The sequence below is a fragment of the Camponotus vicinus genome, unplaced genomic scaffold (assembly GCF_025532165.1).
Source record: "Camponotus vicinus isolate PSW18456_S1 unplaced genomic scaffold, iyCamVici1.0 SCAF_2, whole genome shotgun sequence".
NCBI lineage: Eukaryota > Metazoa > Arthropoda > Insecta > Hymenoptera > Formicidae > Camponotus > Camponotus vicinus.
The window spans coordinates 21069600-21327264 of NW_028141956.1; the positions used below are offsets into that span (position 1 = coordinate 21069600).

At 36.9% G+C, this 257665-nt stretch overlaps 12 protein-coding genes, 1 long non-coding RNA gene and 4 pseudogenes across 16 annotated transcripts; 10 read left to right on the forward strand and 7 right to left on the reverse strand.

Moving 5' to 3' along the window:
* The first annotated feature begins 20486 nt into the window (after nucleotides 1-20486).
* On the forward strand, nucleotides 20487-22404 carry LOC145967169 (uncharacterized). The gene is made up of 2 exons (XM_083091824.1): nucleotides 20487-22201; nucleotides 22302-22404. The coding sequence occupies exons 1-2, from the start codon at nucleotides 20487-20489 to the stop codon at nucleotides 22402-22404; spliced, it is 1818 nt and encodes a 605-aa protein (XP_082947950.1).
* A 1294-nt stretch (nucleotides 22405-23698) lies between these two features.
* On the forward strand, nucleotides 23699-25951 carry LOC145967170 (uncharacterized). Its single transcript, XM_083091825.1, has one exon. The coding sequence runs from the start codon at nucleotides 23699-23701 to the stop codon at nucleotides 25949-25951; it is 2253 nt and encodes a 750-aa protein (XP_082947951.1).
* Nucleotides 25952-29361: 3410 nt separating this feature from the next.
* On the reverse strand, nucleotides 29362-30451 carry LOC145967172 (uncharacterized; annotated as a pseudogene).
* A 5062-nt stretch (nucleotides 30452-35513) lies between these two features.
* LOC145967173 (uncharacterized) lies at nucleotides 35514-36971 on the reverse strand. The gene has a single exon (XM_083091826.1). The coding sequence runs from the start codon at nucleotides 36969-36971 to the stop codon at nucleotides 35514-35516; it is 1458 nt and encodes a 485-aa protein (XP_082947952.1).
* Nucleotides 36972-45734: 8763 nt separating this feature from the next.
* Nucleotides 45735-50371, forward strand: LOC145967174 (uncharacterized). Its single transcript, XM_083091827.1, has 2 exons — nucleotides 45735-49240; nucleotides 49342-50371. The coding sequence occupies exons 1-2, from the start codon at nucleotides 45735-45737 to the stop codon at nucleotides 50369-50371; spliced, it is 4536 nt and encodes a 1511-aa protein (XP_082947953.1).
* A 3829-nt stretch (nucleotides 50372-54200) lies between these two features.
* LOC145967175 (uncharacterized protein F54H12.2-like) lies at nucleotides 54201-55541 on the forward strand. The gene is made up of 2 exons (XM_083091829.1): nucleotides 54201-55098; nucleotides 55279-55541. Exons 1-2 carry the CDS (start codon nucleotides 54201-54203, stop codon nucleotides 55539-55541), a joined length of 1161 nt encoding a protein of 386 aa, XP_082947955.1.
* Nucleotides 55542-61235: 5694 nt separating this feature from the next.
* Nucleotides 61236-62154, reverse strand: LOC145967176 (uncharacterized; annotated as a pseudogene).
* A 21985-nt stretch (nucleotides 62155-84139) lies between these two features.
* Nucleotides 84140-86182, reverse strand: LOC145967546 (uncharacterized). The gene is made up of 3 exons (XR_014437454.1): nucleotides 86068-86182; nucleotides 84404-84958; nucleotides 84140-84317 (listed from the first exon to the last, which is right to left on the reverse strand). It is a non-coding gene; the product is annotated as an uncharacterized LOC145967546 (long non-coding RNA).
* Nucleotides 86183-94517: 8335 nt separating this feature from the next.
* LOC145967177 (uncharacterized) lies at nucleotides 94518-204233 on the reverse strand. The gene is made up of 7 exons (XM_083091830.1): nucleotides 204098-204233; nucleotides 203689-204023; nucleotides 143155-143551; nucleotides 140277-140480; nucleotides 107722-107784; nucleotides 107510-107599; nucleotides 94518-94607 (listed from the first exon to the last, which is right to left on the reverse strand). The coding sequence occupies exons 2-7, from the start codon at nucleotides 204012-204014 to the stop codon at nucleotides 94518-94520; spliced, it is 1170 nt and encodes a 389-aa protein (XP_082947956.1). The 5' UTR covers nucleotides 204015-204023; nucleotides 204098-204233.
* Nucleotides 126560-128938, forward strand: LOC145966057 (uncharacterized). 2 transcript variants are annotated; one of them, XM_083089789.1, is made up of 7 exons: nucleotides 126560-126745; nucleotides 126888-127046; nucleotides 127202-127509; nucleotides 127760-127896; nucleotides 127990-128083; nucleotides 128160-128745; nucleotides 128824-128938. In XM_083089789.1, the coding sequence occupies exons 1-6, from the start codon at nucleotides 126661-126663 to the stop codon at nucleotides 128544-128546; spliced, it is 1170 nt and encodes a 389-aa protein (XP_082945915.1). In that variant the 5' UTR covers nucleotides 126560-126660; the 3' UTR covers nucleotides 128547-128745; nucleotides 128824-128938. The 2 variants fall into 2 exon arrangements, with proteins under 2 accessions (XP_082945915.1, XP_082945916.1); XM_083089790.1 differs by having other exon boundaries at nucleotides 127202-127353.
* LOC145966295 (protein GVQW3 pseudogene) lies at nucleotides 139427-139930 on the reverse strand (annotated as a pseudogene).
* Nucleotides 149516-165622, forward strand: LOC145966056 (uncharacterized; annotated as a pseudogene).
* Nucleotides 185789-188028, forward strand: LOC145966058 (uncharacterized). Its single transcript, XM_083089791.1, has 6 exons — nucleotides 185789-186077; nucleotides 186173-186345; nucleotides 186464-186535; nucleotides 186605-186682; nucleotides 186757-187178; nucleotides 187879-188028. Exons 1-6 carry the CDS (start codon nucleotides 186007-186009, stop codon nucleotides 187912-187914), a joined length of 852 nt encoding a protein of 283 aa, XP_082945917.1. The 5' UTR covers nucleotides 185789-186006; the 3' UTR covers nucleotides 187915-188028.
* On the forward strand, nucleotides 196059-200280 carry LOC145966055 (uncharacterized). 2 transcript variants are annotated; one of them, XM_083089787.1, is made up of 8 exons: nucleotides 196059-196194; nucleotides 196277-196350; nucleotides 196789-197574; nucleotides 197675-197716; nucleotides 197814-197961; nucleotides 198532-198694; nucleotides 198770-198969; nucleotides 199752-200280. In XM_083089787.1, the coding sequence occupies exons 1-7, from the start codon at nucleotides 196180-196182 to the stop codon at nucleotides 198967-198969; spliced, it is 1428 nt and encodes a 475-aa protein (XP_082945913.1). In that variant the 5' UTR covers nucleotides 196059-196179; the 3' UTR covers nucleotides 199752-200280. The 2 variants fall into 2 exon arrangements, with proteins under 2 accessions (XP_082945913.1, XP_082945914.1); XM_083089788.1 differs by having other exon boundaries at nucleotides 196110-196342.
* An 8817-nt stretch (nucleotides 204234-213050) lies between the features above and the next one.
* Nucleotides 213051-215919, forward strand: LOC145967178 (uncharacterized). The gene is made up of 7 exons (XM_083091831.1): nucleotides 213051-213123; nucleotides 213979-214106; nucleotides 214199-214403; nucleotides 214480-214541; nucleotides 214618-214830; nucleotides 215366-215513; nucleotides 215717-215919. Exons 1-7 carry the CDS (start codon nucleotides 213051-213053, stop codon nucleotides 215917-215919), a joined length of 1032 nt encoding a protein of 343 aa, XP_082947957.1.
* Nucleotides 215920-221666: 5747 nt separating this feature from the next.
* LOC145966649 (uncharacterized) lies at nucleotides 221667-225272 on the forward strand. Of its 2 annotated transcripts, none has more exons than XM_083090905.1 (5): nucleotides 221667-221745; nucleotides 224072-224284; nucleotides 224368-224554; nucleotides 224635-224816; nucleotides 225000-225272. In XM_083090905.1, exons 3-5 carry the CDS (start codon nucleotides 224520-224522, stop codon nucleotides 225197-225199), a joined length of 417 nt encoding a protein of 138 aa, XP_082947031.1. In that variant the 5' UTR covers nucleotides 221667-221745; nucleotides 224072-224284; nucleotides 224368-224519; the 3' UTR covers nucleotides 225200-225272. The 2 variants fall into 2 exon arrangements, with proteins under 2 accessions (XP_082947031.1, XP_082947030.1); XM_083090904.1 differs by having other exon boundaries at nucleotides 221673-223866; nucleotides 223976-224284.
* Nucleotides 225273-226120: 848 nt separating this feature from the next.
* On the reverse strand, nucleotides 226121-227105 carry LOC145966880 (uncharacterized). The gene is made up of 2 exons (XM_083091306.1): nucleotides 226329-227105; nucleotides 226121-226250 (listed from the first exon to the last, which is right to left on the reverse strand). The coding sequence occupies exons 1-2, from the start codon at nucleotides 226788-226790 to the stop codon at nucleotides 226215-226217; spliced, it is 498 nt and encodes a 165-aa protein (XP_082947432.1). The 5' UTR covers nucleotides 226791-227105; the 3' UTR covers nucleotides 226121-226214.
* Between the last annotated feature and the right edge of the window lie 30560 nt (nucleotides 227106-257665).

Here is a 257665-nt window from a genome sequence, read left to right on the forward strand (position 1 = left end):
TTTCGGAAACAAAGCATTTTAGAGAAAAATGTTTCAGACAAAAGTTTTATGGTTTCGAGGGGGCCATAAGATGGTATCATTGGTTTGACACTGAAGAGTCATTTGAAGGTCACGTGAAGGTCACTTCAATTTTTTTAAATGGAACACCCTATATATTTTTGCACATTCTTGTAGCTTATCTCGAGAGCTTTCCAAAACACTATAATTAAGTACCTTTTCGTTAAGTACTTTTTGAGTTATAAGGCTTGAAATAATTTCTTAATTTTACATAAACCGTAAAATATCTTGTAAAATATTCATTTTTCGATTATCTTACCTTAATACTTTTACGTACAAAATAATGAGAGGAATCAATTGGTGTAAAGAAAACACATAGTTGTTTTTAAAAAAAAATATGGAATTGTTAATTGCAAATTACATTTTTTTCTTCAAAACAACTATGTGTTTTCTTTAGACCAATTGATTCCTCTCATTATTTTGTACGTAAAAGTATTAAGGTAAGATAATCGAAAAATGAATATTTTACAAGATATTTTACGGTTTATGTAAAATTAAGAAATTATTTCAAGCCTCATAACTCAAAAAGTACTTAACGAAAAGGTACTTAATTATAGTGTTTTGGAAAGCTCTCGAGATAAGCTACAAGAGTGTGCAAAAATATATAGGGTGTTCTATTAAAAAAAATTAAAGTGACCTTCACGTGACCTTCAAATGACTCTTCAGTGTCAAACCAATGATACCATCTTATGGCCCCCTCGAAACCAAACAACTTTTGTCTGAAACATTTTTCTCTAAAATGCTTTGTTTCCGAAATAATTGCGTGCGTTAATTAAAATGGCTCACCCTGTATATTGCGACGCTTTTTATTTTTAATTTTTCAATCCTCCTCGGGTGTTGGAGAGGAGGATGTTAAAGGGGGAGCGAAAACGCCGTCAACAACACCATTTCAAAACCTATAAGCCGATCAAGTAAACGCTGAAATGTCGCGGGGGCACCGGTGAGACCATACGGCATTCGGGTGAAATGAAACAGCCATTTTCCCGGTACCGTAAACGCCGTTAATTCGCGACTATTTCTTTCAAGCGGGATTTGGAAATAGGCTTGACTAAGGTCGATAGTCGAAATGTAACTAGCCGATCGTAATTTGTCGAGAATCGAGTTCATGTATGGTAATGGATACGCATCCTTTTTCGAAACGCTGTTTAATTTGCGAAAATCCAAACAGAACCGATAGCTCCCATTAGGTTTCTTAATCATCACGATCGGACTAAACCACTCGCTCTTAGATGGTTCGATAATTCCTGCCGCTAACATGTTATCCACTTCCGCGTAAATCGCTTCCTGAATTTTCGGCGAAACGGGATAATACCTCTGTTTAATCGGAGCATGTCCGCCGACATCAATTTTGTGCTCCGTCAAACTAGTCGCTCCCGGTTTATTCGGATCGCCTACGATATGACCCTTTAAGAATTTTGCCAATCGCTGGCTTTTGCGCGACGACAACTCATTCAAACCGCAGCAAATAAGCGGATCAGATTTCGACAGCTGAGCCCGTTTGGTTTTATGATCACGGGTCGTTTTCGCGGGAAGACTAATTTCTCGCGGGCCGTCCTCCGACTTCCGGTCTGCTGATTCCGCGCTTTCGAACACGAAAGAATTACCTAATTTGCGACTAGCCGAATTCTCGATTAAATTTAAGTGAAAAATGGGGTCCACTGGCTGGTTCTCGAAACGATATACAACGGCTGGTTCATTCTCAAAGTACCATTCTTGGCGTGGAAAATTGATCACCATACCAAATAACCTCAAAAAGTCAAGCCCAAGTATGCATGATATTGCTAATGACGGTAAGGCATACGCTCTCAAAGAAAGCGTCCTATTACACAATGTAAAAGGAACATCCACCTCCCCCCTAACGCGTGTCGTTTGGCCGTTCGCCGTAACTACTCGTCGGCCATCTGACTTTCGAAACTTTAATCTTAACCCGTTCACCAATTCGACAACACTAGAACCTAAGAAAGTTCGAGTTGAACCACAATCCACTAGAGGGCTAATCTCGTTTCCTAATAAGTTAACACGAATAAATAACATCGACGAAATGTCACAACCAAAGGCACTGAACGAAAATTCACGAGAACAATTAACGACACGAAAAGGGGGTTGGGGTTGAACAGGAGTCGGGTCCCCCCTATTATTCGACTCCTTTATTCTTTTCCCGAACAGTCGGGACATGTTGGTAAAGTACCTCCGCTCGACCGCAACGATAGCAATGCAGTCGCGGAGCGGCTGAACAATTGCGCGAAAGATGACCGACACCATCACAATTCCAACATTTTAGTGTGGAATTTCGCGGAACTTTTGATTCTACGGCCGTCGCCCCTGAAGACGACGAACTTGTCTGAGCGGCCTCCGTTCCGGTCGCGGCTCGAGTTGCGTGATTTTTGTTTTTCCTCTCCCTGCGAGAAGCGGATCTCGTTTCTGATTCCGCATCAGACGTACTCAACGCGGCAAGAGTTTCCCGGCCTCGAGTAGACTGTTTCGTATTACGCGGTGCGTGGTACGCGAGATCCGGAAACAGAGATTTCTCCGGAGTCGGGGGAGCCCGATAACATTGCGACAGCTGATATAACTAGCCTTCACGCGAGTAGCCAAATCTTCTAAAGCGTCTAAGTCTTCGACCTCATTTCGACGGATGGACTGCTGTATGCGCGGTAATAAATTTCGGAACGCGCTGCTTACTTGCTATGATTCAGTCCACGGTGGCGACAACCGATCGAATATGGCTCGAAGACACGTCAAAAAATCAGCGACAGACTCATGTTCCCCTTGAGTCCTTCTCATAATTTCTTCGCGAAGAGCAAATTGAAAATCCGGGTCCTCGAATCGCGTTCTCCACGCATTTTTAAAAACGGTCCAATTCGACAGCCGATCGCGTTTGCTACGGAACCAATGAAGTGCTATGCCAGTTAGAAAGAATGGCAAGCAACGCAAAATGTCTTCGTCGGGTACGGGAATTAACTCGCGACCTTCCTCAATTCTGAGTAAAAATGTTTCCGCGTCTTCCCCTCTCGCACCCGAGAATTTCAAATTCCATTTCCGCATGACGTTGTACGCCGTCATCGCGGAATTTCCCGTGTTTTCGCGCGAGAAATCTTGTCCTATCGAGCGCGGAGTATCGCGGGAGCCGGAAGGCGCGCGAGATCTCGTCTGATCCATCGGGCTATCAGGTCGAGCCATCGCATCCGTAGGAACTTCTAAAAGCTCCTCGTCCGACATCTTATCCGTATTAAATTTTCGGTCTTTGCGTACGCGACGCAGCAAACGCGCAGTCTGAATCGAATAACTTCCTTCCGTTGAAAGTCTACGCCGCTGTAATTCCTCAAGTAATTGTTCGCGATTTAACACGAAAATCCAGTCGTCCTCTGGGTCGACTTGACTCATGCGATAAAGGAAGAAAAACTCGAAACAAAATAAATAAGCTCGAACTCAGCAAGACGTGGCAAGATCACCGCGATCGTAAACGTCGATAGCTCAATAACACAAGACAAAGCCGTTATTGTCCAAACGATCGAAGGTCGACAACAAACACGTAAAGGTCGGCGAAAGAAAAGAATTTCAAACGAGAGCGTTAACGGCAAACGAAACGAATATACGACAAAAGCACTCACTCGACCAAATAATTTAATTCGCATTAGCTCCCCGAACTTTTTCCTTCTCAACGCGTGGCCCCACGTTGGGCGCCAAATTTTTGCGACGCTTTTTATTTTTAATTTTTCAATCTTCCTCGGGTGTTGGAGAGGAGGATGTTAAAGGGGGAGCGAAAACGCCATCAAAAACACAAGGCGGATAAAGGATACTCGCGCTCGGAGGAACTAAGATGGAGGGTGTTCTGGCGTGAGCCGCGGCGAAGCGAAGGCCGTCTCGAGATCTTCAAGTTGGGCGCCAGATACGGTCTTTCGCGTATCAGTTCGCTAAAACGCCAGAATGACACGAAAAGAAAACGTTAGCCTATTTCGCCACGGGCCGACTAGCTCACCTAACGGTAGAGGGGCAGGATCTGTTGAAAAGGATATTGAATTATTTTATGCGAGATTGTCGGTAATTACCAAAATTGACAAACACAACGGAATCTAACACTCACGAAAAACGAACACTCAAATAACTTACGCGAATTTAATAGAAAAGATATTATAACAATTTTATTCAATAAAAGAAATATAAAGAAAGAATATAAAGTCAAAGAAATAACGAGTTCCAGAAAGAAATAATAATAATAATATAAATTAGCAAATCTGAATTAACGGAATGTAACTGCGGTTAACATAATTTCGAAAATTTGAAAATACCAGATAATTCTTCGACAGCGGTGAGAACAATAACAATAAGAAAGCTTTGATATTTGTAGTTTTTTTGGCCCGTTTTTATGGCCGGACTTTGCGAGGCCGAACGGCGTTTCGAAAACGTAACGACAATGTCGACAATCTCATCGATGACTCATTTTACAGATCTATTCCCTTTGTTCTTTCACTCGCTCTTTTAATCGACAGCACTATGTTCGGAAAGAGGCTTAATAATTGAGCGAGAGTAATCAAGCAATTTGCGAAGACGGAAAATCTCGCTTGCGACGAACAAGATCGATTCGCTCGAAATTCGATAGCCGTCGGACGCCGCTTCACTTCTGTTCGGCGTAACGCTTTTTACCCACGCGAAACCCTCGAATTTCGGCACTTCCTTAATTCGCTGTAATCTATTATACACCGCGCCACACTCAACATACGACAAATATCTCATAATAAGCGCAATTCATCCAAGTAACAAGCGCGACAAAGACAGCACGACATTTGCCACGTCACGCACACGGTCACACTCTCACATACACGCCAATTACTAACGAAAATTGCCCGAAGATCGATTGCGGGGATGTCTTACGCGGCTTCGACAACTCTTTTCGACAGCACGGATAGCGAACGCATTCCCCGCGATTTACCGCGCACGTGGTCGATATACGAGAGCCGGTCGCTACGCGTTTCACGACACCCCGAATCCCGGAGAGAGACGAACGGTTCCTTATCGGCTACGGCCGACGTTACGATCGTCCTTGATGCCTCGGTCGCTTGTCCCCGGTCGTCCGAAATACACGAAAATCGCGAGCTCGGTACAAAGCCCGAGCGACAACGAGACACGAAAATGGCGACGGCGACAGAGCGGCCGGTCCGCGGACGAAATCGCGTACGTGGCTTACAATTTAGCGATGGGCAACCTCACCGATACTCGCTCCCGTGAACAGGGGATGATCCTCGGCTCGTCCTCTCGACCTGATCGGCAACACTCTTAACGACAACGACGAAAAGACTCTCAAAAGCGACTATACTTTATGAGCGCTCGCACCAGAGTGATTCCCTGGATCTCGCGATCCAGGGTCGATAGCGGCGTCAATCCTGCGCGCAGGGGTGCGCGGATTCACGGCCAATAGCGCCGCGACACGCGAGGTATCAATGCGCCCCGTGACAACGCCGTATCGGGGGCCGTAACGGCCCCGATAATTTAAAATTCTGAATTTCGGCGACCCGGCTATCCGTGGTCTTCCGGAGGCAGGTCTTTCGTCCCTCGTCCTCGGAGGGTGGCGTCGATCCGGTTATCCCGGTTCGAGACAGCTGGTTCTTTGCCGCTGTTCCGCCTTTAATTGAAGGGGGCAAAATCCACCCGCGACTCTGCGCTGCCCTGTTTCTCCGGCGCCTTCTCCGTTCTCAAATCGGAGATAGGAAATGTCGTGTCGGCTGTCGTAACAAGGATTCCTCTTGGGCCTTTTCCGGTTTCCTTCCGGCGGGTTGCCCGTCCTAAAGAAAATGATACAAAAAAATAAATTAATAATAGCGCGAAATATACTAATGGCTCATCTCGCCGGAGATTTCGATACGGCTCTCGCAATCTTTTTCTGGCGCGGCCGCTCGGCTCGCGCCCCGTCAAGATTTCCGGGGCGGATGGATGCGCGTCGGGACGGCAACGTCACAATATATATCTCGCAGCTTTCGGCCCAGACGGCGTCTACGTTTTTTTACAGTTGTTGTGGTTGCGCTTTTGTGGTTAGTGCGCGAAGTCGGGAAATCAGCTGGTGGTCTTTAATCGCGTGTGCTTGCCTGCGATTATAATTCGATTCGTTAGCGGAGTAGGTGTCGGGACGCTCATTTACAATTATTGTACGCGACGGTTGACGCGCGATGTGCGCGCTTTGTCTTGTAGATTTCTCGGGCGCTATTATCGCGTGTGCGTGTAGCTGCGGGTATGCGACCGGTCACGGGCCTGTTTGGAGACTATCGCTACGATCCGCGGAAATCACGTCCCCGTTAACGCGGTTGGAAATAGTCTAAGAGGACGGAGCGGGCTGACCAGAACGCGGACGAGAACACTCGTCGGAGGCGGCTCTCTTTCCACCTCGTGAATTATTGTCGTTCTGGTGTGCGTGTGCTTTAGTCGGTCGGTCGAGAACGCTCGGCAGGATCGGAGCGGCCCTCCGATCCTATGCGACGACTATGAGTGTCTGGATGCACGGCTTATTGTCGAGAACTCTTGACGAAGGCGGAGGTACCCTCTACCCTCGGTTTCGAGTCGTGCTTCTTGGTCAGGATTCTCACACGATACCCATGTGAGAGCGGATCAGGAAGAAGTGTCTCTTCTTGGGCCGATGGGCCCTTCTTATACTGGGGTTCTGGACCCGCGTCGGCGCAGAATCGGGATCCCCCTACCGTCGGGATCGGTACAGGGTACTCGGCGGGGGATGAGATGCCGAACGCGGGCCGTTCGCTCGTCGCATCGTCGGGCCTCATCGGCAGTTTTCGGCGCTTTGTACGGCCGTTTATTATTTAAAATAAAATGTGGGCGCACCGCGCCCCTGCCCTTGCCCGACCGATGTTCGTCGGGCGGCAGCTTCCGGCTGGTGTACGCCGGGAATTCGTAACAATGCCCGGGTGCATCGTTACATCACCCTCCTTTGGAATTAGCGCCTGAATTCGAGGCGCATCTACTCTATCTTACGGCGATATCGCAACTTGCCGTCGCATGAAAAGCGCAAAATCCACCGCCCCTGCGGGGTGCGGGCCTTGTAGCACCGTGCGGTGTGTACCGCGAAGTGCGGCACCTCCAGGATCATCCCGGGCTCTACTTCGACGCGTATTGGCGGAGCTGGAATCGGACCGGCCGGTTGGAGTAGCGGTGATGGCGGTTCCGGCGTTGTTTTCCGGGCTGGCGGAGGTTGTCGTTCGTGCGGCCGTGGTGGTCGTCGCTGCGGTGGCGGCGGAGGCGGCATCGTGAAAATCGCTGCCTTTCGTGCGTTTTCCCGGTCGGAACGCTGGATCAGCGTGCCTACCCTGGGTGGTCGGGAAGGCCTTGGTGTCGGTGGTGTCGGCGACGGGGTGCAGGCTTTGGCTTTCGCTGCTTCTGCCTGGTCAGCTGACTCTGCCTCTATCTCGGCAAGCCAGTCGTTAATCTCGGCTATTACGTCTGTCTCGGTCGACATCCTGCTAGCTTCTGAGCCGATTCTCCGTGTTCGTCTTCGCTTTCCGTCGAGTCAAGGTTGATGTTGTTTCCTTTGGCGATGTTTTGAAGTTCGCCATCCTTGTCGCACTCGCTGGCTGGTTTTAGGTCTTGAATGTGTATATGTTTATGCCACTTGCCCCGTTTGCTCCGTAAATCCGTTATAACGGGTGAGATAAATTTTCGGACTTCGTATGGGCCGCTATACTTAGGGGCCAATTATCGCTTTTTTTCGATAGCGGGTGTTCGCGCTTCCATACCCATTTTCCAAGTTTCGGTTTCCAGGGTCGACGGCGAAGGTCGTAGTAACGTTGCTGTCTATGGAAAGCTCGTGCTAACGTTATCCGAACTAGTTTGTATGCCTCTGCTAATTTCCTTTTCACTGCGTCTGGTTCGTCGGCCGGTCAGGTTGGCGTGTTCGGTGAAATCGGTGGTGTCAACTCTCGTCCGTGGTTGAGGAAGGCTGGAGTATAACCAGTGGCGTCGTGCACCGCTGTGTTGAACGCAAATTGTAAGGCAGGCAGGTGTTCGTCCCATGATCTATGGTCATTATCCACATACTGGCCAATCATTGTTTTAATCGTCCGGTTGGTCCGTTCGACTGGATTGCAGTGCGGAGTGTACACTGGTGCGGTGTTTGGTGAGGTGTTTTATTCGGAACGTCGCTAACCTTTCCTCTAGTTGTAGCGATCGGAGCTGGGTTCCGTTGTCAGACAGGATCGTGTTAGGTCGGCCGTGTCGCAATATTATTCGGTCTGTTACGGCCTGCGTAACTGCATCGGCGGTCGCTCGGGGTAGCGGGGCCAACTCCACCCATTTTGAGAAGCGATCCTGTAGGACGAAGAGCCAGGTGTGTCCTCGTCGTGACCGGGGAAGCGGTCCTATCAAGTCGATCGTTACTTGTTCCCACGGCTGCTGGATATTTGTCGCGTGCAGTGTCCCCGCTGGCTTTTGCTGCAGCGTCTTATGGGTCTGGCAGTTCTTACATGTCCGGACATATCGGGCTATGTCTCGGAACATGCCTGGCCAATAATGTCCCTCGGCGATTCTGGCTATGGTTTTGGCTATGCCGAGGTGGCCGGCGGTCGGTGCGTCGTGGTAACGACGAAGGATCTCGATGCGCTCCTCGGTTGGCACGCACAACTTCCATTGATTTTCCGCCGCCGTCTCCTTGAAGTGTAAACTGTGGAGGAGGTGTCGATACAATCGGCCGGTTTGTATCCGGTATTCAGGTCGGCTGTCTGGGTCTCGTTCTATCTCGGAGTATAGGCGGTGATACCAGCGGCATTTTCCCGGTCTCCTGGCTGAGCTGGTCCTCGGGAGGCGTGAGAGCGCGTCGGCGACACGGTTCAACGTACCGCGCCGGTACTTTATGTCGAACGCATATTGTTGAAGCTCGAATACCCAGCGTCCGAGTCGTCCGGTCGGAGATTCGAGTTTTCCTAGCCATTTTAATGCTTGGTGGTCTGTGACCACGGTGAAATTGTAGCCCCCCAAGTAACTCCTCATCCGCCGGATTCCCCAGACGATTGCTAGGCATTCGAGCTCCGTCGCGCTATAATTACGTTCGGCAGTGTTGAGAGTTCGACTTGCGTACGCGATCACGCGCTCGCCGTCTTCGAAGTTCTGTGTAAGAACGGCGCCGATACGAAAGAGATAGAAAAGCGAAAGAAAGCGAGGAAAATGATTAGTTGTCTCAATAACATTTTTTGGAATAAAGAAATAACAAAGAAAAGGAAATGCAACATCTATAAAACAATGGTTAAAAGTACTCTCCTATGAAGCTGAAACCTGGAGGATAAAAAAAATATGAGGCAAAGTTGGAAACCATTGAAATGGATGTAATGAGAAGATCTTTACATATTTTAAGAAGAGACCGAATTAGAAATAAGGTAATAAAGGAACAAATGGATATGACAAGACATAGACAAGAAACAACTAACATGATATGGACACATACGTCGTATGCCAGAAACGAGGCTACCTAAACAAGTGCTAGAGTGACAACTAGTGGGGCGACGGAGGAGAGGAAGACCCAGATTGGAGTGGCAACAGGCTATAAAGAAATTCATGAGCGAGAGGAATTTGAAACCAGAAGATTGTGAGGACCGCAAAGAATGAAAATTGGGTGTCGGACAACGTCGACAAATATATATATATATAAAACGCTAAATCTCGTAGCTTAAAAAGAGAGCGATTTCACCTTCGAAAAAGAAAGAAAAGAATACAAAATAAAGATGATTTAAGAATACAAAATAATGATGATTCGACTCCTTCTATTAATGGTAAATTATTCTATATATTTTATTAATTAAAATTTTTAAATTGCATATTTTATACAAAAACCTTCCAGATATTTTACCAGATGAGATAAAAGCTGCGCAAGAATGGCTTATAAGAAACAGAAAGGCATTTGAAGATGTTTTACAAAATTGGAAAATATGTCAAAAAGTTCGTCTTAAAAATCTTACATAGCTAATCAAAAAATTTAAACCCAACAGTACATTGAACAGTGGTTATATTTTATAACAACTACAAGCTTATAAATTAGTATGTTTTTGTAAATTTTTTAGATGATAACTATTTATACTTAGAAAGTATGTATTAATTGAATAAGTTTTTTCACGATTTTCAGATTTTGAATGATTTTAATTCTTTACATTCTTTTATTGTTAAGAATGCTTGTCTGAAAGACAAACAGAACAATATTTTGATTAAATGACCTTCAATCAGTAAAAAATTGGGTAATTATTTATTTATATGGATCACCTCCCGATTTTAATAATTCTCACTTATCATGATCATCACTCTGAGTAATGTTGCGAAGGTTTTAGTCGGCGGTCATTGTTTATTAAAAAGTTATAAAACTGACTGCGCGTCGCGCACTGCAAGCGACTACCACTGATAAGCGATATTCATTTTTTTTAACGATCGAGAAATCAGTGTGCCACGCACAGTCAGTTTCGTGTGAAACTTGCGTATGAGGTATCTTGCTATAATCAGAGAGTGTTTCTTGTGCATATTTTTCACCTTTAATCTCTTTAAACGTGATGGATGGCTGGTGAACAGAGGTACGTACAACATTATGATAAAGTGTGGGAAGATAGTTGCTTTGCATGTTTTCTAATAAAACGATTTGTCTTTTGTGCGGATTTGAACCATCTATTGTTAAAAAATTTATCATTGAAAAACATTATAAAGGAAAACATTTCAAGGAGTATTCAAAATATGTGGATCAAGAAAAATTTAATTTGATAGAAGGATTAAAATTAGTATATGGAGAAAATTGTAGTCCAGTTCTTGACATCGATAATGACGCTACATCTTCTGCAAAAGCAGTTACTGCTTTATATTCCATATCGCACCTTATCGCTAAAAATTCAAAACCATTCACTGAAAGTGAATTTGTAAAAGAATGTCTTATCAAAGCTGTAAAATCATTCGGAAATTCACTAACTCTTTCAGAAACTTCTAGTATTCCATTAAGTAAAAAGACAGTGGCATCGAAAATTACTCATATCGCGTTTTCCCTAGAAGAAAAATTGAAATATTTATTGGCAGCGTGCTCATATTTCTCGTTATGTCTCGATGAAAGCACCGATAATCGACACGTGAGTCAATTGAGTATTTTTGCTCGAATCGATACAAAACGATTTCTCATGTGTCGAGAAGCTCTTAGATTTCGTACCATTACATGATACAACAACCGGTATAGATATTTGCAAAGCTGTAGAACAAACATTGAAAAAATTTAACATCGATTTTTCCAAATGTTCTGCTATCGTAACTGACGGCGCAAAGGCGATGACAGGTTTGAAAATTGGATTCTTCGGTCAAATAAAGCAGCGAGATTGAAAGTTCCCTATTATTCATTGCATCATACAAGTAATGCATCAAGAAGCATTATGTGGAAAAGCAATTAAACTGTGTACCGCAATGCAATTATCTCTAAAATTATTAATGTAATTAAAGGCGGTAATAAATCTTTCAATCATCGAAAATTTCAATATTTTCTTGAAGAACATAATGCCATTTATAAAGATATACCTTATATTAGATTATATTAGATATACCTTATAAAGATATAACCTTTATATTGTGAGGTTCAGTGGCTTAGTGTTGGAAGATGTTTAGAGAAATTTTTTGCGCTAAGAAAAGAAATCTTTATTTTCTTGCAAGAAATGTCTTTAGCAAAATGTGACGAGTAGTAAGACTAGGCGGGTTCTAACTCAGGGATCTCAGGGGGGGTGAGGGGCGAGGGGAACCGGGGGTGACGTCACGGGGGAGGGGGGTGACGTCACGTGCGGGGGATGACGTCACGCGGGGGCTGACGTCACGCCGGGGGGGGGGCGTCACACGGTGATGACGTCACGCGGGGGGGTGACGTCATGTGCGGGGGATGACGTCCGCGGCGCGAGCGATGGACGAGGGGGTCCGCGCGGGTAGGGGGAATCCGCGGCGCGAGCGATGGACGATGGGGTCCGCGAGGAGAAGGGGGATCCGCGGAAAGAAGACGGTGGTGTGAGAAGGATAGCTCTAGTTGTGGGAAAAGGATAGCGTAAAGTGTGTGAAGAGGACAGTCCGACAAGGATGGCATCAACGTGCGACAAGGATGACATCAACGTGTGACAAGGATGGCGTCAACGTGGGACAAGGACGACGCATTGTAAGATGCTGCATAGGTGGGAGAAGGACGACGCAAAGGTAAGTGAGCGACGAGCATATGAAAGAGAGAGAACGATAATATCGCGAAAACAACGCGTGCGAGAGAGAACTATAATATCGCGAGACTTAAAACGATAATAGCACAAGACAACGCATGCGAGAGAGAACGATATCGCTATACTTATAACTAGCGCAAGAGAGAGAGACGCAAGGGGAGAACGCATAAGGGAGATGAGAACGCAAGGAGAAGCGCGTAAATAAATACATTTTTTTTTTCCAATTAAAATATATAAAATTTATTATAGTGTGTAATACAATTGTGTGTGTGTGAGTGTGTAATAAAATAATATAATAAGAATAATAATAATGATATAAAATATAAAAAATATAAAATTTAACGGTCATCGAACGGAAACGAACGACTGTCGAACGCAAACGAACGCTCGTCGAACGGTCATCGAACGGCAATTGAACGGCTATCGAACGGTCATTGAACGGAAACGAACGACTGTCGAACGCAAACGAACGGTCATCGAACGGCAATTGAACGGCTATCGAACGGTCATCGAACGAAAACGAACGACTGTCGAACGCAAACGAACGCTCGTCGAATGGTCATCGAACGGCAATTGAACGGCTATTGAACGGTCATCGAACGGAAACGAACGACTGTCGAACGCAAACGAACGCTCGTCGAACGGTCATCGAACGGCAATTGAACGGCTATCGAACGGAAATGAACGGTCATCGAACGGAATTGAACGGTAATCGAACGGAATTGAACGGTAATTGAACGCCCGTCGAACGGAAACGAACGCCCGTCGAACGGAAATGAACGGTAATTGAACGCCCGTCGAACGGAAACGAATGACTGTCGAACGCAAACGAACGGTCATCGAACGGCAATTGAACGGCTATCGAACGGTCATCGAACGGAAACGAACGACTGTCGAATGCAAACGAACGATCGTCGAACGGTCATCGAACGGAAATGAATGACCGTCGAACGGCTATCGAACGGAATTGAACGGTCATCGAACGGAAACGAACGACTGTCGAACGGCTATCGAACGGTAATTGAACGCCCGTCGAACGGAAACGAACGATCGTCGAACGGAAACGAACGCCCGTCGAACGGAAATGAACGGTCATCGAACGCCCGTCGAACGGAAACGAACGCTCGTTGAACGGTCGTCGAACGGTAATTGAACGGTCATCGAACAGAAATGAACGGTCATCGAACGGAATTGAACGGTAATCGAACGGAATTGAACGGTAATTGAACGCAAAACTATATTCAATTATCAAATATTTAAATGTATTACAATGTATCACCATGTATCGAAATACAATATCTGTGGCAGCTGTGTCATATTCGGAAACACGATACTGCACACGTACATAGATAGAGAGGAGGAAAGAAAGGAGAGAATAAGAAAGATGATAAAAGTATATTGCATCATCAATTTATTATAAATATGGATTCGATGAATCATTATCATGATGTTTCAACCACCAATTATAAATCTTAAATACATTTTGCAAAGCACAATTTTTTACATGATTTTCACAACGTACAGTATTCTTAACAACTAACTTATTTAAAAAAGCTACATCCTCATAGTCTGCATCCAAAGTTTCGATAATCACATCGTTTCTCCCATCATTGTCCAGTATATCGGCTAACCATTGCCGTTTTTCGTGTCCTTTAACGTACCCGAGAGGTGACGCATCATCATCCTCCCCCGTTGCACCCATCACCGCCGTCGTAATTAAACGTTTCGATTTCCAATATGAAACGTGTCCATCATTCCGCGATAATCCATGGTGATTTTTCATCAGCCATAAAACCTGACATCTCTCAGATTTTGTGAGCATGTGCCATGGTTCGGGACATGTAAAAATGTAATGAGAAAGTACGGATCCCTTTCTCAGAACAGCAGCTTCCTTCATGACAAAATTTTTCCCAACGATAAATCCTTGTAGATCCACAAACGTTGGCACAGCCATGATGACAAGATCCGATCGCAGACTGATGTCGATCGTCAAACATCTCAATCTTTTATATTTTTCTTCATATGCAATGGAGGGGATATTTGCTGACTTATGTAATTTTGCGGACTACATTGGTCAATGGATTATATTCGACAACCCGATCGTGCAAGATGAGACAATAGGCGGTAGTATTCGCCGGTATATTTTCACTACATTCAAACTCTATTCTCACGTCCACGGTAGCAGTTTTGACAGACTCGTTTTGTCGCGAGCAATCAATGACCGCGAGAGGACCGCAATGTAGAAACTTTGAAATGGTTAATAGCGTGGTTATATTATCGCATCCGTAATAAGATTTGCGAAAACGAGAGTACATGTCGAATAGGACGGCGAATCTATTTTTTTCAAAATCTAAATTTAAATCATCGTAGGGATAAAATTCCGAGTTTAAATAGAGTTTAACGTTGGTCAATTTGCAGTCATCGAATAATGTAACATCATGTGACACTGAATTCTTTTTACCAGTTTGCAGTGCAAAGATCACGTATCGTGGTTTCTCTAGCTGGGAGGCGGCTTTCACGGTCCACGAATGCTTAGTCGTGCTATGTAGCAGAGGAAATTCGTATAGATCCCAAGATCGGAAACCCATGTTCAAGTATCGTCCGCTTTCTAACATTCGTAACATCGACAATTTATTAATCTCGTTCAAAATTACATGAGGCATACGCCACTGTATCTTGAATAATTCAATCTCAGCTTCCGACGATGGATGTCCGACTAGACAATTATTATCGTTGCGTGAACGTATCAGAATCAATTGGTGACGAGCGTTAATCACAACGCGTTTATAATCTTCGCAAAATCCCAGCAACATGTTGAGCGGTACGCAATAGTTGAAATAATTTTTGTCACCGTTGTACGTCAAATCTCACGCAGCGTTCTTCAAGTTTATACTTTTCTGGTGCGTCAGAGAGACATAATGTTTGAGCGTTGAAGTTATTCCAACATTTCTGTTACGATCAATCTCTACTCCATCGAGTTCGTATCGAAGCTCATCAAACATGAATGCGACGCAATTATTTCCCAATACAACCTTCATTTCATCATTCGCTTTACGCACATTCAACTTTCCTTCGATGTAAAGAAAGCTTTCGCACGGTAACGTGTACAAATCCTGATGTTGTATAGGTATTCGTATCTCATCACTGTATCCAAGCGTCGTACTGGCGTACGGATTGTACGTATAAGTCTCAATCTTGACGATGCGATCGTCAAAGACTGGCTCACCTCCGATATTCAAAATATCAATCATTCTTTTCGTACGATGAATCCCAATGATTTTAAAAATTCACGATTCAACGCGCTCAGCTTCTTCTTAACGGCTATTTTATTATTATTACCCGATACCGCAATAGTATTGTCCCTCGTAAAAGTATTGTCTCTCGCGTGCCCCGTTTCGTTCAGCACGAGCATACTATGTTTGTCGCCGTCGTATATGCAATCTTACGGTAATTTCCTCTCCTCGAAAATCGAGCAATCGACCTCTTTGATCCACAATGCGTATCGTTAAATCCGTAATGCTCCGAACGATGATCGGCAGGTAAATGATCTGTGCCGGCGTTTCCGATATCTTATATCCTGGCGGTACGCTCGGTGAAAATTCATGTATCGTGTGTACGCGCATGCCATTGCACCAGTAGTCACGTTACATTCTACGCGGATAATATTTACGTTTATAATATTAACCGGTTCGTACCATTTGCGAGGTTGCAATACACGATTCGACGAGAATCCAAGCAAGGATCCTATATTGTCGGGTTTGGTAAAGTTTATTCTGTAGGCGCATTTGATTTCGCTCTTTAGCGTGCTATGATTGGCGCGGAGCGCTATTGGATATTTCTCATCATAATCGTTTTCAACTCATCTCTGGAAAGGTGTTCGTCTTGCAAAATTGCGCGTTTGAGATAGTCATTTATAGCATGCATCGTACGATCTTTCGGGAATCGTAATTTCTTTGTCGTCGTTGCCAAAGTAAAATTTATTATTCGAAAAATTTACGTTCGCAATCGTATAAGTTTCAAAATCCGTTAATCCGAGCTCGTAATCGGCATCGGTCAAATCTATAGCTACAGCGGTGGTAAAATCTATCTATAGCTACAGCGGGAAAATAGCTTACAGCGAGAACGCTGCTTCTGCCAGTCAACGTAAGGGTCAGTGACATGTCGAACGAATAGTGACGATGGGTTGTTAGGCTTTAAATTGATCGTCGACTGTTTGAAGAAATTTTAAACACAACTGTCCACAGATACTCTGATTGTAACTTTGATAAGACTTTGTCTTGAACTTGTATAATTGTATTCAATTTTCACTCGTCCGAAATATCGCACAAGTTCCTTGGGTTGTCGAAGATTTCCAAAACTGTCGAAATATACGACACGATCTCTTCTCTTTGCGTACGCTACCCAATGAGTACCGGGACCATCAACGTCATCCAAATTGACGATACCGCTCTCGTTTCGTCGTACGCCGCTTATCAGTAAATTATTGCGCATGAAAACACCTCTAAAGAAAGGTATGCGCATACGTTTCGCCAATTGTTCCAATTGTACGTTAGTTGTTGCACCCGTAGGCATTTTTAATGTTTTTTCGACGTTTTTTTTCCTTTAGACTTTGCTGAGAATCCCTGTCCACGCTTGTACGGAGCGAGGTAAAGTCCGCGACCTTCCACAGCGCGATTGTGACGCTGCATCTCTTCTAGCTGACGTTGCGCCGCCTTGCTATCGTTTACCGCCTTTGCGATTCCCGCCGCACCGCCGGCCAAAGAACCGACAACTCCCAACAACGGTAAAAGTGATAAAATACCACCGCGTTTCGCTAATGGAAGTATTCGTTTTTTCCTCCTCTTTGTCGTCGACGGCTTTTCATCCCCATGCCGAGTTTTGTCTTTGCCTTCATTGTCGCCCACAGTCATAGTTGCTGCTCTTTCGCCAAGAGTCGAATCCCTCGCGGTAATGCGTTCTCGCGCTCTTGCAGCTAGTATGCGATTCGCGACGTGTAATTGGCCGAGGTCGTTGCTTCGCGAGTAAGCAATGTCGTGCTCGCGACAGGCGGCGTCCAATGGATTGATGCCTCGATCGCCTCTAGCCAATCGTTTCTCTAATTGAGTTCCCGGGCCGCAAAACTGATAACCGGTAATATGTAATTCGATGGGAAGCGCGTTTATCGCACGATTTAAGAGACCGCTACCTCTTACAATTCTCGCTGACATTCGTAGCAATCTTTTATTAAAGGTGGCGGACCGTCGATGTGTGTTCGCTGCCACGGCTGATTGTAATGTCGTATGCACGAACGATATTGTCGAACCTCCGAATCAGCCTTTATATCTTCTGGAAGCTTGTCCCACAATCGTTCCACGTAATTACCAAAATGTTGTAGTAAAACAATCTTTGGGATATACTGCAGTTGTTCGGCGGTAAGCCAGAGAATGTCTCTTTTATCCGACAGAAGGAGAGACATTTTTGATATTGAGCGGTTTCGAGTCGAGACACCTCTATAAATAGGTCTCCCCCTCGTGATCATTTGCAAAATTGATTCGAAAGAGAAAACATGCGGTTCGTGCGACAAGCGCGGATAATCAAAGTATCAAAATTCGACGATAGACTAATATCGGAGAAAAAAGTAGGCAAGCATGGAAACATGGTACCGACTACTATACGCGGTATCATTTGCGGCCCTTCAAACTGCGGTAAGACGAACGTGTTGATTAGTTTGATAGAAAGTCCGTACGGTGTACGTTTCGAGAACGTGTACGTATACTCGAAATCGCTTCAACAACCGAAATATAGATACTTGGAAAATTTACTAGTACGTATAGACGAAATTGGTTATTTTACATTCTCTAATAACAGCGATGTCATTTCACCGAGCGAGGCGCTTCCGAATTCCATCTTTATCTCTGATGACGTGGCATGCGACAAGCAAGATACGCTAAGAGAGTACTTTGCAATGGGTCGACACTCGAGCGTCGACTGTTTCTATCTTTGTCAAACGTACGCCAAGATACCTAAGCATCTTATACGCGACAATGCGCAAGATTCAACGCGTAGCGCAACCGGAAGCTGATACTGACGCCGTCAACAAACGATACGTGAATAAACTTTTGAGAGATCGACAGGGAGAAATTGAGCAAGAAATTATCGCGCTCGAAACAAACGTGCAGGCGCTACGAATAATGATGGACGAGATAAAGAATGTGCTGAGATATGCAACATCTGACTCGGCACAGTAAACGAGACATACTAATATCGCAATATTAATTATGCCCCGATCAAACGTGCGAAAGAAGAAAAACACCTCCGAAAAGCGACAACTAGTCGAGGAATTACATGCTCCGGCGAGAAGAAATTTTCCGAAGACGCGTCATTGTACGCGGATACGACGATCTGTGGCAGGCGGACGTGGTCGACATGCGTTCGTACTCTCGACTCAACAAGGGTCATAAATACATACTCACAGTTATCGATGTGTTGAGCAAGTATGCGTGGGCCGTACCGCTCAAGAGCAAGAACGGAAACGAAACGATTATTGGAGACGATAAAAGGTGTCCGAAAAATTTTCAAACCGACAGAGGAAAAGAATTTTACAACGCGAGTGTGCAGAAACTCAGGAAGAAACACAACATTAATCATTACTCGACATATTCCGTTATGAAAGCCTCGGTCGTGGAACGATTCAATCGTACTTTGAAAAACAATATGTGGAAAATGTTTACGTTCAATGGAAATTAGAAATGGATCGACGAGCTATCTCGACTCGTTGCAGAGTACAATACGCGAAAACATCGCACCATCGGTATGAAACCTGTCGACGTCACTCCGGCGATCGCCGAAATACTTTTAAATACGATGTATAGCAACGTAAAAATTGCGGCTCCGACAAAATTTAAAGTAGGCGATTCGGTACGCATGAGTAAATACAAGACCATCTTTGAAAAAGGTTTCACACCTAATTGGACGACCGAAGTTTTTAAGATTGTCGAGGTGCAGAAAACTAATCCCGCGACATTCATACTCGAAGATTCGCGTGGAAATCCCGTCGCTGAAGGATTCTACGAATACGAGTTACAACGCGTCGCTAATCCTGACGTACATCTCGTGGAAAAAATTTTGCGGGAAAACGGTGATAATGTTTACGTAAAATGGTTGGGAATGGATAAATCACACAACTCTTGGATACATAAAAATAATGTATTGTAAACATTTATTAAAATATATATAAAAGATGTGTATAAAATATATAAAATATAAAAATATATTTAAAATATGTGTATAAAATATAAAATATATTGTTCGAAAACCGAAATATCATTTCGCTTAAAAATTATTCGCAAGTAAAATCCGCATTTTTCAATATGTTGTAAATTCGCAAATTCGAATTTAACGGGCGTCGAGAAACTTCTCGAGATATCTATTTTTCAGAAAAACTCGATCGTTCGTATTATCTCCAATTTTTTTGGAGCATAAGAAACGCGTCTCATAAACAGTGACAATAACAACGTCAACCGTCGACAAAATCAGCGCGACGCACGGGCATGCGCGCCCATACGTCACGAACAGCTGATTGCCAATCAGCTGTTCTAAAAAGACTGCGCGCATGGCAACCGCGAAAAAGCCGACGTCAGACCTCATCGGCGGCCAATTACGCGCGGCGCCATGAGGTCACCGCTAAACAATTAAATTTATTGGGCCACGTCGCAACGGGCCCAAAATTCCGCTCGCCTTATAATGGGCACCGCACGCGAGCAAGCCGAAGTCTCGCACTTTTTGTCAAACCGCTTTGTCAAACCGCTTAGTTAAACCGCATAGTAAACTGCTTATAACGATCGCTTACTCTCTTGGACTTTCCGCAATCTCTTAGATAAAACCGCTGATTAACCGCATTATACGACCGCTTACGAATTCGGAAAACGCATTTAGCTCGCTCTTGTTTCGCTACACCGCTCGCGATACCGCTCGCGAAAACCGCGCTCACTTTGTTATACCGCTGTTTCGCTAATCGAAATCACCGCACTAAACACTTGTCTTTTAATTTTGACTCCAATAAACGTCAGTCTTTTGTGTGGACGAGGCGCACTTTTTTCGCTTAACGACCTTCCGGTCCTATCAACGCATTGTCGGATTCGCTCGCGAACATTTCTGGTCCTTCGAGCCGGATTAACATCCGCTTCCGCAGTTCGTGGGTGAAATTCACGTGTGTCGTCCAGTGCGCGAACCTGAACAGAAAGACAATTAGTGAAGATGAGTGCCGATTTGAAGGCGTTGCTGGAGGCGCAGAATGATGTCCACGGGCGAATGTCTCGCTCCGTGGACAATCTGCGCAAGATGGGAGTCTCAAACATCACCGCCGAAGCCATCCAAGCTCGCCTCCACCTCCTCGAGACGCTGTGGAACAAGTTCGAGGCTCAGCATGAACTCATCAGGACTGCGCTGAAAGAGAAATATCTCGACAGTGAGTACGCAAAAGCTGATTTTATTGACATTGCGGAATCAACTTACGTGACACAGCGGAGCACGTTAGTCGGGTACGCGAACAAACTCAAAAGCGAGCCGCCCAGCGTGCCGAAGACCGAGGCTTACCAGGAGCACGCGCTCAAGACATCGTTGCCGCGGATAAAGCTCCAGACGTTCTCTGGCGCGTACGGAGACTGGCCAGCGTTTCGCGACATCTTCCTGTCCATTATAGAAGACAATCCGTCTATCTCTGACGTGGAAAAGCTCCACTACCTCCGTACCAGCTTACAAGGTCCTGCGGAAAAATTAATCCGGTCATTACCGATTGTCGGGGGCAATTATGAGCGGGCGTGGACGATTCTGAGCTCGCATTACGAGAACAAACGGGAACTCATTCGCGCTAACTTCGCCGCTTATACCGCCGTGCCAAAAATGAAAGCCGCAACCGCCGACGAGCTAAGTCGCCTTTATAACGCCGCCACGACTGCCATCAACGCTCAGGAGAGCATCGATAGGCCCATTGCCACGCACGGGATGGACCTTTTCAATCACCTGCTCGTCGATCGATTCGATCCGCAAACTCGGATGGAATGGGAGTCCTCCATACGCGGTTCCGTCGATCCGCCGAGTAATGCCGTCCTGATGGGTTTCATGTCCGAGCAGATCCTCACACTCAACGCCGTGCATCCGAACTCCGTTGCGAAATCCGGAGGACCATCCAAATCCGCGAAATCGCATTTCGTGAAGCGCACATCCGACTCCTCGACGTGCGCAGCATGCAAGGGCAAGCACTCCCTTATGCAATGCACGGAATTCAAGTCGAAAACCGCGAGCGACAGAAAGAACTTCGTAGAAGCAAACAGGCTGTGCTTCAACTGCCTTGGCAATCACTTCCTCGCCAAGTGTCAGTCGGTGAAGACTTGCTTCACGTGCAAGTCACGACACCATACGCTACTCCACGACGCATACGCACCAGCCGACGGAGCGAGCTCATTGTCGGCCAAACGAGTCGCGTCAGACCGCAAGGCGATCCTCCTCGCCACCGCACGCGTCACTGTTACGGATCACCTGGGGAGGCCTCAGGACGTTCGCGCGCTGATCGACCAGGGATCGGAAGTCTCTCTGGTCTCCGAGACCTTGGCGCAACGCTTGCGTCTGCCGCGGATCCGATCCTCGATGATCATCGCCGGGGTTGGAGGAGCATCCGGAGCTACTCGCGGAAGGCTATCTCTAAGCCTCGCCTCTGGAGTGACAGGGGCCACGCTTCCAGTCGTGGCGTACGTCCTTCCGCGCCTATCGACATACCAGGGTCCCATCGTGAGAAGTACCATCACCTGGCCACACATTCGCGGTCTTTCTCTGGCGGACCCGCAGTACCTCGACCGAGATCCCATCGAGTTACTGCTCGGCGCGGACGTGTACTCCGCCATTCTCCAAGACGGTCTTCGCAAGGGGCGCAGGGACGAGCCCATCGCGCAGCAAACCTCACTCGGCTGGATCCTGTCAGGAGGTAACAGGGCTACGACCCAAGGCAACCAAAATACCCACCAATGTTCGGTCGATCACCACCTAAACGACCTGGTGCAGCTATTTTGGGAGCAGGAAAGAGAGCCTGCCGCTCCCGTCGCTCTCACCGCCGAAGAGAAGAGGTGCGAAGACCTCTTCACCCGCGAGCACGCACGCACCAGCACCGGACGATACGTAGTGAGACTGCCGTTCGCTGGAGCACCGTCCTCTCTCACCGAGACCCGCAAGCCGGCCGAACGTCTGCTCAACGCCATGGAGCGCCGCTGCTCCAAGGACGCTCGATTCGGCGATCTTTACCGCAGCTTCATGCAGGAGTATGAAGACCTGCAACATATGGAAGTCGTGAACACCTCATCCGAACAAGAAAACACCGCTAAGTGCTACTTACCGCATCACGGAGTGCTGCGGGAAACGAGCACATCAACGAAGCTCAGGGTCGTCTTCAACGGCTCGCAGCTCTCGATCTCGGGCGCGTCCCTCAACGTCAACTTGTTGACGGGCGCCAACCTCCTGCCAGTCCTCGCCGACGTGCTCCTTCGTTGGCGTTGGCACCGCTATGTCTTTGTGACGGACATCGAAAAGATGTACCGCCAAATCCTTATCCATCAGGAGGACCGCGACCACCAGCGGATACTCTGGCGGCACCGAGTCACCGACGACGTCCGCGAGTACCGCCTACGAACGGTCACGTATGGCTTGGCGTGCGCGCCATTTCTCGCCATACGGACCCTACACCAGCTCGCTGACGACGAGGGTTCGCAATTTCCGCGCGGAGCGGTAGCACTACGCCGCGATACTTACATGGACGACGTCGTCACCGGAGCAAGCACCATCTCGGAGGCCACCACGTTGCAGCGGGAGCTACGCGGTCTTTGCACGGCGGGCGGGTTTCCGCTCAGGAAGTGGGGGGCCAACAACCTCGGTATCCTGTCTGGAGTCCCACCAGAACACTGGATCACCAGCTCACCGCACTCGTGGTCCCACGAAAGCCACGCTACACTGGGCCTCCACTGGCACCCGGCCAGTGATCACTTCACTTTCTCGGTGCAAGCACGTCACTTCACCGAGTTCACTAAAAGACCGCTTATTCTCTTGGACTTTCCGCAATCTCTGTATCAAACCGCTGATCAACCGCATTACACGACCGCTTACGACTTTGGACAACGCATTTTTCTCGCTCTTGTTTCTTTACACCGCTCGCGATACCGCTCGCGAAACCGCGCTCACTTTGTTACACCGCTGTTTCGCTAATCGAAATCACCGCACTAAACACTTGTCTTTTAATTTTGACTCCAATAAACGTCAGTCTTTTGTGTGAACGAGGCGCACTTTTTTCGCTTAACGACCTTCCGGTCCTATCAACGCCTTGTCGGATTCGCTCGCGAACATTTCTGGTCCTTCGAGCCGGAAGACGCGTTCTGTCCGAGACCGCACGACTGTTTGATCCTCTAGGGTGGCTCACTCCGGTCACAATGCGAGCTAAAATTTTGATCCAGTCCGCCTGGCTGAAGAAGCTGGACTGGGACGCTCCTCTTCCGTCGGCAGACGCCCTGTCCTGGAAGAACCTCCTCTCTGATCTTCCGTGCCTGAACGAGATCAGGGTATCTCGCTGGTTGGGCAGCGACGGACCACACGCACAGATCGAACTCCACGGGTTCGCCGACGCCTCGGAGCGAGGATACGCCGCGGTGGTGTACCTCCGCTCCACCACTGAAGATGACACCGCACTTCACTTGCTGGCTGCCAAGGGCAAGGTCGCTCCGGTGAAGCCAGTGTCATTGCCGCGACTCGAGTTGTGCGCGGCCACCCTACTAACGAACCTCACTCTTCACACACGCACTCTGCTAGATTTGCCCACAGCACCGGTCTTCCTGTGGTCTGACTCCAGGGTAACGCTGCACTGGATACAAGGACACGCCTCCCGCTGGAAGACCTACGTGGCCAACAGAGTGTCGCAAATCCAGGTCCAGCTACCCGAGGCTCAATGGCGCCACGTGCCGGGACGAGACAATCCTGCCGACTGCGCCTCCCGAGGAGTCCAGCCAGGTGACATGGTTAGTCATCCACTATGGTGGACGGGACCATCCTGGCTGCTGGGAAGCAGGGCACTTTGGCCAAGCAACGACTACGTCTTGCCAGACGCGGAACTGCCAGAGCAACGAGCCGTCAGCTCGCTCAACGCCGTCGGCAAGGCCGTTACTGAGCCCGACGTCCTTCTCCGCTTTTCTTCGCTGCACCGGCTGCTCAGGGTGACGGCTTGGTGTCTGCGATGGCGTCAAAAAACCGTCAAGAGGACGCACAACTCCGTTGACACCGCACACAATCTCGAGCCACACGAGATCGAAGACGCACTTCTGCGATGGGTCCGAACATCACAAGCACTGCACTACCACACTGAAGTCTCATCACTGAGCAAGGAACGTGCATTGCCACCACGCAGCTCGCTCACCAGGCTGAGTCCTCGCCTTGACGACAGCGGCGTAATGCGCGTCGGAGGCCGACTCAAACACGCCATCCTGTCTCACGATGAACGGCACCCGATCATCGTTCCGCCGGACTCCTGGATGACAAGGCTCCTGGTGGATTCCTGCCACCGCAGAACACTACACGGCGGAGTGCAGCTCACCCTCGGGTTGCTCCGCCAACGATTCTGGATCCCGCGAGGAAGAGCCATAGTCAAGCGCCAGATCCATCGATGCATCGTGTGTACGCGATGGCGAGCCACTGTACCGCAGCCACTGATGGGCAACCTTCCTCAGGAGCGAGTGACTCCAGCGCGTCCATTCCTACGTACCGGGGTGGACTACGCCGGTCCGATCCTCATCCGGACCAGCAAGGGACGAGGCCATCGAGCAAACAAAGGTTTTATTTCTGTTTTTGTCTGCCTTAGCTCCAAGGCAGTCCATCTCGAAGTGGTCTCCGACTACACGGCTGAGGCGTTCCTGGCTGCCTTCCGTCGCTTCGTTTCCAGACGGGGACTCTGCCACGAGGTGCTCTCGGACTGCGGCACTAATTTCATCGGAGCAAGCCGAGAACTCCGAGAAATGTTTCGCGCCTCAACTGCCGACGGCCGTCGCATCGCACAGGCAGCAGCTTCAGACGGCATAAGGTGGCGGTTTAATCCGCCCGCAGCTCCTCACTTTGGCGGACTTTGGGAGGCAGCCGTCAAGTCTACGAAACATCACCTTCGAAGGGTCATCGGCGAGGCAACGCTCACCTTTGAGGAGATGACGACTCTTCTCACACAGGTGGAGGCGTGCCTCAATTCGCGCCCGCTTCAACCACTGACCGACGATCCGGACGACTTGGCGGCACTCACACCCGGTCACTTCCTGATCGGAGCTCCCCTTCTGGCCGTCCCCGAGCCGTCGCTTGCCACCGAGAGAGATAACACGCTGTCACGATGGCAGCTTCTTCAAAAAATGCGCGATCACTTTTGGGAACGGTGGTCGCGCGAATATCTTCAGACGCTGGCTTACAGACCGAAATGGCAGAGGAGCGAGACCGGCCCAAGCGTCGGCGACCTGTGCCTCCTGCGGGCGGAGACAACACCTCCAACCCGGTGGCCACTCGCCCGAATCACGGCACTGCACCCGGGAGACGACGGCGTAACACGCGTGGTCACCGTGCGCACAGCATCCTCGGAGTTCGTTCGGCCACTCGCGAAGATCATCCTCTTGCCAGGAACCGACACCGCAGCATCTCCAACGCACTCGGTTTCGTGAGCTCTCACGAAACCCGAACTTTCTTTCATGTCTCATCCACATTGTATAATATTCACTCACATTATGTTTCACGGTATCATAATTCCGGGAATCGTACGCGCTTAATCACATGTAATTATACTAAGGCACATTCGATATTGCGCGAGATCCGCGAGCCGCGTCATCAGTCTCTTTTTTTTTGATTTCTCTGTTCTCTCTTTTGCGCCACAATTTCACGTTCACGTTTACATTTCACTGCACTCGCGAGATTATTCACAAATTCACTGTACATTTTCTCATCATTCATCACTGTATAAATCTCTTTACTTCACACGATACTATTCTCGCGAAAGACACGAATAAACTGAACAACACGTGTCTTTGTACTACGTCACGCATTCCATTCATGATCACTATCACCAACTCATCAATCGGACCGTTCGCGACACCTGCCCGCGCCCGAACACATTCGCAAATTTCGTCACGTACTGACGAGGCGGGCGGGATGTTCGAAAACCGAAATATCATTTCGCTTAAAAATTATTCGCAAGTAAAATCCGCATTTTTCAATATGTTGTAAATTCGCAAATTCGAATTTAACGGGCGTCGAGAAACTTCTCGAGATATCTATTTTTCAGAAAAACTCGATCGTTCGTATTATCTCCAATTTTTTTGGAGCATAAGAAACGCGTGTCATAAACAGTGACAATAACAACGTCAACCGTCGACAAAATCAGCGCGACGCACGGGCATGCGCGCCCATACGTCACGAACAGCTGATTGCCAATCAGCTGTTCTAAAAAGACTGCGCGCATGGCAACCGCGAAAAAGCCGACGTCAGACCTCATCGGCGGCCAATTACGCGCGGCGCCATGAGGTCACCGCTAAACAATTAAATTTATTGGGCCACGTCGCAACGGGCCCAAAATTCCGCTCGCCTTATAACGGGCACCGCACGCGAGCAAGCCGAAGTCTCGCACTTTTTGTCAAACCGCTTTGTCAAACCGCTTAGTTAAACCGCATAGTAAACTGCTTATAACGATCGCTTACTCTCTTGGACTTTCCGCAATCTCTTAGATAAAACCGCTGATTAACCGCATTATACGACCGCTTACGAATTCGGAAAACGCATTTAGCTCGCTCTTGTTTCGCTACACCGCTCGCGAAAACCGCGCTCACTTTGTTATACCGCTGTTTCGCTAATCGAAATCACCGCACTAAACACTTGTCTTTTAATTTTGACTCCAATAAACGTCAGTCTTTTGTGTGGACGAGGCGCACTTTTTTCGCTTAACGACCTTCCGGTCCTATCAACGCATTGTCGGATTCGCTCGCGAACAATATAATATAAAATGTATAAAATATAAAAGTATAAAAATATACAAAATATATACATGGTTATGTACAAAATATATACAATAATAAACAAAATATACATTTATTTACAATGGTAGCCTATAATGTCCCCACGGTAACGTATCGGTGGTTTCGGGTACGATATATCGCTTGTCGTCGTTCGGACTCAGAGCAATTTTTGTCTCGCGGATCGTGTATACTTGGTGCAGTTTCGATCGTATACACGACTGCTGACGCGTCATTTCAATTTCTTCTTTCAAACATCGCGTGTAATCGTCAAACATTATCATTCTCACGACAACGTTGCTCTTGATGCCTTTAACTTTCTTCGTGTCTTTCTTACCATCGACTCGTAACGCGTACATTTTTGCTCTGAGCCCGACAAATTCGGCCATTATGGCACCGTTGTTTTCCTTCATTAGACCCGGTACCTTTTTATTTACAAGCGGTACCGTACGCATTGTCTACCGCATAATCGCTCGTGTTGAATCTGCTGACATCATGCTTCATATTCTCGTACACGTCTTCGCACTCAATGTGATATATGAGACTGTCTGTATCAGTGTACATTACCCGACATTTGTCGCGATACATTGGCGCCATATACTCGTGATGAAACTCGTACAAACATGTCTTGGATATGTCGAGTATACACATACCCACGTAAATTGGTTTGTAGAATTTCACCTCGAGTTTACGCAATTCCACAGCTATTAAATTTTCTGAAGAGACGCTTCTGCTGTGGGGCTTTGCGATCATTGCCTCTGCGCCGTACCGCCCGTCCCAGTGTGTTAGTAATTTTACATCTACACGATTGCGCACATTTTCCATCGTTTTACCAAATACCGCTATATTGTTCATTAATTTGTATAAATTTTTTTCGAAATCATTTTTAGCCAATGTTCTAAAATGCGTATTTAGTTCTATGTAATTTCGAAGCCAGGGAGATTGCGAAAATTGTAAAATTCGATGTATTTTTGTAACGCGAAGACCGTGACGCGTACACTGCTGCAGGTTGCGGTAGTGTATCACGTAACGCTTCTTATCATATAACGTTGCGAGCAGCTTGAGCTCTCGCTTGCCAGGTGGTTTGTCGCGTGTCGGGCAAAACGGTAGGTCAGTGTGCGCATCGTGAAGATGTTGCGGGTACTCGAGATCGACTTCGAGGACATAGCCTGTAGGCGAATCTAGCGCGATCGATGATACGTCAAAATTGGACACGTCATCGATACATCGAAAATCGGCATAGGGCAACGGCTGACACATTGCCCATCCGTACAAGTTATTTACATCGAAATACATCAAGTATGACGATAGTTTCGATGGATCGTACGACTCCATGTACTTGTTATTAGCACGAGTGTATCTGTTGGAACATTGACTCAGACCGCCGCGTATACCACGTTCGATATACATAACCATGTCGATATCAGTAAGCAGCTCGAACGTAATTTTCGTATGTTCTAACATGGCGTCCCACGTGTATCCGGGGAGAGTATAGTAATACGCGGGGTCGAGTCTGTTACTTTCGATACATTTATCGCGAAAATATCGGCTAATAACAAGACATCGATTTTGAGGTACAAGTCGCTATATTCGCCTAGCGTCCGAATGAAGAATCGTGTCCAGACGTTCTCGGCGTGCGCGTAATCGGTCTCGGATACAGTTTCACCGGTCAAGGAATTGTAAAATGATTCGCGCGATGGTAAACACGTATCTTGCAACTTGTCCACAGAGTCAATGTATTCGTACGGAAAGACGCCTTTCCGTGTTAATAAATTGAAATTTTCGGTTAATAAATTTTGAAATTCCGATTTTAAAATTTTGAATTTATCTTTATCTAAAAATGATGCCAATTTGTCGAGACTCGATGCGAGAAATTTGTATGAATCGACAAAACGTAATTTTACATGATTTTTTGATTTTTCTTCTTTAAGATCGACATTTTTAGTAAACATTTTTAGTAAACATTTTTAGAAATATATTTCTCTTTCGTTATTGGAAGTAACTCGACTCTCCCTTCGAACGCTGTGGCTATTTCCTCGATAATGAAATGTGAATCGTAACCGGATAAATTATGAAAAACTATGGGAATGCAAAAAGATTCCTTATAATTTAGATTACAATTTGAATGGGCCGGATCTCTGTACCGTCCGGTCAGATGGCAATGATCGCGTACGCGTGTATCGTCTTCCACGAATGGTTCTTCGCATATATGACATTGAGTAGCGTGATGAAATTTTTCCCACTCTTCGGGTGTTAAATCTACCATAGGGACATTAGTAGTTAAAATAGTCTTAACGCGAATTGCTATATTTTTAAGGTCTTCGACGAACCATGCTATACAATCGGCACTGCGATGAGAATGATATGCCGATAACGATTCGTCGAACGAACAATGTACATAATAAGCTATACTAAATACTTGGTGATGCTGGCACAAATTTTGTTGTTCTTCCTCCGTCTTGGCCAGAACGCATTCCAAGTCGGCGTATACGACGAATGGAAGCCGCTCCTTCCGATTAAAGTTGTTGAACTCGAGCCACTTGTCCTTGTCGCTCGGTAATCGGATAGCGCAGTCATTCATCTTTCCACAGTCGACCGTATGCGACTGCAACTTGTTGTCCGAACTAAAATAATGCAGGCACCTGTAAAAGAAAAAAATTTTTTAATTAAAGATTTATATATACAATTTGTTATATAACTTATAATTATATAAATTATACGTACCGATCACAGATATATTTTTGACCGTTGTGTTTGCTCAGTTGCGAGCTCACGAGCCGGGATAAGTTCTTGATCCACGCGAAATGTCCGACGTTGTTGCCGTTTTCCACGTACAACAAGTTGACATGCTTATCCCGCTTTTGCTCCGTAAGACGTATCGGAACAATGCCTTCGTTTTCGATGCTGTACACATTGATCGAAACGTCGTTAACAAGTTCAAATTTCTTAATCTGATTCACAGTCACTGGAAATTCAATGTCCCGCAGATTCAGCACTGTCGTGTGGATACGAGGATTCCCGTTCCGCCTTTCTTTCGGCGGGGTATAGAGCGGCGACTACTGCCCACGCAAAACATGCATTGTCCTTTGATTGCACGTTAATCACCGCTCTTTTCATCATAATCTCCCGCGGCAATTTAATGTGACATCCCGCGCGCATAGGCTTATACTTATTTATATTTATAGTCAAATTTAATATTCGCGACAGTGCCCACCCGCTGTCGCGTTCCTGAAACTCTTCCAGCGACGCTAGGGTGGACTCGATGACGCACCGTTCGTACCACTCGCGTAAATCGGACGTGCGAAAGAGTTTATAGTTTCTCGTATTGATACTTTTGTTGGCACGTTTATCTCCGGTCACGAATTCACCGTTAAATATAGTGTTCACTTTCACATTATAATGTTTCTTCATAATGTTCTTCACATGTTCTAACACAATGTCTTTGGCGTCCTCGAGAAATTGGCGAGGTTCCATGTGATTATAGTTTATCACCGCAGTCAATATACGACTCTCGAACGCCGTATCAATCTCGCGCCACACAAGTCCATTTTGACGCGCGCTACATCCGGCACCTGCGTGTACGAAACGTCTGCGTAACGAATTTTTCAGACCTTCGAGGCGCGCGATCCGAGCAATCAGCGATTGTCGATTTCTGATCGATAATCGCGGTCGTTTGATTCGACTTTGCTCTTCCAACGACTCGATATACGTATCGCATCGTTGCTCCCACATGTAGTCTTCTAGCGAATTCACCAAAGTGGATTGCTCTCGCAAACTTTGTTCCTCCATATTGTAATAGACTTGCGAAAAGCGCTTTCCAATGACTATCCTGATGTACTTTAGCCAAAATACTGCTGGGGTGTGCCTCTTTATCATGATTTATATACTGTCTCATACATTGTTTTATCATTGAACATTCTAGATATAATGATTTCATCTTAAAAAGAATTCCCCGGAATAGCATGTGCTATTTAAGCTTGATAATTTCGCGTTTTGTCACGTACATTTGAAAAATCTAACGTGATTGCATCAGGAGCAGTCGTACATCGGCGCCCAATTTTAGCACATTCAGCTAAATCTTTGTCTAGGGGTGATGCGCATTTTAACCTTGGCGATTATTTTTTTCACGTTTTGTCGCGTACATTTGAAAAATCTAACGTGATTGCATCGGGAGCAGCCGTAAATCGGCGCTCGATTTTAGCGCATTCAGCTAAATCTTTGTTCTGATGCGCAATTTAACCTTGAAAATTTAGCGATTTGTCACGTATAATTGATCGCATCGGGAGCAGCCGTACATCGGCGCTTGAAAATTTTTGTTATTCAGTTAAATCTTTGTTCTGGGGATGATGATATCATCGCAGCCATACATCGGCGCGACAAAATTTTAGAGGAAATTAAAATGTTGCGTCAGCGATAATCCCCTCTACATCACAATTTGTGATACTATTTGAATTAATAATAATTCTAATACGATTAGTATTACATCAATCGCACGTGTGAAAGGTTCACTGCTGAAGAAATCAACATGAATTTTTACGTTCCGATTTGAAACGGCGAAACTCCACCGTGTAAGAAGCAAAAATGCGACATGTAAGAAAAAAGATTTAAAAATTTTATTTATTAAAATTTTCTTAAACATTGGTCTAATTTATATATATTTTTATAGCATTCAGCTTCGTCGTGCGACTCGCATACTTGGAAGAAGATACACTCTAACCCCGACGTCGTATAAATATTTGGACATTGGAATAAGCGTTGGAGCTGTATCGTATGTGGAGCTGATTCTCGGCGATAATCGAGGCAATCAAATAGTATTGCCTATTTCAACGTGGAATTTGTTGATGCAGAAAACGGGCAGACATTGATCGATTTCTATAATCAACTCCTCCGTTATCGATCGGGGATCTAACGATCGAGGTGCATATTTTGCATCAATCAAAAATTGTAAAACTCACATTATGCGAAAATTCTTTGTATATGAAACCACAAACATTATTACATTTATTTAATTTTGAAAATTGTATCGATCATATGCACAATTGGTTATGCGAGAATACCTATCTCGTAAATGAAAAATTTAAACAATTTGAAACTGTATTACAACGTAACAATATTACTACTGTATGCGATGCTGTAAAAACGATACGCGAGAGTGATGTCTTTAACAGCGAATCATTAATTGATTGCGAATTACTAACATGTGCTGTAAATGATATTCTTTACGATGCTTGCAATAAATAATTATTTTTATTTCATCTGTGATTTTAATTCTTTCCTTCCATAAGAATAAGAATAATTGATAATTTTCTGAACACGCTCCGCCAAAGATGTAGAGAAATGCTGAGGTAGATGAGACGTGATGCTCTAGTTAGAATGAGACAAAAGATATATAATGAAGAGGAGTCTGCGACATTAGAATATTATTTCTTTCGTTCTTCTGTGTATCGTTGGTCTTGTGTTTCGTTGGTCACGTATAATGGCTGAAGAAGACGTTATTATAATCGATGACGACACGGATGATGATGTTATTATCATCGACGAGATGGACATTGAAGAGATTATTATCATTGAAGATGACAATATAATGGGAATCGATAATCTGGACGAATCAGACGAGGATGGGTCTGATATAGAATTAGAACCCTTGGAAGATAGTGATTATGAGAGTGATAGTAGTGATGAACTAATACAAACTAAACATCGAAATTTAAACTTGATTGAAATAATAACATTGGAACATACGAAGATATGTTGCATATCCTACTTTTATGTGGAAAATGAGTCCAAATATTGTACCGAGTGCTTCCTTAGATTATCGTATCTATTCTTAGAAGCTGGTTCTGTTCGGGAACATAGAATCACATATTATGAACATTTATCTAATATGTCTTGCAAAGAATGTAAAAAATCTTTGCATCAAATAATACCATGCAGCATGTGTCCCATTTGTACAAATTAAAATAAATTGATCATGGAAAATATTGTAAGTAACTTTCAATTTATAATACATCAAAAGTCCTAAAATTATTAAAAACTATTCAAATGTATGTCTTTTTCTGTTCCAGAAGCGACCCTCCTTAGCCCGGCGCATCGCCCCTTAGCCTTTCAGGAGCGACCTCCCTCTTAGCCCGGCGCATTACCACCCCTTCCGCCTATATATATATATATGTTTTACATTAAATTTTATATTTTTATTTTATATTATTATTGTTATTATTAGATACACACACACACAAATCCATTTACACACTTAATAAATTTTATATATTTTAATTGAGAAAAAGAAAAAAAATCTAATTATTTGCATGCCTCTCCTTGCGCTCCCATCCTTTGGCATCTCTCTCTCTCGCGCGCTAGTTGTAAGTCTCGCGATATCTTCGTTGCGCTCTCTCTCTCGCGCGTTAATCATAAGTCTCACTATCTTCGGCACGCGTCATTGTTCTTTCGCGCTATCTCTTTCTCTCGCGCTTTGACAGAATAAGTATAGTAATCTCTCTCGCACGCGCTATGACACAAAAATGTATTTACACTTTAATAAATGTATATTTTGTTTTGATTGAAAAAAAATGTATTTATTTACACACCTTTCCCTTGCGCTCCCATCCCTTGCGCTATCTCTCTCGCGCTAGTTATAAGCCTTTATCGTTGTCTCTATCACACTCGTCATTATTCTCGCGATATTATCGTTCTCTCTTTCGTACGCGCTACCGTTCTCTCTCGCACGCGTTGTTCTCGCGCTATGGTTCTCTCTTTCATACGCGTTGTCTTGCGCTATGATTCTCTCTCGCGCGTGTTGCTCGTGATATTATCGTTCTCTCTCGCACGCGTTATCTTGCGCTATTATCGTTCTCTCTTTTGTACGCGCTATCGTTCTCTCTCGCACGCGTTGTTCTCGCGCTATCGTTCTCTCTCTTTCATATGCTCGTCGCTATCACTCACTTACCTTTGCGTCGTCTTTCTCCCACCTATGCGTCATCTTACAATGCGTCGTCCTTGTCCCACGCCATCCTTGTCGCACGTTGATGACATCCTTGTCGCACTGTCCTCTTCGCACACTTAGCGCTATCCTTTTCCCACACGTAGCGTTATCCTTCTCACACCTTAGCACTGTCTTCTTTCCGCGGATTCCCCTTCTCCTCGCAAACCCCTTCGTCCATCGGTCGCGCCGCGGTTCCCCCTTCCCCGCGCGTGACGTCATTCATCGCGCGCTGCAATTCCTCCTTCCCCACGCGTGACGTCACTCCCCCCGCGCCGCGGTTCCTCTCGCGCCTCACCCCCCCTGAGAGGACCTGGGTTAGAACTCTCCTTATACCCCTACTTATATATATATATATATATATATATATATATATATATACAGGGTGAGCCATTTTAATTAACGCACGCAATTATTTCGGAAACAAAGCATTTTAGAGAAAAATGTTTCAGACAAAAGTTTTATGGTTTCGAGGGGGCCATAAGATGGTATCATTGGTTTGACACTGAAGAGTCATTTGAAGGTTACGTGAAGGTCACTTCAATTTTTTTAAATGGAACACCCTATATATTTTTGCACACTCTTGTAGCTTATCTCGAGAGCTTTCCAAAACACTATAATTAAGTACCTTTTCGTTAAGTACTTTTTGAGTTATGAGGCTTGAAATAATTTCTTAATTTTACATAAACCGTAAAATATCTTGTAAAATATTCATTTTTCGATTATCTTACCTTAATACTTTTACGTACAAAATAATGAGAGGAATCAATTGGTGTAAAGAAAACACATAGTTGTTTTGAAGAAAAAATATGTAATTTGCAATTAACAATTCCATATTTTTTCTTAAAAACAACTATGTGTTTTCTTTACACCAATTGATTCCTCTCATTATTTTGTACGTAAAAGTATTAAGGTAAGATAATCGAAAAATGAATATTTTACAAGATATTTTACGGTTTATGTAAAATTAAGAAATTATTTCAAGCCTCATAACTCAAAAAGTACTTAACGAAAAGGTACTTAATTATAGTGTTTCGGAAAGCTCTCGAGATAAGCTACAAGAGTTTGTAAAAATATATAGGGTGTTCCATTTAAAAAAATTAAAGTGACCTTCACGTGACCTTCAAATGACTCTTCAGTGTCAAACCAATGATACCATCTTATGGCCCCCTCGAAACCATAAAACTTTTGTCTGAAACATTTTTCTCTAAAATGCTTTGTTTCCGAAATAATTGCGTGCGTTAATTAAAATGGCTCACCCTGTATTTTTGTTTCACTTCGCGTAACAATTTCATGAAACGCCGTACGTCGAATCGCATTAAAGCGTAGATTTATCGAAGTTTCGTTATTTTCTTCTTCTTCGTTTTCCTGTGTGTCTTTTTCTCTCGCTAATAGTAGCTTTTTTATAGCATTAAAATTAATTCGTCGCGAGTTCTCGTAATTGAGAGTAATACCCTTAACTTTACAAGTTTCGTGAGTATTACCCTCCGGTGTTCGCACGATGTAGGCGTAAAATTTCGGGCCCCCGGACACGAACGCCGCGATATAGCTACCGCGGCCGTAGCTTTCGAGTTCATCCGTCATGTCTCCTAGAAAATTTCCCGTAGGCGGCATGTATTCGTTCGAATCACCGGTGCTTATAAAAATATACGAATCTGTATCGTAATATAATACACGACGATCTAAACGTTCTAGGTACTCGTACAATTTTAAACGCGCTAGTGCAGTCGTATACGCTGCTATCACGACGTTTGTTATCGGCGAGGGAACGAGAGCCTCTTGTCGCAGTCGCCACGAAACATACATTACCTCGTCATTCACGGGTAATATGTCGGTTATCTCGTATTCGGCGCTCGTTAGTAATGTCGCGAAACGTTGTTGTGTTTTTACGATTTCGGTAGTCGGCAAATTGGATCGTTGGCCGAATTTTCCCCAGAATGAATTTAAGCACAGTTTCGCAACCGAGCGTAAACCAGGATTCCGCGTGATGTTTCGCTTATCAAGAACGATACCCTCAGTTTTTTCATATTCCCGCAAGTATCGCTCTTTTGCCTCATCGTCGTTTTCTCCGCATTCGCTCGGCCAACCACTGGCTTCCTGTTTAAGCTGTAAAAACGTATTAATATATTCGGCGAACAATCCACCTTGCCGCGACGCACGATCGTATTGGCTAACTCTATATTGCCAAATTTCGCTTACTGACGTTACGAGATAACCTTTCTCGACGGCCTTGCGTAATTCGCAGGTTACCCAGGTACCCTCGAATTCACGCTCGCTATCATTATGAGTGCACGGTGTCTGAGAAAATGTTTCGCAGCAACTACGACATAACGCGAAGAGTAATTTTCCTCGTACGTGATGCGGAAGTACGGGGTGAAATAAATCACGAGGAGGGAGTACTCTACAGCGTATGAGGCCTTCGAGCGAGTCGAAATTATAATTCGGTGACCTTCCGACTAACGTGCTACATTCATCGCCGACGTAAATTTCCGGATGACCGATCGGAAAAGCGCCCGTCTTCAATACAAACGGGTATAAAGAGCATACGTCGACGTAGCGTATTTTCTCCGTACCTGTGACTTCGTATTGAGTTGCGATATTTCCCGTACGCCCACCGAAAAACGCGTCGCGAGGATCGAGCGGTGGTGTTTCTACCATCGGATGGTTCGCGAGAAAATCATACATTACGCGATTGTCGCGCATTTCTTGGTCGAAGGCGCACTCCCACTTTTCCGACACTATGTATCCCCACTGACGAAGGCGCCATGAAACTGCGAGAGTTCGTTCATATCGCGAATTTAATGTATCTCCGCGATCCTCTCCCGACGAAAGCGCTTTATCGCGATTTACAGGGAAACAAGTTGGACATCCGTGTCAAAAGCAACCGTGAAATTGCAACACGTGACGCTGCGTCCTTCCCGCAACAGACGTTTCGAAATAACCATCGACGAGCGTACCCTCGATCGTGCGATATTCCCGCGCACGCCCCGCGTGATTTATACGACGGTCGAGTTCGCGCTCCATCCATATCAGCCATTGTAAGGCTTTACGCGAATGATTGCTCGCGCATCTGTATCCCCCCGTAGGAATAATGTCTATCGTATCGGCTTGCAAAAAGTTTTTCCGGAAAACCGTCATGCAGGTCGAAGCAATAGTTGTACATTCCTCGAACGGACATACATTTCCGCGATCTAGGAAAATTTTTCTAAACGTTACGCACGCTCGTCGAAGAATATCAACATCGTTACGACAATAGCGCACTATCTCGCGTTGGAAGTCGAACACGGTATTTTTTTCCCTCATTTCGGTATGCCATGTGAGAAAGCGTTCGCGCTCTTGCGATTTCATGTTATCCGGAGAATAATATTGTACATCGGGTAACGGTCCGATGTACGTTTGATTTTCGATAGTATTAAATAAATGCGGAAAAATGCCCTTATCCTCAGTATCCTTTAGCCCGAAAGCCTTAGGTAATTCGGATAAGCGCATCGGCATATAATTAACGCTATCGATGAATTTTGTATGTCCCGCGGTTAAAAGAATAATTTTTGTGCCGTTTAAAATTACTTTCGGTTCAATATCCCTACAATTTTCCACGATATATTTCAAAATAAATTGCGCGTCGAACGCTTTCGCATTATGCGCTATACAAATTATGTGTTTAAAATATTTTACCGGACGCGTAACGAAATCTACAAACTGTTTAACCGGATCGCGTTGAAATACGAACTCTCGCACTCCGCACCAACGACACCACACGGACATGTTATTTTCCCCCACGCATGCTTCACAAATCTGTTGCGCGATGCATAGCGTCGGAATATGTTTTTTTATATTTCCCGTTCCTTCGACCGTCTCGTCCTGCCGCGTTTCGAAATCGTAAAATACGAAAGCCACACGTCCCTTTCCGCGTTCATATGCACGTTCGTTCTTTTCCGCGTTATCACATATGTTCCGTGCTTCTTCTTCTCTCGTGCTAGATATATCTACCTCATCCGGTACCATCGCTGATGAAGATGGCCCGGCAGAGGAAATATCGACACGTTGTCGAAGAGGTTGCATATAACACATATGATTGCGCGGTTGTTGTGAACGGCATAATTTGCAATAAGAAACGCCGCATTCGTGTTTTAAATTCGATTTAACGATACGACCGCAACTGTCGCAAAATCGCACGGTGCTACAAACATTAACGCATGTTCTACCGTCGTACGATTTGTCGCTACGATGACGCTCGAAACACCCTACACCGTAAAATAACCGATTGCACGCGTCGCATTTTATTTCGGTGTAAGTGGAATCGCACGGCGGTACGGATAAACATCGCGGGCATTTATTTAAACACCGGTGACTATTAGGCCTATCATCGCGTTGAAATCATTTCGAAAGCCTACATTACACGCTACACAATAATCGCGAGTACCAGCGGCGGCTTTTAAATTTAAAATAGGATTATAATGTTGCGAATCCTCGCAATACGCGATATTTAATCGCCGTGAGGACTCGCGTCCGAGAGAAGTGAGTATTTCGGTTCCGTCATACAACGGTTTTTCGCCACGACCGAAAGTATTAAAATTATACATAACAATCGCGATATTGTCTGCGGCGAAATAACGTTGGAAACGTTCGATTTCGCGAATTCCACAACCCTCTTCCGGTATTACGACACCGGCATTTTTCGTTAATTGCAATGCACATTCGCGTTGTAACGAAGAATGCGGATATCTTATCGCGTTCCATTTCTCATGCAGCTCGCCTGTACGGATATTACCGCGCTCCCTATAAGTTTGAGCTACTACGAGGGCTCGAGGGAAGCACAGGTTATCCGAATTATTAATTTCGACTATCGAACGTTTCGCGACATCCCCGCGTGTTAACGCGACGCGACCGCGACCTGAAGGCATCGAGACATTATAAACCCGTATGTTAAATTGGTCGGCGATATCGAGACCACCGACGCTCTGTGCTAACGAACTCACGAGTCTCCAAATATCCTCATAACTCAAATCGCGAGTCGGACGAAAAGATATCCCCGCAGGACCACGCGATAAATTCGGCGAATCAAACGATAATCCTACGTAATCGCCCGGTTCGCATGAATTTAACGCATACGCGTGAATTTCGCGAAACGCATTTTCTAACGAGTGATATACAGGGTGAGCCATTTTAATTAACGCACGCAATTATTTCGGAAACAAAGCATTTTAGAGAAAAATGTTTCAGACAAAAGTTTTATGGTTTCGAGGGGGCCATAAGATGGTATCATTGGTTTGACACTGAAGAGTCATTTGAAGGTCACGTGAAGGTCACTTCAATTTTTTTAAATGGAACACCCTATATATTTTTACACACTCTTGTAGCTTATCTCGAGAGCTTTCCAAAACACTATAATTAAGTACCTTTTCGTTAAGTACTTTTTGAGTTATGAGGCTTGAAATAATTTCTTAATTTTACATAAACCGTAAAATATCTTGTAAAATATTCATTTTTCGATTATCTTACCTTAATACTTTTACGTACAAAATAATGAGAGGAATCAATTGGTCTAAAGAAAACACATAGTTGTTTTGAAGAAAAAATATGTAATTTGCAATTAACAATTCCATGTTTTTTCTTAAAAACAACTATGTGTTTTCTTTACACCAATTGATTCCTCTCATTATTTTGTACGTAAAAGTATTAAGGTAAGAATCGAAAAATGAATATTTTACAAGATATTTTACGGTTTATGTAAAATTAAGAAATTATTTCAAGCCTCATAACTCAAAAAGTACTTAATGAAAAGGTACTTAATTATAGTGTTTTGGAAAGCTCTCGAGATAAGCTACAAGAGTGTGCAAAAATATATAGGGTGTTCCATTTAAAAAAATTGAAGTGACCTTCACGTGACCTTCAAATGACTCTTCGTGTCAAACCAATGATACCATCTTATGGCCCCCTCGAAACCATAAAACTTTTGTCTGAAACATTTTTCTCTAAAATGCTTTGTTTCCGAAATAATTGCGTGCGTTAATTAAAATGGCTCACCCTGTATATCGACGCCTTCAGTCAACGGTCGTATCGTAAAACTCGTTTCTCTGCCGATTACCCGGAATCTTCTAAATTGGCGCGCATTTTCCGATATTAAATATACAAAATTAAAATTATTATTTCCGACCTGATGGTGAAGTTGTTGCTGCTGTTGTTGCTGTTGTTGATGTTGTTGTTGCTGCTGGTACTCATGCTCCTCCTCCTCCGCGTCCTCTTCACCCTCCTCAGTCTCGGATGAAATATTTTCCGAGCGGGGTAACTCGGCTACCTCGCCCTCAGTCTCCTCCTCCACCGCTTCTTCTTCTTCTTCCTCATTGCTGCGGGAGAGCGCTGAATTTTGTTCGCCGTCAACACCACCTCCGTATTGCACTGTTAAAAATAAAAAACCGTATAAATTATAAAATACAATTTTTATTATTTTTACTATTTTAATATTTTTATACTCGAATGTAATCCGTACTATGAATGTTAATACAACGAAATAACTCACCTTTTTAGCAATATTCGTTGTTTTTTATTCCGTTACTAATATTCCGGGGAATAGCTAATCCCCCTGCGACGAGTTTCTAAAGAAAAATTAAGAATTTGTTAGATTAAATTCGAGCATAAAAATATACCGAGAAATAAATTAATAAAGTTACCTTCTCTGGAGGGAGTATACATTTTCCTCTTCTTCTTCATACCCCTCTTCTTCCTCTCTCTCTGTCTCTTCTTCTTCTTCTTTTTCTACCACTATCACTTCTTCCTCTTCCTGCACTTCTTCTGCTTCCCCGGTCTCCTCTGTCTCTTCTTCATTAATCTCCACTGTCTCGCGCTCCTCCTCCATCTCTCGCGGAAATTCTAATAATATTTTAAGATTTGAATATTTAATATTATAGAAACAAAATTTAAAAAAAGTTTGAAAAATACTTTTATATTCGGATTTTCGTTTTAGTATATATGTATTTTACATCAACATCATCTTACCTGGTGAGAACACTTCGCTATTGGGGCTGCTGACTGCGTATGCGATGTCGGTAGCGTCATCGTTCATGTTTTCCTCGCCGTCGTCGTCATCGTCAAGAACGACAACGGGAATCGCCGGATTTTCCTCGAGTAATCGCGGTCTTCCTGAAATGTAGAATATTTTTTATTAGTATTAATTATTATTTTTATTACTACCGAACAATTTATCTGAGAAAAATTAGCACTCGTTTTTATTACGTGCAAACTTACATGAAGGACCTGCCTCGGGTTCTTCCTCAGCGCGGCGTCTACGCGAAGGTCGCACCGTCGCTGTTCTCGCGGGATTATTGTTTCCTGCGATTAATTAGTAATTAAATATTTAACTTTATAATCGCGATTTTTCGTATTTTTTCATCGAAAGTAAAAATAAATAAAATAAGTAAAATAATTACCCGTCGACCGGATCCTGCTGTAGTTTTGGAGTAGGTAGGTTACATGTCCACCTACATCTTCTTCTTCTTCGTATTTCTCGTCTTCTCTGAAGGCTCTTCGCGCACTAATTATTTCGCCGGCAATATTTAGCAATTTCGCGTCGCCGCCTAAATGCCCCAATTTATATAAAATTGCAAGCATTGTATCGGAGCAGGCACACGCGAAACTCGAAAATACACTATAATTATGTGCACTCGTTTCCGCTAAATTGGAAATGTAGCTCGCGAAATTTATCTTTGGAGATAAATTCGCAGCCAACTTTATACATCTCGATATCAAAGTCTTATTACACGCCATTTTTTTTCCTCAAAGGAATAACACGCGAGCAAAAATCGTACAAGTTTCCTCGGGCGAAGAAAATCTCGAAAATGCCTATATTCGGTTAAAGGTTGTCCATTTATATATTTTGCTCCCCACTCGAAAAAGAAAAACCAAACAAACCTTTATCGCCGCTCGGAGAACTTCGAAAAAAATGTAGAAGTTTGAAATTTCTTGTAGTCATACCGTATTGTAATTATATTTTTCATCGTAACGCGAATAATCTATTTTTGATTTCTTATTTTGTTTTTCGAAAAAGCAACTAACGCCAAGCATATTTCTAATTACCCTAATTAAGTATTGGTATACGTATATGATTTCTTAAAAACTAAGCGTAATAAAAAAAATTTTGTAATTATTTTATTCATCAAAGATTTTTATTTTGCGTTGACCATAGCTATTACACGAGTAGAATAAATTTTTAAAATCATTTGTTTCTTTATAAGAAAAAATACTCGTTTAATGCTAATAATAATAATAATAATAATAATAATAATAATACACGACGTGTTGCTGCATGTTCGCAATAAAGGACAGAAGGAGATATTGGGAGATATATTGAAAACGTAGTAAAAAAAAGTACTCTGTGAATTTTTTTTAAGAAAAACTTGATATTTATTATTACATTTATCGACATACATTTATTGGTTTTCATAAAATTTTCGTTTCTGTAAAATCGCGCGAGAAATTTCATTAAATTTAAGCGAAAGTATCTCTACAAATACAATGCTGAAATATACATCTAAAAATGTTAAATTATTAATTTGAGTTCGGACACTTTGTTCGATTTCTTCATAATTTCCTTTAATTGTGAGTTTTATAATTTCACAATCTACGATGAGGGAAGTTTTAATTCTATTTCGTTTATTATATAGTTAGCACATGTATTGACAGTATCAACGATATTAATTAATTGCGACAAATGCGTATCTACGCATTTTATAATATTTTCCAAGCCGAGGAAAGTAACTTTCTGCATCACGATAGCGGTGTTATAAGTTTTTCGTTTCTTCAACGGAGGTTGTTCTTCCTTCTCGCCATTAGTCACGGAATATTCGGTGGTTTCCTTGTATGCCACTAGAATAGCCCTCGCGCCATAAGCGCTGGTAAAATTGATGGTGATATTGTTAATAATAATCGGATTTAATCCCCCCTAATTCTTTTTTGATCCTCGTTCAAATACTGCCTCATATCATGCCTGATCCATGCAGACTTGAAATTGCTGCCACGTGTCGGAGTCGAGACAAATACCATCGGCATTATTGCTCGTTAATTTAACAATTGGAACGAAACAGTCTTCCTTCGTCGATTGCAATCCCACTTGTATCTTCTTAGTGAAGGATGAATTAAGTCCATATGTTGTTGATAGCAACAAATGTCGGTTTCTTACACCGTTACCGATTTTATTGTCTCCATTTCCCGGCTCCTTAATATCGCAAACGTGCGCGGATTTCACAAAACTGGCTATTTCCGTCGTTCCTGCCATTACTATTAACTTTCGAGTGCACTATGTAAAAAGTAGTCACAACAACGATAGTGTATTTACGTAGAATTTTGTTCTTCGCTCGAGGCTTAACTTCTGTTAACGACGGAATTCGAATGAATACGCGGCTTGTCCTCGCGCTTATATTACTGCTTCTCCCCCTCAAAAAAAATCTAGAAAAGAGTGGGGAAAATAATATGCGCAGAAGTGAGCATAAATACGTGTTCAAACAAAATATTTTACACAATAATCATAGAAAAAATACCGAGAAACTTCTATAAACGTTTCTAGAAACTTCTAAAAATTTTCTCTAAGCTATATCTCGGTGATTCACCACGGGAAAAATATTTAACGATGTTTTATTAGGGAAGATTTTTTCATCATGAAAATATTTTTCTTAACCTTCTAAAATAATTAGAAAGAGGCTTGTAAATCTAAATGATAGATATTACGTGCGGGGGTATATCCGAATGTTTAATTTAAAAAATGTGAAATCTTATCAGATTTCTTAGTCGATACGGTATATATGCTGTTTCGGCATGAGAAAAAAAAATAGGTGGATTTAGGATGAGGATCTCACTAGGGTAGATTCAAGGTGAGAATATTTTCCATATCTTCCTAAATTATTTAGAAAGAGAATTGTTTTCCTAATCACTATTGCAAATATAACGGGTCTATTTTAAAATAAAAACCATTCACGGTTATCTTAAGATGAGATTATTTTATTGGATGTCTCTAGTTTTTTAACGTTTAGACTGTTTAAGCTTTTAAGAATCTCTAGACATTATTATTATATCACGAGGGATGATATTTGCCTGAGAGAGCTATCGGCTGACTCATAAAATACGTGTATATACAGGTATTTTGTAACGTGTATATACAGGTATTTTGTAATTTAGACGATACATCGATTTAAAATATATTTTCCAGAATTTAAGCATTTTATTTTTATACTATAAGCGTATATGGATAATCAATTATGAGCTCGTTAGCGTTGGTGCTCGCGAAAGTCGCCGATGCGAGCCTACCCTCGCGCGAATACGTTTACTCGCGGTCGCGCGCGCCGTGTATCGGCTAATCAGCGGTGCTTTCCGCTCGCACGCGTAACAGAGAACGCTAGCGCGAGCACGCGGCCCCCGTGAATAAGCTTATTTTCTTCTTACATTCCTGCAAATAATATTCGAGGAGCATGCGCATTTTTTACTTAGGTTATTGTTGTTAAATATCATCGTTTACTTTTTTATTTATGAGTGTTCGAAAATCGTAAAATTCATTCCGAATTAAAATTCTTAAATATATTATATACATTTCGAATGATGTTTTACGACTCGAAAGTTCAAAATCAACGGGCTTCGAGAAACTTCTCGAGACCTCTAATCGCCAGAAAAACTCGATCGTTCGAGTTATCTTCAATTTTTTTGGGACATAAGAAACGCGTGTCATAAACATTGACAATAATAATCTCAACCGTCGACCAAAATCAGCGTGACGTACGGGCATGCGCGCCCATACGTCACGATTAGCTGATTGCCAATCAGCTGTTCCAAAAAGACTGCGCGCATGGCAACCGCGAAAAAGCCAACGTCAGACCTCATCGGCGGCCAATTATACGCGGCGCCATGAGGTCACCGCTAAATAATTAAAATTATTGGGCCACGTCGCAACGGGCCCAAAATTCCGCTCGCTTTATAACGGGCACCGCACGCGAGCAAGTCGAAGTCTCGCACCTTTTGTCAAACCGCTTAGTTAAAACCGCTCCGCATAGTAAAACCGCTTACAACGACCGCTTATTCTCTTGGACTTTCGCAATCTCTGTATCAAACCGCTGATTAACCGCATTACACGACCGCTTACGACTTTGGACAACGCATTTTTCTCGCTCTTGTTTCTCTACACCGCTCGCGATACCGCTCGCGAAAACCGCGCTCACTTTGTTACACCGCTGTTTCGCTAATCGAAATCACTGCACTAAACACTTGTCTTTTAATTTTGACTCCAATAAACGTCAGTCTTTTGTGTGAACGAGGCGCACTTTTTTTTCGCTTTACGACCTTCCGGTCCTATCATCGCACTGTCGGATTCGCTCGCGAACATTTCTGGTCCTTCGAGCCGGAGAATCATCCGCATCCGCAGTTCGTGGGTGAAATTCACGTGTGTCGTCCAGTGCGCGAACCTGAACAGAAAGACAATTAGTGAAGATGAGTGCCGATTTGAAGGCGTTGCTGGAGGCGCAGAACGATATCTACGGGCGAATGTCTCGCTCCGTGGACAATCTGCGCAAGATGGGTGTCTCGAGCATCACCGCCGAAGCAATACAAGCTCGCCTCCGCATCCTCGAGACGCTGTGGACCAAATTTGAAGCGCATCACGATCTCATTAGGACGGCGCTGAAAGACAAATATCTCGAGAGTGAGTACGCTAAAGCAGATTTCATTGACATCGCGGAATCTACTTACGTGACACAACGGAGCACGCTAGTCGAGTACGCGAACAAGCTCAAGGGCGAGTCGTCCGTCGCGCCTAAAGCCGAGGCTCACCAGGAGCACTCGCTCAAGACCTCGCTGCCGCGGATAAAGCTCCAGACATTCTCCGGCGCGTACGGAGATTGGCCAGCGTTCCGCGATATCTTTTTATCCATAATAGGGGACAATCCGTCAGTCTCCAACGTAGAGAAGCTGCATTACCTTCGTACAAGCTTGCAAGGTCCTGCGGAAAAATTAATCCGGTCATTACCAATTGTCGGGGGCAACTATGAGCGGGCATGGATGATTCTGAGCTCGCATTACGAAAATAAGCGAGAACTCATTCGCGCCAACTTCGCTGCTTACACCGCCGTGCCAAGAATGAAAGCCGCGACCGCCGACGAGCTAAGTCGCATTTATAACGCCGCCACGACTGCCATCAACGCTCAGGAGAGCATCGACAGGCCCATTGCCACGCACGGGATGGACCTTTTCAATTACTTACTCGTCGAACGATTCGATCCGCTAACTCGGATGGAGTGGGAGTCCTCCATTCGCGATTCCGTCGATCCGCCGAGTAATGCCGTCCTGATGGATTTCATGTCCAAGCAGATCCTCACGCTCAACGCCGTGCAGCCGAACTCCGTTGCGAAATCCGGAGAGAAGTCCCGGTCCGCGAAATCGCATTTCGTGAAGCGCACATCCGACTCCTCGACGTGCGCAGCATGTAAGGGCAAGCACTCCCTTATGCAATGCACGGAATTAAAGTCGAAAACCGCGAGCGACAGAAAGAACTTCGTGGAAGCAAACAAACTGTGCTTCAATTGTCTCGGCAATCACTTCCTAGCCAAATGCCAATCCGTGAAAACTTGCTTCACGTGCAAGTCACGACACCACACTTTACTTCACGACGCGTACGCACAACCCGACGGAGCGAGTTCTTTGTCCACCACGCGACTCGCATCGGATCGCAAGGCGATCCTTCTCGCCACCGCACGCGTCAACATCACGGACCACTTGGGAAGACCTCACGCCGTCCGTGCGCTGATCGACCAGGGGTCAGAAGTTTCCCTGGTCTCAGAGGCTCTGGCGCAACGCTTGCGTCTGCCGCGAAGCCGCTCTTCAATGTCCGTCGCCGGCATTGGAGGAGCATCCGGAGCAACTCGTGGAAAGTTATCCTTGAGCCTCTCCTCTGAGGTGACCGGAGCAACCCTTCAGGTACTAGCGTACGTTCTTCCGCGCCTCTCGTCGTACCAGGGACCCATCTTGCGAAGCAGCTTCACTTGGCCACACATTCGCGGCCTTTCCCTGGCGGATCCGCAGTATCTAGATCGAGATCCGATAGAGATACTGCTCGGCGCAGACGTATACTCCGCCGTACTTCAAGATGGGCTCCGCAAGGGGCGCAAGGACGAGCCCATCGCTCAGCGGACCTCGCTCGGCTGGATCTTGTCTGGAGGTCACAAGGCCACGCTCCAGAGCAGCCATACCTCGCACCAGTGCTCCATCGACCACGAGTTGAACGACCTGGTGCAGCTGTTTTGGGAGCAAGAAAGAGAGACCGCCGCTCCCGTCGCTCTCACCGCCGAAGAGAAGAGGTGCGAAGACCTCTTCACCCGCGAGCACACACGCACCAACACCGGACGATACGTTGTTAGGCTGCCGTTCACTGGAGCACCGCCCTCTCTCACTGAGACCCGCAAGCCAGCCGAACGTCTGCTCCACGCCATGGAGCGCCGCTGCTCAAAGGACGCTCGATTCGGCGATCTTTACCGCGGCTTCATGCAGGAGTATGAAGACCTGCAACATATGGAAGTCGTAAACACCTCATCTGAACAAGAAAACACCGCTAAGTGCTACTTACCGCATCACGGAGTGCTGCGGGAAACGAGCACATCAACGAAGCTCAGGGTTGTCTTCAACGGCTCGCAGCTCTCGATCTCGGGCGCGTCCCTCAACGTCAACTTGTTGACGGGCGCCAACCTCCTGCCAGTCCTCGCCGACGTGCTCCTTCGTTGGCGTTGGCACCGCTATGTCTTTGTGACGGACATCGAAAAGATGTACCGCCAAATCCTCATCCATCAGGAGGACCGCGACCACCAGCGGATACTCTGGCGGCACCGAGTCACCGACGACGTCCGCGAGTACCGCCTACGAACGGTCACGTATGGCTTGGCGTGCGCGCCATTTCTCGCCATACGGACCCTACAACAGCTCGCTGACGACGAGGGTTCGCAATTTCCGCGCGGAGCGATCGCACTACGCCGCGATACTTACGTGGACGACGTCGTCACCGGAGCAAGCACCATCTCGGAGGCCACCACGTTGCAGCGGGAGCTACGCGGTCTTTGCACGGCGGGCGGGTTTCCGCTCAGGAAGTGGGGGGCCAACAACCTCGGTATCCTGTCTGGAGTCCCACCAGAACACTGGATCACCAGCTCACCGCACTCGTGGTCCCACGAAAGCCACGCTACACTGGGCCTCCACTGGCACCCGGCCAGTGATCACTTCACTTTCTCGGTGCAAGCACGTCACTTCACAGAGTTCACAAAAAGACGCGTTCTGTCCGAGACCGCACGACTGTTTGATCCTTTAGGGTGGCTCACTCCAGTCACAATGCGAGCTAAAATTTTAATCCAGTCCGCCTGGCTGAAGAAGCTGGACTGGGACGCTCCTCTTCCGTCGGCAGACGCCCTGTCCTGGAAGAACCTCCTCTCTGATCTTCCGCGCCTGAACGAGATCAGGGTATCTCGCTGGTTAGGCAGTGACGGACCACACACACAAACCGAACTCCATGGGTTCGCCGACGCCTCGAAGCGAGGATACGCCGCGGTGGTGTACCTCCGCTCCGCCACCGAATGGCACACCGCAGTTCACCTGCTGGCTGCCAAAGGCAAGGTCGCCCCCGTGAAGCCGGTGTCCTTGCCTCGACTCGAGTTGTGCGCGGCCACCCTCCTGACGAATCTCACTGCTCACACGCGCACTCTCCTGGGTTTGCCCACAGCGCCAGTCTTCCTGTGGTCTGACTCCAGGGTAGCGCTGAGCTGGATCCAGGGGCATGCCTCCCGCTGGAAGACCTACGTGGCCAACAGGGTGTCACAGATCCAGGTCCAACTGCCCGACGCTCGATGGCGACATGTGCCGGGAAAGGACAATCCGGCCGACTGCGCCTCCCGAGGAACCCAACCGGGTGACTTGATCGGCCATCCGCTCTGGTGGACTGCGTCTTGCCAAACTTGGAGGTGCCGGAGCAACGAGCCGCCGGCTCGCTCAATACCGTCGTCAAGGCCATCACCGAGCCAGAACTCATTCTCCGTTTCTCGTCTTTGCACCGGCTACTCAGGGTGACGGCCTGGTGTCTTCGTTGGCGCAAAATCGCACGGAAAACGCACAACGTCACAGACGCCGCACAAACTCTGGAGCCACGCGAAATTGAAGACGCACTTTTACGATGGGCTCGAACTTCGCAGGCACTGCACTACACAACCGAGGTCTCATCACTGAGCAGAGGACGTGCTTTGCCACCACGGAGTCCGCTCACCAAGCTGAGCCCCTATCTGGACGACAGCGGCACAATGCGAGTCGGAGGCCGTCTCAAACACGCCATCCTGTCTCACGATGAACGGCACCCAATCATCATTCCGCCGGTCTCCTGGATGGCTGGGCTCCTGGTGGACTCCTGCCATCGTAGGACTCTACATGGAGGAGTGCAGCTCACCCTCGGGCTACTGCGCCAACGGTTTTGGATCCCGCGAGGTCGAGCCATCGTCAAGAAGTCCATCCATCGATGCGTCACGTGCACCCGATGGCGAGCCACCACACCGCAGCCACTGATGGGCAACCTCCCCCAGGAGCGAGTGACTCCGGCGCGTCCATTTTTGCGTACCGGAGTCGACTACGCCGGTCCGATCCTCATCCGGACCAGCAAGGGGCGCGGCCATCGAGCAAACAAAGGCTTCATCTCTGTATTTGTTTGTCTTAGTTCCAAGGTTGTTCACCTCGAGGTCGTCTCCGACTACACGGCTGAGGCGTTCCTGGCTGCCTTCCGTCGCTTCGTGTCCAGGCGAGGTCTCTGTCACGAGGTATTCTCGGACTGCGGGACCAACTTCATCGGAGCAAGCCGAGAACTCCGGGAGATGTTCCGCGCCTCAACTACCGACGGCCGTCGCATCGCACAGGCAGCAGCTTCAGACGGCATTAGGTGGCGGTTTAACCCGCCCGCAGCTCCTCACTTTGGCGGACTTTGGGAGGCAGCCGTCAAGTCAACAAAGCACCACCTTCGGAGGGTTATCGGCGAGGCAACGCTCACCTTCGAGGAGATGACGACTCTCCTCGCACAGGTGGAGGCGTGCCTCAATTCCTCGCGAGTATAAAGCTCCGAGTATTAGGACGGTCCGAGTCCTAATACTCGGAGCTTTATTATCACGGATTATCGGCGAGTGAAAAGAAATACAATTCTTTATATTCTTTGTGAGGAAAAATAATAATATTTGGAAAAGTATTAAAAATGGAAAAGGCTAAAAAAATGGTTTTAATTTCTACGGAAAATCTCGAAAAAATGCAACGAATGCAGCAGCAGCAGCAAAATCAACAGTCGGAAAATGTTAATAATACGGAAAATGATAATAATAAATCTGTACGGACACCGGGAACCCCTTTATCGCGACTCGATGCGGAGATGTGTCGTATTCTCAATCTCTCGACTCCCACCGACGAGGGTGAAAGATGGAAAATGTATAAAGAAGTACTTCAACGTTATCTTTACTTTGTTCGGGATGCAAAAAAGCGTTTTCGCAAAGATTCGCGTGGAGCTTTAAACGGCGACGCCGATGATAAAACTGAGCAAGACGAGGACATGTACTTGGAAGATGACGATACCGAAGAATTTACGCGTACTTTAATTAGTAGCGTTGGAGATGGAGGAGGAGGTGACGCTAATAGTTTCGGAAAAAAACGCGATCAATCGGCGGAAATGATTAAAAATATAATCGAAAGTGTGCCGAGAAAACTTATCGCTACAAAGCTCACACGCTATTGAAATATTTACTCGATGCTCCGTCGTCAAAGATCGGTTGGGATAGACAAGGACTCGTGACTATAAACGGTGCGGTTGTAACGGGTTCGAATATTAGCGATCTCATAAATGACGCGATACGCGAGAGAAAAACAGTAAAAGCAATCGGAAGAGTTCAGTTTGCGCGATTACTGCAGGACATAAACACACCTTCCAGTCTCATAAGAAATCGTAGTTTTTTACACGTAGGCAAAATAGCTCGTCGTATTAAAAGCAGCGAATTAGCAGCTGTTACTTCCACTCCGAAAACTCGTCGTTCACGCAGGTTAAACGAGACGGTTGTATCCGAAGGAGATACGGTATTTATATCTGCCGATGAGGATGAGGATGAGGCCGATAAAACATTAGCAAGTAAGGACGAGAATTCCCCGACGAAGAAAGCAAGAGGTTTATTCGGTTGGAGCAAATTCTAATAAGATGGAACTCGAAAAATTATATTACGATCCTTCGCACTACGCGGGTTATTCAGCGACGGTCAATTTATCACGAACGGCTAAGCCGAATTTCTCGTGTAACGAGGTTGTCGATTGGCTTAAATCGCAAGACGCGTACACGCTGCATCGTGCAGTACGATGAAAATTTCCGCGTTTACATTATAACGTGACAAATATCGATGATTTATGGGAGGCTGATTTAATCGATCTTCGTAATCTTAAGAGTTATAACGACGGATATTCCTATCTACTGGTGGTTATCGATGTACTTAGCAAATTTGCTTGGGTAGAACCTTTGCGCGATAAAACTTCGGCGTGCGTGATAAAGGCCTTTCAGAACATATTTTCGAGAAACAAAAAACGTTTACCCGTTTACCTACAAACCGACAAAGGTAAAGAATTTATCGCGAGCGCTGTACAAAAATTCTTAAAAGAAAAAAACATCCGATTTCGTGTAGCGCGAAATCCCGATATCAAAGCAGCTATAGTCGAACGTTTCAATAGAACACTTAAGGAGAGGATGTGGCGCTATTTTACACATAAAAATACTCGCCGTTATATCGATATTTTGCAGGATATTGTTCACGCTTACAATCATACTCGTCATTCTAGCATTAAAATGCAACCAGCGTTCGTTACGTTGGAAAATGCGCGTATCGCGCGAGAAAATATGAATCGACGTTGGAATATCAATGCCGAAGATGCTGAAGGAAGAAAAAATCGCGGGCGCAAACAAAAGTGTAAATACAGAGCGGGCGAGCTCGTACGCATTAGTAGAGCAAAAGCAGCGTTTGAGAAAGGATACGAGGCGGGATGGAGTGAAGAAATATTTCGAATTCATCGCGTTCTCGAATGGAGAAGACCTCCTGTATACGAACTAAGCGATTTACAGGGCGAGGTTATAGACGGGATTTTTTACGAGCAGGAATTAACGCAAGTTATTAAAGACTTACGAGAGGGAGAATTTATCGTAGACCACGTGATAAAAACCAAGGGACGGGGCGACAATAAACAATTACTAGTTAGTTGGCGGGGATATCCTTCTAAATTCGATTCTTGGATATCAGCCTCGAGTTTAATATCAAAATGAGAGGAGAAGAATTTCACATAATCCTCCCGAGTAATAGTAGCATGCGCTACTTTCCGGAAAATAAAACAACGTATTTCACCACCGAATTACCTCAGCGTATAGACTTAAGCGGTCGTTGGGAAGTAGCGCTCACGGAGATCCAGTTTCCGTGTAGCTTTTTACATATACGCCCTAGAGAAGGAACAATAAAATTTATCGATATTAATAAGAGCATCGATGCGTTTTCTCATGCGGATGTCGAAGTATCACCAGGCGTTTATTCGAGCGTACGCGATATTATAGAGACAATGAATGACGCGTGCAAACCCGTAAAAGCCCATGTCGTTTGGGAATTAAAAGCTGGTGGTAAAGCTGTTATGAGACTTTCCTGCAAAGAGAGGAAATGCGAACATCATGTGCATTTTTCCGACAAGCTTTGTCGTATGCTCGGTTTTGATTCACGCTGTGGAAGTTCGAACGATCTACTACCGATCTACTACAATCCTGACATTCCTCCTTCTTCGAGCATTGCTTTTCCAAAATTTCCTTTTGTACTCACGGGTGACGACTATATAATAGCCGACATACCAGCTAGTTTGTTGCGAGGTATTCCAGACAAACTTTTCGTCTACTGCGACATTTGCGAACCTTATATTACGGGCGATGTACAATCGCCTCTTCTTCGAATAGTCGCGCACGATGCACGAAACGATTATCCGTTTGCATCCACCCAGATAAAGCATTTTTCGCCCGCGCAATACATCATGCTGCGGCGAACGAGTTTCCGTACGATCGAAATAGATATAAGAGATCAGCTGGGGAAGAGCAGACCATTATAATTCGGAACGTTGACGGTAACTTTGCATTTTAGGTGTATCGATTAGATATTATAAAATACACGGAATCCGCGAAAGAGAAAAACGCATTTGACCGTTCATTATTATTATTATTATTAATGGACTACTACTCGGTATATCGCGACGAATTACAGAACGGAGGCGGTCGCGGCGGCGGAATCCCGCGAGTTTTCGTCGGATCGCCCTATCAGCGCGGTCACGGAATCGGCAGTTTTCTCGGGGGATTATTCAGACGCGTACTACCATATTTAGGTAAAGCCGCGCGAGCGGGAAAAGAAGCTTTACGGGCTGGCGTTAATGTAATCGAAGACGTCGAAAACAATACGCCATTTAAGGTAGCGGCCAAACACCGTTTTGAAGAATCGCGAGACAAACTCAAGAGAAAAGCCAAAGAAAAAATAAGTAGTCTAATGAAGGGTTCGGGATAAGTCTGATGCGAAAATGCATGTAGCTCAGTTCCCTTTTGTCGGGCTTGATAATCACATCGCACAATCCGCAATAACATCGGCTCGCAAGCGACGACGGACGAGTAAGAAAATCAAAGCGGTTGGGAAAAAAAGAACGAGTACAAAAGCGCAGAGAAATAAAAAGAAGAAGAAAAGTCGTACGGTTGTGAAAAAAAGACTTAAGACGTCTGCGAAACGACGTAAAATCGGTAAAAAACGTACCGTATCCGATATATTTTCTTAAGCAGTTATATTCGGAGCATTTTAATTTAACGACGGTGGCGAGCGACGGACGACAGCGAGCAATTTGCGATAAAGAAATATGTCTTTTCTTCACACGCATTCGAGCGAGTGTTTAAAGAGCGAACTAGATCTCTTCTCTCTACCACCTACGCAAACTAGCATCGAAAATTCGCAATGGATTCATTACAAACCCGTGACCTCTCTCTCGGACGACTCGCCGATAGAATTCGTCATCCCCGGACACGGAGAAGAATATTTAGATCTCACGCACACCATGCTGAGTCTTCGTCTACGTGTAGAAACAAACGCCGATTCCGCGAGACAGGCTTCAGGAACAAGCGCCGAAAGAATAGCCGTAGGTCCTGTAAATCATTTGCTTCATTCTATCTTCAATCAAATCGACGTGTATTTCAATCAAAAGCTCGTGTCGCCTCCAAACAACGCTTACGCGTACCGAGCGTACATAGAGGCGTTGTTAAATTATTCTTCACCCGCAAAAACTTCCCATCTAACTTCATGTCTATGGGACATGGATGCACCTGGACACATGGACGATCTGTTGGAATCAAATCCCGGCAATCCCGCTCTTGCGAGACGCGCTCGTTACATTTCCGGAGGAAAGGCGTTAGATCTCGTAGGACATCTCCATTGCGACGTTTTCAATCAAGACAAATTTTTAATTAACGGTGTAGAAGTACGGTTGAAATTCGTTCGTTCGAAAGATTCGTTCTGCCTTATGGAAAGTAGCGGAACATCGAAAATTCACATTCTCGATGCTACCTTGCTCGTTAGAAGGGCGAAAATAAGCTCGGGTTTGTTACTCGCGCATGCTAGAATGATGAGTAAAGTTACAGCCAAGTATCCGCTCACGAGAGTCGAGGTTAAAACATTCACGATTCATAGCGGTGTTATGGGTGAATCGTTAGATAATGTAATACTCGGTCAATTACCGAAGCGAGTAATAGTCGGTTTCGTTAGTAATAAAGCGTTTAACGGCGACAGAAAATTAAATCCGTTTAATTTCAAGAACTATGGAATAAATTTCTTTTCGCTGTACGTCGATGGCACGCAAATTCCCAGTAGACCTTTGCAACCAGCTTTCTCCGCGGAGGAACCGCTTTACATCGAAGCCTATCAAACGCTTTTCTCGGGAACAGGTATTCATTTTTTGAACGAAGGAAATTTTATAAGCAGAGACGATTATTTCAAAGGATATACTTTATTCGCTTTTGATCTTACTTCCGATCTATCCGCTAATTGCGCTGGACATTGGAATCTCGTCAAACATGGTAGTTTACGATTAGAAGTGCGATTCGTAAAAGCACTTTCCGAGACGATTAATTGTATTATCTATGCCGAATTCGATAATGTCATAGAAATCGACTCGTCTCGTCAGGTCATCGTCGATTTTTCGGGGTAAATTTTTTATAGACGCTTAAAATTGTTCCCCCTCTACTTCGCTCAAAACTCCGACATCAGTGCGCAACGTTTCGAAAAATATTCAGTTTCGTTGGAGACACGCTCGGCGTCGTTGTTTTACATAGAGCCTCGCGTCGAATCACATAAGTTTTTTTCGTAAGATGGATATAGTCGTCGATATTCAGGGTTTCCGCGATGCGAAGAAAAAGTTTATCCCTAAGGAGGTTGCTGTTGTAGCGATTGACGCTCCAATCGTCGATCATTGGATTATGATACCGACGCATTCGTTTGCCGAATCACCTGAAAAAATAAGACAAGAAAACAACTGGCTCACGCGAAATCATCACGGCATTGAATGGTTCGATGGCGAAACTAATCCGAAATATTTTACATCGCAACTGCGGCAAATTACAAGATGCGTGCGTCACATTTATGTTAGAGGAAACGAGAAAGCGAGTTATTTGAGGAATCTACTTCCTAGAAATATATATAATTTGGAAGGCATCTCACCGGCATTCAAAAATCTGACGGTAGAAGAAGAGTGCGGACATCACGGATTTCGAAAATTCGGAATCTTCCATTGTGCATTACGCAACGCTTACAAGTTAAAAAGCTGGATTGTTGCGCAAAATAATTTCAGCAGCGACGGAGACAGCATTACTCAAACGACTTGCAGTTCTCCCGAAATTTTGATAGTAAGCGACGACGACGACGATGAAAATGAAAATATTAAAGCACAATCAAATAATAAAATAGAGAAGAAAAATCTGCAAAAAATCGAACGTGCGGCTATTAACCGCCCCGCGCAAACAGAAAATCCGCTAGCTGTACAACCCGAAAACAAGCCACCAAAAGAAATTATTCAAATAATACCGCTTGTTCGCTCGTCTTCGCTGCAAACAAATGGACTCTCGCGAAATTCTGCAAGCATTGCGTCAGCTAGATGTCAAACATGTGGGAGTCTATCCTGCCGACAGATTGCCGATGGCGTGGACGAGGTCGACGGCCATCGTCGCTAATACGGACAATCATAATCGCCCTGGAGAACACTGGATCGCTTTCTTCCTCGACGAAGACGGTACAGACATACTTCGATAGCTACGGAATACCGCCCTTGTATCCGGGTTTTTTCCTACGTCTCCGACGAAATTCCAACATTTATCGATGGAATACCGAACAACTACAAGGGCTTTTCTCTCAAACCTGCGGACTCTACAGTTGTGTATTTTCATATTATATGTGCAGCGGTTACGATCTCGATGGATTTTTAGTCTTTTTTCCGAAAATTGCAAATATAACGATCATTTAATCGTAGAATTATTTCATAAAATTTTTCTTCGCGAAAAGAAACATGAAAAATATAATGTTAATTAATAGCGTGTTTAATTGTAAGAAGATATAAAAAAAATTTTTGCGAAGTACTACGAATTGTATGCGGGTATATTAATAAATGTGAAAATTTTTTATCTTAATTCGTGTTTAATACTTTTAACTTTTCCCTTCTTCCTTTATAACACCCCCGCCTCGCGTACAATCATCCGCATGTTCATCTTTTTACCTCTGTAGTGCAATGTAGTCTAATTATAATAATTATAATAATTATAATAATTATTGTCTCCTACTGAGATGCTTTGTCTCTTTTTCCGATAAAGTGCGTCATGAACCGTTCGAGCGGAGGGGACTTGTTTCGATATTCCATAGCGGGCCCCGAGACGGAGTGGGGAGGTAAGGATTGTTTCCTCGAGACATATACCGCCGGCTAGCCTCCGAAAGTCGGTAGGTGGGGGGGAGGGTTCGTTCTGCCAAGACGTAGCGAGAGCGACTAAGGGCTAGGTAACGGGAATTTGACTCGGAACCCTATACAGGTGGGCCAGGGCTGGAGTGGGAGGAGGATTGCTTCTTCGAGTCTAGTACCGCGGAGGTAGGGAAATAAAAATTTGATAAATCGGCGACACAGCCGGCGTCGACCAATCGCAGCTCTGGGCCACTATGGTGCGAGCCAATCAAACTCTGGACCACTATGGTGCAAGCCAATCAAACTCTGGGCCACTATGGTGCAAGCCAATCAAAATCGAGACTTCGGGAGGTGGGGCATTGTTTCCACCAATCAGAACGCCTCCCTCCACTTCACCTGGCCACGCCCACGGCGCCAGGGGCCGAGTGGTGGGGGTTTGTTTTGACGCACCATAGTGGCCCATATCTACCCTTGAAATAATATAAATGCGTGAAACAGATTTTATGTAATTGTGGAAATGTCATAGGTATAAATTAAAAATACTACAACATAATATTTTTCTTTACAATTCGTCTAACAATTATAGTAACTCTTGTATAAATCTTGTAAGTCTTGTAATTGCAAATAATATACAGGGTGTCAGGACAATCTCTTCCCAAAAAAAAATCTTGTAGCTTACCTCGAGAGCTTTTTAAAATACCATAATAAAGTATTTTTTCATCGAGTACTTTTCGAGTTATGAGGCTTGAAATAATTTCTTAATTTTTACATAAACCATAAAATATCTAGTAAAATATACATGCATATATGAAACGTATATTGTGAGAACACTTTCATTGAATAATTGTATATTATGTAGACCAAGCGTCATGAGAACCTAATAATATTTTATATGTAAAGTATATTATGTTGACCTTACAATTTATTTATCGAGTTTTGTATATTATGAGTACCATTTCGAGGATTTTTTAATTTTTATATTTTACATATCCAATCTAATTTGTTATAATTTACATATGATAAAATTTGATAATTATTTTTTTCGTACAATTTAATATATCAAGAGATATTACGTAGGAATAGATTTTAACACACAATTTATACACATTTCTACATCAAACGTAAATAATTTGAATGGCTTAAAATAACGATTTCTAAAATTGTATCATTTTGATAACCTGACAAATTGTCGTTTGAAAAGATTTTAATGCCAATCATTACAGGCCTGCGAAATTTACTTTTAATAGAAATAAGAACTGGAGTAGTGATTTCTAACATAATTTTCGACGCTAAATCTGAATCTGGCCATAGAATTGTTCTAGCACGTCAGGATTTCGAGATTTTCCTAATCTAAAAATGCAAAAATGCCGTTTTCGATTATAAAATCTATAAAATCTATAACTATAAAATCTATAGCAATTTTTTATTAGCATTGGCATCAATTTTATTATAAAGTACTAATATTTACCTTCAAAATCAATTTTGGTTTTTCCCGCTCTGACTTTTTTCCCTGAGATATATCAAATTGAAATTTAAAATTTTTTTAAAGCGAGGGAGTACATTTAATTCACATTATACAAAGAGTACCTACATTTATGTATTTACTTACAGCAATTTAATACGTTCAATGAAGATGAACAGTGTTTTTTTATAATTATGTAGTTCAGTCTTACCTTAGTTGGCTCTTTACACCCATTTTATCATTTAAGACAAAAACCTAAACTATTCTCTCTAAACTAATATACTCTAAACTAATTTTGCAACTGAATTTGGATTGAATTACATAATCATATGAAAAAATACTGATGTACAATGTAAATTGAATGTACTCTTATACTTTGAAAAATCTTAAAATTCAATTTGTTATCTCTCAACGAAAAAAATCGTTCGTCGACAATCAAAAATGGATTTGAAAGGTGAAGACTAATACTATATCATGTCGATGTCAATGGTAGAAATATTTCAAAAAATGAGATTTTTCCATATATAAATTTAATAATTTTCCATAGACAAATTCACAAAATTTGTTAAAATAACCATTTTCGAATTTAACGATAAATTACTCAGAAACCTGACGTGCTGGGGAAATTCTGTGGCCAGATTAATTTTCAGCATCAAAAAATCTATCAAATTCACCTATTCTGCTTTTTATAACTGACTCTCGCAAACTTATGTTATCTGCCATCGCTTTATTACAAAACACATGCCCGTCTCTTTGCAGTATGATAAATTAATATATATTAAAGTAAAATGTTTTTTAGTTTCCTACTAAAAAAAATTCTTATAAAGATAAAAAAATACGCCTCAAAAAAACATTGCCAATTTGACTCTAAACTACAAGGGTTAAGATCAAAATGACATAAAATTCAGACGTATTCGAATCGTAACCATACGTTTAGTTTCAAACTATTTTCTAAAATATAAATTGTAAAATACAAATTGTATTCTCTACATAGTGTGGTAAAAATATATGAATAAAGAAAAAATACAACTCGAGCACATCAAAATTTTGACAAATAACTACAATGGGTATAATGAGAATATTATTGAGTCCCACAATAAACGATATATATATTTTTTTATTTTTGATAATATTCCACTTTTAATAATGTATATTTAGATAATTTTGTAATCAGAAACACTAATTTGTATTAAAGATACTATGTATACATAAAAGATTTTAAATTATAACCTATATTTTATTTTATAATGAAAGAAAGTATTGGTCCTCAGTATATACGATGACACTATGTAAAAACAAAAATACTTAATAACTTCGAAATAATAATATACATATATAAAATTTTATTGATATACTTATCTACATATTGATGTATATCTATGTATACAAAAAAATATATGTGTTAATGTCGGTCCTCATAATATACGGTTCACATACATATATATATATATATATATATATATATATATATATATATATATACAGGGTGCGTCAAAAGTCTGGATACACCTAAATATCTCACAAACGGTGCATTTTAGAAAAAAATGTTTCAGGCAAAAGTTGTATGGTTTCAAGGAGGACATAAGATGGTACCATTGGTTTGACCTTGAAGAGTCATTTGAAGGTCACGTGAAGGTCACTTCAATTTTTTTAAATGGACCCTATGTATTTTTGCACATTCTTGTAGCTTATCTCGAGAGCTTTCCAAAACACTATAATTAAGTACCTTTTCGTTAAGTACTTTTTGAGTTATGAGGCTTGAAATAATTTCTTAATTTTACATAAACCGTAAAATATCTTGTAAAATATTCATTTTTCGATTATCTTACCTTAATACTTTTATGTATAAAATAATGAGAGGAATCAATTGGTGTAAAGAAAACACTTAGTTGTTTTTAAGAAAAAATATGGAATTGTTAATTGCAAATTACATATTTTTTCTTCAAAACAACTATGTGTTTTCTTTACACCAGTTGATTCCTCTCATTATTTTGTACGTAAAAGTATTAAGGTAAGATAATCGAAAAATGAATATTTTACAAGATATTTTACGGTTTATGTAAAATTAAGAAATTATTTCAAGCCTCATAACTCAAAAAGTACTTAACGAAAAGGTACTTAATTATAGTGTTTTGGAAAGTTCTCGAGATAAGCTACAAGAGTGTGCAAAAATATATAGGGTGTTCCATTTAAAAAAATTGAAGTGACCTTCACGTGACCTTCAAATGACTCTTCAAGGTCAAACCAATGGTGCAGTCTTATGGCCCCCTCGAAACCAAACAACTTTTGTCTGAAACATTTTTCTGTCCCGGGCTTGGTTTTCGAGATATTCGACTGGATGGATTAAAATGGGCCACCCTGTATATATATATATATATATATATATATATATATATATATATGTGTATATATATATATACATAATATTATTATTATAACTATTTATTATAAGAAATTTTTTTTAAATAAAAAGAGATTTTTATATTTATTATTTTATTTTAGTCATGTATAAAATTTAATACATTTTGATTATTTTTTGCACAAGAAGTTAATCCAATTTTATGCCTTTTTCCATAATTCATTTGTATCACAATTTCAGCCGTATTTGTTTCTTTAATTTGTGAATACATATTTACAATATTTGAAATATTTCAATGAACTAATTTTAAACTTTTTCTTTTTTCTTTTGTTTTTTCTCTTTCAATATTATCATTTCTGTTCGCCTGCTTAACTAAAAAAAACATCCGTGTTATTAAATAAAAACGAATAATATTCTTAGTAAATTCATAATTATATTTTTCACAGCTAATGAGAGTTGTAGGGTTTTTTTCTTCGTCAATCAATTCCATTATTTCAAATAATGTATTAATATTAATTTCTCCAGATTTTGTTGCCTGTATTACTCCTATTTCTAAAATTGACAACAAATTGAATAAAGCCACCGAAGGATTTATTAAATATTCTTTTGTTTTTATTTGAATTAATTTATGTCTTTCTGGTACACTATCATTTGGTTGTAAAACCAATGCATTCAAACATTTTTCGCAAATATTCTTATTATTTATATTTCTAAAAAATCTATTTCCTTTTCTTGCTACATATTCTGCAATGTATGTCAAAATATAATCTGAAGTAGTACATATATGCGAATCATGATCATTAAGAATTGATAGAGCATTTGCTAAAATTTCAGTATTCCTTTCTTTGTCCAAAATAGTATCTATTTGGCCTATCCATTGTTCTTCTCTTTCTTTCATATCTTTTATATCTTTAATATTTAAAAGGATGTTCGTTAAGTCTCAGTAGATACATTACAACCTTTTGGGGGTTTTATTAGAGAATACGTTGATATCAACCTGTACATTTGTATAAATAAGAGTCGGGATGATCGTTAGAGCCACAACAATTTCGCATCATTCCAAAAAATCTCGGCTGAACTTCCGAAAACGACTTACGCTCGATTGCAATGAATTTTTGTAGAAATACTGTAAATGATGTCAAATGAATGTCCTTAAACGGATTTTTATCGATTTTTGCTAAAAACATTTAAATAAGGGGGGCGGAACCCACTGTGTCCACGTATACATTTTTCCACGCCAAGCGAAGTTCCACATGGGTTTGCAACTTTCCATGCGAAGCGAGGTGCAACCCGAACTTATGTGTCTAGTTTTGTGATAGTGGAGCCCCTCTCAGGGGAGCGAAACCCACTGTGTCCATGCATATACTTTTCCACATGAAGCGAGTCTCACATATGTTATTAAGATCATCACTCTGAGTAATGTTGTGAAGGTTTTAGTCGGCAATCATTGTTTATTAAAAAGATATAAACAAAAGAAGTTTCATAAGTTCATTAATACATTTATCGAAAGAAAAGTCAATTGTTGCATAATTTCACATAGATTTGTAACTTTCTATGCAAAGTGAAGTGTATCCCGCATCACAAACACGGGTTGGGTTAGGTTATATCTTCTGAAAGTGGAGCCCCCCGCAGGGGAGCGGAACATACTGTACCTACGTATGTACTTCCTAAGATGAAGCAAAATTTACTCTTAATGGAGGTCAAGATTAAGTGAACTTTGCTTCATCTTGGAAAGTACATGCGTGGACAGTGTGTTCCGCCCCCCTGCGGGGGGCTCCACTTTCAGAAGATATAACTTAACCCAACCCGTGTTTGTGATGCGGGATACACTTCACTTTGCATAGAAAGTTACAAATGTAACATTTTTCGCGCACAAATAGTTGAATAACTTTGCATGTTACTCAGAACGGTGATCTTGATAACATATAGAAGTCTGTTATAGTACATAGTGTCCAAAATTATGTGAAGTTCCTAAAATTTCTTTTGTTTATAACTTTTTAATAAACAACAAGCGACGGCTAAAATCTTTTGCATGTTACTCAGGACAGTGACCTTGATAACATATGTCAAGGTGAGGCTCATCGGAGGTGAGTCCCCTAATATCAACCTTTACCATCTTCTTTTTTGCAATTAACGCGTTATTAATTAGAGATGTGTTTAAATACATCGCCATATTGAACTGCACCGCTGCACTACCTCAAGACCTAGGGCAGGCAGTGCAGTGAAATTGTTGTACTGAACAGCACTGCACTGCTAAAAAGAACAGCAGCATCTGACGTCACTTCTGCTAAAAGGAATGTTTCAGTGTACACTTTCTGAACTAGTGCAGCCAGTTCAGCTAAAAAGAATAAACTTATTAGTAAGTAACAACGTAAATTCTCCGACAAAGAGAAGAAAAGGTTTATTCGGTTGGAGCAAATTCTAATAAGATGGTACTCGAAAAATTGTATTACGATCTTTCGCACTACGCTAATTCAGTGGCTTAAATCGCAAAACGCGTGCACGTTGCATCGTTCGCTACATCGAAAATTTCCATGTTTACACTATAACGTGACAAATATCGATGATTTATGTCGATCTTCATAATCTTAAGAGATATAATGACGGATATTTCTATATACTGACAATTATCGACGTGTTTAGTAAATTTGTTTGGGTAGAACCTTTACGTGACAAAACGGCAGCGTGTGTAATTAAAACTTTTCAGCACATATTCTTGAGAAACAAAGATCGGTTACCTATATACTTACAGACCGACAAAGGTAAAGAATTTATCGCTAGCGTTGTACAAAAATTCTTAAAAGAAAAAGATATTCGTTTTTGTGTAACCCGCAATCCCGATATTAAAGCAGCTGTAGTTGAGCGTTTCAATAGGAGAGGATATGGCGTTCTTTTACGCATAAAAATACGCGTCATTACATCGATGTTTTGCAGGATATCGTTCACGCTTATAATCATACTCGTCATTCTGTCATTAAAATGCAACCCGCAGTCGTTACGCGGGAAAATGTGCGTATCGCGCGGGAAAATATGAATCGTCGCTGGAACGACGAGATAAAAAAAACGCGGAGGTAAACAAAAGGATAAATATAATGTAAGCGAATTCGTACGCGTCAATAGAGCAAAAATAGCCCTTGAGAAAAGATATGAAGCAAAGTGGAGCGAAGAAATATTTTGAATTTATTTCGTGTTCTCGAATGAAGAAAATCTCCCGTATACGAACTAAGTGATTTGGAGGGCGAAATTATAAACAGATTTTTTTACGAACAAGAATTAGCACCGATTATTAAAGATTTGCAAGAGGAAGCATTTATCGTTGATCGTGTAATAAAAAGCAAGGGACGCGGTAACAATAAACAATTATTGATTAGGTTGGCGAGGATATCTTTCTAAATTCGATTCTTAGATACCCACTTCGAGTTTAAAATCATTGGATCAAAAATGAAAGAGGAAGAATTTTATATAATCCTCCCCAGCAATAGTAGTATACGTTACTTTCCGAAAAATAAAACAACGTGTTTCAACATCGAATTACCTCAACGTATAGATTTACGCGGTCATTGGGAAGTAGCGCTCACAGAGATTCAATTTCCATGCAGCTTTTTACATATTCGTCTTGGAGAAGGAACAATAAAATTCTTCGATATTAAAAAGAGCGATGTTAGAACTACTGCTACGGATGCCGAAATACTTTCGGGTCGAAATACTTTATCAAGTATGCAAGATATTATAAAGTCGTTTAATTTAGCATCCAAATCCGTAAAGTTACATATCGTTTGGGAATTCAAAGTTGTCAATGGTGGCAAGGCTGTCATGAAACTTTCCTGCGGAGGAGAGAAATGCGATATGAAACATTATATAAATTTTTCCGATAAACTTTGCCGAATACTCGGTTTTGATGTCCCAATGAGAAAAAGGCTCTCATCCCGCGTGATATTGAACCCTATCCAGGCTCTCTTTTTCCGCCATTTTTGCTCGAGGCGCTGATGAGTATATAATAAGGCGACAGCTAGTTTATTACGAAGCATTCCCGACAAACTCTTCGTTTACTGCGATATTTGCGAGCCTTACATTACAAGCGATGTATAATCACCTATTCTTCGAATAGTTGCACTCGATGCACGTGATTATTCGTTCGCATCTGCCCAAATAAAGCATTTCTCGCCCGCGCAATGCATCGCTCTGCGTCAAACGTGTTTCCGTACAGTCGAAATAGATATAAGAGATCAACTGGGGGAAAGTATACCATTCAAATTCGGAACGTTGACGGTGACATTACAGTTTAAACAAATCGATTAGATATTATAAAATACATAGAATTTACGAAAAAAAGTACGTTCATTATTAATGAATTATTACTTAATATATCATGACGAATTACAGAATTACGGAGGTAGGCGAGGCGGGGGAATTCCACAAGTTTTCATCGAGTCGCTCTATCAACGAGATCACAACATCGGTAATTTTCTCGGGAGATTAAGCTGATCGCACACACTTTCCATAAGACATAACAGTAAGGTTTCGACCAATCGCGTTGCTCAATTTGGCCGTCCGTAACCGTAACAGTAGCAGTAGTATAGAAAATTTCAACATGTTGGAATTGTACTGCTACGGTTTTTACAGATAGCCAATCAGATTGCGAGATTGTATGACGTCACAGTGCGGTGCGATAAACGAAGCATCCATAAACAAGCTACATAACCATAAAAATTAATATTGGAATCTTGTAAAAATAAATCGTGAAATGGATCATTCGTACGATAAAGTATATTATATAGACTCCGAAGATACACAAGATTCACAAGATATGTGTGTCCCTATGACCGAATTAAATACTGAAGCCGATGCTACTTTAATTGACATCGTGAGAGGTTATCCTCCCATTTATGCAAAGAATTTAAAAGATTTTAAAGATAAAAATGTACGTGAACAGTCATGGACGGAAATAGCATCCGTTCTAAATTGCTCAGGTATGTAGAATTATACAGATTCGCAACTAAAATATATTTATAGAAATTAATACGTAAAACTATTTACAGTGGAAGATTGTCAGAGACGATGGTTACGCTTGAGAGAAAGATTTTTAAAAGATCGAAGATTACGAGATGCAGAAACAAGGAGCGGTAGTGGAAGTACTACAAGAAGAAAAGAATTTTCTTTATATCAAAATATGATGTTTCTTTCGGAACATATTCAGTCAAGAAAGTAAGTAATGCAGCTAAAAATATAATAAGCATTTTCGAAAATTTATTGTTTTTAAACCTCTATATTTTAGAACCTATACAAACTTACAATCCGCTAATCAACAACAATCGATGACCAATGCACACGCAGCATCTAACATTTCAAGTGGAACAGTCCAAAATTTTCGGTCTCCAATATCTCCAGTATCATTATCACCTTTACTATCATCATCAAGCTCTGAAAGCATCCCATTTTCTTCGGTGACAGCAAACTCTCGAAATACCCCATCACCTCAAATATATTCTCAACAAAGCTCTGAAAGCATGCCATTCTCTACGGTGTCAGCAAACTCTCGAAATACTCCATCACCTCAAATATATACTCATCAACAATTATCAATTCCTCAAAATATTCCACCGTCGAAAAATTCTACATTGCTTCCAATATGTAGCTCAACACCGTCACCTAGTTCTCACAATTTCACTTTTCCCGTAACCTCTTCACAATCCATTCTGACTCCTCAGTCCTTATCTGACTTTGAAGAGCCAACAAATCCAGAAACAATTTCACAAGGAAACATTTCAACACTTAAGACAAGATGTATAACTTATTTTTAATGTACTGGCAGCGATTTAATATTTTTAATAATTTAACAACTTTTGATCTTGTATTACAACAGAGAAGATGCAACAAAAACAGAAAAATTTATTTGATGGATGGACCAAAAATAAAAGACGCACTGACACTGTCGAAACAAATTTTTTGAAAGTATCGTCGGAATTAAGTCCATATCTCAGAAATTCCCAAAATACAACATCAAATATAAGCGATGTGGAGTCATTTGGAAAATGGATTTCTTGTGAATTGGGAAAATTGCCTGATACGGATAAAAAACAAAAAATGGAAAAAATTACACAAATTATATTTAGTTAATAAGGTTTTTTTATGTATTTTTGAGATTCGGTTAACAAAACTAATTATATTTTATTATTAATAAAGGCTGATTTTATGGAGGCCATAACTGTAAATTTATGCTGGAAAAGTTCAATACTAGGACTTCAATGTTTTCGTTCATAATGAATTTATTAACCAAAGCATTGAAATTCCAGTATTGAACTTTACCGGTTCTAGCATAAATTAGCAGTTACGGCCTCTATAAATCAGCTTTAAGTTTTTTTATGTTTGTTATGAAAAAACATATTTTATTATTAATAAGTTTCTTTGTTTCTTTATGTTTATTATGAGAAAACAAATTTTATTTTATCATTAATAAGTTTCTTTATATTAATATAAAGTTTTTTTACATTAGTTTCTTTATATTAATATATAACATATAATAAATATATATATTATGTAATGAGTTTATAAATATATATAAAATATATATAATTATTAAATATTTTATCTATTTGTATTATCTGTTTTTTATTCTCTGTGTGCTCCTCTTCTAATATAATCATATTGCCATGGAACTTCTCCTGCTCGGGCCTACAAAGTAATCTGCTAAAATGTCGCGTTGTTCCATTGCGTTTCTACTCGCTCGATGTGCATTACTAGGTCGTAACTGTTGTAGTTCTTGCATCTGCTCATTCCTCCAAGTTCCTTCAATTATTTGACCGTTTTCTAATTCTGAATCGACGAAGTGTGGTGGATAGTATAATTGTTTTTCCGGAGTATGTCTTTCTTCATGTGTCTTTAAAAAATTATGAAGACATACAGTACTTATTATTATCTGATCAACGGCTTTTAAATCCAAACAAATTGGTCGACGATAAATTCTCCAACGTGCAGAAAGTATTCCGAATGCGTTCTCTATCGTCCTTCTAGCACGAAATAGTCTATAATTAAATATTTGATTTTTCTTTTCCAAGTTTCGTCCAGCGTGCGGCCTCATAAAATTTTTCATCAGTGGAAAAGCTTGATCACCGATGAAAAAATATGGCGTTGATTGATTACTGCTAGGAAGTTGTATCTGCTCTTGTGGTAAGTTCAATGCTTCATGTTTAATTGCTTGGCCTATTTCAGATGAAGCAAAAATGCTTCCATCGCTAATACTGCCATTAGCACCAACGTCAATAAGAGTAAATTTATAATTCGAGTCGCAAGCGGCCATTAAAACAATACTGAAATTTTTTTTATAATTAAAGTAGACGCTTCCAGAATTTGGCGGAGCTTGAATGGTTACGTGTTTGCCATCGAACGATCCAATGCAATTCGGAATATTCCAATTTTCATAAAAATCTGTGGCGATTTCTTGCCATTTTTCTGACGTTGGAGGGACCACATATAGTGGGACCAATACTTTGCTTATTACAGCACATGTCTGCTTAATGACTGAAGATGCTGTTGATTCTCCGATTCTATACGCTAAAGCGATAGAAAGCATTTGATCGCCAGTAGCCAGATATCTGTAATTATAACAAACATTATTCAGTTTATGCCTCGTATTGTGTATTTTGACTAATTAAATAGAAATAATACATGTGCTCCATCTTTGGTTTGTTTGCGATAGTTGTACATATACAATACAAGTTAAGTGAACTAAAGCGTTAGCACTCTGAGAATCTATCCTACAAAATAGTGCACAGTGCACTTCCAGTGTACTCTCTGCGCAAATAGCCTAAATAAACCTATTGTCCATACAATTTAAAAATACATATGTGATTGAATACATATGACTAACCTCAAAGTCAGAGACAATCGTTGTTCTGGGCACAAAGCTCTCCAATTATTTTTCTTTAAAAATGGTTCAACTAATTCTAATAATGAATAAAAAACGTTGACGCTCATTCTGGTGTATCGAAAAAACATTTCCGTATCATCTTTCAGCTCTTGGAATAGAGCATTAAAATCTCCTAGCTGATTACGGTTCTTGTTGATATTCCTGACCCACCATCTCCGATTAACCCAATGCTTATCATAGTTTCTTCTGTGTAGGACAATATACGCAGACATCCAATGATAAATATGAAATAATTGTATGTCCTCCATATATTGAAAAAAACGAATTCTATTTAACTTTTCCTACACTTACATAAAATATTTCAATTAATATTTCAGTTTGTTTTTTTATTATTTTAATTATATCAATTTATAACAAAATATTTATAATGTAGAAATTTGTACTCACTCAAGTATAATATGACGAAAAATTTATTTCACAACAATCGATAAATTTATATAGCAGCAAATGAAATCAAGCCTGTCAAGCCCGCCGTAGTTACCGTGGTAACGCTGCGTTACGGAACATTGTGTGTTTTGCAGGCTCCTTATTATGTTACGTCTTATGGAAAGTGTGTGCGACCAGCTTTATTCAGACGTGTATTACCATATTTAAGTAAAACCACGCGGACTGTGGGGAAAGAAGCTTTACGAGCCGGTGTTAATGTAATCGACGTTGAAAACAATACACCTTTCGTGCTTCCGGCTTTCCTAAAAGAGAGTATTTCATATGAAGACAGTTTTATAGGTTTTTGGGGGTGCTGTTTCCAAATTTACCACCAAAATTTAAATTCAAAATGGCAGATTCAAGATGGCGACTATGAAAGGCTTAAATATCAATAGATTTAAAATATGAGCTTAGATTTAGAAATTTCATTTTTTAAAATTTATATTATGTTTTTTCCTGAATATGCACACACACGTTCGATTCGTAGCGTTGTTATACACTTTTTTTGCAAGCCGCGCATCTGTCACGAGACTTGGATGCCCATCGTACGCATCGTCCTACTTTGATTACACATATAAAATATTATAATATTTATCATAATAAAGTTGTAATCACATTTAAATAAAACTTTAAGTTAATAATTAAACTTAAGTTTATAATTAGCGCATAAATTCTACGATTTTTCGATTAATATACGGTTCATCTTCATTCTCTAAAAGTTTGATTTTTTGCAAAGTTTAAATAATTATATTTTATTGTAAACATTACATTTCAAAGTGCGCGATTTTTTTACATATAGCTTGAGCCTTCTTCTTTAAAACAAGCTAAGGTAAAAGTCGATAAGATTATTTGTTTAAAAGTTATGATTTTTTTCGTAGGTGGGACATATATGTACGAAAGAGTTAAGGTAACGGTCAAGCAACGTTTTATAGAATCACGGGACAATCTCAAGAGAAAAGCCAAAGAAAAAATAAGTAGTCCCATGAAGGGCTGAGGACATAAGTCTGAGGCGAAAATGCACGTAGTTCAATTTCCTTTTGTCGAGCTTGATAATCACATTGCTCGATCCGCAGTAACAACGGCGCGTAAACGACGACAGGCAAGTAAGAAAATTAAAAGAAAAATGAATACGAAAATATCGAAGAATAAAAAGAAAAATCACACATGTGTTGTAACGTCTCGTTTCCGCTAGGTACTTGATTTTTAATTATAGGCGGACAGCTCGTCGGAAATCGAGGTTCGTACGGGATAGAGAGAGATAAAATAAAGAGATATGCGGTGTTTAATGTGTGAGTGTTTATTAGGTGTATTAAATACAATTGTTTATGTGTATATGCGTGTATGTGTGTGCTTATGGTGTGTGTGAGAGTGTAATGAGTAGTCTGTATTTAGTTCGCGTCGGCATTTAAATCGCGTCTAAATTGTTTAGCCCGTTACGTATCGTACGGGGCTCGGTCGTGCATCGGTTCACCGAGATTTTGTACGATGTTGTGGTGCGGCTTTGTGGCGCGTGGCTCCGGCGATCAGCTGTTGTCAGACTTTAAATAGATGCGCGGCTATCTGACGAGTGGCCGGTCGAATTACAATGAGAATTGCGCTGTGTTTAATTTGCAATTATTACTCATAATCGATAATCCTGGCAAATGGTTCGACGACTCGATATATGCCTTCCCAGAAGCCGATGGGTCGATTGCTCGGTGCTTGGTTACGTTTGCTATGTTCACGTAAGGAAGTGATTACACGAGGAGTGGTTTGTACGAGGATCCCCGGGAAAGTTATGATACTGGTCAGGTGAAAGGATGCGTCTGGTCGAGTAGGCTCGACTGGACCGAAGTGATTTGGGTCGGAAACACACTTTTACAAGGATCGAGAACGCTCGAAGTAGGCGAGCGGGATCCGTTAGCGCACGGTGCGATAGCGCACCAACCCGATAGCACACGAAAAATTGAACACAATTCCCGATAGCCCACGTCCCTTTAGCACACATCCCGATAGCACACAAAGTAAATCGCGCACAATCCCGATAGCACACCAATGAGAAAGTACACGCACAGACTGCACCCCCGCTCCCCCCCACCCCGTTGCAAACCCATGTGGAACCTTGTGTGCTATCGGGACGTGGGCTATCGGGAATTGTGTTCAATTTTTCGTGTGCTATCGGGTTGGTGCGCTATCGCACCGTGCGCTAACGGGACCCTCCCTTACTTTGGTGCGCTCTCGGGATTGTGCGCGATTTACTTTGTGTGCTAAAGGGATGTGGGCTATCGTGAATTGTGTTTAATTTTTCGTGTGCTATCGGGTTGTGCGCTATCGCACCGTGCGCTAACGGATCCCGCTCTACTTGATGCAGTTTAGAGTGAATTCCGATTGCGCACATTCCCGATCGGACACAACCCCGATCAGACACAGACCCGATTAGATACAAGTCCAATCGGACACAATTCCGATCGGACACATATGGTTGCACACAGTCCTAATCGGATACAGACCCGATCGGACACAGTCCCGATCAGACACAGACCCAATCGGATATGAAATTATATACATCCTCTACTCTCAAAAATAACTGGAATGGTTTTAAAAAAAACCAAAAATAGTTAAGAAATCTTGATAAAAATCATTTTATTCATTCGAAATATTCTCTCTCACCAGAAATACAACGATTTGCACGTTCAAGAAGTACATCAAATGACTTTTTTATGTCGCTGATTGGAATGGCGCTGAGAATGCTCGTCGTTGACCGTTGAATGTCTTCAATTGATGCAAAACGGTTTCCTTTCATCGCCAAATGCAGCTTAGGGAATAGCAAATAGTCGCAGGGAGCCAAGTCGGGTGAATACGGGGGATGTTAAAGCAAAAAAATTTGATTTTTGGTCAAAAAATCAGTGACAATTGATGAACGATGAGAAGGTGCATTATCGTGCAACAATCGCCAACTGCCTGGTTCTCGATATTCAGGACGAACACGATGAATACGGCCACCAACGCTTCAATACATCAAGATAACACTCAGCATTAATCATTGTACCACTTGGAACGAATTCTTTGTGGATAATCCCATTAGAATCGTAAAGAGCAGTGAGCATTGTTTTGATTTTTGACTTCTCCAAACGAGATTTTTTTGGATTTCCTTTATTTGGTGACCACCAGTCAGCACTTTGACGTTTAGTTTCTGGATCGTTTTGAAAACACCACGTCTCATCACCCGTTACAATCGTTTTTAAGAAGTTTTCATCTCTTCGAGCTTCTCTAATAATGTCTTTGCAATGCTCAATTCGGTACAATTTTTGGTCATCCGTCAATCGATGTGGAACAAATTTTGAATTTAGCTTCCGAAGACCAAGTTTTTTGGTTAAAATGCAATGAATTATTGTCTTGGGTATTTCAAGTTGCATTTTCATGAATCTCACTGAAGATTTTTTCAAAATTTTCACGAAATCACGCATTTTTTCGACATTTTCTTCGGTCATCGTTTCAATTGATCGACCTGAACGTTTATCATCATCCACATCCTCTTTGTCGTCTCTGAATCGTCGATGCCACTTAAAAACTTGTGTTTGTGATAAACAATTACCTCCATAAGCGATTTTAAGCATTTGAAACATTTCCGTAGCACTTTTACCATTTTTAACACACAGAACTTAATGTTGATTCTTTGTTCTTTATTCATTTTGCGACCGATGTATACAACTACTGTCACTTAAATGGGTCGTATCTTTGCTTTTAGTGAACGAAATGTCATGAAATTTTTACAGATTATTAAGGAAGGTTGACACGTCATAAATCAATATCCCACCAACAGATGACGCCACTAATTTCGTTAAAATAGAGCCATTCCGGTTATTTTTGGGACAAAGGGTGTAATAATAGACCTCATTTCGCACTGAAAGCACAGGGCAATGTAAGTTGAACCTCGCTTCGCATGGAAAGTTGCAAACCCATATGAAGTCGTATAATAATAGATCTCATTTCGCATTAAAAGCACAGGACGAAAGCATGTGTCCGATCGGGCCTGTGTTTGATCGGGACTGTGTCCGATCGGGTCTGTGTTCGATTGTATCTGTGTCCAATTGCAACTCTATGTGTCCGATCGGGAAATGTCGTCGTGTCCGATCGGGAATGTGCGCAATTGGGACGATCCCGCAGTTTAGATCGTATATACGATTGCTGACGCGTCATTTCAATCTCATCAAGCACCACGTATAATCGTCAAACGTTATCGTTGTTGCGACAACGTTACTCTTGACGCCTTTAAGCCTTTTTGTGTTACCTTTTGCCTTTAACCTCTTTCTTACCATCAACTGGTAACGCGTACATCTTTGCTCTGAGCCTGACAAATTCGGTCATTATGGCACCGTTGTTTTCATCCTTCATCAGACTAGATACCTTTTTATTTACGAGCGATATACTGTATGTATTGTCTACCACATAATCGCTAGTGTCGAATTTGCTGACGTCGTGCTTCATGTTCTTATACACATTTTCGCACTCAATGTGATACATGACACTATCGGTGTTTGTGTACATGACCTTACATTTGTTGCGATATATCGGCACCATATACCATAAAACTCGTACAAACATGTCTTGCATATGTCAAGACCGTGATGCGTACATTGCTGCAGGTTGCGGTAGTGTATCACGTAACGCTTCTTATCGTATAGTGTTGCGAGCAGCTTGAGCTTGCCAGGTAGTTTGTTGCGTATCGGGCAAAACAATAAGTCAGTGTGCGCATCGTGAAGATGTTGCGGGTCGAGATCGATTTCGAGGATATAGCCTGGAGGCGAATCTAGCGCGATCGATGATATGTCAAAATTTGATACGTCGTCGACCCATCGAAAATCGGCATAGGATAACGGTTGACACATTGCTCATCTGTACAAATTATTTACATCGAAATACATCAAGTACGACGATGGTTTCAATAGATTGTACGACTTGTACTTTGTCATTAGCACGAGCGTATACCGCGTTCGATAAACATGACTATGTCGATGTCGGTAAGCAACTCGAACGTAATCGTTGTATGTTTTAACATGGCGTCCCACGTGTATCCGAAAAGAGTATAGTAATACGAAGGGTAGAATCCGTAACTTTCGATACATTTATCACGGAAATTTTCAAAATATCAGGTAATAACAAGATATCGATTTTAAGATATAAATCGCTATATTCGCCTAGCGCCCGAATGGAGAATCGCGTCCAGATGTTGTCGGTGTGCGCGTAATCACTCTCGGATATAGTTTCAACGGTCAAGGAATTGTAATATGATTCGCGCGATGGTAAACATATATTTTGTAACCTGTCGACGAAATCGATGTATTCGTACGGAAAGACGTCTTTTCGTGTTAATAAATTGAAATTTTCGGCAGATAAATTTTGAAATTCCAATTTCAAAATTTTGAGTTTATCTTTAATAAAAAATGATGCCAATTTGTCGAGATTCCATGCAAGAAATTTAAAGGAATCGATGAGACATAATTTTACGTGATTTTTCGATTTTTCTTCTGTCTGGAAGTAATTCGTTTCTCCCTTCGAACGCGTCATTATATTCTTAATAATAAAATGCGCGTCGTAATCGGATAAATTGTGAAAAACTATCAGAATGCAAAAAGATTCCTTATAATTTAGATTACAATTTGAATGCGCGGAACCTTTGATCGTCCGGTCAGATGGCAATAATCGCGTATGCGTGTATCGTCTTGTGCAAATGGTTTTTCGCATATATGGCATTGAGTATGAAATTTTTCCCACTCTTCGGACATTAAATCCACCATAGGGACATTGGTTGATAAAATATTCTTTACACGCAGTGCTAAATTTTTAAGTTGTTCGACGAATCATGAAACACAATCAGCACGATAACGATTCCTCATACGAGCAATATACATAATATGCGATACTAAATACTCGATGGTGCTGGTACATGTTCTTTTCTTCCTCCATCTTGGTCAAAACGCATTTCAAGTCGGCGTATACGATGAATGGGAGCCGTTCTTTCTGATTAAAGTTTTTAAATTCGTGCCATTTGTGTTGTTGCTCGGTAACTAGATAGCACAGTCATTCATCTCTCGGCAGTCGACCGTATGTGACTGCAATTTGTCGTTCAAATTAAAGTAAAGATGTAAATATCTGTAAAAGAAAATTTTTTAATTAAAGATTTATACAATTTGTTATATAACTTATAATTACTTAAATTATATTGTGACACATTTTCAACCAATAAATTGCCAGTGTGGTCGATTTAAATTACTTTCATTTATTTTATCTACTGGCGACGTTCAAGAATTTATCATTAAATTATATGAATTATACATACCGGGCGCAGATATACTTCTGATTCTTGTGTTTGCTCAGTTGTGAGCTCACGAGCCAGAATATGTTTTTGATCCAAGCGAAATGTCTGATCTCCCACATACATCCCTATCTTTTTTGGAGGCTTGCCATGGCCCTATTTAGGGTCCATCCGCCACTGTTATTGGGACAGTGCGGATGTTAGTATTTACTAGAGGGATCTTGGGGGATGTGGTCACTCTACGGCGTTGTGCTCGTCGGTGCCGTTTCTTACGGAAGGCCAGTCGAAAGCCAGCATGCAGTGCACGCGAATACCTCCACCAGCACTTATGGACGTATAGACACGTCTGATCTCCCACATACATCCCTATCTTTTCTAGAGCGACCAGAATGCCTCCTCTGAGTAGTGAGGATTTGTTTTGACAGCCATAGTGCCCAATATACTACTCATCACACTTTTCGCTTATTAACACAATGATATGCGACTCCAGAGCGTTGGTATCTTGCTCGATGGATGCAATGCCGATTGGAGGATCCTTGAAAAGATCGCTCGGTGCCGATTCAAAACGGTGAAACTCCATCATGTAAGAAGCAAAAATACGACACGTAAGTTTCGATTGTTTAAAAAATATTTTTATTTATTAAAATTTTTTTAAATGTTAGTCTAATTATATTTTTATAGCATTCAGCCTCGTCGTACGATTCGTATACTTGAAAGAAGATACACTTTAACCCTAATATCGTATAAGTATTTGGACATTGGAATAAGTGTTGGAGCTGTATCGTACGTGGAGCTGATTCTCGGTGATAATCAAGGCAATCAAATAGTGTCTATTTCAACGTGGAAATTGTTGATGCAGAAACGGGCAGACATTAACCGATTTCTAATTCGACTGCTTCTCCGTTATCGATTGGAGATGTAATGATCGAAGTGCATATTATGTGTCAATCGAAAATTGTAAAACTCGCACATTTAGATGACAATTCCTTGTACATAAAAGCACCGACATTATTACATTAATTTAATTTTAAAAATTGTATCGATCATATGCACGATTGGTTATGTGAGAATATGTATTTCGTAAATGAAAAATTTAAACAATTTGTAACTGTCTTACAATGTAACAATATTAGTAATATATGTGATACTATAAAAACGATACGCGAAAGTGATGTCTTAATAGCGAATCATTAATAGATTGCGAATTATTAACATGTACTGTAAATGATTCTTTACGATGCGTACAATAAATAAATTAAAAAAATTAAAAAGAAAAATAAATAAATAAATAAATTATTTTTATTCCATCTGTGATTTTAATTCTTTCCTTCCATATGAATAAGAATATCGTATAGTCAACAATTTCAATTTTTTCTCAACACGCTCCGCCAGAGATGTAAAAAAATGCTAAGGTGGATGAGACGTGATGCTCTAGTTAAAAGGAGACAAGAGATATTAAAAGATATACAGGATGTAACTGCAAAATCGCCCACGGAGCAAATAGCGTTATTCCTGATTAAAAATCGAGTCGAAAAGTCCTGAACCATTTTTTTTCTATAATGCTTAATAAAGCGGTAATTGTTGAGTAAAGTTGCGCCAATAAGCACCGACCTTTAGCCTCCTTGTCGAAATTTTTTTTAAGGAAACACTTTTGACGGAAGAAATATAATTTTTAATGCAAATTAAAGTTTTTCACATTATTACAACGCATAAGAATATTGCACGATAGCGGCATAACATAGCGCCGAAACGGCGGAGCGCTCACGCACACTACCAGGCGCGCGGCTCACTGACATGCGCCCGTCTAAAGGTCGGTGCTTATTGGCGCAACTTTACTCAATAATTACCGCTTTATTAAGCATTATAGAAAAAAATGATTCAGGACTTTTCGACTCGATTTTTAATCAGGAATAACATTATTTACTCCGTGAGCGCTTTTTCAGTTACACCCTGTATAATGAAGAAGAGTCTGCGGCATTAGAGTATCGTTCTTGCGAACCACAACTTGTGGTGTAATTCTATAGAGAGTGTGGAAATCGCGCCTAACCAAATTGCTGTGTGCTTCGTATGAACAAATTTGTTAATTATATTTGACAGTGAAAAAACTTGGACTTGTATATGATTGCCATATACGAACAAGTACATAAATGATAAATAAATATATGGATGATGATTATATGATGGATCTATTTGTGGCGGAGATGGAGAGAGAGAGAGAGAGAAAGAGAGAGAGAGAGAGAAATGGAAAAAATTGCGAAGGAAGCATCATCCGATGAGGAACCTGAATTCCGTTTTCGGATTAGTGATATCGAAGAATTACTTCAAAAAGAGCGGAAACAACTTTCAAAGAAGAATCTGAAAACTTCAGTTGTTCAATTTGTAAAACATCAAGCGCTCAGCTGGGAAAATTGCACTATTATCGTTTTCTCTCGCACGCGGTCGTCTTACGCTATCACTCACTTATCTTTACGTCATCCTTCTCGCATCTATGCGCCATCTTATGTGACACCAATGCGCCGTTCTTGTCCCACGCTGACACTATTCTTATCGCACTTTTTCCACACCTTCGCACCGTCCTTTTCCCACACCTAGCGCTATTCTTCTTACACTTTCGCACTGTTCTCTTTCCACGCGGTCATCCGTGGTTCCCCTTCCGCGGCCCCCTCGTCCATCGGACGCATCGCGGTTCCCCTTCTCCTCGCGGACCCTTCGTTTACTGAACGCATCGCGGTTCCCAATTCCCCGCGAGTGACGTCACCCCTCCCGCGCGCCGGATCGCCTCGCGCCTCACCCCTCCCTCCTGAGAGGACCTGGGTTAGAATCCGCCTATCTACACTACCCAAATAGCACACGGACGTCTTTTGGATCTCCTAAGGATGTCCTGCACGGATACAGGAGATATCCTGAGGGTATCTGTTTGTAATCCTCGTACATTCTAAGGATGTCCTGAGGAATAGTAAATGAGTGCCTCACACAAAGCTTTTTTTTTTGGTATCACTGTGGAAATCCTTTATGGATACCATCGCTCTCGGGGGAGAGACGAGGGTTGTCGGACTTCGGACTACATCGTCCGTATACCGACTAAAACCACAGCGGTGGCCTTCCGCGCATATGGAGGGGCAGGCGGGGACCCTGAACTCGCGAATGCACTACATCGACATCTCCGTCTGTTTCTCCCCTCCGCGCTTGGAACCTGGCGACTATGTGCTTGTCGCCGGGTCTCCTTCTCAGGGAGGGCTGTTGCCCTCCCCTTCCTTCCTTACTGTGGGCAGACGGGGCCACATCGTCCGCCCACCTTTCTCGTGGACCCGCTTGGTCACGACGGGCCCCCGCTCGCAGCGACCGGATCCAGAGGGAATCGCATTAGGGTCGTCCTTTATGACGACCCCGTGCGTTCCTGGGGGGGGGGAGTTTTATCTCCCCCTTATCCTTTACACCGCCCCTCAGGGCCTGGGGGAGCTATGGCTCCGCCGCGTCTCCCGACGCCGAGCTTTGACGTCGTGAGGAGGGGGAGGGGGATCATTCCCTCCTCCCCACTCCTTGCCATCCCGTCTGGTATATGCGATGTGCGCGTGGGGAGAGCTGAGGGAGGAGGTATTCTGTGGAGGGAAGTAACCCCTCCCATCACTAATGTACCTCTCCCTTAATTTTAGCTTCCCTGTGAAGGGGGTGGAATCCCCCTCGCGCGTGTCCTTATTCTCTGGCCACAGTATATAGAGTAGCGCAACTCTCTGTCGGCACCTTTGATGTTAGCGTGGGTAAAAATGAACTGCACATGCGCGGACTTTGTAGGTAACCAATCACGGCAGTAACCTTCTGTCTCGCTTGCTCTCTCTTTCTCTCTCTTTCTAACCTATTATACACACACTATACAGGGCGAGACATCTGACATTGGAACATACACTATACCGCGTGACTGATCTGAAATTGTATATTTCAAATGAGTCACCCAGTATAGTATATGTTCTGATGTCAGATGTCTCGCCCTGTATAGTGTGTGTATAATAGGTTAGAAAGAGAGACAAAGAGAGAGCAAGCGAGACAGAATGTCACTGCCGTGATTGGTTACCTACCAAGTCCGCGCATGTGCAGTTCATTTTTACCAACGCTGAAATTGCCAGAGTTGCGTTACTGTATATACTGTGCTCTGGCTTTTTCTGTTAGGAGCCGGAGGGGATGGAGGGGGGTTGGTGTACTTCCCCATTATCTTCTGACTCTTCTTCCTCTTCTTCGCCGCTTTCCGCGGCCGCCGCCGCCGCTCTCCCCTGCTGGTAATGCTACCTCCTGACGGCGGATTCTTTCTGCAGCGTCTCTTTTCGCAGCATTACCTCCTCGCAGAAGACGACGACGGCCCTCCACGCCTCTTCGCTACCAGCCATGCGTGTGACTAGGACCGGCAGCGAGAGGTCATCACCGACAATACTGGTGAGCACGCGGCGCTGCACACTCCACCCCTCGCAGTCTGCGAGGGTGTGCTGCGCCGTGTCACACAGTATGCCACAATGGTGGCACGCTGTGGTACGCTCCCGGTCTATTCGACGCAGGTACTCTCCGAAGCACCCGTGCCCTGTCACCCCCAGCACCTGCGTCAGCCGGAATGTAACCTCCCCCTGAGCCCTGTCTATCCATTCTGATAGGGCCGGACGGTGCCAACGGTCCTGCGACCCGCAGTGCGTGGGTCAGAGAGGTGGACATCCCACCTATCTATCATAGACCGCCGGGTTTGGATCCGGATGATCTTTTTTGCCCTTGTGGGCAGCTTCCTTCCTATGGTCCTCTGGATTTCTCGCTCTCGCCGGTATACTTCGGCATACATTTCGGCGAGAAACTCCAGAGGGGGCCATCCAGCCAGGACGGTGGCCGCAGCATGCGACACCGTCCTGTAGGCCCTGACCACTCTAGTGGCCATGCAGCGTTGGACGCGGCGGAACATATCTTTCGCGCGTCGCATGGCCGCTAGATCCGCTGCCCACACGGGTGCGCCGTACAGCGCCACCGAATTGACGGTGGCTATGTACATACGGCGCACCCGACCATCCGGACTCCCAAGGTTCGGGAGGAGTCGGCCTAGTGCCGCCGAGACTCTCTCCACCCTGGGGGCGAGGGCATCGAAGTAATGCCCAAACGTCCATTTGCCGTCCAGTAGGAGACCGAGGTACTTGATTCTGTCTCCTTTCAGGATGGAGGGTCCTCCTACACTGGGGGGATATGGGTCGGTGGCGGCACTCCCGAGGCCTTTCTATAGAAGAATATTGCCTCAATTTTGTGTGCCACCACTTGTAATCCCATATCGGTGATTCCGCGTATCACGCGTGCCACCGCTGTTTCAGCCCTGGCTGCTGTGTTCCCCCAACTGTCCCCCTCGGCCACCACGAGCTCACACAAAGTCTAGATATATCCTCAGGAGATTCTATTTCAAAGTCCTAAAGACATTTGCAGGATGTCCATAGGAAATCTTATAACTCTTAAAACGGCTACAATACATCCTAAATTGGTCCAGAATATATCGTTGAAGTGCTTTATATGCTATTTTCAGGATTAATTTAGGTTATATTCAGCATATTTTTTTTGCATATTTTATATCGCGTTGCTTGATTTGGCAGTTTATATGCCGAATATATGTTTGTATATGCAACGCATATATAATTAAAAAAATTTTTTTTTAAATAATCCTGAAAACATGCTGGATATAATTTAAATTAATCTTTCAAATATATATAGTACACCAAAAAGATTGTATTCTCAACTTGAGAATATGCCACTTATCTTTAGAATATATTCTACTAAAATAGGCGCCAAGAGGATCCTCTTAAATTAAGAGGAAAATCTAAAGAGATATTCTTATTAAATATTCTTATTAGATATTCTTAACATACAAAGAAAAAATGTTTCTTTGGATTTAATAAATTTTGCTGAAGTCAAATAAATTTAATTATTGGTTTAAAAGTTTTTTTCCGTTTAATTTCAAATAATCTGTTTAATATTCTGAATCCCAAGGAATCCAAATTATTAAATAAATTATTTTAAATTCAGTTTAAAATTAAATTGATAAACAGTGATGTCAGAAAGAGGATGCGGCTCAAATGCACACAATCAGAGAACCTGTGTGTGAGCAGCGTCCTCTTTTTCGTACCACTGCTAAGAGAAAAAAATATACTTTAGATCTTATGTTAATACAAGTCCTTTATATACATTTTATGATAAATATTGAATACGAGAAAAGTTAAGAGTGGTGTCGCCGCGTGCGGCAAATAAAGAAACATGTGCCATTACACTGCACGCATGTCGCACACGCGGAAATCGAGTTGCGGCGCAGAAATCGCAAATTAAGAATATATTCTTATTCATTAAGAATATATTCTTATTCATTAAGAGTATATTCTTATTCATTAAGAATATATTCTTATTCATTAAGAATATTTATTAAGAGGACTTATAAAGTATACATTTCAAGAATACAATTTTTTCGGTGTATCGTATTTCGGTATTTCGGTATCAATCACATATTTTCTGAACTAATTTGGGATGTAATGAGGAACACAAAAAGATATCCTTAAAATATCTCTTATAGCCATGCAGGGCTCCCTTAAGAGATCCAAAAATATCCTGAGCTGTTTGGATTATGATCCTGAAGACGTATTGTGCTGTCTTGTGCTGTCTAGATAAGGAACACAAAAGGATATCTTTAAAATATCTTACAGTTCCGCAGGACTCCCTTAAAAAATCCAAAAAATATCCTGAGCTGTTTGGCTTTATATCATATCCTGAATAAATCCCACGTATATCCCGAGGATATTTAGGATATATTGAGGATCATCCTGAGGATATCTTGTGCTGTTTGGGTACTGGCACTTTGTGAGACGGTTAATTGTATTATTTATGCCGAATTCGATAATGTCATAGAAATCGACTCGTCTCTCCAAATCATTATCGATTTTTCGGATTAGATTTTTTATCAATGATTAAAAATTATTCCCCCCTCCATTTTGATCAAAACGCCGACATCAATGCGTAACGTTTCGAAAAATATTCAGTTTCGTTGGAGACACGCTCGACGTCGTTTCGTAAAGAACTTCCTGTCAAATTACATAAGTTTTTTCACAAGATGGATATAATCGTCGATATACAGTTTCCGCGATGTGGAGAAAAAGTTTATCCCTAAGGAAGTCATCATTTTGTAGCGATTGACGCTCCAATCGTCAATCATTGGCCGCATTCAGCGGACTCAACAATTGAGACATCTGTTACCGATGGATCGAACTTCGCTATCAATTTTCCGCTGAATGATCTGGATATTTGCTACTTATAAAGATGGCTGCTTGCAATATATGTACATGCACCGGCGGGGAGGACTCGATTCCTGCTGTACTATACATACATATAACACCGAACGATTCTATGAGAAAACTTTTTAGAAGTAACACGCAGTTTTTAATAATTTTCACAAATCCAGCGAACGAAGTCATACACCGTAAATAACATCGTATAATATTATATATAAATAGTATAGCTAGGCCGGTTCTAACTCAGGTCCTCTCAGGGGGGGTGAGGTGCGAGGGGAACCGCGGCGCGGGAGGGGTGACGTTACGCGCGGGGAAGAGGGAATTGCGGCGCGCCGGGAGTGATGTCACGCGCGGGAAAGGGGGATCCGCGGCGCGACCGATGGACGAGGGGGTCCGCGAGGAGAAGGGGGATCCGGAGAAGGAGAACGGTGCGAAGGTGTGAGAAGGATAGCGCTACGTGTGGGAAAAGGATAGCGCTAAGTGTGTGAAGAGGACAGTGCGACAAGGACGACGCATTGTAAGATGGCGCATAGGTGGGAGAAGGACGACGCAAAGGTAAGTGAGTGATAGCGACGAGCATATGAAAGACAGAGAACGATAGCGCGAGAACAACGCGTGTGAGAGAGAACGATAATATCGCGAGAACAACGCGTGCGAAAGAGAGAACGATAATATCGCGAGAATAATGACGAGTGTGATAGAGACAACGATAAAGACTTATAACTAGCGCGAGAGAGATAGCGCAAGGGATGGGAGCGCAAAGGAAAGGTGTGTAAATAAATACATTTTTTCAATTATAAATATAAAATATACATTTATTAAAGTGTAAATACATTTTCGTGTCATAGCGCGTGCGAGAGAGATTACTATACTTATTCTATCTAAGCGCGAGAGAAAGAGATAGCGCGAAAGAACAATGACGCGTGCCGAAGATAGTGAGACTTATGATTAACGCGCGAGAGAGAGCGCAACGAAGATATCGCGAGACTTACAACTAGCGCGAGAGAGAGATGCCAAAGGATGGGAGCGCAAGGAAAGGCGTATAAATAATTGTAATTTTTTCTTTTCTTTTTAAATTAAAATATATACAATTTATTAGAATGTGTGTAATACATTTGTGTGTATGTGTGTTTAATAAAATAATAAAATATAAAATTTTATTTAAATATATATAAAATATAAAATTTAATAATAAAATATTTATATATTGGGGGGGGGATGCACCGGGCTAAGGGGGAGGCTGCTCCTGGAAGGCTAAGGAGGCGATGCGCCGGGCTGAGGGGGCCGCTCCTGGAACAGAAAACGACATACATTTGAATAATTTTTAATAATTTATTTTAGAACTTTTGATGTATTATAAATTGAATGATACTTACAATGTTATCCATGATCCATTTATCTTAATTTGTGCAAATGGGACACATGTCGCATGGTATTATTTGATGCAAAGATTTTCTGCATTCTTTACAATAACTGCCTATTAATAGGGCACAATAATCCGTTTTATGTTTCCGAATAGAATCGGCTTTACGAAACGACGATGCCAATCTCAGAAAACAGTCTGAACAATACTTAGTTCCTTCTTCAGCATCATAATAATAGTATTTGATGCGACACATTTTTATGGTAACATCCAGATTATTTATTTCCATCGCGTTTATAAATGTCTATACTTTTTCAGTCTTAATTCTTCATCATTATCACTAGCATTATCACTAGCATAATCTGAATCCACTAAAGATGGTATTTCCTTCTCGGATTCTTCCTTAGAGCCATCCTCGTTTGATTCGTCTAGATTATCAACATCCATTTGGTTGCCATTTTCGACGATAACAACCTCTTCAATGTCCTCGTCGACGATAATAACATCTTCGTCATCGATGATAATAACGTCGTCTTCAGCCATTATATGTGACCAACGAAACACAAGACTAACGAAACGCAAAGAACAACGAAAGAAATAATATTCTAATGCTGCAGACTCCTCTTCATTATATAGGGTGAGCCATTTTAATTAACGCACGCAATTATTTCGGAAACAAAGCATTTTAGAGAAAAATGTTTCAAACAAAAGTTTTATGGTTTCGAGGGGGCCATAAGATGGTATCATTGGTTTGACACTGAAGAGTCATTTGAAGGTCACGTGAAGGTCACTTCAATTTTTTTAAATGGAACACCCTATATATTTTTGCACACTCTTGTAGCTTATCTCGAGAGCTTTCCAAAACACTATAATTAAGTACCTTTTCGTTAAGTACTTTTTGAGTTATGAGGCTTGAAATAATTTCTTAATTTTACATAAACCGTAAAATATCTTGTAAAATATTCATTTTTCGATTATCTTACCTTAGTACTTTTACGTACAAAATAATGAGAGGAATCAATTGGTGTAAAGAAAACACATAGTTGTTTTTAAGAAAAAATATGGAATTGTTAATTGCAAATTACATATTTTTTCTTCAAAACAACTATGTGTTTTCTTTAGACCAATTGATTCCTCTCATTATTTTGTACGTAAAAGTATTAAGGTAAGATAATCGAAAAATAAATATTTTACAAGATATTTTACGGTTTATGTAAAATTAAGAAATTATTTCAAGCCTCATAACTCAAAAAGTACTTAACGAAAAGGTACTTAATTATAGTGTTTTGGAAAGCTCTCGAGATAAGCTACAAGAGTGTGCAAAAATATATAGGGTGTTCCATTTAAAAAAATTGAAGTGACCTTCACGTAACCTTCAAATGACTCTTCAGTGTCAAACCAATGATACCATCTTATGGCCCCCTCGAAACCATAAAACTTTTGTCTGAAACATTTTTCTCTAAAATGCTTTGTTTCCGAAATAATTGCGTGCGTTAATTAAAATGGCTCACCCTGTATATATATATAAAATGTATGTATATAAATATACAAATATGTACATATATATATTTATATACATATATATGTATATATATGTGTTAATTACACATATTGTTCATTTATTTACAAAAATTAAATAAATTAAAGATAATAATATTTAGTAATAATATTTATTACCTAATATTCCTCTCTCCTTTTCTTTCTCTTTTTCTGTCTCTCTCCTCTTCTGCTTCTTTTAATAAAGCTTCTTTCTCTATTTCTCTGTCTCTCCTCTCTCTCTTTCTCTCTCTCTCTGCTTCTTTTAATAAAACTTCTTTATCTCTTTCTATGTCTCTCTTCTTTCTCTCTCTCGTCTCTTCTATACATATAATTTTAAATAAAACATTTACCATAAATAACAATTATAAATAATAATATTAAAATATTGTATACAACATAACACAACATAATTACCTCCTTTTCTTTTTCTTTCTCTGTCTCTCTTTTTTTTGCTTCTTTTAATAAAGCTTCTTTCTCTCTTTCTCTGTCTCTCTTCTCTCTCTTTTTCTCTCCCTCTCTCTGCTTCTTTTAATAAAACTTCTTTATCTCTTTCTCTGTCTCTCTTCTTTCTCTCTCTCGTCTCTTTTATATAACTTTAAATAAAACATTTACCATAAATAACATATAATTATAAATATAACTAATAATATTAAAATATTGAATACAACATAACACAACATAATTAATAATGATAATTATAATGATATGATAATCTCTCTCCGTCCCTGCCTCTCTATATATTTATATAATACCTTTCTCTATTTGTCTTTCCACTTCTTCCACCCTTTTTCTCTTTAAATTTAATTTATTTTATTTTTCTTCTTTCCTTAACGTAACAGTCAACCTGTCAAACTGTCGAACTGTCAAACGACACGAGTGAAGCAAGTCGCTCAGCAAATTACTATTGATGACCAATAACCAATCAGCAGCGCGGAAAAGAGGCAACAATGTCAATAACATGCCTTTCTTAGAGAGGGATATCTTATATATTTTCTTACTGGCTGAAATATAGATTGCATAGATAACAATGTTGGTCCAATATTGTCATCTATGCAATCTATATTTCAGCCAGTAAGAAAATATATAAGATATCCCTCTCTAAGAAAGGCATGTTATTGACATTGTTGCCTCTTTTCCGCGCTGCTGATTGGTTATTGGTCGTCAATAGTAATTTGCTGAGCGACTTGCTTCACTTGTGTCGTTTGACAGTTCGACAGTTTGACAGGTTGACTGTTACGTTAAGGAAAGAAGAAAAATAAAATAAATTAAAGTTAAAGAGAAAAAGGGTGGAAGAAGCGGAAAGACAAATAGAGAAAGGTATTATATAAATATATAGAGAGGCAGGGACGGAAAGAGATTATCATATCATTATAATTATCATTATTAATTATGTTGTGTTATGTTGTATTCAATATTTTAATATTATTAGTATATTAATATTATTATTTTAATATTATATTTATAATTATATGTTATTTATGGTAAATGTTTTATTTAAAGTTATATAAAAGAGACGAGAGAGAGAAAGAAAAGAGACAGAGAAAGAGATAAAGAAGTTTTATTAAAAGAAGCAGAGAGAGGGAGAGAAAAAGAGAGAGAAGAGAGACAGAGAAAGAGAGAAAGAAGCTTTATTGTTATATTGTTTTATCGTCAAAGAATATGTTTTCAAATATTTCAAAATGTTCCCAAGTTATCCTTTCTCGGCCACTTAATTTTTGATTATCTTTGATTATCCGAGATGTTTTCTTCATATTGCTCATTTTTCTACCTAATATGTCTTCCGTCACATTTATATAGTTGTGTTTTTTAAATTCGTTCATTATTTCAGTCCACAGGAATTTCTTTTTTACTTTGGGATCTCTGAATCTTTCCTTACGTTCTTGGAATAAAAGTTTTGTATTTTGGTTATTCCAATAAAAATTTTCTTTGTTAATATCTGCAAATAAAGAAAAATAAACATTTTAATAATTGTGTCAATCATTATTCAAAAGCATATATTGCGAAGAGTTCAACCTTTTAGCATTAACGTGACAGAAAATCAAGTAACTGAGAGAAAATAGGAAAATTAAGAAGAGCTTGATACATTTGAATATAATTATATGTTTCTTTGTGATAACAACAAATGATATATTACCTAAACTTAATTCATTTTCTACAGCAGTCACATTTGTGACTGATTCTTCGCTATTTTGTGTACCAAAATAAATTTCCATTAAACATGGATCTGGAATAAAATAAATTTAAAAATAAAATACAACTTACACAATTAAGACTTTAGCAGAATGGCCGACTTATTATTTCAATATAATGTTTTATACTAAGTTCTTGTCTTAAATAATGCACAATAACTATCTTATGTCTGAAGTTTTAAGTGTGTGTATAAAGATATTTGCAAGGATAAAGATAATATATAAAGAAAGTTAGAGATAATAAAAGAAATTACTGATACTTATTATTATAGAATTTGTCTTAAAACCATAAATTAACCATTCTGCTAAGATCCTTATTTGCATTTTAAGACATTAATACTGATAGTATATTAAAAATATATGTAATGTGTATGTTCACACAAGAAAAACAATAACTTAAAATAAACTTTTAAGTACTGTTAGTAATAACAAAATAAAGGATTAATGTTTTTCCTGTGAATTCTAATATTTTATGGAAGAATACTACAAAAGAAAAGGTTAGAAATATAAGATTATAAAAAAATATAAATTAAGTATACAATTTTATTATTTCTAATTTTTATCTGATTTAAGACGAGTATGAAAATCTGCATTTTCTATTACTCTGTATAATTTATTTTTGTACTCATATATTTTTTCGATGAGTTCTTTGTTACTAGACGTTGCCATCGTCGCCACATTGAATTGTAACACTTTTCGCTTACAGGTAATATAAATAAAAACCGCTACATAAAATGGCGTCCGCTCCCTCAACCTGTTGACATGTAGCAACTGAGCGAAGCGTCATTCAGTGGAAAATCTAATAATGTTGCCCAACTGTTGAGTCCACTGAATGCAGCCATTGGATTATGATGCCGTCGCATTCGCCGTTTGCTGAATTACCCAAAAGAATAAGGCAAGAAAACAATTGGCTCACGCGAAATCATCACGGCATTGAATGGTTCGATAGCGAAACTAATCCAAAATATTTTACATCACAACTGCGACAAATTACAAGATACATGCGTTACATTTATGTTAGAGGTAAGCGAAAAACACAGTTGTTTCGAAGAAAAAATATGTAATTGTTAATTGCAAATTACATATTTTTTCTTCGAAACAACTATGTGTTTTCTTTACACCAATTGATTCTTCTCATTATTTTGTGCATAAAAGTATTAAGGTAAGATAATCGGAAAATGAATATTTTACAAGATATTTTACGGTTTATATAAAATTAAGAAATTATTTCAAGCCTCATAATTCGAAAAGTACTTAATGAAAAAATATTTTATTAGAGTGTTTTGGAAAGCTTTCGAGATAAGCTACAAAAATATGTAATAAAAAATAGGGGGTTCCATTTAAAAAGTTGAAGGTGACCTTCACGTGACCTTCAAACGACTTTCTAAAGTCAAATCAATGACACCATCTTATGGCTCCCTTCAAGCCATACAACTTTTGTCTGAAACATTTTTTTCTAATTCTAAGTAATATCGAGATATTTGACTGACAAAAATAAAATGGGATACCCTGTATACAGGGTGTTCTAAAAAGATATGTCAAAAATTTAAGGAGATATTCCTTACACCTGAAGGATGAAAAAATATATGAACATAGGTGCAGAAATGCTTATTTCAGGAGTTATGTTGAAAATACTGTTAGCTGTATTACTTACACAAGGAAAAACTTAGGATTAATTATTGTAGACGACAATCGTTTAATTAGGCTTATTTACATTTGGTTTTAATGTGACCTTGAGTCTGTTACAATAAATGTTAAAAATGTTCACCATTTTCCTGAATACAAGCAGTGACCCGTCGACGCATCGATTCACGGACACGTTCAAAAATGCCACCAGTGCGTGATATTCAAGATCTTCGTGACCGTATCACTGCAAGTTACGAGACAATCCGCTGTACGCCAAGCATTTTTGAACGTGTCCGTGAATCGATGTGTCGACGTGTCACTGCTTGAATTCAGGAAAATGGTGAACATTTTCAACATTTATTGTAACATACTCAAGGTCACATTAAAACCAAATATAAATAAGCCTAATTAAACGATTGCCGTCAATAATTAATCCTAAATTTTTCCTTGTGTAAGTAATACAGCTAACAGTATTTTTAACATAACTCCTGAAATAAGCATTTCCGCACCTATGTCCATATAACATTTTTTCATCCTTCAGGTATGAGGAATATCTCCTTAAGTTTTTGACATACCTTTTTAGAACACCCTGTATAAGGGTTGGACTCAAATAGTTTTGGAGATATTGGCTGAAAAAGGATAAAAATAATAAACACAAAAATTCGCGTGGAAAGTAGCAAATGTAGATATTATAATTCTACCATGTCATATATGTTTAAGAAGAAATATATTCAATAGAATATATGTATTTGTAAACTTTGCTTTTTCTTGCAAAGTACATGCGGGGACACCTCATGTTCCGCCTCCCCTGCGGGGGAACTCCACTTTCGGAAGATATAACCTAACCTAACCCAACCTGTGTCTGAAGTGTAGGAAATACCTTGATATATGACATTTCGCTTTACATGATTCATATGATTTATATAAGTTTGTAACTTCTATGCGAAGCCAGGTATATTCTACACTTCAGACACGGGTTGAGTTAGGTTATATCTTCCGAAAATAGAGCCCCCCCGTAGGGGGGGCGGAACATGCGGTGTTCCCGCATGTACTTTGCAAGACAAAAAGTAAAGTTTACAAATACATATATTCTATTAAAATTATTTTAAAAAGAGATTACATTTGTTGAGAGAACTTTGTTTACGTTTTGTGTTTACATTTATTAATAGCAAGTCGCACAAAAGGACGTTTCCACCAGCAAAGCTGAGTCGCATGGTCTGCTCCGAAATTATGATTTTCAGTCACGATGTGTCCGCAAATAATTACAAATGCTATATATTTATTATTGGAAAGTACTCAACATAACTCAAACTATTCATAGCAACCAATATTACACAGGTATGAGAGTAGAATCTTTATGTCAATATTTTCCACATTTATTTGTTAATAACTTTTGAATAAAGAACGATCGCCGGCTAAAACCTTCAGAATGGTAATCAGGGATAACATCTTCACAACATACATCAATGACATTTGTGCGAAGGTGGACTCTTTTTATGCATAATTACCCCGAAAACAAGCTACTAAAAGGGTGCATTCGTTTACGCAGTGATTACCGCAGATGTCGTTCGTTTATTCCGCCTGCGAAAGCGACTGCAGCGCAGTTTGTCGTTCGTTTACGCAGGAATGTATCCCATCTGTGCAGCTATCTCGGAGGTCCTGCTCTGGATGCTCTGCTCGCAGTACTGCGTAAATGAACGTAAATTGCGCAAAAATCTGCTTAGTCTCCACGTTGAATCATTGTGCTGGTTGCCTGAAGAATTCAATATAAACTATTTTATTAAAGTTAGAAACGAAAAAGGTGGAGAATAACTCCTCCAAATCGATCTCTCCTCCAATCACTATCTCCCCATAAATCGGAATCTGATGAGCTACTATTTACGAGATCCATAGCACTATGGATAACATTAGAAAAATTAAATCCATTATGGTTTCTGAAAATTGAATTTTTTAAATAAAAGAATGTGCTTAAAAATATAATTAAAAAACAATTAATACTTAACCTTTAACTAAACTATAGAGCGATTAAATATCTTCAAAATATGTATTGTTTCTATCAATAATGAACTCTTAAAATAATACTAATATATCAAAATATCTTTTCCCTATTAAAAAATTTTATTATATTGTTCGAATATTAATTCATGCTTATTTGAAATATTATATTTTCTTTACTTACACGATAAGCGTTAAGAAGTTTCAAAATCTCGATTCAGTTTTCTCATTGGAAGATACAATCCGAGCAGCCATTCACGCAGGTGCCCGTTCGGCGAATTACGTCACGTGACTAGCAGATGAAAGACGCAGTGGATGCGCTAACCGTTGCATTAACGAATGCAGCCATTGATGCTATTCAAATAATACCGCTTGTTCGTTCGTCTTCGCTGCAAACAAATGAACTCTCGCGAAATTCTGCAAGCAATGTGTCAGCTCGATATCAATCATGTGGGAGTCTATCCTGCCGACAAAGTTCTGAAGGCGTGGACAAGGTTGACGGCCATCGTCGCTAATACAAATAATCATAATCGACTAGAAAAACATTGGGTCGCCTTCTTCCTCGACGACATGGCACATACTAGCTACGGAATACCGCTTTTGTATCCCGGATTTTTCCTTCGTCTCCGGCGAAATTCCATCATCTATCGATGGAATACCAAACGACTGCAGGGACTTTCCTCTTAAACTTGCGGACACTACAGTTGTGTATTTTTATATTATATGTGCAACGATTACGATCTTGATCGGTTTCTTAATTTTTTTCCAAAGATTGCGAACATAACGTTTAATCGTGCAATTATTTCATAAAAATTTTTCTTCAAAAAACAGAAATTTCTAAAATATGCGCTATCCGATGTCATATTTAATCTCATAATTCAAAGTATAATAAGTTGGAAAAATGTAATACTTTCAATTGTATGTAACAAGAATATTATATTATAAAAAATGAAGAATATTATATTATAAAAAAGTGTCAATAAATGTGCAAGTTTTTGTCTCAAATCGACTAATATTTTTATCCTCTCACTTCCTCTTTCACACTCATGTATAGCGTCCTAAATGCCTGAATCTGTACATTCCTATTTTTTATCCTTCCTTTTGTCATGGCGACGACGCCACCAGCGTCTATTAGCGTCGTAAACGCGCGTGCACGCTTTGTTTTTTAAGCAGCGGTAGAGTGGGTATCGTGGATGGACATAAATCTAACCTAACTTAACCTCGCGGTACCTCTTCGCAACACTACGGTCGCCATTTTGTCGGGACTGTAACCATCTTCTTTCTCTCATATTGTCGGCTCCTACCCACGTGCTATATTTTCTCTAATTTCCTTACTCTCTCAAATTCGCGCTCCTCACCCAATCAGAGCCCCGGGCACTACCGGGCGAGCCAATCAGAACGCTCCTTTCGCCTCAGACAGGTCATGCCTCCGACGCCAGTGGTCGAGTAGTGAGGATTTGTTTTGACAGCCATAGTGCCCAATATACTATTCATCACACTTTCTGCTTATTAACACAGTGTTATGCGACTCCAGAGCGATGTTAGGATCTCGCTCGATGGATGTAATGCCGACGGAAAATCCCTGAAAGATCGCTTGCTGACCAAATAAGTGCCGGTGCAGGTATTCGCGTGCACTGCATGCTGGCTTCCGACTAGTTTTCCGTAAGAAACGGTACCAACAAGCATAACGCCATAGAGTGGCCACATCTCTCAAGATCCTTCTAATAAATAACATCTGTGCCGATGGAAAACAGTGGCGGATGGATTCTGATAGTCTCCAGTAAAGATAGGAATGTATGTAGGAGGAGTAAAATACGAAATTGTTAATTAAATTAATTATATTTTACATTAATATTGCACGTTGTATTAGAAATGAAAAAAGAAAAATACGAAGGAGCAGGATCGAATCATGAATCCGCAGCATAGTAGTTTCGGGCTTAACCCCGCCTAGCAACGTCGGCCTCTCGCTGATGGGTGTAAATTCACCGGTATACAAGATACATCATATTTTTTCAGTTAATCTATCTCAAAAATAACTAAGCATTATGTCCTCTCCCTTTCTTCTACCTTTTGGTCGAGTATTATACTTTGTTAAAATATTTTTAAAATCGGTGTTTCAAAGTTCGCGCCCTCCCCTCGTGAGATAAAAGAAGATCTTATTATTTTACTACAAAACTACTACAAAGAAGGATCCTCTGATAATTGTTCCGACGGACCGAAGCCTTTAGAGAACTCTTCTCGACGGCATTCCACACCCTGTGCCCCTGAAGGCACAATAATATGAAGTTTTAAAATACACTTGGTAACAGAGGAATGCCTTAATACATGAATTTATGCAACAGGAATACCTTAACACATTGATGCATATATGAAAGAATGCATGTCTCGATACGTACATAACCGTGCATAATATGTGTTTATTCCTATTATCAGATATATGTAAGTCATAGAGATTAAACTTCTAATAAGCAACTAATAGATGTCTTATAAACATCTTAGATGTCCTATAAACGGCTAATAGATGTTTAAATAAATGTCTTATATTAGATTTGATTTGAAAAACACAAAGACGTCTAATTAACTAAATTTTAAACATCTATATCAACCGATCTCTTTGGTGGAAAAGTCATTGATTCGATGTTTTTTTAATTGATGATTTCTCACTGGGTTACTATCAACATCTTCCTTTTTTTGTGCCTCGTCTTTCGCAAATCTTGATTTCGACTGTCTGTGCATCACTTTGCGAAAAAAGCGGCCAATTACATCTTCAATATAATTTCACGTAGTAGTTACATTGTAATTTGCAAATTTTGTTGGGCTGTCAAGTTGAATGACCATGACAAGATATGTTACTACTGCTCCAGTAATCTATATAAGAAAATTTCATTAAGGTAAATTTTGCATCATTAATATAAAAAATTAAATGAAAACAGATCTGTAAATAATCAATTAAAAAAGTCAATCCTAAATCATGATCTTGGCATATAATCTCATAATTCGCATTTCGAAATAGCAATATAATATTTTTTCTACACATGCTAAACCATTGAATTCTATGATAAATTGGAGAGAGACTCTCACACTCTATATTATCCTATAAAAAATCAAGACCAGAATTTAAAAAAGACATATATATATTTCTGGATGCCTCTCTTTTTCTACTATATCCCATATAGCATACGGCAAGATTGCAGCAATATTGTAGCAACAGTAAAATCCGCCTACAAAAATATAATAATATAATATTGCAGTAACACAGCAATATAATGTATATGCAATAATACATTATATATATTCATATTGACATAATCCTAGACATATAAAAAAATAATAAGAAATTAGACCTTTAAGAGCCAAGCGCAAGATGTAACGTGCGTAAATTTTGTGTATTATAAAATGCAAGTCACAAAGAAAGGCACGGAAGTGTCTCCCTTCGATTTTGATGAACTTTTAATATGTTATTTTCTAAAAAAAAATAAAGGAAACGTATTTTTTTATATGTGCCGATATGCATGTCTAGGCGGTAAAACACCCCTTTGAAAAAACTCGGTTTTTTTTTCGAGACAAATATCTCCGAAACTATGATAGAAAAATTTTTCAAATTAAAGTTAAATAATTTCAAGAGTACTTTATAACAATGACAAAAAATTTTAATTTTTTTAATTTTTCAAAATACCCCCACCACTAAATATTCTTTTTATAATTTTGAAACTTCTTTATTACCAAATGAAAGGTTATTTTTTTACGAATCCAAGTATATATGATTAAGTTATATTTCGAAAAATCATTTTCCGGAATTAATTATAAACCTCTCTGTAAATACGTTATTCGTATCCGTCCAACAGAATGTATTGCGCTCGATTCTTTGCGCAATACATTCTGTTTTTCCGTAATAGAAGATAACTAACAGATACATTTGAAATACATATTCTATTGTAATTATCGGAAGTTTTTTTATCGTGGCAATTATCTAGGCATTTATAACTCTATGAACACAACATTTGAATATATGTATAATAAATATCATACACCAAGATACAAATCAAATATAAATATATCAAAAGCAATTTGTTGGAGCAATAGTATAAAAGTTGTTGTTTTGCGTTAGTTTAACATATACAAAATAGTGTTATATTAAACTGTAAAAGAATTATTTGTATATTAAACTAAGCTGCGCAAAATAGATTTCTTAATTTTCTACAAGGAGTGATATAAAAAATTGCGCCAATTAAGAATGAAAACTTGCAAGTTCAAATAGAAATATTTTAATTACAAATACTGTTTTGCAAAATACACTCATCAACAAAATTATTGCATAGGTAATTTTATATCAAATTTTCGCATAACTTCAAATAGGTATAACTCCGTCAAAAATGGTCGTATTTGAAAAATTTTTTTTTCATTCTTAAGCTTAAAGCCTCTATTTTAAAAGTCATTTGTCAGATGTAGAATTTATCCTCCCCCCACCCTCTCGTCCTTAAAAGTAAGGACGTGTTTCGTCTCCAAAAAATTACATAATTTGACGCATTCCACGGGGTGGAATAAATTTTTTTCGCAAATTTCATGATAATCATCGTAAAATATGGACTTTTATGTGTGAATTGAAAAAAAAGGTAATTATGCACTTTACGGACGACCTCACCGATTGACATATGTTGTCAAGCTCACTCTCCTGAGTAAGTATCAAAAGGTTTTAAGTGTCGCTCACTATTTGTTAAAAAGTTATTAACGAAAAAAGTTTTACGAATTATATGCAATTTTTAGACATTATGTACGTTTCAAAAGTCAAGGTGAAATGTACATGCGTGGATACAGTGTGTTCCGCCCCCCCTACGGGGGGGGGTCACCACTTTCGGAAGATATAACCTAACCTAAACCTATTTCTAATTTAAAACTAAAATTTGGTTTGAGATGAACCTTGCTTCGCGTGAAAAGTTGCACCCATGTGAACTTCGTTTTATCTTGCAAAGTACATGCTTGGAGACAAGGCTACCAGATTGCATACGCTGCGTCCAGCGGCGGCACGATTTGTATCCCCACCACTTTCGCGCACTAAGGCATAAGCTCTCATCCGTGTACGCTCGACGTTCGACTACTTTCGGTTACTTTCGGTTACCTTCGGTTACCTTTGGTTACCTTTGACAGAGAAAGACGGATAGATTAGCTTCTATCTCCTTCTCTCTTGAGAAGGTCTATTGTATCCATTGGATCCATGAAATCTCGAGCTGACGAATTGACGGCAACATGTGCGATACTTATTATCACACATAATATTTTCCTATTGATTTTTTTTTATAAAAGTTTATATGTTGTTTAAAAAAGAGAATATAACATATACAAAAACAAATTTTACATATTTTTATCTAACATATTTTTATCTAAATTTTTATCTAAATTTTTCCACTCTTGGCCAATATGTATGTGCTTTTTTATTAAAAAAAAATTTCTTTAAAAAAATAACTAATAAAATAATATTTAAATTTATTTTAATAGAATTGTATTTTGTTATTATTATTTTCTATTAATGTATGACGTACATCTTGTTGCTCAACGGAAACCGCGAGAAAGTGGTGATCTCTTCCATTAAAAAGGAAATGTAAAAAATTTAATAAATTAATAATAATAAAAATAAAATAAAAATAAAATAATAAAGTAATGATAAATAATAAATAAAAATAAAAAATAAAATTATAATAAAATAATAAAATATAATCAATTTTCTAATTGATAAGAGGTCAAAATATTATTTACACATTTCCTTACATACGCACACACACACACACACACACACACATATATTTACGCACTTATTTTTTAAGTAATGTATATAAAAATTTATTTTAAAATTATTTATCGTAGGAAGGGCTTGCTACATCAGCATCCGCATGGACTTTTAAATTGTTTTTATTAGTGGCATATAATTTATCCGCCGACATAAGAGATAAATGCTCTTCATTAATGAGCATATTTAAAGCTGTTTCTCCTCTTGTTTTTAATGCGGACTTAAACATACAAATAGCATTAACGAAAACCGTTGAAACGCTATTACGTGTTTTCGTTTTTAAATTGTTCAAAAGAGAAAACATTTTCTCAGGATCGGCATTAGAATTCGGAAGCGTTCGAATAGTATTTATAATATTCGTTAAATTGGAATATTTAGGAACATTATTCGTGTGCCGACGTTGTAAAATTGCTTTCCACATATTGTCAAAATTTAATTTAGAAAAATTTTGTTTTTCTTCCACTGTAAGGTCTGATGCTAATGCAATCCATTCTTTTTTTAAAGCATCTTCATCAAAACCGCCGACAGTTTTAGCTACGAGAGAATCAACAAATGATGTTTGTCTATTATTATCGAATAAACTTACAGATGGTTGAAAAACTTGTAACTTTAATAAAAATTCATTATTTATAGGTAACCTTTTACAAATTTCTTCTGCAGCAGTCACATAAAATGTTAAACAGTTCTCTCGAACAATTTTAACTATGTTTATGTGATCTTTCAACGTTAATTCGTTCAGATATTCCTCACATTCTGATCCCAATTTTAACTATGTTTATGTGATCTTTCAACGTTAATTCGTTCAGATATTCCTCACATTCTGATCCCAAAATAATTTCATTAATAGGTTTTTGATTTTCTTTTAATGAGAATATAATATTTGAAGAAAATGATTTTAAATATTCTTCTTTTATAAAATTTCGACAGATTTGGAAAAGAAAGTTTTTAGATTTTGGCTGCAATAAATGGATTCTCGTTTCTGACGCTTGAAAGCATGCATTAAATGCGTTAAAAAAATTTAAAACATATTTTAAAAAAAGAAAATAAGCTTTTATCTCTATGTTGTTTATCATAGATAATAAATATTTTCCAGAATTTGTTTTTTCACTCGCAACCATTTCAGTAAGAAAATATTTAATTGTATCCCAAGATTCAAGAAGTCGTTCGATGCATAAATAATGAGAAAGCCAGCGTGTGTCACATAATTTTAATATTTTGTGATTTGTTTCTTGGAAACATTCACAAAATTCGCGAAAAATAGCCGTACGTTTGGGATTGCTAATTAAATATTTAGCAATTTTTTAAAGAAATTCATCGCAATATGCAGGCATTTTAGAACAAGCAGTATGCGCTGCTAATGCGGAGGAATGACATGAACATGAAAATGTTAATACATGTGGGCATATTTCTTCCAATTTTTTTTTAAACGATAAATGTTTCCCTGTCATGACAGAAGCATTGTCGCACGACAAGGCAACAATATTTAAAAATGGTATCTGTAATTTACACATTTCACTTTTAAATGCATTGAATAACTTTTCTGCGCTTGAATCTTTGGCATCAATATTTATTAATTTAACTAATTGCGAGCGAACATCTCTCCGGATCAACGTATCGGACAAAAAAAGTCATCCATTTATTATTAGTGAGATCAGATGTTTCATCGATAAATATCGAAAATTTTGTGGTTTGAATAATATTGACAACACGATTAGTCTCAACCGGGCATACAACGTTTGTAATAATATTTGTACATTTTGTTCGGCCCATACTCATACTATTCAACACATTAGGATCTTTTCCTATATGTTGGAAAAAATTAAGAATTTCTTTTGCCGTTTGATAGGGAATATTTTTCTCAGCAATTAATGTATATTTGAATCCTCATTCGAAACTTTTGTTTCAATATAATTTTTTTCTTTATTTATATGAACATTAGATTCTGCATGACGATAGATTTGCGATAAATCGCCAGCGATAGATTTATCACAAATCGAACAAAAAAATAAGATTGCATCATGTGGCACTTCACGTAACCAACATTTAAATTGCTGAATTTCTAACCATTTTTGTTGAAAATTTGGTTTACGCAATTTTTTTATTGGCAAATCAACATTATTATTATCAGTTAGCGTATTTACCTTAATATTATTTTTGTGACACGCAGAATCCGCATGTTTTGATAGTGTTGAATTGCACGAATAATTATTATTGCATATACTACAATAATAAAGACTATCGTCAGATGGTACTTTGCGTATCCAAGATTTATATCGATCATCATTAAGTCAAGCTTCTAAAAAATTTCGCTTACGTTTTTTAGTTAATTGATCACACATTTTGATTATCACCAATCTTTTGTCGATTGCTTTGAACTATCTTTTGACTGGGTCACGAACGTATTCGCAAGACAAGCACAGTCAACAATCAACAATTAGTTGATAATAATCGACATGAGTTGAGAAAAAACAATGTCAAACACATATAATATTTTGAATATACAGGGTGGTCGATTTATCTGAAGACATTGAAATATCTCAAAAACTAAGCCCAGCAAACAAAAATGTTTCAGACAAAAGTTGTATGGTTTCGAGGGGGACATAAGATGGTACCATTGGTTTGACCTCGAAGAGTTATTTGAAGGTCACATGAAGGTCACCTTCAATTTCTTAAATGGAACCTACTATTTGTCATTGCATATTCTTGTAGCTTATCTCGAGAGCTTTCCAAAACACTATAATTAAGTACCATTTCGTTAAGTACTTTTTGAGTTATGAGGCTTGAAATAATTTCTTAATTTTACATAAACCGTAAAATATCTTGTAAAATATTCATTTTTCGATTATCTTACCTTAATACTTTTATGTACAAAATAATGAGAGGAATCAATTGGTGTAAAGAAAACACATAGTTGTTTTTAAAAAAAAAAATGGAATTGTTAATTGCAAATTCCATATTTTTCTTAAAAACAACTATGTGTTTTCTTTACACCAATTGATTCCTCTCATTATTTTGTACGTAAAAGTATTAAGGTAAGATAATCGAAAAATGAATATTTTACAAGATATTTTACGGTTTATGTAAAATTAAGAAATTATTTCAAGCCTCATAACTCAAAAAGTACTTAACGAAAAGGTACTTAATTATAGTGTTTTGGAAAGCTCTCGAGATAAGCTACAAGAATATGCAATGACAAATAGTAGGTTCCATTTAAGAAATTGAAGGTGACCTTCATGTGACCTTCAAATAACTCTTCGAGGTCAAACCAATGGTACCATCTTATGTCCCCCTCGAAACCATACAACTTTTGTCTGAAATATTTTTGTTTGCTGGGCTTAGTTTTTGAGATATTTCAATGTCTTCAGATAAATCGGCCACCCTGTATATTTGAATATACAGGGTATCCCAGACCACCCATACACCCTTTTTAAAATGAAAATAAATGGCTTTTATCAAAAATCGCGAACAATTTTTAAGTAAATTGGGTACACTATCAAATGGTGATATTTTCAATTTTTGATTCCGACCGGAAATACGCCATCCGGATCGAAAGTTGAATTTCTTAGAGGAACATGGTACTTTTTATTACAGATTCGAATTGTGGGTGAAAAAATAAGAAACTTTTGTATCAAACGTTTTTTCTGAAAGTGCCTCTGTCAATCTTACAGTTTGTTTTGCAGTTACTTTCAAGGTCAATTTTAAGATTGACAGAGGCATTTTCAGAAAAAACGTTTGATACAAAAGTTTCTTATTTTTTCACGTACAATTCAAATCTGTAATAAAAAGTACCATGTTCCCCTAAAAAAATTCAACTTCCGATCCGAATGACGTGTTTCCGGTCGAAATAAAAAGTTGAAAATATCACCATTTAATAGAGCGTACCCGATTTACTTAAAAATTGTTCGCGATTTTTGATAAAAGCCATTTATTTTCATTTTAAAAAGGGTGTATGGGTGGTCTGGGATACGCTGTATATTTTATTTTTATACCTCTATTTTTGTAATACAACATTTATCTTTTTATGTAAAAATTTATGTAAAATTTATTTATTAATTATTATTTATTAATGTTATACATTTTTTTATACAATATATAAAGTTTAAAAAAGTTTAAAAAAAGAATTAATAGGGAAAGATTATAGGGAAAGATTATAAACGTCACACATGTTGCATCGCCAACTCGCCAGCTCGAGATTTCGAGGATCACATAGCTATTGTATTCAGAGAGATAGGTAAGATACAATAGACCTCTCAGGAGAGAAGGGAACAGAAGCTAATCTATCCGTCTTCCTCTGTAAACTGAAGATAACCAAAAGTGGCCGAACGTCGAGCGTACACGGATGAGAGCTGATGCCTTAGTGTGCGAAAGTGGTGGGGATACAAAACGTGCCGTCGCTGGACGCAGCGTATGCAATCTGGTAGCCTTGCTTGGAGACAGTAGGTTCCGCCCCCCCCCCCTACGGGGGGCTCCACTTCCGGAAGATATAACTTAACACAAACCTGTTCTGATTTAAACCGAATTTTAATTTTAAATCAGAAATAGGTTTGGATTAGGTTATATCTTTCGAAAGTGGAACCCCCCATAGGGGGGGGGGGCGGAACACACTGTATCCACGCATGTACATTTCACCTTGACTCTTGATACGTACATAATGTCTAAAAATTGCATTCGTATAATTCGTAAAACTTTTTTCGTTAATAACTTTTTAACAAATAGTGAGCGACACTTAAAATCTTTTGATACTTACTCAGGAGAGTGAGCTTGACAACATATGTCAATCGGTGAGGTCGTCCGTAAAGTGCATAATTATCATTTTTTTCAATTCACACATAAAAGTCCATATTTTACGATGATTATCATGAAATTTGCGAAAAAAATTTATTGCACCCCGTGGAATGCGTCAAATTATGCAATTTTTTGGAGACGAAACACGTCCTTACTTTTAAGGAGATGACGAGAGGGGAGGGAGGATAAATTCTAAATCTGACAAACGATTTTTAAAATTGAGGCTTTAAACTTGAGAATAAAAAAAAATTTTTCAAATACGACCAATTTTGACCGAGTTATACTTATTTGAAGTTATTCAAATTTGACATGAAATTACCTATGCGATAATTTGACATGAAATTTCCTATGCGATAATTTTGTTAACGAGTGTAGTTATTTTAGTTTCCAAAAATAACTAAACAATATGCTAATAAAATTAGCAGCGCTAAGTTTTTTTAATTAAAAATATTTTATATTTTATTTTATATTAATTTTCAGTTTTCAACTTTTAGTATTATTAAATTAATTTTAAATATTATTGTTTTCGTAATTTAATATTATTATTTTTGGAAACTAAATAACTACTTTGGAAACTAAATAACTATTTTACAAAACAGTATTTTTAATTAAAATATTTCTATTTAAACTTGCAAGTTTTCATTCTTAATTGGCTTAATTGGCGCAATTTTTCATATCACTCCTTTTGTAGAAAATTAGGACATCTATTTTGCGCAGCTTAGTTTAATATACAAATTCTTTTACAGTTTTATATAACACTATTTTGTATATGTAACTTTTTACATTACAGTAATTTTCATAATTTTTTAAGATAATATTTTGTACAAGTTAGTTTTTTATAGTAGTTCTTACATAATTTTTTACAATATATATATATATATCTATATATACAGCATATACAGGGTGTCCCATTTTAAAAATGCACCTCGATAATTCTTCAACGAAGCATTTTCAGCAAAAATGTCTCAGACAAAAGTTGTATGATTTCAAGGGGGACATAAGATGGTGTCATTAATTTGACCTTGAATAGTTACTTGAAGGTCACGTGAAGGTCACCTTTAATTTTTTAAATGGAAACGCCTACTTTTTATTGCATATTCTTGCAGCTCATGTCGAGAGCTTTCCAAAACATTATAATTAAGTTAGTTTTCATTAAGTACTTCTCCGAATTATGAGGCTTGAAATCATTTCTTAATTTTACATAAACCGTAAAATATCTTGTAAAATATTCATTTTTCGATTATCTTACCTTAATACTTTTATATGCAAAATAATGAGAGGAATCAATTGGTGTAAAAAAAAACATAGTTGTTTTTAAGAAAAAATATGTAATTTGCAATTAACAATTACATATTTTTTCTTAAAAATAACTATGTGTTTTCTTTACACCAATTGATTCCTCTCATTATTTTGTACATAAAAGTATTAAGGTAAAATAATCGAAAAATGAATATTTTACAAGATATTTTACGGTTTATGTAAAATTAGGAAATGATTTCAAGCCTCATAACTCGGAAAGTACTTAATGAAAACTAACTTAATTATAGTGTTTTGGAAAGCTCTCGAGATAAGCTACAAGAATTAATAAAAAATATGCGGTTCCATTTAAAAAAATTAAGTTGACTTTCAAATGACCACTAAATTCGACCTCTAGATCAAAGTCAAAGTCACCATCAGATGTTCCCCTCGAAATCCTACAACTTTTGTTTGAAACATTTTTTCGTATCTTTTAGATTTTACGAGATATTTCGATGGCAAAGTTAAAATGGAACACCCTGTATATACAGGGTGTCCCAGACCACCCGTACACCCCTTTTAAAATGAAAATAAATGGCTTTTATCAAAAGTCGCGAACAATTTTTAACTAAATCGGGTACGTTCTACCAAATGGTGATATTTTCACCTTTTGATTCCGACCGGAAATACGCCATCCGGATCGGAAGTTGAATTTTTTTAGGGGAACATGGTACTTTTTATTACAGATTCGAATTGTACGTGAAAAAATAAGAAACTTTTGTATCAAACACTTTTTTTGAAAGTGCCTCTGTCAATCTTAAAATTGACATTATTATTTCATCACAGTTACTTTCAAGGTCAATTTTAAGATTGAAAGGCACTTTTAGAAAAAACGTTTGATACAAAAGTTTTATTTTTTCACGTACAATTCAAATCTGTAATAAAAAGTACCATGTTCCCCTAAAGAAATTCAACTTCCGATCCGGATGGCGTATTTCTGGTTGAAATTAAAAGTTGAAAATATCACCATTTGATAGGACGTACCCGATTTATTTAAAATTTGTTCGCGATTTTTTTATAAAAGTCATTTATTTTCATTTTAAAAGGGATATACGGGTGGTCTGGGACACCCTGTATATATACCTGTATATATGTCTGGAAAGGTAAGGTCAATCGAATAGGAGGTGAAAGAGGAGCATGAGTAGAACACATAATGTAAATAAATTTTTTTCGTATTCGGTATGGTTTAGAACAGTGCTGGGATTCACTTGCAACTTTCGGCCAGATTTCTTAGCTTACGCCTACTGTTCCCCTCTTACCGCTTGCGCCGCTCGTAACTAAGGAGCGCTTAGGAACGTGCGCGTCACAAATGTAATGTGGCAATCTATCTAAGTTCTCTTTATTGTTTATTAATAATAAAAAAAATTGTTATATTATTAATTACGTATATGTTCTGTATGTTACAATTTAAAATATTTGTGTTTTGAGACGTAATTACAATAAAGAGAACTTAGATAGATAGATTGCCACATTACATTTGTGACGTGCACGTTCCTGAGCGCTCCTTACTTACGAGCGGCGCGAGCGGTAAGAGGGGAACAGTAGGCGTAAGCTAAGAAATCTGGCCGAAAGTTGCAAGTAAATCCCAGCACTGGTTTAGAAAATACAGCGCTTTATAGGGGTGCATAAAAAGTGTTGAAATCCCTTAATATTTCGAAAAGTACGCATTTTCGAGAAAAATGTTTTATACAAAAATTGTAGGGTTTTAAGTGAAGCATTACACAGAAAAATTAGTATGACCTTGAATAGCATTCTCAAGGTCACGCCGGTGGTAACTTTTAAGCCTCATAACTCAAAAAGTACAAAAACGTATTTCATTATACTGTTTTGGAAAGTCGTCGGGATAAGCTACAATAATATGCATAAAAACTAAGGATATCCATTAAAAATTTCTAGGTTATCTTTGCGTGACCTTGAGAACGCTATTCAAGGTCATACTAATTTTTCTGTGTAATGCTTCACTTAAAACCCTTCAATTTGTGTATAAAACATTTTTCTTGAAAATGCGTACTTTTCGAAATATTAAGGGGTTTCAACACTTTTTATGCACCCCTATAAAGCGCTGTATTTTCTAAACCATAGCGAATACGAAAAAAATTTATTTACATTATATGTTCTACTCATGCTCCTCTTTCACCTCCTATTCGATGATCTTACCTTTCCAGACACCGTGTATATATATATATATATATATATATATATATATATATATATATATCATCCAAGGTCATCCTTCTGAGTGACATTCAAAAGGTTTTATGAGGTTCGCTCATTGTTTATTAAAAAGTTATAAATAAAAGAAGTTTTATAAATAAAACATATTTTTCGGATACCATGTACATATATTATGGGTTTATAACTTTCTATGCAAAGTGAGGTATAGCCCATACCACAGACATGGGTTGAGTTAGGTTATATTTCGGATACCATGTACATATATTATGGGTTTATAACTTTCTATGCAAAGTGAGGTATACCTCATACCACGGACATGGATTGGGTTAAGTTATATCTTCTGAAAGTGGAGCCCCTCGCAGGGGGACGGAACATACTGTATCTACGCATGGACTTCCTAAGATGAAGCAAAATTCACTCTTAATGAAGGTCAAGATTAAGTGAACTTCGCTTCATTTTGAAAAGTACATGCGTGGACATAGTGTGTTCCGCCCCCCCCTGCGGGGTGCTCCACTTTCAGAAAATATAACTTAACCCAATCCATGTCCGTGGTATGGGATATACCTCACTTTGCATAGAAAGTTATAAACCCATAATATATGTACATGGTATCCGAAAAATATGTTGTATTTATAAAACTTCCTTTGTTTATAACTTTTTAATAAACAATGAGCGACGGCTAAAACCTTTTGAATTCAGGAGGATGACCTTGACAACATATGTCAAGGTCAAGGTAATCGAGGCGGGCTCCCTTCATCGAAATATTTACCATCCTATTTAAAAAAATGTCGATGATTTTGAAATCTCGTAAAGGGTAACAATAAAAATATTTTGGTAAATATTTATTTTTACATATCAAGCTTCAAATGACTTGACCTTTACATATATTGTCAAGGTCACTGGCTTCAGTAACATCCTAAAGGTTTTAGGGATCACTCGTTGTTTATTAAAAAGTTTTAAACAAAAAAAGTTTCACGAATTTCACGTAATCTTTAAACATCTTGTACACTTAATGGAATGTTTTTTGACATATACGCGGTTATTTTTTATTTTTCATTTTTAATAAGAAATATTTAATAAATTATTCAGAGGTGGTATAGAGTGAATCTCGTTTTGTGTGAAAAGTTGCAAATCTATGTGGAACCATGTGGAATCTCACTTCGCGTGGAAAAATGTATACGTGGACACAATAGGTTCTGCCCCCCTTGTTTAAATGTTTTTAGCAAAAATCGGTAAAAATCCGTTTAAGAACATTCATTTGACATCATTTACAGTGTTTCTACAAAAATTCATTGCAATCGAGCGTGGATCGTTTTCGGAAGTTCAACCCCAAATATAAACAAAATAATAAGTAATTGAATAACTGCGTATCTGTTAAGAACACATTCTATTAAGTGCACATTATATCTGAAAATTATGTGAAATTCATGAAGCATTTTTTGTTTGTAACTTTTTAATAAACAACGAACGACGAGCTAAAACTTTTTGAAGATTAGTCAGGATGATGGTCTAGACAACAAATATGTCAAGATTAAAGTTAGTGGGAAATTAAAGTAAATATCTTAGAATCTCACTTTACACAATTTTCCATTTATCAATAATTTGTTAATAAACAACAAGCGACTAACAAAATTTTCCAAATGCTACTCAAGATCATGATTTATAACATATATCAAGGTCAAAATTATTGAAATTGGATTTTCTAATCATTTATTTACCATAAATTACTTACGGAACATATAAGGGAAATATTGATTTCATACAATCCAAAAGCAGTAAATGTCAAATCTTCATGGATCAATTGAAGTGAAAAATGTATCACCTGAATAATAGAATTTATATATAATAAAGAAATATTTATTTTTTTTTATTATATTATATTATTTTATATATAATAAAGAAATATTTATTAAAATGTATACATATATATAAATGTGATATTACTTCAGACTGCATTGACTTGTATTCCAAGAAAACATCATGCAAAATTATTCCCATTTGATTGAACTGCGTAAATAAATATACAATAGATTAGATTAATTATATAAATAAATATACAATAGATTAGATTAATTATATATATATATATATGTATGATTTATAATATAAATATTTTTAATAATATAAAATTTTGTGGTAATACATGCGTGACGCTATTCAACATATAGCTTATAAAATATTACAAAAAACTTATAAAGTAAACATATACACTCAGTCCGAAAAAAGCGATACACTTAAAATTTGGGGAAAAAATCACCAAATTTCAAATGACGATAACTTCGTAAATAATAAAGATAGAAAAGTCTGTAAAAAATGAGAATGAAGCTTGGAATCTCTACTTTAAGAATCGATTTATTTCAATGTTGCGAGATAAATTTATTTAAAATGGCGCATAACAAAACAAGAGCATGCGAAATTGAAAAATAATGGTCCGAGTTTGCCACGGCACATGGCGTGAGTCAAATGTCGCAACTCAATGGGATAAAAAGCATATGATAGTACAGAGTCTCTTCTTTAAAATGCTTTTTTCATCTCGATACGATGATTTTTCGCCGAGACATTCGCATTTGAATAAAAAGACAGCTTTTTACTTTAAATGCGAATAACTCTCCAAAAAATCATTGTATCGAGAAGAACAAAAAAGCATTTTAAAAAGGAGACTCTGTACTATCATATGCGTTTTATCTCATTGAGCTGCGACATCAAACTCTCGCCATGTGCCGTGGCGAACTCAGGCCATTTTTTTCAATTTTTCATGCTCTCGTTTTATCATCCGCCATTTTCAGAAAAATTGTACAAAATTGCGATCTAAAATTTCGAAAACTGGAAATACGAACCTTTAAAATGCTTTTTGTAAAATCCTTCTAGCTGTATTAGGTGCTGAAATATTCAATTTTGAATTTTTAGCAACGCCGAATTGCAAGAATAAAAATTCAGTGGTTCGCTACTACCGTGGTATCTTAAGACTCCAAACCGTATTCGTTGTGTGCGTATGAGTGTTAGCGAGTGTGCGCGTATTCGTTGTGTGCGTATGAGTGTTAGCGAGTGTGCGCGCGCGTGTGTGTGTTCACCTCAAGGATAAGGACCCCGTGGCTCATCAGCTCCACGGTATTTTACGACTCCAAACTCTCCTTCTACGTGCATTTGTGCGCAAGTGTGTGTGTGTATGTGTGTAAGAAAGAGAGAGAGAGAGGACACTGTATTAGTAGTGTGTGTGAGACCACCTCTTGCACGAATTACACATACGCACACATACACGCACGCACTCACACTCACTAACACTCATACGCACACAACCACGAGTACGGTTTGGAGTCTTAAGATACCGTGGTACTAGCGAACCTCTGAATTTTTATTCTTGCAATTCGACGTAGCTAAAAATTCAAAATTGAATATTTCAGTACCTAATACAGCTAGAAGGATTTTACAAAAAGCATTTTAAAAGTTCGTATTTCCAGTTTTCGAAATTTTATATCGCAATTTTGTACGACAATTTTTCTGAAATAACGGATGACAAAACGAGAGCATGCAAAATTGAAAAAAAATGGTCCGAGTTTGCCACGACACATGGCGAGAGTTTGATGTCGCAGCTCAATGAGATAAAACGCATATGACAGTACAGAGTTTCCTTTTTAAAATTCTTTTTTGTTCGTCTCAATACAATGATTTTTTGGAAAGTTATTCGCATTTAAAGTAAAAAGCTGCCTTCTTATTCAAATGCGAATGTCTCGGCGAAAAATCATCGTATCGAGATGAATAAAAAAGCATTTTAAAGAAGAGACTCTGTACTATCATATGCTTTTTATCCCATTGAGTTGCGATATTTGACTCACGCCATGTGCCGTGGCAAACTCGGACCATTATTTTTCAATTTCGCATGCTCTTGTTTTGTTATGCGCTATTTTAAATAAATTTATTTCGCAACATTGAAATAAATCGATTCTTAAAGTAGAGATTCCAAGCTTCATTTTCGTTTTCTACAAACTTTTCTATCTTTATTATTTACGAAGTTATCGTCATTTGAAATTTAGTGATTTTTTCCCAAATTTTAAGTGTACCGCTTTTTTTGGACTGAGTGTATTTATAAGAAAAATATTGCTTACAATAAACTTTGTTTAAGATAGATTTTATAGATTAAGATAGATTTTATGGATTATAATACATTTGTTTCTTTTTAAATTTCTTAAACATACTCTATCTTTTTAGATTCTTTTTTGAATAAATTTATAATATTATTATTGTTACTTTAGAAAGTTACTAAGGAGAACAATATTATTGCGAAATATCAATAAATACTGATCTTGGTTGCTATTCTTAATGATTGAGCAGCTATTCTTAAGTGATTGAGCAGTTTTTATCATTTAAATTAGGAAATGCAGCCGGATATGAATGTGTCAAATTTATTATTGGAGAAATGGCTGGTATAGAAGTAGATGATGGAGATGTAATTAGATGATGGGGAAGGTAATAACAATAATAGTATAATGGATTATTTTTCCAAAAAAAATTACATATTTTTGTTGTATATAATTTATTTGACTTATTTTTATTTCTTGTACTAAAAATTTTTGGACTTCGCTATAATTAAGTGATATGGATTTAATAAAGATTTGTCAAGGTTAGCGCTGTTACGTCCAAGAGACTTCACGATTCTTTTCTTTCCCATGACCGGCGCACACGTGCACTCTCAAAAAATCGTTAATGTCAATCAAATTGGAATAGGATTCTCAGTAAGTGCTCCAAAAAACGACAGCCAGATATTAGCAGGCTATAAAATCATAAAAAGTAACATCCGGTCACAGTCAAGGCGCCAGCCAGTGAGCCGAAATTGATATTTTCCTATCACTTAAAACCTCATAAAATCTCAAGAGGCTATAAAATATTCTATAAAAGAAACTGTTCATGAAAACGCAAGTGACCGGATGTCGCGACGCGACACATGATCTATCTTAATTTCAAGGGAGTAGTAAAAGTCACCCCTTGTCTTTAGCAGATGCACCCTGCACTTAGAAAGACATAAAATATTGTCGCTTCCGATACTGAGAATCCTAAGCCTCCCCATTTGGAAAACGCTCTCCTATTCGCGGACGAATGTAATAAAATTCTGATTTGTTACATTTGTTCTAAATACACATAAGAAGGGGCAAAGAAGAAACGGAAATCTAACTAACTGAATTTCTATTCGTTAGCTTCTTCAGGAATTTTACGGAGGGCGTAGGCCAAAAATAGGATATAAACGCGAACTTTCGACGAATAAGTCGAGATATACAGTCAGTAAAATCAGTAAGTCAATACAGTCGATACAATCAGTGAGTCAATAAGTCAACATAGTCAGTCAGTCAGTGAATTAGCACAGTTAGTAAGTCAATGCAGTCAGTAAGTCAATACAGCCAGTGAGTCATATAATCATCAGTTACGCGTTTCCGTCAAGCGAGCATACACTTTCGATCAACTAACCGTCAAGTATCCTGTCATCCTCGACGCCAAAGATTAGGAGCTCAGTGAGAATCGCAACCTAATTACGACTAACGTTTTTTCTTTATGGAAAATTGTACGTTAATCTGATCTTTAAATTATTCTTTTCCTCTTCTTGTTGACAATTTTTATATCTTAAATCTTATGTTGAATCTTAATGGAAATTGCGTCTTTTCTTTCCGCCTCCATACTCACTTCACACTAAATACACATTACAATTTATTTTTATTTTTTATTTTTATTACTTATTATTCTAAGATTAATGTAACTATCGGCCGAGCATAAAAATAACGTTAGATTCAGCCCCGCTCTGTCTCGACCGATAACCTCCGTATTTATGTAACATCTGCGAGATAATAAACATACACACACACACACACACATAATATTGTTACAGAATAATGTATTAGATATCCTTTTATATTTATAAAATTCTATTAGGTGCGCAACTAAGTTCCCGCTGTTTGTCAATAGATTGCGCCACCAATAAGTGTTGGTCGATTTCGACATATCCAAAACGTCATGAACCAAGCTTAGACATATGGTAAACAAACCGTTTTGACACAGTAGTGATTTTGTTTTGGCGTCATATACTTTTGGTTGTGTGAAAATGTCTGATTTTGTGCTAAATAATCGTCATTTGCGGGAAGTGTTGATTTTCTTCTTTCATTCGAAGAAAACGGCGGCTGAAGCGTATCGAGAGCTCCACAAAGTTTACGGAGATGCTGCTCTAAGTGAAACAACGTGCCGTGATTGGTTCCGTCGCTTTAAAGACGATGATTTCGATGTTGACGACCGTCCGCGTGAAGGAAGGCCAAAAATCTTCGAAGACGCTGAATTGGAGGCATTGCTCGATGAGGATCCATGCCAAACGCAACAAGAGCTTTCATTAGCATTAGGAGTTACCCGCCAAGCCATTTCCAAGCGATTGCATGCGTTGGGAATGATTCAAAAGCAAGAAACTTGGGTTCTTTATGATTTGAAGCCAAGGGACGTTGAGCGTCGTTTTTTCGCCTGTGAACAACTGCTCCAGCGGCAAAAAAGGAAGGGTTTTCTTCATCGCATCGTGACGAGTGATGAAAAATGGATTCATTACAGCAACCCAAAGAAAAGAAAGTCATAGGGACTGCCCGGTCATGCTTCTACGTCGTCGGCTCGGCCGAATATTCACGCTGCGAAGGTTATGCTGTGTATTTGGTGGGACCAGGTCGGTGTTATTTATTATGAGCTGTTGAAACCGAACGAAACCATCACTGGGGAACGGTATCGACTTCAATTGATGCGATTGAGCCGAGCACTGCGCGAAAAACGGCCACAATACGAGCAGAGGCACGAAAAAGTGATTCTACAGCATGACAACGCTCGGCCTCACGTTGCCAAACCCGTTAAAACCTACCTGGAAACGCTCAAATGGGAAGTCCTACCCCACCCGCCATATTCCCCAGATATTGCGCCGTCCGATTATTACTTGTTCCGTTCAATGGCACATGGTCTGGCTGATCAGCAGTTCCGCTCATATGAAGACATCAAAAAATGGCTTGAGTCGTGGATAGCCTCAAAAGATGAACACTTTTACCGTAACGATATTCGAGCTCTGCCAGAAAGATGGGAAAAAGTTGTAGCTAGCGATGGGCAATACTTTGAATGATTCATTTGTAACCATTTTTTCACAATAAAGTTGCATTTTCATAAAAAAAACAGCGAGAACTTAGTTGCGCACCTAATATATAACTTTTAAGTATAATGTATAATAAATTTATTTAGATTTACTAATCATCCTCGCGTTCAATTCAATCGATCCCTCTCACCACTCCTGAACCCTCTCCTACTCCTGAATCGCACTAGGTCCCGTCCCGGGTAATAAGGATTAAGTTCCTTTAGTAGTCAAAGAGAGTCGTTTACCTGTTTTCAAGCCTTAAAGTTCGTTCGACTCGAGTCGCTTATCCCCTACTGCGATTTCGGGAAAATATCTGTTACGCCCTTCCTTCGACCCATTCTCCGGGTCTGGATTAGAGGTTGCAATCCCGCAAAGCGGGATCCTGCAATCCCGCAGGATCCCACGCCATTTTTTGATCCCGCATATGTTATATAAAAGCTGCGGGATCCCGCGGGACGAAAATTGCGCGAATGACGATGCGCACAACGAATCTCGAGCGGGAAACGTGATCTATGAGGCGAACGACGAGCGTGATGTTGCTTTGTTTCGCGACTCTGCGCTCCTCACTCTTTCTGTCGCCGTCCCACGCGTGCATGTTTTATCTTGTTTAATGCGTGTTAGTCTTGTGAATTTACATATTATTTATACAATTTATATATTATTTATTTAATATACGTATTATACTATGTGTTATTTTATTGGTATTACTAGTGCAAACAAAATATGTCATCTAGTAAAGAATCGATGTGTGATGATGAGAAAGGAGACACTAATAAAACTCTTTGGGATTATTTTGTGAAATGTGATGCCGAAAATGCTAAATGTTTGAAGTGTTCTGCCATTTTGAAATTAAGTCAAGAAAAGGATTAGTGACACATTTAAGAAGCAAACATTGCATAGATTTAAAATCACAATCGCAAGCATCAATATCGAGAAAGGATCCATGTAATGAGTCAGCCCAGCCGCAGATTGTCGACAATTGCGAAATACCAAAAAAAAAGGCCAAAACAATTGACAACTTTTTCGTCAAAGAAAATTCCATGGAAAAAATTATATCTCGAATGATTGCTAAGGATGGTTTCACTTTCAATGCTTTCTGTAAATCTGTAGACTTAAGAAATTTGTTTCTGAAAAGTGGTTTTAGACTTCCAACTTCTCCTAATACAATAAGATCCATAGTTATTACATTCTCAGATTCTATAAAAACCGATATGGTAAATAAATTTAGAAAACTTCAAGAACAAAATCAAAAGTTCTCATTAACATTTGATGAATGGACATCTAGAAAAAATCGGAGATACTTAAATATAAATGTGCATTATAAAGAGAAACACTTTAATCTTGGCTTAGTTCGAATCCATGGTTCATGTACGGCAGAACATTGTGTCAACATTGTTGAAGAACGTCTGAAGAGCTTCAATCTAAATATTAAAGACGATATTATTGGTATAACTACTGATGGAGCAAGTATGATGGTAAAAGTCGGTAAACTTATGCCTTGCTATCAACAACTTTGTTATGCACACGGTATACAACTTGCCGTTATTGACGTTTTATACAAAAAAAATTCGTAGCAAGAGTCATCAGAAGAAACACAAATACAATTCTATATGTCTGACGATGAGGATGATGAGTATGATGACGTTGAAGATGAAAAGGATGGCTTATCAGTAACTTTGACTCTTTCACCTGTAGAAGTAGTTTCAAATTATAGAGATCTTATTGCGAAAGTGAGAAAAGCTGTAAAGATTTTTAAAAAGTCGCCGACAAAAAATGACATTTATTTGCAGAAATATGTGCAGGAAGAATACGATAAAAAATTAGAATTAATTTTAGATTGTAAGACTCGCTGGAATAGTCTACTTAACATATTAGAACGCTTTTACAATCTAAGATTGTGCATAAGCAAAGCTTTGATTGATATAAAATCCGAAATATATTTCACCGATGAAGAATGGTCCAAAATAAATGACTTAAAGTTATGTCTGGAACCAGTTAAGCTGGGTGTCGAAGTAATATGCAGAAGAGATTCAACTCTAATCACCACAGAAACAACTCTTCGTTTTATATTGGAAAAATTGGACAAACAATCTACTCTTCTCGGCACTGATTTAGCCACAGCATTTCGAAAAAGGATAACACAACGTCGCACCGATTTAAGTGGAACTTTAATTTATTTGCAAAATCCGAATAAATTTGAACATGATTTGAAAAATTTAAAAGATACTACATTTGCAATGCCTAAAAAGACTGTAATACGCAAGGAAATAAAAAATTTATTAGAAAGAGTTCTCAGTAATACACGCGAGGATAACAGTTCAAATAAGTCCGATACCGATACTGCATCCAACTACTTCGAGGAAAACCAAGATCAAGATAGATATTCAAGAAGATAAACAACAGCCTAATTTATTCTTACAAGAAGAATTAGAGTTTAAATTGCAGAAGGACTATTCCGAAGTAATTGAATCAAAGGGTTTATCAGAAGATATTGATAAAATTTTAAAGAAAGAGATGAGTGCCTTTGAAAGCGACGGCACAAAAGGAAAATACTTACGCATGACTTACGAATATTTATTGACTATTACCCCTACAAGTGTAGAGGCTGAACGAGCTTTTTCCGCCGCAAGATATTTTTGTAATGACTTGAGGAGCAGCCTGGGAGATGAAACAATTAATAGTCTTTGCTTTTTGAGATCGTATTTTCAAAATTCCACAAATTAAAGTTTTGTTTTAAATATTTCATTATTATTGTTAAAAACTTATTAATTTTATTATTAGAAATATAATTATTATTAATTTAATTTGAGAAGAGAAGACTGAAAAATTTTAGTAAAAAAATCGGTAAATTAAAAATAATTACTGAATTATGATTTTAATTTCATCAAAATGACAAAATGTTTACATATATTAGTAGTCAACATAAGAAGGAAGAAATTTTGTTTTTCTTATAAATATTTTTTGTTTATATATTTCATTTCTTAATAATTATTAGATATTATTCATTCGTCAACAACTTGACATTTGGTTTGGACATAATAAATCTTTCATTTATAGTTCATTTTTTAAAAAAAGCTATTTTAAGTTAAATTTATAGATTTTGTTTTTGTTTATTTAATTTTGATTTTATTATTAAATATGATTATCCTAGTAAATAAAATTTGTTTCTTTATTAAATGTATATAGATCTAACAACCAAATCTTTAAACCCGCGGGATCCCGCGAGGTCCCGCGGGATTGAAAATAATCCCGCACGAATCCCGCGGGATTGAAAATAGCACGGGATTGCAACCTCTAGTCTGGATGTAACAGAAGAATGGAACAATATTCCACTGAAGACTATTCAAAAATTGTATGGTTCCATTCCAAGGAGAATTGAAGCTATATTAAAAATGATGGCCCAACACCTTATTAATAAACAAATATAGTATATTTTTCAAGTGTTCATATTATTTTGTCTACCACCAGTATTTCATCAAAGTAGCTAATGCTGTTTCTCTTGAATTTTGATTTTGTCCTCGACTTTTTTCTTTTTATAAAATTATAATAATGATAGATTTGAAATTGAAACATTATCATTAATATTTTGATTCAAATGTTCCATATTTTTAAAAGGTTCGTGGATTTTGTTTTGATATTCTTGCCCAGTCTCAATCTTCTTCTTCACTATCATTGTCATTAAATTGATCTTTGTCATTTTCATCGCCTGCAGTTTTCTTTACTTTGTTTAAATCACTTTTAGTTTTTTAGATTACTTTATTTTATTTTATAAAAGGTACTAAGAAATTTAAGTGATGTTCATATTTATATTTAATAAAAAAACCTTATTTATTTAAAAAATACAAACAAAAAATATTAATAATAAAAAATGCCTTTAAAAAAATCTAAAAATAAAAAAATGAAGATAAAAAATTTTAGAAATTAATATAAAATCAATACCATTAGTCAAGTACAATAAATTATGTGCTATTAATTTATAATCGACACTAAATGAATTAAGATTTCTTTAATTCCTAAAGTACTTTTTATATGATATATATAGTTTAAAAAAAATTTTACACAAATTCTAAATCGCATAAACGTTCAAATCGAAGATTGCGAACTATTGCATTCAGTTATAAAATAGTATTCATTCAACAGTATATGATGTTGTTATAAATACTTGCAAAGTAATAATCCCTCTAAAGAAACCTTACAAAGGTAAAAAAAATACGCCAAGTACATAAAAAATATTCTACTTTGTATGCATATTTAATAAAAAAAATTCCTTAAAAATAATTTACATTAATTTTCCATCAAAAATCATTTTTCTAAGAAACAAAATCTCAACAAATAATTTTCATAAAAAAATATTACAAAATAAAATGTCAAAACTAAATATGAAATCAATAATTACTATTAGCCAAGTACTTAAGAGCAATTTCTAAATTTGATATAATATTTGCCATAAAATATCAATTTTATACAGTAAAAATATTATACATAAATTCTTTCTAAGAAATTAAAACGCATTTTATATTTATTCAGAGAAAATTGATTTTTAAAATATTTAATGAGAATTAGGATTCTTTTAATTCTTAAAACATTTTTTATATAATGTATATAATTTAAAAAAAAAGTTTTACGCAAGTTTTAAATCACACAGTTTTTAAATCGAAGTAAGTTATGAAAACTTAGCGTGCCCGGATTGTTTACATTATAAACAAATATATCTCCAATAAAATGTAAAATATTATACATTATGTAATTAAATATTTAATCTGTATTTGATTACGATCCGGACACGCCAAGTTTTCATAACTTACTTCGATTTAAAGACTGTGCGATTTAAAACTTGCGTAAAACTTTTTTTTTAAATTATATACATTATATAAAAAATGTTTTAAGAATTAAAAGAATCCCAATTCTCATTAAATATTTTAAAAATCAATTTTCTCTGAATAAATATAAAATTTCTCTGAATAAATATAAAATGCGTTTTAATTTCTTAGAGAGAATTTATGTATAATATTTCACTGTATAAAATTGATATTTTATGGCAAATATTATATCAAATTTAGAAATTGCTCTTAAGTACTTGGCTAATAGTAATTATATTGATTTCATATTTAGTTTATTTTATTTTGTAATATTTTTTAATCAAAATTATTTGTTGAGGTTTTGTTTCTTAGAAAAATAATTTTTGATGGAAAATTACTGTAAATTATTTTTAAGGAATTTTTTTATTAAACATGCATACAAGGTAGAATATTTTTTATGTACTTGGCGTATTTTTTTTATCTTTGTAAGGTTTTTTTTAGAGATTTCACACCTTTTTGTAAAATTTTATACCCTTTCTGCAAATTATTTTTTGGGGGAAAATATTTGCATATTATTTTTAGGGATATTTTTTTATTTTTGAAAATTGTTACTACACAGTGAATTAGTCTTTCTATAAGTCTTATCTGACGGCACATATTTTATATTTCTGTGGTACACCGTTTCTGAAACATTAAATTTCATCCCCAAGGGGTAGTTTCTAAACATTGTTATTATACGCTTAATTAGTCTTTCTACATGTCATAACTAACAGTACAGATTTTATATTTTTATGATACTCCAATTCTGAAATATGAGATTTTACCCTCAAGGGGTGGTTTTTAAAAATTGTTATTATACGGTAAATTAGTCTTTTTACAAGTCTTATCTAACGACATAGGTTTTATATTTTTATGATACTCCGTTTCTGAAATATTAGTTTTCACCCCCAAGAGGTGGTTTTTAAAAATTGTTATCATATGGTAAATTAGTCTTTCTACAAGTCATAACTAACAGTGCAGGTTTTATATTTTTGTGGTGCACTGTTTCTGAAATATTAGATTTCATCTCCAAGGGGTGGTTTTTAAAAATTGTTGTTATATGGTAAATTAGTCTTTGTAGAAACCTTAACTAACCGCACAGGTTTCATATTTTTATGATACTCCGTTTCTAAAATATTAGATTTCACCCCCAAGGGTTGGTTTTTAAAAATTGTTATTATACGCTTAATTAGTCTTTCTACAAGTCATAACTAACAGTACAGATTTTATATTTTTGTGGCACACCGTTTCTGAGATATTAGATTTCACCCCTAAGGGGTGATTTTTAAAAATTATTATTGTATGCTAAATTAGTCTTTGTAAGAAACCTTAATTAACGGCGTGAGTCCTATATTTCTGCGACGCATCATTTTCGAGATATTATTTTTCATCCTCAAGGGGTTGTTTTTGAAATTTGCTTTTATAAGGAGGATTTTTGAAAATTGTTACTATACGATAAATTACTTTTTTTTTAAATTTTATTTAACAGCAGAAGTTCCGTATTTTTACGGCTCCGTTTCTAAAATATTAAATTCCACCCCGAAGGGGTAGTTTTGAAAATTATTACTGTACGATAAATTAATCTCTCACACGTACGTACACACATACATATACATATCACACGTATGCACGCATATGATTTTGTCTCTTAAAGCATTGTACATATCGAAGCAATAATCGTATATGCACGCTGTGAACGCCGCTTGAGGGACAAACTCGCTTTGCGTGTGTGCGTGCGAGCATATGTACGTGAGTTTGAACCTGGAGAAAAACGAAATGACTGCACCGATTTTATTCAAACTGGTCGCAATCGAAAGCTTATATTCACATTATATAATAAAAGTGCCGTTAGATTTTTTCTTAAGGTCTTAGTTTCTGAAATATCTTAATCGAAAGTTTATATGATGTGAAATTCCGGATAAGCCACTTAGTAGCGTCGAGAACAGTGTCTCTCAATGCTCGGATCCTGTTTTTTATGTACTTGGCGTCGCGACGCTACCGCGTCGCTTGATTAAAAGGCTTATGCCTGAAATGATGCCGCAACTAACAGAATCTAAATGGAAATAGTAGTAGCTAATTATTAAAATCTATATGTGATATTCAAGCTGCACATAACATTGGATCTAAATTTTTCATTTTATAAAAAATCATTTTCTTTTATTTATTTTCTCATTAGTACTGTTAGCTTTGATTGACGTATTTTATAAATTCTTAATTGTTGATGTCGGCTTTTTGGGAAAGAATAGTAATAAAGGCATTTTATCTAATTCTGAAATAGGCAAAATTTTCGAATGTAATATGTTTAATGCTCTTCCAGATGAAAATTTACTAGGAAAACCAATAAATGCATCATACGTTATTATTGATGATAAAGCATTTCCGCTTAATCTGCTAATGCGATAAATATCTTGATAAACAATTAGATAATGATGAAAAAACAATTTATTTATCGTTTATGTCGCATAAAGTAAGTTGTGCAAAATGCATTCGGCATTTTTATCCGAACATTTTATTTATCATAGAAGGTTATAATCTAATAAGGGAAGTTTCGAAGTATTAAATTCTGATTTTGATGAAACTTTACACACATGTAGGAGGGAGGGGGTAAATTGATGAATTAGAAATTTTCAGTTTTGCTTAAAAACGATTCTAATGTATAAAAAATCACCCTTTATATGTAGAGCGACTTTTTACTTTTTTCAATATATCTTGAAAACTACTCGAGAAATATCGAAAAAGGTTTTATATAGAAGTTTCATTGTAATCATCTCTATTTAATCATATTAATAACATTTGTTAAAAAATTTGTAATAAAAATTTTTTCTAAATTTTATTATAATATAGTTAAATAGAACTGTTTTAACGGTGAAACTTTTGTATAAAACACTTCGAATAATTTTCGAAATAAATAGAGAGAAACAACATCTGAGAGATGATTTCACGCATTACAAGTGTTTCTTGTCGACAACTGAAAATTTCTAAGTTCATCTATTTCCCCTACTTGTACATATAGTTTTATAAATAATGCATTTAAAAAAAAATGTTTCAGAAAAAAGATATAAGATTTAAAGGACGCATTTAATGGTAGTATATATTTAACCATAAGTGACGTTAGTCGTTTTCAAAATGATATAATAAAGCTCAATTCTGTTTAGTAATTTTCAAGTTATCGATTAATAAGTTTTAAATATTACATATATGCATAAGCGTTATCCAAGATGTACACGCACCAGCAGGAATGGTGTCCCGGTATGTTTTTGTGGCGCTTAACGTTGGCCGGGCAGCGAAAAAGAAAGTGGGGGTAGAGTAATGGGGGGCATTCCGATGTTGCGGCCTTCGCGCACAGCATAAGAGCGAGAGAGGAAGCATTACAAAACGTGATACCGAGTTAGAAGTGTCCAATAGCCGTCTCTCTCACTCGACGCTTGAACGAGAGAATGCGAGCGAGACAGTACTATGACCAAAGCTGCCAGATCTCCGCCGCAAGCAACATGCAACACGGCGTGGAGGGGGTAATGAGGATGTGAGCGTAAGCGTACGTGTGAGCTCGGCGCTTCGGCTAGCTTCGGATAGTAGAAGAGGACAGAATACAGTCTTCTGTCTTTTTCCTACCAAGCTGGCAACGAAAGACGGGCGACGCGCGACACTGCTCGCTTCTCGATATCTCAATGCGTGCGACAGCGTTAAATGTTTTTCCTTTATAGCTTTTTATATTATACACATATTTTTTAACTGATAAATATTAGGCCCTGCGCACAATAGGAAAAATATTAAATATTAAATATTAAATTTATAGAAAGAGAAAAAGAGAAGAGAAGAGTTCCTTTCTCTTTCTCTCGTTCTATAAATTTAATATTTAATATTTAATATTTTTCCTATTGTGCGTAGGGCCTTAATCTATTTAATATATTTTTTAACTGATAAATATATTATACATTTATCAGTTGTAAGAAAATATCGATATATTTTTTCATGTGAAAAATTAAATGACATTCTTATAAACAAAGGTGCATATATATATATATATATATATATATATATATATATATATATATATATTCATTTTTAAGAATTATACGATTTGATTTTTTAATATGAAAAGATATAATATTTTCTTACGATTAGCAAATATATATAATATATTTACCAGTTATAAAAATATCTAATATAACAAGCTAAAAGAGAAAAACGTTTAACGCTGTCGTACGTATCGAGATATCGAGACGCAAGCAGCGTCGAAAATTTATATGCTCGTTATGTATCGAGCGGAAAGAACGAATTGCCAACTAACAGCGTAGCGCAGTGGGTAAGGCGCCTGATCAGTACGCTGCCTGTCGCTGGTTCAAATCTTACTATTGAGTTTTTTTTATCTTATTATTGTGCTATATATTTTTATTATTTTAACAGACAAATTAATATTTTAATTATAAAATATATTTAAAAATCATGTGTTTTCTTTACACCAATTGATTCCTCTCATTATTTTGTACATAAAAGTATTAAAGTAAGATAATCGAAAAATGAATATTTTACAAGATATTTTACGGTTTATGTAAAATTAAGAAATTATTTCAAGCCTCATAACTCGGAAAGTACTTAATGAAAACTAACTTAATTATAGTGTTTTGGAAAGCTCTCGAGATGAGCTACAAGAATGTGCAAAAATATATGGGGTGTTCCATTTAAAAAAATTGAAGTGACCTTCACGTGACCTTCAAATGACTCTTCAAGGTCAAACCAATGGTACCATCTTATGGCCCCTCGAAACCATACAACTTTTGTCTGAAACATTTTTCTGTAAAACGTATTATTCGGGAGATATTTGAGGTCGTTATTTAAAATGGGACACCCTGTATATATATATATATATATATATATATATATATATATATATATACAGAGCCGTCTTAAGTATTAATGCCGCCCGTGTGCCAACAAATAATTGCCACCCCTTTTTTATTGGATTGGACAAGGCAGGATTTATTTCTATAGAGTCAATAAACAGCAATTTTATAGAACTTTAAGCATTTATTCAAATAGGTAAATAAAATAAATAATGAGAAAATCATAATATATCTATGTATAATATATATACATATATATATATATATATATATATATATATATATTGTTACGCCCGGGGACTTCGATAAATATCGAAGTCGCGCGGTAAAGAGATCGGCCGCTCGCGGGACGCGCTAAATAAACAAGCACTTAAAGAAACTAATGAACTTTAATGCACTGCACAATTACAACACAAACGGTAACTCAGAACGTAAATACACAATATTAATAACACGGATCGACTCGTAAGAGAAACGCGTCCACACAGCCTGACAGCTGGCTCCAGACTCAAATGACAGCCGCCGCTGTCAACAACCTCTTGACAACGGACTGCTTCTCTTTCCACGACGGACTCGACCGCGACCCGAACCAGGGACGTAACACTTGCTCCCCTCTCGAAAGATTGTCGTCCCGACAATCACGTTGTGGTAAGTCTTTAAAGGAATCTCGTCGTATTTCAGCTCCCGACGTGTTTCCATGTTCTCCCTGAACTGCTGTTGCAGGTTACCGAACCACACATCTTCTTGGGATCAAACGACTTCACAGATTCCAACGACTTCACTGATTTTCTCCTTAGAGAAAAAAATCTTCAGGCAAGAGGGGGGTAACCTTCCGTGGACCCTTCGTTCTCCAAAGAGAACTTCTCAAGCCTCTGCCTCGGCATTTGCCCTCCGTCCCGCGAGAAAACCACGGCTCAAAAACCGCGGGCGAGGCAGTCTTCGTCCTCTAATGTTCAAATAATTCCTTTTATTTTCCTTTCTGACTTCCTCTCCTTCCTTCCTTAATCTTTCTTGTCAAATTCGGAATTGTTTCCAAAATTTCTTTTCCTTAAACAACAAAAATAATTAAACGAGTAAAAAGCACCAAACTCTTTTATCCAAAACTTTCTTTTCGGGCCTCGGATGTAGAACCATTCCCTAATCAAAATAAATCCGGGAGTCCCTCCCACAACACTTCGAGGATTAGTCTACCAATTAGAATTCATTCAGAAGACAATAAGAATCAAAACAACCATTATTAAAACAAGCACTGGAAATTACGAATATTGCCATCCAGGCATTCTAATGAAAGAATTAATCCCCTATTCAAGATACATCCGGGCCCGCCCCTTTTTTACACACACTGGCTGCAAATAAATTTTCATTAACACAGTTTCAACAAAGTTTTAAAACACTTCTTTTATTAATAATTTTATTTTCCACGGCAAAATTCATTCTTCTACTCCTCTTTTTTAGAGGGACACTCCGCCCGAAAATGGCCTGAGTCACCACACTTCCAACATTCCTGAGATTTATTTTCGTCTTTTTGATTAAATTTACTTTTCGAGAAACTACTTTCTTGGATGACTTTTACAGCCATCGCTCTTTCCACCGCGATTTTTAAAGAAGTGATATTTTCTAACTGAAGAGTTCTTCTTAGGAAACCGTCCGATAGCGCAGCTATAAACTGGACACAAGCGATCTTATCCCTCACTTCGTGAGAACACTCAGGGTAAGCAAGACGCGAAAGCCTCTCCAGTTCTGCACCCAAAGTAGCCAAATCTTCCGAACTCTTTTGTTTTCTGTTAGTAAACTGGGCATAGTAAGTCTGGGCCAAATGCCCCTCCCCGAAACGCAACTCTAACTTCGATTTCAGCTCGTCGAATTTCAGATTCTCTATTTCAAAAATCCCATCCAAAATCGAACGTGCCTTTCCCCTCAAACAAGCAGCCAAGGCCACGGTTTTCTGTGAATCGCTTCAGTTATTAGCCCGCGCTATCAAAACGAATTGAGTGAGAAACTCACGCAAGGGGACACTCCCGTCATAATTATCGGTTTTTAATTTTAGGCCCAAGCCGGGATTCGAATTTTCTAATCGCGGACTATTATAAGAAGGACTTAGCTGTTGATCCTGTCGTAATCTCCCCTCCAGACGTCGGAGCTCGCTGTCTCGCTCCCGGAGCTGCGCCTCAAATTCGGCTCGCATCTGCAAGCGTTCCTCTCGCAGCTCCCGGATCTCTCGCATCGCCGCCTGAAGCGTGATCGTCTCTGCCGACGGGCTGGGAGTCGCGGCTCGTATCCTCTTTCGTGTAGAGACGCCCGTGGTTGGATCCTGTTGCCCGATGTTTGTCGTCGACATTCTAAATTCAGAGTCCTCACAAAGTTGGCAAAATCACGTCCCGGTTGATCCTTCAGTATCCCGTCGATCCCGGACGAGCCCCCAAAATGTTACGCCCGGGGCGGGGACTTCGATAAATATCGAAGTCGCGCGGTAAAGAGATCGGCCGCTCGCGGGACGCGCTAAATAAACAAGCACTTAAAGAAACTAATGAACTTTAATGCACTGCACAATTACAACACAAACGGTAACTCAGAACGTAAATACACAATATTAATAACACGGATCGACTCGTAAGAGAAACGCGTCCACACAGCCTGACAGCTGGCTCCAGACTCAAATGACAGCCGCCGCTGTCAACAACCTCTTGACAACGGACTGCTTCTCTTTCCACGACGGACTCGACCGCGACCCGAACCAGGGACGTAACACAATGTGCCAAGAAAGACTCAATTCTTTAACTATTTAAAGTATAGAGAATGAAATATTTGAAAGCTTAAATATAAAAGACATTATTAAAGAATTTGCTACTAAAAAAATCAAAAAGATAAATATTGATTTCAATAATTAAATTGATAAGTTCAATTATGTTTGTTTTTCTCGCCTTTATGTAGTAATAGTTATATACATATATATATATATATATGTATATAAAAAAAAAAATTCTTTAATAATGTCTTTTATATTTAAGCTTTCAAATATTTCATTCTCTATACTTTAAATAGTTAAAGAATTGAGTCTTTCTTGGCACATTGAAGATCTCAGATAACTTTTTATTAGTTTAAGCTTAGAAAAAGATCTTTCTCCTGCAGTTACTGTTACAGGTAGAGTCAGTAAAATTCTTAAAGATACTGTTAAATTTGGAAATGTGGTTAATTCATTTTTAACATAAATTGCAATACATCGAAAGCATTAAGTTCATCTTCAAAGAAAATTGAAACATTTTCGATTTCCGTATCAAGTTCTATCGCATCAATATCACACTCTTTGAGTGAAGGATCGCTCACTTTTATTTGTAGTCCATGCAAAATTTACCGCCCCTTATATCCTGCCGCCCGTGTGCAATGCACACTTTGCACACGCGGTTAAGACGGCCCTGTATATATAAACTTTTTCATTTCAATCTTCTTCTTCCTCCTTTCTGTATGTTCTCGTCCTTTTACGTATTCCTTTTTCTTTCTTCTCTTTTTTTTTCCCTCTCCTTCTTTCTTTCTATCTCTATTTCTCTTTTCCTCTTCTTTTTTCTTTTATAAATTCTTGGCTCACATATGTGTGCGCTTTACGTGTGTGCGTATGACATTCTCGACTGTCAACACATACATACCGGGATACCATTCCTACCAGTACGTGCGCGCGCACACACACACACACACACGCGCGCGCGCATGCATTCACGCACAAACGCCCGCCCGCCCGCGCACACGCCCGCGCGCCGGCCTGTACACTCTAAAAAATATCAGTGTGAAATTTCACCACACCCATGTAGTTAAATAATTCGGTGTGACTTTTAACACCAAAATTGTAGAGAATCTTTTACACCGACAAACGCGGTGTCAAATTTTGATGCTATATTGTTTTGTTTCACATCATGCGGTGTGACGACGCGACGATCGCGCCGCGTGATTACAAGCAACTAATCGCTATACGGCAGCGGCAGCGTTTAGATCGGCGTGTACGGCGGTTATTAATTGGTGTCGTGTTTGTGATATAGTGTATATTGAAAAGGATAGTATATGTGAAATCAGTTCCATAATGCTTATTAAAGTAAAATACAACAGTGTGAAAAAGTTCGTCCATTTGAATACCAGCGATTCAGCGGAAGAATTTATTGTTAGAGGTAAGGTTATTCAAATTGCAACAAATATATCAGAAACATGGCATGACAAGCAGAATCTTTTCATGATATCAGTTTGAATAGTTTTTTTCTAAGATTTATTTTTAAAAGTATATTAAAATAAATTATTTTTCTCTTTTACTAATACGTAACAAATTTATGGCAGAAGTGGGAGACGAAAAAATAAAATTTCGAGATTTAGATGACACTGAAATAGACTTTGAAGATCTGATAGAGTATATAATGGAAAAGCAGTCAGACAGTTTTATTTTGAATATTTTTAAAGAAACTTCAGCTGCTACCGGTAAGTCCATTATAAACCTGCCAATATATATAATTGTGTATATTTAGAAAATATAATATTTTCAAAAATTTTATGCATTTGGAGCATCATTGTGTGTTCAACAGCAGCAATAGATCAATTATTTGACATTAACATTCCTGTGTTACCTATTGAAGAGTATCTGCAAAATTCTGCCAGTACCTCATCTGTTTATGACGACATTAAAATTTATCTATCGCCTGTTAAGCAATATCCGAAAACTGCTGAAGAAAATGTTTCTACCAATACATCCTCTGCTTGTGACGACATTAAAATTTGTGTATCACCTGTTAAGCAATATCCACAAACTGCTAAAGAAAATGTTTCTGCCAATACATCATCTGCTTGTGATGACGTTAACATCTGTACTTCAGTACAATCGCCTGTTAAACAGTATCTTAAATTTGAAGAAAATATTTCTCTGCTGAGTCAAGATCCAAAAAAAGTATTTTAAATTTAAATTTTATATTTTATACTTTATATTTTATTTATATTTTATATTTTATTTTATATTTTATATTCTATTTTATTTTATTTTATAAACAACATATTAATTGTCAGTATATAAGATTGCTTTAGAAATAACGTACTAATTGTCAGTATATAAGATTGCTTTAGAAATAATTTAAGTAAAAATTAAATTCAAAATATATCAATGCATAGTTTGATGAAATAATATAATGATTTTATTACAGGTAATTAACAAAGCTTTGAATAAAACGGCAATTGGACGTAATCTGCTAGAAAAATATGAAGTAAGTGCTACCTTAAAACCAGAATCTTGCCGAGCTTTGGTTAGATTAATTGTTGGACACATGCAAGAACAGCATGGGTAAATAATTTTTCTCATGCATATTTCTCTTTGATACATTATACAGCTGTACATTATATACAATTAAAAATTCATTTTTTTCCTTTTATATAGAATAATTCCAAATAAAAACGTAAAGATTTTTTACGCAAAAGGAATAGTAGAAAACTTTCCAAAATTACGGGATCCCAGTACTGCAGAGGGATACGTAAGTATTTTATGTATATAAGATTTTGCAAAAAATAAGGATTATTTTTTTTATACATGCACATATACATACGCAGGAGCTATTCTACAATCCTAAAGATAGAAGCGGTTATTTGACCTGGCGCCTTCGTACAGTGAATAGGATAACAGATTCCTACAATATTCAGCCAAAAAAAGCCAAAATACAAGCAGAAATAGCTTGGCCAGCTAGTAGCAGTCCTGAAAATCCGAGAGTTCCTGACAGTCAAATAAATAAAAATCAAGAAAAGGAAATTGTCAAGTGGCTAAAAAATGCATCTCCAACAACACAATTGGCTGACATTGAAGTCAAAATGAGACAGTCATTAAAATATCGACGTACTATAATATTAGATCCAAAAATCTCTAAAAATATACTCATAGAATTTCCACGATTTCTAGATACGCCGGGTTTGGTAAGCCTTTTTATTCTAATTTTTAATTAAATGAAAGCAAATAAGTTGTTTACTTACTATTTTTTTACTTTTACTTTTTTTATTTATTATTTTTTTTAGATACAAAAAGATTTTGAAGCTCTAATGCCAGAGTATTCATCCAAATTAATTGAAAACTAGCAAGAACTTGAAATTAAAATAGTAAAAGTATCTGAGACTACAATAAAAAAAAAGAGTAAAGATATTGATTGTGTTTGATAATACACAGAATTACAAACTTTTAATATTGTTTTTCATTGATAAAGTGTAACGCGTGTGTTTATTACAGTATGGGACAGAGCCACACAAACACTATTTTTATTTCTGCATCTTCTATCACCGACAGCTAAAGGAAAAAAGAAGCCGAATCGTGCAACTGTAGATGTAGCAATGTCACGTCTTATATCGTTTCATCAGGTAATAAAATGAATTATTTGCTTGTTATCATTCTTGTATTGTAACCTTGCAGATATGTGTGTACATATGTTCTACATTGCGTATATTTATATTTTAGATTGGTCTTCCGCTGCCATCCGAACAAGAACTTACAAAAATCAGTTTGCAGCAATTTCTACTAGCAGTCGGTTCTAATCAACAAGCAATCAGCAATTTTTATGTGGTCTTTGATGGAAAGCTTTTACCATGCCCTGCTCACACGTCAAATATTTATGCTTTTGATACCCTATTTAAGACTCATTATGTATTTGGTTTCAAATACGAAGAATCACTAGAAATATTCTGGAAATTTGTACAGATGGTATTCTATGACATTGATGTTGATAATCTTAGTTTTACTCCAAAAATGCGTGAAGTACGTGCTCGTCTTTTTAATGTAATTATTGAATAGTAAACATGGAAGGATATTTTTGTAGTATATGCAAGAAAGTAAACTTTAGTATAAAGAAATTAGTGTGGCATTTACGCAATAGTCATTCTATGCATCTATATGGGAAAAATAATATTTCTTGTGGACAGCCGGGTTGTGCATTAAAATTTTTCACTTTCACTGGTTTCAAAAAACATTTGAGAATTGCTCACAATGATTGTAATCTTCTTCATACAGCATATTGTGTTAACAGTAAAAATAACAATAATATAAATGTACAGTGTGAAAGTGGAAATACCTGTACAAATACTCTACAAACAAACAGTGAAATGGATGCAGCACTCATTTCCCAAACTCCTATAACTAATAAAGTTAATTGTATTACTGATTTAATTCTTACTAGTGCAAAGTTAAAAATATTGCTTGTAATTTCTTATCAGATTTAACAGCATTGGGTATGACTGACAATGCTATGGACTCTGTAATCAATGCAAGTACAGAATTACTTACAGTAACTACCAACAGTGTAAATGCTCTTCTTCAGTGTGGTCAAATAGATCATTTACAAAATCATCTAAAAGATATATGCGGTGTATTTAATAGCATTAATTCATCTTATAAGAGAAAAAATTTTTTTCAAGAAGAAATGAGAATAGTACCCGTGACTGAAATAAATTTTGGTACAAAAGCTGTTACAAAATTTGATAGAAATACAGGCGCGAGCAAAGTTATTTTAATGCCAAGAACATTTATCTATGTGTCAATTATAGATTCTTTAAAGTTTTTGCTAGAAAACGAAACTTTGAAAAATTTTATAATTAATCCGCAATCTATAAATAAGAAATATTTTGCAAATTACACTGATGGTTTACATTGCACATCACACGATTTATTTTCTAAAGATAATCAGTCTTTAAAAATAATGCTTTATTATGATGATTTTCATGTTGAAAATGCCCTAGAAAGTAAAAAGAATAAACATAAACTTGGAGCAATTTATTTTCAGCTAAAAAACATACCTCCTATTTTTAATTCTCAGCAACAATATTCATTTAGTTAGTTTGTTTCATGCTAAAATTGTCAAGGAGTTTGGTTTTGATGCAGTACTGCACCCATTAATCTGTGATTTAAAAACATTAGAATCTTCTGGAATACATATTGAAGGAATAAATATACCTATCAAAGGTACTATTATTGCCATCAGTCACGACAATCTTGGTGCAAACTCTTTATACGGTTATACCGAAAGTTTTAATTCAACATATTACTGCAGATTTTGTTACTGTACCAAGAATGAATTTTGTTACTGTACCAAGAATGAATGTAAAATTATTACCACAGAAACCGATGAGAGAGTTAAACTTAGAACTCGTGCTTCGTATATAAGTGATATACAGGAATTGGAAAATGGAGCGACGATTAGCAAAGGGTTAAAGCGTTGTTGTCCTTTCAATGATCTGACATATTTTCATGTAACAGAGTGTCCTAATGTAGATTGCATGCATGATATCTTAAAAGGCTCTTTGCAACTCGTCATTAAACTGCTCGTCAGTATGTTAATTAAGGAAAGATATATAAGTCTTGAAGAAATAAATGCTCGTATCGATGCATATCCTTATGGATATTTAGAACAATGCAATAAACCGTGTGCTCTAAAACTTGATAAGAAAAGTATAAACATTGGACAAAAAGCCTCTCAAGCATGGTATCTTGAACGCTTTTTGCCATTGATTTTGTGCAATGATATTTATATTAATCAAAGAAGCAAAGATTTGTGGCGTGTACTTACATCTTTTTTAGAAATAATGAGTATAATTTTTTCTCCAAAAATCACTGTCTCTTTGACGTATTATTTGCAAGAACTAATATCTGAGCATTTAAAATTATTTAACAATATTTCCAAGGAATATTATACCAAAACAACACTTTTTATTGCACATCCAAGAATAATGCGTTTAATGGGTCCCGTTGTTCATATGTGGACAATGCGATTCGAAAGTAAACATAGCTTTTTTACGAGAATTTCTAGTAATGTTTGTGACTTTAAAAATATTTGTAAAACATTGTCAACAAAACATCAACGACATTTTTGTAACTTGTGGAGAACAACTGATGTTTTTAACAAAGTAGAAATTGGACCAGGCAAATTACATAAAACATCAGAATTGCCAATGCTAAAAGACTTAAACATTACTGAGGACGTGCATTTCCTTAACTGGGTAGTATATTGCGGCATAATGTATCGCCCAAAATTTTTTGTTTGTTTTGGAATTGTTAACGATTTACCAATTTTTTGGCAAATCAAATTTGTAGTTCAAACAGAAGATGACATATTTCTCATATTATCTGAATGGCAAGCATTATCCTTCTCAGAACAGTTTCAGGCTTATAATGTTTGTGCCCTTACAGAGGAACATGATATAATATGTAATGTGAAAGAATTGACTTATCCTCAGTCTTATGAACTGCATAGTCCTCTTGGATTGATTAACAAAATATATATTGTTCCTCGATATCATATTTTTTAAATACTGTTACATTATAAGATCTTACATTAAGTTTAAAAAAAAATTATTATTTTTAGTTTTTCTTTCAAGAGTTAATATTGTATATAAACTATTAATTGTTTAAGTATCGATAAATGTGATACTAAAAGGTATTATTTTTTTAAATAAGTATAGCTTTTAAATTAAGTTCAAAATATATAATGTAATTATTTTCAGCATGTTCTTTTTAGAAAAGATTTTTAATTTAACATAGCTATATTATAAGTATATAAATGTGATATAAAGGTATTACTACTTAAGGTTATTATTTTCTTAAATAAATATAATAATAGATAACTTTTAGCTATAAGCTATTTTTTGAAATAAACCATTTAAAAAATATTTCTGTTTATACAAATTATTACCCCTATTAAAACATAATGTAATATATATGCAAATTATTACCATTATTAAAACATAATGTATATATACAGGGTGACCCATTTTAACTTAGGCAGCCAAATAACTCGAAAAATAAGCAAGATAGAGAAAAATGTTTTAGACAAAAGTTGTATGGTTTCGAGGGGGCCATAAGATGGTATCATTGGTTTGACCTTGAAGAGTCATTTGAAGGTCACGTGAAGGTCACTTCAATTTTTTTAAATGGAACATCCTATATATTTTTGTACATTCTTGTAGCTCATCTCGAGAGCTTTCCAAAACACTATAATTAAGTACATTTTCGTTAAGTACTTTTTGAGTTATGAGGCTTGAAATAATTTCTTAATTTTACATAAACCGTAAAATATCTTGTAAAATATTCATTTTTCGATTACCTTACCTTAATAGTTTTATGTACAAAATAATGAGAGGAATCAATTGGTGTAAAGAAAACACATAGTTGTTTCGAAGAAAAAATATGTAATTTGCAATTAACAATTCCATATTTTTTCTTAAAAACAACTATGTGTTTTCTTTACACCAATTGATTCCTCTCATTATTTTGTACATAAAAGTATTAAGGTAAGATAATCGAAAAATGAATATTTTACAAGATATTTTACGGTTTATGTAAAATTAAGAAATTATTTCAAGCATCATAACTCAAAAAGTACTTAACGGAAAGGTACTTAATTATAGTGTTTTGGAAAGCTCTCGAAATAAGCTACAAGAATGTACAAAAATATATAGGGTATTCCATTTAAAAAAATTGAAGTGACCTTCACGTGACCTTCAAATGACTCTTCAAGGTCAAACCAATGATACCATCTTATGGCCCCCTCGAAACCATACAACTTTTGTCTAAAACATTTTTCTCTATCTTGTTTATTTTTCGAGTTATTTGGCTGCCTAAGTTAAAATGGGTCACCCTGTATATATATACAGGGTGATTCTAAATAACTTTATGCTTTTGCAAAAACATAATCTTGACCGAATTCTAAGACGATTTTTCCTTCGGCAAAATTTCGTCCGAAGCTTAGTTTTTGAATTATTAAAGGAAGTAGTTAACGTATGACGGGTCGAATACAAGAGGCAGGCAAGGATGGCGCGATTCACCGTCAGACGCGGGAGCTTACGCGGGGCGCCTGCTGCGATCAGCTGATCGCTATACACATACAGACACACATGCGAACACATACATTCTCTCTCTGTCTGTCTGTCTGTCTCTCTCTCTCTCTCTCATTCGCTCACTCACCTGTAAATTTTTTTTTTCTTTTTTTTTTACGAGAAAGGGGAAAATGCATTTTATGCATACCCACCGATCGATCCAGTGAGTTATGTGGGACTCGAGTACCAAGTCGAATTACCAACTCGGTACTCCCTACCCACTAAAAACCCCTCTCTTTTCACGAATTTCCTTTGACACACTGTCCCTCTGACTTCCCGAGATCTGTTTTCACATAACGTCAAAAAATAGTTATTATTACCTTGTTCGATGACTTTTGATGTATTGCTGTAATTGCTTGAAGGAGAAATGAATTTTCCGATAGATCGTACGTTCTCAAATTTAACGTAGATATCACGTTGCAAAAGACAAGAAATCCACACTAAATTATTAACTGAAAGTTTTTCTCCTTTCATGAACTGTATTCTTTTATAAACTTTAACGTAATCACATTTATTTACTCACTCGATGAGACGAGAAATTTACTAATGACTCTCACTAATCACTATTAATCACTGTCGAATAATAACTGTTGGCGATTAAAAATCACTCGATGAAAGAAACACGCGCGGACACGTTACTACACGACGCGACGACGCGACAATGCGACGATAATTACTCGGCGACTGCAAGCAGTTTTTTGTCATGGTAGGTTGCGGTAGGTTAAGGTACTACTGGCGCAATCGAACGCGATCATGTGTTCGATTGAAGAATGCGATAAACATAATAAACATTTAACATATTAATATTATTATTATCATGAATGTGTGTGATATCCATACATCGTATGATATCTATTTAAAAATTAATTAGATTAAATAAGTGTTTTTAAAATATTTATTACTTTTACTATTATCATATAAAATATTAATATTAAATATTTATTTAAGATAATAGTAAAAGTAATAAATATTTTAAAAACACTTATTTAATCTAATTAATTTTTAAATAGATATCATACGATGTATGGATATCACACACATTCATGATAATAATAATATTAATATGTTAAATGTTTATTATGTTTACCGCATTCTTCAATCGAACACATGATCGCGTTCGATTGCGCCAGTAGTACCTTAACCTACCGCAACCTACCATGACAAAAAACTGCTTGCAGTCGCCAAGTAATTATCGTCGCATTGTCGCGTCGTCGCGTCGTGTAGTAACGTGTCCGCGCGTGTTTCTTTCATCGAGTGATTTTTAATCGCCAACAGTTATTATTCGACAGTGATTAATAGTGATTAGTGAGAGTCATTAGTAAATTTCTCGTCTCATCGAGTGAGTAAATAAATGTGATTACGTTAAAGTTTATAAAAGAATACAGTTCATGAAAGGAGAAAAACTTTCAGTTAATAATTTAGTGTGGATTTCTTGTCTTTTGCAACGTGATATCTACGTTAAATTTGAGAACGTACGATCTATCGGAAAATTCATTTCTCCTTCAAGCAATTACAGCAATACATCAAAAGTCATCGAACAAGGTAATAATAACTATTTTTTGACGTTATGTGAAAACAGATCTCGGGAAGTCAGAGGGACAGTGTGTCAAAGGAAATTCGTGAAAAGAGAGGGGTTTTTAGTGGGTAGGGAGTACCGAGTTGGTAATTCGACTTGGTACTCGAGTCCCACATAACTCACTGGATCGACCGGTGGGTATGCATAAATGCATTTTCCCCTCTCTCGTAAAAAAAAAAAAAAAAAAAAAAGGTGAGCGAATGAGCGAGAGAGGGGGGAGAGAGAGAGAGAGAGAGAGAGAGAGAGAGAGAGAGAGAGAGAGAGAGAGAGAGAGAGAGACAGACAGACAGACAGAGAGAGAATGTATGTGTTCGCATGTGTGTATGTATGTGTATAGCGACCAGCTGATCGCAGCAGGCGCCCCGCGTAAGCACCCGCGTCTGACGGTGAATCACGTCACCCTTGCCTGCCTCTTGTATTCGACCCGTCATACGTTAACTACTTCCTTTAATAATTCAAAAACTAAGTTTCGGACGAAATTTTGCCAAAAGAAAAATCGTCTTAGAATTCGGTCAAGATTATGTTTTTGCAAAAGCATAAAGTTATTTAGAATCACCCTGTATATATATATATATATATATATATATATATATATATATATGCACATTATGAAATATTTTGCTGTATTTCTAGTAACACCATAGTGTTGATGTAAAAATCACACCGCCAGTAGTGTTAAGATTCACACTGCCAGTAGTGTTATGATTCGCACTGCCAGTAGTGTTAAGATTCGCACCGCAACAATGTGAATTTTCCACACCAAGCAGACAGTGTTGATTTCACATTAACACGGTGAGAATTATATAAACACCCATATGGGTGTTATAATTCACACTATTGGTGTTAAATTCATACCAATATTTTTTAGAGTGTACGCACGCATGCACGCACGCACGCAAGTACGCACAATAGGTGTAAATCCAATTGTGCAACACGCGGTACATCTTGGATAACGCTTATGCCGGTGGTACTTGAAACTTGAAACTCAATTGATAACTTGAGAAATATTAAACGAAAGTGAGCTTTATTATGTCGTTTTGAAAATAACTTGACGTCAACTACAATAATATGTAATAAAAAATATAGGTTTTCGTTTAAAAAAATTGAGTTGACCTTGAGCTGACCTTGGTAACGCCATCCATGATCAAATACATAATGCCATTGAATACGTCCTTTTAAACTTTATAACTTTTTTTGAAACATTTTTTTCTGAAATGCATTGTTTTTGTGTAGACTTTTGACATGTCCTGTATTATATTACTATGTTGCTGCAATGTTACATTATGTTGCATACTTATACAGCACAGAATATTGCAGCAATATTACGGCAATATTGCAATGTTGTAATGTTACAATTATATTAATAATATTGCTGCAATATTCTGTGTTGTATGGATAATTTCTGCAGACGGACATATTATTCTGTTGCTGCAACATCACAACAATGTTGTAGCAATGTATCTGCAATGTTACAAAGAAATATTGTTGCACTGCTCCTGCAATTTGGTTGTATGGAATATTGTGAATGTGTTAAATTATAAAATTTCTTATAATCGCGAACATATTCTATTAATTTTTCATTATCTATTTCAAATTTTAACGAAAGAAATTGAATCACATAGATCCAAATGTGTGTAGTTTCAAATCTTTGAACACTCGGAGAATTTTCTTCTCAACACATCAGTGTTTTGTTTCAAATCATTCAAATACTACAGTGCTATTATTATTCTGTGCCGTTCATTTAATGAAAACATCGGCACAGATCATTGTCTATGCACTAACATTGATACGGACGATTGGATATTGATACGGATACTGAAGTATAAGAATATTTTAATAAAAAATTATGGAGACATATTTTCATCAGTGCTCGGACGTGCACAGAATGGTTACGGCAAGAATATGTTTGAATCGACTTTATCGAGCTATATCTTTTCGCCGTACGCTTATATGCGCGGATTAGCTGATTTTTTGAAATTAATTTGTCACTAATTATTGCGAGAATTGCAAAAGACAACCTTTTATTCGGTTTAACCCGCTCTGCACATGATATATGATACAATTATTATTAGTCATCCTATATGTATGTATACAGGGCGTCTGTAAACTAAAAAGCCGAACTCTAAAACATGATAGCGGCGTGCGGCGCTTCAGTGATGCGTTGATGAGTAAGCCCCGCCCATTGCTTCGTCGCGCGCTTAGTGTCAAGTTACAGTGGGACGACTTTTCTCACCGCGCGCTTGCATGTATTGGCCAATCTTCTTTAATTAATAACTCGAAATTTTGGTGGTTTTCAAAATGGTATGACTTTTTAGTTCGTGGTGGTTTTCAAAATGATATATGACTTTTTAGTTCGGTTAACGAGATCTACTTATGATTTTTTTTGGCGGAAGATTACACAGACATATATTATATATACAGAGCGTCTGTGTAATCTTTTCTCCACCCCAAAAAAACATTTAAAATTTGAGATATTAATTAAAATTTGAGATATTAATTAAAAAAGATCACCCAATACGCGTGGCTAGAAGCACGCACCGTCATCATGTTTCGGAGAGTCCATCAATCGCTCCCTTCCCATTCGCCGCGCATCTACACACTCATCGCTCCTCCCATCCCCAATCACCGCTTCGCCGCGCGCTGCCATTATGTTACAGTGAGACCGTCTTCGTCGCCGCGCGCTTCTAGCCACGCGCATTGGCCGATCTTTTTAAATTAATATCCCGAATTTTACGTGATGCATTTCAAAATGGTATGACTTTTTAGTTTGATTTAACGAGATCTATTTATGTTTTTTTTTTTGGAGAGAGATTGCACAGACGCCCTTTATATGTATGTATATGTGTGTATATATATATATATATGTATATATATATATATATATATATATATATATATATACAGGGTGAGCCATTTTAATTAACGCACGGAATTATTTCGGAAACAAAGCATTTTAGAGAAAAATGTTTCAGACAAAAGTTTTATAGTTTCGAGGGGGCCATAAGATGATATCATTGGTTTGACCTCGAAGAGTTATTTGAAGGTCACATGAAGGTCACCTTCAATTTCTTAAATGGAACCTACTATTTGTCATTGCATATTCTTGTAGCTTATCTCGAGATCTTTCCAAAACATTATAATTAAGTACCTTTTCGTTAAGTACTTTTTGAGTTATGAGGCTTGAAATAATTTCTTAATTTTACATAAACCGTAAAATATCTTGTAAAATATTCATTTTTCGATTATCTTACTTTAATACTTTTAGGTACAAAATAATGAGAGGAATCAATTGGTGTAAAGAAAACACATAGTTGTTTTTAAGAAAAAATATGGAATTGTTAATTGCAAATTATATATTTTTTCTTCAAAACAACTATGTGTTTTCTTTACACCAGTTGATTCCTCTCATTATTTTGTACGTAAAAGTATTAAGATAAGATAATCGAAAAATGAATATTTTACAAGATATTTTACGGTTTATGTAAAATTAAGAAATTATTTCAAGCCTCATAACTCAAAAAGTACTTAACGAAAAGGTACTTTATTATAGTGTTTTGGAAAGCTCTCGAGATAAGCTACAAAAATATGCAATGACAAATAGTAGATTCCATTTAAGAAATTGAAGGTGACCTTCATGTGACCTTCAAATAACTCTTCAAGGTCAAACCAATGATACCATCTTATGGCCCCCTCGAAACCATAAAACTTTTGTCTGAAACATTTTTCTCTAAAATGCTTTGTTTCCGAAATAATTGCGTGCGTTAATTAAAATGGCTCACCCTGTATATATACACACACACACATATATATATATATATACATATATACATATATACATATATATACATATATATACGAGACTTGATCAAAAAGTAATGAGAATTTTTAATTTTCTCAGAAAGTATTTATTTAATCTTCAATTTTTATCCCATCCCCTTCAAAGCAATCCCCTTGTGATATTATACATTTCTGCCAACGTAGTTTCCAGTTTGAGAAACACTGGTGGAACGCCTCATTAGATATCGTCTTGAGCTGCGATTTCGCCTTTATCTCATCTATTGTTGAAAAACGTTGTCCTTTGAGTGTCCTTTTGAGTTTGGGAAATAGGAAAAAGTCACAAGGGGCCATGTCGGGAGAATAGAGTGGTTGCAGCATCACAACAGTGTTGTGTTTCGCCAAGAACTGTTGGATAAGCAAAGCATGTGCCGGTGCGTTGTCGTGGTGCAAAGTCCATGAGTTGCCTCTCCAAAGTTCGGGTCGTTTTCTCCGGATTGCCTCACGCAAATTGCGCAAAACTTGTAGGTAGTACTCCTTGTTGACTATACGACCAGACGGCAAAAATTCGTGATGAACTATTCCATTGTAGTCGAAGAAAAATTTAGAAGGACCTTCACATTTAACCGTGCTTTTTTGGTCTTGGCTCTTCAGAAAACTTCCATTGAGACGATTGAGCCTTCGTTTCGACGTCGTAGCCATATATCCAAGTTTCGTCACCAGTTATAACGCGTTTGAGCAAGTCTGGGTCGTCAGCGACGTCAGCAAGCATTTGTTCAGCGATGGTTACGCGATGCTGTTTTTGTTGAAAATTCAGCAGTTTTGGAACAAATTTTGCTGCCACTTGTTTCATGTTCAAAACATCATCAAAAATCGCTTCGCATGTGCCGTATGAAATTCCTATTTCTTCAGCAACCTCTCTAATGGTGATTCTTTTATTAGCAAGCACAATCTCTTTAACTTTTTCCACGTTTTCATCACTGGTGGACGTGCTAGGACGCCCAGACCTCGCGTCATCTTCGATGTCTTCTCGGCCTTCCTGAAAGCGTTTGTACCATTCATAAACTCGTGGTTGTGATATAGTATCGTCGCCAAAGGCCTTCTTTAACATTTAGAACGCTTCGCTGCACTTAATTCCGTTTTTAACACAAAATTTCAAACAAACTCTCTGATCCGACATTTCACCACACAAAAAATCGCCGAACAGACTGAAGTACGTCTTGCTCATTCGGTCGCCAAACACAAACTAAGCGTCGCAGCTGCCTGAAAATTGACACGTACGTCGCTGGCAGTGCTACTAACACACAAAAAAAGAATCGACTCGATAGACAAGATACAGCACGCGCAATTTGAAAATTCTCGTTACTTTTTGATCAAACCTCGTATATATATATATATATATATATATATATATATATATATATACAATTATATCATATTATATATATTTCTACATTAATTCAATACTCAACTTCATTTTTAGATCGCTGACAAACAAAACTGATGTATAAAGATCGAAAAGCATAGCAGAATATGAAGATCATATGAAAAATTAATATCTCCTTATTACCACTGTCTGTTTTCATATTATGATACATATCATGCAGAAAAATAATGATAGCATTCAAGCATATAACAGAAATGGTTAAAAGTTGCAGACCAAAATTTGTATTAATCTGGAAGTAAAAATATATTTATACACACATGAAAATTATTGAAAATAACTTTAATTAATTATATAGAGAGTTTCTTACGATATATTATGTAATATAAATACTAACTATGTCTTTAAAAGGTTAGTTTAAAAGTTGTCTTTATTAAGTTATGATATAATCAATAAATTGCAGATAATATATATATATATATATATATATAATTATATAAATAATATAAATACCTTTGTCGGAGGGCCGTCATTATGAGAAGTCGAAGTATTAAAATGTTTTGGGAGCAAGGAAGAGTTGGGTGCTGAAAGTAGCGGAAAGGAAGAATGTGGAATGAAGTAAACTGAATAAATGGATTAAGCATAAGAAAAGGACATATGAAATGAAAAATAGCATGGTATAGAGAATTTCAGGAAATACCGTTAAAAGAAATTGTCGAGTGAGAAAGGTTAGAAAGGTTAGAAAGAATTGGAGTTGAGAGGAAGAGAAGAAAGGCGATGATGCAAAAATGTGGGAAGGAAAATGAGAACATGAAAAAGACAGAAGAGATACGGTCGGTGAGATAGAGATGAAGATGGAAAGGCACATAGCTTGTGATAAGATAAAGAGATAGAAGGAAGGAATAAAGGCGGCAATACACACAGGAGAAGCAAGTAGTGAGAAGAGGGTTGCACGCGATAAGCAGAATAGAATTTGAAAGATAAACGAGAAATTGTTTATGTGGAGAGATATGAGAGATGTGAGATATGAGAGACGGATATAGGTGTGAGAAGGATCAAGGAGGGAAGTCATGTGAGAGAGTTATTCACGGAAGGAAAATACGGAGTGAAGAAGTTGAAAAGGTATTATGTTGGAGAATAGAGATTAGGGAAAGAAGAAGAATAAATAGCGGTCAGGGTGAAGAAAGGATGGAGGGCAAGAGAATGGAGCTATTGGAAGAGAGGGCGAAAGGAAGAAAGAAAATAAGTGGGATATAAGAATAGATCAAGACCTGACGATGGAAAAGAGGAGATATAGGTGGTGGATGTTAGAGAGGAAGAGAGCAAAAAGAAAGAAGGAAAAATAAATGGTAGTAAGCAACAGGAGGAGATGGGAGAAGGAAAAGAATGGATATGAAATGAAGAAAAGGATATATAGAGAATAAATAAAGCTTAGGTAATTGAAAACATAGGAGCAAGGAGAGGAAGATATTAAAACAGAAACAAAAGAGATGAGAGAAGAGCGAGGGGATTTTGGTAGAAGGATGGAATTTCTGGAGGGAACAGATCTTATTTGATCAGTGAGCGACCTTTATACAAGCCAGGATGGCTCTGAAGGCTTGCCACGACCCTATTTAGGGTCCATCCGCCACTGTTATTGGCACAATGGAGATATTGTTATTCACTAGAAGGATCTTGAGGAATATGGTCACTCTATGGCGTTGTGCTCGTCGGTGCCGTTTCTTACAGAGGCCAGTCGGAAGCCAGCATGCAGTGCACACGAATACTTCTACCGACACTTATTTGGTTAGCGAGCGATCTATCAGGGATCCTTCGTGGCAATCGGCATTGCATCCATCGAGCAAGATATCAGCATCGCTCTGGAGCCGCATATCACTGTATTAAAGAACAGCATTAGGTGTGAGGTAGCTTAGTGGTTTAGAGCAGTTGCCCGGAAAACGAAATACTCGGACTCGATTTCCGATCTAACCATTTGCACTTCACATATTTTTCTAGTCCATGAATATTGTTTTCTAACATATTATTCGTTGGGCTGAAAAGTGTGTGAATGTTTTCTTCACAGGATATGCGTCGATGCCGTTGCCACGGATGGATTCTGTCGCTCGTTGACCAAATGGGCGTATAGACATGTCTGATCTCTTCCCACATACATCCCTATTTTTATTGGAGTAGTTTTACCCATACCAGCTGACCAAATAAGTGCCGGTGGAGGTGTACTGCATGCTGGCTTCCGACTGGCCTTCCATGAGAAACGGTATCGACGAGCACAACGCCATAAAGTGACCACATTTCTCAAGATCTTTCTAGTGAATAATAATATCCCCATTGTGCTAATAACAGTGGCGGATGAACCCTAAATAGGGCCGTGGCAAGCCTCCAATAGTATTTAGAGTTAGTCTTTTAGATTGCAGTATTGAATATGGAAAGGAAGGAAGGAGAAGAGAGGATTGGAGGAAGGAAAAGAGAGTAGACAGCAAGGCTGCCAGATTGCATACGCTGCGTCCAGCGGCGGCACGATTTGTATCCCCACCACTTTCGGACACAAAGGTATAAGCGCTCGTTGAGAGCTTATGCCTTTGTGTCCGAAAGTGGTGGGGATACAAATTGTGCCGTCGCTGGACGCAGCGTATGCAATCTGGCAGCCTTGGTAGACAGGGTATGAGGAGAAAACCACTTTCCCTCCCAGTAACAAGATGAAACGAGGGAGAGGAAGGATGAAGACTGAGAAACGGAAATAGGAGAGAGATGGGCGAAAGGGAGGAAAGAATATCAGTATGTAAAGGTCGCAAATGGCTAAGTCCGGATATGGGGTTTTATTGTATGATTTTATATTGTATTGTTTTGTATAATATTGGTATAATACAGGTATACCATACAATTGTATAATACAGATTCTGGTACGCTCCTTAAAAGCGCCTTTCTAACTTCTAAGAGATAAAATAAATATTATCTATCTATATAAATACCTTTGTCGCCAAAATATATAATCCATGATGAATATGCTGAATCAAACGGATTTTGGTCACTACAGTGCAACTGTATTCATTACACATGTTCAAATTCGCTATAAAGTCGACATAAATAATCGATAAATTCTCTTTTGAACGTTGTATCGCAATCTTGTTTAATTCGCGAAACCTTAAATACATATCGTTGATGTAATGGGTAAATAATCCATCCATAAATAGCAGACAGAGTATCGAATACCACGATTGCAAGAAATAGCATATCAATTGATACGAATTAGTCGCGATTATATCGTAAGCATATTTCATCATAACAAGTAGTGCCACTATCATTATCGCAGCATCCTGCAAATGTGCGAGGAAAATATCCTTTTTCGAAAATTGTGCGCCATACAACCTGAAATATAACGAATGAATATAACATATGTGACAAATCTATACAACAAGAATCTATAACTTGTATTCTTTACTCCTGTTTTGGTATACCAAATTTGGTATACCATATGTACAAATTTAAAAATTTTTTGTAGAGTTTTGACATTCTTTTAAATAGTTCTAGAGTTCTACAGAAAAATTTTAAATAGTTTTGATGATTAAATAAAATGAAAAAAATCAAATCCGAAAATATGCGCTAATTTCACCACATCAAATCATGAAAATCCATTATTTCTTTAAAATTATAATTTGTTTTACAATTCTGTGTCAAATATATCAATAATTTTAACAATTAAAATTAAAAAATTAAATTTTGAAAACTGTGCCCAAGTTGTAATTCATATAAAAAAAGTAACAATTTCGACTGGATCACATTTTTGCGACATTTCCATGTGACTTTGTAAGTTTTTTTTTTTAACCACTTTTTCCAATAAAATAATTATTTTTCAAATAAAATTTTAAATATTTAAAAATCAACTGTTATAAATGTTTACAAATTTTTTACGAGTTTTAGCCGATTTGATAGCAGTTCTGCGTAGCGTTTGTAACGATGCACTCCGTTGTGCACCGTCTCGATTCCCGGCTGAACAGCAGCCGAAAGCTGCCGCCCGGAAAACATCCGCCGGACAAGGGCACGGGCGAGCCGCGCTGCAATTTAAATTGTTTAACATCTTATAACGGCCGAAACCGTCGGCAAACCGCGTCGACGACAGCCAAAGGTCCCCGAAGCGTTCCGGTGAAATCCCCGCGCCCGGCTCCGCCACGCTCCGCCGAGCGGGATCCGTTCCGTTACCGTTTTCCCGCCGTTCGGTGGGGGCAACCCGTTTTTACGCCGACGCGGGACTAATTACCCAAGGTACAAAAAGGCCCTCGGCTCGATAATCAGGACAGACCGTTTTCCAATCTGCTTACAGCAAGAAGCAGAATTTGAAATCTACTGTTCCTATGAACAGTCAGACAGCTACGGACAGAGGATGGAGAGCACTCCGCCTCAGCTGAGCAAATTTCAGTTCCGAGCTTACGGCTTAATCCGCTCTAAAAAACTATTACTCGCCTAGGTAGAATTGGAATGAACTCCGATTCTGTCGAGAGTTTCTCGATCGCGGCGAACATCCTTCCGTCTAACGCCGTGGCAACAAACATCGGGGTGCAGAGAAGAGCTACCTCCGACGAGCTGTCGTCGGCACGGCGTCATTCCGCGACTCCTATCCACCACAGTAATCTCCACGGTAAAAGACAATTTCGATTAATCGAAGTTCCGGGATTTACGGCGTCTAACACCAAGCCGCCCGTCAAAACACGCGCCGCATACGTCACGCGATCGTTGACCGCATGCAATCCGTAAATACAGCCGAACATCTGACGCGTTTTTATAACGCAAGGCGCTTTAAACGCAGTTCCGAGTCTCTCGCAACGCTTGCTCTCGTTTTTTGTAAATCGAACGAACGAATCTGTAACGTCTCCGCCGTACTACATGTCGCGACCGACACACACACACACACTTGTACATCCACACTATTAACGACCACAATAAAAACACGTTTTAATTTTTGACAAATATACGTGCGTAATTCCTGATCTTGCTCTAAACCGAATTCTGATTCCGACTGCGACTATCCGTCGGCGAGTTCGCGGAAATCGTCCGTGACACGTTTTATAAAAAAGCCATATATCTTTTCCCTGTAAAATCATTATTTTTCAAATGACCGCCATTTTTAACACTTAAAACTCAACTTTTATCTAAAATAATTTTTTAACAAGTTTTAGCCGATCTGATAACAATTCTGCATAGCGTCTCTAAAGTTCTAAAGAAAAATTTTATACCTTTTCCTGTAAAATCATTATTTTTCAAGTGACCAGCATTTTTAACATTTAACAATCAACTTTTGTTTAAAAAAAATTTTTTTACAAGTTTTAGTACCGAGCTTCGGTAGAAGACGCTTGTCGCACGACTACACGTGTTTAGTCGAATTTTACTATTCGTTTGCAATATTGCCTGTAATGGATTTCCATATAATAGAATATAATGGAATGAATAACAATAACAAGACTAAATATATACAGAGTGTCTTTTTGCAATTCCGAAGTGTGAAGGTAGATTGGCTTAAATTAAAAAGGAAGATCTTCTACTGTTTTGCGATATTCGTAATAATTAACGAAAAATTAATTAAAGAAGATCTGCGTGAGTAGAAGCGCACAGCAACGAGAGTCGGCCCATTGTAACCTTATACTAGGCAGGTCGCACTCATCACTTCTTCCTCTCCCCTCATCGCTTCGCCACGCGCCCAGTATAAGATTACAATGGGACGACTCTCTCTCGTGGCCGGTTAGATTCAGTAATTATCCATTATTATAAGGAATATATTAATGAAATGAACAATTAAGATAGTTTATAGCTGAAAAAATTATTTTTTATTGAATGGTATGAATTAATGGTTAGAAAGACTCTAATGTCGTTTCGTTCATTTAATTATTATCATTTAATTATTATCATTTTTTATTATTATTTTGTTTTTGATTAATATTTATTTCTTTATATAATTCATATTCTATTTCGCTTCTTTTATTATTGTTAATCATCATTGATTGCACGAAAAAGACTAAAAAGTTTATATTTAATTAATATCACAAAAATCTTCGGAAGGAAAAGAAGATGGATGTATACTTCGGGAGTTTGATAAAATATATTGATTCTGTATTACTCTTAACGGTCTTGCCCTTAACGGTCGTAAGTCACCTCTGACGTGACAACAGTACTCTGTCGCTACGGTAGCTAGCGTCTGATAAGGGTTAGATATAGAATGAATTTTATTAATGATATTTATTGGTCGTAGAGAATTTTTTAAATATTTTTCCAATATTTTCCGCTAAAAATACTATTGGAATTTACTTTTACATTATGGCGCCAAAGATATGGAAATCTAACCACCGCCGCTTTTCCAAATTTCGAGTACGCTCAGTCGATCCATGATTTCGTAAATAAACTATTAAATAAATTATTTTTTTGACAATAATTACATCTCCGATCATTTAGTCTTTACCTTTTGTATCGGCTAACGAAAAAAATAACTTTAGTGTAGACGTGTTAATTGAAGACGTGGCTATATTGAATAGTCGAGTCAGATCTGAAGGACACAGACAATTATTTATCTACGCGTATATTACCGCACGGAAAAAAAAAATTGTTTCTACCACAGTTAATTATGGTTTGCTGGAAACTATATTTGCTGCTATAGCAACCAAATTTGCTACTACATAACAAATATTTGCTAATACGTCGATGCAGTAGCAAAATATCGTAGATAGTCGCCTGTCTGTTACAGTCATTTTATTTAGCAACATAAAGTTAACTGTCTTAGCTACTTAATATATCTACGGAAAAGAAAATTTTGTCTGTTATAGCTAATCATGTTTGCTGAAATTATATTTGCTACTAAATTTGCTGCTATACAAGAAAAGTTAGCTGTCCTAGCTATCTGATATATCTCTTCGTCGTCGTTCGTTTTTTGTTTTCAACGACGCGGTGTATGACGCAACAGTAGTACATGCAGTATAACACGCAAATACGTTAAACTCTGCTGCATATTAGACGGACGTAATATTTTGTTAAACAGTTTCTTGTCTTTTGAAGCTTATTTCAAGAATATGTCGAACATAAGTGCGTGTAGTTTGTAACGATGCATCCCGATGCATCGTTCCGAATTCCCGGCAGAACACCAGCCGGAAGCTGCCGCCCGGCAGAACACCCGCCGGGCAGAGGCAGGGGCGCGGTGCGCCTACCTTTTTTAATCTTTCCGCATACGGCTCCTAAGCAGTTAATATTAAATCGGCCGAATATCGCCGATCATAGCCGACGTGGCCCGAACCGCCGACCGGCGAAAACCCGCGTTCGGCGCGCAACCCGAACCCCTCCGAACGGGCCCGACCGCACCGTTTCCGAAAAACCGTTCAGAAGGGGTTACGCCGCCGCGCGCGCCGACGCGGGCAATTAGCCGGTGTATAAAAAGGGCACATTTCGGCGTCTAATCACCATTCTCCAGATCCGCTCTTAGCAGTAAGCTACGGAGAACAATCCGAAAATCCTTTTCAAGCACAAGTACTGCGGACGAAAGGTGGAGCGAACTCCGTCTTAGACGAGCGATCTCGATTCCACAAGTACGCGTGCATCCGCCTAATCCTGCAGCTGGGCCATCACGGAAGGTGGAGTTCAGAGCCGCCCCGAGTCGAGAAATCTCGACCCAGCTGCAACGCGATTTCCATCCTTCGCGACGCGATCCTATCTCGCGCATTTTTGAACACCGAGCGCAAAAGCGCATTCAATTATCGCGGCCTCCACCACCACCGTTAAATAAAGCCGCTAAATAAAGCTGGAAACGATTGTCATATTGCTGCAATTTACCAACGCGAATTATTATTTCCGCGAAAGCAACCGTCGATCACGCGAAGACCGGGGATTCTCGGAACGCCGGGATTCCTCGCGTAAGAAGTGCCGCAAAAACTCTTAAAGGCACACTGGCCTAGTTTCACGCGAAGATACATAAACACGTGCACATTAAAGCCCGTAGTCCGATATATCGAAACAGGGCATTTACAAGATACCTCGTCGCATTTATAACTTCTGCGCTAACATTCGCACACACGCACACACACACACACACACACACACACATACACTCTGTACATTACATACAATCAATAAAGACTTACATTCACACATACACAGCGCATTTCATTGCAAAAAATCCTTGCACCGGCGATCTATCCTGAGCGAAAAACGTCCATAAAATACGACCGTTACAAGTTTATTAACAAAATGGGGATTCTCTTCTGAAATAACAGCGAATTTTACAGGTAAGTACAGATTAACTTATTTTCGACAAAAGAAGCAAGAGCAAAGACCATAGAATGATTGTAATTTCAAGACAATGATTTCATGCTCTTTGCCTAATGTTTTAATTGTGTTTGTTTTAAGTAAGGCATAATACTGTGTTCAGGTCTTCAACCTCATATAATAGAAATCAATCTGAAATCTCGGTCTAAGAAATGTGTAATAAAATTGCTGCTCTTCCATAAAAACTGCGAGTTGATTTGCTATATATTTCTTAAACCAAGATCTTGGATCGATTTTTGTTATCGTGGACACAAGGCTTTACATGGATTTACATATGTACACGAAAATAATATTTACAAGAAATAAATGTATGTATGTATGTAAATATTCAAAAATAACAATTTTAGTGTATGACTAATAATACTAATAATATATGAACATTTTATAAATATTGTCTTGAACATTGCAAATCATTCTGCTAAGACCTAATATACCTTTTTTCACGACAATCTATTCTCTTCTTTTACTAATTACAACATTTCACGCATATTATCTTAATATATTCATTAGAGTATAGTGTTATTTTGTAGTTTTATGTTTTTGTAGTTATTAATTGCATAATATATTAGTTGCTGAAATTATTTAAAATTGTTTTACAATACTTTGCACAGTGTTAGAATTTTCTTTATAATATGTTTGCTTTAATTCCTATCTTGTTACTTGAGATAGTTAAGTTTTTCTCTCTTGTCGTTTGTAACTATTCATTACAAACAGTAAGAAAAAAAATATTATATAATAAAATACATAAAATAGTCTTATTGATAATTTACTGTTTAATATTTAAATCTGATATATCTGATATATGTATTTTTTATTTGCATTTTAGCTCAAGAAATTGAAATAGATCAATTTAATATTTTAACAGAAGAAGATCTAAAAAGTTTAATCCCAAGTATAGGACCTCGAAGAAAATTTCAAAGTATTGTGAAAACAATATTTTTCAAATGAAAGAGAGGTATTCATTTACATTTTACATTTTCTATACGTTTCTTTGTTGAGGCAATTTATATTTCTATATAAATAAAATTGGCATAAATGTTTGTTAAGATTCAACAATCATATCCGGAAAATTCTAATATAATTCATCAAGAACCATCAGTACAACAGGAACAAATAGAAAAAAACTACACAAAAAAATATAGAGTGTAATACAAACACTCAAGATATTGTTATACAGGGTTTAGCAAAAATGTGGAAACCCCTTAATATTTCGAAAAATACGCATTTAAAAAAAAAATGTTTCATACAAAAGTTATAGGGTTTTATGTGGCGCATTACACAGCAACATTATTATGACCTCGAATAGCGTTGTCAAGGTTATGTGAAGGTCACCTTCAACTTTTTAAATGGGACACCCTATATGCTTTTGCATATTCTTGTAGCTTATCTCGAGAGCTTTTCAAAACACTATAATTAAGTTAGTTTTCATTAAGTACTTTCCGAGTTATGAGGCTTGAAATGATTTCTTAATTTTACATAAACCATAAAATATCTTGTAAAATATTTATTTTTCGATTATCTTACCTTAATACTTTTATGTACAAAATAATGAGAGTAATCAATTGGTGTAAAGAAAACACATAATTGTTTCGAAAAAAAAAATGTAATTTGCGATTAACAATTGCATTTTTTCTTTCGAAACAATTATGTGTTTTCTTTACACCAATTGATTCCTCTCATTATTTTGTACATAAAAGTATTAAGGTAAGATAATCGAAAAATGAATATTTTACTAGATATTTTATGGTTTATGTAAAATTAAGAAATGATTTCAAGCCTCATAACTCGGAAAGTACTTAATGAAAACTAACTTAATTATAGTGTTTTGGAAAGCTCTCGAGATAAGCTACAAGAATATGCAAAAGCATATAGGGTGTCCCATTTAAAAAGTTGGAGGTGACCTTCACATAACCTTGACAACGCTATTCGAGGTCATAATAATGTTGCTGTGTAATGCGCCACATAAAACCCTATAACTTTTGTATGAAACATTTTTTTTTTAAATGCGTATTTTTCGAAATATTAAGGGGTTTCCACACTTTTGTTAAACCCTGTATACTATCTACAATCATTACCTGAAACCCAGCATAGTCTCTCAGACAACATCTCTATTGTTACAAGTGAACTTAGTGGTGAGAACAGAGAACTATCTAATCCAATCATTTAATATTAACGATTATTAAACAATAATAACTGTTTTCTGATTAGATGCATCACTTGAAAGAAAAGAAAATCAATCACAGAAACGACGTTTGACTGATGATGAATATGTAAGAATGTTACATATTACATTAACAATAATATTTTAATTTGTTATGTTTCTTATTATTATTATGTTTATCATTGCAGAATCTTGAAACTGTGTTAAAAAAATCTAAAGAAGGCTTGTTGGTGCTAAGTTCATACCAGAAAAAAAAAAGGTTGAATAATGATATGCGAAACAAGCTTGCAAAACTAATTGTTAGTAATGAGCTATCACCTAACATAAACTCCAGTATTACGAGTAGCAGAGCATTATTTTTAAGCGGAGAAGTACAAAAATTATTTCCTACTGAAGAAAAAGTAAGTTTAGCTCGTGTATAATAATAATAATGATAATAATAATAATAATGATAATAATAATAATAATGATAATAATAATAATAATGATAATAATAATAATAATGATAATAATAATAATTATGATAATAATAATAATTATGATAATAATAATAATAATGATAATAATAATAATAATGATAATAATAATAATGATAATAATAATAATAATGATGATGATGATAATAATGATGATGATGATGATAATAATAATGATGATGATGATAATAATGATGATGATGATGATGATAATAATAATGATGATGATGATGATAATAATAATAATGATGATGATGATAATAATAATGATGATGATGATGATAATAATAATAATGATGATGATGATAATAATAATAATGATGATGATGATAATAATAATAATGATGATGATGATAATAATAATAATGATGATGGTGATAATAATAATAATGATGATGGTGATAATAATAATAATGATGATGGTGATAATAATAATAATGATGATGGTGATAATAATAATAATGATGATGATGATAATAATAATAATGATGATGATGATAATAATAATAATGATGATGATGATAATAATAATAATGATGATGATGATAATAATAATAATGATGATGATGATAATAATAATAATGATGATGATGATAATAATAATAATGATGATGATGATAATAATAATAATGATGATGATGATAATAATAATAATGATGATGATGATAATAATAATAATGATGATGATGATAATAATAATAATGATGATGATGATAATAATAATAATGATGATGATGATAATAATAATAATGATGATGATGATAATAATAATAATGATGATGATGATAATAATAATAATGATGATGATGATAATAATAATAATGATGATGATGATAATAATAATAATGATGATGATGATAATAATAATAATGATGATGATAATAATGATGATGATGATGATGATAATAATGATGATGATGATGATGATAATAATGATGATGATGATGATGATAATAATAATGATGATGATGATGATAATAATAATAATGATGATGATGATAATAATAATGATGATGATGATGATAATAATAATAATGATGATGATGATAATAATAATAATGATGATGATGATGATAATAATAATAATGATGATGATGATAATAATAATAATGATGATGATGATAATAATAATAATGATGATGATGATAATAATAATAATGATGATGATGATAATAATAATAATGATGATGATGATAATAATAATAATGATGATGATGATAATAATAATAATGATGATGATGATAATAATAATAATGATGATGATGATAATAATAATAATGATGATGATGATAATAATAATAATGATGATGATGATAATAATAATAATGATGATGATGATAATAATAATAATGATGATGATGATAATAATAATAATGATGATGATGATAATAATAATAATGATGATGATGATAATAATAATAATGATGATGATGATAATAATAATAATGATGATGATGATAATAATAATAATGATGATGATGATAATAATAATAATGATGATGATGATAATAATAATAATGATGATGATGATAATAATAATGATGATGATGATAATAATAATGATGATGATGATAATAATAATAATGATGATGATAATAATAATAATGATGATGATAATAATAATACTAATAATACTAATAATAATAATAATACTAATAATACTAATAATACTAATAATACTAATAATACTAATAATACTAATAATACTAATAATAATTAATAATAATAATAATAATAATAATAATAATAAAATAATAACACATAAAAATAATACATATAAAATAAACAAAATATATATAAATATAATAAAAAACAATTATACAATTTATATACATATAAAAATAACAGAAATAAATAACATAAATATACAATTTATATTGTTATTCTTGTCTGTATTTATTTTATTAACATTATTTGTTTTTGTAGAGTGTTTGGTATATAAAGAATAAAAAAGGAGAATCACAAGGAAGAGGTAAAATTCTTACAAAATATTATTCTATGCAAAGACAACTTATCAAAGCTGGTTTGTTGGCTATAAAGTCTATTATACCTACTACAACAATTGTAACTAAAAGTAAGTTTTGCTTAGAAAAGTTTAAATATGTTGCAAAAAAAAACATGAATTTAAAGAGATATTTATATTAGTAATATACGTACATTTGTGTTTATATATTGTTCTGTGTATATATGTATCTATGCAATAAATAATGTTTATAACAACAAATTATTTACAAAAGTATATTATTAATATTTATCCCAGTAAGCAAAATGTTAACAAATTGCGTGCAAATTAGCAGCAAATTTAATCAAAATTCCACACCAAATCCATAGCCATCTATGTCCGCATTAAGCTCGTGTTTTGCTAGCAAACCTTGCTGACATAACCTGACAGCAAATTGGTGACAAAACCCGAGCAAAGCTTGCTGACATGTTGACGTCAAATTGTCGGCAAAAATCTAGCAAGATCTGGACGCGTGCAATCTGACAGCATATTGACGGTAGAAACCAAGCATGATCTGTTTTTGACCAAAGTGCAATAAAATTTAATATTACAGAATAAGTTTTATTGGTAAATTATAATTTTCTTTTCATAAATAACTATGAAATGTAATGTTATATCGTAGTTATATCTCACATAGCAAATTCTCTTTCAACTTAATTAAATTAATAATAAAGTAAATTGTGAAAATAATTAAATTTAATTTATAAAATTGAGACATAATTTATATGATAATTAAACTCTTGCTTTATGCTTCAAATAGAATATTTTTCCATTTATCCTGTTGATTCTAATCAGTTTAATATTCTCATATTAGGCTTGTATGAGATATCAAAAATTAAACCAATAGAAATATACTTTTGATCTTTTATTAATAGCCACTAGCAGGCTTTATATCTACTTCTAACAGGATTGCGAGAAAGCGTGCATCGCGTAGCGGAAAGCGAAGGAACTATTGAATCAAGGCACTTAAATACTGATTATGCAGGTTCTGCTCGGTTTCTGCCACCAATCTGCCGTCAAATTATGCGCGCAGATCTTGCTCGGTTTTTGCTGCCAATTTGACGTCAAGTCATGCAGCAAGCTTTGCTTGCTTTTTGCTGACAATTTGTCATCAGACTTTCCTGCACAGATTTTGCTCGGGTTTTGCCGCCAACTTGACGTCAAATTTTGTGCGCGCAGATCTTGCTTGGTTTTTGCCGCCAATTTGACGTCAAGTAATGCAGCAGCAAGCTTCGCTTGCTTTTTGCCGCCAATTTGTTGACGGATTTTGTCAGCAAGCTTTGCTCGGTTTTTGCCGCCAATCTGCCAGCTTAATCAGGTAATAACAACTCTTGTAGCAAAATTGTAGCCTTTTTGCTGACAACAATTTTTAGCAAGCACTTGACGAAATCTGTTCGAGCAGACTTGGCTAACTGGGTATCATTATTTATAGATGAGCTGAGTGATGATGACTTCGCCAATTATGAAGAATATTTGTTATGGCTGAAGAATAATTCTATACCATGGCAAAAAGTAACTACATACTGGATTCAGACTTCAAAAAAACGAGTACAAGATCTTATAAATAATAATCAGCCTTGCCATGAGTATATGGGCCAGTTTCCAGCTCTCTCTGATCCATTAGGTTATCTATTAGTGAGTATATAACATGTAACTATAGTATCTATTAAATAATTCAAAGCATGGATTTTTAAATCACAGTTTTCACTTTTTTACTTTAGACAACATTGTATTGAACATAATTCACAAAACATATATATATATAAAATTTTTTGCACTTGAAATAAAATAAAATGTTAATACAAATATTTTTTTAAGTTGGAACAAGATTTTGAAATATTACATCTAGATCGTAATTTAAAACTTTATATTACTTGGCCACGATTATCAGAATTTGTAATTAATAAAGTAAATTCTAAAGCTAAAAAACGTTTGGATAATGTTGCGACACCCGGTAAGATTTTAATATTTTATTTTATAGTGATATTGTCTAATAATTATATTCAATTTATTTTTCTAGTAATATATTTTATATTTCTACAGAGGGTACCAAAGTTGTAATTCTATCATTAATGCCTCATTTATTCCCTATAATCACAGTAAAAATAGGTAAACCAAGAGATTGGAGACCTTCTAGAGAAGAATGTGAAGAAGCATTTTTTTACATGTGAAAGTAAATATGCAATTAAATTGAATACACTTTCCAATTTTTCCTTTTCCACATGTTAGATTCTTTGGAATTAAAATCTATATTACAATAAAATTTGAATTTTTTAAAATATTATACTAGTGTTACGTCCGATGGACGTCGTGATTCTTTTCTTTCTTTGAAGCTATACAAAAACTATACGATAACCATGTGCGCGGGTAACTCTCGGCGATATCCAAATCAAGGAAACGAAAAATAATAAATGAGTCTAGACTACGTGGACAGCATGTTATTATAAATAGAAAAATTCCACTAAAATAAAGAACTGTAATAAAATCGAACTCGCATATGTTTACAGTTGGGACGTCCGTTAGAACCATTGGAACTCTAGTAACAAAGCGATCCTTCTTAAGAATCGCACCAACTATAAACATATGTATATCTAACCCTTGCAGCGGATATCTGAGACCGAGAGACTCGAAGCAAAAAAAATAAACAAGAAAAGCTAGAGCTAAGGATGGTCAGTCGTTGGAACTTAGGAATTTTAAACAAAATCGGAACCAGAGCTGCAATAAAAATTTTATAGCACTCCACACGTGGAGCTATGAAAACAGAAACCCTTCAGGGATGCAGAATCTTAAGCGGGCAATCAAAAAAAAAGGGGGAAACTAAACAATTCACCTGGCCACCCTTAAGCGCTAGCCGAAACGCGAAAAGACTCTCGCAAGTCATAAAATCTGTCCGCTAAGCTCCCACTCTCTGCTGGATAGAGCCACATTTTGGAACCAAAGGGCTAGCCTATTACAATCTTAGAACCGCTTTTCCCTCCAAAATCAGCCTCCTTGTTCTCAAGAAGGAGGCAACCGAAATTATCTCATTCGCCCAAAAGGGATTCCCACTATCCAGAAAAGAGGAGGAGTAATAACTTAAAAATGCAAGCGCAAGGCGCGACGCGGCGATTAACATTACAGTTGACAGTTCAGTACGCTAATCCTTCCAACGAGCAGCAGTGCAATTGACAGTTCAGTTCACAGTTCCAGTCAAGATTCAGTCATTCAATTTTTAAATTATATAGCTTCGGGGATCCTCTTTTCTTGCATTATGCAATTGAGTTATTAATCTGTTTTATCACAGTGAAAATGATTTTGTTAACATTTTGTCACGGGCGAATTCCGCGTGCAATTCGGATAGTCGCAGTCGGAGGCAGGATTCGGTTTCGTGTAGGCAAGCTAGTAATTACAGCGGCAGTTTCGTTTTGAAAGTAATGAAGAAAAGCGTTTATTCAAAAAAAAAAGAAAAGTACAGAATGATGATAATAGTGTGAGCCTGTGTGTGTGTGTGTGTGTGTGTGTGTGTGTGTTTAACGCTAGTTTTCGTGTGCGGGTGCGAGTCTGACAGCGTGAGTGTGCGGTGAGTGTATAGCAATAAGCGGAGTGCAGTATAATTGCGGTGCAAGTCTGACAAGCGCGAGTGCTAGAGTACAATAAGACGAATGCAGTGTAACACCGTGATCGGTGCGGTAGGTCAATTTCGACTCGGTCGCGATATAAGGTTTCGGCGATCGGAATGCGTTTAAAACCCGACGTGTATGCAAAAGAAAACGGTAAACGCGCCGTCCGTGTTGATGTTCCGTTCGGGGCAATGCCCTCGAGATGCGCGGGGCGTATGTCGGAATTAAATGCCCGCTTCGACGGTGACTTAATGAATTCGGATTTCGCGAAGGATGGACGTCGCGGGATTCTACCGTGCGGACGAGAACACTCGTCGGAGGCGGCTCTGCTCTCCACCTCCCGATATCGCTGCAACGGTAGTACGGTGGCGGGATGCCCCGCCTGGGTCGAGATCGCTCAACGGTGCAGGAGCACTCTCCGGCACGTTTTCTCAGGCAGAGTAGGCTTTTTAGGAAAAACGTGGCTTCCCAAAGCTCGAAACTGAGAAAGCTCAGCTGAGGCAGAGTACGCTCTACCTTCTGTTCGAGGCTTTTTGCGGAGGCTTTCGCTTGTAGGATTGGATTCGTGATCTGGATTGCTTGCTTAGTCGCAAGCGGAGACGGATCTGATCTCGGGATGATTTTCGGGCCCTTCTTATACCCCGGTTAATTAGACCCGCGCCGACGTACAAACGGGTGCCCCCACCGAGCGGTAAGGAAACGGGAGCGTGTGGTGGGAGCGCGGCGAATTTCGGCGCGGCTTTTCCGATCGGGGTAGCTCGGGTGCCCTCGGTTTTCTTCGGTTCGCCTCGATTTTGTTTAACAGTCTCTTAATTTTACCGGAGATTTGGCGCGGCGCGTCCCTGCCCCTTTTTCCGGCGGATGGTTTTTCGGGCGGCAGCTTCCGGCTGTTGTTCGTTCCGGGATTTTGTGACGTGCACTGGAGTGCATCGTTACATCACCCCCCTTATTACACTGTGCCTGTCTCTAGGCACAGTACGCGATGGTCGGCGTGTGTTTTTTTTTTTTCTTTTCACCGTCTGACGGATGAACGGCCGGACGGTATTACAATATTCGTGCAAAAAAAACTAATCGCGCTACATAAAAAAAAAACATAGGCTCGCTCGCTCACTTGATCTTGCGGCGGTAGCGGAGTTTGCCATCCCTGCTGAACCGGAGGATCTAGCGCCCTTGTGGTGTCCTTGTCTTATAGCGTCGGCTGACGTGGATGGCAAAGTGTGGTACTTCCACGACGAGGCCCGGTTCTATCTCGACGGGAATCGGCGGGGCGGTCGTCGGCCCCATCAATTTCAAAATCTCGGGCCGTGGTTCTGGTCGTGCCCCTGCTGGTGGTGGCGGCGGTCTTTCATATGGCCTGGGTGCTCGCCTTGCTGGTGGTGGTGGTGGTTCGGCCAGGAGGAACTCCCGTTTCCTGGCGTTTTCCCGGTCAGATCGTTGCACCACCGTTCCGACGCGGGGTGGCCGCGGCTGCGGCGGCTTCGTTGGCTCGGATGACGGAGCTGGAGGCGTCGGTTGTGCTTCGAAGTCGGCGTCCTCGCCGAGGTATTCCTCGATCGCCTTGAGTATGTCTGAACCCATCGACATTTCGAACTGTTCTGATCTCTTGCTCTGGTTTATTCGTTGTCGTCTCCTTCGTTGTCTGTATTATTGTTTATCGTCTCGTCCTCTTCCTCGTTATCTCTTTGTTCGGCTGCCGACTTTAGGTCTTGTATGTGGATATGTCGTAGCCATTTCCCTTGTTTGTTTCGGAGGTCCACGATTACTGGCGATATTACCCGGCGAACTTCGTATGGCCCGCTGTACTTGGGCGCCAATTTTGCGTTAAAACTGTCTGCTTTTTTTGAGAGAAGATGGGTTTTCCTCCATACCCAGTCGCCCATTTTCGGTTTCCATGCTCTCCTTCTTAGATCGTAATGTTTCCTTTGCTTTTCGAATGCCCTGGCGAGATGGACGCGGACCAGTTCGTAGGCTTCTTCTAGCTGTTTTTTAATTATTTCTGGTGCGGGTGCTAGTCGGTCCGGCTGGTTTTCGGCTGTCGGTGCTTCGAGTTCGCGGCCGAGATTTAGGTAGGCTGGCGTATATCCGGTGGCCTCGTGGTATGCCGTGTTATACGCGAATTGTAAGGCTGGTAGTCTCTCGTCCCATGTTTTTTTGATCTGTTCCGGCGAATTGTGCCACCATTGTCTTGATCGTTCTGTTCGTTCTTTCCACCGGATTACAGTGCGGAGCGTATGCAGGTGTAGTGACGTGGCGGATGTTACATTCCCTGAGCCGGTTCTCTACTTGTTTCGATCGTAACTGAGTTCCGTTGTCGGATAGTATACTCTCTGGTCTGCCGTGTCTTAAGATGATGTTATTCGTTACTGCCTGAGTCACCGCGTCGGCGGTCGCTTTTCGTAGCGGTGTGAGTTCCACCCATTTTGAAAACCGGTCTTGCATAACGAGTAGCCACGTGTGCCTTTTTTTTGATCGTGGTAACGGTCCAATGAGGTCGATGCTGACCTGCTCCCAAGGTTTCCTTACTTCCGTGGCGTGTAGTTTCCCTGCTGGTCTTTGTTGCGCCGCCTTGAAACTTTGGCATGTTTCGCAACGCCGGACATGTTTGGCGATATCTCTAAACATGCCTGGCCAATAGTGCTCCTCGGCGATTCGGGCGATGGTCTTTGCTATCCCGAGGTGTCCGGCCGTAGGCTCGTCGTGATATCGGCGTATCACTGTCTCACGTACTGGTGTTGGGATGCAGAGTTTCCACTGCTCGTTGTTATTCCTTTCTTTAAAATCTAGTGAGTGCAAAATGTGTCGGTACAATTTTCCTCCTCTGACCTGGTACTCTGGCCTTTTCCCCGGCTCCCGTAAAGTCTCTTCTCGGATGCGATCGTACCATTGGCAGCGGTTTGATTTCCTTGTGGCACTGACGGTTGGGTAGCGTGATAGCGCGTCCGCTACTTTGTTGAGAACGCCCTTCCGATATTTGACATCGAAGTCATACTGCTGGAGCTCGAATACCCAACGTCCTAGTCGCCCGGTCGGGGATTCTAGCCTCTGCAGCCATTTTAAGGCTTGGTGATCCGTGATTACGGTGAAAGCATATCCTTCCAGGTAATTCTTCATTCGACGAATCCCCCATACGACGGCCAGGCATTCGAGCTCCGTGGCGCTATAATTCTTTTCTGCGGTGTTTAAAGTGCGACTCGCGTACGCCACGACTCGTTCGCCTTCCTTATATTGTTGCGTCAGTACCGCGCCTAACCCTGATGTACTTGCGTCGGTTTGCAGGTAAAAACGCTGCGTGAAATCCGGACAGGTTAATACTGGCGCGGAGGTTAATTTAACTTTTATCGTACTGAACGCTTCGCTTTGTTCCGGGCCCCAGACCCATCGCACATTTTTCCTCGTGAGTGCAGTGAGTGGGGCGGTGATCGTGGAGAAGTTCGCGATGAAACGTCGATACCAGGAAGCCATCCCGATGAATTGGCGGATTTGTTTAACATTTCGTGGTTCCGGCCAATTTGCCACCGCGCTAACTTTTTCCGGGTCGGTTCTTATTCCCTCGCGGTCAACGATGTGCCCTAAGTAACGTAATTGATCGACACAAAATTTGCATTTGTCCGGGTTCAGTCTGAGTCGCGCTTCTCGAAGGCGGCGGAACGTCTCGGTGAGCAACTCGAGGTGTTTGTTAAACGTTTCGCTGATGACGATAATGTCATCGAGATATACGAAAACATGCGGTTCCAAATCTGGCCCGAGCACTTCGTCTAATAACCGCTGGAACGTGGCGGGTGCCGAATGTAATCCGAACGGCATCACTTTGAATTGAAACAGTCCCATTCCGGGGACTGTAAACGCTGTGATCGGTCTGCTGTCAGGTGTGAGAGGGACTTGCCAATAGCCATTTTTCAAGTCAAGCGTGGATAAATATCTGGCTCCTCTTAATTTGTCTAATGTTGCGGGAATCTGTGGCAGCGGATATGCATCTTTATGGGTGACGTCATTGATTTTCCGAAAGTCGATGCAGAATCGATGCTTTCCATCTTTCTTCCTCACGAGAACTATGGGTGAACTCCACGGGCTGTGCGATGGTTCGATAATGTCATCTGCCAGCATCTTTTCTACTTCTTCGTTAATAATGGCCTGCATGACCGGATTGCGGGGCCGATATCTTTGTTTTATCGGCCTTGCCACTCGGAGCCATATTTCATGCTCCACTTTGTCTGTTGCCCCGTGTACTTCCTTGAATTGTTGTAGCTCCTTCTCCAGAAATCGCTGTAGTTCTTCTTTCTCTCTGGCTGTCTGTACTGCCAGCCCCCTGGCTGCGCTGCAGGCATCTCGAAATTTCCCGTATTAAATTCTTTGGTGGTGGCGGGATTCCTATCTGTAGTTTTGCTTGAAGGTCTATCCCTATTAATATCTCGTCCTCCATTTTTGGGAGGATGAAAAACTCGTGTCTTGTGGTCCTGTTCCGCAGGCGTATCGGCAAGTTTATACTCCCGCTGGTTTCTCCTTCTGACCCGTCGGCCAGCTGTATTAGTCCCCCTCCTTCCTGGATTTCAAATCCTATTTTGGCTAATTCCCATGCCGTGTCTTGGTTAATTATCGATATCTCCGAGCCGCCATTTATTAAAGCATCATATTCTTTGTTCCGGATTTTAATTTTTGTGTGTGGTCGCGGTATGAATCTTATGAGGGGGTCGAGATTTCTTCCGCGGCCGTAGCTGCCTCGGCCCCATTGGCGTTTCCCTGTCGCGGATGACATTCCTTGATTAGGACTCCGTCGCGGCCACATCGTGAACAGAACTTTTTTGCTGGTCTTTGGCATTGTGCTCTCGTGTGTCCCCTCTGTTTGCACCGCCAGCAACATTCCTTCATGTTATAAGCGGTTATTACAGCGGAGGCTGCTGGTTTTTCCCGTTTCAGCGCCTCTTTCTGTTCCTGTATTATGTCCTCATACTCTGTTGCACTCGCCTGTAATTCGGCCATGTTCCTTACGTCGTCTATTCTTATATAATGTTTGTAAGCCGGGTGCATGTTTTCGTATACGAGGTCGAGTTGCTCTTCCCGCGAGTATCCTCCGGCCCGGCGCATCAGCGTCATCATTACCGTGACGTACGGTGCAAATTTCTCGGTTGCTTTTTGATGTCGCCCCATGATTTCGCGACGTAGGGCGGCTGCATAACGACGCGGTAGATATTGTTGCCGGAAATCGCGCTCGAAGTCTTCCCAGCGTCCCCACGTCTCTCGGTAATTGCGAAACCATAGTAACGTGTCCCCCCTTAGCAGTTCCGGTAGGCCCTGTAATAACTGGGCTCGCGTGAAGCCATATGCCTCCCTCAGTTCCTCCACTCGTTCTAAGAATGCGGCGGGGTCTCTCCCGTCGAAATGACATCCCCACTTCCGGATTTGATTAATCGCCTTCCCCTCGAAAAGCTCCGGTTCGACCGCCGTAGGGGTGCGAAAACCCGCGTTCCCTGGTGATGTCACCGTGAGCCGAGGAAATGCACTTGTTTCCTCCCCCATTCCCTTGAGTTTTCCGGGGTGATCTTCCGCGAATTGGTGTAGGCGTTTACGCAACTCCTCCAGTGATCCTGTATCGTCTAGATCGCACGAGTTTGCTAATGCGGCTAACTGTTCTTTATTAAGTCTATACACCCACGCTTTCATACTTCTTATCGTGTCTTGCCTCTATCGAAATTTTTGTTCGGGCGCCAATGTCACGGGCGAATTCCGCGTGCAATTCGGATAGTCGCAGTCGGAGGCAGGATTCGGTTTCGTGTAGGCAAGCTAGTAATTACAGCGGCAGTTTCGTTTTGAAAGTAATGAAGAAAAGCGTTTATTCAAAAAAAAAAGAAAAGTACAGAATGATGATAACAGTGTGAGTCTGTGTGTGTGTGTGTGTGTGTGTTTAACGCTAGTTTTCGTGTGCGGGTGCGAGTCTGACAGCGTGAGTGTGCGGTGAGTGTATAACAATAAGCGGAGTGCAGTATAATTGCGGTGCAAGTCTGACAAGCGCGAGTGCTAGAGTACAATAAGACGAATGCAGTGTAACACCGTGATCGGTGCGGTAGGTCAATTTCGACTCGGTCGCGATATATAAGGTTTCGGCGATCGGAATGCGTTTAAAACCCGACGTGTATGCAAAAGAAAACGGTAAACGCGCCGTCCGTGTTGATGTTCCGTTCGGGGCAATGCCCTCGAGATGCGCGGGGCGTATGTCGGAATTAAATGCCCGCTTCGACGGTGATTTAATGAATTCGGATTTCGCGAAGGATGGACATCGCGGGATTCTACCGTGCGGACGATCCACCTCCCGATATCGCTGCAACGGTAGTACGGTGGCGGGATGCCCCGCCTGGGTCGAGATCGCTCAACGGTGCAGGAGCACTCTCCGGCACGTTTTCTCAGGCAGAGTAGGCTTTTTAGGAAAAACGTGGCTTCCCAAAGCTCGAAACTGAGAAAGCTCAGCTGAGGCAGAGTACGCTCTACCTTCTGTTCGAGGCTTTTTACGGAGGCTTTCGCTTGTAGGATTGGATTCGTGATCTGGATTGCTTGCTTAGTTGCAAGCGGAGACGGATCTGATCTCGGGATGATTTTCGGGCCCTTCTTATACCCCGGCTAATTAGACCCGCGCCGACGTACAAACGGGTGCCCCCACCGAGCGGTAAGGAAACGGGAGCGTGTGGTGGGAGCGCGGCGAATTTCGGCGCGGCTTTTCCGATCGGGGTAGCTCGGGTGCCCTCGGTTTTCTTCGGTTCGCCTCAATTTTGTTTAACAGTCTCTTAATTTTACCGGAGATTTGGCGCGGCGCGTCCCTGCCCCTTTTTCCGGCGGATGGTTTTTCGGGCGGCAGCTTCCGGCTGTTGTTCGTTCCGGGATTTTGTGACGTGCACTGGGGTGCATCGTTACAATTTAATTGTGCATCGTGTGAATTTTTTGATGAACATCTCCATTACCCAGCTCTTCATGTTATAAGCCTCAGACCTCAACTATTGCAATTTTATCAACGCACTTATTTTTGTGATCCCAACGAGTTGTGAGTAAAATTGAGTAATTTTTATTTTCTCCCTTTCCCATATCTTACTATCTCATATTTTAAAACCTATGTCTGACAAATAATTTCAAACGGTTTAATAACCATTAATTTTTTTTACTAATTACTATCAATCAATTAATCCTTGTCTCACTTTTTCCTAATCATCTTCCTCATCATATACTGTTCGTCTAGAATCTCCTCAAGGCGATTCACGAACGATTTCTCGTTCGTCTAGAATCTCCACAAGGCGATTCACGAACGATTCCCTGTTCGTCTAGAATCTCCTCAAGGAGATTCACGAACGATTTCTCGTTTGTCTAGAATTTCCACAAGGCGATTCACGAACGATTCCCTGTTCGTCTAGAATCTCCTCAAGGCGATTCACGAACGATTTCTCGTTCGTCTAGAATCTTCACAAGGCGATTCACGAACGATTCCCTGTTCGTCTAGAATCTCCACAAGGCGGCTCACGAACGATTTCCCGTTCACTTGGAATCTCCGCAAGGTGGTTTGCGAACAATTCTTTATTTCTCTTTATTAGCTCTTTCTGATTTATTTAGCGAGAATTTATATTGTTTCCTATCTTTATATCTCGTTTCAGCCCTTCTTTATATATATATATATATATATATATATATATATATATATATATATATATCTTTTTATTTCTATTTTTTCTTTACTCCCTTTCGTTTTTTTTTATTTCCCATCCTCATATTATTATTTTTATTATTATCTTTTATTTTCTCTTTATATTATTTTCCTTTGAATTATCATTACTTTTGGGAGAAACCGTTGAAATAGATGAATAATTTTCGAACTTAGACTTGGCGAATCTCTTATCTTAATTTTATTATTGTATTTTAATTTAGACCTGTGTTTCAGCAAATTTAGAAAATTTTAATTCTAACTATACACATATGCGCAAGCGACCAATTCTATACTTCCCTTAATGAGTAAGCGTTATTCATATTTTTATTACACGTTCACTTTTTATTTTGTTTTATTTCTTATATTATATTAATTATATGTATATTGTATTAACCAGTCAGAATTTAATTCTTAACGTAAATTCTTCCCTGTATATTCTGACTGATGACCTCCGAACACCCGCGAGAATATATACATACACACACAGATATCTACTCACGCATAGCTACAACTGCTAAGATGTATTTTTCTTTCTTTATTTTTTTTTATAATATATGTATTTTTAATTTAATGTATAATTTAATTATTTAAACCGTTCTCTTCCCTAAATCCTGAGATCGCACTAGGTCCCATCCCGCGTAACAAGGATTAAATTCCTTTACCGAAAAGGGGCCACCGAACGAATAGGCTTAAAAACGCAGCGTTAAAGAGACCTTCGGTCGCTGACCTGTGTCAGGCCCTTCACATTCGTTCGACCCGATCCATACACACGCCCGAATAAAGTGTGTCACGGGGTAAGTAAGTAGCGTCCTTCCATACGGCCCATCCATTCCCGGGTCTGGACGTAACACTAGAAATACGTTTATATTTTGCAGACAATTACTGATCTGGATGCTAGATTAGAAGAGCGTGCGAAAAAATTGAAATCATTTGGTCTGACCTCACAGCCCGTTGCAGTGATAGTTGGTCCCAACTTTGATGAAATTCATCAGTGCTTCGTGATAATCAACGAGTTAAGATATCAGGTAGAAACACCACTAAAAAGTGTAGACTTCGTGTTTAAATCATGTAATGCTTTAAACCTTTAATATCCTCCCGAAGTAGGACAACTCTTTATGTTTTTGCAAAGAGCTATATATGATTTTGAAACTTTATGGGATAAGCATAAAAATTCTCAACTTACTTCTAATGTTCTTGCTTTGATTGAAGAATACAAAAAATTATAAGTCCTTTTCCAAAAGTATTTCAATTGCAATCATGCCTACGTTTTTTTTTATTTGTTTCTCTCTTTTAAATATGGGTCTTAACTGTAATTGGTGGTTTTGAAGTAGAACGAAGTACAAAGTGGATTTTTACTAAATATGAAGACTTACTGGATTCTTTTCCTTTATTCGTTTATACTATGGCAACTGGTGAGCGATATGTTATTTTACATCATCTTATATAATCATATACTTTTTATATCCTACTTTTCTGTTTATATTTTTGTGTATAATATCATATATTTTATGAAAAGATTTATTTTATGTTAAACTGGATATATAAATTTATTTATAATAATATTACATAAATAAAGCACACACAATTATATTCATTATTATAAAGTGATAATAATATTATAACATTATAATATTATTATCATTTTATTATACTTATATAGTTTAATTAGAATTAAGATTTATAATATTAAATATAAATAATTTCACATAGTTCTAAGTAATCTTTCTTACAATATGTTGCTAATATTCTATTTAACACAATTATTTTTGCAATATATATTATAATCAAATGCAATTTTGCATTTTAATATATTAATTTTAGCGTTTACGCTTACTTTTCTTGATTTCTCATTTATTTATTGTATGATTTAAAGTATACTACAAAACAAAGAAAATAAAAAAATAGGCATACTAATAATAATGGCGTAAAACCAATGCAAAATCGTATTAGATTCGATATAATTTATATAAAAATTAATAGTCATGTATACGTGTATAAAAAAAGTAAATATAAAATATTTTTGCATATATATGTGTAATTTATAATTTCTCTTATTTATTATTTATTTATTATTTTTTAGCCTCCGCCAATAGAATTAACAATCATTGGCTGCGTTCAGCAGAAAAAGCTGTTTTGCAACTGTTGTAAAACTCGTGAATCTGATTGGCGTATGCTCTTAGATTCAGTCAAAATTAAAAGCATGCGTCAATTAGATTCACAAATTTTACAACAGTTGCAAAGCTGTTTTTTCTGCTGAGCACAGTCAATAGCTATCGTGTTTATACCACTTTTGATACTATTTTAGCTGTAGGATATACCTCGAATATACAACGTCATTTGTGTAGATTTAGCTAAAATATTAGCTATGATACTGATATAGCTAAAATAATAGCTATAGGACTAAAACTTATAGCTCTAACAGCTAAATAACGTGCGCATCACTACTAATTGTTGTTGTGCATATTGCCATAGCTATTTTCTGCAATGTGTACTGCAGCTAAATCTTTAGCTGCCACAGTTACAAATGTTTCAGCTAATAGAAATAGATATCGCAGCTACAACTTTAGGTGTCCATATAATACAAGCGAAGTTTAGTTACAGGACCTAGTTTTTAGCTGTGAAAGCTAAATTTTTTTTTCCGTGGAAGAAAATAAATGGCGCGCGCGAAGCGCGCGCTTTGTAGTGTTCTAGTGTTAATAAATTTGTTATTTGTTATTAAATCACAATATCAATAATAAAGTTTTTTGTATTTTCTATATATTGTAATTTAATACTTTTTTGAGATTAAAAAAATTCTAATCAAGTGTAAAAAATTTTTAATTCGCCTTTGCATACAAAAAAAAATAAGAAAATATTAAGACTAAATATTAATTATTAGGGAGTGCACTTTTGGAATTATTTTACTTAAAACAATGGAATGGAATATATTAATTATTTTTAATTCTTAATTCATTATCCATTAATTCATTCTTTGTCCTAAAATAAAATAATCCCAAATTGCTCTTTCTAATATTATTATTATTTTTTATATTTTCTCTATTTTTTCTGTATTGTAGGATCATAAATATAATAATACATTTATAATTAAAATATAACTTACAGTAATTTGATAATGTAATAATGTTTAGTTTCAATTTTTGCAAATCAATATTATTTCATTTATTTCTATTTATAATTCTTCTTATTTTCAACTGTTTAGCTTCTGTTGAAAAAGCATGAAAAGTTGTAGAAGATAAGAATTATACTTCTTGCGAAGAATCCCAATTAGGAAAAGGTTTTAGAACTAAAATTCCTAATAAACAAATTTATTCTGATTGTGATTCTGAAGAAGATAAAGAAGACAAAGATAAAAAGGCAAAAATAAAAAGGGTCATAAAAAAAATTTAATCGATCTATACATAAAGATAGCAGCGGCTCAGATAATAATAATAACAAAACGCAAGAAATTGAAAAAAAAAGAGAAAACCTGAATTACCACAATGGCCAGATACTGACAATCAAGTCGATGGGACAGAATCGTTGTCACGGTCATCAATTCTATCGACTTTCAATGAAACTAACGATGATGGTAAGTGTAGTTAAGAAAATTAAAAATTAATTTCTTTATGCTGATCATAGTTATTCATTATATTTATACAATTATACATATATAATGTATTTATGTAGAATCCGGAAGAAATTATTATAGAAAAAAATGCACTTGAACACTCACCAATTTCTTCGTCCCAAATTAAGCTCAATCAATCAGAAAATGTAGTACATAAAATGCAACAAATTAAAGAGGAGATGTACAAAATGAAATAAGAAATGCGCAAAATAAAAGAGGAAATGTGCAAAATGAGAGATGACATAATGCCAACAGTATTAAAAACAGAAGGTAAGATGTTTAAAAATACTTATTTAGTCAATTTAAGTATTTATATATTTCTTAAGAGATAAATATCTTTGAAACTTGCAAAATTAATATTTTAATCTTTCAAGTATTAATTGTGTTGAACTTAAAAAATAATTAATAAACATATATAAGTGCAATATCCAATTTTATCAACAAAAAGTATTAACTCTCTGCATGTAAAATACCTCAATATTATTTTCTTATTTATTACTATTTATACTATATTATATTAATAATATTATACTAGTAATACTATTTACATTATTTATATAATAAAAAATTAATATTATATGGCATTAGCAATACACAATAATGTTTTATTTGTATTGTTATTATAAAAACTTTATTTATTGTTTATTTATTGTATTATTATTTGATTACAGAAAATATTCAAACATTAAACAGAATGATTGCAGCATCCGACATTCGCTTGACAAATATTCAACAAAGTATTGACAATATTACGCCTGGAGTATTACCAATTGTTTCTACAGATCGAGTAACAAAGTACTTACCCTTGAAAACTATTAAATTGTTGATGAAATGAAATTCTTCAAATGGAAGAAAAATTAAAAAATGAAGGAGAAATATTCATCAACGAATATAAAACTTTTGTCCAAAGAATTGGTGGTCATACTGCGCGTGAAATTATTAGAAATACAATGTCACAAGTTTTTACAAATGAATATGCTTTGCAAGTGGTTTGTTCGTGGAAGGGTCGTAAAGAAAATTTTGGAGTTGCCTCTTTATGTATCATAAAACATATAAGAAAAGTAGTGTTAGGTATGTACACAAATTACACTCAAAAAGAATTTGATGAAGCCGCAAGTGATTGGTTGCGTTTTAGCAAAGATTCACAAGAAAAACAAGACAAAGAGAAACAAATGAGTAGATACAGACAGAGCTTAAGAGTTAAATAGTATTATATGCAAAAGTAAATTACCAAAGATAATGATCTTTTGAAAATATATAAGAATTATATTTTTTATTATAAAGATTATGTACAAATTCTGTTTTTTTTTCTACAAATTTTTTAAAATGAAATGATTAGAATACTGATACTTTAATAAATTGGTTTATTTAAATATTAAGAAGTCAAAGGCGTATAAGAGCCAAACGCGGGTGATCGTGCGACAGTTTCACAGAAAATTAATTTTTCTGTGAAACTAATATTTGTGCACAGGGCACGGATTTATCTTGGTTAAACCAAGTAAAATTTATAATCTCAATTCGAGATTCTTTAAATTACCCCTCTTACCCCCCAAAGAAGTTATAGGCGAGAAAAATAACAGGCCAGAAGAAATACAATGAAGAAGAATCTCGAATTGAGATTATAAATTTTACTTGGTTTAACCAAGATAAATCCGTGCCCTGTGTACAAATATTAGTTTCACAGAAAAATTAATTTTCTGTGAAACTGTCGCACGATCACCCGCGTTTGGCTCTTATATGCCTTTGACTTCTTAATATTTGTATTTACAATTTAGAGCCTTATTATCTTCTCAATTTATTTGGTTTATTTAATATTTAATAACATATCTATTTAATACATATGTGTGTGTGTGTGTGTGTGTGTGTGTGTGTATAATAGATTACATATAATTAGAAAACATCGATTATTATAAAACTAATATATTCTTTTGCTAGTTTCTTTTAAATACCTTGAAGATATCAAATAAAGTACAAAATTAACTATATAATAAATAACAAAATATAATATAAAATACTATTATACAAAAATAAATTATTTTTATTTTTATTTCTATAATTTATTACTTTAATAACATGTATGTGCTATTTCTAAATATAAATATATAATACGTTTAATTATGATTATAATATACATTTAAAATATATTTACATACCTTTATAATATGTTTAATTAAGATTATAATTATGTTTCTAATAATATGCGTCACTTTTTATCAAAATGTATTCCTACAAAAAATATACAAAAATGTACGAAAATGTACAAAAAAAATTAAATAAAACATGTACATCTTAATATGCATAGAATGAATATTTATAATGAAAAAAATCCTTCATATGTTTAATAATAAGTAAATTTATAAATATTATATACATATAATGATATATATATAATATACATATTATAATAATATATAAAAATATAACTTTGATATGTAATCGTTACATAATAAATGTCATATAACATGTTATATTTATGAGTGGGAAATAATTATGTTACGGTAACATATCAGTAACACTCATGCAACATTACTTGTAACAATCGGTTTTATAACATTAATGTAACATTTATATAACAGTGTTTTGTGGGTTTATCTCTTAAATTTCGATGTCACACACACACATGTACGAAAATTTTGCAGGCATTGATTTTTTTTATTAGGCTTCTAAACGTGTTTCTGAATTCCATTTATATTCTTTCAGGAAATTCCGAGCTGAGAGGTTTCTTATTTTGTACGTACAAACTGCAAAACCTTTATATTTAGCTAATATTATTACGAGCTGACGTCAGAAGCTGATAAAATAACTGTAATTTTCTATTTTTTTTTTATTTTGAACATAAAATGGTTCGGTCTCATATTTCTTGCTATGTGTACTTTAATCGTGGAAAAGGATTTATTATTCTATTAAGCGAATAAAAAAATTTTCGCCTGTAAAAATATAATTATTTTGCCGATAATACAGGAAGATTATAGGATCCCCTTAAAAAATCACGCATTTTTTCAAACACACCTGGCTATTCTTTGATTTGCTGACGGCATTAAAAAGGCGATTCTGCAATGTTTGTATGTTACTGGTGGGTATTGAATATACCAAGGTCTTTAAATGTCTCGAAAAATCTAAAGAATTAAGATCCGGGGATCGAACAGACCAAACTATGTGACCAATCTATGCCCATTAAACATCTAGGTTAGGTGTTGTTGAACGATGCGAAGAAAATGAGGTGGTGTTCCATCATGCATGAATCACATCCGTTGAAAGAGAGATACTTTCTCCAACAGGCAATTCATTTGACAAAAAATGATGATAAAGCACCTGTTAATCTATTCGGTAAAATGCAAGGTTCTATAAGTCTATTGCCAACAATTCCTGTCCAGACATTAATAAAAAACCGCTGGTGCCTGAATTCTTCTTCTTTGGCGTATTTTCGTGGATTTTCATCTGACCAGACATGTGTACTATGAAAATTGACTATTTCTTATGAAACTTCATCGATAAATAAAATGCTCGCTGTGAAATGTGTCTTCAACACAAAACTAGTAAATACTCTTTTGTTTACTGCAATGTAGAAGTGACATATAATATAACAATAAAAAAAGGACAAAAAATTCAAATAGAAAGATAGCCTTCTTTATATCTTTGAAGATAAGAATTATAGGACCCATGTTAATTAAATTTTTTTTCTTGTTTCATTAATATTATTTGCTTTCAAAATATGTGATCCTTTTTTTAACACCCTATATATCCAAAATATAAATCCATGTATAAGATGACACTATCAGACAACATACAGCACAGAAGCTTGCAACATCATTGCTTGCAACATTGCATATTGCAGTATAACATTGCAGAGATATTGCAAAGACAATATTTTATACTTTAGCAATGTTGCAGTAACATTTATAATATTATTAAAAAATATATATATAATAGTGCATAACATATATTTCTTCGCTTGCCGCTACGCAACGATTCCAAACTTAATTAACTCGTATTCAATTTGTTATCATGAAATGAATATAGCCTACAAAAAGGACGAATACTAGATTCGAAATATATCTTTTTTATCAGTTTAATTTTTAATAAATTTATTTAATTTCAAATAATCTGCTTAATATTTTGAATCCCTTGTTGGGATTCAAGATAACAGATTTTTTTAATTGGACAAATAAATAGAAAATGATCCGTTTATAGCGTTAAAGTATTTTGTTGCCGAGTGTAAGATAATTGTATATAAGATAATATATAGAAGATTGTATATAGATTATCGAGATAAATATTTAATAAGAAGCATTTAATAAAAAATATTAATAGACGTTTCTTAAACGTTTTATAAATAGACCTTTAAAGTTAATAAATCTTTAAACAAATGTTTTATAGAGGTCTAATTTAAAGGACACAAAAACATGTAATTGATCAAATTTTATGTCTATATCAAAATCGATCTTTGATTAAAAAGTTATTGATTCATTTTCTCAATTGATGATTTCTTATTGGATTGCATTTTGCAATTTCGTTATTATTATAATACAGAAAACCTATACATTAAATCCTGTAATCTGTGTATACAGGGTGTTCAATCGACAAATTTTCAGAGATTGTCGGGGGCACCATAAGAATCATTTTTTGCAAATGAACCTGGGGTTGGAAATGTGTCATTACATCGCTACGGCATACGGAGTGTTCGAAAGAGTCGGGACCTCGAAATATCACAAAAAATAGAAGTTTTACAAAAAATTGTTTCAAACAAAAGTTGTAGGGTGTAAAAAGGTCTATTTACTGGCGCCATGTGTTTGACCTTGGATGACGTCGCCAAGGTCACGACAAGGCCATCTTGAATTTTTGAAGTGGAACCCTCCACTTTTTATTGCATATTCTTGTAGCCCTTCTCGAGACCTTTTCAAAGCACTAATTTTACCAACTTTAAGTAAGCCGTTTCGAAGTTATTGAAGTTATAAAGTTTTTCCTGATAAGTCGACGACTGTAGCTATCGTATTATTATCCGCGAATGAAGGTAGAAGTGGTAAATGATGGTGGATCTACTTTATTATAATTGACCGATGCGTATGATATTTTGGGCCATTTTTTATTACAGACATTCGAGCAAATAAAGACCTTCATTTTTTTGTAGACGAGTTTGTACTCCAAACAGTACTGTTGTGCACTGTTGTTAAAGCACGTATCCGATTGAAATCATCATCTAGAAAATAAAGTATTTTATTTCTGATTTTTATTATTTCTTTCTGACCAAATGAGACATGGAGCGATACTTTTGGAATGAGTATGCTGACATGATTGCTGTTTATGGAGATAAGTATGAAGTAAATAGACCTTTTTACACCCTACAACTTTTGTTTAAAACAATTTCACGTTTCCAACCCCAGGTTCATTTGCAAAAAATGATTCTTATGGTGCCCCCGACAATCTCTGAAAATTTGTCGATTGAATTTCTGAACACCTTGTGTGTGTGTGTGTGTGTGTGTGTGTGTGTATATATATATATACAGGGTGAGTCATTTTAATCGACGCACGCAAATATCTCGTAAAGTAAGAAAGATGGAAAAAAATGTTTTATACAAAAGTTGTAGGGTTCGGAGGGGGACACCTGATAGTAACCTTGACTTTGACCTTGCAGTCCAATTTAGGGGTCATTTTAAGGTCTTGATTTTTTTAAATGGATCCCCCTATTTTTTATTACATATTCTTGTAGCTTATTTCGAGAGTTTTCCAAAACACTATAATAAAGTATTTTTTCATTGAATACTTTTCGAGTTATAAAGCTTAAAATAATATTTCAATTTTACATAAACCATTAAATATCTAGTAAAATATTCATTTTTTTATTATCTTACCTTAATACATTTATGTATAAAATAATGAGAGGAATCAATTGGTGTAAAGAAAAGAATTATTTCGAAGAAAAAATATGTAATTTGCAATTAACAATTACATATTTTTTCTTAAAAACAACTGTGTGTTTTCTTTACACTAATTGATTACTCTCATTATTTTGTACATAAAAGTATTAAAGTAAGATAATCAAAAAATAAATATTTTATTAGATATGGTTTATGTAAAATTAAGATATTAGGTGGGCCAATAAGTCCGTGCGGTTTTTTTACATGTAAATGATGGATAATTTTTACATAGAAGGCAATACCTTTAATTAATAATGTATTGGCCCTTTTGATCTACTATCTTTTGCCATCTTTCAGGCAGCTTCATAATTCCTCGCTCGTTGAACTTCTTGTCTTTTTCGTCGAAAAACTGTTTTAAGTGCCGTTTGATCTCTTCTTCGGAAGTAAAGCGCCGTCCATTCAAGGAAATTTGTAGGGAGCGAAACAGGTGATAGTCCGAAGGAGCAAGGTCTGGAGAATATGAAGGATGCGGTAGGATATCTCAGCCCAGCTCCAATAATTTTTGCGGTGTTTGTAAAGACGTGTGCGGTCTGGCGTTGTTGTGATGGAAAACAACGCCTTTACGATTCACCAATTCTAGACGTTTCTTGTGAATCGCTGCGTTTAATTTGTCCAACTGGCCACAGTACACACCTGAATTAATCGTTTTGTTCTTCGGAAGCAACTCGTAAAACACATCACCCTTCCAATCCCACCATATTAAGAGCATAATTTTATTCGGGTGAAGTCCTGGCTTCGAAATGATTTGAAGTGGTTTATTGCGCTGTTCCCACGATCTTTTGCGCTGGATGTTGTTGTAGACGATCCATTTTTCATCGCCCGTTATCATTCGTTTCAGAAATGGATCGGTTTCTTCACGTTTCCGTAATGAATCGCTGACAGAAATGCGTTTGATTAAATGAGCTTCGCTCAATTCATGCGGAACCCACATATCGAGCCGGCTAATGTAACCAAGTTGATGCAGATGGTTTGCCACGCTTGTTTTTGATATTTGGAGAACATCTGCAATCTCTCGCGTGGTATAGCGTTTACTGGTATCGATTAACGTCTTTACTTTGTCTTGATCAATCTCAACTGGCCGGCCCGAGCGTGGTGCGTCTTGGATAGAAAAATTTCTGGAACGAAATTTTGCAAACCATTTCTGGCACACACGTTCTTTCACGGCATCCTTACCATATACCGCACATATCTTTTTAGATGTTTGAGCCGCATTTTTGCCTTTGTTAAAATAAAACAACATAATATGGCGAAAATGCTCGTTTTTGTTATCCATCTTTCGAATTATGTTAAACATGAAACACAACTGATCTTTACGTTTCTTTTTTAAATGCACGTTGAAATATCACCTATCGAAGGAAATGCGCGCTTTCACGATTTGAATTGAATATAGTTGCTTCTCAGAACATTAGAGTCATCTATCGGCAAAAACCGCACGGACTTATTGGCCAACCCAATATTATTTTAAGCCTCATAACTCGAAAAGTACTCAATGAGAAAATACTTTATTATAGTGTTTTGGAAAACTCTCGAGATAAGCTATAAGAATATGTAATAAAAAATAGGGGGATTCATTTAAAAAAATCAAGTTGACCTTAAAATGACCCCTAAATTGGACTCCAAGGTCAGAGTCAAGGTTACCATCAGGTGTCCCCCTCTGAACCCTACAACTTTTGTATAAAACATTTTTTTCCATCTTGCTTACTTTACGAGATATTTGCGTGCGTCGATTAAAATGACACCCTGTATATATATATATATATATATATATATATATATATATATATATGGTGTGTGTGTGTGTGTGTGTGTGTATATTAAATCCCTTCAATCTAGATCTAATTTCTTATTACTTTTTCATATGTTAAGGGTATTACGTTGATATAAATATATACAAAGTATTATTGCATATACATACATACAAATACACTCGTCAACAAAATTATCGCGTAGATAATTTCATGTCAAATTTTCGCATAACTTCAAATAAGTATAACTTCGTTAAAAATGGTCGTATTTGAAATTTTTTTTTCATTTTCAAGCTGGAAGTCTCTATTTTAAAAATCATTTGTCAGATTTAGAATTTATCCAAAAAATTGCATAATTTGACGCATTCTATGAGGTGGAATAAATTTTTTCCCAAATTTCATGATCGTAAAATATGGACTTTTATGTGTGAATTAAAAAAAATGAAGATTGTATAATTTTTTTCACGGAATTATGACATATCAAAGTTAGCTATACATTTTTGTTCATTTACCGCCAGCATTAGCATTACTCAGGCAACAATTAGAGCCTACATCAATATGCATGAGCGTCCGCAAGAGATTATCCGGAGACGAGGCGGCAATACACATTTTTAAATATGAACATTTCCACATTCTCGTCCTCCAACACACACACACACACATACACACGCGCGCGCGCGATGCGCCAAATCCGACTAGCAATCTCCTCGTGGTGCGCATCGGGTAATGCTAATGCTAGCGGTAAATGAACAAAAATGTATAGGTAACTTTGATATGTCATAATTCCGTGAAAAAAAATCATACAATTTTCATTTTTTTTAATTCACACATAAAAGTCCATATTTTACGATCATGAAATTTGGGAAAAAATTTATTCCACCTCATGGAATGCGTCAAATTATGCAATTTTTTGGAGACGTAACACGTCCTTACTTTTAAGAAGATGACGAGAGGTGGGGAGGATAAATTCTAAATCTGACAAATGATTTTTAAAATAGAGGCTTCCAGTTTGAGAATGAAAAAAAAATTTCAAATACGACCATTTTTGACGAAGTTATACTTATTTGAAGTTATGCGAAAATTTGACATGAAATTACCTATGCGATAATTTTGTTGACGAATGTACATATATATATACAGGGCGATCCTGAAAAACGTTATGTCTTTAAAATGACGTATTCCTGACACCATTCTAAGACAATTTTTCCTTTACCAAAATTTGATTTGAAGCGTAGTTTTTGAATTATGAGCAAAAATAGTTAGTAAATCACGCGTCGGGTACAGAAGGCAGGCAGGAGCGGCGCGGCGTGCCGCGAGCGCGGGCGCAGCTGACCGCCCGACGGGTGATTATCACCGCATGAGTCACTAACTATTTTATCTTATAACATAAAATTATGCTTTAAATAAAATTTTGGTAAAGAAGAAAATGTCTTAGAATTACGTCAGAAATACATGTTCCTTAAAATAACGTTATTTTAATAATGAAAAGTTGTTCCGGATCGCCGGCCGTCCGACGTTGCAATCAGCTGATTGCTACACGCGATGTGTGTATGGCGGAGTGTGTGCGTAAGAGAGAGAGAGAGAGAGAGAGAGAGAGAGAAAGAGAGAGAAAGGGAGGGTAGGAGGGACAGACATTCATACACACGCACGCACTTTTTTTCTCGCTCTCTTTCTCTCTTTTATGCAACACTCATACACTCTCTCATTCAGTCTCTCACTCACACTCTCTCGATCACTCACTCACTCACTCACCTGCTTACTCACTTGCTCACTCACCTTGTAGCAGCGTAGCGAATCTTCATGCTATGTATTGTTGTTATCTGCTGCACGGTTATGATTGCTAGAGATGCGCGACACATCGAAATTTGTTCGATTATTAGTCTCACACTCGATTGACACAATACAGATTACACGATAACGAGTTTACTGTTTATTCACTCACTATTAATTTATCGATACCAAAAATTACTTTCAAAGAAACGCGAATGCAAACAGCACATGACTCGACGCGAAGCGACGGACCGCGGAGACTGCGCGACCACAAGAGTTATGTTGCCAGAAACGCGACACGCGACATCTAACAAACGACTTGCGCGTGGCGCGTGATTGACGCGAGATAAGACGAACGATCGGCTAAAACCTTCGCATTGCGAATGCGGTAGAAAACATGAAACGTATAATGACATACTTAAAAAATTAATTATTTATTATAAATAATAACTATTTTTAATTATAATAAATAATTATTATTTTAAAAAGCATGTGTTGTACGTTATTACGTTTTCGAAATTATTGCATTCACGATGCGAAGATTTAAGTCAATCGCAAGAATAATGTAATTTTAATTACAATAATGTAATTTTAATTACATTATTCTTGCGATTGACTTAAATCTTCGCATCGTGAATGCAATAATTTCGAAAACGTAATAACGTACAACACATGCTTTTTAAAATAATAATTATTTATTATAATTAAAAATAGTTATTATTTATAATAAATAATTATATTCGCGTTTCTTTGAAAGTAATTTTTGGTATCGATAAATCAATAGTGAGTGAATAAACAGTAAACTCGTTATCGTGTAATCTGTATTGTGTCAATCGAGTGTGAGACTAATAATCGAAAAAGTTTCGATGTGTCGCGCATCTCTAGCAATCATAACCGTGCAGCAGATAACAACAATACATAGCATGAAGATTCGCTACGCTGCTATAAGGTGAGTGAGCAAGTGAGTAAGCAGGTGAGTGAGTGAGTGAGTGACCGAGAGAGTGTGAGTGAGAGACTGAATGAGAGAGTGTATGAGTGTTGCGTAAAAGAGAGAAAGAGAGCGAGAAAAAAAGTGCGTGCGTGTGTATGAATGTCTGTCCCTCCTACCCTCCCTCTCTCTCTCTCTCTCTCTCTCTCTCTCTCTCTCTTACGCACACACTCCGCCATACACACATCGCGTGTAGCAATCAGCTGATTGCAACGTCGGACGGCCGGCGATCCGGAACAACTTTTCATTATTAAAATAACGTTATTTTAAGCAACACGTATTTCTGACGTAATTCTAAGACATTTTCTTCTTTACCAAAATTTTATTTAAAGCATAATTTTATGTTATAAGATAAAATAGTTAGCGACTTATGCGGTGATAATCACCCGTCGGGCGGTCAGCTGCGCCCGCGCTCGCGGCACGCCGCGCCGCTCCTGCCTGCCTTCTCCTACCCGACGCGTGATTTACTAACTATTTTTGCTCATAATTCAAAAACTACGCTTCAAATCAAATTTTGGTAAAGGAAAAATTGTCTCAGAATGGTGTCAGGAATACGTCATTTTAAAGACATAACGTTTTTCAGGATCGCCCTGTATATATATATATATATACAGGGTGAGCCATTTTAATTAACGCACGCAATTATTTCGGAAACAAAGCATTTTAGAGAAAAATGTTTCAGACAAAAGTTTTATGGTTTCGAGGGGGCCATACGATGGTATCATTGGTTTGACCTTGAAGAGTTATTTGAAGGTCACATGAAGGTCACCTTCAATTTCTTAAATGGAACCTACTATTCGTCATTGCATATTCTTGTAGCTTATCTCGAAAGCTTTCCAAAGCACTATAATTAAGTACTTTTTTGTTAAGTACTTTTTGAGTTATGAGGCTTGAAATAATTTCTTAATTTTACATAAACCGTAAAATATCTTGTAAAATATTCATTTTTCGATTATCTTACCTTAATACTTTTATGTACAAAATAATGAGAGGAATCAATTGGTGTAAAGAAAACACATAGTTGTTTTTAAGAAAAAATATGGAATTGTTAATTGCAAATTACATATTTTTTCTTCAAAACAACTATGTGTTTTTTTTACACCAGTTGATTCCTCTCATTATTTTGTACGTAAAAGTATTAAGGTAAGATAATCGAAAAATGAATATTTTACAAGATATTTTACGGTTTATGTAAAATTAAGAAATTATTTCAAGCCTCATAACTCAAAAAGTACTTAACGAAAAGGTACTTAATTATAGTGTTTTGGAAAGCTCTGGAGATAAGCTACAAGAATATGCAATAACAAATAGTAGGTTCCATTTAAGAAATTTAAGGTGACCTTTATGTGACCTTCAAATAACTGTTCAAGGTCAAACCAATGTTACTATCTTATGGCCCCCTCGAAACCATACAACTTTTGTCGGAAACATTTTTTCATAATTTCCATATTTTTCGAGATAAATGCCTGGGGCGATTAAAATGAAACACCCTGTATATATATATATATATATATATATATATATATATATATACAGGGTGTTTCATTTTAATCCGACCAGTCGAATATCTCGAAAACCAAGCCCGGGAGAGAAAAATATTTCAGACAAAAGTTGTTTGGTTTCGAGGGGGCCATAAGATGGTATCATTGGTTTGACCTTGAAGAGTCATTTGAAGGTCACGTGAAGGTCACTTCAATTTTTTTAAATGGAACACCCTATATATTTTTGCACACTCTTGTAGCTTATCTCGAGAGCTTTCCAAAACACTATCATTAAGTACCTTTTCGTTAAGTATTTTTTGAGTTATGAGGGTTGAAATAATTTCTTAATTTTACATAAACCGTAAAAAATATCTTGTAAAATATTCACTTTTCGATTATCTTACCTTAATACTTTTATGTACAAAATAATGAGAGGAATCAATTGGTGTAAAAAAAACACATAGTTGTTTTTAAGAAAAAATATGGAATTGTTAATTGCAAATTACATATTTTTTCTTCAAAACAACTATGTGTTTTCTTATATATATATATATATATATATATATATATATATATATATATATTACGTCGCTATGTTGCTGCAATATCATAGTAATGTTGTAGCAACATTTCGCAATATTTCTGCAATGATGCAATCTTGCAGAAAAATGTCGCAATATTGTTGCAATCTTACAACGTACTGTATGAATTCTCATGGCAATAGGAATATCACAGCGATATTATTTTTCCATTGCAATATTGGAATTAAATATATCATGAAAATTACTAGAATATTATAGAGATATCACAGTAATATTAAAATGTACGCCAAAATAAATCGCAATAATATAATGGTGACATATCGCAATTACCCATTACCATGATTTATTATACCGTTATTTATTATAATATTTATGTAATATTGCAAAGAGGGAGAAGTAACTATTTCCCATTTACTCATCCAATTTCAAATGGTTTATTTAATATTGCAAATTCCCTGTTAGGATTATATAAAAATTATACTGACCTAAAAGAGAAAGATTTGGATCTTATGTTAGTACCCGTCCTTGTAGGTTTCATATCCAATTCATGAGAACTTAAATACGAGTTAGTTAAGTCTGATTTCATTGCGTAGTGGCAAATGTAGGAACACATATATAACAATATTATATTGTAGTAATATATATTCTGTTATATTACTGTTGCAATGTTGCAAATTAATACATATGATATATCACAGTTTTATATCATATAGATAAGATTTGTGTTATATTATTTGTTATTTTTACGTAATATTACTCCAACAAGCAGTGTTTGTTGGTATTATATACAACTGTAGTCTTATAATATGCATAATAAATTAATTTTAACAATACTTGTTTCATGAAAGTGAATTATATGTACACACACCGGCAGGAATGATGTCCCAGTATGTATGTGTTGACGGTCGACGTCATACGTACACACACCGGCAGGAATTATGACCCGGTATGTATGAGTCTTCGACAGTCAACGCATACATACCGAGACACCATTCCTGCTGATGCGTGTACATGTTAACTTACTTAGTGTTTGAGTAATAATAATAATAAATATATTTCATATATATTCCTATTATAATATTAACATGCCAAAAATCAAGGTGATATCAAATTTCATTTTATTAACATTTTAATCTTTATTGTCAATAAGATGTCATTAAAACATATCATTTGACATCACTACTACATTGCTATTTAAAATGTAATATATTGCAGCAATGTAACTTTAATATTTTAACGTTATTTATAAACGTGTAATATGTTAGTAATATTTCTGAAATATTTTTAAAATGTGTAATATTTCTGGTATATTGCAATTTTTCTGTGATATTTCTGCTATATCCCGTACTATATTGGTTTATTATACAAGGTATCTGATAACTTTTTGCAGTTCTAAAGTGTGAAGGTAGATTGGCTCAAATCGAGAAGGAAAGTCCCATATTGTTTTGCGATATTTGCAATAATTAACGAAAAATTAATTAAAGAAGATCGGTCAATCTGCGTGAGTAGAAGCGCGCGGCGATGAGAGTCGTCCCACTGTAACCTTGTACTAGGCGCGCGGCGAAGCGGTGAATAGAGAAGAAGTGGTGAATGATTCCTTCCCCACTCACCGCTTCGCCGCGTGCCTAATATAAGGTTATAGTGGGACGATTCTCTTCGCCACGCTTCTATTCACGCAGATTGACCGATCTTCTTTAATTAATTTTTCGTTAATTATTGCGAATATCGCAATATAATATAGGACTTCCACATAACAATATATACTTCCTTCTCAATTTGAGCCAATCTATCTTCACACTTCAGAATTGCAAAAGGTTATCAGACACCCTGTATGTGTAATATTTCTAAAGAGTAATATCCCTAACTCTTGGCATAATCCAGAATCAGTGACATAACCATAATAAGGGGTTAGTTCCGCGCGCGCGCGCGCGTGTATGTGTGTGTGTGTGTGTGTGTGGGTGTGTGTGGGTGGGTGGGTGGGTGGGTGCGTGCCTGCATGTACGCGTGTGTGTGCGTGCATGCGTGCGTGTGTGTCTGTGTGTAGATAAGAAATCAGAATAATAAAGAGTTTACTGATATAATCTGATATTAGATTAGCAAAGAAACCGAGTAGAATCTGCTTTTGCTCGATTTCTACCAATTTGCCGTCAAATAGCGCACGTGCAGATTTTATTCAGTTTTTGCTATCTACTATCAGATTTTGTAAACAAAAGACCCCGCACTAAACCACGTGAAAATGGGCCCCGGCGAAAATGGCTGAATTTGAAATATGTTGTACCTTTTGGGTCACTGAACAAATATTTCCTCAAGCAAAATGTCAAAAAATGAACAGTTTGATCGTTTCAACCCTTCAAAAGCCTGAGGTCAGACCAACAAAGATATCACTTTCGGATCAATGCGATTATCATTATAAGGGAACAATATGAATTTTTAGTGAACAAAATAGTTAAAGAATAATTTGTTTATGACAGTATTGTTTAAACAATTTGAAAATGTCATTGTTTACAAGAACTGATTGCTGATTTAAAGTGGGGAAAATCACAACGGATAGCGTTTTTCTAACGCATTATTTGTTTTAAAATAAGCAATAAACAAATGGCTGATAGTGAAACCTATTCCAGTAGCCTGACCCTTAGTTATGAAAAAACAAGTACTGTTAAACAGAAACAATGATATTGAGTGTTTTTATTACACCTGCGATTAGCCTATATTATAATTACCGGAGTCTACTACGTGGAGGTTGCAGTGCGATTTTAAACTCTTTTGGGGTGCTTTTTGTACGTGAGTCCCCTTGCTTCTCACGATTCGGGGTGCTTTTTGTACGTGAGTCCCCTTGCCTCTCACAATTCGGGATGCTTTTTGTACGTGAGTCCCCTTGCCTCTCACCGCTCATCTATTCACCTAGTTCTATAGCATCATTTGGATTGATAGGCTGCGCTCTATTAGATGCATCCAAAATGTTATATTGTAGAGACGTAGCAGGATATAAAACATTTGGTTCATGAAGTGCGTATCCAAGAAACCATAATATACTGGCAACGTGAGCACACGAGCCAATATTCCTAGCACCTGTTTCACAGGTACAGTAGTATCCATGAATAATGTCATGAATATCATTATCGTGTTCATTCTCTTCAATGTTGTCGTATGCTATCCATAACTGATATGTTGCAGCATTGCGAAATCTAGAGTATAGTCTGACTCTTATAAAACCAGATTCGTCAATGAGTTCATCTAACTGAAACTCTTCTTGTTCGTCTCGTTGAATCTTATCCTGTATGTAAGAAGGTGCCAAGTGAATTTGATATACACCTACCGTTAGGTCTCGCAGATGTTTTAAGGTAAGGCGAGGAAAGTTAGGCACCTGATGTTGGTTAAGTTTTTTTCATCGTCCATTTCTATTACGAAGTTTGTCCGCTTCTACTCGCGCTTGCACAATATTAACAGTTTGGGATTTCTCTAACATTTCTCTCGCTAGTTACACATTGGCCTCTTCCATATGGATGGGAGGGTGATATCTGTTTATTATCGCTCTAGCAATTCGATAAAAGTCACCAAGATTATGTATATGCGGTACATTAATTATTTGAGAGAAGAATTTAAACATAGACTTTATGTGACCGTTTCTTGCTTCAACTAACCATCTTGTTTTTGTGATTAAACGCGATTCATTTGCTTCTTCTGTTGGTAGTTGACTCTGCTCCCGTTGAAGAAGAGCTGGTATTTTAACATGAATGCCTATGCGTTCAAACCATGGTAGCATCGCGATATCCTCGATCTACTATAAAAATATCACTATCTTAAAACCACTCTCTGATAGAATCAACATCCCTTTCGTACTCATTGCGCAGCATTGCAGTATCGTTATTTCGGGAGTCCGAAAAGTAGGGAAATATCCTTGAATCGCAAGGATATATCCGTCTGGAGCAACAACCAAAGCATGTTTTACTAAGTGTCGGCCTTTGTGAACACAATAAGATTGCCGCAAAACTCGAAAGTTATTACTCTTAGGGATATACAAGTAAGTACCATCAATGTAAGCGATAGCTCTAGGCACATTCGGCTCTGGATTATACAGTGCGTTAGCAAATTCCGTAACGTGCCTAGCTATGTAGCCTTCTCTCGTAATAGCCTGAAATCCAATATTGCTAGGTACAAATCGTTGCATTAAAGATTTTCTGACTGTACCTATGGCCAGACTTACAGCCTGTCTACTCGAATAATTGAATACTACCTTCAGAAATTCATCTGATAGCCCTTGTCGTAACTTACACAAAAAAGTCAGCAAATCTTTTTTTAGTTATATCTGTAGCTTCCAGTTTGAGGTACTCAATCGCAAAATGTAAACAGCTCGCAAAATTGTTCCTTTGTTATAGGAGTAATGGATTGAAATTCGTTGTCTGAAAAACAATTCTCATCCTCATACCTCTCTTGATTAATAGCCATGTTTCTTAGTTGCTGCAAAAATATTTGCAACTCTTTTCCTCGTATAACATAAGGTTCTATTAATTGACTGTAAGCCAGGGAGTAAAACTTGCAAGAAAAATCCATTTTCATCCAAGTGGTGCGGGCAAGATCTTACGTTAGGAGGTACATAAATATCCATAAGAACAAAGACTTTAACTCTACATTCGACAGACAGTCTATGTGTATTATGGTCGACGTGACATATAACACAAGAATGATTTGCTACTTGTTTCAAAACGTTCAACCTTGAGCAAGCAGGATCGCGTTGGATAGCTGCTATTTCATCAAGAACTGAACGATTACAATTTATACAGATTCTAGTGACATTTGTAACAAGCAAGTAGCGGATGATAATTTTCGTCACGTCTACGAATAGCAATGTCTCGTTTGTTTGCATTACCATCACCATCTATTCACGCCATTTGCGCTGGACCAAATGCTACGTTACATATGTAACATGGCATTCGATTTTTGAAAGCCATAATGATAAAATATAATAGGAGTATACGATAAATTATTTTTTTACAAGCTCGTTCGATCACAATTCTAGCCTTGGCATATATATATATATATATATATATATATATATATGTATATATATATATATGTATATATATATATAAGCGCAATTAAAATATACAGCATATACAGAGACCAGATTGCGGTGCCGTTTTTCCCATTCCAAGCGCGCGCTGGCGGGGAGCGGCGTGAGAAGCAGTATCGTTTACGCTGCGACGGTCTAGCGGTGTAACGCAGCAAAGGAGGCACCGTCGCGTAGAGTACAATATAAAATATTGTTATATATAATAAAATGTACAATATATAAAATATTGTTGTACTCTATGCGACTCAACTATCAACAGAAGGAGCAAATGAATCGCGTTTAATCCACAGACTTCTATCTTCTATATACTAGACTGCGTACATCCTATATATTTAGCCTTATGACGTGTATCCTGAAAATGTTGGCACACAGCGCATGCGCGAAATAGAGGACCGAAGAATGCGAAGAATTTTGTTTACATTTTGCGTTGCCATTTGGGCTTCGAAGTTACAAGAGGTTAAGTTGTAAATATTTTAATATTTTTAACAAAAATGCCGGCAAGGTGTGTGGTAGAAAAGTGTGAAAGTAGAAAAGTTAAAAACTGTGGGATATCTTTCTTCAAGTGAGTATATATGCAGAATATGTATATATATTGTAATGTATTACATAAAAAACAAAATAATTTATGCGTACATAAAATATTCCAATATTTTAAAGATTTCCATTGAGTGATCCCGATTTATTATCAAAATGGACTGCAACCATTAGTAGAATATTTTGGATACCAACTACATTCTGCGAAATTTGTGAATTACATTTCAAAGAAAACTATTTTTCTGGAACTAAAAGAAAAAGGTTAAAACCTAATGCTGTATCTACAGAAAACTTGGGTAAATATATGTATATTGATAATAAATACATACTTATTTTTAATGATTTTTGTTAATATTGAACTGAACTTGATCTAATAATATAAATAATAATGTAACAAAATATTTGTCCTTATAGATATACTTATACAAAGCGAGGTACCGTCAACCAGTGGCAATGACATACAAATTGAATTTGGTCCCAGCGAAGGTATATGAATATTTCTTTATCTGCAATATTTATAAAAACTTCAAACTAATAGAGTATTTCTTTTTACAGAAATAATTACAGGAAGTCAAGCACCTTCGATCATTGAAAGTGACATGCAAACTGACAATGTGTTTGCTCCCAGCGAAGGTATGTATTGATAATGCCTAATAAACTATAATTTTTATCAAACAAATCTTAATAAATAAACATTATTTATGTAGAAAATACACGAAACAAACGTAAAGCTATGGATGAACTTGGAGAGGCTCATTTAAGGATGCAACAATTTGAAAAAGATATCGAACATCTAAAAACTCATATACAATCCTTGACAGAAAGTCATAATAGTGAATTAGAAGAGGAGGCAAAAATGTTTCGGCGTCTATTGCAAGAACAAAAAGATAAAATGAGACAAAAACTTCAAAATGCTACAAAAAAATTAAAATTATTAAATAGACAGAAAAAAAGACGAGATGCGAAAATAGATAATTTATTGAAACAAGCTAAAGATAAAAAGATATTAGATAATGAATCATACAATATTTTACATAAAGATTTTAAAAGCACATTTGCACACCTTGTGCATAATGAACAAAGAAATCAAAACAAAAAATCATCTAAGGGTAGACGTTACGATGACGAGGTAAACAAATTTGCTGTGACATTATATTATCATTCGCCTAAAGCTTATCACTTTTGTATGTGTGTGTTTCTCTTTTCACTTTGGTCTTATCATCTCTAGTAAAAGGTCTGCCTGTTTTTTCAATTTTGCCTGCTACAATTAATGTTATGGTTTTTTATATATGGTTTCTTTATTTATATGTAATATTTTTGTACTTGATTTTTAATATTATGGATAACATTACACTTATAACAAAAAATATTTACGAAATGTGTTGCTAATTATAACTCTTACTACTTTAATATCACAATATATATTTATACACAATTGTCGCATTGGCTAATGTGGGATTTATTGCATATATTTATGTATATATGTAAAATGCATGATAAATATTTATATATAAATATTTCGTGCTTAATATGATAAAAGTACTCTTAACTAATATTCTAATTATTGCATGCTTGTAGAATTTTAACTATTAATATGTTTTTCAAATAAGTGAATTTTGATTGTGGTATAAACATTCAGTGTTTCTTTTAAACATGATTTTAAGTTTTTCTTTAAATATTGATAACTTTTTCATTATTACTTTTTTTATTATATATGAATCAAAATTCATATTATATACATCATCCAATATAATAATCAATATAATCAGTGCAATACCGTTTTACTAGAATTATTTTATTTCTTTATTAAAAGTAATCTATTATTACAGAAGAAATTTCATATTACCGCATCCAGCCTCTATTAGAAATTGGAGTTCTACGGTGAATGCAGAGCCTGGCTTCCATCGTGAAGTTCTAGATGCACTAAAAGTATTAACTCGAGAAGAAGATAGAGATTGTGTTTTAATTTTCGATAGTATGGCTATTCGGCAACAACTTTTATGGGATAAGCAAGAACGAAAATTTCAGGGATTTTGCGACTATGGACGTGAGATTACTATAGAAACAAATCAAATGCAAGCAAAAGAAGCACTCGTATTTTTATTAGTGAGCTTGAAAGCTGTGTGGAAGTTCCCAATTGGCTATTTTTTAAAACATCGAACAACTTCTTCAATTTTAACTGAATTAATTAAAACAGCTTTAATTTTAACAGCGGAAGCAGGAATAAGAGTACGTTCGATTACTTATGACGGAGATAGTACAAATTGTAGTGCGCTACAAAATTTAGGATGCAACATATTTGTCGAAAATTATAATGATATTAAAAATTTCTTTATACATCCGAGTGAAAATTATGAAGTACGAGTGATTCTTGATGCTTGCCATATGTTGAAATTAGCACGAAATGCACTAGCGGATTATAAAGAATTTTTGTGTGATGAAGATCCTATAAAATGGCAATATTTAATAGATTTGCACAATATGCAAAAGACATTGACTTTTAAATTTAAAAATAAACTTACTTCACAGTGCATTAATTACCAACAAAACAAAATGAAGGTTAAATATGCAGCACATACTTTCAGTGCTTCAGTTGCCGTTGCTATCGAATTTTTAAGAAAAGAGAAAATATTAGAATTTCAAAATAGTGAAGCCACGATAAAATTTCTTCGCACTATTGATAGGCTATTCGATTTTATGAACTCCAGAAATCCTTTTGCCAAAGGTTATAAAAAACCTCTTGTACATGCAGATTTGGAATATTTGCAGAAAATGACAAGAGAACATAATGAGTATCTATTCCATTTAAAAACACGAGACGGATTATTGCTCACAAAAAGTAGGCAAAGAACTTTTATTTATGGATTGGCATTAACAACAAAATCTATTTTGGATGTTGCATCTAATATTTTTTATCAAAATAAAACGTATAAATATCTACTAACGTACAGATTCTCTCAGGATCACCTTGAAATTTTGTTTTCGAAAATTAGGGGCCGTTATGGGCATAATAATAATCCAAATGTTCTCCAATTTAAATATGCTATGCGACAAATCTTAATGCATAATAACATAAAAAATTCTTCAAACATGAATTGTATTGAGCTAGATAATGATTTTAATGGGTCAATATTTGAATTCAGGTGGAAAAAGAAAAGGCAAGAATCATTGTTTAATAATAATGTAATATTAGAAACAGAGAATGATGAAAATAACAATCAAATCTTGAATATTGCTGAACCACAGCATTTTGGTCATTTGCAAGATAATATATTAAATTATATAAGTGGATATATTGCAAAAAAAATACAGAATAATATTGATTGTTACTCATGTGCGATGAATTTAATCGAAATAGAACGAGATCATTGTTATTCACATTACACATTTTCAAAGTTTCTTGATCTTTGTAATAATGGTGGGTTATTTAAACCTTCTACTAGTGTATATAAAATTACAAGAACTATTGAACATCAAATACAAGTACAAACTAACAACTTAACAAACTTGCATATTACAAATCTAGACATGAAAATTGTAAATAAAGTTAAAAATATATTAGCTTTAGATTCGACGATTTTTCGAAATTTTTTTTGTGAAGACGTTGATTTGCTGGAAGTCCCACATAAAATAAAATTAATAACATTGATAGCGTCAAGATACATACAAATACGATTATATTCATATGCTAAATTTTACGCTGAAGAAATTTTAAAACCTATCAAAAAAAGACACCGTCTAACAAAACTGATTTTATTTTCTAATGAATAGTTTATAAACATTATTTTTGTGTTGATTTTTTTAATCAAATGTTCTCGTTTCAAATATTTAATTTGTTTTTTGTTTTCATATTCTAATTCAAATTTTTTATATCTCATTTATATATATTTTTGTTGGGAAGAAGGTAAAATAAATATGTTAAAATTTTTATATTTATAAGAATTTATTAACTTTTTATATAATTTGTATTACGGTTTATACATTAAAAATTAATTATTTTATATATTATTGACTTTGTTTAATTATATTTTTTTGATATAATTAAAATTCTTGTTTGACTTTATCTCGCAATTATTTTAGTTTTAATATTATAAAATTATTTGATAACCTAAAACCGTGTAAGTCCTAGCAGACAAAATTGGTTCTCTATTTCGCGCATGCGCTCTAAAAAAAGGGTACGCTGATAAGCGGCAGTACGCAGTCTAGTTAATATATAGAAGTCTGTGGTTTAATCACAAAAACAAGTTTTGGCGTCTCAGTGATGGCGCTAGAGGACCCGTGAGTGCGCAGGCGCGCCCTCCACCAATCCAGACGCTGGACGTGGACAACACGAGCCACCAAGACTGAAGCCTCTCTAGAGGCAGTATTACCAAAGACTGATTTTTCCGTTATTAATTCAATTCTAATCTCCGGTAGAGAGCACATGTATTTTTGGTAGTCAGAAAATATATATATTGTTACGTGCTAAAGAAAACTCGAGAGTTCTTTCTGAGTACACCTATCTCTTCCTGCGCGTTCCAACCAACAAACCGCGGGCCGCTACAAAGTCTATGTTTAAATTCTTCTCTCAAATAATTAATGTACCGCACATAATCTTATACATAATCTTGGTGACTTTTATCGAATTGCTGGAACGATAATAAGCAGATATCACCCTCCCATCCATATGGAAGGGATCAATGCGCAACTAGCGAGAGAAATATTAGAGAAATCTCAAAGTGTTTTATCTTATTTTAAAACAAATAATGCGTTAGGAAAACGCTATCCGTTGTGATTTTCCCCACTTTAAATCAGCAATCAGTTCTTGTAAACAATGACATTTTCAAGTTGTTTAAACAATACTGTCATAAACAAATTATTCTTTAACTATTTTGTTCACTAATTTATATTGTTCCCTTATAATGGTAACCGCATTGATCCGAAAGTAATATCTGGTCTAACCTCACGCTTTTGAAGGGTTGAAACGACGAAACTGTCCATTTTTTGACATTTTGCCTCAGGAAACATTTGTTCAGTGACCCAAAAGGTGCAACATATTTCAAATTCAGCCATTTTCGCCGGGGTCCATTTTCACGTGGTTTAGTGCGGGGTCCTTTTGCTGAAAAATCACCAATTTAATGTGAACATAATTGATGCCAATTAGCAAATTGTTACTGGCAAGCAACTTCTGTTTAAATCTGTTGCTAATTTTTTGGTATGCTGCATGCATTTCGCTTATTGGAAATATTCGATTTTTGTTATATTTTTATTGTTATATTTTTTTATTGGCAAGCGATGCTGTTAGAAATTAAGTTTAATAAACACATAGCGCATTGGAATCTGTTACAAAGTCATTTTAAATTTGTTCGCATATCGCTAGCATTTTGCTCTCTGGCAAATTAAGGGGTCACGAGGTTTTGTATTTCTAAAATCTTTATATACTTCTTTAAAAATTATTTTGATTGCGAAAATTAATACTTTAATAACATTTTATCATTTGGGAAAGTATTGTGTTAATTTCGCACAATCTAGCATAACTAAAATCTTCAAAAATTAAAAATCCTTTTAAAAAACAAAGACTAATATAGCAATGAGAGTCAAGCGCAGAGATTGAGGCGCAGAACATTTAAAGAATATTAATTATATAAATTAAAGACGTTACAACTATAAATTGTTCTCGAGACTTCGACTAGATAGTTTATCTTTTTTGATATAGTAGATTACGTTGTTACACATTTTGAATATCGCATCATGATTTCTATTTTTCATCTTCCCGGTCTACCAACTAAGATAGTTTTAATAATTATTATAGATGCAATGATGGGATAAGAAAAAGCCCAAATAGATGTTTATATTTCTGACATTGTATTGATATGATATATTCCTTGAACCGTTATTTTATTGCAGTGACATTAAAAAGGACCCAGAGAGGGTCGAAACATTTGTCTCTACAATTCAAATGTAATTTCAAATATAAATTTTGATCATACATAATCTTATTTATTACTATTGCATTTTTTGCAGCAGAATTTGCGCCTTATTTCAGCGCTTGTGGTTTCATTAGCCTTTGTATATTTGTTGATTTTATCATATAAATCACTTTATTAATTTTTTAATTTTTGTATGCTTATTTATATTTTTTTATGTAATATCGCTAATGAAGTTTTATATGTATTAATTTAGTATAATTTATTTTATAAGAAAAATAATAATGCATAATATTAATTAATATAATTTATTTTATAAGAAAAAGAATGATGCGCAGAAGATGGTCAAAAGAAGAGCTGAAACGTACGCCTTTAATTAAATTAAGGTAAATGTTTACTTTAGGTTACACAGCTCGAAAAATTTTTATTTTGACAAATATTGTAGAGAGTTCATTCCTAAGTAATATACCGTTTGAATTTTGCAGCGGTCTCTCTTCGTTCATGAGATATGCAATTTTGAAATTTTAAACTTATTTGTATTATCTTTTCGTTATATCCTAAATATGTTTATATTTTTCTGTTTACATTTACCGAGATCATCTTTCTGAATAACTTTCAGAAGATTTTAGCTGCTTGTTTTTTATTAAATAATTATTAACGAAAAAAGTTTCATAAATAGAACATAATTTTACGACATCATGTACATTTAAAAAGAAATATATTTAATGGAATATATATTTGTATGTAACTTTGCTTCGTCTTGCAAAATACATGCGTGGATATCGTAGGTTCAGCCCCCCCCCCTATGGAGGGGACTCCACTTCCGGAAGATATAACCTAATCTAACCTGTGTTTGAAGTGTGGGAAATACCTGGCTTCGCATAGAACGTTAAAAATTTATCTAAAAAGTGTGTTCATATTTTTTTGTTTACATTTACTCTTTAAGTAAACGCGTAGGTGGGGGAGGGGCTTCGCATCTCCCTCTGCACCCCCAAAAAAGACTAACCTAACCCAACCCTTGTCCGACGTATGAAATATATCTCGCTTCATATGGTTCATATAGCTTTACATAAGTTTGCAACTTTCTATGCGAAGCCAAGTATATCCCACATTTTAGACACGGGTTGGGTTAGGTTATATCCGCAAGAGGAGCCCCCGTAGGGGAGGGGGCGGAACCCAGGATGTCCACATGTGTACTTTGCAAAACGAAGGAAGTTACCCAGCTAGCCAAAAGTGATAAAATCACGTTTCGCTAAAGCTTTGCGGCAAAGTTTGCTTTAATTTTAACAACAATTTTCTGGCAAACATTTGCCTTGCTTCGTCTTGTCTAAATATTTCGAGCTTTACGGCAAAACTTTTCGTTACATGATGCTGCAATTAACAGAAAAAAGCTTGTTCGTAAATTTTACTTATAGAAGAGAGCAAATGATGTTATCATGGTGAAATACAAACTTTACGTCAATAATAGCAAATCTTGTTATACACGATTTAAAGCAAATTTGTGACAAAAACAGAGCAAATCTTGCCATGCACGGTATAACAGACAATTTACGAAAAAATAGAGCAAAGTTTACTCTAGTACGATAAGACGCAATATTCATGCAAATAACAGAGCAAATCTTGCCGTGCATGGCGTGATAACAAATTTGTGGCAAAAATAGAGCAAGGTTTGCTCTGGCACGATGAGACGCAAAATTTACGCAAATAACAGAGCAAACCTTGCCGTGCATGACGTAGTCATATGTGTCACGTACGTTTGCGCGCGTTTAATGCGCGCTACTACGCATGCGCGAATTTTTGTCCTATAACCTCCAGCACTGTTTCCGCGTTCTTCTGAATTTAACCACCGTGAGTGCTACCACGTGCTTCAAGGTTATCGCAGAGGTCATAATTCTAGAAGATTCTGAGACTTTCGAGACGAGCTTTCGAGTTTTGAGTGTCGCAAGGTTATCGCAGAGGATATAATTAGAAGATTTTTCAGGCGAGTATGAAATCAGTTAAATATTCTGTTTCGCGTAAATCTTTTCACCGGTTGTCTGCGAGACAACGAAGGCGAATTACTTTGGAAATTAAAAATACTTTACATTTAAATGTTTCACAAGATCCTGTTACGCCCGAGCAGCCGGATAATGCTGCTTCCTTTCACGTTGCTGATTCTTTTCGGACAGACAATGAAGTTTCTTTTACGGATAATGTTGCTAATAATATCTATAATATTACAGATACCAATAATATCGATAATGGTATATTGTCTAATAGTAATAGTAATGACAGTGAAGATTCCACTTCCTCATCTCTCAGTATTTCTTCCATTGAAGAAACATTTCAAGATCGTTTAGCCGCGTGTTTTGTCAATAATAATTTTACACATGTTCAGAGTAATAATATTTTATCTGTTCTTCAAACACACACATGCTTCTCTTCGTTACCAAAAGATGTTAGAACTCTTTTAAAAACTCCACGAACACCTGTTGTCGTATCCGAAGTAGATCTAGGAAAATATATTCATTTCTCTCTTGAGGCAGAAATTGTTAAAACATTATCACGTCTTCCTTCGGTATCTGTACCATATGAATTAGAAATCGATTTTAATACAGATGGATGTAGTTTAGATAGAGTAGGAAGTAATCACATCTGGCCAATTCAATGTAGACTTGCAAATATTAAATATACAAGGCCAATAGTAATTGGAATATATAGTGGCGCTGAAAAACCACATGATCCTAATTTATTTTTTGAAAAATTTGTTACCGATGTTAACAATATAATAAGTAACGGTGGTATAGATTTTGCTGGTAATAAGATACCAATACGTTTAAGATGTTTTATAGCCGATGCACCAGCTCGTGCTTTTGTTCTTAATCACAGAGGTCATACATCTGGAAATCCTTGTTCGAAGTGCAAAGTTTCTGGTTTGCGATGTGAAGGCAGATATACATTTGGTGGTATTAATCATCTTCTTCGAACAAATGAAGAATATCTAAGGTGTATAGATGAAGATCATCACAAAGATGGCAAAAGTCCATTGTCAATGTTACCCATAGGTATGGTTTCACAAGTTCCCTTTGAATATATGCATCTATAGTATGTTTGGGCGTTATGAAGAAACTTTTATCCGCATGGATATGTGGTAAATATACACCTTTCTCAAAATTACCAGCAAAATCCATTGCTGTAATATCTCAAAGATTAGATAATCTTAAAACATATTGTCCATCAGATTTTGCAAGACGTCCTAGAACAATTAATCAATTTTCTAAATACAAGGCAACAGAATTTCGTCAATTTTTATTGTATACAGGTCCAGTAGTAACATACGGTCTTCTGAATCAACAAGTATATACTCATTTTTTGTTTGTGCATACTGCCATAAGAATATTGATTTCTACTTCACCATCACAAGCATATTTAAACTTTGCTGAGATTGCTCTACAAAAATTTGTTGCGCGATGCGAGAATCTGTATGGTTCAGCATTCATTTCATATAATGTGCATGGTCTTCTTCATCTCACAAATGACGTGAGGCAATTAGGTCCCCTTGATTCATTTTCTGCTTTTCCTTATGAAAATAATATGCCACTTTTCAGAAAATATTGTAGAAAACCTAATTTTCCTCTTCAACAATTTTCCAATAGAATGTCAGAGATGGAAGCTTGTGAAACAAATTTGCATCGTAGTCAAACTTATTTTTCCAAACTCACTGATTCTTCTACGCAAGTATTTTCAGCGCATAATAAAGGTCCTCTTCCGCCTAATATTAATCCAAACAACTGTCAATATCGGAAATTGATATTCAACAGAATTTTGCTGAGTTTGGATACACGAGATAATTGCTGTATTTTACATGACGGATCGATTTGCCTCATTGTTAATATCTTCATGGACAAAACCACATATTATCTGGTTGTAAAAAAATTTCAAAAGATAGATTCATTTTATGATATTGGCATTTTATCCTCAGCACTTCAAATATTTAAATGTTCCGCAATAAGTAGTGAAATTTTTTGTATTCAAGTAAATGAGGTACGCTTTAAATGTTATAAAATGCCTTATTGGAGTGGTTCATCAATAGATAACAGTAGTAGTGATGAAAATGAATCAGAAGTTAGCAGCGAGTATATAGTTAGTGCAATTATACATACAGATAATCTGTAAAAAAATAAAAACACATTTACAGCTGTTCCGTTAGATATAATTTACAGGAAGAAAAACAAAATCTCCAGGATGACTGGAATACAGGTTAGTATAATTGTGTCATATAATTTTCACTCAGTTTAATTATAATGGATATAATAATTACTGAATTCTTCAAATATTTTAGATGCTCTCTACATTTCTGCGCTTGAGGAAAATCAAAACAGGAATCATACTTAAAACATATATAAATGTAATTATGTAAGTTATATGATTATTCATTTGCTTTTTCTGTCGTTTAATTTGCTATTTTCTGATTTTCTTGCATAAAATAATATCTAATTTTTTAATTTTTTCTAGGAACTGTTTTGCATGTATTGATTTTCTTGAATGTTCTATATATTCTCCAACTACTGGTGACTTCTGGTTTCCCTCTTTAAGAATAATATTTGAATATATATATGTATACTTTTTTATTTCACTTTATTGGGTGCTTTCCATTCAATGACACAAATTTAAGGTCTGTTTTTTTTAGCTGCACCAGTTTAAAGTTTATTTTTTTACTCCACATTGGAAAGGAAAAGATAAACTCTGAACTCTGCAGCTAAAAAAAACAGACCTTAGATTTGTATCGACTTGTGTCACTAAATGGAAAGTACCTATTATTAATCCCATATATATATATATATATATTTACAGAAAGGATATGGAGAATCGTCCCAAACGGAATATCATCAAACCGCGACGATTTCAAACGACATCTTCGGACGAGGCGGAAGATTCAGGAAGAAAGATGACGGAGCTACAGGGCACTCAATTAGAAAAGGATGTCGCTGAGTTACGGGGAGTATTAGAGAGTCATTCGCCTAATACTAATATGCATGCTAATCATTCACTCACTAACTCACAATCATTTACAGTCACTCCCACAACACAAGTACCTTTTATGCATGAAAGCATACAGTCATCCTATGCCCAACCATCAACAGTCACTCACACAACACAAACACCTTTTATGCATGAAAACACACAGTCATCATCCTACGCACAACCATCAACAGTCACTCACACAACACAAATACCTTTTATGCATGAAAACACACAGTCATCATCCTACGCACAACCATCAACAGTCACTCACACAACACAAACACCTTTTATGCATGAAAACACACAGTCATCATCCTACGCACAACCATCAACAGTCACTCACACAACACAAGCATCTTTTATGTATGAAAGGTCACAGTCATCATCCTACGCACGACAAAATTTTCATGATACAACGCAAACATTCACACACAAACCACATGCTGCCGCTACTCATACACAACACATTGGTAGCCGATTAAATACACCACATAACACTCAGTTACAGGCTTTAAACATCTGGCCAACTTCATCGTCAAGTCATCTGCCAAGCTCTTCGTCATCAATACAAGCTTCAGAAGAATTTTACAATTTTCATGTGAGACCGGAAATTCAGTGAGTGTACATTGAACAGAAATTTTTATAATTGGAATATATGTACGCTATAATCATCTACAGAAATATAATAATATATTTATTTATTTAATATATTTAGAGCCATATATGGAAGAATGGATCAATTAGCTTTGGAAATTCAGTAAGTTTTAAATGCATTACGTACATAAACAATGTCTGTCATTTTATATTTTAACATATAATATTATTATATTATTTATATGATGTGCTTTTTACAGACAAATACATCAAAAATTGGACAGAGTATTAACGCAGATGAGTAATAACCGAAGGCATGTGCCGGAGAAACCAGCATTTTTGCCAATATCATCAGTTGAAGATGTTGAAATATTTCAAACTGCTAATGATGAAGAATATATGAAATTGGTATGTAAAATAAAGTTTTATCATTTATATATATGTTATAGAGTGTTTGTTTTGACAATTTGGAAAATTCTTCTGGGACCTTCTCCAACTTTTTAATCGATAAAAAAAGAAAAATTTTTATTCTTAGTAAAACATAATACGATGAGTCTAAGGGTTCCCACATAGACTTTAAAAATTTCCATTTAAAATACATTTAGTTTTTTCAACATTTAATTTAAGTTTTCTGTTGTATTTAAACGAGATCAATATTTTGTATTCTTGTAATTAAAACCTAACTATAAAATTGTATAAAACGTAATTGTATAAGACATAATAAGCAATTCTAATTTGTTATAGTCTTTTAATTTAGATAAAATGTAAAAGTTTTTAGTTTTTTAATATTTTATTTATTTAAAGTTCTCAATAGTTTTTATGTAATTAAGTTTTAGATAATTACAAGAATAAAAAATATTGATCTCGTTTACATACAACAGAAAACTCAATGTATTTTTAATAGGAACTTTTAAAGTCGATGTGAGAACCCTTAGACTACATGTAAATAAAAATATAAATGCAAAATATTCTTTATAGGTGAATTATTTGATTTTTATTGGTGGTTTTAATGCCAAAGAGAGTGTTAATTTATGCTTCAAAGAGATATTTCAAGATTCTTTGATGAACTTATATACTTGGTTCGGGCGTGAGGATAATCAACGACCACTATACAATACCCGTTTGGTGAACGCTATTTACGGTATGATATACTGTTACACATAATGCTACAGTTGTGTTATCAATGGTACTATTTTATATTTGTTTCCTTTTACAGATGCCATCTGCGAAAATAAAAATTTTGAAAGACCAATGCGGGCTGCATTCCAAACATATATGCGGGATGCTCTGCGAACGGCCAAGCAACGACACAGGAATAGGGCCCGCAACAATTTGCATCGTCCGGAAGGAAGAAATAGAAATGAACGAGCACTATGGAGCGATGAACACGACGAGATGCAACCAGAAGAAAATTAGGTCAGTTGTATGAAACTAAATATACATTTTGGGCTGCTTTCGCAACATAATTAAAATGATCTTACGCTGTGATTGGTCAAATCTGAAATTTTATTAGAGCCATCATAATGAAATTTCAGATTTAACCAATCAGATCAATATTAACCAATAATAGCGCAGGATCATTTTTATCTGGATCATTTTGATTCTGTGGCAAAAGCAGCCCTTGTACATGACCAAAATTTACTTTTTTATATTCCTAATCTAATTAACAATGTTATAACATACATGGTCAGAACTTAGTGAATAATTCTCCATCTGTTTCAAAATTTTTAACTTTTTTAAATGATGCTCAGCCTTAATTTCACCACTCTTTTTTTTACTCTAATATTTTATCACTCACTCACTCACTTTCTCTCTCTCTCTCTCTCTCTCTCTTTCTCTCCTCTCTCGTTCCCTCTCTCTCTTTCGACTATTTATTTTACATAAATAGTTGCGTATGAGAGAAAGAGAGAGAGAGAGAGAGAGAGAGAGAGAGAGAGAGAGAGAGAGAGAGTGAGTGAGTGAGTGAGTGAGTGAGTGAGTGAGTGAGTGAGTGAGTGAGTGATAGAATATTAGATTAGAAAAAGAAAAGTCATGAAATTAAGGCTGAGCATCATTAAAAATAGTTAAAATTTAGAAACAAAGTTACTGTATAAGTTCACTATAAGTTCTGACCATGTATATATGTTATAACATATTGTTAATTCTTCATAATTAATCTTTTTCATTTCTCAATATTAAAAGCTGGTCGACTGTTGTAGATTTACAGGAAAGATGCATGAAGAAAGAAGATCAAAATCCCAATTCTTGAGCATATACAAACAACTTTCATACGAACAATGATTCGTATTTGAATGAATATTGTTTCCGTATACGAAAATTGTTCGTGTATGCTCGAGAATTGGAACCAAGAAGAAAATGGAAGCGGGAGAAGATGGAGTGACCCTGAAGACGAGGACAAAAAGAACAAAAAGAGAGACAATGATGAGAACAAAAATGAAGAAACAATAGGCACTTTTTAGCGCCAACTGGCACTTTTCATTGGCTAAACAGCATTGAAAAGTGCCACATTTTTAATTACTCACAACAGTGGAATTAATCTCGATTTGCATTAAATCAGCACTTTTCAGTGTCAGATGGAATTCACCTCGATTCACATTAAATCGGCACTTTTCAATGCCACTGTAGGCCTATTCTATAAGGCCTATTTTTTTAACGAAAATACATGTATTTTGACATGCGCAATAACACGTAACGATAGCGACATTGTCGTTAAATGTTACAGAATAGGTAATATAGATATAATATAGATATCTAATATAGATATTACAAATACTTTCATCTCCGTAGACCAATAAGGACAAAGATTCTTTTATCCTGATTAGTCAATCAAATTACTTTTGAATACTTTTTAGTGCCAATATAAATTCAAATTCGTGTTTGTTTCTTAGAAAAAGAAACGAGACAGATTCCGCCAATTATCTAGCATCAAATATCAAATGCTCTCACATTGGAGAAGTTTGAGTGCCTGCTTGGAGAATCATCTACAAATTACCCCAAAGATAAAGCACTAGAAGATATAGAAATCAACCACATTCAACTGCTACCAACAGAAGTTCACAGAAAAACAGAGCTACTAAAGAAGCAGCTTAGGAGAAGGAGCATAGCCTACAATTTGGAATAACAAGCAATGTAGGTAATTTTATAAACTTGCATCTCACCAATATCTGGAACTTATAGAGTTCTGAATCAATTGCAATTTGAAATAAAAATGAAACTTTCTAACATATTACATTTAAAACGTAATAAAATCTAAAATTTTATTGTTTTTATTTTTTAAAACAAAGTCACATATTTATTTTCTCTCTATAAAAAATGTTTATAAAAATAGAACAAAACTCTACACACGTATTAAATATATTCGTATTATATATTTCAGATGTTGCTGTTATTATTACTTGAGAACTCCCAAGACGAAATTGATGCTGTTCAACTTGGCTCAGCGTCCAATGACATCGTCAAGATAAAACCCAATTAAACCCGTTTCCGTTATTCAATAATTAGATATATCACCGATCAAGCCTGAAAAACTCAATTAATCAGATGTTGCAGATGAACTGACAGAACTCAACCTTTTTTTTCGCTATTAGACAATTATGCTTTACTTCACGCGTATATAGGCAGCGTAAAAATTGATGCTATTTATTGCAGAATTATAATGACTTTAATATTATCAACATATATAATTAATTTAAAATCTTGATCCTGCAGTTATTTGTTATGTTTAAATTTTTAATCTCTTTTCAAATATAATAATTATAGACAAATATATAAATATCTATAGACAGTATATTTATATTTATACATATAGATAATATATTTATATTTGTCTATAATTATTATATTTGAAAAGAGATTAAAAATCTAAACATGTAAAGAATAATTCTAAGACTCAAGATTTTAAATTAACTATGTTGATTATATTAAGTCATTATATAATTCTGCAATAGATGGTGTCAATCTTCCCGCCGTCTAAATACGCGTGAAGCAAAGCACAATTGTCTAAGGCCGATATTACATTCATACTACAAAGTGCTGGTTGTAACGATTAAATATTAGATAGAGACTCTAGAAATTCTCTATTTGTTAACCAATTGCTACATTCGACAAACTCGTCGTACGATATATGTAATATCATTCTAATAGCGAAAGAAAAGGTAGCTTCGGTCAGTTCTTCTCGTAACGTTGATTGATCGAGTGTTTCAGGATTGATCAGTGATATATATATATATATATATATATATATATATATATATATACTAATTAAATAGCGATCTATATACATATAAAACGCTTATGTGTATATGGTTATAAATTATATATCTGACTTTTTTTAAATAAAAATATGAAGATAAATATGGATATAAATATAAATTTTTGATAATAGAAACTTTAAAGAAATTGCTTAAGTATTATCCCTCTATTTAGAGAGATTAATAGTATTAACTCAATTTCATATAATCAAATATATAAGCAAATTTGTAGTAAAAACAGCAAAGGATGTCGTAACAGTGCAGATTATAATTAATAATTAATTAATGAGCTCATTAAAAGGATTTTAATTAAAAGCATTAATTAAATTCTATATAAATAAATAAATATAGAAATAATTAAAATTCTATATATTTTTTATTAATATTAATAATAAAATATAAAAAAAATGTAATTATTTTTATCTATTTATATATAAAATTTAATTAATAATACTATTAATTAAAATCCTTTTAATAAGCTCATTTCATTTATTATTAATTACAATCCGCACTGTTACGACAACCTTTGCTCTGTTCTTGCTATAATTTGCTATTATACTATGCACGTCAAGGTTTGCTTTGTTATTTGCGTGAATTTTACGTCTCATCGTGTCAGAGCAAACCTTGCCCTGTTTTTGCCACAAATTTGCTATCACATCGTGCACGGCAAGGTTTGCTTTGTTATTTGCGTGAATTTTGCGTATTATCGTGTCAAAGCAAACATTGCCCTGTTCTTGCCACAAATTTGCTATTACATCGTGCACGGCAAGGCTTGCTCTGTTATTTGCGTGAATTTTGCGTCATGCTGTTGTCGCAAACCTTGCCAACAAAAGCTAAGCTTAATGCGGACACACCTTGTCGCAATTTTGCTGCAAAGGTCTGCTCGAGTTTGCTGCAAACTTTGTGCAAAGTTTGTATCATTTTGCTAGCTGGGTATATACAAACACTTATTAAAAGTTTAGATAAAATAAAAAGTGCAATTTTTATACTTTATTAAATTATATTTATCTTATAAATCGTGTAAGGGATATAATTCTGCCATATGTTAAAGAAATATAAACATATTGTATAAATAGGATATAATGAAAAGATGATACAAGTAAGTATGAAATTTCAAAATCGCATATCTCAGGAACGAAGAGAGCGCCAAAAAATTCAAACGGTGTATTACTTAGGAATGTATCCTCTACAATATGTGACAAAATAAAAATTTTTCGTGCTGTGTAAAATCTAAGGTAAACATTTACCTAAATTAATATTCTATAAACGCTCTGCGCCTCAATTTCTGAGCTTCACTCTTATTGCCATATTAATCTTTGTTTTTTAAAAATCGTTTATTCTTTTAGAATAGTTAACTAACCTCTGTGAGAATATCTACACTTCTTTGTTTTTTTTTTAATGATTGAACAATAGAAAATTGGTTGAAATCTCATAAATGTATTATAAAGAATTCATGTTCATCATTTTTAGATTTCCAAAAATTTTTTAACTTATGTTAAGCAGAAAGAGATATTGAGATGTCTTCCGACAACACAACACGGCATAAATTATAATAAATATAAGAAAAGACTATTTTCGATCGTGAATTCATGATTAATAAAAAATTGTTTAATTATAGTTTGCGTTTGCAATTTCATGTTTGTATATAACAGTCATAATATAAAATACAACATAATTAATAAAAATTTAAAATTCGGAAAATACAGGGCGCTGGCAAAATTTCTTATCTTTCTTAAATATATTTTACATGGAACTGTGTGTGTTTGTGTAATTTATGACATAAATCGATGCAAATATAGTAAGTCTCGTATAATTAACAAAAAATAAATTTCAGTACAAAATTAACTTTACACAAACGATCAATTTTATAAAGAAAAATTCTTACTCAAATATAGTGTCAATGATGAACATCTCTTGGCGAGGAAAAGCGAATTGTTTTGGACGAAATATAGATGTGCTCATCGTTGTCAGAACTAAGAAAAAGTATAGAATGTACTCTAATGTTACCATGAATCTTCTAATAAGGTGTTCTTCATTATATCCAATGCAAATATTGTGCCAAGACATTTGACTTAACATGGAGAATAATACGATAAGTATAAAAGTATATAATCTGCCCACATAACTCGACAAATTAATCCCCAGAAGACGCGAAATCTTTTCGAGAGATTGGCCTGTAGAAGTTGGAAGTTGCAATTTTTTTGAATCCATTAAGATTTTCTGAAAATGATGTTTTTAACAATCTTAAAGAAGTCGAAAATGTGAACTTATTAATATTGACCGAATATACTTACCCTAATACAGAATATTACAGAAAGAATTTTGTTTACACATTCAGTATTCGTATAACTATGCACGTATTAGAAATCACACTGATTCGCTACATAGATGGCTTTATGATTTTATCGTTACCTTTAATCAGAGTTTTATTGATCGCTAAAGAAAAAATCTACTATTATAAAAATAATGCTAAAAACGTATTTATATAGCATTTACATTCATATAACATACAATTATTTATATTGATGTAACCAGGAAAAATTGTCTACATAATCATACACACGTACACACGCACGCATGCACGCGCGCGCATGCACACATACACACACCTAAGTATATACAGGGTGTCCCAGGTATCTTCCGTCCAAAAAAAATTATAAGTAGAGCTCGCTAAACTGAATTAAAGTCCTGCACTATTTTGCACAAAACCACGTAAAATTTCGAGGTATTAATTAAAAAAGATCGGCCAATAATTGCGCGATCCGCGTGGCTAGGCAGTCGGCCATTCCAGCGAGGACGGCCCACCGCCTGCCCGAAACATGCGACTGCTCGCGACGATGAATATCAGGTGGCAGAAAAAAACGAAGTAAAAATGATTCTAAACTTGTAAACATCATATCTAAAAATCTAAAAGTTTTTTTTTCGAATTCTTAACATTCTTTTAAATAGTTTTAGAGTTCTATGTAAACATTTAAAATAATTTTAATGATTAAATACAAAAAAAATTCGAAAATATGGTGCGTTAAAGTTCACGCATCGCACCAAATCATGTAAAATCAATTATTCTTCGGAATTGTAGTTTATTTTACAATAGTTCTGCAGTTCTGGATCAAATATACCAATGGTTTTAGCAAATTAAAAGCAAAAAATTGATTTTTGATAACTCGAACTATAATTCGTATAAGAAAAGTGAGATCGTATTTTTGCGATATTTCTATGCGATTTTGTAAGAAATTTTAATCACTTCCTAGTCAAATAATTATTTTTCAAATAAAAACTATTTTCAACATTTAAAAATCAATATTTATTTAAAATATTATAATTATCTTACAGGGAAAAAGTTATAAGATTTGTAAAATTCAAGAAATATTGCGCAGAATCAATTTTTTGCTTTTAATTTGCTAAAACCATTGGTCCTCGCTGGAATGGCCGACTGCCTAGCCACGCGGATCGCGCAATTATTGGCCGATCTTCTTTAATTAATACCTCGAAATTTTACGTGGTTTTGTGCAAAATAGTGCAGGACTTTAATTCAGTTTAGCGAGCTCTACTTATAATTTTTTTGGACGGAAGATACCTGAGACACTCTGTATATATAATTATATATATAAAATATATAGAATCATTTTCCGTAGACTAAAGTTTTTTATTTCAAATAGAGATCCCAGTTTATTACCCCCTCCGCACCCCTCTTCCAACTCCCATTCTTTTTTTTTGTTATCCCATTCATTAAAGACATTCCTAAAAAATTTTATACAGTTATACATAATAGTGGTAAGTAAATTAGCGTTTTCAGTCAACAATAGATTAAATAAGTTGCATAAAGATCCTTTATCTAAGAGTGGAATCACTCTAACGTAATCTATAAAATCATTTGTAACAATTGTGACGCGTCATGTTAGAAAGACGGGTAGGCAATTGGCTACTAGAATAAAAGAATATCAATCTAATTTTAATAAATCTTTAGGTTCCCTAACAGTACTGTCAACACACAGATTACTTGATCATAATTTCAATTGGGAAGACACAATAATTTTGGACGAAGAACCCTCGTATAAAAAAAAGACTAGTAGTTGAGATGTTGCACATCTGTCACTAAAAAAACGAATTAAACCTATCTATTATAATATCAAAAAATGCCTTTCAATTTCAAAGTCTCCCGCCTGCTCTCCACCATCTTCTTCCTAGCATTACATCATCCTTCTTTTTCTGCCCCCTTCGCCCTCTCTTTCACACGTACCGCCTACATCCTTTGCTATCAGTACTGTTTTAGTCTTTCTCGCGCCCTCATTCCTTCATTCTATACGCATAGCGTTATTTCTCCTATCCCTCGCTTCTATTCTTTTTTGTACGTATTTTTATTGCGATTTTTGCGCTTGCTTTTAATTTATCAGTAATAATTTGCAAAAAAATTTTTTATCGTGGCTTTTCTCTAACGATTGTTTTTTTTCTCTCTTATTTACTGTAAATCAATTTCTGAGAAAAAATAATTTTTGTCGACAAGATCATCTTCAAGATTAAAATGCTATTTTGAAGTGCGTTATCTAAGATATAATCCAACCCGTGTCCGAGAGGAGGATGAATCACTTTGCATGGAAAGTGAATACAATGGATTTCATCCCAACTTACGACGGGGGGGGCTCCATTTCTGAAAGATATAATTTAACCTAACTCAACCTACTTATTATTAAAAATTAAAATTTGGTTTGGGAGTGGACTTTGCTTTGCGTGGAGAAAGTTACAAATGCAGAATTGTAGAAACATGGATACCATAGTCGAAAGAATACTCAAAATATTAATTTACATTTTTCTCGTAAAACACTGCTTTTACAATAATAATGTATACAATATAAAAGTTGCGTTTTTAAGAAAAGAATAATAACTTTTATTTGAAATTATTTCTACTAAAATCAATATTTATTAAGATAATGAAAAAAATATATAATACAAAAAAATTTTTGATTCTTCATTTTGATCTTGAATATGTCCTTGTCGCCAATTTCTATTGTCATATTCGTAATCAGCGCGTCGAAATACATTAGTATGTAAAATTTTAGAACAATCGGAGGCACTTTATCTTCAAAGACATTTTTTACGCAAAAATAATCTTTCAGAAATTGTGGTACAAAAAGTATCTATTTCCATTTAAACAAATTAATTGACTTTAAAAAGATCTTGTAAACCGTCACTTACTAACATTCCTATCAGCTTACACCCCCTTTGAAATACTGCAACTTTTGTTTGAAACATTTTTCCGTAGAAACAATATTCTTGGAGATAAAAATTCATAACGCCTTATTTTACCCTATATGTGAATATATGTGAATATATGTGAATATATATATATACAGGGTGGCCCATTTTAATCCATCCAGTCGAATATCTCGAAAACCAAGTCCACTTAGAAAGTACTTAACGAAAAGGTACTTAATTATAGTGTTTTGGAAAGCTCTCGAGATAACCTACAAGAATGTGCAAAAATATATAGGGTGTTCCATTTAAAAAAATTGAGGTGACCTTCACGTGACCTTCAAATGACTCTTCAAGGTCAAACCAATGGTACCATCTTATGGCCCCCTCGAAACCAAACAACGTTTGTCTGAAACATTTTTCTCTCCTGAGCTTGGTTTTCGAGATATTCGACGGATGGATTAAAATGGGCCACCCTGTGTATATATACAGGGTGACCCATTTTAACTTAGGCAGCCAAATAACTCGAAAAATAAGCAAGATAGAGAAAAATGTTTTAGACAAAAGTTGTATGGTTTCGAGGGGGCCATAAGATGGTATCATTGGTTTGACCTTGAAGAGTCATTTGAAGGTCACGTGAAGGTCACTTCAATTTTTTTAAATGGAATACCCTATATATTTTTGTACATTCTTGTAGCTTATTTCGAGAGCTTTCCAAAACACTATAATTAAGTACCTTTCCGTTAAGTACTTTTTGAGTTATGATGCTTGAAATAATTTCTTAATTTTACATAAACCGTAAAATATCTTGTAAAATATTCATTTTTCGATTATCTTACCTTAATACTTTTATGTACAAAATAATGAGAGGAATCAATTGGTGTAAAGAAAACACATAGTTGTTTTTAAGAAAAAATATGGAATTGTTAATTGCAAATTACATATTTTTTCTTCGAAACAACTATGTGTTTTCTTTACACCAATTGATTCCTCTCATTATTTTGTACATAAAACTATTAAGGTAAGGTAATCGAAAAATGAATATTTTACAAGATATTTTACGGTTTATGTAAAATTAAGAAATTATTTCAAGCCTCATAACTCAAAAAGTACTTAACGAAAAGGTACTTAATTATAGTGTTTTGGAAAGCTCTCGAGATAAGCTACAAGAATATGCAATGACAAATAGTAGGTTCCATTTAAGAAATTAAAGGTGACCTTCATGTGACCTTCAAATAACTCTTCAAGGTCAAACCAATGGTACCATCTTATGGCCCCCTCGAAACCATAAAACTTTTGTCTAAAACATTTTTCTCTAAAATGTTTTTTGTTTCCGAAATAATTGCGTGCGTTAATTAAAATGGCTCACCCTGTATATATACAGGGTGGACCATTTTAACATTTAATGGAGAATAACTCAAAAACCAAGCCCGGGAGAGAAAAATGTTTCAGACAAAAGTTGTTTGGTTTCGAGGGGGCCATAAGATGGTATCATTGGTTTGACCTTGAAGAGTCATTTGAAGGTCACGTGAAGGTCACTTCAATTTTTTTAAATGGAACATCCTATATATTTTTGTACATTCTTGTAGCTCATCTCGAGAGCTTTCCAAAACACTATAATTAAGTACATTTTCGTTAAGTACTTTTTGAGTTATGAGGCTTGAAATAATTTCTTAATTTTACATAAACCGTAAAATATCTTGTAAAATATTCATTTTTCGATTACCTTACCTTAATAGTTTTATGTACAAAATAATGAGAGGAATCAATTGGTGTAAAGAAAACACATAGTTGTTTCGAAGAAAAAATATGTAATTTGCAATTAACAATTCCATATTTTTTCTTAAAAACAACTATGTGTTTTCTTTACACCAATTGATTCCTCTCATTATTTTGTACATAAAAGTATTAAGGTAAGATAATCGAAAAATGAATATTTTACAAGATATTTTACGGTTTATGTAAAATTAAGAAATTATTTCAAGCATCATAACTCAAAAAGTACTTAACGGAAAGGTACTTAATTATAGTGTTTTGGAAAGCTCTCGAAATAAGCTACAAGAATGTACAAAAATATATAGGGTATTCCATTTAAAAAAATTGAAGTGACCTTCACGTGACCTTCAAATGACTCTTCAAGGTCAAACCAATGATACCATCTTATGGCCCCCTCGAAACCAAACAACTTTTGTCTGAAACATTTTTCTCTCCCGGGCTTGGTTTTTGAGTTATTCTCCATTAAATGTTAAAATGGTCCACCCTGTATATATACAGGGTGAGCCATTTTAATTAACGCACGCAATTATTTCGGAAACAAAGCATTTTAGAGAAAAATGTTTTAGACAAAAGTTTTATGGTTTCGAGGGGGCCATAAGATGGTACCATTGGTTTGACCTTGAAGAGTTATTTGAAGGTCACATGAAGGTCACCTTCAATTTCTTAAATGGAACCTACTATTTGTCATTGCATATTCTTGTAGCTTATATCGAGAGCTTTCCAAAACACTATAATTAAGTACCTTTTCGTTAAGTACTTTTTGAGTTATGAGGCTTGAAATAATTTCTTAATTTTACGTAAACCGTAAAATATCTTGTAAAATATTCATTTTTCGATTATCTTACCTTAATACTTTTACGTACAAAATAATGAGAGGAATCAACTGGTGTAAAGAAAACACATAGTTGTTTTGAAGAAAAAATATATAATTTGCAATTAACAATTCCATATTTTTTCTTAAAAACAACTATGTGTTTTCTTTACACCAATTGATTCCTCTCATTATTTTGTACATAAAAGTATTAAGGTAAGATAATCGAAAAATGAATATTTTACAAGATATTTTACGGTTTATGTAAAATTAAGAAATTATTTCAAGCATCATAACTCAAAAAGTACTTAACGGAAAGGTACTTAATTATAGTGTTTTGGAAAGCTCTCGAAATAAGCTACAAGAATGTACAAAAATATATAGGGTATTCCATTTAAAAAAATTGAAGTGACCTTCAAATGACTCTTCAAGGTCAAACCAATGATACCATCTTATGGCCCCCTCGAAACCATACAACTTTTGTCTAAAACATTTTTCTCTATCTTGCTTATTTTTCGAGTTATTTGGCTGCCTAAGTTAAAATGGGTCACCCTGTATATATATATATATATATATATATATATATATAAAGTATAATTAAAGGATTAATTTTTGCATTGTATTTTCTAGAAAAAGTGAAGTTTTCAATTAAATTATGTAATATTATGCATATAAAAGATAATTTAGGGAAAAATGATGTATCTAACTTTGAAAGACAATATTTTTGTAATTATTAATTATGAGCAAAGAAAATAAAACAAAGCGAAAGTATCGTTATATAAAGCATAGTTATTATATTTATATCTGATTGTAATTAAAGAAGTCTAACTTTTATATTGTTACTTTGTTATTGTTAGTATTACTAAAATAATAAAAGAATTAGATTTCTTTAATTGTAATCAGACATAAATATAATAATAATATTTTCACTTTCATTTTTTACAATGAGAAAAAGAGAAAAAAAGAGAGAGATCTGGGGTAAAATATTCTTAACTTTATGTAATAATCAACATAGTTATAATCATATTAAGTTGTATGTTGTATGTCCAGATCCGCGAAGAAAAAGATAGATTTTTATTGTCCCAAAGTCGAACGCATGATTTGGTTCGAATAAATTATGAGGCTCGAAAAACAGATAACCACTTGGATCGTTGTTATCGCTTTTTAAACGTTCATGTGGTGATCCCTATTTTCAATAAGAGAATGTAACCTCTTTTACGTGGAACGAAGTGCATTTCCCAATTTTTTGAATTGGGAATAAGAAAAGGTTAATGAGCACAGATAATTTAAAAGAAAACCTGAGTTATTTTAAAGTAATTTTATTTTAAAGTCATTTTTTAAATTTTTCTTCGTAACGTGATCTCACGTTTAGCAATTGATTATTCAAGTCGTGTGTGTATTTTTATATTAGTACGAAAATCATCAATCAGAATGAGAGTGATTCTAATATTAAATTTTTAGATTCTAACTAGTATAGTTGCAATTATCTTTTTCTATTTAATTAAAAATAAATCAATTGAGTGTGTTTATATGAAAAAAAATGAATGGAATCGGGAATTCGATCTACTATAGATATCTACTATAGATAGGAAATGTAGGTTACTGGGTTAGAAAATAAGCGAGGGAAAAATCGATACAACGTTAGTTACTGAATTAATTTAGCTATAAAAATAGCTATAAAAATTTATTTAATTCTAATGAGAAAAGAATAAAAGGATTAAATTAACTTTCTACTTATGTTAAATCTTTTGATATATTGGTGATATATGGTGATACGACAAGATGAAATAGTCTTTGATAGATTAATAAGGATATACACACAAAATGAAATATTATATTAATATTGTAAACATTGAATTGCACAAAGCTAAATGAAGTGCAAGAAAGATTTACATATTGAAAACTGTATGTAACGATAATCCATTTGTTTTTCTGTTTTATATCTCTTTTCGGAGTGTTCTAAATTTTTAAAAGTTACATTGCTCCAACATTTTAGCATTAAAATTGTTCCATGTTGTATCTTTATTCATGTGGGATGTCTCTCTCATTTTATGCATTTTAATGATCGTTGATTGGCAAATCAGATATCAGTTTAAGATTTCATGTCATTAAGAAATCATTTCAAGCCTCATAACCAATTCACAATTAATTACATATTTTTTCTTAAAAACAACTATGTGTTTTTTTATACCAATCGATTTCTCACATTATTTTGTGCATAAAAGTATTAAGGTAAGATAATCGAAAAATGAATATTTTACAAGATATTTTACGGTTTATGTAAAATTAAGAAATCATTTTAAGCCTCATAACTCGAAAAGTACTCAATGAAAAAATACTTTATTATAGTGTTTTGGAAAGCTCTCGAGATAAGCTACAAGAATATGTAATAAATAATATGAAGTTCCATTTAAAAATTTCAAGGACTTTGAAATGACCTCTATAAATTTGATCCCTAGGTCAAAGTCAAGGTCACCATCAAGTGCCTTGTTTTGAGCCCTACAACTTTTGTAGGAAACATTTTTCTCTAAAATGCTTTATTTTCGTAATATTTGGCCATTCCGGAACTTTTGGGACTCTGTATATGTAGACAGAAATGTCTTCTCCCGCGAATTGTATCATAGCATATTCGAACCCATATTAAGCTGGCCCCCCCATCAACGCCAAATAAAATCTTATCCATTAAATAATTTAGTGCTAATTATGTGCTAATTTGTTGCCGTAGTCCGGATTTTGTTGCTCAAACCGTTTAGCAGAAAATTACGTTTGAAGTGGGGGGGGGCAGCTTGACATTAAGCTAGCCCCCCACCCCTCCCATAATGAAAAAAATATATAAAATGCTCCAATTAAAAAATCAATTACACTAGAATTTGTTGCTATTTTGTTGCTTCAAAATCATGTAAAAACATTTTGTAAAAAAATTGTGTTATTTAATTAAAACCAACATACCATAAGTATCGCCGAGCGATACCATTCATTTGTACACGGAAAAAAAAATTGTTTCTACCACAGCTAATTATGGTTTGCTGAAACTATATTTGCTGCTATAGCTACCAAATTTGCTACTACATAACAAATATTTGCTGCTATTGCTAATACGTCGATGCAGTAGCAAAATATCGTAGATAATCGCATGTCTGTTACAGTCATTTTATTTAGCAACATAAAGTTAACTGTCTTAGCTACTTAATATATCTACGGAAAAGAAAATTGTGTCTTGTAGCTAATCATGTTTGCTGAAATTATATTTGCTACTAAATTTGCTGCTATATAAAAAAAGTTAGCTGTCCTAGCTATCTGATATGTCTCTTCGTCGATGAAACGATCGTTTTTTGTTTTCAACGACGCGATATATGACGCAACAGTAGTACATGCAGTATAACACGCAATACGTTAGACTCTGCTGCATATTAGACGGACGTAATATTTTGTTAAACAGTTTCTTGTCTTTCGAAGCTTATTTCAAGAATATGTCGGACATAAGTGCGTGTAGTTTATTAACAAAATGGGGATTCTCTTCTGAAATAACAGCGAATTTTACAGGTAAGTACAAGTTAACTTATTTTCAACAAAAAAAGCAAGAGCAAGGACCTTAGTAGAATGACTGTAATTTCAAGACAATGATTTCATGCTCTTTGTGTAATGTTTTAATTGTGTTTGTTTTAAGTAAGGCATAAAACTGTGTTCAGGTCTTCAACCTCATATAATAGAAATCAATCTGAAATCTCGGTCTGAGAAATGTGTAATAAAATTTCTGCTCTTCCATAAAAACTGCGAGTTGATTGGCTATATATTTCTTAAACCAAGATCTTGGATCGATTTGTTATCATGGACACAAGGCTTTAAATATGTATACGAAACAATATTTACAAGAAATAAATATATGTATGTAAATATTCAAAAATAACAATTTTAGTGTATGACTAATAATACTAATAATATATGAACATTTTATAAATATTGTCTTGAACATTGCAAATCATTCTGCTAAGACCTAATATACCTTTTCTCACGACAATCTATTCTCTTCTTTTACCAATTACAACATTTCACGCGTATTATCTTAATATATCTCATTAGAGTATAGTGTTATTTTGTAGTTTTATGTTTTTGTAATTATTAATTGCATAATATATTAGTTGCTGAAATTATTTAAAATTGTTTTACAATACTTTGCACAGTGTTAGAAATTTCTTTATAATATGTTTGTTTTAATTCCTATCTTGTTACTTGAGATACTTAAGTTTTTCTCTCTTGTCGTTTGTAACTATTCATTACAAACAGTAAGAAACAAAATATTATATAATAAAATACATAAAATAGTCTTATTGATAATTTACTGTTTAATATTTAAATCTGATATATCTGATATATATGTATTTTTTATTTGCATTTTAGCTCAAGAAATTGAAATAGATCAATTTAATATTTTAACAGAAGAAGATCTGAAAAGTTTAATCCCAAGTATAGGACCTCGAAGAAAATTTCAAAGTATTGTAAAACAATATTTTTCAAATGAAAGACAGGTATTCATTTACATTTTACATTTTCTATACATTTCTTTGTTGAGGCAATTTATATTTCTATATAAATAAAATTGGCATAAATGTTTGTTAAGATTCAACAATCATATCCGGAAAATTCTAATATAATTCATCAAGAACCGTCAGTACAACAGGAACAAATAGAAAAAACTACACAAAAAAATATAGAGTGTAATACGAACACTCAAGATATTGTTATACACTATCTACAATCATTACCTGAAACCCAGCATAGTCTCTCAGACAACATCTCTATTGTTACAACAAGTGAACTTAGTGGTGAGAACAGAGAACTATCTAATCTAATCATTTAATATTAACGATTATTAAACAATAATAACTGTTTTCTGATTAGATGCATCACTTGAAAAAAAAGAAAATCAATTACCGAAACGACGTTTGACTGATGATGAATATGTAAGAATGTTACATATTACATTAACAATAATATTTTAATTTGTTATGTTTCTTATTATTATGTTTATCATTGCAGGATCTTGAAGCTGTGTTAAAAAAATCTGAAGAAGGCTTGTTGGTGCTAAGTTCATACCAGAAAGAAAAAAGGTTGAATAATGATATGCGAAACAAGCTTGCAAAACTAATTGTTAGTAATGAACTATCACCTAACATAAACTGCAGTATTACGAGTAGCAGAGCATTATTTTTAAGCGGAGAAGTACAAAAATTATTTCCTACTGAAGAAAAAGTAAGTTTAACGTGTAGTATAATAATAATAATAATAATAATAACGATGACGATGACGATGACGATGACGATGACGATGACGATGACGATGACGATGACGATGACGATGACGATGACGATGACGATGACGATGACGATGACGATGACGATGACGATGACGATGACGATGACGATGACGATGACGATGACGATGACGATGACGATGAGGATGACGATGACGATGACGATGACGATGACGATGACGATGACGATGACGATGACGATGATGATAATAATAATAATGATAATAATAATAATAATAATAATCGTGTATAATAGTAATAACATAACATTAATAATATACATTAATAATAATAACAAAATAATAAAACACATAAAAATAATACATATAAAATAAACAAAATATATATAAAAATAATAAAAAACAATTATACAATTTATATACATATAAAAATAACAGAAATAAATAACAAATATACAATTTATATTGTTATTCTTGTCTGCAATTATCTTATTAACATTATTTGTTTTTGCAGAGTGTTTGGTATATAAAGAATAAAAAAGAAGAATCACAAGGAAGAGATAAAATTTTTACAAAATATTATTCTATGCGAAGACAACTTATCAAAGCAGGTTTGTTGGCTATAAAGTCTACTATACCTACTACAACAATTGTAACTAAAAGTAAGTTTTGCTTAGAAAAGTTTAAATATGTTGCGAAAAAAACATGAATTTAGAGAGATATTTATATTAGTAATATACGTACGTTTGTGTGTATATATTGTTCTGTGTATATATATATGTATATATGTATCTATATAATAAATAATGTTTATAACAACAAATTATTTACAAAGAATATTATTAATATTTATCATTACTTATAGATGAGCTGAGTGATGATGACTTCGCCAATTATGAAGAATATTTGTTATGGCTGAAGAATAATTCTATACCATGGCAAAAAGTAACTACATACTGGATTCAGACTTCAAAAAAACGAGTTCAAGATCTTATAAATAATAATCAGCCTTGCCATGAGTATATGGGCCAGTTTCCAGCTCTCTCTGATCCATTAGATTATAATTAACGTAATATAAAACAAATTTTTATAAAACGGTACGAGTACTTAATTTGACGACTGGAAATAACGACATATTGTTATTTTGACTGATAAACATGTCTAAAACTAGTAGAGTACTTAATTTTTTTCATAAAATTTCTTTCTTGTTGGATATATATTTCAATAATATGTGTATAAATTATTTTAATATCAAAAATATGCGAGCAACAAATTCCTTTAATTAACTTAAAGAATTTGTTGCTCGAGTGTTTTTGGTATTAAAATAAGCTGTAGACTCTATATATATACATATATATATATATATATATATATATATATATATATATATATATATATTAATGCGCACCGTACAGGGTTCGCCGCGACAAAGTGTTGATTTTTAATAGTTTAAAACGAGCAACAAATTCCATCTCTTATATATTTCGATAGTATATTATTTACAGATTATATTGATATCAAAAAGACGCAAGCAACAAATTCTTTTAGTTAATTTATGTTATATTAATGCGCATCGTACAGGCTCCGCGCCGACAAAGTGTGGGTTTTTAATAGTTTAGAACGAGCAACAAATTCCATCTCTTATATATTTCGATAGTATATTATCTACAGATTATATTGATATCAAAAAGACGCGAGCAACAAATTCTTTTAGTTAATTTATGTTATATTAATGCGCGCCATACAGGGTTCACAGCGACAAAGTGTCGGTTTTTAATAGTTTAAAACGAGCAACAAATTCAATCTCTTATATATTTCGATAGTATAATGTCTACAGATTATTTTGATACCAAAAAGACGCGAGCAACAAATTCTTTTGGTTAATTTATGTTATATTAATGCGCGCCGTACAAGGTTCACGGCGACAAAGTGTCGGTTTTTAATAGTTTAAAACGAGCAACAAATTCCATCTCTTATATATTTCGATAGTATATTATCTACAGATTATTGTGATATCAAAAAGACGCGAGCAACAAAGTCTTTTAGTTAATTTATGTTAGGGTGCGTTCCGAATTACGCATGAAGCGCGTAGACTGCATAGAAAATCGTTCCGATTTAACCAATGCGCGCATTGGTAGCGCTTTAGTAGCGCTGAGAATTCTCTAGATTGTACTAACTGTACTAAATTCTTAGCACCCTTCCAGCGCATTCACTGCCTCTACTCTCGACTTGAGGCAGTTGATGCGTTGATGCGTTTATGCGATCTATGCGTTTTATGCGTAATTCGGAACGCAATAACAGATAACAGATTCTTTGTGACGATGAAAAAACAACAATTATATGAATTTCCAGTTTTAATTGAAGAAACTAATGAAATGATGACTGTTTTTAAATAAAAATGATATGGAGAAAACAAGCCAAGCTAATATTAATATATTATTTTACCTTGATTTATTTTATTTTATTTATATTTATTATTTATTTATATTTATATTTATTATTATTAATATTTATTTATGTTTATATTTATTATTATTTATTTATATTTACAATTTATTTTTATATTTTATTTGTATTTATTATTTTATTCTATTTTTATTTATTTTTTTTACTATTTTACCAATTTCAAATCGTATTAGCGCATAGAATGCGCAGACACCGTTCTGAATAATTAAAGCGCTTCATGCGCATTGATAAAACGGAACGATTTCGAAGCGCTGCGCAACAATAATGCAGTCTATGCATTACATGTGTAAATCGGAACGCACCCTTATATTAATGCGCGCCGTACAGGCTTCGCGCCGACATAGTGTCGGTTTTTCATCGTTTAAAACGGGCAACAAATTCAATCTCTTATATATTTCGATAGTATATTGTCTACCAATTATTTTAATACCAAAAAGACGCGAGCAACAAATTCTTTTAGTTAATTTATGTTATATTAATGCGTGCTGTACAGGGTTTGCGCCGACAAAGTGTCGGTTTTTCATAGTTTAAAACGAGCAACAAATTCAATCTCTTATATATTTCGATAGTATAATGTCTACAGATTATTTTAATACCAAAAAGACGCGAGCAACAAATTCTTTTAGTTAATTTATGTTATATTAATGCGCATCGTACAGGCTCCGCGCCGACAAAGTGTGGGTTTTTAATAGTTTAGAACGAGCAACAAATTCCATCTCTTATATATTTCGATAGTATATTATCTACAGATTATTTTGATATCAAAAAGACGCGAGCAACAAATTCTTTTAGTTAATTTATGTTATATTAATGCGCGCCATACAGGGTTCACAGCGACAAAGTGTCGGATTTTAATAGTTTAAAACGAGCAACAAATTCAATCTCTTATATATTTCGATAGTATAATGTCTACAGATTATTTTGATACCAAAAAGATGCGAGCAACAAATTCTTTTAGTTAATTTATGTTATATTAATGCGCGCCGTACAAGGTTCACGGCGACAAAGTGTCGGTTTTTAATAGTTTAAAACGAGCAACAAATTCCATCTCTTATATATTTCGATAGTATATTATCTACAGATTATTTTGATATCAAAAAGACACGAGCAACAAATTCTTTTAGTAAATTTATGTTATATTAATGCGCGCGGTACAGGGTTCACGGCGATAAAGTGTCGGTTTTTAATAGTTTAAAACGAGCAACAAATTTAATCTCTCATATATTTCGATAGTATAATGTCTACAGATTATTTTGATACCAAAAAAACGCGAGCAACAAATTCTTTTAGTTAATTTATGTTATATTAATACGCGCCGTACAGGCTTTGCGCCGACAAAGTGTCGATTTTTAATGGTTTAAAACGAGCAACAAATTCAATCTTTTATATATTTCGATAGTATATTGTCTACCAATTATTTTAATACCAAAAACATGCGAGCAACAAATTCTTTTAGTTAATTTATGTTATATTAATGCGCGCCATACAGGCTTCGCGCCGACAAAGTGTCGATTTTTAATAGTTTAAAACGAGCAACAAATTCAGTCTTTTATATATTTCGATAGTATATTGTCTACCAATTATTTTAATACCAAAAACATGCGAGCAACAAATTCTTTTAGTTAATTTATGTTATATTAATACGCGCCGTGCAGGGTTCACGGCGACAAAGTGTCGATTTTTAATAGTTTAAAACGAGCAACACATTCAGTCTTTTATATATTTCGATAGTATATTGTCTACCAATTATTTTAATACCAAAAAGACGCGAGCAACAAATTCTTTTAGTTACTTTTCTCTTGTACAAATGAATGGCATCGCTCGGCGATACTTATGGTATGTTGGTTTTAATTAAATAACACAATTTTTACAAAATGTTTTTACATGATTTTGGAGCAACAAATTCTAGTGTAATTGATTTTTTAATTGGAGCATTTTATATATTTTTTTCATTATGGGGGGGGCTAGCTTAATGTCAAGCTGGCCCCCCAAACTTCAAACGTAATTTTCTGCTAAACGGTTTGAGCAACAAAATCCGGACTACGGCAACAAATTAGCACATAATTAGCACTAAATTATTTAATGGATAAGATTTTATTTGGCGTTAGTTGGGGGGCCAGCTTAATATGGGTCATATTCGATGCGTGTTTCGTCTCTAAATAGTCGTATATTATAACTTGATTATTCGAAAAACACTGACAACATTCCCAGCAAACATCAAGTAACATTTATATAATTGTTAGTTGTAATTTCCCACTCAACAATATACCACTATAACTAATATACTAATAACTATAACTAGTACTATAACTAATAGCTGGGTTGTCTATTCGAAAAATGACGTATTTTCTCAAAGTAGCAAGAAAGTATGTCTGATAGTTTACAATTCGATATATCCGCGTTTAATATGTCAGAATGAAATTAAAAGACTAAATAATAAGAAATAGATACATTAATTGAAAAATAATATATTTTAACTATTACGTTATACTTTTTATATCATATATTACGTTTTTTTAAATATTATTTTTAATATTTTATTACATATTACATATTATATTATATATTATATTAATATTTAATATTATATTACATATTACATATTATTATTAAAATAATAAACAGTCATAATGCACAAATATTGAAAAATAAAACACGCGCGCAGAATTGCTCGATTGCAACGCGAGCACATGCAATCATAGGTAGGAGATAACGCACACAAGCAAAAACGTATACATGTGAGCTCATTGCTTTGGCTAGCAGAAGAGGACATTTGTTTTCTGTCTCCTTATCAAGCCAATAATGAAGATGACGGTCGTCGTTTATCAATATTTCTATATGCATGACAGCGTTAAAAATGCTTTTCTTATACATTTTTTATATATTATATATTTAACACGAAGTTATAAGAAAATATCTTTAATAGGCAAATATATTTTTTCTTTATAAAATATTAAATATCTCGTATATTTTTCTTAGCTTGATATTTTAATCTTAGCTTAATATTTTTTTATATGCAAAATGTATGAAAAGAATTGTTTGAATCGATTTTAAGATACGTAAATAAACTATTAAAAGTTTCCTCTCATAGAATGTATCTTAAATCGATAATTATTTTCGAAACTGCAGTACTCAACTTGAAAAAAAAGATCCGTGTGCAAATAATAAAACAAAAAAATCGACAAATATATAAGTGATACTAACGTGACGAGAATTATACATGTAAAAAAATAAGAGAAAAATATAGAGAAGAAAAAAAGAGATAAGCATATAATCCAATTATAACCCAATAATCGTCAATATTGCATGAGAGATACTTTGTTACGTCCAGGCCCTTTAATGGATGGGCCAACTGGAAGGACGCAACCTACTTACTCCGTGACACACTTGTTAGGGCGTGTGTATATATCAGATCAAGCAGACTGTTAAGAACCTGGCACAGGTCAGTGACCGAAATGGTCCCTTTAACTCTGTGAAGTCCTAGGCCTATCCGCTCGGCGGTTTTTGGTAAGGGAACTTAATCCCTTTTACTCGGGACGGGATCTTGCGCGATCTTGGAATTCAGAGAAGAGAGCGGGTTAGAAAAAGTAATAATTTAATCATAAAATTAAAATTTTATTCATAGTTTGCTTAAAACATTGTGACGTGACACTTGACGGTCCGTCACAAAGATCGCGGGATCTGACGAGAATAGTCGTGGGCCCTCGTTCTCCCCGGATTTAGGGAGAGAGCGGCTATTGGAGGCGAGATTAAACTCGCCTCCCTTGCGTAAAAATTTATTTATTAGCGTGATAAGATTAGGTTTAAGCGCGGACGTGATGGGAAACGCTGGCGGGATCTCAACCGGTGGCTCAACTTGAGGAAGAAGTCCAGGATACAAGGAAACGGGCGAGCGGAGGCGCCGACTAAAAGGAACACGCCAAGCTAAGTATTATTATTTAATTTCGTCAATAATAAAGTCCACTTAAGATTACCGCTGCCGCCCCTGTAAACATTCACATGCCCAGCAGATACGGGGAACAACTGCGGGGAAGGCCAACCAGCGGATAAAAACTAACACTGAGACCCCGAGTCGGAGTCATCTCGGCCGGAACAGCGCTAAAGAAGAACATTATAAATAACGGCGAGTGGCTGCCGAAAATATCCTTCCTGACGGGCCTCGACGAGAGGAATTATGGAAAATAAAAGAGAAAACGGGGTGCGACAGGCACGTGTACCGCCCTGAAGGTCGCAGGATTAAATGGGCCACACGACGATCCTGAGGGTTGCGGAAGCGCCACAGGTGGCCTAGTTACGCATTAACTTGCTGGCGTGTTTCCGACGGGCCTTCCGCTCACTGTTCGGCGGACCGGCGAAGAGAGCGACGGCCCAGAAATATCGATCCGAGAGGTAGATGCCGAGAGCACGGAGAACCGCAAGGAGTCACCGGTGAGACAAGCGGCGACCTCATCTGGCCGTCTTTGTTAAATAATTCAGGTATTAGCTCGAACAATGTCGGTGCCGCATAGCTGCCGTCATTAAATTCATTGTGAGATTCTTTTCTTGCGTCTTTAATATTTGCGTCTTAAAGTACGACGGCCGGCCGGAAGACTTTGTTCGAGCTTTCGTAAAATTAAGTGCTCTCTCTCCCAGTTGCGCGCCGACAGTCACTTTAAGTGTTTGTTGTACAATTATTATTGCTGGCTGTAAATTTTTGTCCGTCAAAATTATTGTAACCGAGCTCATACACACCAGGCGATCTCGATATTCGATAGCTGGCAATTGCGTTGCGGCGTCGACTCGTATACGTCCGAGTCTCGCTTTCCGTGTATTATATTCTAGTGAGTACTTGTTCGCGTTTGATTTAGTGTGTCTTTTATTAATTAATCACGTCGTATCTAAATTCTTTTCGTTAACGTGGAAATACCGGTAATTGGAAATCGAAATCAAGGTGTAAAGAATTCATTCATTCCGCATCCGACGGGTTTATTCAAATCTTATAATTCGCTCTCTCCTTTCGCGTCGGGTAAATAAAATTAGCAGGGCGAGTAGCGCGGTAATCATTATTATAAATTTTGTTTAAATTCCTAGCTGTCGAGACTCCGACAAGCCTCGCATAGCGCGGAATTCCAAAAACTCTCTCGACGCTTTTTGTCAACGCTTGGCGCGTGATACCGCGATGCTTATGCCCGCACACCGGCCAGTCGCTGCCGGTGATAACATAAAACCAACTGTATAATTTTTCTTCTCCAACCGCCCGCGTCGGTCTGCTGTCAAACATTAATGTTCTTAATTATCCATGTCAAATATACTACTGCTTTTGTCATTTTAATAATTTGTGTTATTTTCAGAGACCTTGCATTCTCGATCCTCCCTAATTAATTAAGAATTAAACGGACCGCCCCTCTACCAATTTTGATACGGGGCTAGCCGAGTGTCCGTCGCGATAGCTTTGAGATTCTTTCGCTTTCTTTTAAGTGTCGTATATCGTCAAAAGACTTTATTAGAGCGGTGCGTATTCCCGCACCTGGCGCCCATGCAAATTTAGAGTTGAAGTTTTGAAGAGAAATCGCGCCGAAGGTGTGCCGTGGGCCAAAATCACCGGCCACAATTATCAGCCCAATATAACAAAAAAATAAACGGTCACAACATATATTTTAAAAACAATACAATGGCAAAAATTTATTGAGATTTGTGATATAACATATAATATCCTTAAAGTGTGCATATGATTGAGTATGTGTATGGGTGTGTGTGTGTGTCATATTTCCGCGGGTGTTACATTGGTTCGGAGGTCATCAATCAGAATATACAGGCAGGAATTTACGTTAAAAGATAAGTTCTGACTGGTTATTACAATATATGTAACGGTGCACCAATGCACCGTTCCTAAACTGCAAATAAATATACATATAAGACTAACCGCCTATTTGTTTTCATCCATGCACGCTCTTCATCCCGTTCATACGCTCGCCGGCTGTCTCACTCGCTCACTCGCTCTCTCTCGCTCGCACACACACTCTCTCACTTGTTCACACTACTTGGCGCATGCTGTCTCCTTCGCTCATTCGCTTGACTATTGTTGTCTTCTTCGCACTCGTGTATCTTACCCGAGCAGCACTTCTGGAGGGGGAATCCCGGCCGGGTATATAAGCAGTGTTTACGATTTTTCCTGCATGCGTTCGTGGCGTCGTTGCGTCATGCGTCATAGAATTTGTAGCCATAACCTTAGTAATATTTGACCGTTGATCTGTGTATTTAAAGCCAGTTAATTTTTTCTATATTCGATAAAGTAAGTGAAAGAAGTATTCTTAATAAAATGAATGAATGTGATTCTAATCAAATATGTGATAATGTAAGTAAAAATGTAAGTGAAATTATTCATATATTACTTTAACATATTAATTATAATGTAAATTAAGCAATTATTTTTTGTAGTATTATCATTGCTTTTACTGCAGTTTTTTCCTACCAAAACAAAACTTTAATTATTCGGACCATCCATGTTTTTCGCGCATGGATTTCAAAAATGAAACTGTATGTGGATGAAAAAAAATCGTTTATTTAAGGGTTAGTTTTCTGTTTTGCTAAATAGAATTTGATCGAAATTTTGTTTCACTTTATTATATATGCATACACAAAAAATATAAATATATGTTATACAATTTTAAAATTGTAGGTAAATTAAACTCTGCTGAAAATCCTTCAGAGACAATGCCTGAGGAGGAGGAATTGCCACAAGAATCGGAAATATATCATGATTATTTTGATGTAGATGAAGATTGCCAAATGGAAGAGGGTTACGATGATCCATCAGAAAAGAAAAAATGTCGAGGCAAGCAAGACAGGCGTTGGCTCGAAGCTGATGAAATTTTAATTACTGCAGTTCAGATGAGACCTTGTTTGTGGGATCACACAATAGATGTAAAAAAGAGAAGTACATTAAATGTTCGCGAAGCATAGTTAAATGTTTTGAAAGAACTAAAAGGTAAGTAAAAAATAAATATATTTAAATTTTTTTGCCATTGAAAACTTATCTATATATTTCATGAATAACAAATATATTTATAGATTATAAATTCACCTTAGAAGATGTGAAGAAGCGTTGGAGAAACTTACGAGACTCTTTTAATAAAGCAAAGAAGAAGAAAAATACATACTTACCTAGTGGTTCAGCAGCGCCTACAACAAGTGATGATTGTACTTTTCGACATTATGAAAACATGTTGTTTTTAATTGATAAAGTGAAGCCCAGGCCGTAAGTGTATAAAAACTATCAATAATAATTTTTTAAATAATGGACAAAATATGTTATAAAATAATTATTTTATTTTTCAGCACAAAAAGTAATATTTCAGAAAAAATGTCACATTCATGTGACTCAAATAAAGCTCTTTCGATTTCCACTGCTTCAGATGTTATTACAATTGAAGAACCGATGGAAGACAATGACTCTTTAAGTACATTTGGAATCAATAGCAATATTTCTGAAAACAGTAGCTTCAACGAGCACACTAAACGTAAGTTTGCGTAAGACATTTTTGAAAACTATGTATTATATTGCCCGTTTTTCAGGAAGCGACACAGACGACACAGTGTAACACTGTCGCTTGCTGAAAACAGGCATTATTAGCATTTAGTTTTAATGTATTTACAGTATTTTTATCAAATTTTATGCTTAATATTTTTATGTTATGTTTTAGGTCCAAAGAGGAAACATGAAGACGTTGAATTTCAGAAGCAGTTGGTTAACATCCTATCGGAGTGTAATACACCTGCTGATGGATTTTTACTTCATTTGGGTGACATTTTAAAAAGATTGCCGTTCAAAGAAAGAAGAGCTCTTGAAAAAGAAATTTTAGATTTAGTTTACAATACAGAAGAAAAAACAGGATTTACTTAATAATGTAATACTCATTCATCATTGATGACCCTGGTTGAAAATATTCAACTGGTCTTCCAGATGGTTATTTTGAACCGAGATATTAAAATTATATTTATGATAAGACTTGTGATTAAAAGTATATAATATATTTTTATAACATTTTTTTAATGATTATTTTCAATAAAAACTATAGTTTCTTACATTTGTTCTTGTTTATTTCAATTAATTACATAGTAAATATTGTTAAATACATGAAATAATAACATTTTTGAGTCATAAATGTACAAAGTTGCATTAAGAAAAGTAAAAAAAGTAGTTCCTAATATTATATATATACATTATTATAATTGAATTCTACAAATCATTTTCAAAATTTAGAAATCATTGTTTACAGCTTTTTCCCATTGCCAATTTACAGCACCTTCTTTCATAAAATAATTGGCGAATCTCTCTCTATAGACGCGTGATAAATTGCTGGAAGACACATTGTTTGTCTGCTTTATCATATTCCGAATAGCAAGCGATGGTTGTTGTTTGTCGTTATCAGTGCAATTTAAATATCTTCTATCTCTAGAATGCTTTAGAAGTTCTTTACTAATAATAAAATTATGTAAACATAGAGTGGCTAACACTATTATTTCAGCTTTCTTCACATATGTGTTAATTGGTCTTCGGAAAATTCTCCAGCGTGCCACAAGGATGCCAAAAGCACTTTCAACAACTCTTCTTGCTCTGCTTTGACGGTAATTGTAAACCTTTTTTTTTAGATCTAATTGTGAACGTCTTGGATAAGGACGCATCAGATAAGGTAATAATGGATACGCCTCATCACCTATCAAAACGAATGGTAATTCATACTGGCCAACTTTAGAAGGTGGAGGTACACTTAAAGTATTTCCTTCAAGTCTTGCTTTTAATTCACTGTTAGCGAATACTCCTGCATCACTACATCGACCTTCCGCTCCTACATCAACCAAAATAAATCTGTAGCGTGCATCAGAAACAGCAGTAAGATTTATACTATGAGTTTTTTTTAATTGAAATATGTGGAACCGCTGTGAGGTGGAGCCTATAATTACAATTTTAAATTATGTTATTGATACTCACTAAAATAAAACATACAAGTAAAGCTTCATTAAACATTTACCTGTATCTGAATATGTTTCCCATCTATAGCTCCAATACAATGGGGAAAATTCCACTTTGTTTCAAATTCTTCAGCAATTTTCATCCATCCATCTTTGTCTGGTACAGGTATAACTAAATCTTTCAATTTAAACCATATTTCTTTGCAAGTTTCGTTAACTATTTTTGAGACAGTATTTGATGCGACTCGAAAAGCATATCCAATAGACTTCATGCTATCTCCACTTGCTAAATACCTTAAGCATATTTGCAGCCTTGTATGTGAAGCAATTGGTTCTCTAATATTTAATTGTTTTTCAATCCCAGGACCTACTATTAATAGTAGATCTTCAAAGATGCTAGTATCCATCCTTAAATAATTAAAATATAGTGAGGGATCTGTTATTCGTAACATATTAACTAAATTGTCACTATCTCCTTGAAGGAAACGCTGCTTAAATGAATAAATAGGCCTGACCCACATTCTTCTTTTGGATTTCTCTTTTGACAATTTTGTATACAGTAATAATAATTTCACTAAAGCTAATCTTATTTTTCCTTTCGATAATGGAACATTGGAGTTCTCATGTATACTTTCATTAAAACTTTAATAGACTCTTCAACCATCATTATTTTGTTTTCCATATTCACAACCTTTATTATTTTCTGACAAAAACAAAGTTTTAGCAAAAAACGTCAACAATACTGGCATGTATATGGCCGAGGCTGCATCACGCATTCCGCAAGTCTTTGCCTCCCCTGTGCACATGGTGCAGAAAAATGACCAAAAATGCGTCAATGCCGTTTAAAAATTTAAAAATATTGTTTTCAACTTTTTAATATTCAATACAAAATTACATATAATATTATATTAATGATTATTATTGCTATTAAAAATATTATATTTTATAAAAACGTTTAAATTATTTTAATAAAAGTTTTATTACATCTATTATTTTCATTCCGGACACGTCATTACCCGTCTATGACGCACCATGTGCACAGGGCGGTCAGACATTTGCAGAATGTGTTGATGCGGCAAAGCTCTGATTGGCTGTTTTTATGACGCACTCTCTATTCCGCACCATGTGATTTCAGCCTTAGCTAGCTTCGGATAATAAAGGAGGACAGAGATATTGTTTTCTGTCTCCTTCTCACTTTCCACAGTCGACGACGAAGCAATGCTTCTCGTTTTCGTTGCCTCTGGTTTCTCACTATTTAATACGCGTGACAGTGTTAAATGTTTTTTTACAGCCTTTATGTATTATTATATTATATATTATGTATGCGTTATATATTAAATATACATATCTTAAAATCGCTAATATATAATACATAATGCATACATAATATACAATATATATAATACATAATAATTAATGAATGTGCACGTTGCGATATATCGAAGTCGTTCCGCAAAAGTAAATATATTTGCAATAATATATTTGCAATAATAACGACAGCCGTAACAACGTATATCTATCACTTATACGTTTGTGTCATGATAATAATATAAAAATTAATGTAAATGAATGGTGATTTTCCTCACCATCCATGGGCCGTAAGGTTCTTTTTAGAATGTGGACCTTCACCTGGAGCCCTATTGGTACCACACTTTAACTAATATTATATTGTACTATAATATATCTACATATAATTATCTATATTACATTTATACAGAAGTTATATTTTTTAAAAAGATATTTTTTACACATTAATATTTTGTGAGTCTGGTGTCAATTAGCGACAAGATATTTTTTAATATTACATAATAAAACATAATATCTGAAAGAGAGAGGGAAAAAGAGGATAAAGGAAGATAAATAATTATTTAACACATTATTTAATGTTAAAATATTTTATTACTTTTCATTAAATAAGAAGTATCTTTAATTATGAATTATTTAATTATAGAATTATAGATTTAAATTTAATTAAAGAAATATTTCTTTATTATAGTGGGGCCACTGCGGTCCCTCATAATTCGGCCTCGAAAATTGCCGCGATGTTGGCCTCCTCAGCCACCTCGGTAAGCCATCATTTGCCGTCGGGCATACCAGCGGGCACGTGATCGCCCGCCCGGACCTGTGTGAACTTGGCACCCGACTTTTAAAAAACATAAATTTAATAAAAGCATTCGATTGAGCATCGTTTGTACCCGTTTGTACCACCTTTCGTTTCGTTTGTACCTCAAAGGGGTGGAAGTTACAAGGGGGTGAAAAAATTGCCAGCACCCTACTTTGAGAAACAGCAATTTTCAAAATGCTATTCGATTAAGCATCGTTTGTACCCGTTTGTACCGCCTTTCGTTTCGTTTGTACCCTTATGGGGGTGGAAATATGGAAAATCAAAAATCGCATAAGGGGTAACTTTGTCATTTTTAAAGATATTCGAAATCTGAAAGCGGGTGCTATTTCCTAATCGTTTGTACCCGTTTGTACCGCCTTTCGTTTCGTTTGTACCCTCACGGGAGTGGAAATATGGAAAATCAAAAAATCGCGTAAGAGGTAACTTTGTCATTTTTAAAGATATTCGAAATCTGAAAGCGGATGCTGGTTCCTAATCGTTTGTACCCGTTTGTACAGCCGTCCGTTTCGTTTGTATCTCAAAAGGGTGGAAGTTACAAGGGGGTTAAAAAATTGCCAGCACCCCACTTTGAGATACAGCAATTTTCAAAATGCTATTCGATTAAGCATCGTTTGTACACGATTGTACCGCCTTTCGTTTCGTTTGTACACGGGGGTGGAAATATGGAAGAAGGAGGAATAGAGAAATAAATGAAGAATAAAATGAAGTTTTCTTGTTCAGGTTTGTAGGATCCTAGGTTAATAAGATAGCGAGATATTTTTTATTGTTAATATAATTTTCTTTATTGTTATTTTTTCTATTATCGATGGGAGTAAAAATATAGAAGAAGAAGATGGAGAAGTACAAGAAGAATAAAATGAAGTTTCTTGTCCAAGGTTTGTAGGATCTTTAAATTTATTATTTTTGTTACAATTTTTACTATTGTTATTATAATTTCTTAATTTTTTTATTGTTATTTTGTTTTTATTTTTTTTAATTTTTGTAGGAAGTTTTTTGTTTCTGTTTTTTTTTATTTGTATTAAGTTTTTGAATTATTTATTATTTTTTTTTATAAATATCAGAAGTGATTTTCTTCTTTTTGTAGGAGTATTCGTTGGGAAGCAGTAAGTGGTTTTTTATTTCGACAGAGATCGTTGTGAATTTCCCATTTTCCCGAAACTCTGCGAATATGTGCAATGCAGTGACCTACAGTTTTCGCATCTTGTGTGCCTTCATACTCGATAGCTGCAAGTAATTTATACGCGCAATCATAAAATTGTAAATCGACAGGTATTTGACTTAATGTAAAAGTTACTTCCCAGTCTGATACATTAAGATTTTTTGCGAGATTTGACCATTGTAGGCATTCTATATTAATAAACAGAAGCTGGCCACAAATAATAGAATGTTCTACATTCTCTCCTTTGCATCGGGTGCATTTCTTGTTGCTATAAGAATATTGTTCGTTGATAACACGTTCTAAAACATTCATATTACCTGTATAAAAGGGTTTTACATTTATATCAAGAACAATATGGGTAAAGTTCTTTGAATATTTGCAGTTTAAACAATTCAGATGTATTTTGCATGAGAATTCATCTTTCAATAAATGTTTAGCAACTAAATCCGAAATATTATAACTGCAATCCATTGTTCCACATATGGAAACAATAAATTTATTTAATATGAGTCCTCTTTCTTCGTATGCTTTTGTGGATGTCCCACTCGTCGATAGCTGTTTTATAAAGTGAAATAGGTCATTTTGCGTTTGCTCTAAATAAAGATGAAAATTTGCCCAATCGCAGTATCCGACGTTCGAGCGATTGCGTCAAAAGGACATGTATTTATAAGCATGACAGGCTTTTTAGCAAGTATCACCGGACTTAAAGTATTGCCATTTTTGAATAATGGTAATGTTGTGGTAAATTTTGGTTTCAGATGAATACTCTCGACATCTGGACAATTGGTTAAATATTTACCACGGCTCTTTGTGTTGTTGTTTTGACCTCTTCAATTTTCTATTTCGTTAAGATATGTGTGGCATGCTAAATTTACGTCAGAAGAACTGATAATATTGTCGTTCTCCATATCGACATTAATAGGCGCAGGAGGAATATTAGCGTGCACGGTTGTTGTATCATGAATTGACGAACAGACTTTTAAATTTCTTGTATCGGCCGCAGGATCATCTACGATATTAGAATCATTACTATCATTATCAGCGATATCTTGTGTAATATTAGAAATATTACATTTATTTGGATCGATTTCGTTTTCAGCACTATCGTCAATATCGTTTGACACAGCATGCAAATCAGTTGCATGTAAAATTTTCATCGCGCCTGCAAGCGACCTGATGTGCATAACAAGAAATTTGTCAGCACGTATACATTTAGCACCTTTAAAAACCAACTGTTTTAATTCTCTAAAATATTCCTCGCTACAAGCAGAAGATGCTATGCGGGCCGATATTACTCCTGTCCACAGAGGAAAATGTTTAGCGATTTTAAGTAAATTCTTACCAAATTGAGGACACCAATATGGATTGGGCCTTTCTCCCAAGTGTAATTGGATTCGCTTTCAAATTGTATACGCAATAAAGAAAGCCGTGATTTTATTACCGCATTCGCGGTCTAAGGTATTTATCAAATTTTCATCTAGAGAATCCACTTCACTATCGGTATCGTACAAAGCTTCGTCGCTCTTAATTAATTTAATTAATTTTTGTTGTGCGTTAAAACAATTATCTATCTCATCGGTAGATATTTCTTCGCTCTCTGAATTTGCTACCGTTAAGATATCACGACAGTAGCGCGATTCTGTAATTCGTTATTCAGTCGTTACGTGGTCATAACGACAGTTTTTGTTTCGTTATATAAGAGATATCATTGTAATGACAAATGTGATTCTGTAAACTAATGTTAACAATTTTCGTCGCTATTGATACCGAAAAACGTCGGTAAGTTTTCGTTATACAACGTTATCATAGCGAGAAGTCCATTACCCCTCGCTATTGCATAACGACAATTGTCATAAGTAATTAGAAACGTTTAGATATTATATAATATTGTATTATATAATGCATGTGCATAAAAGTATTCATACAATCACTACTTGAACTTATTGAGAATTGTACCATCTAAAACAATCAAGGTAAGTAAAAGTTTATAATAATAAAAAGTGTGTATTATAATTGATTTCATAGATATATGTCCACATCTCAATATCATATTATGATAATAATATCATATTTGTCATATGATTTAATTATTATTTTTACATGCGTTAATTATTAAATATTTGTTTCAACTAAACACACCTTAAACTGAAGTATTTTCTGTGGCATAATTAAAACAAACAATATTTAATAATTAACGCATGTAAAAATAACAATTAAATGATATGACAAATGATATTATCACATTATGAGCTGATATTAAGATGTGAGTCACCAACTCTATGAAACCAAACTATTATAAACTTTTACATACCACACGCATTATACATATATACTTAAATTAAAACTAATTTGCAGTGAATATGGCCCTTGAGTATTTAATATGAGAATTGGCGTTTTTGATGGAAAGAGTACGTCGGATAGAAAGACGTGTAGAGAGAAGACGGCTTCGAGATGCTCAAAATCCTTTTCATCTCCCACGAGATGAATTTATTGTCTATTTTCGTCTTACTCCAGAACTAATAATTCACATTACAAATGAAATACGAGCCGATATACGAAATAAACGAATTAGTGGCTTAGAGCCAGAAATAAAGGTAATTAAAAAAGTATTGTAATCAACTTTATAATGTTGAATTTGATTAATATTTTTTACATAAAAGAGTATATAAATAGTTTCATTTTAAAATCACATTATTTAATATAAATTTTGAAATTTTTGGCAAGATTTCAGCAATATATCTTTATTGTAGATTAATTTTTTTTATGCATACTTAAAATAAAAATCAAAAATATTCACTAAAAGAATATACTAAAACAAAATATTTACGAAGTATTAGAATGTAATTCCTTCGAATTAAAATTTATTAAGATGAAATGGTTATTATAGATATTGATTACCATACAATTTTATGCTCAAGGTAGCTATCAAAGAAGTATCGGCAATCAGTTTCAATTTAATGTTAGTCAGACAACAACAAGTCGTTGTCTACATCTCGTGACTGATGCGATTAATCAGCGCTTATTGCGTAGATGGGTGAAATTCCCAATGACTGAAGAGGAGCGACAGCGAGCACGTGAAAAGTCTCAATTGCTGCACAATCATTTGAGGGAGCCATAGGTGCTATAGATTGCACTTTTGTAAATATTATAGCACCTCATGAACATGAAGAAGCCTTTATTAATCACCATGGTAATCATTCCCTAAATGTGCAAGCTGTAAGTATAAAATAGCTAACATAAGTATATATAATTACAGTTTTTTTGTCATAAATTGTTTGGTTGAATGTAACATCATGTACTTTTATGCTTTCAGATTGTTGATCCAGATATGAAAATATTAAATATTAATCCGAGATATCCAGGTGCACGAAACGATGCGTACATTTGGAGCGTTTCTCCAATTCGTCGTGCCATGGAATTTTATTATAACAGAGGAGAACGGAGAACTTGGCTGATCGGTGGGTTTTGATAAATGAAAACATTTGCACTTTGAAGTAGTTTGTCACATAAACTAAAATATTTTACATTAGGTGATGCTGGTTATCCACTGGAACCATGACTTATGACACCTTTGGCCGATTTTCCTGAAAACACCCGTCAGTTTCAATACACGCAGCAGCATTGCAAGGCAAGAAATGTTGTTGAACGTTTCTTTAGTGTTTTAAAAGCTGTATGGAGATGTCTTTCTTATCAGCGTGTATTAATGTACGAACCAGCATTTGCGGCTAGAATAGTTAATGCATGTGCAGTACTTCATAATATGAGAATTCAACATCGTTTACCTTTTGAAGATTTTCAAGAACCGATAGCTGTCGATCAACAAAATGAGAATGCTGGTCGTCAAAACGGAAATGGTGGATATCTTATAAATGTTGAGGAAGATTTAGCTCAAAGAGGGCCACGTGTTGTGGCTCAAAGAATTCAACAACAAATTATGCGGGAAAGATTTCCCAATTTTCGTGATGCAGAAGAACGCGTTCAAGATGAATAAAAGTAATTAATCTATCATATGTGTGCATATGTATATATGTGTATGCTGGGTGTATATGCGTATGCACGCATTTGTTTAGATGATGATAGGATGATACAATGTTTTCGTTGTAATATTTTCAAAATTTTTTTATTTTTCTTGTCAAAATGATATGCTTCAAGTATGTAACAAATATATTGCTAGCAATACTATACGAAAAAAAAATAACTTTACTTCCAATTAAAAAAAAAATACTGAAAAATAAAAAATACTGTTAAAATACTTAAAAATACTGTTAAAATACTTAAAAATACTGTTAAAATACTTTTATTTTAAAATGAAAAATACTGTGGGTATTACTATAGCACTATAACACAGCTCTTTGGTTGATTTTATATAATACTTTTATATATAAAAACAAAATATCACATAATACTTCGCTTATTGCCGTTTTAAAATTTGAATACAGTCTTTTATGATTACAGTTAGATCCAGATAAGTTTGCATACGAGCTTTTTCATTTTCTATCAAAGCACGCAATATTTCATTTCGTTCTTGATCATTGTGGGCTATTTTTTCCATTGCGAATATCTGTACAAAGAAAACATAAAAGTGTTTAAAGCATTTTGATTATTATAATCACGTTTTTAAAAAGTTTATATTCGAAAAATATAGTATAAAAGATCTTGCCTCCATACACGTAATTTGACGATCGGTTAGTGCAACAAACTCATCCCTCGCATCCATCAACTGCGTACCCAACCTTTCACGACCTTAAAAAGAAAAAAACTTTGACATAGACGAAAATTATAGCATTTGTACATTGTTACAAGAAAATGGATATCTATAATACAACGATATTCACCTCGTCTTGTAACTTTAGCAGATCTGTGTATTCTGTTAGGAGTCTGCGAAACTGTCGCGTTTGACTCTCTTGCTTGTGACTCTCTTGTCTGTGATTCTCTCGCTTGCATTTGTCCTGCCTGTGATTCTTCTGTTTGCGTTGCTTCCACTTGTGATTCTTCCATTGGTGATTTTCTTGCCTGTGATTCTCTCCTTTCCAAATTCATTTGCGAAGATGACTTACAACTATTAATGCCGCCTTCTGTCTCTAAATTCGGTATTATTACAGAATCTAAAATAAAATATAAGTAATAGAGTGGAATGTGTTATTTTCAGAACAACGCTGATTTATATTTTTATATAATTATTTGTGGTGATACACTCAGTATGTATGTTTAATAAAATATACTAACCAGTAAAATTGACTGTATTATCATTATTCCGTATTGTGAATGTGACAGGAACAGTCTCTAAAATTTCTTCTTGTCCTTGAAAAAGCAATTCTACTGCTTGTGGCTGAAAAAAATATTCAAGAATCAAACAATGTCTTGTTGACGTTCATTATTATAACTGAATATTATTTCTAACAATAAGTATCTTACAATCTAAACAAATTTATCGATTTTTTGATATAGTTAAAACGTATCTTTTCTAACTGAATAAAACAACACTGACTAAGATATCTCTCTTCATTATTTTATTTTAAAATTATTATTGCTGAGTATGTATATATATATATATATATATATATATATATACACACATATATAATAAATTGTTATTACTTGTTCCTCAGGGAAAGCATCAAGACATTGCACTCCTTCGACGTAGTCAAAACCCATAATTCCTAAAATTTTTTCTTCTCGCTCAATTAATTTCAAAAGAGGACCACCAATATTTCCTGTTGCTGTTCGATTGGCCCGAATTTTTGCTACTTTTTGAGAAACCGCAGTTTTGTTGTCTCGCCATGTCTAAAAGAAATTTTTTTAATTTATAATTATTTCTAAAGTAATTTTTTTAAATTTACAATTATTTCTAAAATATTATAGTAATATTTAACACATTTTTTTAAAGAAAAATAAATTAATTTTTTTACCGCTTTCCATGACTTTACATCTTTGGTTTTACCATCTTTTGCCATTTTGTTAAGATCAGCTACTAATTGCTCCCAAGATCTTCTTAAATCAGAATTTCCATGAAGACTGTTAAATTTCCTTGTTGTTACATGCGGATGTTGAACAAAATAATCGACCATATAATCTATTTGTGCTGACGTTGCCTTTGCCTGCCTCTTTTTTATTCCCACTCTATTTTCTTTTCTAAGAAAAAAATAAACCGATACTTATAGAGTAAGCAAATACATACAAATTACAAATAGAAGTAAACAAACAAATACAATATCTGATTTTTCATTAGCAATTAAGTTGGGTTCCAAAACGTCTTTTTCGAGGAAAATTTTACTCAAAATATATAATACACGTAATATATACTACATAATATCGAGTAAAATTTTAACGACGAGGACGTTTTTAAACACATAACTTTATAAAAGTCAGACAACGATAAATACAGTATATGTTACGTGCAAAATAATACGTATTTTACTTTATTATAAAAATCTTGTATACTTACTGTGATATAGGTGCCATTGCAAATTATATAAGTAGTGTGTCTAGGCCGGTTCTAACCCAGGGGCTCCGAGGGGGGGTGAGGGGCGAGGGGGAACCGCGGGCGGGGGGGAACCGCGGGCGGGGGGTGACGTCACGCGGGGGGTGACGTCACGCGGGGGGGGTGACGTCACGCGGGGAATGATGACGTCACGTGCGGGGGATGATGACGTCACGCGGGGATGATGACGTCACGTGCGGGGGATGATGACGTCACGCGGGGATGATGACGTCACGTGCGGGGGATGATGACGTCACGTGCGGGGGATGATGACGTCACGCGGGGGATGATGACGTCACGCGCGGGTAGGGGGGATCCGCGGCGCGACTGGTGGACGAGGGGGTCCGCGCGGGTAGGGGGGATCCGCGGCGCGAGCGATGGACGAGGGGGTCCGCGCGGGTAGGGGGATCCGCGGCGCGAGCGATGGACGAGGGGGTCCGCGGGGGGTAGGGGGGATCCGCGGCGCGAGCGATGGACGAGGGGGTCCGCGCGGGTAGGGGGGATCCGCGGAAAGAAGACGGTGGTGTGAGAAGAATAGCGCTACGTGTGGGAAAAGGATAGCGTAAAGTGTGTGAAGAGGACAGTGCGACAAGGATGACACGTGACGTCATCAACGTGTGACAAGGATGGCGTCAACGTGGGACAAGGATGATGCATTGTAAGATGCCACATAGGTGGGAGCAGGACGACGCAAAGGTAAGTGAGTGATAGCGACGAGCTTGTGAATGAGAGAGAACGATAATAGCGCGAAGAGAACGCATACGAAAGAGAACGATAATATCGCGAGAACAACGTGTGCGAGAGAGAACGATAATAGCTAAGATAACGCGTGCGAGCGAGAACGAAGATATCGCGAGACTTACAACTAACGCGAGACTTATTGTTAGAACGATAGCGCGTACGAGAGAGAGAGAACGATATCGCTATACTTACAACTAGCGCAAGAGAGACGCAAAGGATGGGAACGCAAGGAGAGGCGCGTAAATAAATACATTTCTTTTCAATACTAAATATAACATTTATTGTGTGCGTGTATTATACAATTTTGTGTGTGTGTGTGTGTGTGTGTGTATGTGCTTAACATGTAATAATATTTAATAATAATATAATAATAATAATATAAAAGATATAATAATAATGATATAAAATATAAAAATATAATAAAATATATGGGGAAGGGGTGCGCCGGGCTGAGGGGAGGCCGCTCCTGAAAAAGAGACATTTCATTAGTTTTTAATAATTTATTTTAAGATACTTTTTGATATATTACAAATTGAAAGTTACTTACAATTTATGTTTCTTGAAAGAAGAGGTCGTTACGCGTCGCCGAATTCTCGCTCTGAGTAGGCAGCATATAATAAGGTTCCAGCAACTCCTCTCGTTGCTCTTCTATACTAGGAGGTTCAGACGGTAAAAAATGTATCTTCCATATTTCCATACGGTCAGTATTATATACTATGATGGACATATTATCCACATCATATCCTTGCTTCTTGAGGGTACGGAACGTATGACAGTATTCCTGGTAACAATCCTTACAGTCTAGGACAGATCTTATCACCGTTACCTCCGTGCCACAGTGACAGCACCTAAACGGTGTAAACGGTCCCTCGAAGAACCCGTGGAAATAATTATGTTTTAATGCATAATTTCGATAAAATCCGTACCGACAATCCTTGCAGTAGTGTCGGTTTCGACGTCGGTAGGACTCGGTCCAGAAACATTTTGCAATGTGTATTCTCGGGAGATCGGAGTGAAAGCGTGGATCGGACCTCGGTTTGTATGGTTTAGGAATACACATAATTTTGTCTCTTCTTCACTTTTCTTCCTCACACACTCTCCACAACTTTGTGACAAACACAGAACAACGAAAGAAATAATATTCTAATGTCGCAGACTCCTCTTCATTATATATCTTTTAATATCTTTTGTCTCATTCCAACTAGGGCATCACGTCTCATCTACCTCAGCATTTCTCTACATCTTTAGCGGAGCGTGTTGAGAAAAGTATAACTATTCTTATTCGTATGGAAGGAAAGAATTAAAATCATAGATGAAATAAAAATAATTATTTATTGCAAGCATCGTAAAAAATATCATTTACAGCACATGTTAGTAATTCGCAATCGATTAATGATTCGCTGTTAAAGACATCACTATCGCGTATCGTTTTTACAGCATCGCATACAGTAGTAATATTGTTACGTCGTAAAACAGTTTCAAATTGTTTAAATTTTTCATTCACGAGATACGTATTCTCGCATAACCAATTATGCATATGATCGATACAATTTTCAAAATTAAATAAATGTAATAATGTTTGTGGTTTCATGTACAAAGAATTTTCGCATAATGCGAGTTTTACAATTTTCGATTGATACATTTCAAGCATTAGATCTCCAATCCTTAATGGGAGAGCAGTCGGTTGTAGAAATTGTTCAACGTCTGCTTGCTTCTGCATCAACAAATTCCACGTTGAGAAAGGCAACACTATTTGATTGCCTCGATTATCGCCGAGAATCAGTTCCACGTACGACACAGCTCCAACGCTTATTCCAATGTCCAAATACTTGTACGACGTTGGGGTTAAAGCATATCTTCTTCCAAGTATGCGAGTCGCACGACTAGGTTGAATGCTATAAAAATATAAATAATTAGATCAATATTTAAAAAAATTAATAAATAAAATTTTTAAACGATCGAAACTTACGTGTCGCATTTTTGCTTCTTACACGGTGGAGTTTCACCGTTTCGAATCGGAACGTAAAAATTCATGTTGATTTCTTCAGTGAACCTTTCACACGCGCGATTGATGCAATACTGATCGTATTAGAATTAATATCAATTCAAATAGTATCGCAAATTGCAATGTAGAGGGGATTATTGCTGACACGACATTTTAATTTCCTCTAAAATTTTGTCGCGCCGATGTACGGCTGCGATGACATCATCATCCCCAGAACAAAGATTTAGCTGAATTCGCTAAAATCGAGCGCTGATGTACGGCTGCTCCTGATGCAATCACGTCAGATTTTTCAAATGTACGTGACAAAACGTGAAATTTTCAAGGTTAAGATGCACATCGGAACAAAGATTTAGCTGAATGCGCTAAAATCGAGCGCCGATGTACGGCTACTCCTGATGCAAACACGTCAGATTTTTCTAATGTACGTGACAAAACGCGAAATTATCAAGGTTAAATTGCACATCGGAACAAAGATTAACCGTCAAGGTTAAAACGCACATCACCCCTAGACAAAGATTTAGCTGAATGTGCTAAAATCAAGCGCCGATTTACGACTGCTCCCGATGCAACCACGTTAGATTTTTCAAATGTATGTGACAAAACGCGAAATTATCAAGGTTAAATTGCAGACGCTACTCCGGGGAATTTTTTAAGATGAAATCATTCTAGAATGTTCGATGATATGCATGAGACAGTATATAAATCATGATAAAGAGGCACACCCCGCCAGTAGCTAAAGTACATCCGGAACTATCATTGGGAAGCGCATTTCGCAAGTCTGATACAATATGGAGGAACAAAGTTTGCGAGAGCAATCCACTTTGGTGAATTCATTGGAAGACTACATTGTGTGGGAGCAACGATGTGATACATATATCGAGTCGTTGGAAGAGCAAAGTCGCATCAAGCGACCGCGATTATCGATCGGATATCGACAATCGCTGATTGCTCGGATCGCGCGCCTCGAAGGATTGAAAAATTCAGTACGTGGACGTTTCGTACACACGGGTGCCGGATGTAGCACGCGTCAAAATGGACTTGTGTGGCGCGAGATTGATACGGCGTTCGAGAGCCGCATATTAACTGGTGCAGTGATAAATTATAATCACATCGAACCGCGCCAATTTCTCGATGACGCCAAAGACATTGTGTTGGAACATGTGAAGGATGTTATGAAAAAACATTATAATGTGAAAGTGAACACAATATTTAACGGTGAATTTGTGGCTGGGGATAAACGCGCCAATACAAGTATAAACACGAAAAACTATGAACTCTTTCGCACATCCGATTTACGCGAGTGGTACGAACGGCGCGTTATCGAACCCACCCTAGCGTTTCTGGAAGAGTTTCAGGAACGCGACAGCGGGTGGGCTTTGTCGCGAATATTAAATTTAACTGTAAATATAAATAAGTATAATCCTTTGCGTGCGGGATGTCATATTAAGTTACCGCGGGAGATTATGTTGAAAAGAGCGGTGATTAACGTACAATCAAAGGACAATGCATGTTTCGCGTGGGCAGTGGTCGCCGCCCTATACCTCGCCGAAAGAAAGGCGGAACGGGAATCATCGTACCCGCATTACACGACAGTGCTGAATCTCCGGGACATTGAGTTTCTAGTGACTGTGAACCAAATAAAAAATTTTGAACTTGCCAATAACATTTCTATAAATGTGTACAGCATCGAAGACAAGAACAGCATTGTCCCGATGCGTCTTTCGCAGCAGAAGCGGGACAAGCATATCAACTTGCTGTACATTGAAGACGACAACAGCGACATTTTGCATGGATTAAGAATTTATCCCGACTCGTGAGCTCACAATTGAGCAAAAAGGAGCACAAGAAATATATCTGCGACCGGTAAGTTTAATTTATATTATTTGAATAATTATAAGTTATCTAGCAAATTGTATATAAATCTTTAAAAAATTTTTCTTTTACAGATGCTTACATTACTTTGATTCGGACGCCAAGTTGCAGTCGCATACGGTCGACTGTGGAAAGATGAACGATTGCGCTGTCCGATTGCCGAGCGATAAGGACAAGTGGCTCGAGTTCAATAACTTTAATCGGAAGGAGCGGCTTCCATTTGTGGTCTACGCTGACTTGGAATGCGTTCTGGCCAAGATGGATGAAGAGAAAAACGTATATCAACATCATCAAGTATTTAGTATAGCTTACTATGTACATTGTTCATACGACGAATCTTTATCGGCGTACCATTCGCGTCGTAGCGCCGATTGTATAGCATGGTTCGCCGAAGACCTCAAAAATTCAGCGTTACGTGTAAAAAATATTTTAAAAACAAATGTCCCCATGGTAAATTTGACGTCCGAAGAGTGGGAAAAATTCCATAGCGCCACTCAATGTCATATATGTGAAAAACCGTTCGTGGAAGACGATACACGCGTTCGCGATCATTGTCATCTGACCGGGCGGTACAGAGGTCCAGCACACTCAAATTGCAATTTAAATTATAAAGAATCTTTTTGTATTCCCATAGTTTTTCATAATTTATCCGGTTACGATTCACACTTTATTATCGAGGAAATAGCCACATCGTTCGAAGGGAAAATCGAGTTACTTCCGATAACAAAAGAGAAATATATTTCGTTCACAAAAGATGTTTGTATGGATGAAGAATCAAAAAATCATATAAAATTACGTTTCATCGATTCATTCAAATTTCTCGCATCGAGTCTCGACAAATTGGCATCGTTTTTGGATAAAGACAAATTCAAAATTTTAAAATCAGAATATCAAAATTTATCAACAGAAAATTTTAATTTGTTAACGCGGAAAGGTGTATTTCCGTATGAATACATCGACTCGGTAGATAGGTTGCAAGATACGTGTTTACCACCGCGCGAATCATTTTACAGTTCCTTGACCGGTGACACTGTATCCGAGACCGATTACGCGCACGCCGAGAACATCTGGACGCGATTCTCCATTCGGACGCTAGGCGAATATAGCGACTTGTACCTTAAAATTGATGTCTTGTTATTAGCCGATATTTTCGAAAACTTTCGAGATAAATGTATCGAAAGTTACGGACTCGATCCCGCGTATTACTATACTCTCCCCGGATACACGTGGGATGCCATGTTGAAGCATACGAAAATTACGTTCGAGTTGCTTACTGACATCGACATGGTTATGTTCATCGAACGTGGTATACGCGGTGGTCTGAGTCAATGTTCGGGTAGATACGCTCACGCTAATAACAAGTACATGGAGTCGTACGATCCATCGAAACCATCATCATACTTGATGTACTTTGATGTAAATAATTTGTACGGATGGGCAATGTGTCAACCGTTGCCTTACGCCGATTTTCGATGGGTCGACGACGTGACCAATTTTGACGTATCATCCATCACGCTAGATTCGCCTACAGGCTATATCCTCGAAGTGGACCTCGAGTACCCGCAACATCTTCACGATGTGCACACTGACCTACCGTTTTGCCCGACGCGCGACAAACCACCTGGCAAGCGGGAATTCAAACTGCTTGCAACGCTATACGATAAGAAGCGTTACGTGATACACTACCACAACCTGCAGCAGTGTACGCGTCACGGTCTTCGCGTTACAAAAATACATCGAATTTTACAGTTTTCACAATCTCCCTGGCTTCGAAATTACATAGAATTAAATACACATTTTAGAACATTGGCTAAAAATGATTTCGAAAAAAATTTATATAAATTAATGAACAATGCGGTGTTTGGTAAAACGATCGAAAATGTCCGCAATCGTGTCGATATTAAATTATTAACAAAGTGGGATGGTCGGTACGGCGCAGAGGCAATGATCGCGAAACCAAATTTCCACAGTAGAAGCGTTTTTTCAGAAAACTTAATCGCTGTGGAATTGCGTAAACTCGAGGTGAAATTCTACAAACCGATTTACGTGGGTATGTGCATACTCGACATATCCAAAACATGTTTGTACGAGTTTCATCACGAGTATATGACGCCAATGTATCGCGACAAATGCCAGGTAATGTACACCGATACGGATAGTCTCATATATCACATTGTGTGCGCGGATGTGTATGAGAATATGAAGCGCGATATAATCAGATTCGACACGAGCGATTATGCGGTGGATAATGCGTACGGTATACCGCTTGTAAATAAAAAGGTACCGGGCCTGATGAAGGACGAAAACAACGGTACCATAATAACCGAATTCGTCGGGCTCAGAGCAAAGATGTACGCGTTACGAGTGAATGGAAAAAAGGACACGAAGAAAGTTAAAGGTGTCAAGAGTAACGTTGTTGCGAGAACGATAACGTTTGACGACTACACGCGGTGTTTGAAAGAAGAAATTGAAATGACGCGTCAGCAGTCGTGTATACGATCTAAACTGCACCAAGTATACACGATCTGCGAGACGAAAATTGCTCTGAGTCCGTACGACGATAAGCGGTATATCGTACCCGAAACCACCGATACGTTACCATGGGGACATTATAGAATACCATTGTAAATAAATGTATATTTTATTTATTATTAATTGTATATTTTGTACATAACCATGTATATATTTTTATATTTAATACATTTTATATATTTTTATATTATTAAATATTTATATATTAAATTATTTATATAGTTTATATGTATATTATTTTAATAAATATTTATAATACACTATTTTTATGTATCCAAGAGTTGTATGATTTATCCATTCCCAACCATTTCACGTACACGTCATCACCCTTTTCCCGCAAAATTTTTTCCACGAGATATACGTCGGGATTAGCGACGCGTTGTAATTCGTATTCGTAGAATCCTCCAGCGACGGGATCTCCACGCGAATCTTCCAGTATGAATGTCGCGGTATTAGTTTTCTGCACCTCGACAATCTTAAAAACTTCGGTCGTCCAATTAGGTGTGAAACCTTTTTCAAAGATGGTCTTGTATTTGCTTACGCGTACCGAATCGCCTACTTTAAATTTTGTCGGAGCCGCAATTTTTACGTTGCTATACACCGTATTTAAAAATTTTTCGGCGATCGCTGGAGTGACGTCGGCAGGTCTCATACCGATGATGCGATGTTTTCGCGTATTGTACTCTGCAACGAGTCGAGATAGCTCGTCGATCCATTTGTAATTTCCGTTGAGCGTAAACATTTTCCACATATTGTTTTTCAAAGTACGGTTGAATCGTTCCACGACCGAGGCTTTCATAATGGAATACGTCGAGTAATGATTAATGTTGTGTTTCTTCATGAGTTTCTGCACTCTCGCGTTGTAAAATTCTTTTCCTCTGTCGGTTTGAAAATTTTTCGGACACCTTTTATCGTCTCCAATAATCTTTGCGATCGTTTCGGACATTTCATTTCCGCTCTTACTCTTGAGCGGTACGGCCCACGCATACTTGCTCAACACATCGATAACTGTGAGTATGTATTTATGACCCTTGTTGAGTCGAGAATACGAACGCATGTCGACCACGTCCGCCTGCCACAGATCGTCGTATCCGCGTACAATGACGCGTCTTCGTGGAAAATTTCTTCTCGCCGGAGCATGTAGTTCCTCGACAAGTTGTCGCTTTTCGGAGGTGTTTATCTTCTTTCGCACGTTTAATCGAGGCATAATTAATATTGCGATATTAGTATCTCTCGTTTACTGTGTCGAGTCAGATGTTGCATATCTCAGCACATTCTTTATCTCGTCCATCATTATTCGTAGCGCCTGCACGTGTGTTTCAAGCGTGATAATTTTTTGCTCAATTTCTCCCTGTCGATCTCTCAAAAGTTTATCCACGTATCGTTTGTTGACGGCGTCAGTATCAGTTTCCGGTTGCGCTACACGTTGAATCTTGCGCGACCTTGCGTCAAAGCCGGTAGTAGTCTGGCAGAGAGCGTTATCGCGAACGTAATTTCTCAATAATCCATTCCATTGATAGTACAAATTATTCGACGTTCCGAGCGATAATCCAAATTTATTAATCGACATTTCGGTACCGAGAACTTTGACGGAATGACATGTATCGTTGACGCATAGTTTAATTTATAATAATGCCAGCCTCGCGAAGTTCTTCGATAATTGACAAGATTTCATTGTCGTGAGCATTGTTGCCAGCTCGACGCGAGGCGTCCAGCAATCGCAAACGATCTACCAATTCGTTGGGATCGTTCCAATGCACGTAATCGATCATGTTGTCGCTTAGCGTCATGGTGTGCGGCGCGTCTATACCTCTTCCCACCTTTCTATCGGGGAATAATGGTGCAATTATATATTTGTACTTGTATCCTTTGTTACTTTTAATAGGATTATTAACTTTGTTGTCACGTTTATGCGCATTTGTTGCTTTTAATATACTTTGATATTTATACAAATCGTCTTGAGTGTATTTTTTATGATTGGGAAATTTTCTAAAAATCAAATCGTAGATACCTTCGGATCCCGTATATTTTATTCCATCGATAATTATATTATCTTCCATGTCCACATCGAAACGTTTATCACCGAGCATCATTCCTTCGCTGGTAAATTTAACACCGTAGACGTAATCCATACTCTTATTTTTATCAACACTCATGATAGCTCCTATATATTTTTGCGCTAGTGGACCAAAATGATCTCGGAACGTTTTCTGACCTTCGGACGTTTCTAATTCATGTCGGACCGATGTTACAAACGAATCGGGCGTGGTCTCATAAATTTCTTCGACGGACGGGGATGGTATTGTTTGACGCGGTTGTACTTTTATCGGAGTAGAAACAGTAGCCATATTAGAAAATTGTTTCCTTCGTTTCGATCGATTCGGTGTCGAATATATCGGCGAATCGTTTATCGGCATATTTATCCGTGCTCGCTTTATTCCTTGCTTCGACTCTTTTATTTTTTCCTCGTGCTTCTCTCCAAACGTTAAACTCAATGGTTCAATTTTCGGCGCATCAGATTCCACAGTATTTTCGATAAGCTGTTTTAAAGGTTCGGTAATTGGCTTAAATTGTCTTTCCAATGCAACGTCTTCCTCCATTTTACCAGTTTTCAAAGCGCGATATTTTTTGCGAATTGATTCGCTCATTTTTGCAATCTCTATCGCAATCTTTTCACGATCGCCGTTCATGATGCTTGATCGATGTATCGATGACGACTGATCGCTTTACGGTATCGCGAAATCATTAAATCCTCTTCTATATCGTCCATTGATCAACGTGCTGTCTTTATCAATGACTACGAAGCCATATTTGCGTTGCCAACATTTCTGACACAATGCGCGGAAATCGTCGTAAGACATGTCGGTATTTACATGATCGTTGTATACATGTTTCAAGTTTGTGCCGTCTTGTTTAAATAAAATCAAAAGATTCGCATTGTCGCGTATAAGATGCTTAGGTATCTTGGCATACGTTTGACAAAGATAGAAACAGTCGACGCTCGAGTGTCGACCCATTGCAAAGTATTCTCTTATCGTATCTTGCTTGCCACATGCCACGTCATCAAAGATAAAGATGGAATTCGGAAGCGCCTCGCTCGGTGGAATGACATCACTGTTATTAGAGAATGTGAAATAACCAATTTCGTCTATAGGTGCTAATAAATTTTCCAAGTATCTATATTTCGGTTGTTGAAGCGATTTCGAGTATACGTACGCGTTCTCGAAACGTACACCGTACGGACTTTCTATCAAACTAATCAACACGTTTGTCTTACCGCAGTTTGAAGGGCCGCAAACGATACCGCGTATAGTAGTCGGTAGCATGTTTCCATGCTTGCGTACTTTTTTCTCCGATATTAGTCTATCGTCGAAATTTGATACTTTGATTATCCGCGCTTGTCGCACGAACCGCATGTTTTCTCTTTCGAATCAATTTTGCGAATGATCACGAGGGGGAGACCTATTTATAGAGGTGTCTCAACTCGAAACCGTTCAGTATCAAAATGTTTCTCCTTCTGTCGGATGAAAGAGACATTTTCCGGCTTACCGCCGAACAACTGCAGTATATCCCAAAGATTGTTTTACTACAAAATTTTGGTGATTACGTGGAACGATTGTGGGACAAGCTTCCAGAATATATAAAGGCTGATTCGGAGGTTCGACAATATCGTTCGTGCATGCGACATTACAATCAGCCGTGGCAGCGAACGCACATCGACGGTCCGCCACCGTTAATAAAAGATTGCTACGAATGTCAGCGAGAATCGTAAGAGGTAGCGGTCTCTTAAATCGTGCGATAAACGCGCTTCCCATCGAATTACATATTCCCGGTTATCAGTTTTGCGGCCCGGGAACTCGATTAGAGAAACGATTGGCTAGAGGCGATCGAGGCATCAATCCATTGGACGCCGCTTGTCGCGAGCACGACATTGCTTACTCGCGAAGCAACGACCTCGGTCAACGACACGTCGCGGATCGCATACTAGCTGCAAGAGCGCGAGAACGCATTACCGCGAGGGATTCGACTCTTGGTGAAGGAGCAGCCGCTACGACTGTTTGGGCGGCAATGAAGGCAAAGACAAAACTCGGCATGGGGATGAAAAAGCCATCAACGACAAAAAGGAGGAAAAAACGAATACTTCCAGTAGCGAAACGCGGTGGTATTTTACCACTTTTACCGTTGTTGGGAGTTGTCGGTTCTTTGGCCGGCGGTGCGGCGGGAATCGCAAAGGCGGTAAACGATAGCAAGGCGGCGCAACGTCAGCTGGAAGAGTTGCAGCGTCACAATCACGCTATGGAAGGTCGCGGACTTTATCTCGCTCCGTACAAGCGTGGACAGGGATTCTCAACAAAGTCTAAGAGAAAAAAAAAAACGTCGAAAAAACATTAAAAATGCCTACGGGTGCGACAACTAACGTGCAATTGGAACAATTGGCGAAACGTATGCACATACCGTTCTTTAGAGGTGTTTTCATGCGCAATAATTTACCAATAAGCGGTGTACGACGAAACGAGAGCGGTATCGTCAATTTGGATGACGTTGATGGTCCCGGTACTCATTGGGTAGCGTACGCAAAGAGGGGAGATCGTGTCGTATATTTCGACAGTTTTGGAAACCTTCGACCACCCAAGGAACTTGTGCGATATTTCGGACGAGTGAAAATTGAATACAATTATGCATCTTATCAAAGTTACAATCAGAGCATCTGTGGACAGTTGTGTTTAAAATTTCTTCAAACAGTCGACGATCAATTTAAAGCCTGACAATCCATCGTCACGACTCAGTATTCGTTCGACATGTCACTGACACTTACGTTGACTGGCAGAAGCAGCGTTCTCGCTGTAAGCTATTTTCCCGCTATAGATTTGACTGATGCCGATTACGAGCTTGGATTAACGGATTTTGAAACTTATCATACGATTCCAAACGTAAATTTTTTGAATAATAAATTTTACTTTGGCAACGATGACAAAGAAATTACGATTCCCGAAGGATCGTACGAATTGCACGCTATAAATGACTATCTCAAACGTGCAATTTTGCAAGATGAATACCTTTCCAGAGATGTTGAAAACGATTATGATGAGGAATATCCAATAGCGCTTCGCGCCAATCATAGCACGCTAAAGAGCGAAATCAAATGTGCCTACAGAATAAACTTTACCAAACCCGACAATGTAGGACGCCTTGCTTGGATTCTCATCGAATCGTATATTGCAACCTCGCGAGTGGTACGAATCGGACGAACCAGTTAATATTATAAACGTAAATATTATTCGTATAGAATGTAACGTGACTACTGGTGCGTACAGCAATGGCATGCGCGTACACACAATACATGAATTTTCACCGAGCGTACCACCAGGATATAAGATATCGGAAACGCCGGCACAGATCATTTACCTGCCGATCATCGTACGGAGCATTACGGATTTAACGATACGTATTGTGGATCAAAGAGGTCGATTGCTCGATTTTCGAGGAGAGGAAATTACCGTAAGATTGCATATACGGCGGCGACAAACATAGTATGCTCGTGCTGAACGAAACGGAGCACGTGAGAGACAATACTTTTACGAGGGACAATACTATTGCGGTATCGGGTGACAATAATAAGATAGCCATTAAGAAGAAGCTGAGCGCGTTGAATCGTGAATTTTTAAAATCATTGGGATTCATCGTACGAAAAGAATGACTGATATTTTGAATATCGGAGGTGAGCCAGTCTTTGACGATCGCATCGTCAAGATTGAGACTCATACGTACAATCCGTACGCCAATACGACGCTTGAATACAGCGATGAGATACGAATACCTATACAACATCAGGATTTGTACACGTTACCGTGCGAAAGCTTTCTTTACATCGAGGGAAGGTTTAATGTGCGTAAAGCGAATGACGAAATGAAGGTTGTATTGGGAAACAATTGCGTCGCATTCATGTTTGATGAGCTTCGATACGAACTCGACGGAGTAGAGATTGATCGCAACAGAAATGTTGGAATAACTTCGACGCTCAAAAATTATGTCTCTCTAACACACCAGAAAAGTATAAACTTGAAGAACGCTGCGTGGGATTTGACGTACAATGGTGACAAAAATTATTTCAACTATTGCGTACCGCTCAACATGCTGCTGGGATTTTGCGAAGATTATAAACGCGTTGTGATTAACGCTCGTCACGAATTGATTTTGATACGTTCGCGCAACGATAATAATTGTCTATTCGGACACCCATCGTCGGAAGCAGAGATTGAATTACTCAAGATACAGTGGCGTATGCCTCATGTAATATTGAACGAGATTAATAAAATTGTCGATGTTGCGAATGTTGGAAAGCGGACGATACTTGAACATGAGTTTCAGATCTTGGGATCTATACGAATTTCCTCTGCTGCATAGCACGACTAAGCATTCATGGACCGTGAAAGCCGCCTCCCAGCTAGAGAAACCACGGTACGTGATCTTTGCATTGCAAACTGGTAAAAAGAATTCAGTGCCACAAGATGTTACATTGTTCGATGATTGCAAATTGACCAACGTTAAACTCTATTTAAACTCGGAATTTTATCCCTATGATGATTTAAATTTAGATTTTGAAAAAAATAGATTCGCCGTTCTATTCAACATGTACTCTCGTTTTCGCAAATCTTATTACGGATGCGATAACAGCACCACGCTATTAACCATTTCAAAGTTTCTACATTGCGGTCCTCTCGCGGTCATTGATTGCTCGCGACAAAACGAGTCTGTCAAAACTGCTACCGTGGACGTGAGAATAGAGTTTGAATGCAGGGAAAATATACCGGCGAATACTACCGCCTATTGTCTCATCTTGCACGATCGGGTTGTCGAATATAATCCATTGACCAATGTAGTCCGCAAAATTACATAAGTCAGCAAATATCCCCTCCATTGCATATGAAAAAATATAAAAGATTGAGATGTTTGACGATCGACATCAGTCTGCGATCAGATCTTGTCATCATGGCTGTGCCAACGTTTGTGGATCTACAAGGATTTATCGTTGACAAAAATTTTGTCGTGAAGGAAGCTGCTGTTCTGAGAAAGGGATCCATACTTTCTCATTACATTTTTACATGTCCCGAACCATGGCACATGCTCACAAAATCTGAGAGATGTCAGGTTTTATGGCTGATGAAAAATCATCATGGATTATCGTGGAATGATGGACACGTTTCATATTGGAAATCGAAACGTTTAATTATGACGGCGGTGATGGGTGCAACGGGGGAGGATGATGATGCGTCACCTCTCGTGTATGTTAAAGGGCACGAAAAACGACAATGGTTAGCTGATGTACTGGACAATGATGCGAGAAACGATGTGATTATCGAAACTTTGGATGCAGACTATGAGGATGTAGCTTCTTTAAATAAGTTAGATATTAAGAATACTGTACGTTGTGAAAATCATGTAAAAAATTGCGCTTTAGAAAATGTATTTAAGATTTATAATTGGTGGTTGAAACATCATGATAATGATTCGTCGAATCCATATTTATAATAAATTGATGATGCAATATATTTTTATCGTCTTTCTTATTCTCTCCTTTCTTCCCTCATCTCTATCTATGTACGTGTGCAGTATCGTGTTTCCGTATGTGACACAGCTGCCGCAGATATTGTATTTCGATACTATATTGTGGTATATGATAAAATATTTAAATATTTGATAATTGAATATAGTTTTGCGTTCGATAGTCGTTGATTTCCTTTCAACAGTTGTTCATTTCCGTTCGATAGTCGTTCATTTCCGTTCGATGGGCATTCATTTCCGTTCGACGGGCGTTCGACGGGCGTTCATTTCCGTTCGATGATCGTTCGTTTCCGTTCGACGGGCGTTCGTTTCCGTTCGACGGGCGTTCATTTCCGTTCGACGATCGTTCGTTTCCGTTCGATTACCGTTCAATTATCGTTCGACGGGCGTTCATTTCCGTTCGATGACCGTTCAATTACCGTTCTTCAACCGTTCAACGAGCGTTCGTTTCCGTTCGATGACCGTTCGACGGTCGTTCATTTCCGTTCGACGAGCGTTCGTTTGCGTTCGACAGTCGTTCGTTTCCGTTCGATGACCGTTCGATAGCCGTTCAATTGCTGTTCGACGAGCGTTCGTTTGCGTTCGACAGTCGTTCGTTTTCGTTCGATGACCGTTCGATAGCCGTTCAACGGTCGTTCATTTCCGTTCGATGACCGTTCGACGAGCGTTCGTTTGCGTTCGATAGTCGCTCATTTCCATTCGATGACCGTTCGAGCAGGGTTGACACATTATATTATAATGTTATATTATATCATGCATACTTTTGTCTTACGAGGCGTTTTTGGTAAAGCGATAATGATACGTCCTTATTCTAAAGTTTCGTACCGAGACCTCGTTGTCTCCTCACAAAGTTGCGATATGATAATATTAATATTATATTATATACTACGCTGAGTTGCATGGGACCGTACTTTTGTCTTACGATGCATTTATGATATGGTGATAATGCCACATCTCTACTATAAAACCTCGTGCCGAGACCTCGTTCTCTCATCAGAAAGTTCTGACCGGTGCACGAGTTAAGAAGAAATATTATATTAAGTAAAGATTTAAATAATGGATCGCGTAAATATATATCCTCTATGGAAAAAGAAATTTTTTGACCTATTATGCATCGTGCTCCTAAAGCTGATGTTCCTATGGAATGTAAGTATTGAATGTATTATGATTATTTTATAAAAATTGTAAAAATGTGTATATAATAATTTTTTTTTGTCTTGTAGTTCCAGGATGAAGTCCGGATACCAGGCTTCATAAATATTGAGCACCGTCAGTGGGTGCGGGTGGTGCGCCGGGCAAGGAGAAGCCACTTTTTATATATGTGGGGCGACACCCCGGAGAGTCGCCAGGTCGAAGATATTTTCGACCTGCGGCGGCTCTTCGGGGAAGAGCCTCACGAAGAAATAGAGGAACTATGGGACATAGAAGAAGAGGAGCAGGAGGAGGAAGAGGAAAGAGAAGAGGATGAGGAAGAGGAAAGAGAAGAGGAGGAAGAGGAGGCTGGAGAAAGAGAAGAGGAGGAAGAGGAGGATGGGGAAAGAGAAGGGGAGAATGAGGAGCAGGAAGAAGAGGAACAGGAAGAAGAGGAACAGGAGGAGAATGAGGAAAAACACGAGGAATGGATTGACAGATGTAAGTGTTTTTTTATAAATCTTATCGTAATATATTTCTATTAACGCTGCATCTTTTTTCTGTTCCAGGAGCGGCCTCCCCCTTAGCCCGGCGCATCACCTCCCCCCCCACCCTATTGAATTTTAATTTTATATTATTTTTAAATTTTATATTTTTATATTTTTTATTATTATTCTTAATTTTAAGTACACACACACATACACACACAAATTGTATAGTACACGCACACATTTAAATAAATTTTATGTTTTAATTTAAAAAAGAATGTGATTATTTACGCGCCTCTCCTTGCGTTCCCATCCCTTGCGTCTCTCTTGCGCTAGTTGTAAGTATAGCGATATCGTTCTCTCTCTCTTTCGTACGCGCTATCGTTTTAACAATAAGTCTCGCGTTAGTTGTAAGTCTCGCGATATCTTCGTTCTCGCTCGCACGCGTTATCTTAGCTATTATCGTTCTCTCTCGCATACGTTGTTCTCGCGATATTATAGTTCTCTTTCGTATGCGTTCTCTTCGCGATATTATCGTTCTCTCTCATTCATATGCTCATCGCTATCACTCACTTACCTTTGTGTCGTCCTTCTCCCACCTATGCAGCATCTTACAATGCGTCGTCCTTGTCCCACGTTGACGCCATCCTTGTCACACGTTGATGATGTCACGTGTCATCCTTGTCGCACTGTCCTCTTCACACACTTTACGCTATCCTTTTCAAACCAGTGCACCGTCCTTCTCACACGTGGACACATCGCGGGCCCGCCGCGGATCCCCCTTCCCGCGCGGACCCCCTCGTCCATCGGTCGCGCCGCGGATCCCCCCTACCCGCGCGGACCCCCTCGTCCATCGCTCGCGCCGCGGATCCCCCCTATCCGCGCGGACCCCCTCGTCCATCGCTCGCGCCGCGATCCCCCCTACCCGCGCGGACCCCCTCGTCCACCGGTCGCGCCGCGGATCCCCCCTACCCGCGCGTGACGTCACTCCCCGCACGTGACGTCATCATCCCCCGTACATGACGTCATCATCCCCCGCACGTGATGTCATCATCCCCGCACGTGACGTCATCATCCCCGCACGTGACGTCATCATCCCCGCGTGACGTCATCCCCGTGACGTCACCCCCCCCCCCCCGCGTGACGTCATCCCCGTGACGTCACCCCCCCGCGTGACGTCACCCCCCGCCGGTTCCCCCTCACCCCTCACCCCCCCTCGGAGCCCCTGGGTTAGAAACCTCATAGTATTACTACTAACATATATTTTAAAAAAAGTAAATAAGCTTTTATCTCTATGTTGTTCATCATACACTCACCCGCAAAAAAAGCGGTACACCTAAAATTTGAGAAAATTTCATCAAATTTTAAATGATCATAACTTGGTAAATAATGATGATAAAAATATGTTTAAAAAAACAAAATGAAGGCTGTAATGTCCACTTTAAGAATATTTAAGTGGCAATTATGCTCAGCCATTGTTTTCAAAATGGCGGATAAGGAAGTGAAAGGATGTAAAATTGATTATTAAAGGATCGAGTTTGGGACGGTGCACGGCGTAAATCAGGTAACGCAGCCCAATGAGACCAAATGCTCGTGAAAGTGTGGAGTGTTATCTTTAAAATGTTTTTTTACCGAGCTCGATACGATGATTTTTCGCTGAGTTATTCCGAATTTAATTAAAAACGCTCTTTTTTCTTCTTCAATTTGCAGCTCAGCGAATAATTATCGTATCGAGCTCGGTAAAAAAGCATTGTAAAGGTGATACTCCACACTTTCACATGCATTTCGTCCCATTGGGCTGCGATACCTGATTCACGCCACGCACTGGAGCAAAGCGGGAACCTTTATTTATCGGTTTTGTATGCTTTCATTTATCCGCTATTTTGAAAAAAAATGGTTGCACATAATTTCAATTTAATTTAGGTGTGTGTGTGTGTGTGCTCGTTTGTATACCACAAGGATAAGGACCCCGTGGTTCGTCAGCTCCACAGTATTTAAAGACTCCAAACCCTCCTTGTGGCGTGTGTGTGTGTGTGTGTGTGTACGGGCGCACGCATGTGTGTATTAATAGTGGGTATGACCTCCTCGTGCGCGTATTACCTCATTCATACGATCAGGCATACTCTGTATTAGTCTTTTTATTTCATCCTGCGTAATTGCATCCCATGCATTTTGAAGAACTCTTTGAAGTTCTTGCAGTGACTGAGGTGCAGGTACGTGATTTCGTACTTTCTTGCCGAGATTGTCCCACAAATGCTCAATGGGATTTAAATCCGGACTACTTGCTGGCCAAACAAGTCGATTTATGCCAACTTCATCGAGGAAATCAAACACTCTTCTCGCAGTGTGTGGTCGAGCATTGTCTTGCATAAACAAGAAGTTCTCTCCGATAAAGGGTGCATACGGAACAACATACGGAAGGAGTATGTCTTCCACGTATACATCTGCGTTCATGTTCCTGTCAAAAAAGTGCAAATCTGTATGAGCGTCCCAGAACCAGGCCTGCTCTTGAAAGAATTGGTGTCTAAGTACCTGGCATAAGCACGTTGCACAGTTGACACTGACAGATCAAGTGCCTCAGCAACGTATCTTCGACTTCTGCCATCTTCAATTAAAGCAACAACTTGAGCAGCTTTTTCTGGAGTTATCGTTGCCATAATCGAGAAGTAATTTCGAGAAGAAGTAATTAATTATGGTTTCAATAGATGAAGTCGCAAGGAGCAACGCGTCTAGAGAGCTAGCAAATCAATCGCATAACTTGTACTTTAGTCTTTCAATGTACCTGGCATAAGCACGTCTCAAACGGAAAAAACATTGAAAGACTATAGTACAAGTTATGCGATTGATTTGCTAGCTCTCTAGACGCGTTGCTCCTTGCGACTTCATCTATTGAAACCATAATTAATTACTTCTTCTCGAAATTACTTCTCGATTATGGCAACGATAACTCCAGAAAAAGCTGCTCAAGTTGTTGCTTTAATTGAAGATGGCAGAAGTCGAAGATACGTTGCTGAGGCACTTGATCTGTCAGTGTCAACTGTGCAACGTGCTTATGCCAGGTACTTAGACACCAATTCTTTCAAGAGCAGGCCTGGTTCTGGGACGCTCATACAGATTTGCACTTTTTTGACAGGAACATGAACGCAGATGTATACGTGGAAGACATACTCCTTCCGTATGTTGTTCCGTATGCACCCTTTATCGGAGAGAACTTCTTGTTTATGCAAGACAATGCTCGACCACACACTGCGAGAAGAGTGTTTGATTTCCTCGATGAAGTTGGCATAAATCGACTTGTTTGGCCAGCAAGTAGTCCGGATTTAAATCCCATTGAGCATTTGTGGGACAATCTCGGCAAGAAAGTACGAAATCACGTACCTGCACCTCAGTCACTGCAAGAACTTCAAAGAGTTCTTCAAAATGCATGGGATGCAATTACGCAGGATGAAATAAAAAGACTAATACAGAGTATGCCTGATCGTATGAATGAGGTAATACGCGCACGAGGAGGTCATACCCACTATTAATACACACATGCGTGCGCCCGTACACACACACACACACACACACACGCCACAAGGAGGGTTTGGAGTCTTTAAATACTGTGGAGCTGACGAACCACGGGGTCCTTATCCTTGTGGTATACAAACGAGCACACACACACACACACCTAAATTAAATTGAAATTATGTGCAACCATTTTTTTTCAAAATAGCGGATAAATGAAAGCATACAAAACCGATAAATAAAGGTTCCCGCTTTGCTCCAGTGCGTGGCGTGAATCAGGTATCGCAGCCCAATGGGACGAAATGCATGTGAAAGTGTGGAGTATCACCTTTACAATGCTTTTTTACCGAGCTCGATACGATAATTATTCGCTGAGCTGCAAATTGAAGAAGAAAAAAGAGCGTTTTTAATTAAATTCGGAATAACTCAGCGAAAAATCATCGTATCGAGCTCGGTAAAAAAACATTTTAAAGATAACACTCCACACTTTCACGAGCATTTGGTCTCATTGGGCTGCGTTACCTGATTTACGCCGTGCACCGTCCCAAACTCGATCCTTTAATAATCAATTTTACATCCTTTCACTTCCTTATCCGCCATTTTGAAAACAATGGCTGAGCATAATTGCCACTTAAATATTCTTAAAGTGGACATTACAGCCTTCATTTTGTTTTTTTAAACATATTTTTATCATCATTATTTACCAAGTTATGATCATTTAAAATTTGATGAAATTTTCTCAAATTTTAGGTGTACCGCTTTTTTTGCGGGTGAGTGTAGATAATAAATATTTTCCAGAATTTGTTTTTTCACTCGCAACCATTTCAGTAAGAAAATATTTAATTGTATCCCAAGATTCAAGAAGTCGTTCGATGCATAAATAATGAGAAAGCCAGCGTGTCACATAATTTTAATTTTTTGTGATTTGTTTCTTGGAAACATTCACAAAATTCGCAAAAAATAGCCGTACGTTTGGGACTGCTATTTAAATATTTAACAATTTTTTTAAGAAATTCATCGCAATATGCAGGCATTTTAGAACAAGCAGCATGCGCTGCTAATGCGGAGGAATGGCACGCGCATGAAAATGTTAATACATGTGGGCATATTTCTTCCAATTTTTTTTAAACGATAAATGTTTCCCTATCATGATGGAAGCATTGTCGCATGACAGGGCAACAATATTTAAAAATGGTATCTGTAATTTCCACATTTCACTTTTAAATGCATTGAACAACTTTTCTGCGCTTGAATCTTTGACATCAATATTTACTAATTTAACTAATTGCGAGCGAACATCTAATGTCTCCAGATCAACGTATCAGACAAAAAAGTCATCCATTTATTATTAGTGAGATCAGATATTTCATCGATAATATCGAAAATTTTGTGTTTTGAATAATATTGACAACACGATTAGTCTCAACCGGGCATACAACGTTTGTAATAGTATTTGTACATTTTGTTCGGCCCATACTCATACTATTCAACACATTAGGATCTTTTCCTATATGTTAAAAGAAATTAAGAATTTCTTTTGCCGTTTGATAAGGAATATTTTTCTCAGCAATTAATGCGGCATATCTGATTTCCGCTGATTTCTTACGCTCTCATCAAAAGATTAAAGTGATTCATTAATTTGTATATTTGAATCCTCATTCGAAACTCTTGTTTCAATATAATTTTTTTCTTTATTTACATGAACATTAGATTCTGCGTGACGATAGATTTGCGATAAACCGCCAGCGATAGATTTATCACAAATCGAACAAAAAAATAAGCTTGCATCATG

Excerpts from the sequence above, each read along its gene's own strand:
- LOC145967169 (XM_083091824.1), top strand. The coding sequence starts at position 20,487 with ATGAGTGCCGATTTGAAGGCGTTGCTGGAGGCGCAGAATGATGTCCAC. Across the intron at positions 22,202-22,301 it reads ACCTCACTCGGCTGGATCCT|GAAAGAGAGCCTGCCGCTCC; the intron begins GTCAGGAGGTAA and ends TTTTGGGAGCAG.
- LOC145967170 (XM_083091825.1), top strand. The coding sequence starts at position 23,699 with ATGCGAGCTAAAATTTTGATCCAGTCCGCCTGGCTGAAGAAGCTGGAC.
- LOC145967173 (XM_083091826.1), bottom strand. The coding sequence starts at position 36,971 with ATGCGCGACAATCGCGTAATGTATGATTTTCTCGCGAACCATCCGATG.
- LOC145967174 (XM_083091827.1), top strand. The coding sequence starts at position 45,735 with ATGAGTGCCGATTTGAAGGCGTTGCTGGAGGCGCAGAACGATATCTAC. Across the intron at positions 49,241-49,341 it reads GCGTCTTGCCAAACTTGGAG|GGTGACGGCCTGGTGTCTTC; the intron begins GTGCCGGAGCAA and ends CCGGCTACTCAG.
- LOC145967175 (XM_083091829.1), top strand. The coding sequence starts at position 54,201 with ATGTCTTTTCTTCACACGCATTCGAGCGAGTGTTTAAAGAGCGAACTA. Across the intron at positions 55,099-55,278 it reads AGTAATAGTCGGTTTCGTTA|GTATTCATTTTTTGAACGAA; the intron begins GTAATAAAGCGT and ends TCTCGGGAACAG.
- LOC145966057 (XM_083089789.1), top strand. The coding sequence starts at position 126,661 with ATGCTTATTAAAGTAAAATACAACAGTGTGAAAAAGTTCGTCCATTTG. Across the intron at positions 127,047-127,201 it reads AGAAACTTCAGCTGCTACCG|AGTATCTGCAAAATTCTGCC; the intron begins GTAAGTCCATTA and ends TACCTATTGAAG. Across the intron at positions 127,897-127,989 it reads CACATGCAAGAACAGCATGG|AATAATTCCAAATAAAAACG; the intron begins GTAAATAATTTT and ends CCTTTTATATAG.
- LOC145966058 (XM_083089791.1), top strand. The coding sequence starts at position 186,007 with ATGCCGGCAAGGTGTGTGGTAGAAAAGTGTGAAAGTAGAAAAGTTAAA. Across the intron at positions 186,346-186,463 it reads TGTATCTACAGAAAACTTGG|ATATACTTATACAAAGCGAG; the intron begins GTAAATATATGT and ends TTGTCCTTATAG. Across the intron at positions 186,683-186,756 it reads TGTGTTTGCTCCCAGCGAAG|AAAATACACGAAACAAACGT; the intron begins GTATGTATTGAT and ends TTATTTATGTAG.
- LOC145966055 (XM_083089787.1), top strand. Across the intron at positions 197,575-197,674 it reads CATGTGAGACCGGAAATTCA|AGCCATATATGGAAGAATGG; the intron begins GTGAGTGTACAT and ends TAATATATTTAG. Across the intron at positions 197,717-197,813 it reads CAATTAGCTTTGGAAATTCA|ACAAATACATCAAAAATTGG; the intron begins GTAAGTTTTAAA and ends TGCTTTTTACAG.
- LOC145967177 (XM_083091830.1), bottom strand. The coding sequence starts at position 204,014 with ATGGATTCAAAAAAATTGCAACTTCCAACTTCTACAGGCCAATCTCTC. Across the intron at positions 143,552-203,688 it reads ATCATTGACACTATATTTGA|GTTGTATGGCGCACAATTTT; the intron begins GTAAGAATTTTT and ends GTTATATTTCAG. Across the intron at positions 107,785-140,276 it reads GTCAGCGATCTAAAAATGAA|TTCAATCAAATGGGAATAAT; the intron begins GTTGAGTATTGA and ends TTATTTACGCAG.
- LOC145967178 (XM_083091831.1), top strand. The coding sequence starts at position 213,051 with ATGTCGGACATAAGTGCGTGTAGTTTATTAACAAAATGGGGATTCTCT. Across the intron at positions 214,107-214,198 it reads ATTTTTCAAATGAAAGACAG|ATTCAACAATCATATCCGGA; the intron begins GTATTCATTTAC and ends ATGTTTGTTAAG. Across the intron at positions 214,542-214,617 it reads GTTTGACTGATGATGAATAT|GATCTTGAAGCTGTGTTAAA; the intron begins GTAAGAATGTTA and ends TTATCATTGCAG.
- LOC145966649 (XM_083090905.1), top strand. The coding sequence starts at position 224,520 with ATGTTGTTTTTAATTGATAAAGTGAAGCCCAGGCC. Across the intron at positions 224,555-224,634 it reads GATAAAGTGAAGCCCAGGCC|CACAAAAAGTAATATTTCAG; the intron begins GTAAGTGTATAA and ends TTTATTTTTCAG. Across the intron at positions 224,817-224,999 it reads CTTCAACGAGCACACTAAAC|GTCCAAAGAGGAAACATGAA; the intron begins GTAAGTTTGCGT and ends GTTATGTTTTAG.
- LOC145966880 (XM_083091306.1), bottom strand. The coding sequence starts at position 226,790 with ATGTGGGTCAGGCCTATTTATTCATTTAAGCAGCGTTTCCTTCAAGGA. Across the intron at positions 226,251-226,328 it reads GGAAACATATTCAGATACAG|GCTCCACCTCACAGCGGTTC; the intron begins GTAAATGTTTAA and ends TTGTAATTATAG.